The 285929-nt window shown below is 45.4% G+C and overlaps 6 protein-coding genes across 8 annotated transcripts in view; 2 read left to right on the top strand and 4 right to left on the bottom strand.

Moving 5' to 3' along the window:
- The window catches only part of OXSR1 (oxidative stress responsive kinase 1), an 88201-nt gene extending 1837 nt beyond the window's left edge, over positions 1-86364 (bottom strand). The window contains exons 1-18 of the mRNA XM_071428511.1: positions 86076-86364; positions 67047-67159; positions 57524-57632; positions 46751-46892; positions 32105-32160; positions 22889-22998; positions 19385-19486; positions 16700-16833; positions 14819-14867; positions 12170-12235; positions 11824-11946; positions 7245-7280; positions 5476-5652; positions 3928-4004; positions 3007-3059; positions 2617-2685; positions 1677-1741; positions 1-833 (exon numbers count right to left, since the gene is read on the bottom strand). The exon at positions 1-833 is cut by the window's left edge and continues 1837 nt beyond it. Of these exons, the coding sequence (XP_071284612.1) occupies positions 759-833; positions 1677-1741; positions 2617-2685; positions 3007-3059; positions 3928-4004; positions 5476-5652; positions 7245-7280; positions 11824-11946; positions 12170-12235; positions 14819-14867; positions 16700-16833; positions 19385-19486; positions 22889-22998; positions 32105-32160; positions 46751-46892; positions 57524-57632; positions 67047-67159; positions 86076-86145 (1626 nt within the window). The 5' untranslated portion in view covers positions 86146-86364 and the 3' untranslated portion in view covers positions 1-758. The remainder of the gene's footprint in view (positions 834-1676; positions 1742-2616; positions 2686-3006; positions 3060-3927; positions 4005-5475; positions 5653-7244; positions 7281-11823; positions 11947-12169; positions 12236-14818; positions 14868-16699; positions 16834-19384; positions 19487-22888; positions 22999-32104; positions 32161-46750; positions 46893-57523; positions 57633-67046; positions 67160-86075) is intronic.
- A 9579-nt stretch (positions 86365-95943) lies between these two features.
- On the bottom strand, positions 95944-108776 carry MYD88 (MYD88 innate immune signal transduction adaptor). Its single transcript, XM_071428510.1, has 5 exons — positions 108362-108776; positions 103971-104102; positions 102171-102351; positions 101518-101609; positions 95944-99348 (listed from the first exon to the last, which is right to left on the bottom strand). The coding sequence occupies exons 1-5, from the start codon at positions 108714-108716 to the stop codon at positions 99194-99196; spliced, it is 915 nt and encodes a 304-aa protein (XP_071284611.1). The 5' UTR covers positions 108717-108776; the 3' UTR covers positions 95944-99193.
- Positions 108777-109887: 1111 nt separating this feature from the next.
- LOC139590784 (cryptochrome DASH-like) lies at positions 109888-131984 on the bottom strand. Its single transcript, XM_071428518.1, has 14 exons — positions 131856-131984; positions 131570-131742; positions 130376-130469; positions 129962-130092; positions 128815-128963; positions 127818-127906; positions 125378-125451; positions 123719-123808; positions 120334-120413; positions 118591-118650; positions 117406-117563; positions 114475-114594; positions 112283-112459; positions 109888-110785 (listed from the first exon to the last, which is right to left on the bottom strand). The coding sequence occupies exons 1-14, from the start codon at positions 131919-131921 to the stop codon at positions 110690-110692; spliced, it is 1557 nt and encodes a 518-aa protein (XP_071284619.1). The 5' UTR covers positions 131922-131984; the 3' UTR covers positions 109888-110689.
- A 14725-nt stretch (positions 131985-146709) lies between these two features.
- On the top strand, positions 146710-229162 carry LOC139590783 (mitogen-activated protein kinase kinase kinase 3-like). Of its 3 annotated transcripts, none has more exons than XM_071428515.1 (17): positions 146710-146842; positions 170949-171028; positions 184763-184872; positions 194305-194345; positions 195311-195410; positions 200671-200784; positions 202385-202496; positions 210162-210295; positions 213459-213532; positions 215658-215725; positions 217535-217627; positions 218570-218764; positions 219592-219740; positions 220336-220467; positions 223382-223511; positions 224077-224254; positions 226269-229162. In XM_071428515.1, the coding sequence occupies exons 2-17, from the start codon at positions 171025-171027 to the stop codon at positions 226495-226497; spliced, it is 1863 nt and encodes a 620-aa protein (XP_071284616.1). In that variant the 5' UTR covers positions 146710-146842; positions 170949-171024; the 3' UTR covers positions 226498-229162. The 3 variants fall into 3 exon arrangements, with proteins under 3 accessions (XP_071284616.1, XP_071284617.1, XP_071284615.1); XM_071428516.1 differs by having other exon boundaries at positions 194302-194345; positions 200671-200760; XM_071428514.1 differs by having other exon boundaries at positions 194302-194345.
- Positions 229163-229792: 630 nt separating this feature from the next.
- ACAA1 (acetyl-CoA acyltransferase 1) lies at positions 229793-240717 on the top strand. Its single transcript, XM_071428519.1, has 12 exons — positions 229793-230350; positions 231097-231190; positions 231445-231502; positions 232328-232407; positions 232846-232888; positions 234373-234471; positions 234964-235044; positions 237095-237285; positions 237374-237553; positions 238342-238397; positions 238878-239023; positions 239589-240717. The coding sequence occupies exons 1-12, from the start codon at positions 230162-230164 to the stop codon at positions 239662-239664; spliced, it is 1293 nt and encodes a 430-aa protein (XP_071284620.1). The 5' UTR covers positions 229793-230161; the 3' UTR covers positions 239665-240717.
- Positions 240718-241156: 439 nt separating this feature from the next.
- Positions 241157-274989, bottom strand: DLEC1 (DLEC1 cilia and flagella associated protein). The gene is made up of 38 exons (XM_071428513.1): positions 274394-274989; positions 272473-272613; positions 271767-271923; positions 271038-271148; positions 269978-270129; positions 269504-269721; positions 269185-269266; positions 268703-268790; positions 267740-267913; positions 266824-266960; positions 265815-265907; positions 265486-265576; positions 264438-264600; positions 262542-262734; positions 261166-261224; positions 260496-260670; positions 259145-259238; positions 258791-258921; positions 258324-258482; positions 257415-257554; positions 257017-257170; positions 255812-255922; positions 254644-254774; positions 254120-254305; positions 253965-254023; positions 252682-252833; positions 252073-252176; positions 251315-251385; positions 250447-250664; positions 249347-249481; positions 248008-248130; positions 246941-247035; positions 246770-246854; positions 246035-246244; positions 244974-245135; positions 243984-244137; positions 243290-243410; positions 241157-241666 (listed from the first exon to the last, which is right to left on the bottom strand). Exons 1-38 carry the CDS (start codon positions 274829-274831, stop codon positions 241558-241560), a joined length of 5376 nt encoding a protein of 1791 aa, XP_071284614.1. The 5' UTR covers positions 274832-274989; the 3' UTR covers positions 241157-241557.
- Between the last annotated feature and the right edge of the window lie 10940 nt (positions 274990-285929).

The following is a 285929-nucleotide window of genomic DNA, read 5'->3' as shown; positions in this document are numbered from 1 at the left end:
AAATTAAAAGGTTCAGCCCTCATGCCATGCCTGGCACTCATGTGGAGAGAACCAAAATGATAAAGAAAAAAGAAAAAAATTAAGGCAGTTTACATAGGGCAGCTGACTTCTAACACCTCAAAGTCAAGGAACTTCTCCAAAACACAAACAAAAGGGAGAGAAGCTCTCCCTCCTGTGGGTTAAGACTCTGCTTGCTTTCTCAGGTGCAAGCACTCAAACCAGCAGTTTTAAAACACACAGCCAAAGAGAAGCAGATTTCTCAGCACTCCAGGTGACCCAAACAACACGTACATTGGTGTTTCAGATAGAAGGAGAAGCAGGTAAAGAACCAAAATAAAGAAAAAAATCCGTTCAGTATTAAAACTTGTGCAAAAACAGCAAGTGAAAAAAAAATGAAACCACATGTAAGCAAACACTTAGGCAAGATCATCAGAGCAGTGGAACCCCCTGCTTCGTACTCAGTAGTATTTTTCTTTAAAGTAAGGCAATAATAAAATGAACATGCAGGCAATGACGTGTTGGGTCTGCATGTTTGAGATGACAGATACAAAAACATGAGAGTTGTTTACAAAAGGTGTAAACGTCATCGGTAATTTCAGGAAGGTTTGTGATCCTATTAAGGAAAATGTTAAAGCTTCTAGGAAGGGGGCTGTAGTTCAATTCTTTGGCAGTAGTGGTTTTTTTTTTTAGGCTAACAGAAGCATTACGAATATGCACATGTGGGTTCTCTGTTGGGAAACATCTCCTGGGACCAATGTTTAGCTGATGCTGAGCTGTGCAAATCCTATAAGTTTGCCATCATCCGGAATTTCGGAGCCATCGACGCCAGATGCCTGAAACAGGGAAGAGAGATCCAAATAGCAACACACATGCTCTACCTTCCAGCAGAAACCACAAGCAGGTGTATCAGACAGGCTGGGGGCAGGAAGCAGCCACAGGACAGCTTTGCACTGTATCCAGCAGCTTGCACTACCCAAAGTTAAAATTGAGTGCTTTTGTATTTTTGCCTTTTTTTTTTTTTTTTAAGTATGAAGGGCTGGGAATGAAGTTTTGCCAATGTCTGCTCCAACTAGACATTATATGTGCAATAACTGGGGTAAAACAAGTGAAAACTCCTTACAGGAAGAGTAAATAAGAGCACTTAATGCTTCACTCCCAGTAACCTGGTTAAGCCTTCGCTTTGCCACTCTAACTCCCCCTGGATTTCACCACCTCTGAAAGATTCACCTGCTCTACTCCCAGTTTTGGCTCTTTTCTTTGGCCCACCACACTTATTTTCCTTTTTTCTTCTTCATTTCCCCATTTCCCCCTCAGGAACAATGTATCTGGACCCTCCCTCATTCTCTTCCTCCAAAAAAGGAGTCTGTGGCAATTCTTGGCCCATCCACCTGCCTTGAAATATTTCTGCAGGTGCACATTCCAAGCCCCAAAAATACCCCTCTGCAACATTTACATATATTAATGAGCACATCATCTCATGCTTATTTATCCCAGGTGCTGCTCAGACAATACAAGCAGGAAGCCTGCAGAGCCTACAGTTACACAACCAGTGAGAAGCTTTGGGAAAGAAGGGAGGATTTAGAGTGCATACATCAGATGCCTGCAGTAAACATCTACATGCAATGCCTTCTCCTTGCAAGGGACAACTGGATCAATTAGGGAACAGGAATAAATACCAGTCTGAAAGTGATGGATCTGTTTGCCTGGGGCTCTTCCACAATTTTCTGCAAATTAGCTGCAACTGAAATCACACAGACACAAAGAAAATGGGCAAATATTAGGACAGGCTGGAGAAAAACATCCCAAACTCATTAGTCCTCTTTCTATTACTTGAGAAGCTTTGAATTTTTACACTGATAATGAAAGGTTTAGGTCTCAATTAGCCTCAGTCTACTGAAACCTAAAGCTTTGAACTGTGAAAATGCTGTTATTGTTACCACATTACTCTTTCAGAGGTAGTTATTTTTCCCAGGATGTGACGAGATCAATAGTAATAAATGCCCAACTGCATCTGGAAATCCAGGTAATTTTGCACTAGCAGCTGTTCCTGTGTACAAGGAGCAGCTTTGCTTGCTGCAGTTGGAATACACAGGCAGTGCTGACAGTTTAAAAGTCCCACCTGCTGCACAGGAGGATACATTTATTTAGCAAACTGCTGTTTGAAGCAGCTGGTCCCCCATACAACTCATGCTGCTGCCCCAGGGCACATGCAACTCACACTTCCTTCCCCAGCCCTAATTAAACCCAAAAAGCCTGGCTAGTTCCAGTCCCAGAGCTCTCTTGCACAGGACCTATGAGCAGGACAGGCTTGTGCAGCAGTTTGATGATACATCTCTGTCAGATGATAGTGATTTGGCTAATGCATCAATTAGACTTCATTCTGCATTACAAGGAACATTGGCTTCACAATGTTACCAAGTAAATCATCTTCTTGTGAACTGGGGGTTGCCTACATGTTGGCACAGAACTGTCACCAGAATTGACAGCAGTTGTGCAGGGCCACTGGGGTAGAGACAAGGCCAGTGGAAATTTCCCTATCACCCACTAATCAGGTCATTTTTAACATGCAAAAAATGACTGAAATGGTTAGAGCAGAAAAAAATAATTTGTAATTACCTATTACCAGATCTCTGCCATCAACAAGACCTGCTGAAATGAGCTCCTGAGACACACCATCTGCAGTATCTGTTGGGGAAAAACCCAAGAGCCATCATTACAGAGCAGAAATTGTCCAGCTGGTGAAGGCACCACACAGAAACCTAAAGGAGCTTGTACAAGCCAAACAGCAGAAGTGCCCTTTTCAAAAGACAGATATCAGGGTGCACACCAGGTGCTGTGAATTCACTGAAGGGCTGCAATTTAGCCAAATCCATGAGTTTTACAGCAGTGCTCCAAGCCCAACCACAGCAAGCCTTTAGGAAGGCACTGTGGACAGACACTCACACAACAGCACAACACCAAACACAAAACTTCCCCTTCACACACTGGAATTTCCCACCAGCTCACCTTTCCCTGGGGTGAATTCAAACCGAATATCATGGAGCTCTTTATTTGAATTCCTGTGGAAAGAAGAGAATTTTATATAAAAGAGACCATTTCATGGCATGACAGGTGGCCAAAAGAGAGTGCTGTCGTTGAATAATCAGCCTGTGAATTCATTGCATTCTACCCCCTCAAGGGCAGGAACTCAGCACTCTGCTGTGCGTGTGGAAGCAGCTCTGGGGCCTCCCAGCCTGACAGAGCCTGGGGCAGCCCAGGATAGGTGAGTGCCACCTCTGCTACAAGACCATGCTGTTCCACTGTCTCAACAACTCAGATCCCTCAGCAGAGATGTCCTTGGAGCACATTTCAGAGGAGGGAAGTGCTCACAGGTTGCAGATGCACACACATTATGGAAGTGATGCTCAGAATCCCCACTCCAATGCCTACCAACAACCAGGATGCCTCCAGAGATGGGAGGGAGGTTCTTTTAATGAGAAACAGCAGTGTGTGTAATGAGCATAGAAAGATTCTTTTTTCTGCCTGTTTCCAGTGACACAGACCAGAATCCACTCCCTCAGCTGGGTAAAAGCTCTTCACTCTCAGAACTGGCTGAAGTCTGAAGTTGTGCATGAAGATTAACCTGGACCAGCACAAGGCCAGAACCCCTGGATCCCTGAATCCTTTTAGGGAACCCAGCTAGTTCCTCTTTCCCACTCCATGAGAGTTTAGCAATGCTTACACAAATATCAAAACCTCTTTCAATACAGGTTTTGCCAAACCAAAGTGGATGTGATAAATTGCTTTTCCAGGTCTCAGTTTCAGAAGAGCAGATGAAATCCAAGCTGACACACACTTAACCACCACCCTATTAATTAAAGGCACAGAAGAGTGCCAGTGGGGCTCTCTACAAAGGCTGATGTTAACAGAACAGTTTTGTGTCCTTACCTTAACCTTAATACAAGGTTGATGGGGACTCTCACATCTTCCTGTACCGGAGCTGCAGCAGGGGCTGTAGGTGGGGCCTGCAATAGGATTACATCATTTTAAGGCAGGTTAACAATATCTTGCTCTGTTTTTAAAACTAGAGATAACCTTGATCAACTGTAGAGTTGATACAACTAAGAGTTTGACTCATCATTGGAATCATGGCACTGCAATGAGAAAGATAACAGATCAATGAACCAGGAAAACTCCACACTGAAACAGGAGGCTCTCTGCAATTGCCTTGGAAAGAGTAAAAGCTGCACAACTTTGAGAAATGCCAATATGGCAGGAGACTTCAGAAGTGCTAAATATAAAAACATTACTTGCTTTACATTAAAACTTAAGGTTTTTGGATATTCATGACAGCTTCAAGACCTCCTGTGTTTTAATCCCTGCCCCAAACATCTGATTTACAAACCTGATACAACTGTATCAGGAAAAAATCGAATTGGCAGATTAGCATGTACTGTCAGTTACCTTTTTTTTCCATAAAATCAAAGGCTTTAAGAGTGTCTAGCAGCAATTTTATAGCTGCTAATTCAATTCTAAATTACTTCTGTAACTATTGCAACATGTAATCAAATCATTTCATATTGGTTAGCAGCAGATATCCAGTAGGGAGGATCCAGGAGTTGCCTTGCACTTGTTACAGCACTTGTGATATTTCCAGTACAGAGCTAAGCGTTATTCAATCTCCACCACAAAAACCCAAATAAAATGGAGAGGGGTCAGTCACCTGCACTGCCCATGCTGAGGCAAGGGTTTTACACCTGCAGGAACAAGACAGACACAACACCAGGCTGATAATTTAAGCATAGAAGTCTTGACCAAGTTTTTTTCATCTAGACCATTTGTTTTTTCACAAGAGAAAAGGAAAATAACACTTTGTTTAAAACAGGCTTTTTACTCCAAGGTGCTTTTGGCCCAGCAGTGCAGCTCAGGGCTTCTGATCACAACCTGGTTTCTGTTCAAGCTGAAAACCACCAGGTCAGTGAAAACAAACAAGGGTTCATGGAGAAGCCCAGAGCTCTGCAAAACAGTAACCAGTGAGGAACAAGAACCAGAGGAGAGCCACAAAAAAGAACACACTGACACAGAGCAGTGAGGAAGAACCTATGTAGAGCTATAAAAAAGAGCACATTGACACTAAGAGCTATAGAGAAGAACACACTGACACAAGTTCATGAAGTTCAGCTTAGGACAAGCTACCAATAAATAAGATATTGGGCACTAGTGTCAGATATTCTATTAGTGCATGTCCCAGGTGTCACTGACACCAACACTGCTCCAGCCTTCACTGCTGCTGATGTTTCAACTGCTGCATAAAATTCAAGGATTAAATACTGGCCTTTTAAAAGAGATGTGAAGGGGCTTGATTTAAGTATCAAAGCCATTTTAATGTTGCCAATAATATGTCAAACTTCCACTGTTTCAGATTGTTCTGGCAAATCTGGAATTGAACAGCCAAGGGCAAACCTGAAAGCTGGCAGGAGGGGTGTCTGCTCTTACCTGGGCTGCTGCTGGGGCTGCTGCTGCTGGGGCTGGGGCTGCTGGAGGAGCCTGGCTGGGTGGAGGTACAGCAGTTGGAGGTTGTGCAGGTGCTTGTCCTGCAGCCTGAGGTAGTTCAGTAGGTGCCTGTGCTGGAGCATTGAGTGAAGGACCTGGAGGCTCAGCTGATGGAAACAGCTGCAAGTAAAAAGGAGCTTTAGTGAGAAAAGGAACTCAAGAGTTCTGATTCAAGCACCAGCTTTCCCAGAAGTGCTTGTGGAGAAGTTCAGTGCTAAGGCTTCCAGGACATTAATGCTGATCCCAAGTTGGTGTTCAGGGGTTTAATGCATCCTCATGTCCAGAGACCCCATTCTGTCCTGACATTTGCAAGTTCTACTCACCAGTAAACCAAGATACCAGCATGGCTGTGGATCTTGGACAAAAATTACACCCTGTGGCAAGGCTGCATGTACACAGATATATCCAGCTGGGATGAGAGCACCCTATCCTTCAGTCTCCCTCTTTCCTGAGCTTTGAGTCCTACTGGTATTTTCAAGTAGCCATGCCCTCAGAGCAGAGGAGCCCTGCTTTGACTTGTAGTCCCTTTCAGAGAACAAGCCCAGCAAAGCAGTGAGATAACTACTGACAACTGAGCCTTTCACCAAGCAAATGTCAGAGTAATCTGAGTGTCAATGGAAAGTGAATTTAGAGCTCTTCAAATCACACTAGAGAAGATTTAGGATTGGACTTAAGTCTCTTGCAAAAAACAAACCCAACCAAGCAAACAAAAACAAATCCATATGAAATTAATTGGAGGGTGGGGAAAATGAGCTAAATGGAAATTTAATCTCTTTTTTACCTCTTGTTATTCGGTACAGAGAAACCAATTTTGGCACAGGAGCCAAAGAACTGTCAGCTTGATGGCACTTCAGTGTGCCCTCCAGCTTACTCTGGCAGGTTGTAGGAAATATAAATCACCTTCAATGCTGGAAACCTGGACAAGAGACTTCCAATGGGAAAATTCATCCCAAAGGGATTCTGGTTTTCAGCTTTTTTTTTTTTTAATTTAGAATTTATGTCAAATTACAGTGCCACAACTGTAGTCTTCTCATAATCTCCCTTTATAAACACTTCTTAGAAACAAATAAAGGAAGAACAGGACAGCTCAACCCAAGACTAATTTCTAAGAGACAGCTCTGTTTATCTTTCAACACAGGTAGGGAAAAGACAGACACTGCACAGTCTCTGGCAGATAAGCTGTCCCCATCACTGAAAGATGAGACATAGCAATATTCCTAATGTAAGAAACAGTTCAGAACTGAAGAAAGATGATAAATTGCAACTGAAGCTGTGTTTGCTATCAAATACTACTACAGAATTCTTTCACAGTTCCACAGGTTCCAAACCACAGAATTAGACAATACAAACCAGACATCCTAAAGTTGTGTTCTGTTGGGTTTATGCAGTTTGGAGGGGTTTTTTTTAAGGAGGAAATGAGAAGATACTTGTTTTGCTCAGATTATTATTGTGACCAATTAATTACCTTGAAACAAACAGACTTTTGCCACAGCAAGCTGACAAGACACACAACAAACTTACCTCAAGAAGAGCTCTTGGCACTACACAGCCAAGGATTCCTTTTATAGGGAGCTCTTCAAAGAGAGCTCAGCTAGATACTGGCTTCTACTTCACACAATATTGCTTTCAAAGGTTAATAAAGCATGTTCCTTGAAACAACAGCAATAATTAGGAGTCATCTTTTCAAGAAGCCATTTGCAATTATAACTTACCTCGGAGTTCTGTACAGGTTCTTTCACTCTGGGAGACTAAAAAACAGAGAAAAAGATGTCATTGCCTAGACCACAGTGAAGCTTACTGACTAGGAGGACTTGTCAGAACTATACTGAACATGAGAAACCTACCTAATTGTTTGAAGTTACAAATGTGTATTAAGATGCATGATAAAAGGCTCACCAGACAATTTGTTGTCACATAGTACCACTCAGAAACACAGCCACATTTCAGACCCTGCAGTCATTATTTCCACAGTGGCACACAGTACCCTAAGTTGCTATCACTGTTACTCATTAGCAAAATCCAGGACTCTTGAAGATCACTCAGATTGGATCAAATTACTTAAGCATCAAGATGGGAAAATCTATTTTAAGCTACTCAAGTCTGGCAGAAAAAGATAAACACAGATCTGCCTGGCAGAATTCTGCTAGGAAACAAGTTCCCTTCACTTACTTAGGGAGGTAGTTTCCAAACCAACTTGCTTAAAACATACAGAACCTTTACAGGGTGGGAGGGAGGAATCAGCCTTGCTTGTGCTGTTTTTTAGAAGGAAATCCCTGGCCTGCTCCCCCTGCCTTGGACCCTGCATCTGCTGTGCTCTTTGTGAGAGAAAGCAGAGAACTGACAGGTGGGTGCACACTCAGCAGTGAAATGAAGAGACCAGGGAACAACGGGGAAAGTGCAGGCAAAGCAACGTGACCAGCTCTTGCTTATCAGTAAAACAAAGATAGCACTGCACCAGCTGTTTCACATAGCAGGGGAGATTGCCAAGTATTCCTGGAAAGCCCTGCAATTAGGAGAGCCTGCAACTTTGACTTCCAACAAGTCCAGTTCGTGGAGATGGGTGGGATGGTTTGGTCCATGCTGGGAATGAAAAAACCCTGTTCCTTCTCTACATAATGGTCCAACAGGTTGCTGTTTGGATAATACAAGCAGGACAGCAGAACATTAAGGCTCATCAGGTCCCTACTCTGAGAGAATTTCTCCACTAAGAGAGGCCACTACCCTAATGAGTGCAGATCAGAGCAATTTGTAACATATGACTCAAAGGCTTCTTGTGAGAAAAAGTTAAGAAATCTTACTCTCAGAACAGCAAGTTTCAAAAATGCCTCTGGACAGGGGGAGAAGGAACAGTTCCCTCAGCATGACTGTGTGTAGGCAGTGTCAGGGAAAAAGTCACACAGCCAGAAAGGTAAAGCCTGAAATCCATCTCAGTGTGCTCAGCCTTCACTTGACAGTTACCAGGTGGGATGAAAAACATGGCATTGCTCCCAGAGAAACAGCCCTGCTCCACATTGCTGCAGTGCTCTTCCAGGAACAAAGCTCATATCCAAGAGTACCTGGATACCTCAAGGAATTACATAAAAGAAAAGATCAGTGTGCTAAGCACTGTGCAGATGAGTATGGAAACACTGGCCCTGCCCCTCAGCTGACAACTGATCCAGATAAATGACCAACAGAAGTGGTGAGAGCCAGCTGAGTATGAGCCAGCAAGTGCCCAGGTGGCCAAGAAGGCCAATGGCACCTGGATCAGGAACAGTCTGGCCAGCAGGAGCAGGGCAGGGACTGTCCCTTGTACTCAGCACTGCTGAGGCACCCTGAGTGCTGTGTTCAGCTTTGGGCCCCTCACTACCAGAAGGACATAGAAGGGCTGGAACAAGTCCAGAGAAGGGCAACAGAGCTGGGAATGGCCCTGGAGCCCAAAGAGCAGCTGAGAGAGGTGGGGGGGGGGCTCAGCCTCGAGGAAAGGAAGCTCAGGGGGGACCTTCTCACTCTCCACAATTCCCTGACAGGAGGATGCAGCCAGGTGGGGATCAGGCTTTTTCTCAGGTAACAAGTAAAAGAAGAAATGGCTTCAAGTTGCAGCAGGGAAGGTTTGGATTGGATATTAGGAAAGATTTCTTCCCTGGGCACCCTTTCAGTAAAGTGATAGAATCACCACCTCTGGAGGTGCTCAGAAAATATGAAGAGGTGGCCCTTGGAAACAGGGTCAGTGGTGAGCACAGTGGCTCTGGGCTACCACTGGGACTCAACAATCCTGGAGGTCTTTTCCAACCTTAACAATTTTATTATTTTATTAAACACATAGACGGAAAGAAAACAGGACAAACATTAAAAAACATTTACCTAAGGCACAAATAGGATGACTTTGGGGACTAGTTCTAACTATTTTTTGCTTGTGTAATCAAAGATGAAGTGAGTAAGCAGTGAAATGTGACCACACAACTCACCACTGCACAGATTTATCGGGTAACAGAAAGTGCACAATTTAAAAGCCCACAGAGCACAACTGCTTTAATTTAAATTCGAGATTTTAAATGCAGAGAGGAAGTTCAGAAGGTCTTTATATCCAAAAAGTAATGTTGACCCAGCAAGTCACCATATTCAGTGAATTGAGGAGATATTTTTGGCTTTGGGTATAATAAATATTTGCCTGCTTTCAGGTGCAGTCCTAGGAAGAGACTTGTAAAATATATGTTTGCACATATTAAATTCATCCTATTTTTTCTGTGAAGTGGAAACAAGTAAAAAATATCAACATTTTCCATTTATGTAGATGATTTTATGCAGATTAATACTTCAGTATTTTGGCACATTAAGTCAATCTGCAGGGCCTCCTTTTACTGCAGTAAAATGCAGGTACAGACAGAATCACAAATTGTTTTGGGTTGGAAAGGACCTTTAAAAATCCTCTACTCCACCCCCACTGCAAGGGGCAGGAAGAAAAGGTGCCACCTAGTTAACACAAGTTATTTTACCCAACAACTTGGTTAAAATTGCAGAGGGATTTACAGACAGGTAGAATTTATACCAAGAGTTTGAAATATGACCAAAACCACAAGATAAACACTAATCCTCAATAACACCACTGTATTCATGGCAAAAAATTGGCAGTTTGGATACAAGTCTTAGGATTGCTTGAAAAGGAATCAAATTCAAGTACCCAGGCAGACATGCAGAGAGGCCTGAGGTTCCACAGTGCCCTTCCTGACATCCTGGAACAGGCAGGTGTCCCAGAGTGCTGTGTTACACATGGGGTGCCTCCAAAATGATAATTCACATCTACAGGGAGGTGACTGAATCAAGACCACCTACACTAAACCTTCCTAAAGGTTTGCTGAATGGAAGACCTACAAGTAAGGGCCAAGCACAACCCAAATGAGAGTGGATCAGGACAGGCAGCAGTACAAGGAAAATATATCAAAGCATCAAGAAAACTCCTCTTGAAAAGGAGCTTGTAAACATGTGTGTCAATCTGCTTTTTCCTGCCTAGGAGGAATGAAACAAGTAAGTACTGTTCAAAACAAAGTAAACAGTGTTAAGTCATGGCAGCCTGAGCTTTGAGACAAGATACAACAAGCTCTAAATAATCTCTGGAAAAGAATTAGACTCTTTTACAATGTTGCCTTCTAAAATTTGATGGTATTCTAGCATACAAAAGGAATTTAGAAGAATTCAGCTCATATCTTATAGCTTATTCATCAAAGAATTTCAGTAGTAGCTACCTGGTACCAAGAGATTTTCCTTGATCATGTACAATACAAAGCTGGACACAATAAGCTCTTTAAGAAGTCACAAGAGTTGCTGTCACAAATAATGAATTTACTGTATCAAATGGCTTTTAAAAACTCCAAGCATTTCAGAAGATGCTGAAAAGATGCAAAATCTTGCATTTAATATTCAAGTGTCTATTCAGAACAGCAACAGATGCCAGACTAATGAAAGAGAAATGAGAAGTTGTAAAGGGATAAATACTTCAAACCAATACTGCTTTTTCCCCTTTCACACTGAAAAGCTTCCTCTAAAAATCCTCCACTGTCTCACTAATTCAATTACAGGATGATTAAAACACAGTCCACTTCCAGCCACCTGCTGTAGTGAAAAGAGACCAGGCAAACCATTATAGTCAAAACCCACACAGGTGGCTGCTGGGGGAAGACAACCTGAAAATTCATTGTAATCTTTCAGCTGATCATCATGCATTGTTCCTCTGAGTTGTTGGTGGCTATTTACATGTGTTGGGAGAGGGGAAAGTGGTGTTTTCTTGAGGATTTTCACGCACAAGACTAATCCCTCCTGTGAGTTCAGGGATGCTGTGAGGTTTTCTACCAGGATTAATGGATTCCAGTGTAACTGGGGTGGCAGAACCAGGCCCTGCATGTTTCAGGAATCAGCCATAAGAACAGCCCCTATTGATTTCAGCTCCATCCTGGAGAGGGCAGTAGGATAAAACCTCTCCTGACACTTCCAGAAGAAAGCATCTCAAGCAGTTTCCCTTAAAGTGAGCATCCTAGCTGCAGTGTATTAGTATGCTGAGCTGGGAGCAGGCTGTCTGAATTAACATTTCCAATTATACTGAACATTCCTGAATGAGACCAGCTGTGCCCCACCACAATGACAGAAAAGATCAATACAATTTCTTCAACCTTCAGTCTGCTTTCTTTGCTTCAGTTCCCAACTCGAGGGAAGGGATTACAGCTTGCTGTGTATCATGCTTAAGGTATGTGCTCCCCAAATATTTTTAGACCTACCACAACTGGACAACAAAACAGACAGTGGAGTTTGAGGACCCACCCTGAGCTGTGAAATTGCTGCTCTGCCTTCCTCACTTTCCTCATCAAGCTCATCATCACTCCATTCCCAGCCACCATCTTCAGTCTTATGAAGACGCCCACTGGAGCCTGGGACTCTCCGGACCTGCCCAGCACAAGAACACAGAATTTACATCTCAAGCAGTTTCTAGAATTGATTTTAGAAGAAATAGCACAGAAGATCTTCAGGTTCCATCACCTGATTATTTTATTGAAACTAATAGCTCTACCTAGAAAAAGCTGTACTGGAGTAGTTATTATTAAAATGTGAATACAAGCACAAAAGATAGTACAACTGTAACAGCAAGAGCCCAAGAGGTTTTCAGTACCTTTTTGGATCGTTCAGTGATTGTTGGGGCTCTCTGCAACATCTTCTCTTGTAAAAACTCTTTATTCTGCAAAGAAAAAAATACCAAACATTTGCATTGCTGAAAATGTCCTTTGATGCCTTCACTATCTCTGATAAAGTAACTGTTAAGCTGTTTCTAGCAGGAAGTGGTTTACATGTTTCATCCTACTCCCCCAAGGATATTAACCACTCCCCTACTTTGGGCTGCAGTATGTGATGTTTCATCTCAAATACCTTTTCAGTTAACAGTGGCACTCTCCTTATGCAAAGTGACATGGAATTAACAACTGAGGAGCTGGATATTATTCTGATTTATTTGGAAATATACATATTATACTGCAGTATCTGGTACCCTGCTGAGGCACTTGGCATTCTTCCACTTGCAGCTACTACACCACCTGGATTCAACCTCTTTGCTTTATCTTACTCCTAAATTTATGCCTGTCCAACTGTCAAAGGCAAACCTCAGACAGGTTGGGATGTAGGAATCCCTCTGTGCTGGAGCAAACAGAAACTGGGACAGCAAGATTTAAAGTGGCTGAAAAAATGTACAGCATTTATGTTTAGAGAGGAAGTAAATGCAGTGATCACAAGAGACTGAATACTGGGGAACTGCTGTGATGCTTTATTGCATTACATTTCCTCTTCAGCAAGCTGCTCCAGAGTGGCCAATGTGGGCTCCTGAGAATACAATTTTCTCACTGCTGAAGTGTGGGGCCAAACTTGTGGCAGCAGGGGAAGCAGGGCAGTGCAGGCCAGCACTCTAGCATTTGGCTGGGTATTCCACACCACACTGGTGCAGTTGGAAAGCTCTGCTGTCCCTGCCCACACAGAGCTCCCAGAACTCCCCCAGGCAGGATGCAGAGTCTCAAGACACACTGTCATTCCTGATAAATGGCTCCCAGCATTATCAAACCACACTTTTACATAACCTAGATGGTATTTAAATATATGACTCAATATAGATGTATAGAAGCTGCACTCTTCAGCCCTCAAGCTCCAGCTGTCAGTTTGGCAGTGGCTGATGTGTGACAGTAATTTAACCCCAAGTGTGAACTGGCACAGGTTTGCACTCCAAATGCTGGCTGGTTAAGCAGTGCCTCATTTACAATAATGTTAATTTTCTATCACCACCCATGCTAATATGTCTCCAGCAGCTTAATGAAAGCAAGAAGGAGATTTAACACACAATGAAGTGTAACATGAACCAGAACTTGCAGAACCAAATGGAGAAAGGTCAGCAATGTGTAAACCATCCTGTCACTTTGGACACCAAGTGTGCATCCAGCATACAGATGCAGACTAATCAGCTGCCTAAAATCCCACTACAGACAGTGAAACCCCAGTTAATACTGTCAAGAGCCCAGACATCAATTAAACCTGCCCTAAAGCAAACTTCTGCATTTCATCAACTGGATCACCCTCCAGATTTCCGTGGCTCATAAAATTATAAAATCACACAATACCTGGAGTCAGAAGGGACCCACAAGGATTGACTCCAACTCCTGGCCCTTCACAGACACCCCAACAACCCCTCCTGAGAGTGTTGTCCAAATGCTCCTGGAGCTCTGGCAGCCTTGAGATCGTGGCCATTTCCTGGGGGGGCTGTTCAGTGTCCCACCATCCTCTGGGGAAAGAACCTTTCCCCAGTATCCAAACAAAACATCCCCTGACACAGCTTCAGGCCATTCCCTCGGGTCCTGTCACTGGTCACCAAAGAGATCAGCACTTGCCCCTGTGCTTCTCCTCATGAAGAGGAAGTGCAACTCTCCCTGGGGTGCACCTGTAAAGATTCCTGTCAGCTTTAACAGGGCATCCAGCTCCTGTACAGATACCTGGTGTGGCCAAATCCATTTAAGCATCTTAATCTCGGAGTTGAAAACTACTCTGATTAATTGGTGATGCTGCTGTGCTATGCCAAGTATGCAGTCTCTTTTTGACAGTTTAATCTGTATTCTGTATAAATCCTGCGCACTTTGATCCCAAAAAAAATTAAGCAAACAGAAAACATTCCCCATGCTCATGGAAATGCAAATCCTGCCCTGTGCTACTGCTGTCTGTCTCCCTCAGTAAGACCCTGCACGTTGCAGATGCACTAATCCCCAGGCAGTAATTACATAATGCTTGCTGGCACTTCTCTCCAAGGCTAGAAATGGGAGTTTCCCACTGGTTTGTATCACAGGATCTTCACTTTCCATAAGGCAACACAGGGTGAAATATCTTTAGGTAGCTCTTGCACAGTGGGTCTCATTCAGCCCCTCACACACAGACTGATTGGAGAGTTTACTAAGATCTAAGTCACACTCACTGCAGCAGAGACCTTTGTGGCTGGACAAGCAGCCAGAATGGCACCATTACAAAGGAAGAACAAACCCAAAAGGCACTGAAAGACATTTCAATGCTCAAGAATTCCTAGATAATTTCTGTTAACAACAGCATACACAGGAGATACAGAAGGGGGATTTTATTCTGCTCCTTCACAATGACCCATTCAACTCACTCAGCTCTGCTGGCTCCAAGTGAAAGAGCCCACACTCCTGCCAGTAAAGCTGTCACCCACACCTATCGTGCTTCTGAAAAGTCCTTTCCACAGCCTCTGCACAGATCAGTTTAGAAAGTGTTTTCTTACCTTTGCTTTTGTGAAAAATTTGTGTCTTAGGAGTTCTGCTGCTGTTGGTCTGTCAATAAAAACAGATGTAGAAAAGACAATTATAAATGCTCCCTTTCAACCCAACGGTCTTCCAGGCTGCTGCAGCTTGTTGGCATCTCGTGAGGGCATCAGCTTCTCCTGTATAATTCCCCTAAAATCAATGTATTCCAAGTAAATTTTACACCAGCAATCTTTTAAATTACTCAGTGTATTCTGAACAAGGTTTATTCTGTTCAAAAGCAATGAATAACTTGAGACTGGTGGGGAGAATTTGCTCCCATTTTGATGCTGAACTTGAGACTCTAAGATAACAACAGAATCACAGAAAAAATTTCCTCAAAATGGAAATCACAGAATCATCACTGGAGTGCAGTACTCACCCTGTGCAAGTAACAGTTATTTCAGAGATACCAGATTAAATGTGTGTAATTAGTTCTATTAAACACAGTCAGGATGATCAATCTTGGTCTAAAAGAACATGAACAAGTATAAACTATTTTCCCCTTTAAGTCAGACTTCAGAATAAATACTGGAGAGACATCCATCCCTTAGTTGGTTTAGGAGGAATTTGCTAAAGACTCAAGCCTACATGAGAAAGTGGCAGCTTACAGCATTTTCCACACTGCAAACAGTGCTTAAATAGTAACAGAGTTTAATCAGTGACTTGCAAAGGCCATTTATCACAGGGTTTATTTCATCACAGAGTGCTCCAACAAAAGGCATCCACCTCAGAGCAAGGGAGCCCTTAAAATAATGAAAAAGCAGTTGCACTAAATTCTCTTCCCATGCAATATGCCAACCTCCTGCTCCCACAGTCAGGACAATGCCAGTGGCTGTCAGAAGTGCTTGAGGAGAGCAGGGCTGTGCCACAATTCAGTGATTATGTATAACCTGACCAGCACACATCCTAACCTGCAAGGATAGGATATGCTTTAGAAAGGTGAAAAAATGTCATGCTAGCAAAAAAAAAAACCCAGCTATCAACTTTTATCAAGCACTCCAGTGGATTCATTATGCATTTCAAGTGTAAAGCTTGTTAGAAGAGAGAGACTCATTGCACAGTGCGTGAGAAGCCTGTGTTCCTGGATCTGACACAAGAGGGAACTGAAAAATGTCTTCATTATTATTATTTTATGAAAGCACTTTTTCCTTTCCAAAATTAAGTCTGCTTACTGAGGAGGAAAAAAAAAACAACCTAAGAGGTATTAAAAAAATGGCACAGCACACACAGCATCCCCTTGGTAATATTTCCTACGTCACTGAGTAGTCAAGATACTGTTCAAGGAAGGCTGAAAGTGTCATCAGGTCACTTAAGCAATCTGTATTGATGAAAACATGTTGGTAAAATTTGTCAGTGTTTTTTCCTGATTTCCCATCCAAACCAAATATTACATATAATTAAACAAGTCAAAACTACACTGAAAGCCTTCTCTGCACTGCTAAATTTTAAAATGTTTATTTATGTAGTTTTGGAAGTAAACACACATTGCCCAACCTGTAATTTCTGATTTGTAAACACAAAGCAGTTTTGATTGGGAACAAAACATGAACTGAAGTCACCTGCTGGAGGTGGCCAAGGGAGAATGGCCCTACCCAGGCAGTGGACTGGGATGCACTCTCATTAACCCAAATGGAAAATGTGTGCCCTGGCCAGGCACAGTGCCAGACATTTATCCATAAAAATAAGGACAGAGAATTTGTTGCCACACAGCAAGATTGCTGTGTTCCTTGTCACTGAAAGGTTGGAGGGGCACAGAGTATTTCAACTTCAAAAAATAGGGACCATAATGATGTTTGTGAGTTAGGGTTTTTTTTGTTTGCTTGTTTATTTTAATTTATTTTGGTGTGATCCATTCTTACCTTTTTTCTGGGTCTTTTTGTAGGCACGATGAAATCATCTTCCTAAATGATTTCCCATATTTCTTCAGCATCTCCTTATCTTGCACACCAGTTTCCAAAGATGGAGGATCATTTTGTAGTGTCAGCATTAAAACCTGAAATAATTATTGCTATTGGCAATGAGATCTTTCTTGGGTTTTGTCAGAGACACATCTTGGGGAAAATGTATTTTAGACAAGCACTTTTATCAAGCATCTGAGTCAACAAGGCTGTGTTAACAACAAAGAACCACAATTTAAGTTACTGCTTCCCATCCCATCTCTTGGCCCACACTGCAGTCTGTGGGCCAAACACAAGGCTGGAATGTCTTTTCAGGTCTGTTTTGTGGGATTAAAAGTGCAAGCAGAGCAGAACTTCTACCAGTTTTCCTCATTCAGGATGAGCAGTTGGGCAAAGCTTTTGATTCAATGTACCTCCCTGAGGTATTTCTCAGCTAGAAATCAAATTAAAGACAGAGGGGCAACATAAAAAGATACATGAGTTCACTTCCATGTACCAACGTGACAGCAGGTGAAGACATTCCTCACACAAGCAGCTATCAAGGCAAACTGGTTCTTTCCCTCACATCACTTAAATATTCTGAAGGAAAGAAGAAAATTACTCATTTCCATTTCCACTTGTCACCTACATACAGATGAATATCTATTTTTAGAAGAGGAAACAGCACATAGCACATTTAAATAGCTTTCAACAGCTACATTGCTTAGGGCAGCAAAAGCCCATCAATCTAGCTGAAATTACACAGCCCATGACAGAACTCCCTGCTTTCTTCCCCACTCCTTGAAGGGTCACTTAATGCATGAGTAATTTTGCTGCATAACAAAATTAATCTGCAGTGCAATAAAATTATATTCAATAAATAAAATAGAGAAGGCTTCTTGCAGGCTGCATGACTGCAACCCAAACCTCACAGAACTGGGAATTCATTTCCATCTAGCATATGACAGCACTAAGTAGGTGCTGTTGATACTAAATAGGTGATGTTGGTATTCAAAGCTTCATCCTGTGCATTCAAACCACAATAAACTGAAGTAAAATTTGCAGGAGCTGCTGTAAAATGCTACCAATAATCACAGCCCAGAAGGAAATATCAATAAAACCAGTAGCACATAAACCAGCAGCACTTTCCCCTGAACTGCTCTCTGCTCTGCCACAGCCACTGATGTTGTAGGAAATTTAATGGCATTTCTGAACCACTCAGCCTATCAACAGTCCCTGCATGTAGATGACAATTCTTAAAAGTAATTCTGTTCTGCAAGAGTTAAACCTATGCACCAATTTGGCATGGATGTGCCTGTTCTGAGTGAGGAGTAGCTGGATTTCCAAATGCCATTGTGATTGTGGTGTGGGAGGGGATGCACCCAGCCCCTGAAGAAGTGACACCCAACTCCCACAGCACTTCAGCAGGTGAGACTGAAAAAATGGGAGTTTGCCCACAGTGCCACTGAATGGTTTGGGTTGGAAGGGACCTTAAAGCTCATTTAATTCCAATCCCTCTGCCATGCACAGGGACACCTTCCACTAGCCCAGGCTGCTCCAATACCCACCCAGCCTAGCCTTGAACACCTCCAGGGATGGTGCATCCACAGCTTCTCAACTCATTCCAGTGCCTAACCACCCTCACAGTAAAGAATTCTTTTCTCACATATAATCTAAATGTCTCCTCTTTCAGTTTATAGCCACTCCCCTTTGTCCTATCACTATCTGCCTGTGTGAAACAACACTGTTGCATTGTCAACAATGGAGGGACTTGACACCCACAGGCCTCATGTCCCAGGTCACTGCTCTAACCACGAGCCCTGGGGGTAGAACAGGTCTCCACATGCTCATGTTTGATCCCAAGGACCACACATCCCAGGAGGGGAACCCAGCTGGCCTTCAAGAGGATGAGCCAAAGGGGCTTCAAGTTTTGTGATTGAGACAAAGCCTCATCAGAGGCACAAAGGGGATGAGCAGCATGCTAGAAGCAGCTCCTGGTCCAAGAGTCACGAAACAGAAAGTTAGCCAAACTTATAAGGTGATCTAAGGTTCAAGATATTTCAAAAAGAATTTTGGTGTGTCATGGTTTAAATAAGAACATTTCATTTCAACCTTAATAAAATACTATTGTTAACAATACAACAGTTTCATACTGATGTGGTACTTTGAACTGGATCAGTGATTGACAGGTTTGTCGGTGTTAAACAAAATTAAACATTCTTTCAGATAACTGGTAACAGGAGAGGTATCAAGAGAATGTCTGACAGGCATTCTCTAGGATTGTCAGTGCAAGAGGAAGAATGGCTGGCCAAGTGTCACTGGGTGCCCATAAGGCATTCTGGATCATTATTTATAACCCTAAACACATCTGCTGACTTCAGAAGTTTAAAACACAAATCACTTTCCTTAAGAATGGTGAGACTCAGGATCTAAATAAAAACTGCAGGTTCAGATAATGCTGATGAAGGGGCGTATTTTTAAAAAGTGACTCGATACATCCCAGAACATCATGATCCACAAGTGCAGGTTGAAAGGACAAATTCTTCTATGCAATGTGCTAAATTGAGAGGACAAACTCTTCTGTGCAACATGCTAGCCAAATTCTTGAAAACATCCACAGAACACACTGATCCCTTATCTTCCACAAATATCTGGAGATCTGCTCACCTTCATCGGAGGGTATTTATGGTAAGGAGCTGCTCCTGTGGCCAGTTCAATAGCAGTGATCCCAAAGCTCCAGATGTCTGCCTTGAAATCATATCCTCTGACCTGAAAAATATTAGAGGATGTTATCATGTGCCTCTTGCTGTCCTGTCACACACCCTTTCCCCATGAATTTGGAAAGACCAGCACTACAGAGATGGAAACAACACTTTCTCCTTCTCTCCCCCAGCTCCTCATGCCTTCCAGGAGGTGTTAAAAGTCACAGTCTGATGAAAATCATGGCTGTGCACTGTACAACCAGGAGTGCTCTGCCATAAACTCCACTGCAGAACATAAAGGAGCACTGGGCTAACCCAGGCTCTAACTTCTACAGACAGACACAGAGAATCATTACACAGTGCAATAAAACTCTCATAGTTAATAGATGGGTTGCTACCCCTTGGGACACCCAGCTCACGACACTTTTAATCAGCCTGACTGCAAATATGCCCCATCCTGGAACTTCACAACACACCAGCCCAGTAAAAGCCCCTCGTTCCTGCCTGCAGACTAATGTTTCCCTCCACTAATTATCAGTAGCTTCTGCACTTGACATTAAACACAGGCTTGTTCAGGAAAATTTATAGCATTTACTTCCCCTCCTGCACAGGAAAAAATATTTCATATGCCAAAGCAGTTACTTCCTCATTATCATTAGGTAATATTTTGGCACTTGCTTTCTCCGCTGCAGGGGAGAGACATTATGTACTAACTTCAAGAGCAGCTCTGAAAATCAAAGCATTTTGGTTGCTTAGGATGGTTTGTGTTTCTTCTAACTACACTATGGAAAAATGAAAATTGGATCAGAGCAGAGCTAACAGGGTACTGTGCTCAGCTAACCTAACAAGCTTCAGAAAGACACTCCTTGTGATGCAGCCAAAAGCATTCCCCAAGCTACCTTAAAGATGATCTTGAATCTTGGCAAACTAACAAAAACCCCTCCTGTACTATTTGTCATGTAATACTAGAGTTGGACTGAAACTTGTTATAGAGACAGGAATTTACATCTTGCACTGATTTCTTCCACTCTGTAAGCACAATTTTCATGAGCCCTAAAAGTCTGAAATGTTTCTTGAAGTGCCTCAGTTTATGGATGCCATGACTTTGAACAGATTTCAAGTCAGTTAAATAAACAAGCAGATATCTAGTAACATTTAAAAGAGCACAGGACAAGAAGAAATACACTGTAAAGGTGGCGTTTTTTTGTCTTCTCACACTATTTTTAGGTTTGGAAAATAACTTTTGAGCATTTCGTGGCTCCATCTTTCATTTATTCTTGCAGCACACCAATACACTGTACATCTCTCCATTTCCTGACAGGATTTTAACAGTTTAGTGTGAGGGGTTTTTTTTTCATTATTTCACATAATCCTGCTTGCAAGTGAGGGCTAAAAAGCTCAAAACTGTCTGCAGTAGTTCATCTTGACATCTGTCCAATACATTAGTCACCACCCTGCAGTTAGTTTATATCCCCAACATTTATTTTTCTCATCAACTTCTTTTTTTGCCATAAATCCACCAAGTGACCATACATTAAAAGACAATGTTGAGCAATCAAATATTAACATTCTGAAGGAATTTAATGGTGCTGAAGTAAACCAGATGGAATTAGTGAATAATATCTACATGTCAAAGGCTAACTTAGAGCAAGCCCTCTGTCCCTCTTCCCGGCTGGATCCAGTGGCTCAGAGTGACACCTGCTGGAAGGCAGCAAGATCATCTCATGGACACTGAAGGATTTCACACCAGCATCCTCAGCATCCCATTAAAATGCTGCTTTAATTTGATATTTGCAACTGGTTACATGTGCACAGCCTTGGTGCAGGCACTGCACTCTGTAAAAAATTTACCTCCTCCTTTGGAAACACATTTGTGGAGAACCACCCCTCACTTTATCACTGAGACTTTCATTTCCCATTTTTAGCTCCCTCTTTAAGGCATTTTCCCCTTTTATCCTGGGGACTGCAGCTGCAAAGAGCCTGGAGCAGCACTGTTAGATCCTGGCCAGGCTGCTGAGGCCTGGGCACAACACACAGGGCAGAAAAGCAAGGGACAGCTCTGATCTAGCTTCAGAAACACCAAATACTCTATTTTTATTTACTTTTAACTTAGCATTAACTAAAAAAAAAAAAAAAAAAAATCCAGAAGAATATGACAGTGAAGCAGTTCAGAATTAAGTTTGCAAAGACAACCCTGACTTGGGAAGTGCGGCTTTATCCTGCCCTGTTAGTCCTGCACTCTGAGGAGGCTGCAGCAGTGCTGGAATGCACTGGCCCCTCAGTCCCACCATGGGGAGCCACTGAAAAGGCCAAACACTGAACAAGCTTTTCATCAATAATATATTTAAGGTACTCCAAAATTATCTCCATTCCTCAGGGAGTTTTGGATATTAGAAAAAATGCACTTTAATGCACTTGTGTTTAGCTGCATTTGATTTTAGATACAGATATGCATGGGGGTTTTATTTAAGATCCTCCCAAGCTTCAAAATATTTTACTGGAAACAACAACAAGAAGAAATGTATCAAGGTGGATTCACTTTAATAAAACAAATCCTTAAATATTAAAAATAATTTGGAAAGAAAAATGGAAACCCATTTATAGCCAGTTATATTTCTGCTTAGCACACCTGTCAGAAACCCAGGTCTCTGTCAAACTCATCTTAAGGGCATGAGGGATAATTTTCAGAATGTTTATGGCAGTGAACATCAATGCCATCAATAGCTACTGCAAATGCCTTGGTAAGACTGTGGCATAATTTTCTCTGTGAATCTTGCTCAGAAATGGGCAGCAATTCTAAATTTAACAAAGTTTCCAGGTGTCCTTCACCAGAAGTCACACAGACAAAGCTTCTGTAGTTTAGTCTAGAAGCAGTGGAGGACAAAAAGTGGCATTTCTCCATGCAAGGGGAAGAAATATGACATCTTTTAGTGAGCCAAAAGAGCAGAGGAAGAAGGGGGAGATGCAAGCATTCCTCAGCATTTAGATACTCACAAGCCAAGAGAAGTTAAAAACCTGAATGAAGTCAAATGCATGTTATTATACTGAATTAACTCCCCACTGTGACATGTGACAACTAACTACCCCAAATTGTATGTTTGCAGATGAAGAATAGCACGTTACTGAGCTGTGCATGGCATATTTACCATGTGTGAAACTATTTCTATTCTACCTCACATGCATGCAAAAGGGAGGGGCAGGTTTATCTTCTTTATGCAACAACTGAGCTGTCTCATCCTCACCTTAGGCAGGAGCCTGAAGAGAAGCAATGGGGCAAAAATCTACTGAACACTCAACATTCCCCAGGAAGAGTCTGGCTGCAATAGGCAAGTCAAAGAAAATCCTGTATTTAAGAGAACCCTTAAGGATGTCAAATGATCATCTTAGTTAGAAATAAACATAGTCATTGCTGATAACAGGGAATTCCAGGTGCTGATCAGCTCAGAGGACACTGGGAAAAACAATTCACCTGTTCCATAACTTCTGGTGCCATCCAGCAAGGTGTGCCCACAAAGGTTTTCCTGACTTTATTCCTGGTAATGTCACCACCCGTGGCCAGGAATGCACTAACACCAAAGTCTGCAAAGAAAACAAAAGCAGAATTTATTAAGAACACATCCTGAGCAAACTGAAGGGCTGTCCCTTCTTTCCCCTCATATTCCCAGCCACCCATTAAGTACCAGACCATGCAGTCATGCATGAGGGGTTTCCTAATAAAGGAGGAATGATCAACAGTTAGCTCTGAGTGCTGGTACATGAACTGCCATTCAGCAGTTCACCATTCAATTCCTGGGGACAGCAGAGCTTTCAGCCCTGGCTGGCAGAGAGGAAAATTCCACTTTCCATTACAGCCCACTGGTCACATTAGAGCCTGCCCACAGTCCCCCAGCAGCCCTGCTGCTGTACAAACCTGCCCTGCCAGCCAGAGCTGGATTTACATTTGCATACACACACAACTGCACTGACCCTCGAGCAGCATCCTGCAACATCCACAGCAATCCAGCTGGGTGCAGAAAAAGTCCCTTGAAAGCATTTAACTGTTCTAACTGAGGCATCAGCCCTTTATTCTGGATTTTTTATTACCAGAACATGTTTTATTTGATACTCCTCCATGGCTGAAATGCTCAGTGCTTTAACAGGATCTCAGACTGATGATACTGAACGTGCCAGAAACCAGCCTGAGCATCCCAGGGAAGCCTCACAGACACTGATTCACACCCTGCACAGCATCACCCCACCTGAAACACCTTTCACAAACCAGGATGCTGATGGATGCCCTTTGTGCTCACTGGTAATTGCATTTCTTGGAACAAATCACTCTTTTATGTGAAAACTATGCTGTGACCTCATGTTTTATGCAATTAAGAACGGCATGGAAAACAGAACCTGTTACCAGCAGCAGCATACAGGGAGAGAATAAAGTATGTTTGTTCAGAGAAGAGCATTACCAAAGATCTGGCAACCAAGTCATTCAAGAGAGGATGGCACTTTGTTTGGAGGGAAAAAAAAATAAAAAATCAAGTGACAGAGAAACTGTTAACACAGAACTGCTCCAAACTACACTATTTATGTATTGCTGAATTACAGCCCTGCAATGGGCCTGTAACTCAATATATAACTCAATTCTCCATAACTTTATCCACACACTTTTTTTTTAAACACAGTACAAGCAATCAAAATCTCAGATGCCATTTTTGAGATTGATGACAGACTTGGAGGGCACATCTCTGAAATTCCAGGGCTACTTAACATAAAAGCAGGATGTTATTGATCACAACTGGTTTGAAAATTCTTGAAACTCTGTTGACAATGCAAAATGTAAAAGCCTTTGCCTCTGTGGCCCAAGGAGCCAGAGTTACTCCATGGCTTAAGGATGTTAAATTGGAGAATTAACTGCAACATAAGATCCCTCTTTACAATGTATAAATCATGGTATCCATATGAGGACTGTCCCAAGTTCCCTCTGCATCACACCAGCAGTGCAGTGAGTCACTTCTCATTAGAATTTCAATATTTGAGAAACACCTCTGAAATTATCACTCAGAAGATGCTGAAAGCTTCCAGCTCACTTCAACAGAGACTTCCAGGAGAGGAACTTAGTGCCCACTGAAGTACTAGACATGGGTAACTGCAAGGTGACATTAAATAAAGCTGCATAGAAATCACAGGGCTAAAATAAGCACTAACAAAAGCCTATCATTAGGATTCAGCTCTTCCAGATGTGCTGACCTGTTTTTTTTCCTGTTCCCAAAGGCATTTTGGCTTCCTGCTATGCTTGGAGTTTTAGCACTCCTAGATGGATCACTGTCCCCATCAGTACTGCAATCTGAATCTTCTGGAAACCCACTTTTTGCATAAGTGATTTTTGCTTTGACATCTTCCATGTGAGCACTCACTATTTTTGCTTTTCTCAGAAACTGCAGGAGCTCCCTAAAAGATTCAGAGTAAAGCTGCCTTTCCCTGCTCATTACAGGAAGTCTCCCAAGATCTATTGTTCTAAACACAAGAGCAATCAGAAGTTCTTTTAAATAAGATAATACTAACAGAAACTTGTCCAAGTGCCATCAGCATTTTATTGTGATGTGCTGTATTTGAACTTGCACATATTATCTTACCTCAAGTTTCCATGCAGTCATTTTGAGGGGAAAGGAAATGCCATTCAAAGCAAAAGCATTCCAGCAGTAAAAACACAAGTCCTTCACACAGTATTCACCACATCTCACATCAAACCAGGGTTTATAAATTCCAGATGGAAATCAGGCCCTTATATCTGCCATCTGAAGAAAGCTTAAATGGAATTAAAGTTTATTTCATTACATGGTTGATTTATTTAATGTTTTCCCAATTAATTCCCCTCATTTCCAGTGGGTTAAAACAGGCTCAAACAGCCTGTGCTACTCCCCTGTAAGGAATGACTTTGGGACCATCTTCTCAAATGTCATCTTACTAACTTTATCCAAGCCCCAGCTATTCAGATAAGAATGTGCTTGCTCTCAGGAAATATCTGGAAAGCAATAAAACACAACTCCAACCACAAGTTCAGGTTAAATTCCTTCTTCTGAGCAGTTGGGACCATCTGTGCCTCAGTCTCTCTGCCCCCAGAAAGGTTAAAACACAACTAGGTTATTGCAAATGAATTGAACTCCAGAAAATGGGGAAATCCATGAAATTCAGGATAGCTCTGAAGTGTGTACACATTTGTACTCTTCCTTGGCAGCTCGTGGTTTACATTGGCTCACTAAGGTGATAACTGGCAAGGGCTGAATCACCAGAGACAGGGAGGAATTGGGAACGCTTGGAGCTGGCTTGCAATACCAGCAACCACCACTGCTGGGGATCCACCGACTGTCAGCTATCCCAAAGGAGCCCAAAAACTGCAGGCTTCCAGCAATCTGACAGCAAATAACAGTCTCCAGGGTGTCTGGATGGAAGTGGTGGGGTTTCTTTTTCTTTTTCATTTTTCTGAAGCAATGTAGAAAAGATTCATCTGTTGGAGCTGCTTCAGTCATTTAAACCAAAGATTGCTAAAAAAAAAATACCCATAAAAATGTATATTTCCAGACTTTCATATCACAGCAAAACCAATCCAGGATGGGAATTCAATTCTGCTGATGCAGGCTCTGCACAAAATATGGCCAATTTTGTCTCTTCCAGCAGAAATGTGTGTAAACCACATATCCTACAGGACACTCTACAGTGGCATTGAAGTTGCAGAGTAGTGTTTGAAAAAGCACGAGGCAACAATTCCTGGCACTATGGTACCCAAATTGTCAAACTTAAAAACCACTCTGGCCACTCTGGAAATGCAGAAATTGAAAAGGAAGACCCAGTACAAACAACTCAGCAACATAAGAGTGCTGTGGCAGGACCACATCACAACAGGCACCACTGCACGTGTGTGTCTCAGGAAGACACATTTCTACCATATTCTAGATTGTTTCATCCAAATCTAGAAGTCAGCTGTTAAAAATAATCTCTCCTTGGCCCTCTGATGCTGTAACACTACCTTAATCCTAAAAAGCCCAAGTACCTGCTACTACATGTAGCTACCTACAAGGTACATAGAAGGGAAAGAAAGGAAGAATGTGCACTAAGATCCAGGACGAAAATCAGCTGATATCAGAGGGGCTCCTACAGAGATTGGTGTGCTTGAATAAGACTCTAAAGCAGTTTTCAACTTCAACAGGGGCAGAAAAACAGAATAATTCAATCTTGACTTCAAAATCACTTTGAGTTGTCTTTAAACAAAAAGCATTTCAGAAGACAGCACTAGTTGTTATTTTCACTGGTCATCTTCCTTCTTGTTCAGTTGTTCACCATCAGAAAATATCTGCAGTTGTACTGAGTGCTTTCCTGCAAACCTTAAAGCTTTTAGAGCACTGAAGATGAATGAACCTGGCAGCAAGAAGAGGAAGGCAGTGATAAATAGCAATTTTGTGCTGAGAACGCAGCAGATGGTAGGACACCAGATAAAAGGAAGATTACTGGAGAACAAGAATCAAAGGCTTCTTTCCTTTTAAAGTCTAGATTGATGCACAGTGGTATTGGATCTGTAAATGCACACTTGTCCTCCTGCTTCACAAAGTAACTTCAGGATGACAAATCCCAGGCTGGGTGTCGCCACCCACTGCCCTCGGAGACGTTCACAAGTGGTTTCAACAATCAAACAGTGCAACATCTCTTCAGGAAACACAGATAGTACCAGTGACACAAAGGAAAAGTTATTTCACAACTCTCTGCTGCAGGAAAGGCCCTAGAGGTCTCCACCAATCATAGAGAAAAATACTTTTGGTCCTTTTTTTGAAAGGCAGAAGAGGCTCCAAGGTGTTCATGATACAACACAGGCTCCTTGAGCGAACCCTTCAATCAACTCTCCCCTCCCGAGTTAGATTTGTGCCTTGCCCCTTGCTCAGGCAATTTAATCTCCCAAAGTTAGAGTTTCCTAAGGGAAAGTGGGGAATGACACTGCCTGCATCATAGCTCTATGTTTATGTAGAGCACTATTTTAGTGCCATGAATTAAGAGCAGTCAGGAACACAGCGAACCGGTGACAAGCTGGCATGGATTTGTGGAAAGTTACACAAATTCAGTTACACAAGTTTTGCCTGGCCTTAACTATCCCCGTTTTATAAATAGATAAAGAGAGAGGGGTTAGGCAATTTGCCCAGGATCAATTAGCAAGTCCTGAACAACTTAGTGAAATCTCAATCTACTTCAACTGCTTGGCAACACGGCCTGCCCAGGCCATGGCTGACACTGCGGGCACCTCTCGGGAGTGCACGTTGAGAATTTCTGGGTTTAAATCCTGAGGAGATTCTGTTATTATCTCCAGAACCAAAAAATTCCACACATGGAGGGATATGTGCCTCTCAGCCTTCAGCAGACACTTGTATCATCACATTCAATCTCAGAGGGGTGGGTGACAGCATTATTTAATATCCCAGTGGGTAAAATCAGGGGAAAACAAAGATATAGCCTGATTTCAGTCTCAGTAGGATGCCCACATCATGCCATGGCTGAAGCGTAGCTCATACTGAGCAAGTCTCATGCACCCTGAGAGAATTTCTCCTCAACCTCTCCCATCCCTTCCCAGTCTATCAAGATATTCACTTCATTTCACAGTAATTTATAGCTCCTGCATAATTAAATAAACTGACAAATGCAAAGCCTTGCTTACTGTGAGAAGCCATCTCCTGGTTTATGCATCAATACTGATGCCGATGCAGTTTTATGTTGACAGAGTGTTTTTATCCGTGCACTTTTAGACTCCAGGGAGCTGATAAATGCCAGAGCAAAGAGGTTTTATGCTCTGATTAAAAGAAATGAAGTAATTGCCATGGAGAGGCTGGAACACAAAAGAACGTGGCTATCTCCATTTACATTGCAACCACTGTCAGCACAGCCCAGAACAATGGTATCTGGGAAAGAGTCCTGCTCTCTCCAGAAGGCAGATTAATCCAGTGTGAAGGAGAACACTTCAAACTGAGAAAGTGACACTGTGAATTGTAACAGGCTCCAAAAACTTGGTGCCAAGCCACAAGCCCAAGTGCCCTTGGGGAAAAAAAGGGAAATGTTAAGATAGAAGCAAACTGCCTCACTTTAGATCTCGCTGGTCAGCTGGATCTCTTAAAGGCAATTTTCTCCTTGGGTCAGTGGATGCACTTTTTGAAAGCCAAAGGAGCAACACAGTTAAAAATAAGAGTCATGAGTAAAAATAAGACTTGGGGAGGAGTTTCAAGCTGGGAAATTTGTGCAAGCTATTAGAGGAATTTTTAGAATTCCCACTTCAAGCAGATGCCCCCGAGCTCACAGATCTCTCCATCTCTTTACCTGCAGCAACCTCAACTCACAGTGCTCCCACAGTGGCTTTCCCCATATGCACAAACACCAATTCAGGGTTACAAACAGAACCTGAGAAATGTCTGACACACCATCATCAAGTTGCTTTTTCTGTTCAGCCTTAACAGAATTGCACAGCCCAAAATTCACAAAAGAGGCTTTAATTTTCACTCGTTAGAACTGTGTAACAGTGCAGCAAAATTACTGCCATAAATTCCACAGAGTGAAAGTTTCAAGCAGTTAAATTCACTGACACGTTGTGGAGGTACAGTCCTGCAGCGATGTTTCCACCACTCAATCTCAAATGCACCTTTGCTTTTTTCCCCTCAAAGGATCTCCAGATTGAGATGTACATTCCTCATTTACATTTGAGAATTACATTTCATCGGGGACAAGGAACAGGAATTGTGTCAAGCAGGAGGAAATGCACAGGAACACAAGGTCACAAAAGCCAAAGATTGAATAAGACCTTCTTAACAACTGTTCACAGGCAGTTTGGATAGAGGAGTGGCAGAAGGGAAGGAGTCATTAGAAAAGAATGGAAGTCTTTCTTCCTTGCTACATGATTTAAATTTTTCATGTCTACCAAACCAGCTCCTTGCAGGGAGGTGCCCCATTCACTCCAGCCCTCAGGCTACATTCCACAGCTGATCAATCTTTTGTTTTTTATCTCGTGGTGTAACTTTCCAGAGAAACTCAAGAGCGTTTGTTTCATGGGAACGAAGTGATGTCAACCAGCCCATAATTGAAGCACTCAACAATCAACAGAATTATTCATAATATGCATTAATATTATTGTCAAAAGCAAGTGCTTTGATCTCGCTGAAACAAATCTCATTTTATTTGGATTGGTTTGCTTCCAGCATTTTTTCCTCCTCAAAAAATTCCCCAGAAATTCTGCTACTTCATCCTGGGTCAGGAGGCAAGGAAGCTTAAGTGTCAGAAATTCCCACAGAAACAAAATCTCATGTTATGACCAGGTCAGGCTCTTCTCTATTATTCATTCATTTATTTTCATTTCTTTCAAGTCATCAGCTGCCTCCACAGAAACTGAAGTGCTTCCTGCCACTGCAGTGAACCCTCTGACCTTGGTTTAGTGGCCCTGCTGTGGCTGATGAAAGGTGGCAGGGTTGGTCCTTCTGCATGTTCAGAGAAAGAATTTGTAAAGAGGAACTTTGCACATCTCTGAGTGCTGCTTTCACAGGATATGCAGGGAGATGAATTTCATCATTGAGGTGTTGCACATATAAACCACGAGTAGTTCAGTCTAGGGAACATGTACAATCACAGGCAAAATAAATCCTCTGAAATGCACAGAGCTAAGACCAGGCAACCTTAAATCTATTTATTAACTGAAAATTGCTCAGCAAAAAAAAATACAGGAATACCTATTGCTAGTGAGTCTTAATACAAAAAAGGCAAGCCCTGACAGCCCTGTGGAAGAGAAACACAAGCAGCTCTCTCTAGGCTGGCAGAAACATTCAGAGTTACAGCTTTTTGCAGCCTCTCACAAAACAGCATCAAAAGCTTGTGCAATTACACATCCAACATGTTATATCTTGGTCCTATCATGGAAAAAATGTAGGATTTCACTGCATAAAGTCTGCTCCTTTGAGCATTTTGGAAGCCACTCCCTACCTTCCATCAGCTGCCACGTAACTGAATTATTTACACCTCATTAGAAATGTAACTGCAGGCATTAAGGAAACCAGGAGATTTAAAAAAGAACACAAAGACACTTCAGGTTTTTAAACAGAAATAGGTATTATGTCCTGTAAAAGGGCTTATTGTCCTCTGCAGAGAGGAGAGCTACCTAGAAAAAACTGCATTGCAACATGTTCTGCTTCCTGGTGGAAAATCTGCACCTTTCATTCCAAGATGCAAAGCCAAGCCTAGATATTCCAAAGGAATAAACAATGCTACAGGCACTTCTCCCCCACACAACTGTCACTGCCTTGTCCCTAAACTCCCACCACACTGGCCTGACCACTGCTGGGACTACCAGCAGGACAGGGCACTAAAGAAGAGACCTGCTCAGACACAGATATGGCTGTTCCCAAATAAATATGGGATTGAAAATGTTTCGCATGTACAGGGATGTTTGCCAAGCTGGCAGGAGGGGACAGAGCTCTGGCTCTGGCTCCCCAGCCAGAGGTGGCACTAGGACTGGAAAGGCACTACAAGATCCATGGGAAAGGCACTACAAGATCCATGGGAAGAACACAGTACTGGGGAAAGGAGAAGCGGAGAAAAAATGTACTCAGGATAGGAAAACAGCACACTGGGAAGAGAAGGAAAAACAAATATCACAGGTTCTAAATGTACTCTCCAAAAATCTTGGCTTACTTAATAGTCTGTAATAATAATAATCAAAAGCACAGAATAGTTTGGGTTGGAAGGGACCTTTAATGGTCATCTTGTCCAACCCCCTGCCATGGGCAGTGACACCTTCAACCACAACAGGTTGCTCAGAGCCCCACTCAATTTTGAATGTTTTCAGGGATGGGGCATAAGTCTTGATTTCTGAAAAGAAGGGTGAAGTCTGTAGGAAATAAAATATCAGGGAAGGATCAGGGGACAAAACACTCCACACAGTACCCTTTTCCACATGGCCTGCCCCCACCCAGCACTGTTTCCAGCAGCTCTGCTGCTGCAGCTCATGTCAGCAGTGACTGCAGCAGACATCTCCAGGCACATGTGTATTAGCTAAAGCAACTGTCTGAACAGCTTTGCTTTGCATGACTGCTCCCAAGACTTCCAGCTCACCCTAGTTTGGGCTGGGCCAGGGCAGCCACTTAAACACCCTCTCTGCCATCCAGCTCAACTGAAGCAGAGCAGGGAGCATCCACAGGAGCAGTTTGACCAGCTGATCTTTCCTTAAATGACTTTTACCATCAGATATGCCCATTTCCTTCTGATGGATCTGTCCACCCTTCACCAGAGACCTGTGGAAAACCACCTCACATGTCAATGATAAATCAGTGAGGTCTGTGCTCTCCACTTCCAAGCCTACAAACCTGCTGATGCCAAAATCTGACTAGCTTATGCCAAGAACTTTATCTGATCTATTGATTCTGAGGACTTCACAATCAAATGATTTATATCTGCTGATTGTCATTATTCCAAGAAATAGGATTTTAAGATAAGAAGAGGTAATGAACTCTGGGTTGGCTTTTTGTTTTCATTCATGATTTGTTTATTGTTGGGGTTTTTTGTTTGTTTTATGAACTTTGTGGGGCTTTTAGAAGCTAACATTTTTATGCAGGTTTCTCTCCTTGATCATTAAACTGTTTCCTTGGATATGCAGTTATGCCTAAAGTTTACTCAAAGCTACCAGGGAAGTTACCTGCAATTTGCACTGAGCCATCTTCTCCAAGAAGAATATTTCCTGCTTTCACATCCCTGTAGAAAGATAAAGCAACAATAAGTGGAAGTCATTAAATCTTTACTTCAACCAACAAAAATACATTAAAAGGTAATTATTTCTTATCCTTTGTTTCTTATATTAGTATTTCTTGTCTCAAATCATGCAGAAATAAGGACGTCATTGTAACTTCAGTAGACAAACACTAAGTAGCATTTATATAATTTATATTTTAGGTACTACATACAGAAAAGAAAAATTAAAACTTTGCAGAAGGTACCCTCAAAAGTGCAAGGAAAGGGGTTTGTCCCAGGTTCTTAGAATTAGCTAAAAAGGTGCAAAGTGAACCTAGCACTGGTCAGATACTCATGTGCCCCTTCAGGAGGAGAGAATCCAAGAGACAGTGAGTTGATCTGGTTCTCACTCAGCCCCACATCTCACTGCTCTCCAGCCCTGCAGAAGTTCTTGTGCTTCCTCAGGACATCAGTTTAGCCCCATACACTGGTGAAAATCCAGAGAGCAGAAAAATGTTGTTTGCTTCTGGCTTAATGAGCCTGGTCAGTGAAAAAAAGTCTCCTTGTTATCTTTTTTTTTTTTTCTTTTAATGAACAAACACACAAGAACATCCAGCATGTGCTATGAATATTTTGTACTTTCCTCTTTCTAGCCAAAAGCTCTGGTTTTCAGGTTAACAGCAACACTTCTCCATTCTTGAGGGGAACACTGCTTTCACTGCAAACACTTTGAAGTTTTCCACTTTATTTTCACAGGCTGCTCCACATGCCAAGCCAAGAGAAGCACTTCACAGCTGACACCCCTGTTCATCAGCACAGGCTGCTAAGCTTGCACTGCCCAGGAACCCACATGGAACAGGAGCAAAAAGAGGAAAACAACCCCAAAACAAGCAGATTCTCCCTCCACTGCCTTTGGCAAATATTCCAAATCCTTTCACATACAGAAAGAAGTCCAAAGCTATTTTTTTCCTCTTCTCCCTAGTGCATCATGAGAACAGAACTGGTGTGATGGCCTGGCCAAAGAGCCCCAGTCAGGCCCTGGAAATCTCCTCCTTCCTGGCTTTGCTATTCTGAAGAGGAGGCTGGGCCACTGCCAGTTACAGGCCAGGATAATTTTAAACACATCCTCTCCAGCACTAGCATTTGTCAGACTCTTCCCAATATCCAGTCTAGGACAGTGGCATGGCAAGGCTTTTCCCACAGCAGAAAAAAACTGTCCATAAGACAGTCCCACTAAAGATGATGAGCAAACTGCAGCTGACAGCACCTTTAGCCTTCAAACTGGTATTTCAAGTCATGCCAAATATACACCTCTTGCTAGCAATGCCTATCCTGGAGCTTAACCCCAATTTGAAGCACAGGTGTGAGAACAAGTACAGGAAAAATTCTTATTTGCTTTAATAATGAAGATGTGTCACAACTTCAGAGTTTCATACAGATCTGATAGCCTCAAAAAGCTGACTTTCCCTTCCAGAAGCATGATTTTTCTTTTCTTCCTGCAACCAGCACCTGGTAGCCATTGCAGACAACACAGCATCAGTGGATGCTCTTAAATACATGAAGGACCTGAAGGGATTAAATGCAGAATTAAGCAGGTGGCTACACTACCCCCCTTAGCATCCATTGACCAAATCCAATATAATTGGTGCTGTTGAGCTAATTGCCACCAGAGATAGAAACCTGACTGAGCCCTGCACTCCCACAAACTGCTCATGGTCCATAAGAAGGGGGAATGGAAAAGCTCCCTGCCAATATTTAGGTAGAAGGTGCCTTTGGGATCCAGCCCCAGGAGCACACAGAGAGCACAGCACCAAAACCTGCTGTGTCCTAGCTGAGGAGCTGGCTCACAGGGTGTGAAATGTGCTTGGCACAGGCACAGCCACCTCCAGGAATCCCCCTGCACACCAGCACTAATTCAGAGGGAACACAGGGTGTTCAGGAAACTCTCCAATCCTACTGGAAATGTTTACCCACAGCTGATTCTCCTGTGACAGCCAGGATGCACGAGGCCCTGCCAGTTCCAGGTCATGGGGAAAGGAATAGGATGCATGAGGTTGCCTGTTGAAGTTATTAATTCTCTTACTGGAGTAAGAGTAATTTCCTTTTCCATCTGTACTCCAAGGCAGCTCAGGATGCTGGAGCATTTCCCCAGCAAGCTGGGCCATGCAGTATTGTGCAGCCTTTCCAAATTTCCCCTCTGGCAGAGCTGCACATGTGGCTCACCAAGCCCCCACAACAGACCACACTCAGCATTAAGGAAGTGCCAGGGAAGATTTTAAGGAAAACTAAGGATGATGTCTCAACTATCACACAGTTCATAATCCAAAATAACTCAGGCAGGTTTCACTGGTGTAGCATCAGCAGCCAGAAACCAGCAGGCATTCCCCATCACCAAACCATCCCATCACAGCAGAGAAGCTGGACAGGCTTGGAGTGCATGAAGTAGCAAAACAAGCACTCAGATTGAATCCCATAGAAAAAATAAGCCAAAGGACTCCAGGCCCTTAACCCCCTCAAATCAAGAGGCTTGCTTTCTTTTTAACTTCAGCTTGGATTAATTAAAATTTACATATTTTCTTATTGGAAACAAAAGTCGGTAAACATGATGCTTAAAGCTGGTTCAAGAAATTAAAACAAGTTATAGCCACAATATGAAATCCAAGAGGCCAAAACAGCCATTGCCAAGTACCCAAGTCAAACCACAGAATTAGATCACCACTTCATGTGGCACTTCCTCACAGTGACCACCCTCTGCAAAGGCCATCACTCACCCCAGCCTGGCACACTCCACCCCAGAGCAGCAAAACTGCTGGGGCAGCAAGATGTCTGGGGGGTCACTGTTCCACAGAAGCAATTTCCAGCTTTCCCATCCCTACCCCAGTGTAACAGCACTGCAGCAGCATCAGGTGAACACAGAGCAGCCTTAACACTGGGTGAGCACTCACCCCTTCCTTTTAGCATACACTGGTGTAGTAGCAGCATCTTTGAAGCAGGTTGTCCTCTAAAATCACATTTAAAATTAAGTGCATTTGAAGCAATAGGGCAGAGGAAAGATGATCAGTGCTTTCCTGTTTGTTTTCATCAGGAGATGCTTATAAACTTGTGAGCTGAATGGTGAGAAGTTTGTTACTCCAGGATATAGTTATTGCCAAGTGTAACAATTTGAAGGCACTTCCCAATAATGTGGTAATGACCATATCCTGGGCTGGAATACTGGGAATAAACTGTGTGCCTCTGGCATAATTGTTACAGTGGAAACAGGAAGCAGCTTTAGCATAAACAATAATTATATCACATTTTAAATGAAGTTACAGAAGGCTAGAGTAAACTTTCTTGTCAATAGCTTACCAAATGCTACAATACTTCTGGACACTCCTGCTCCACAGCTTCATCTTCCTCTCTTCTAAAGCCTTCAAGAGTCTTTCCACAGAATAAGGACTATGTTTTTATTTACCTTGTACTTCACAACCAGAGTGGGAAGAGAGGCTTGGATTTGCTCCAGTGCAGAGCTGTATTCTCCACATCAGCCTTGAAAGGTTTCACAGGAGGGCAGAAACCCTTCTTCATCTGCATTCCAAACTGGTTTAGCTTCCCAGTTTGACCAGACAAGAGTTACACCACATTAATGCCTCCAGCATGGGGCTGGGCCCCAGGCATGAGGTGCTGTATGAACAAATCTCATCCCAACAACAAAATTACAGCAGAACTCCAGCTATAGGAGATTTGGGAGCACAGGAAGGCAATGAGATGATGCTCCTCAGTTTTAAGTGATGTGTTCCCACACTGCCTTCAATTAATTTTTCAGTGGGGCACAGGGAAACTACATGAACTGTATCCTGGTGGCTGTGATAAAGAGTCCTTAAAATCCTGCTAAATGCTCAGATCCACCCTCATCTGTAGCCCCCAATCCTTGGCCTAACCCCATGGTGGTTGTTACAGCCACTGCAACCACAACAGAAGGGACCTGAGCAAAGAGTGTCACCCCAGGAGCTCTGCAGCCCAGCAGGGAGAAGAAAACTGTCACAGGAGAGGGGAAACAGATAAGCCCTGTTTACTCTGCCTGTGCTTCCAACCTGCTGGCATGTGCCTTCAGAGCACAAAGCTGGCTGTAAGCACAGCCGTGAGTCATTTGCCCATTAGATGCAATTTACATCAACTGCAACAATAAATTTTCATGGACTGAACTCTATAGTGCATAATTTGGCACGAGGAAGGAGTGGTTGGTCCTGCCAAGTTTCATTTAAAAAAAGAGAAGGTGCAAGATGCAACAATTACTATTTTCTTTTAATGGTAATGAATAACTCAAAATATTTATGCTGAATGCAACCAATTGCTGGAGTTGACATTGTTCTGAGTAATTTGTAAAATACTTCCAGGACAGTATCTCTACATACAGTTAAACATGAGGCAATCTGTGACATTTTACACCAAATGAGTGCATCAAACATTCTTCTCCCTTCAATAAGATGCTGTCACCTGTGTCACCTCTTCCCTTTGCCTTATAAGCCAAGATATAAAAAGCTGGTGACAGGCAAGAGCTTTACATTTAGAGCTGTAAAATGTAAACTAGGCTTGCAGCATGCAGGCAGATCAGTATTTTTACCCCCTCAAATGTCAGCACGTTCAGTACAGCATAGGAGAAGGCATTCAAGGCAATTGCATTGGAAGTGCTATACATGAGCATGTCCCTGTTCCTGCTCAGCAAAGCTGTGTGCACTAACATTTTCATGCCACAGCATTGAACCTAAAGTCCCAAACTCTTGGGTGAGGTGCAATTGCTGCCTGTTACAGTGCTGTGCTGAACTGCAGAGCCAGCCTCTGAAACATCTCCCAGAGCTTGAAGGTTTTCCAATGGCAGAGAGCTGGCAGAGCAGTTCCATACTCCCTGCTGAGCCCAGCATAAGAGGAGGGAAGAGAGGGCCAAGTCCACAGCTTGCTCCATCCCTGCTCATCCACAGCCCTCTCAGCAGGTCCTCGTGGCCACTGGCAGCCAGGCCCAGCAGCAGCAGCCAGGCTGCCATAAATTCCAGCAGGGGACCAGCCCAGTGACATGTTTTATTGCCTAGGATCAGGCAAGCACAGCAACTGCAGCTTCCCTCTTCTCTGAGCTGCTCTGGCAGCTGCTGGGCTGTGGTAAAAGACCACGGCCTCCACACAGGAGCTGAGCCAGCAGCACAGGGCAACTCACAATTAACTCCTTAACTCACAACAGTGGAAGCATTTTTGAAGCTACACCTTCATGGGAATAATCAAAGGCTTTGGAATTATCATTTTAATGGCTGGAGAAACTTAGATGAATAATCCAATGTTACCAGGAACTTCAAAACCTTTTTTCTTTTTTAAGAAGTCTGAAGCAAAGCTTTGAAAGGCAGAAGTGACTGACAGACTGTGGCTTTGCAAACAGAGCCATGTGAAGCCAAAGCCCACTGGAATGGACTGTCAGCTTCCATCACAGAGAGCTTTAAGAGTACAGCAAGTACTTGTTTTTTCCCTACCCTACCCAGAAGATCCAGGCAGATCACTCTGAGTGCACTGACGACCTCTTGGGAGAGATAACTCCATCCTGTCACCTGGCATAGGCAAACAGAAACCACAGTAAGGGCTGCATGAGAAATTAATCTCCCGTTGTACTTCATTGTGAAAACATAAAATATCTTTCAGAGGCTCCACAATGCACTCACTAGGTACAACCCCTCTTGATTTTCTGCCCTCCAGTGCTGCAGAAGTGGACTGCTGCTTTAAGTAGAGGGTTTGGGGCCCAAGAAACCATGACTCAAATTTGATTTCTTTTAGGTCAAGTCGCTCTGGCAGCTCAGACAAGGGACAAGACAAGAGACAACTCACTAAAGAAAGCTGCAGGAGATCTGCCTGAAATTCACTGTCATCTTGGTTTGTCTGAATAGCTCCAGGGTCTGGGAAGATGCTGAGGCAGTACAGAAAGAGCTGCAGACCCTGGGCTAACTCGGTGCAAGCCTCTGTTATGAAGTGAGACAGGCAGCAGTGTGTCACATCCCTCACTGTGTCCCTGTCTGTCACACAGGCAACGTTATCGCAGCGCCTGCAATTTTCCTTTATCTCAGCAAATGATGTCCAGCTCACACTTCTCGTTCCTGTGCCAGCTTTGTCTCTGATGCTTTGGTGCTCTCATTAATTCCTTCTCTTCCCACGTGGTTCAAGCCTAACAGAGGATTAAAGGGAGGTGTGGTTCAAGGAGGGCTCCTGCCTGCCTTGGACTCCACCTCCAGCCACGGCCAAGCCTCCAGTCCAGCAGCAGTGCTCAAGGAACCTCAAGTGCACATCAGTGTGGTGCAAGTTGCTCCAGCTAAATCCAAACCCTTAAACAGTTTTCAGACACATCAGCTCCTTCAGCCAGAAAACAATGCTACAAGCACTGGACCTAGGCCTGCCTCCCAACATGGAGATGATCTAACCATATCAATATTCACAGCCCCACTTCTTCCTCCTGCAAATGAGGCCTTTGCTTCACACATTTGCCCCAAAGCACATCACTGCTGTGACATCAGCTCATGGCAAGGAGGATGTGCCAAACAACCCACGCTTCTAACAACCTTCAGCAGTTACTGCAAGAGAGAAGCTCCATCTCCAACTTCATTTACCACTTTTAAACTTTCCCCTATTCTGTCAGAACTTCCGTTTCTTTCTCTTGTATAAGGAAAGGTCTCTGCCCAGCAGACTTTAAAATCAAGCTTTTATACACTGAACAGCAGCTAAAAATGTAACAGGACTGCTTCCACAAATGCATTTATTCAGCCTGTCCATTTCCTGACCTGCTTCCTAAGGACTGCAGTGGGGACAAGGCACAAAGACCCTTGAACACCTGCTGCATGAAAAGCAACACACAGAGTGAGCTGTGGAGTCACAAGGTCTCTTCCTGCCCCTGGAGGCCCAGATATTTTTGGGACACCCTGCTTTAGTCATTGGTAACAGAGGGAAATCATCAAGTTATAACATGGTCATATTTCAGTATTTCATGCCAAATTCATTCATGTGGAAGGAGATGGGTTTGCTTCACGTGGCAACACCAGTGACACCACCATGCTGCAGGATCTCCTGCATGCCAGAATATTATAAATGCAGGTCCACCAGTGAGGGGAGAGAATGATGAATCTGACTCCATGTTCTCAGAAGGCTAATTTATTACTTTATTATACTATATTATATTAAAAAATACTATACTATACTAAAGAATACAGAAAGGATACAGACAGAAGGCTAAAAAGATAATAATGAAAACTCCTGACTCTTTCCAGAGTCCCAACACAGTTTGGCCCTGATTGGCCAAAGAGTGAAAACAACTCACAGCAGAATCCAATGAAACAATCACCTGTGGGTGAACAATCTCCAAACACATTCCACATGAACACAACCCAAGAGAAGCAAATGAGATAAGAATTGTTTTCCTTTTCTCTGAGGCTTCTCAGCTTACCAGGAGAAAAATCCTGGGCAAAGGGATTTTTTCAGAGAATGTGAATGCCACATCAGAATATGTTCCTAATGCATTCACAAATAGGAATTTCCAAAAAATTACCACATGTACATCACCCCAGTTTGAGTACAAACTGCATCAGGTAGCAGAAGGAACAGGAATGTCAGTGATTCACACTCCCTCCCATGATGGAAAGATGACAGGCATTCTGGCAAATACACAACCAATTTGGATCAAATTAGGCCACAAAAAAATTGACATAGGGGAGCTGAAGAAGGTCTCCATTTCCCAAAGGCAACCAGCATCCTGTTCTGGAGGAGCAGTGAGTCTGTCTCTATACACACAAGGTCCAAGGCATTCCCCATACAGCCAGGAGCTGTTCCCATCTACAAAGCCACCCACAGCTCCTGCTCAGCCATGACTGCAACATGACACAAGAGGAGAAAGGCAGGACAGCCAGGACTCACAAGAAACCTGTCAAAAAGACTTCCTTCTCCAAACTCTGTAAGGTGACAGTTTTAAGCATGACCAGCATAGGAAGAAGGATCTCTATTTCATCCAGTTATCCCCATAAAATGGAGAAAGCAGTTATAAAATCAGGTATCTGTACAAGGGAAACAAGTCCTCACTGCACTCCCAGTCTCACTTGGTGATGCTTTCCAGGCTACCACGAAGGGATGGATTTCTCTGTGGCAATTCTTTGTTTGCTGTCCTAAATGTGTATGGATTTTGTCTAACTTTTGTTTTTGAAAGTATTCACTTAACTTTTTAATATCAAAGTTTTATTAGAACTCCACAAGGCAAGATATAATTCAATCTAGTAAATATTAAAAAAACATTTTCTGATGCAGCCTTGTAATATTTTCAAGTGTGTTTAATATGTTACCACACAAATTTAGCAAGTGGCCCTTTTCTCCTGCTTTAGCATAAGACATGAATGAAAAGACTGAAGTGGTCTGAATAAATGATTAAAGCACCTCTACATATGCAGCTTTTAGGATCTATGAAGGCCAGAAATTCTGGTGCACCAAACCAGGGAACAATTTCCAAAGTTCTCATTTTGAAGTGAGTTCTATTCACATCATGTATCATCACAGCAGAACAGATGAACAAGACAATTTAAACAATTACTCAGCTGCTGGAGAGATGCTGCAAGAGCCTATATTGGGTGACCTAGTCTCAGCAATCTACACCAGATAAAGGCAGTGACATGAGAAAGATGTCACAAACTGTGTTGTACATGTGTGAATGGCACTGGCTTTCTTCAGAGTAACAAGCCCAGAGTTTGTTCCATTTTCACTCAATACATTTAATGCTGTAGGCAGTGAATGATTATTCCCCCTGAAAACACATCAAATTCAAATACTCCTGACAACTTGAGAATTGCTAGAAACCACCATTACCTGAGTGTACAAGTCAGTCATGGATCACTGACCAAAACCTGTCACTGCTGTAGAACCTTTAGGAGATCACCCAACCTCTATTTTCCCACTCTTAATCATATTTTTCCTGCTTCTCACCTCCATGTAGCAAAGCAGAGAGAAAAACCTAAAAACTCCTCTCTCTTTTATAAAAGGCCTACCTTTGATAAAAGAGTTGTTCGACAAAACAGTTGGGTTTTCCTTTGGACTAACCCAAAGTTACTTTGAGTAACTGCAGAACAGCCAGTGACAAAGTTCACAGGTAGCTCCTGGGTGTGAGGGAAAGGACAGGGGGACAAACACCTGACTGCAGCAGCCACACCTTCAGGCATCACCCTGGAGCCCACCTGCACCCCTGTGCTGCAGGGAGTTCCCAAGAGTTGGGGCATCACCTGGAGCTGCTGCAGGGCCCCCAGCACTCCTGTGATTTCTGCAGCAATGAGATTTTACCCTCAGAGGTTGAAATCCCAGGTTTTTAGTCTTCAGAGCAAAGAGTGTCTTTATTCACTTTGAGGCAAACTGTCTCCACAGGAGTTATTGTTTCTGGCTGTCTGCAGCTTTGGGATTACATCTGGTTTGTGTTATCTCTCCGTAACCACAGGGAAGTTTCTTTTTTTTAAACAATGAATTTCTGCATGATGCAGTGGAAGAAACAGCCACCAGGAAAGCATGCTGCTTTGCCAAACCACCACAACAAACCCCAGTCTGACTGTACAGAGACTGGGGGTTCAGTGTCCTTGGGCCCTTGACACTGCACAGCAAGGTGTTTATTTGGGGAACAAATCACCTAGCTCAGTCTAGAGCAGCCTCTTGTCCTCCTTCCTACTGAGACACACAAGATAACATTTCTATTCTTCTGGCTTTTGAGCTATTTACAAATTAAAGCTCTAGAATTTCTATTAACTACCAGCTCTAAAGGATATTTCTACCCATCCCATACTATAAGAGAGAAGACAACAAAGTACATCTCTCTGAATAAAAAATTGCACTTCCCACAGCTAAGCAATAGCCAGCTTTCAAATTACTGGTGTCCTGACTGAAAATCAAACTGGAAAGTAGAGGTGGAAAGGCTCTGCTTTGTTATCCATTCCTCAATCCTCCCCTACCAAAGTTCACTTCCAAAACACACTCCCCAAAGCAAGATCACAGCACTGCAGAGAGGAGGGCTTGAAGTTCTCCCCCAGTATTCTACAGAAACATGAAGGTACACTATTTCAGAGGCTCACTGGAATCCAGTTTAAATCCAGTTTAACCACAATACCTGCCAGCATGGCTATCAATGCATTAATCAGCTACATGAAAATTAAACTTGAATCCTGTAGGACAGCCAAGTTCTGCCAAAATACATCCAACAGCTCCTTCATCTTAAATCAAAAACTTGCAACTGGAGGTGAGCTCCTGCAAAAATCCCACGTGCAAGTATTGGTGATGTGTATGTGCAGGTAGATAGATGCCCATTTTTCAGAAGTTATTTACTCTCAGTATGGGTAAAGAGGCAAAGAATTAAACTTTGATTCCCTGTCAAAATCATCCTAAGGTCCCCCCAAAAAAATAAAATTAACCTATCTGGCATAAAAGCACAGCAAGAATAGTTTCCAGGGTCTCTTCAAAGCTACATTCAAACAGCTGTCCCAGCACCCTGCTGCTCACATTCTGATTTTGAAAAGACACCAAAACCACCCCAAACATTTTGTGTGGCAGCACAGGCTGATCTAACTCAGCATATAAAACATGTTGCTGCTCCTCTCACTCTGTAATAAGTGGAGCAGCAAACAAACTAATAGCTGGAATGCTGCCATGCCAATAGTTCAAGTGCATGCAACTCTAAACCACTTCCCAGGCTTTTTTTGTTTTTACAGAAAAACAGGGCAGTATCACATTTATTGTGCTGCAATAGGAGAATCTGGTTATATTTAAGCAGTGTATTATTTCACCTGGACTAACTAAAATATTCAGTTACACAACAGCTAATCATGAACAGAAGATAAGCTCAGAGATAAAAATAGGGAGAAAGACAGAGAGACCTTGTAACAGTTAATCAGCATGATTCATTTGTCAGCCTGCCATACGCAGCACCACCTGAAAAAGAAAGCCTTGAAGTTCCCTCCAATAAATCTTTTTAAGCAATAAAACCTCTTGGGTTGGTTTTGCTTTAGTTTTATTTCTAAGTCATTCATCAAACTCCTGCTAATCCCCAAATACACAGAGGACTCAGAGTCTAAATGGGGAAGAGGTACAACATACCCTGAGTGTCACCCAGCCCAGATTAGCCTGGCAACGACCCCTGACAGTACTGTCAGTCTTGTATGACTTCCATAGAGAAATGTGCCCGAGCAGATTCCTGCAGGACAGCCTCACCCAGGGCTTCCCAGTGTGGCCCTCTGTCCCCAGAGCTCTGGCTGCTGCCCAGGCACTTCACTCACTGAACATGAGCCGGATCACTGGCATTGCAGATCCTCCTTGGGATCACCGCAGGAACCACAACAGGGACAGTGGCAGCTGGCACCAGAGAGGGGACAGGGCAGGGAAGGCAAGGAGCTGCCAACTCCCAGATAAGGCTGCCACTGGTGATTTTGGAAGAAGATGGGGACCATTTGTAATCAATTGTTGCTGTGGTATAGAGTGTTCATGAAAATAAAACTGATTTTGTCTTCTCCTTTGTCTTTGCCATAAGGCCTCAGACACTGCTCATCAGCCCTTGCAAGATGAAAGCAAAAAAAAAAACCATCACTTTGGGCAATGTGGGAGACTTCAGCATTTATTCCTGAACAATGGTGTCTATTCAAGTTTCAGACTCGCTCTGGCTGTTAATTAGGAAAGTAAACAAGAAAAATTTATAATCTAAGCCTTCACTAGATATTTGGCTTTCTAATCTCCTCTAGAGAATACTGACAAACTCCTCTCCTGTCCAAAGCAGGGATTTGCACTTCCACACCAAGACAGCTCCCCAAACCTTAATTGGAAGTGGCATGAAGTTCAAGGCAGGCGTAGGCAGAGCAAGATTCAGCAGCAGCAAAATTTCATTAAGCCAGTTTTTCACGTGTTAACTTCATTTACCCATTTAAGATTATGCATAATTTAAAAGTATTGAGCAGCTCCACTGACAGAAATATGTTCTCTGATCTCAATGGTGATTTACAGCCCCACTTCTGGTCTCCAGTGCCCACAAAATTACATTTGGGACCCAATATTCATGGTTTGGGCTGTGCCACTGGCCTGGCTGTCCAACTTCAGATGTGCTAATTACAGTCATCCACTCATGCTGTGTCTCTAATTTTATCAAGTTGTTTTCTCCAAGGCGTAATATAAGCAGACTTTGGAGATTTAGTGTAACCAGCTGAACATTTTTTCTGCTGGATAGCTGCTTGCTTTGGGCTGGCTGTTCCAGGTCTTAACTAAAGCCCTTCAATTTTGACCCTTCACAGCTGATCCTGCTCTGGCCTAATGTTCACCCCAAGTACAGCTGCCCCATACTACAATACAATATCTGCAGTTCAGCCACCACTTGATGTGCTTTCCTTTAGAGCCAGATACTTTAAGCTGACCCAGGGGACCAAAGTTCAGTTATTTTAAACACTTCCTCTGAGAGCATCCCAGGCATGGCTGCAAGATTTCCACCTGCCTTTCCCATCAGGCATGGCCAGTATTATGACCCCTAGCATGAAGCAAAATGGGAAAACCATACAGATATTCCTACAGTTGAGGAAAGGTCCCAGCTGCACTACAACTTGAAACTGTGTTTGCCTCAGGAGCACACACACATCTGGATAAAATGGAACACAGCATGATGAACTCCATTAAGGAAACATGTTTCATCCCTCAAAGGCATGACAGCTTGCCTTCTGCCAACAGCCCAAACAGCTTTGCATCACAGGTAGGAAACCACACAACATTCTTTCTGTATCCCACTTCTGCAAATTCCCCAGACTGCTGTGCCCAGCACAATGAGATAATCCAAATCCTTTTCTGTGATAAAATATTACACAGTTTTTGGAGCAGCCCCAAAATATAGGGATGAAACACATGCAGAGGGGCTGATGCATAACCACAACCTTAAGCTGCAGCAATGACACAGCTCTGATTTCTTTGCTGAAGTTTGGGCAAAATGCTTCGATGAGCAGGATGAGAATGGTCACAGCAGGTTTGATCCAGTTCACTTCCAAATGATTCAATATGAATCATATTTTCTTCAGACCAGCAGTTTGAATTTTGTGAACACGGTATTTTTGCTGAGTACAGTAAAAAAAAACCCCACACTACACACATAAATTTTTATCTCTAATCTTTACCACATTTACTAGTTTTGCTTTTCCACTCCAGCCAGCCAAATGGAGAACCACCTCTCTTCAATACATGAAACATTATGCAGTGTCTTCCAAGAAACTGAGATTTTACAGGTTTCTACTGCTTTAACATATATATTTCAATTTCACTAGACCAGAAGATAACTGAATCAGCCAAGCAAACCTACTGCAGGTCACAGATGAACACAGTTCTGTCAATTACTTATGGCAAAGTGAAAACTTACTGCCATGTAATTGGCAAATAAGTTGGTTTATTGCTTTACTCTAAATTCCCAGAGCTGCCTCAAGTCTTATCTCAAAAAACAAAGTTAAGCAACAAGCAACCAGCTATGAAATCAAAACTGTCTCCAATGAAGATAATGATTCTTGTTAAACCAGAATTTTAGTTGAGACTGGAAACCAAAATTTGAGACGTCTTTCAGGGAGAAGAATTCCACCTGAATAATTTCCAACTGTTTCTTTCCTTTTAATCCAAAATAACCTACAAAAGTCAGTCAGTTTGATTGAAACTATGAATACTTCTTGTATTTTCTAATTAAAATAACATTTTGGCAAAAAAATTACCTCTTCTTGTGCAGCTATAAGAGGACAGAAACTTACTCCAGCCTAGCAGCAGCAATGTTTAAAATGGCATTGTACCAGAGGAGAGCCAAGCTCACAAAATTCCCAAGAAAGAAGAGGCTGCTCCAGTAGCAGTCTGTGGCTGGGATTGTGTATATTACCCACAAGCAGTATATTCTATTTTCAGCACATATTTAGGATTGCAAATCTCAGTCTTTTTAACACAGAACAGACCAACTTAGCATCTTCTCCTACTGAGCTACACCACACCTTGACACCGGGCGAGAGGAAAATGTGATTTAAAAACACATCCCAGACAAATACCAGCATAGAAACCCATGAATTTCAGTGATCTGTCAGATCACAGGCCATTAGTTAACTGGGCTTTGCCTGCAGAAGAAGTTTTTCCATTATTTTTATTTCCTTTTTTTTTTTTTAATAAAATTACTCAAATTCAAATTTCATTATGTTGATCTTACAGTTAACCTCAAAAAAAAAAAAGAATCAGAGCTGGAAGGACTTTTTATTAAATTGCTCAACTCTGCCTACAAAGTGCTTTTGGTAATTTGTAGCTCTGCAAGAAACAAAGCCAGTGGAAGTTTTCCAGCTTTCCATCAACTACACTTTGCAGCTGAATGTTGACATTTAGAAAAAGATCCCCTATATTAGAACTTTCAACACCCCAAAATTTACCCAAATTTGGCCTAGTCATTAAATATAGACATAGCATATGGAATACAAACATTTGAATTCTCCATTTTTAATAAAGCTCCTACCTTTACTTTTCTCTCTTTATGCCCTCAGCAAGTTATGGGATGGGACTCTGTGCTCAGCTACTCTGTTTCAATAACATTTTATGACATGAGAAAAACATGAAATACCTGTGGATTTGCCCATTTTTATGCAGGTAGTCCAGTCCCTCCAGCACCTCCTTAAGGATTGTGGCTATACAAGCTTCATCCAGGACACCAGTCTTGTGTTCTCCTTTGGCCACAATGTGCTTGATAATATCCAAAACAGAGCCTAGAAGAGTTAAACACCTTAGTTTAAACTAGAAGAACTGATTCCCAGTTAAGTGTAATTTATCATCGTTTAATACACAAGAAATTCACTGATGATGGTCAGGATCAGAGTCAGAAGGTGAAGCTTTTGCTGCAGGAAAGCAGAGGCAACAATGCACCCCTGAGGGCAGAGCCTCAAGGAGGGCTGTAAAACCCCTGTGAACACAAGCAACTGAGAAGTTATTTGAACAAGCCAAAATGTAAAATGTACACACACATGATACTTGGAAGGTTTTTAAGTAGATACTGATGCTACAGCTGGCTTAGTGCTGAGAACTGGAGAAGCTGAAGGGGAAAATGGAAAAAGCAGGGGGCTGCCAGGACTCAAGCTGCAAGTAACAAGCTTGATAAAATTAGGCACTTTCAGCTCCTACAAATTCTGTGCAGAGGAATATCAGGAAAAATCTCATCTGTTAAGGGCTGGTACAACCCTAACAGGAAAAAAAAGTGGAAATCATTAACTAGAGAAGAACTGAGGCTGAGTTCTGACAATAAGTCCCTTCTTCACTGTGTACAAAACTGGAATAGCTCAGATCCTTCCCTAGAAGCATGTTTAGTCTCTCTCCCAAGCATGGTGTGAATTACATCATCTTCCATGACAAACCAGGCTTTAGAGAGCAAACCACTTCTTCAAACTGCACCCAGGAATAAACGGAACCGGTGACTCGCACCAGGCCTCTTGTGCAAGGCCCAGCTTCTCACAGGCACTGCCTACTGCCCTCTTTGTATTTGCAGCTGAACTGGAGCTACTTCTCAGAACTCTTTATTGTTCCAGCATGGCATGGCTAAGCCTCTTTTCCAAAGCCTGTGCCATGTAGCCCCTTCAAACTTGGGTTTCTATGGTTTAATGGCTGGATGGGGACTAGTAGGGGTTTTACAGCTATGGGCACAAAGCAATGTCAGCAGTACTGGGAAGTTCTTAAAGAATGAGAAAAGCAGACACAACTGGAGAACATAAATTGCAGCTTTGTTTGTCTTTGAACAGGAAACTTACAGGGAAAGAACATCTCAGTACTAACTCAGCTAGTTTAGAAAAGCTGGCGTCAGTTTTAGAAAATTTTAGAGAAGTTAATTCTTCTTAACTCACAATCAAAAAAGTAAGAGAAAATTATTTTTGGATCTGAAGAACAGAAACTCTCAGAAATTTGGCTCATGGGAGAATTAGAAGTTTCACCTTGTAAGTTCCTGAAGCAAGTGAAAAATACAAAAGAGGTTTTTAGTTTGATTTCCTTCTCAAACTTCAGGTTCAGGTAGAAAAAAACCCCTTCCTCTTAAACATTTATTTTATTAACTATCCAAATTGAATTTCTAGGCTAAAACAATTGTGCAGATCAGTTTTCACTTAGAAGAGTGTTTTCCTTTTGGACTCTCCTACGAAAGCAGAAGCTGCAAGGTTTGAATACAAACACCATGTGGAAAGGCTCATTTTGCACAATTCAAACTGCCCAGGAAACAATTACATGGGTGCACAGTGTCCTTTAGCTGGTGCAAAGCAGTAAATGCTGAGCTCATCTAAAAGCTTGCTGCAGCCAGCAGAGCTACTGTTTCTCACTTTCCATCTTTTCTGGCCCACTGGCACCAACTTCACCTGGACACCAAAACATCAGTAAACCCAGTGGAAATCAATTGAGAGATAAATTGGTTGCCCTGAACAGCACCTTCAGCTTCCTCTTACCAAAAAATCTTTGTCTAGCTCAAGATATTTGCAGATGACACAATCTTAACATAGAAGACTCTAACAACGAAAACAGAAAAAAAACCCAGAGGAAAATGAAAAAAAATACAGAAATGAAGTTACATAACATTGCCCCAACATTTTATGCAAACATAGTCAGTGTTCAGCCTTCCCTTACCCCACCCAAGCAGAGAAACACTCTTATGTTTAGTGAGTTTTGACATGGGTCTTACCCAAAGGTTCCACCCAGATGTAACTCAGGCTGTTTTGACATATGTTGGACTTCCTGCATCCAAGCAAGAATATCTTTACTGAAGACAGCTAAGATCTCAGATGTTGGAGATGGACCCCTTCACTGAAATCTCACCTTTATGTTCTGAGAAAAGCATCTTCTGTTGTGTGTCATAAGGACTCACCTGGCCTTCAGCCTATCATATTTTCACATTTAAAGAGTATGTGCTTACGAACTTTGAGGCTTCTTATTCTGGACAAGAATTTCTGTGACATCAAAAATATCCCAACAAAGAAGCCCCTCCACATCCACTGTTCAGGTTTTTCCTCTGAAATGTGCCTTAATCTGGAGAACAAACTGTCACTTGTTTTAGAAGTCCAGTGAAAATATGTGGTTCTTCACGTACTCGTTTTGTCCTCTTTCCACCCACGACTCCGTTAGCAGACTTGGTTCACAAACATTTCCCTTCTCCTGCAAAGGGCTCAGGGAACATGAGGAGGCAGATCATATGGTGCTCAAATTCATTTGGTCAAAAAATCCTCTATTTAGCCAAGTCAGAGGTTGTATTTAACCCTGAAAGGGGGGTGGAGGGTAGACAGACAAGAGGGCATGCACAGAGCCAGCCCTGGTTGTGAAAAGGCTGATTCACACCCAGGCTATATCTGCTCCCAGTCCTGCCTGACACTTTTAAAGCACATTTATTTTAAAACCACTTTCACATTGAGATGTTCATAGAAGTGGGGGAATTTGCCAGTCCTCTGCAGAAAGAAGAACAGCAAAAAGGGATCAGCAAAATGCCCACCATAGGAAACAGCTGAGAAGCAATCCAAGAGCCACCCTTCTGCTGGAAAAAGTGTTCTTAGGATCATCCCCCTTTGTCTGCTCAGGGTTTGGCCACTGGCACCACAGCACCATGAAACTGTGATTTTTCCAACTCACAAATCAATAAGTTTGGGAGTTGGTTCTGACTCACAACTCAACTGCAACTTCATTAAGCACAGCACCAGGGAATACACAGAACAAAGCCAAGCTGCATTTCCCAGCACTGCTCCATGGAATGTTCCAGCATTCTGCCTCAGGAAGCCTGGCATGGAGCAAGAGAATAACCAAATCCCCAAAGAGAAACCCACAGCCAAGGCAGGAGCTGCTTTGAAAGAAGTCAAGGGAATTTCACTGTCAAGGAAAACACCTCCTGCAGGAAGGCCAGGATTGGCAGCAGCATGAGGCTGAGCAATTCCATGCAAATTTGATACCAGAGGTCTCAGTTAGTGTGTGACACACTCACCAGGGTAAAGCCTCCACTGCCCCAGGATACAGACAAAATCCCACACCAACTCCATTACACTGGACTAAGAGATGAGGGAATCAGAATCTGAAGGGGGAAATGACTGTTCTGCACAGTGGCCTGTTCCCAATCCAGCAATACAATAACTGCTAAAATTAACTGGAAACTAATCCAGCTGAACTGGAACCAGGGCCTTAACCACACCAGAGGATGTGCTTAACAAACTGACCACACTGCTGGGAAACACCAGCACGACTGCACAGACTGCCAGCTTCTGAGCCAGCTTCAAACCAGTTCAGGAGTAACTGGGGAAGAGAGAGCACATCCAAACTCAGCTGGATCTCTGCTTATATGGATTTGTGCTCCATGTGCAAACTCCTCAATCTCACTTTTAGACAGAACCTAGTGGCCAGAGGATGAGGTTCACACTGGAAATGAGGTATCTTGCTCTGTATTAACAGTTACAAGATTTTCAAGGAGAAAACAAATCCACTACAATGTCTCCAGAAAAGAAAAAAATATCTTTGACTCCTCCCTAAAATAAAACCTCTATTTCAGATAATGCTATGAAGCACTCTGGTGTGTATTATACATGGTATTAGGTTTGACTACTACAATTCCCTCATTATTTTTCTCATTAAAAATTCACAAGTAGCAACTATGGACCCAAAGTACAGGAAGATGAATCCTAAGTCAGAGAAAGATATAAAAAAGAAATTAAGTTTGGCTGAGGCTGACTGGAAAGCTCTTCCAAGCCCAGAAGGGCCACATACCAAGAAAAGACAAAACAAGACACAGAGAAAAGGGTCAGAACTAGAGTCTAACCATAAATATAAATAATGCTGTCATTAACAAGGATGTTTAAAGAAAGCTGGTGATGAGCAACTGATCTCAAAGCCCAACAGAAGACAAAGGAAAGCAGACAACATTTAGTGATTGATATGGAAAAAATGCAGCTAAAACAAATTCCTGCCCATCAAATCTACACTGTGCAGCACATCAACAGGAAGCCTACAGAGATACTGTGCAATCTGATAAAGCATTTAGCATGACTTGTCATTCATCATCCCAGTGTCTCAGTGTACTCTGACACCAATGCTCATGGAAATGCACCTCCTTAGTGAAGAGTAAGCTCTCAGTGCACACTGTACAGCACTTGAGAGGGCAGTGGTTTTCTGCCCAAACTCACAAGTTCCCAGTTTGCTCCAAAAGCTGCTAATGCTGTAGCTCCTAAGGACAGCAGGAGTGAGAGGAACCAATACACAGACTTACCCTCAGCTGAGAGAGCCCAACCTGTAACTACTGGTAAGAGAAGGATATTCAGGTTTTGAATATTGACACCAGGCAGCCCACTTGCAATGGACAGTCCTGGATCCCAGCAAAAGCAGTCCTGACTTGCACCCCACACATATCCAGTAAAACTGACTCTGTCAACACCATGAATTGTGTGATTTAACAAAGATACCAGGTTACCTATGGTGACAAAATGAGATTAAAGTTCCAGGGTTCATGCACCTCACTGTTGTGCCCCTGCATCACTAACAAAGCCATCCTGTAAAATGGGATCACTGCAGTCAGTAACTGGAAATCCAGTTTTCCAGGCAGGGTGGAGACCAAAGAGCCCGGAACTCCTTACACCAGCTTTGCTGCTGAAGACAACTTCTGTGTAATCACACCCTCGGGGCAAGAAGTCCTAATTGTTCCACTGATTCACTTTCAACAGCAAACCACCACAAACACTAAGGCTTCCTGTTCCAAATGCAGAGCACGATTCCTTGACCTCACCTACACCAGCAGGCCTGTGGAATGGCATTTAGGAAGCCTGTTTCTGACGTTGCTCCTCAGCAGAGGAAGAAAACATCCACACTCATCAGTGGCACTGCTTAGGGCTTCAGCACACTGCACTCTGAAGCAGAGCAGGGCATGAAAACCTGAGCAGAAAGGAAAGCTTGTTTGGAACAAGATTACAGATGAATGCAGGAATATTCCAGCTGGAATTTTACATGCCCCCAGAGGAACAAAAAAATGTACAGCAGAGCTGGTTGCTATGGGAACCGTATCTTGCATGTTATATTATAACTTAAGTGACAGAACCAAGATACACTTTAAGTTAAATGCAAAGAAAACTCCTCATTTAACTTTGTCTGGGAAGCAGAATGGGAAAATTTAATTCTCTAACTTCCAACCTGGAAAAAACAACAACAACAAAAAAAGCAGGTAACAATACCTGCATTGATTGGCTATTTAGAGGCCTGGCACAAACAGGCTGGGAAACAGTGCTGGGGAATCACCACACAACTTTGTGAGAACCAAAATCTGCCCCAAACCTGACAAACACTGATGCTGAACAGGCTGAACCTTTGAGAAGGGGGAGTTGGCAGATTCACTGCTGCTTCTTTCAAGACATCTCAGCATTAGCCAGTGGTTTCAGTGAGCCTGGCTGTCATTAGAGCAAAGAATTAAATCTGCACCTTGTCAGTCTCTGGCAAACAGATGAAGAAAATGCATAAGAAGGAAGAACTGTTTGGATTCAGTACTTCTGGGACCGAGGAATACAGATATAGCCAGAGAGTAACAAAGTAAAGGAAACAAGTTACACAAAACAAAGGAAAAGACATTAACCCTGGTTAAACCTCCTCAGAGAGAAAGCTAAAGAAACATCCACTTCTTGCCTCCTTCCCCCCAGGGCATGTGCATGGATGCAGAAGAAACATGGAAAGATTAAGGCAGAAAACAAGATAATACAATAAAGGGAGCAAAACAGCCTATTGCTGTTGTGATCAAGACATTTATAGGAGAAAATCTGAAGACAAACTAATTTTTCATGCTTTTCTTATTACAGTTAGGAGTGGCAATGTACCTACACACATTGCATTCTGCAATCATGTACAATCCCTGCCATCCCCTGCTTCTGACTTATCCCATCCTTAACTGTTTGAAATTAAGTTGTGCTTCTACAAATGAAATCAAAATCCCTCCAGACAAATTAAAAATAGCATATCTCTCTCCTAAGAAAATAATTCAACATAAACACAAAGATTTCTAAGGACCTGTGGTTTATGCTTTGATCATAACTCTCCATTGGAATTAGGAGGAGCCAGATCAGAGATTAACACAGCAGAAGCAGAACAAGATGTCCTAACTCCCTGGTAGAGAACTAAGATTTGCCTACCTCTTTTGGTCTGGCATTCTGAACTTCAGATCAAAGCCTGAAGTAAGAAGTTGATTAGCTAATCTTAAAAACTTTTGGAAAATAAAAGGTTTAACTATTTCAGTGCAGCAATCTCCTTAGCAGATTTCATCAGGAGCCTTCAAGAGGGCAGAATATCCAAGAGCCCTGCCTGGAAATGTTTCAGTATTTAAAGGATTTGCACAGTTTAAAAATATTTTGGAGATTTCATCTGCTGCAGGCTAGGACAGAAAAAATTGTTTTGTGATGTAGCAAGTCAGCAGGGCCGGCTGTTTCATAGGAGCAACTGTTTTATAGAGTTATCCACAGCCATGGGTCACCTGTGAAATGAGAGCTCTTGCTAAAAGCAGGGAGAATTTAGAAGAGCAAGCAGGTCACAATCAGTAAAAGCACAAGGACAAAAGCACAGCTGCTCCTCTTCCTACTAAAAAGCCACAGGAGGAGTTTGAGAGCAGGACTGGGCTTCAGCAGGCTTTAAAAAGGCACGAGTAAAATTCATGACAGGAGAATGCCAGGGAGGCAAAGAGCAGGTCAGCAGCTGTCTAGAAATAGCCATTGGATTTTAGTCTGGAGTAACACTGGACTCAAAGGCTGGGGTGTCGAGTTCATGCTGCTAAGCTTAGAACCCTACAGAACTTCCAGCATTAGAGAAAAGGGTCTGCAGCTTCTAATGAAGGGAACAGAAAGAGCAGGCACTTGACAAACCTGACACAGACACATCACCAGAGCTGAAAGAGGCTGCACACAGTAACTGCACACAGCAGCAGCCCTTGTCTCTACCAGCTGCATCTCATCACAGCCACGTTTCTGCCATCAGCAACTCCACACCTGCTTTGGGCTCAGGGCTGACAGCTCAGAGGGCTCTGAGCAGTGGCTCCCACCAGCCTGGCTGGGCTCTGATGCTCATCAGCTCCCCAGTGCTACCTCCTGGCTGCTGACAACTTTCAAATATAGAAATCTCCCATCAACAGAGCACTTGGGGAGACAAATAGTTCTGTTTCAGTGACAGTGTCAGTCAGGTAATTAAGGACCTTGAGTGCACCCTCTGGCTGTCAGAGGAGCCAGGCACTGTTAGACAACAGCAATTTGTGGATTTAGAGTATTTTCCCTTAAAGACATTTCTAAAACACTTGCATGTATGACCAGGTTGGGATTTTAACAAAAGACTGCAGCCAGAAAATAAATTAAATTACACTTACAGCAACAACAAAAAAAGCTTGCATTACAGATTGGGCTGTCTTGTGGGCTGTTTGTCAAATTAATAAGATCAGTGTTTGGAGGCTGAAATTAAAACTAGTTTCAGCCTGAAATCACACACCAGCACACACTGACAGAAAAGAGGCAGTAAAATTCTGAACTTTACCCAGAATAAATTATCATGAACAAAAGCCATGATCAAAATACAGAATGGACATCAGAATGTATTTCTTATGTACTTATTGGGATGTACAAATTTTTTTAAACAGCTAAACAAAAGGAAAGTGTTAGGCTATGCTCTGTTTTGGGTCTGTTTTGGTGCAGTCTTGTGTTTGCTTGTTTGGTTTTGGTTTTGTTTTGGGGGGCTTTTTCTTTGCTTTTGTTTTCTGGTTTAAAAACCAGCTCAAAGGTTTTTCCTGTTGAGAAACCCAGATCATTATTTTTCCCACTGGATGACAGATGACTGCAAAACGAGCCACTTTATTACTGATAAGAACTAAGCTCGAAGGAATGGGAGGCAGTTTTAGAAGTGTCTCTTGTTACATAAATCACTCAGCCTAAGACCAACTGAAAATAGGCTCATTAAAAGTGAATGAAAAAGCTCTTCAGTCAGAAAGCTCCAATCACAAGTTTCTTCCCCCATCCTTAAGACTGTGCTGTAGAATCTGCCTATGAGAGCTGAGATTCCTGAAGCACAGATATAAAAAAGTATGAAGTAAAAAGTACATAGAAGAAAACAGCTGAAAAATACCTCACAAGGTATCCTCCTGCTTAGAAAGTGAAAGGTCATTCTCCAAGTCTATTTATTTTAGCAATTCCTCCAGCCTTCAAATGATTCCTCTTAAGTGAGAAAATGTAACACTGACTCACAGAAATGTTGGGGAGAGGGAAGAATTACACTCTTACTGGTCTGTCTTCTACTGAGTGACCCTACTCTTCAATATATGTAACAGAGTAAGAAGCAGGGAAGTTTCCTAGCACTCCTTTACTGCAAGTCCCCCACTAAATGCCAGAGCTGCACAAGGGTCAATTATCAGGCTGAAGAACATAAAAGCCCATTCAAAGGGAATATTAAATGAGAAGCAGGTCATCATTCACACCAGCAAGAGGCTGGTTCTGAAGCAATAATTATTTTTCCAGAATTTTTCCAGTGTAGTCATTACATCTGTGTTGCCTTGATAATGATGCTCTGACTTCTCCCCAGCTTTACACAAAAAAAAAACCAAAAAAACCCACACAAAATTGAGAACAAACAGAGACAACATTTGGAGGTTCAAGGATGAGCCTGATTGTGACAGAAAACTGCTGTGAAGTGATGGAGGCAGCTGTGCATTTTCTTCAAAGAGGTTGTGTACTCCTGGAAAAGGCCAAGCCATTGCTGCTGCCTCTCCAGCACCCCTGAAATGCCATTTCCCCGTGTTGTGGAAACTTTCCCATAGATACTCCTTCTGTACACACAGCAACACTGCTTGCTCCAAGCTGGCAGGGGATTCTTTTCCACACACACACAGTCATCCCATCTTTAATGACCTGTTACATGTCCCTCTAAGAAAGCAGAGGGTATTGCTTAGTGACACATGAGCACATGAGACATTAAAAACCCTTTAAGACAGACTTAAAGCTGGCATGGAGTTTGATTTCTTCCAAGAGAACTGCTAAAATTCTCTAAAGAACACCTTCAAAGAGACATGTTTTATGGTCATTGTTGAGCTCTTGTGCAAAATGCAAACAGGTTTAGCCAGATTTTTCCACATCATCTCCTGGCATTTTACAGTCCACAAAATTAAGCCAAGAACAGAGAAGCCAGGTTGGATTTTTTTCTAAAGTAAGAAAATAGGGTGGGTTTTTTTTTTCAGTTTTCAATTCCTGTTTGCTGCAGTGCCAGGAAAATGAAGTCTTCCTAAAGACAGGCCCAGGATTTAGCAACAGCACTTTGTGTTAACATCCAGAACTTGAGTCCATTTCTTGTCAACTGTAAATTAAACAGGGATCCTGGAAAATATTATGACTTCAAATAAAACATTACTGATACAAAAATTTTCAAACTCACTCTCTCAAAAAAAGTTGTTTCTCCAGTGTCTGAGAGAATAAATCCAGAAGAGGGAGGTTTCCCTGGCTCTGTGTTAACCAGGCAGTGATTTTCAAAAGCCAGTTAGGTGTTACTACTGATGGACATAACATGAGAAGCTATTTCTGAGCTGAATGGGTTGCCATCAAATATTATTCATACAGAATGGCTGGAAAGATGCCTGGTGGGAAGGACCTGGGGTGCTGGTGACAGTGGCAGAACATGAGCCAGAGTGTGGCCAGATGAGCAAGAAGGCCAATGGCACCTGGCCTGGCTCAGCAATAGGGTGGCAGCAGGGCCAGGGCAGGGATTGTCCCCTCTACTCTGCACTGCTGAGGCCACACCTCAAATCCTGGAGTCACTTTTGGGCCCCCCATGACAAGAAAGATGTTGAGGGGCTGGAGGGTGCCCAGAGAAGGGAACAGAGATGGGGAAGGGTCTGGAGCACCAGGAGAGGCTGAGGGAGCTGGAAAGGGGCTCAGCCTGGAGAAAAGAGGGATCAGAGGGGACCTTGTGGCTCTGCACAGCTCCTGACAGGAGGGGACAGCCGGGGGGATCAGGCTCTGCTCCCAGGAACAGGCAGTAGGACAAAAGGAAACTGCCTTGAGTTGCACCAGGGGAGGTTTGGATTGCACATTAGGGAACATTTCTTCATGGAAGGGGTTGTTCAGCATTGGAACAGGCTGTCTGGGAGGTGGTGGAGTCACCAGTCCCCACAGGTGTTTAAAAGACGTGGATGTGACACCTGGGGACAGGGTTGTAGTGGTAAACTTGGCAGTGCTGGGGTAATCAATAGACTTTCTGATCCTAGAGACCTTTTCCAACCTAAACAATTCTACAATTCTTAATGCATGGGTGGGAACCTTGAGAGGTAAAGAAGGGAGAGGGGAAGGAGGGAGGACAGGTTTTTATGCTGCCTTTAGGGTAAAACAATTGGACCACTCACCTCCACTAAGTAACTTCATCACCAGCCAAAGCTCATCTTTCACCACAAACGACGTGTAGTAAGATACAATGTTGGGGTGATGGCACTGACTCATGGCTTGAATTTCTTTCTGTAGAGAAAAATACAACATTAGCAGTTGGACACAGTGATAATTACACCTCAGGCACAGAAGTTATCTTCCTCAAGACACAGCAAGGGTGCAAAGAAAAAGGATACCTAGAAGGTAAATGTAGAAAATCCAGAAATACTCTAAAACACTCAGGCTGCACCATACTAGAACGAAAAAGTATTTTAGGGTGTTCTTCCTGTCTGTATAGAGGAAGAAAAAATTAACCAAAAAACCCATGGCAAGGACATGAAAATAGTGGCAATCAAAATACCTGCACACAGCTACAACAGAATGTTCCCAAAAATTCACTCTGGTTTGTGACCTAGGAAGTTCATGCTGACTTCTCCTTTCAGTAAAACATTATGCAACAGATGCTTAATCTGTTGAAGACTATCATTTGGATGAGAATGAGAAATATTGGCCTCTGGGGAAAAAAGGCCTCTTATTCCTAAAAGTTTCTTCCCAGCAGGAAAGCAGATGGCTTAGCTCAGTTAGGGTGAAGGCACAAAGGACAGCTGTATCCTTTGTCACACTGGAAGAAGAGAGAGATCACTTTGAGATTAGAAAGTCAGTAGCTACTACCAGTCCAGGACAATATGAAATATGCTCAGATGTTAAATTGTTTTGAGTTTTGACTGTGCTTAGTCTTACTTTTGGTTATGGGTTCAGAGTTGAGGTTTTCCAGGTTATGGAGGGAACAACACCACAGAAAACATTGACTGATTTCATTATGCAAGCACAAATCACCACTTTGGACAGCAAGACTCACAGTTTCTTGGCTGTCCATAGACAAAAGCCATCCCCTGAGCCAAGCCTGGCACCCTGCACCGCACCCAGCCGAGCCTTTGTGCTTCAGCCAAGTCCCCCAACCTGACAAATTGTACCTACCCCAGACACTCATCCTCTCACAGCCTGAACTTCTGCTCTCAACTGCAGCCTTCCTCCACAGGACACACAGGAGGAGGAGAGCAAGGCCCTTCACCCCTGATCCATCCCTCCCTCTAAGCACAAGACTTCCCTGGGACTGAAGGACAAGAAAGAACTCTGAGAAGAACTCAGTCGTGCCCAGGACACCCCAGAAATGCAGCACATTCTCCTCCTGCTCCTGCACAAAGCTGTGCTTGTGGCTGAGCTCAGAGTAAAGCCACTGCTTCCCCTTGGCAAGGCCTGAGCTGGCAATCACAGCTCCAAAGGAACAGGCTTATGTTGATTTATCCACTTAGCACTGCTTTTCAGGGAGTAGGTGCCTTTGAGGAATCCAAAGCAATTGGTTCCTCTTTCTGCTTCCCCAGGAGAGGCACCAACTTTCCAGGAAACTTAACAAGCAGATTAAAGAAGAATCCTTCTAAACAGGAAAGGATATTTGAAGAGGAATAAGCTATTCATCTCCATGTAGCATACTCTTGACTAAAAAACACTCTGTGAAAATAAATACAGCCTAAAACAATATATTTTGCTTACTCTGACAGCTCCAGCTCCCTTCCTTGCAAACTTTCACTTGTGTCAAGTCATTTTTCACAAAGGAAATAAATCAGCAGCTTTGGAGTTTTCTGTGGTTCTCTGTAGTTCTCTCTCTGACAATTAAAATATACTACACAAGATCAAATGGCACCAGAGGAAACCAAGGTGGAAAGGAGCAAGCAAGGACTGGTAATCCATCCCATCAGCCAGACCTGCCCCAAATCCACCACTCTCAGAAAGTATCTAGAGGAGCTGGCTTTGTATTTTCTTAACTAAACTGTACAAAATATTTTGAAGCAGTTCCCTGGGAGATCAAGAGAGTAATATGAGAAATGTACACAAACATTGCATATTTAATATATATTTGTGCATGCTACTGGAGTACAGGAGCCAATGAGACAAAGTCTGGACCAAGTTTACTTAAGATCCTAGACCTAGATTAGACTTTTGCCATTTAAGCAGCCCCATACTACAGAAATTTTCAGGCATTTGATGACAGTTGACATTTTATTATTATTTTCTAAGAACTTCCTCTCTCATTCACTACCATAATCTGCTCCCTGGGCTGGGAAACACAGCTGAAAAAAGTAGCTGAAGTCTGTCATGTGCACCAAAGCATACAGAGGGAAAATAAATAATCACAAGCCTGATCTGTGCAAATAAACACCTCTGTCAGCCAGTGGATGTATAATACAGGCAGATTAATCCATTTCTCTCACAGTGTAGCACAGCTCTGAATAATTAATTGCATCACAGCCCACTATTTTCAGTGTTTTTACATTATTACCAATCAGAAGGAGCAGCACCCATGCAGACTTTCCCTCCCACCCCCAAACCCCCATTTCATTTTCAGCAGTTTTCCAGGCTAATCTCACACTGGCTACATCAAAGCTTGGTTCCTGCTCTCCCCCAAAGAGGGTACCAACATCCTGAAAGCTCAACTCATACAACTGTTTAAAGTGATAGTGGCAAATCACAGGGGCTCTGTGGTTCAATGCTTCCTGGCATAACTGAACCCAAGCCAATTCTATCATCCACCCACAGCCTGATGCAGCAGCACCAATGCAGGGGCTGAAGGGCTGGAGCTAAAGCAGGGATCCCACTCAAGCACAACTGGGCAGCTCTGTTCAAAAGCAGAGTAGGAAGGGATAAAATGCAGCAAAAGAGCCATTTTTGTGTAGCAAGCTCAGCTTTAATACTATTCCCAAAGCTTTTGGGAGAGTTTGCTGCTCTTCAAACACAACAAAGTCACAGCAGGTAAAGGTTTCCTCTTCCCACCTCCCTGATAAGATTGCTAGCCCCAGATAAGAGAGTTACAACTGTGCTTCCCATATTTTTCCCAGCATCAAAACTATATTGGAAGACTGCAAATAAAAATCTCAGTGATTTCCACGCCTCTGTAATAATTTATTTGGGTTCCTCTATTCCCCCTCTGCCAACAGCCATGGGTCACTTGATACAGACCCCCAAGCATCCACAGATGCAGTGGGTGATAAGCAGCCCTTCCACCCAGCACCCCTCACAGCCCATGGCTCCAGTGATGAGAGACAGCCTTCCTGCCAATTCCCATCAATTCCTCTGCTTTCTGCTCAGCTATGGAGAATGAATTCCCGACAAAAACAAGTCTAGACACAGGCAATGGTTTGGAAATGGTTACATGCTCACCCTGGGCGAGATATTAAAAATATCTGGATTGTCAAATACCAAAAGCAAATAGACTGGGATTAGCTCTAAATGCCTCCATGGCTTCCATTAAGAGTTCTGACAAATGTTTTCAGTACCTCTACAGGCAATAAAAGAAACATTTCAAGGCTTGCAAAACAGTCATAAAAGTGCAGTGAAGTATAATCTAGAATCATAAGCAACCTATTAGTCTCTTGTAAGTCAGACATACTTCTGGAGATCAGCTCTTTTGGATGAGGGTTTATTTGCCCAGTGACACACAATTGAAGTTTGAATTAATAGGAGCAGGTAAGGCTGTGCTTTAGCTACCAGCTCAAGTTTCTTAATGGTATTTTCTTTTCACATCACCACCTTCTACTCTGTGTTTATCTGCCCCTGAGGCTTGCTTCAGAGGCACTTGCTCTCAAATACCAGGATAAAAATTATGCTTTATTTAGTTTTACTTCCTACATGTTGACATGAACTCTAGAGAGATAGAGCAGCAGAGTGCTTTCATGTGGCTACTTGCAACTTCAGAGGAGTCCAGAGAGCTGCCAGAATGGCTACCCTGTTTGAGGGGAATCACAGCCACAGGAGAAATGGGGAGGGAAAGCACGGCTGGAGCAGAAATGAAAGCAGGTCAGATGTGATCACCCCTTGAAAACACCAATGCTTCAACTATGGCTGGCAAAGATCTTATACCATGAGATTTCAGCTGGGAGATAAGGCATTAAAGCTGCTCTTCATCCTTTTAAAGCAGGATTTCAAGCTCCAGTCCTATAGGCAGCCATAACCATTCACATTCTGCTCCAAGAGAAATTTAACAGTTTAGCTAAAAGGTTGTAAAACTGACAATAATTCATTTGCCTTTTGAGGTGGCAACATGACTAAAAATAAAAAACAAACCCAAACATGTTCCTCTATCAAAATTAACTCAAGAGACATTTTTTAAGAAAGTGAGGGAAAAGCACAAAATCAGAGATTCTGATTCAGCTCCCACTCCTTGGATTATCCAGTCCAACTCCTTGCCTTAAGTGGCTACAGGAGCTAAACTGGCATGAGTAAAGAGGGGTTAGATTAGCCCTAGAACAACAGTGGAAAAGAAACAATTCTGAAAGGGATAAACCCAGTTCATCCATTAAGTAATCTTCAGTGATGGGAACAAAATAGTGCCATGGCAAGTCATTCAGCAGTTGTCCATTTTAATGGCTACTCTTCAGCCTCATTCAGTCACACTCCTTCTTTCAAAATCTTCAGCATGAGTGAAAACGTACTGAAGGAAGCAGGTGTTCCTGAACTGTTGTGTTGCAGCAATTCCTCCATGGCCGTTTTTAATTGGTTTCAGCCAAAAAGCAGATGGGTGAGTGGCTGCCTCCTCTCACAGATACAAGCAAGGCAGTTTTACCCACACCCCCAGCTAACCTATCACTGATCCTTACAGCTGTTCAGATCAATACCCAGTGCTTACAGCTCAGCAATGCTTTCAGTGTGGTTAGTGCCCACAGACAGCTGCAAACTCTCTGCAATTCTTTACATGCATCATCTCATGCTCATCCAGTCCAAGAGAAGGAAGATATTGGATGTTCAGGATTTCACCCACCATTAATTCTGATGTTCATAGTGAACTTTACACAAAAAAAAAAAAAACCCAAAACAAAACCAAAACAAAACCTAAACCAGTCCAGTAATTAAGACTTCTGTTGTTGCTGCTTTGATAAACAATACAACCAAGCTGTACCCAGCATAGATTTAGGTCTTAAGCTGCAATCCCAACATGTGAGGAACGTGTAAGTCAGCAGATCAAATAACCATGCAGAAACCACATGTCATTTATCAGATTCCCTGGCACTGACACTTGGGGACTTCTTTTCCCTGGAGCAAGCATGAAGGTCTCAGGCCTGGAAATGGAATTATAATGGCAATTCCCATCAGATGACAGGCATGGATGAAACATCTGTACTACTTCCACAGCAATCTGCTGCTTTGTCCCCAACAACCTTATAGTCTGCTTAAACCACTTGTAGGAAGTGCTCCATCAGATCAAAGGCAGTTCAATATCCTGTCCAAGTCTTCAAAAGAAGGTGTAAAAACCCTATAAAAAGCAGTTACACAATTATCTGCCCAGAGGGTAGACTTCTGACTAAGCCTGGGCAGTTAACAGTTGGCTTATGATTTAAACCAGGGGAGTTCATAATCCCTTTTTTAAATCCTATCTAATTTAACCTTCTCAACTATAGGTTGATTTATTTAATCTCACGCAATGTTTGATCTCCATGCTATTGGCAGCAAGTCCCCTGGGTTATTTCCATGAAATTCTAAAGGACATTTCTGTTGAACTGCAGTTCAATTTGTTCCCTCAGCCTCCTTACCTGCCCTCTGGCCATGGCACTGACAGAGTGGCACCTTCACCCCTTGTGTGCAGCCTGTCAGGCCCAGGGCAATCAGTCAGAAGAATTTGCAATCTTTCTAGGAACAGCAACACCACATCTCCCATGCTCTTTCCTGAGCCTGTCTCCTGTTGAATCATCTTAGGGAATAAACAGGCAGCATTTCCCCCTGGCTGGGAAAGCCCAATGTGAAATATCCCATAGCTTATGTTTCCCTCTCTGCTGTTCAACATTGCTGGTAACTGCTAAGCTGACAACCCACGTCATCTGCTACTCATGGAGAAAAAAGTCTCCATCTGGATGAAAGAAAACTCAGCTTCAATTACATGAAAATGAAGTAGAGTTTGTAGGACAGAGGGGGGATTTAAGGCCTTTTAGATCAGTAATTCTTTAAAACAAGAAAACACACAAGAAAAAAGGTTGGAAGCATGGTTATTGTGAGGCAGATGTTACACCACTGTTTCAAGGATTGGCAACCAGCATCCCACAATGGAAAAGAGAGCAAAACACACAGCTCTGAATGGTGTGCAGCTGTGAAATACAACACATGAGCAAGCAGACTGTTTGCAAACCCACACCAGTGTAGTTGTTAACTACTGTGGGTTGCAAGACAAATGAAAAGTGGAACTTCAGCAATAAATCAAAAAGTAAGACCATTTGTAGACAACACTATATTTGACCAGCTCTCCCTGCACTCCACACCCAGTCACACCCCTGAGCAAGAATCCCCATAAACTACATTGTACTTCTCTCTCAGCTGAATCCCACAGGCAGGCTAGGAAAGATCTGTGAGCATTCGAAAATGTACAGGAAAAAAAGGTTAAAATGAGGCATGGAAATAAATTCCTGACAAACATCACCTAACTCAGTAGCTGGGTTAGAAGGAGGCACATCTCTGCACAGCATTACTCTGCTGTCTGTATTCTTTACAGCAATTAGCACTTCAGCTGAAGAGCTGAATGCCCTTGACTTGGCCTGCCCATGATTCAACAAAGCTGGCCCTTCCTGCATTTTCCATAGCCCATAGCAGCAATAAATAAATTTAGTGCATTAACCTGGAATGTCATACAGTATATGCAAAGTGTGCAGATTATTCCTGACCACCCACACAGCTCAAATGTATATGAGATAAAAGGATCAAGATCAATACCTTTAATGAGCCAAGTCATAGCACTTACTCTAAGCACAGCATCTCCAAAGCAAGGATGTGATCCCAGATTTCCTGGCCTTGGGACACCTGCTAGGCTTAAAGAAAGCTCAAGGCCACCCATCCATCCAGCTGGTGATAGAGCCACTTACTCTGCATTTTCCACTCCAAATTAACCTTTCTCTTCTCCTCCATCCCAAGAACTCCAAGTGCAAACCATAAGCAGCACAGACACTAAAAGAGCTGTACAAGAACCAAATCACCTTTTTAAGGATGGCAGTATGGTTTGCTGGTCTCCCTACCCTATCCCAAGCAATGTGAGACTGTTCTACCCTCTAGGCTATGCACCTTCTGGGAATAAGGAAGCTTCAACAGAGAAATCTAAGAGTGTGAGGCACTGTAGAAAAATAATTATAAAATATTTTAAGCACAACTTTCCCTTTGCTATCACAATGCCCAGTGAGTGGGCAGTGCTGTAACCCAATGTCAGCATTCTCCTGATCCCAGGCAGCAAAGCAGAGTTCACCATAAGCTGACTGCTGGGCCCAAATGCCTTCCCAGCAACAGAAGCCCTAGGAAAGCCCCAGTTTGTGATTTTAACTGCACTGGGGGAGAGGAGAAAGCAAGGTAGGGACATAACATACCCCAGTGTGAACTGATCATATTTCTCTTTGTATTTGCTTCTTGAAACAACTGTAACCTGCAAGCACCTACAGTTAACTTTGGAGTTTTTTTGTGGGGAATGCACAATCCTGCAATATGAAGTTTTGGTGCTCAGAAAAGTTAATTAAACTAATTGGGAAAACTGCCATGAAGGGAGACTACAAGACTGCAAAACCTGAGAATATTTATTTTAGGGTAGAAGCAGATAGGGAAACAAGATAAAAAGAAGTAAAGCACATAGAGCTGGGAAATCAGAAACCTCCATTCTTTTGGCTCTTGCACTGAGAAACAACACTGGTGATCCAAGACACTGACAAATTCAGAACAAACCCAGGGAAAACACTTTTTCACACAACACAACTACCTCAGCAACCCCTGCTCCTGGAAGCTGCCACAGCTCAGAACCATCTTTGTGCCCCTCCACCCCTCCATGACTTTTAAATTCAAGAACACTCAGAGCTGCACACTTAAGCCAGAGAAGGACCCACACCAGATCCAGTCACAAAAGTGGAAGCTCTGGAGAGCTGACAACAGCAATACATTGCAGACCCACCCATAACAGGAAAAATCATTGTGAGGAATGGGTCAGCCAGAGACTTAAAATGTGCAATTAGAAGTACTTATCTAAAATTACACATCAAGTCTCTGCAGTGTCTCTTTCTGAAGCTAATGTTTTTAGTCAGAATTGGCAATTACTCAAAGAATCCCAGTCTCAATTACTACATCCTGACAATGCAGTCAGGAACACCACTGAGGCAGGGTAGTGTGGGCAAGCCACACAAAAGGCTTGAAAAGGATACCAAGGGTTGGTGTAAGGACAAAAAGACCAACTGTGAGAAGAGATCTTGAACTCCTACACTAGCATGAGCCATAAGAGGATTTGAACACAGGCCCACACGCAACCCTCCTCAGGAGCACTGGCAGCCTGAATGGGGCCTTTCCTGTTAACCAGGGCAGATTTGCACATGCCCATAACAACAAAAATACCATTAGATACTAGATGGAACTGGAACTGTGGTTCAGGTGATTTGCTGAAGATTGTACAAGTGCAGAGGTAGCAGGACTCCCAAATTCTGTTTCTGTTCTACCTTTTAATTGTAAGCACCAAAACAAATGCCTGAGGTAAACTACAGCAGCTGTTGAGGGGGGTCAGAAAGACAAGGCAGGATTATAAAAATCCTAGAGAGGTGCTTCAGAAGAAAAGATGGTACCAGGCCTCATCTCCATAATGCCAGTATTTACTGTGGAAAATTTTGCCCCAGAGAGCTCTCTCATTCTAGTGGAGATAACTCAATGTTCACAGGAATGTCTGTGTCTGCCTTGTTTAAATTCAGGGACCTTCCAGATGTGAGGTGAATGAGAGAACCACTGCACTACAGAGGCACCAGCTCACACACAGAGAGAAGAAAACCAAACCCATCAACACAGGAGCCAGATGAGAAAAGGGAAATTTCAGTTACCACAGCTACTGCAAAATTCAGTTTTTCATTGAGACAACCTTGAGAAAAGAGACACAGAGCAGCAGAAAATTACAGCACTGCAGCTCCAAAGGACTCTGTCTCCTTTCCTGAACTCAGAATTATGGGGATTTCCATATGGCAGCCTGCAATATGTCAGTGATCCCTTTAGCTGGCATCAGTACCAGAAAGAGATTAGGAACAACAGCTAATTCATTCAGTTTTTCTCTTTACAGGTGAATGGGAAAAAATGTAAAGAACCGCAGGAAAGGAAAAGAAAGCAAAGCCATTTCCTTCAATTTTAAATGTTCTGAAAGTATGTTCTCTGGATCCCCCCCAAACTTCAGGGCTCTTGTGGGTACAGCAGAGCTTCACACTTGCACATTAACTCAGTTCAAAACAAAGGGATTAGACAAAGTGCTGAGCTCTAAACAAACAGTCTGAAGTTTTGCAACAGTTGATCTTTTTAACATTTTAAGTACCATGTCCCATAACCAGGACAACTGAGCTGCCTCTAATGAAGTCAGTCGAGTTCCCTCACCTCCACCTCACTTCAAGAAAGGTTTTAAGGCACTTGGCAAAGAGATCTCTCAGAAATGACTGAAACACAACCCCCCAGACAGTTCTGATTGCATACCAGGAGTTCATCCATGCTCGTCTGACACTTCTCAAGATTGATCCGTTTAATGGCCACCTTCTCCTTCTTCGGAGCGCAGAAAGCTGCCTGGACCACGGCAGTGGCTCCACTCCCTGCGGGGAAAACACAGAGTTACCAACACTTGATGGACTTCAGCAGGAAGGGAGGGAGGCCAGGCAACACAACTCTGAGTGCCAGCTAGCAAAGACAGCAGAGCCAGGTGAAAACCCAGGGAAAGCACTCCAGGCACTCCCCACTGTGCAGCTCCCTGGGTTGGCTCAGCCACCACATCCAAGTGCTGGGCAAACTGAAGGAAAACAAGTGGATCTTTATGATCCCTTGCAGGGATCATTACAGCTCTGCAGACCAAAAACCCTCCCCAGACTCCAGCTTCCCTACAAAAGAGTGATTCTACTCATGTACTTTTAGAAGGTATGTCACTGAGGTCACACAGACTTCTAACCTGATGTGTTCACCCCAAGTGCCAAAACAAGCCACTCTTTGCTACCGACACTAATGAGATTTTTCAAATATTTTTATGCACTAACTGCTGTTCTCATCTCTCCTCATTTTATGCAAAGACACGAGGTGGGTTTCATTCAAGTAGGTTCAGCTCCAGCTCTCACAGTGCCTCAGTTTCTGGGTTGAAAACCACAGCCCCAGAAAATTTAAATTCCAATAGGGAAAAAATACCACATTTTAACACACAGCCCTTCAAACTGCTACAAGTAGGGAGTTCTGGATTTAAAGTACCCAGCACCATCATATCCTTTGACGTGCAAGGGGCTTTGCAATAGTGAGATTTAAAATCTATTTGATGATAAGTTCCTTTTTGTTGGCTTCCAGAAGCTGTTGCAACATTCACCTCTTGTCAATAGGACACTTTGTTGTTTTACTTTCTACCTTCTTCATGGTTCCCCACATTTACACACTTCACTGGAAAGGAGTAAACAAACAGTAATAAAATTGGGGTAGAAAGGTGGAATATAGCTCAAATGTTCGTATTGCAAATACCTAAAAAATGTTAATAAAAATAAATAGAAATGAAAACAACTATTCTGCATTTTGGTGTAATACACTTATTTTAGCAGATTTGCCAAATTTTAACACTATAAAAACTACTTCCAGATTCTGCAATTCAGGTAAAGTACTTTTTTGCAAGGTTTGTGATTTTTTTTCTCGTACATTCACACAAACTGGGAGCAAAAACTTTCATTTTCAAACAAAGGCTGCTGAAGATCCCTACAATCACCATCAAAAGTCTTCTCACACCAAGTTCCAGGTGAGGGAAAGAGCTTGAAACTCAGCCCTGAAAGACAGAGGAAAACTGCTCCATTCAGAGTGACACTGAAATAAACTGAAAAGCCCTGAACTGTGGGACTCTGCTCCTCTAATCTTCAACCAGCACCTGCTACAGTGGGAGCTACAGGACTTTGACTTCACTTTATATGGCATGGCCAGTGCACCCTGGACATCAGCATCAGCTTGCCAGGACTCCCTGTACTCAGGAGTTTACATTTTAATGTCACAAGTGTGCAGAACACAGAATGCTAATTTTGCTAAAGCTTTATTATTTCCCAAAGCAAATGGGTTTTTAAGAAGTTCAGGACTGAGGCCATTTATTACTTGCACACACATTGTTTTTCAGAGACTATTCACAGCACAAGGCAAAACAAAGTTATTAGGAAAAGGACAGCAATAACAACAAGAATATTTACAAGGGGCTTTGAAAACAAAGTTTGAGAGCTGTAAGCAGGTTCTAGAGCAAATAACAGATGATGGAGAGGTCTATGCAGACATTTAACAGAAAGTGCTCAGAAAGAGCAAGGAGGGGAGGTTTTGACAGCAGAGTTTGGTTAGACTGCCAGGAGCAGGGCTGAAACACACAACATTAAGCACAGGACAAACACCCCAAAAACAAACCTCCATATGCACTCCCTGTAGTCACTGTGCCCAGCAGGTGCAGGAATGCAGCATGAAAGCAGCAGTGCCAGCATAAATTAATTCCCACTCGCTGGGAATCCTGGGTGGCCCTGACCTACTCCTCTTCACCCAGTAACCGCTTCTCTGCGTTTGTTTCTGCTGCTTCTTCGATGGGGAAAAAGGAAAACACAAGGGCTCAAGACAAAGAGAGCAACACACACAGAAGTGGTGACATAAGGCAGAAGTGAGTTTGCACTTCCTAGCATTGCTGGTCTCCCTACAGCAATATCCTTTGGGAAGTCAGAACAAAAAACAAACACTGTATCCGTTCTTTGGAAAGAGGTAGATCCCAGAAGAAATGTTGCTGCTGACACATTCAAAGTGCCAGTATTATGATATTTTTCTTTGGATGTCTTAGTGCATAGTAATAGAGGCTGAAAACACAAGCCAGATGCTGGAGGAATATATGACTGTGCACCTCAGGGTGTCTTGTCACACAGCCCTTTTCACTCCCCAGCTGGATTCTCAGTATATATTTATACCTCTAAAGCTACCTGTCCCCATAAGCACAGTGTTCAAAGACTCTTTCTGGATATCTCAGACACTCAATAGTGTCAGCATACTCCTGCTTCCCCCCACAGCATGACATCCCAGGATTTCTGTGCCAGTTAAACCTAGTCTGTGCAAGCACAACTGGCAGAGGTCCTTCTTGCAATCAGATGCAACATCATTACTGTGAACAAAGTCCTTCACAAGATGAAGTGCAGGGATTTAAAGAAGTTACCACACAAAGAATAGCTTTGTGTTTTATTCTTTTAGGATGTTACTACCAGAAACAATAGATGCAGCCTAATTAAAAGCAGGACCACTCAAGCTACAGCTCCTTTCCAGTCCTCGAGTCCAGGGGATCAATGCTCACTAGGACTTCAGGGCAAAAACTGCTTTTCCCTAAGTGCTGGACAATGCCCCAGCCTACAGGGACCCGATCTGTTATGAGTGTATGGCATTATTTGAACAGTAATGAAATCCCAAACTAAATCCTTCTGGGCACATGGCAGGGAATCATCTGAACTCGAGACTCCTCCCATTTAATTCCCTGCTGCTCCTACTTTTCTGGCAGCTCTCTTTAGTTCGATCACCACCTGCTCTCCCCACTCCCCCCTCTCCCGCTAATTCGTCATTTCTTTCAGCTCCTCTGTAGCACTAATTATAGAGAAACAATGAAATCTCAAAAGCGTATCAAGCAGGGATTAAGCCAAGCTGCAGCACGATGTGCCACAAGCAAGCTGCTCTTTGGTGGCAGCAGCAGCTTCTGGGACCAAACAAAGACGGGTTTCCATGCTTCTTTGGAGAGTTCAGAAAACATGGCAACGTGGCCACTTCAGGCTTTGCAGCCACACGGTTTGTTTGTTAAATGCCAGGGTGGCAAGAGAAGGAGAGAAGCTGCAGCAAGGATGCTGAATACACTGCTAAGTGAAAACAAGCAGAGGGAGAGATGACACCAACAGAGAGAAAAAGAAAAGCTCATTGAGGAAGTTATGTAAAGTTTAGGAGCAGGTAACAAATATGCGGGCAATGGCGGGAAGAGAAGAGATTTCCTGGGCTGCTATGGACAGGAAAAACCCCAAGGGAAGTTGGTGCCAGGGTAGCACAACTTGGACAAACCAACTCTCCCAGCAGTCACAGATCTGCTGCAATCAGAGCCAACTGCAGTCCCGATGCCGTGGGCAGGACAGGGTTAATTAATGTTCCTGTGCTGGGCTCCCACTCACTCCCCACCTCAGGCACTCTGATCAAGGCCAGCGCTGAAGCTCTTCCCTCCGCCTCTCTCAGCCTCTTTCGGAGAAAATTTGCTCCCTGGTTAATCTCTCCCAACATAACGGCTTAGCAAAACAATGAAAACCGGGCACAGCCAAACGCTTGCTGCTTTATTCCTGAAAAGCAGGAGATCATTTTGTTGAAGGATGATGAGGAGGAAGGAGACCCCAAATGGGTATTAAGATCTGCTTAATACCCCCTGCTTTTGCCTCTGTAAGGCTCTCAGATATAGTTCCAACCCTTAGGATAGCAGCTGCAAAATTCCTGCATAAGAGGGTCACGACCTACTTTAGAAAACACCGCCTTAAGAGGAAAACATACCCTTTCTAACCCCTGCTTCTTTCATGTTTCTACGATTAAATGGCTCTTTCTGAAATAAAACCAACCTCTGAAAGGACTAAAATAACCCAAATAAAAAAGTCCCCAAGCACTCAGTTACTGAAGCCTGATTTTCCAGGTTATCTCCTCTAGATCCCTGCATCCATGGTCCCTGTACCTTCAGCATCCACAGCTCCGGCCTGAACTCCTTCAGTTGAGACAAACTCCCCATGAAGGCCCAGCATCAGCTTTCAAAGGAGCCTGGATACCATCTCTTCTACAGTTCCACAATTTACATGAAGCTTCCATTTTTGAAAATAAAGACAAACCAGCTGAGATCTCAGCTGAAGTTAATGGAAACCAATTATTTCAAGGCTAATTGGAGGAGTGGAAAGACAGGGGACTGACCAGAGGACACAGCACGTCCCTACACACTTTGTCTCCAATTTAACTGAATCTCTGCAGCCACATAAGGATATTTGAGCTCTCCCAGTAAGACTGGGATGAATTGCACCGATGCCTCTTCCCAGGCAAATGGAACTGAAGCCAGAGATCCTCTTGGTAGAGGGATGTGCGTAAGCAATGAACAGTCATGCCAAACGATCACAAGACGAGCATCAAATCCTGGCTCCGGGATAGGATTCTCCTACCACGTGCAACAGCACTTTGAAGTAGTTACATGGTAGGAGGACTCACAACACAGTGTTGCCCCAGCTTTAAATTTACTTCAGGCACTCTCAGAGATGTGAAAGTTTCCCTTCTTTGCAACTCAGTTGCTCACAAAGCTGTTACAATCAACAGGGGATGTGTTCCATAACAGTCTTGTAGCATCAGTCCTTATCCTACTGCAGTATCAAATCCCTTCTGTAGAGGAAATATACTTTCCCAGGGTCAAATGAACATTACAAACCTTTTAGGTTTGAAGGAACCTCTAGTCCATCCTCCTGCAGAAAGCAGGATCAAATCCCAGCTTAGACCAGATTCCTCAGCATTGTAATCAGTCTAGTTTGGATTTTCTTTAACAAGAGATATTTCTACAATCTCTTTGGCTGTTTCTGTGTTTGGCCACCCACATGGTAAACTTTTTTCCCCCTTGCTAACTGATCAGATCTCCCAGTTTTTCTCCCAACCTTGGCCTTCCACCATGCACCTCTGTACAATTCAGCTTCATCTCCTCTAGAACTTCCCACTGGATAGCTGAGGACAGCAACAACTCTTCTAAGGCTGGGGAAATCCTGCTCTCCACCTGCCCCATAAGCCACATTGCCAAGTCTCCTTCAGCATGGGGCAATGCTCAGCTGAACACCTCCACACGACCCTGCCCAGAGCTTCCACCCTCCCCTGCACACACACGACCTCTCTATTTTTAAGCGAGATCTGGAATCCATCCTCCACTATCTGGAGTGCGGTGCCAGAAAGCCGCTCGTGACGCAGGCTCTGTTTATAATTGTGCCCCTGGGTTTTTCTCTTATGAACAATGCACACAAAACACTTCCCTGCAAGGCTGCTCTGGACCAAGCAGTGACTTTCAGCTTCCAGGTACCCCAAAGCCCAGGAAACCTCTCATGCTTTACAAGCCAGGCTGGGTATTCGTGTCTCTGCAGGCTCACTCCATCTCTGGACGCTTCAACTCTTTGAGAGCCTCATGCCAAAAGAGCTGTGGGAGCCCTGCTCTGATTACTCATTCCAAGGACAATACAGCAATAAAACAAGAAGCTACAAGATGGGGAACAGAACTTCTTATGCATTCTTACAGAGCCCAAATACACATCTAATTAAACCAGAAATTAAATACTGGATTGCAAATTCAGACCGATTTTGCATTGTTTGGTCCATTTCCTATGAAGGCAAAGTGATGCCTCTATTTTATACCCCTCATGTGAGAAGAATCCTCTTGCAAAGAATTAACTGCTTCTAAAAACAACAAGCTAGCAAAAAAAAAAAAAAAAAAAAAAAGCCTACTCTCGAATTTCCAGCCAACACAGCAGGGGGTGGGAATACTCCTTTCCCCAAGCAGGACTTGGTAACAAGAGTCCATTGGATGTCAAAGTCTTTCTTGCTGGCACAAACCCCACGATTCAGGGAGAGTGAAGTAATGCAATGTTAATGGTCCTTGAATATGTTTTTCAAGCCATCTCCCCACTACATGCCACATTCTTACTACAAAATGGAAGATACCATCTACAATAACAGCTCCAAATAACATTAATAAAACCAAAGGGAATTCATAACAGGACTCTGACATACTCCTAGTATTGCCACAGAGGGGGCAAAATGTCTGCTTACCTGTGGGGAGGAAAATGCTTTCACAGCAAAGTATCATCTACTGAGCATGGGACTGCAGGAAGAGTGTTAACAATTCTAGGAGTGGAGTTAAAGCCCCTAATCAGCAGGAGGATCACTTGGGTGCTTCTAGCACTGCTCAGAGTGAGCTCAAACAGCAAGCTGGCTCTGGGTACTGCTGTTAGAGACACTGGGAACAGCAGCAAAACCAGAAAGGGAGAATTCAGCTGGGTTTGTTCTCTGGTTGGGAGGCCTGTGGTAAACTGAAGCAGCAGCAGAGCAATAACATTACAAAAGCGAAGCGTGAGCACAGCTCCCCTGCCACAGCAACATGGGAGTGCAGACATGCACCTACCCCCAGGAAGCTCCCAGAGCTGCACAACACAGCCACCCTCACTCCCAGACACCTCTCCATGATTCATTCCCAATACAAATTTACTGAGAATAGTATTGCCTATTGAGAGAAGAACCAGGGCTTTACATTTCTTTACAAGCTGAAGGATGACATATCCACAGTACAGTTGCCTAGTTTAAACCCTGGCAGAGGTACTAAGAGGCCAGGTTTAACTTGGTGCACCCTCTCTCAACTGAGTCATGCAGTGTTTGACCAACAGCAGAGATGGAGAGATACTGTGTAGAGAAGAGGGAGAGAAACTTGCTAATACAGTGCAGGAAAGAAATAAATCAGAGAAGCATAGGCAAAGGCAGAAAGTGAAAGCAGATTTAACTGGAAAGTTGTGAGGGAGCCAAATTTAAAGCCTATATGGGGGATGGAGGAAAACCAGCCATCCCCACAGACCACATATCACAGCAAAAGTACACACTACATATGAGGACCTGCACTACGTGCCTGCTACAGCCCTGCAGGCAGCTTAAGAGCTGAACTCTCACATTTACAAGGCAGTGGCTACCCTCATATTTCTGATGCAAAGGCTTTAGGAACAACAGCTCAACCATGATTTAAATAAATCATTTTAAAACCTTGCATTTCCGTGTGGTCAATGTCAAAATGTCACCCTGCCCTTCAGCCCAGCCCAACTCACATCAGTGCATGCAGCAGGTTCATGTGTGGTTCAGGCTCACCTTGAGCACAGCCCAGTGCAGGGAACACTCAGCTGGGTTCAAGCCAGAGGTGGCTGCAGGTACAGTGAGACACAGGGCACGTGCTGGACAACACCTGAGAAAGGCAAGGATGGGGAGCTAACAAGTCCAGGCAGAGAATTAAGACTTAAATACAAGTGACTTCCATTTCACACCAACACATCTGATGACTACAGACCTTCTACTGAAGAACTGGAAGAGGAATAGGAAAAAGCAGTTTTCACTCCTGAGTTCCTGTTTGTTTCATTTAAATTGCAGGTGTATAGCTTTGCAAACCTCTCTGATCATTTATTGCAGTACATCCAGAGCTCAAGTAGTTTGAGATTCTGTGCAAGTTGTGAGGCCAAAGATTTCAAATAGTACAATACCAGGGATTTCTGTTATTAAGACACCATTATGTGTCTTTCTCAAATATTGAGAGCCTTTGCTCAATTTATGTCAGCATCTGCAGTGTCCAACAGACAACTGATATTCCAGCATTAATCAAGCATGCTCAAAGAGTTTCAGAGAATAAGGAGAAGCATATTCTGAAAGTCTGCTGGCCAATTAGAAATACAGCCAAAACATTTGAACAGCACATAAACTTGCTGACAGTGAGTTATTCACCATCTTGACAAGGGCTCTCACAGTTGAGAATACCACTGAAAACCACACACCATGTCCAGAGCTCAGAGGTTTCTGCCCATGTAAGACAATGTATTTCTCAAGACTCCTAGTGCTCCATGTACAGCGGAGAAGGATGATAAGCCAGCAAAGATCACACAGCGCTGCCAGCACTTGTTAAAACATGCTTCCCCTCCAGTGGTCCATCAATACAGAAACACTCAATGCTGCAGACCTGTTGCCCAAGTCTTTAATTCACGTCTCAGACTCAGAGGAAGGAATATAAACCCAAATCCAATCACTTGTAAGAAGTCCAGTATTATTTTCAGAGCCATCAGCAACTGATGGGCAATACCCCAAGCTAGGTACATCTCCCCATGGCCCCACTGAACTCTACACTATAAATAAATAAATGGCATTCATTTCTAAGCTGGAGAGAGGTTAGGTACTGTAATCTAAATGACTCAATGCCAAGGTTTCTGCAGAAAGGAAGGGGAGTCTTATGGAAATCTTCACCCCACCCCACACTGCATTGTTCTCTCACAAATCTTTCAGTATCTCTTAGGCCCTGAACACAGAAAAATGTCGTCTGTTTCCCACCTTCGGCAAACATTCCGGTTAAGAATCCTCACAGACTAAGCAGGGAAGTGACAGGTTTGGAGAGAAAATGGTCAGCCTGTCAATACAAAACAGGCCAGGACTGGAACACGGGGAGAGGAATAGTGTTGGCCATGCAAAGCATGTCAGCAAGATACGTGACAAAGTTGTCACCGGGTCACTTTGCTGTTTGAGCTCATCTGCAGCCACCAGCCCGCACACACGCAGCCAAGGCGAGCCTTCCACTGCCTCCCTGTGAGAGAGCTGCAGCCCCCCAGCACCAGACTGCAACCAGAGCAGGACCAGCAAGGAGAACAAAGAGCAGGGCAAAAGCCACTGGCCACAGAAGGCATCAGCAGAGAGGATTGCCAGGGAGGAGCTTCAGCCCATCTGACATTGCTCCAAAATTTCCACTGCAAACACCAGAGCACGGGAGAGAGGGTGGCAGAGGGTGCTGCTCTTGGCTCTGTGCCTGACCCCGCAGCCCTCAGGATATCCCAAATAAGTCCAGACTAGCAGCCATTCCCATCATGCCTTTGATGAAACAGCCTCCAGCTGTCCAAGGTACCCAGGTGATTTGGGGAACACCTCAGAGCCCATTCTCCCCCTGGCAGTAAGTACAGTAAGCTCCAAGGGCCAGTTACACAAGTCCTGCGTGACCTGCCACATTTACTTAAGATGCTATTAGCATGCCTAAATTAGATTTTTAGTTTGAAACCAATTATATTTATTTGATTTTGTGCCAACATCTCTGGCTAATTTAAAGGGCACTGCAGCTATGCAGTGCTAATTCTACACGATGGAAAGCAGGCTCAAACATCTCATTTCCAAACACAGCAACTTTAGTGGAGAAAGTTCATCCTTCCCTTTTAATCACTGTCAGTTGCCTTTATGGTATATGCAGCAATGTAAATATCATGCTGGCTGTCATCAGGTATTACCAAGGCTCAAAACACAGCACTGGTACAGTAGCCAAGCCAGTGTTCTCCTTTCTTCCCTCCCAATTTTTATCTCTGAACTCTGTCTCAAATGTAATTGTCAGCTGTAGAGGATATTTTATTTGGCCACGTTTCCACTTAACAGAACAATCTGTCTGCTTACAGTGCAGATGTTTGATAGTACCGTGGTTATTTTAGGTAAATAAGCTTTTAAGTATCAGATATACCCTCTCTCAAAGGCTATTATCCTTTCTTTTCAGCAAATATCTTGATCTAGTAAAGATTTTCTGCATCTCTTAGTCCATTCAGCACAAAAGATTAGCCCACTAGTTAAAAATTACATTCTTTAACCAAGAGTAATGAGAACTATCCTGAGCCTTAGGGTCTGGACAAATAACTGAGCTGAGCTTGCCAGTTCATCAGGCCTCTCAGCTGTTCAAATAAGATATGCATTGGTGAGTTGTTCAACAGGAAACCTGTTCATGCTCAAGATGCTTTTTCCAGTGAAGTATAGTTTGCTGCAAGTCAATACCAAGGTATTTATTAGCTGTTAATACCAAGCTATTTATTAGACAGTAATTGGCATCCTCAATGATTATTTTTACTTTAATGAAAGATGGAACTTATGGCTTCACCTTTCAACTTGCTTGCTGCTCCTGGGGGGACCTCACTGTCCTCTAGAACTCTCTGAAAGGAGGCTGTAGCAAGGTGGGAGTCAGTCTCTTCTCCCAGGTAACAAGTGAGAGCATGAGAGGAAATGGCCTCAAGCTGCACCACGGGAGGGTTATATCAGATATTAGGAAAAGCACCTTCATTGAAAGGGCAGTCAGGCATTGGAACAGGCTGCCCAGGAAAGTGGTGGAATCACCATGCCTGGGAGTGTTCAAAAAACGCTGGATGTGGTACCTGGGGACAGGGTTTAGTGGTGACCACAATGGTGCAGGGTAATTGACTGGACTTGATGATGGAAAAAGTTTTTTCCAATCTGAACGATCCCATGACTCTACGATTTTATGACAACTTCACATGGTGAGAGATAGAAAGGGTCACAAAGTGCCCTAGGAACTAAAGACATAACACATCAAGTTTCCAAAGAACTCCATTTCCACTGGTAAATCTTGAGGAATCACAACCTGGAGACATTTGTATCAGCACCTTTAATGTTTGGAGACAGCACAAATACCAAGGTTCAGCTTTCCTGCACCTTCAGAGGGAACTGTCCTTGCAGACACAGCCTGAACATAAAGCAAGTAGTGTAAGAAAACCACCAAGCCTCAGCCACGTGCTGTGAAAGACAAGGCATTGTTACTTCCCACTGTCGTGGGGAATCCATTAAGCAGCTGTTTCACCCAGCAGTGACAGGGTCACAGGGAGGTTTGAGTGTTTAATAGGACGTGTGTCAGTAATTCCCCCATGTGCCATTTCCAGCACAAGCATTCATTAATTCCGTATAGGGATTATACAGTTTGGCATCAGCCAGAGCAGGGGACTGAACTCCACCACCCTGGGAGTCCTCACTAGCTGTGTCTCAGCCAAGTGACAGGAGCTTTCTGCTTTTGCTCTAAAAATTGACATCATTAAATGCATCTCCGTGGATTTTGCAGGAAAGGTGTTTACTCCACAACAAGAACATGGTCTTGAATTGATGAATTTTCAAGACATCCAGATAACCTAGTACTGTGTTGCCTGCCTGAAGCTGGAGACAGCCTGAAATTCCCAGCTGCAGTTTCAGTGCCCCACTTACCTCAACAGGTATCAGCTCAGAGCACAGCCGAGCCCATAATTTTGCTAAGAAAAATATTCTGTAAGTGCTCTCATCCCCCAGCCATTATTGTGCTCTCTCACTTTTCAAACACCATCATTTTCCAATAGCCTCTGCACTGTTTTCAAGGCTTCCTTTTCAGAAAAGCTGGAATGAACCCCAGAACTTAAGGAAATGGACTTAAAATCCCCTGAAGAGTGAAAATGAACAAGAGCCTAGCTCAGAGAGAATCAAAATTGAAAATGCACAACCTGTCCAACAGTAATTATGGAGCTTTCATCCAATATTTAGTAAACCATCAGTTTTACAAAACATATGTTGAACTGCCCCAAGATGCAATAATCTCACACCCTGCCACAAGTACCTCAACACAATTCCACATTCACACAGAGTTTTTTTAGACATTTTCCTACCTGACAACACCCTCCCCTGTAATGAACTGTAAAATTTGTCAATTAGCTCTGCTCTAAGGCAAAAGCCAGCTTCAATTCTTCCACACAACAAGCCAGCAGAGGATTCCACTGGACAAGCCACGTGCTCACTCAGATCTCACCAGAAGTGAGGTGGGTACTCAAGGTCAAATTTTCACTCTGCAGTTTTAACTTAATTCAACTCTGTGGATGGATGAAGTGGAAACAGCATCCTCCCACACAGGTTTATTAATAGCAAGGTGCTAGCAATAAGAGTAAAGTTTGTCCTTAAATTACCATTCATGGCTATAAAACAGTAAAACTCTGGCAAAACCCAAGGAGAGTTTACTACAGTAAGAGATGATCACTGAAGGATTTCAATTCACACTATTCCTTAACAGCTGCTTGTACCTTTTCTTTCCAGAATGAATTTACATAGGCTCATTTCCTGCCCAAAGGAAATATCCACTGGGAGAATGCTATAAAGTCAGCCTAGCATGGAACAGTGAAATGAAAGAAAACACTAATTTTGTTTCTCTCCCTCACCCCAAACTCTCAAGACAAGGCAGTTGGAGCAGAAAATTGAAATCTGGCAAAAAATTAAAACCTCATTCAGAAAAACTTTTTTGTATTCCCTCACAAATGCATTTTAATTTGACTGAGTTATCAGACTTTGAAGGTGTCGTTTCACAAGCATGCAGCACAAGCTGTATAAAACTGTAAGGGATGGGAGGTGAAAGGAAGATTTGCCTAATATGGTAATTTGGTGAGAAAGTGAATCAGTGCTCTGAATTTATTCTGCACTTCATTCACAGATAGGATCTTGAAGCCTTTAAGAGTGGAAGAGAATCATCCCCTGCAGACTTAGCAGTGTGTAGAACCAAAGTGGTCTCAGAAATCCTGGAAAGGCACATTAGACTCCAGTTTGATGGAGGTTGATACATAACCAAATATTTTTTCCAGGATGGAATTTCTCTTCATTACAAGAAAAATCACATTAAACAAGAATTCTGTGTGCAGTGGTGCACACCAGGAAATAATAATCTTTAAGAACCTCAGGGAGTGGTGAAAGGACTTGGAAAAAAAACTTTGCTGGTTGTTGCAGCTGTTGAGCAGTTGTGAAAAGAAGTACTGGATTTTTCATTTGTGCATTTGTATCACCACAAATCTCTACCTGCTTTTACAGTGTGACAGGACCACCTAATATAGTTAAAACCAAGAAATATGCAGGCTGTGCTGATTAACATGAAAACCCCACTCATGAGCAGTGTTTCAAGGCAAACAACATGCTCAGACAAGTTAAGGCATCAAACTTAGGGCTGACAGAACCCCACACTAAGGGCAGTCCCTTCATTTATGTCACGCACACGAGGGACACAAGAAATTCTCACTCAGTGCCACTCAGGCACCTGTATCCCTGCTGCCACTCAGCTTGCAGTTACACCACTTGCTGAAGTGATCTTGCCTTACTCAAGCCAGACAAGTTGGATTTTGCTCACAGTCTGGCTCCCTTCATTAGTATGTGCATTGTTTCCTACCAGAGGTAGCCCATCTCTTCTCACACACCAGGAGCCATGAGCTCAGTTAAGAGCCTGGCCTGCCTGTCAGCCAGGGACCTAGCCCTGTCTCCAAGGTTTTCTCATGGGCCTGCCAGGAAGAGGGACGGAGTTCCACGTGGTTTTTACAAACGTCAGGCTCAACTCCCTTAGGTGAAGTCACAGGAAACTGCAGCAACTTGGAGAGCCAAGTCCTTCATATCTGCATCTCAGTTGTTTGATTCTAAAGGGAAGGCAGGATAATAGGCTGAACTTGTCTGGAAAGCCCCAGCATCCTGATATTTCAAAGATTTTGCAATGCCAAATTCCACTGCTCCAACAGCTATTCTTTTACACCCACAAAGCCCTCAAGTCTGTCTCTCCCTATTAAGAAAGTTTAATAACACCAAATTTACAAGCACTCCATTAGCATGTCCACAGCTAAATTTATGGCTGCAGAGATTTATGATGGATATTGTCCATTTTTGGGGAAATCTTCCAAGAAAATCTGACCAAGACACAGTTTGTTGCAACGCACTAATACAATTAGCAATAAGTGTTATTGCCATCATTTTAAAGAGCTCCATCTTTTATTAAAAGATTACATCTCCAGACTCTGCCTTAGTGGGCATGCTGCTCACACTCAGAAAGAAAAGAGATGCTGCCAAGTTTAAATAGACAAACGTTCTGGGCAAGAGTTGATTCTCTTCAAGATTTCATCAGCTGCAGAAGCAAGAAGCCTCCTAGGCATGCATTTGTCAGGCAGCATGTCCACCCCTCCCTCAGGTGTGCTCAGGAGCACAGCACAGCCACACTCCCCAGCACCAGCCAAGAAATTTGCATTAAACTGGAGCTATTTGGATGGATTCTTGAGAAATGGAAGTGTTAAACATTAATGGGTCCAGGTACCTAACAGTGCTGGAAGCAACTGCTACATAGAAACCAAGCCCAGGAAAGTGTGAACTCTTCCACGTGAAACACCCTGCGTGTTGTTTTCGTCCTTAATACCCCAGAATAGCTGAAAGCAGCAGGATCAGTCTCTGCCCTCCCCTCCAAGCAGCAGGCAAGGCTAACAACCACATATTCTTCCCAGCCAGCCTCCTTCATCACTGCTTGGCTTTGTAAGCCCTCATTTTGCTGCCTTGTGCATTTTATCCTCCTTTCTATCAGGACACAGACAACAGGGGCACTAAAAAAAGGCACGTGCACAACCAAACACCTTTTGCTTCCACTTCCCCAGAGGTGAAAAGTGACTTAGCTCAGCTCTAATTGCAGCAGGGCAATGGTACCAAAGGTCTTAAAGAGATGAGATGTGTCAAGTATCCAGAGGAAAGGTAGCCTGGATGCAGGAGTAGCTTGGCTATTCTGTTGCACTCAGGATCACACAAGATATATTTGTCTACATCCAAGCACCAGGAAAACTGGTACTGAGCATCTCCCACTTCAATTCCCAAGCAGACCAAGTACTATGAATGACCACTCATTTTTTAATTTATCTACAATTGTCCAAAGTTAGTTGTTTTATATTATGTTAAATGTTACATTAAATTAAGGCTTTTCCACCAACTTCATGTGGAAAAAATGAGCACACAAAGAAAGGCTGGTTAATTCATTTGAAGACTGAGTACTGGGAATACAGTATAGGAATCAATTTTGCTCAGCAAAGCTGGGGGGGAGGAGTGGGAATCCATGAGGAAATGCTAAAACAAAACATATGGCACCAAGACTGAATCCTAAACACTCCATTTAGAGCTCAGGCAGTTCTATTTTGTACAGTGTAACATTTTTCTTGAATGGGTTTTAAATATCAGGCGTGTGAAACTGGCTGCAGCCAGCACAGGCACCACAGCTAGCAATGAACACCACACTCCAAAAAAAAAAAAAACCAAAAAAACCCAAGCCCTGAAGTTATCATTGGACAAGAGCCTCCCATTCCAGCCTGATTTTTACATCCAAAGACCCTGACTGCTCCTGGCCAGCACCTCCAGGCTGCTCTTTTTCAACAGCTGTGATTTCTCTGCTCAAGACTCCTACACAAGCACCAGACAGAGGAGCATGGACATCTTGATAAAATTTGGGAGAGCAGACACCTTAATTCTAAGAAGTTCCTCTCTACCCACAAAAAAAAGTTCTCCCACATAGGGCTGGGATAAACACAGATAGAAATCTAATTGTCAGCCCCAAAAGATCAACATTATCACATGCAAAACCCAACTCCAAAGCTACTTGAACCACAGTCATTAAACAAACTAATCATTCCTAAAATGGTGACTTCAATTTTCAATTTAGCCTTGATTTCTGATGGGATAAGAAACTCCCACCACATCTGTTCCTGCAGCCTGCACTGTCCTCATCGCTGCAAAGGAATCTGTCAGGGGAGAGAGGGCACAGGAGCAGAGCCTGGGAGCACTCCCACCACTAATTTATCTCCTGTTTCTGGCATGGGCTGTTCGCAGCAGAGGGGATGCTCCTAAATCAAACAGCCACAGTCAGCACGGCTCTAATCTTTCCAAAAAAGTAGCAAAACGAGAATGACCCAGTTCCAACCAACTTCACTCCTGCTACCAGCATTTCCAAGAGGAATTGTGAGATCCAGGGGAACCTGAATGTGTGAGTATCTGATCAGCACAAGCAGCATGAGGTCGAATTTTTTTCAGGCTTCAAAAAGAAGACTGCAGTAATTTATATGCAATCCACGCTCAGAAGACCAACCACCTTCACAAGCACGGCACAGACTAGATTCTGCTTTTTAGATAAAAACTGCAGCATCTCCAGAGGCCCTGTTCACCTGCAGAACTCTTGCTACTCTGGGGGTACATTTCACTGAAATGCTTTTTAAATTGCTTCCTCTACCCCACCTGCATTTTATCCTTTTTTAAAATGAAATCAGATTCTCCTCTGATCAAAGTTCCTTGATTCAGTGTATAGCAGAAGTTATTTAAGCCTAAGGAGGCTACTCAGCAGTTATTAACACTAACCAAGCATAATCAACAAGGATATTAATCCACACCTTTATAATGGCATGAGTCATCCCCAGTGCTGAGTAATCCTTTTTTATTTATATATAGTATTAGCCAGAATCAGGGGAGCAGTTTTCCAGTACAGGTTCTCTTTGCAGGTAGGAAACTTGCTTTTTCTATTCCTGCACTTGGGTGCTATGGAACCATCCACATCCAATAAAAGCCACATATGGCTATTTTCAGGCAAAAATAGTACAAATTAAAGAACTGGACTGCAAATGGATTTCCATTATTCCATGTGAAAAAACAGCTGAGCTGGTAATCTCAAAGTTTACTCTAAATTTTAAGACTAATGTTGGTTTTTTTTCATCAGGAAACAAGTTAAATCCTTTAAAAGCACCGCTACAAGGTTCATCTCTTTCCACATCAGAACGTCTCTTTGTTCAGTGCTGAAGAACCTTTACAGCTCTTCAGTTATAAAGAGAGCTCAAAAAAAAAAAAAAAAAAAAAAAACCCAACCAAAAAACCCTTGAGGTTTACAGGAGACATGAAGCAGGAGGCAAGGCAGTCCAGCTCAGTTAACACAGTGACATTTTGTCCCACAAATCATATACGTGCTAGGAAACTTGCGTCACATCTCCATCCAGGCCGCTGGCAGACACAGCAGTGTTTGAAAGGAGCAAAGGGGGGGCAGGGGACAGGAAAGTTAAAAAGAGAAACCATATGTTTGCAATATACACATCTCAGTGTACGCTCCATCACATGCCAAAATGCCAACACAACCTTTCAGTCAGCAGGCGACATCCAGAAACTCAGCCTGCAGAGGGACAGGGAAGATACAGAAGAAATTCAACACTTTTTTCCAGATTTCTCCCCGAGTTCTGTCAGTTAACAGGAGACAACACATCTCTCTGTGTCTCCCAGTACCCTGAGGCTGTGGGATGTGCATCTCCAGCAGCAAGTTCTCCCAAGAGCAGAAGTGTATTTACATTCCCTTTTGTTCCATCCCACCCGCTCCCCAGCTACAAAGAGGCATTTGCTCCTACCCTTGATTAGTCAGGTCCAAATCCTTGCTTTTTGCCACCACAAAACACCCCTTCACACAGGCTCTCAAAAGAAAAGGAAGTATTTCCTATGAGAAATTCAGTTCTCTTTCCCCAGGAAACTGGTGGCATGTTCTCCCCCTTCCTCCCCACACCTGTATCTCCTGCTCCTCAGGGAGGCTGAACATCCTCCTCCCCAGGGCACGTTTTCCAGAGGAGATTTAAAGGGTTGGTCTGTAGGATTACATCTTCCCTTGGTCTCCTTCCTAAAGCACTGCTGCTGCCTCTGAGCAAAGGGAGAGGACAAAGCCTGATCCCACAGAGTAAAAGGGATTTCCAGAAGGATTTCCCCCACTCCACAGCTTTAGTTCTTTCCTACTTTTAAACAATGCTAAGAATTTAATCTCTTAAAACAGCATTTTCACAAACTCTCCAACCCTCAACAGAAAACAAGCCTCCCCACGAGGCAGAGATGGAAAGCCTGGGCATGACAGTGCTACGTCATCCAGAAACTTCAAATTAAAGCACTCCACAAAGATTACTCAAAGAATTAACCTCGTTCCTAAAATCCTTTGGCCGGGAGCCTGCCCTGCCACTCTCCTGCTTCATTCCGAGTCTCCGGAGGGCGAGACGGGAGGCACCGACCTTAGAGTCACCTGTGGCACCACCTCTTATGTGTCACACACTCGCCCTAGAGCAATATATCCCTCAAACACACCCCAACAAAATTGTCGAGACAGCCAATAAATCAGTACAGCGGGAGGCCTTTGGTAACTGGGCAGCTTAACGCCAAGAGAGAGTGAAGAAGGAAAAAAAAAAAAATCATTTAATGGAGAGAGCAAGGACTGGGGCCTCGAGCTGAGGACAATGAATGAAAACGCACGGCAGCAGCGAAATCCCAGGGTAAAAGGCTCGCTGGGCGGCTCTACCAAACCCTCCGTGCAGAGACCAAAGCAGCGCGGGGCTCCGAAACTGCAGAGAGGTGCGATGGCCCCAAAATGAACCGGGGTGCCCTAGGAGGAGACAGTCCACGCCAGCCCCGGAGTTCACTCCCGCTGAGCGAACCTCACCCCCAGCACATCCCAGACCGCACCGTGGTGGGAAGCAAAGCCGCCCAAAGCGGATCCTGTCCGAGGATCCGAGGGGACCCAGATCCTGCCCAGAGGAGCGGGCAGAGGCCAGGGAGGAGCCCCCTGCCAGGGGAGCGTCCCCGCCACCACCACAATCCCCGTCTGGGATGGGGCAGACCCACATCCCCTTCTGTGGGCCGCACACACGGATGAGGAGGGGCAGCAGCCTCAGCAGAGGGGTCCCATAGACCCTCACGCCCCTCAGAGTCCCCCGCAAGGCGGGGGGACAGAGCCTCTCACATCCTCCCTACATACGTGGCTGGAGGGGGGGCGGTCACACCGTCCCAGTCCGTGACGGGGTGTGTGCGACGGGACCCCTCCAGCTGAGGGGCACCCCAGACCCTCACACCCCTCAGACAGGGGGGACAGACGCCCCCCTCAGCTGAGGGGCCCGCCAGACCTTCACACAGCTCAGTATGGGGGGACGGACTCTCTCGCAGCCTCACATGGCTGAGGGAGGGGGAAGCCACACAGTCCCACTCCTTTGCGCGGTGTGTGACAGGATCCCCCTCAGCTGAAGGGGATCGGACCCCCCCTTCCCTCAGCGGACTCGCACCCCCACATCCGAGGGGCACCCTGCACCACCACAAACCCCAGTGACCGCTCACCGATGACCTCCTGCAGCTCGTAGTCATCCTTGTTGATGGACCAGGGCAGCGCGCTGGGCTCCTCGGCCATGGCCGCGCCGCGCCCGCCGCCCTCCGCGCCGCGAGGGGGAGCGTCCCCGAGGGGCGAGGGAGCGGAGAGGAGGCGCTGCGGTGTCCCGGCTGTCCCCGAAGCACGGCCGAGTCCGAGCCCCCTCCTCCTCCGCCTCCTCCTCTCCCGCCGCTACCGCCGGCCCAACTCCGGCCACCGCCACCTCCTGCACCTGCCCATGCCCGGAGCGCTAACGTCACCCGCGTGCGCCCCGCCCGCCACGGCGGGGCGCCGCCCGACGCCATCTTGAGCGTGGCGTGGCAACATCCCGCCCGCCACCAGAAGGCGACTACGCCACGGTTTTCTCGGTTATCCCCACCGGCCTCAAGGGATGGGCCGGTAAGGGAGGACTCCAAGGCGAAGGACGGAGGAGGAGCCCCTAAGGAAAGGGCGGGGATGCCACACACAAGATGGCGGCGGCGAGCATCGTCCCCGCCCTCAGGCATAGGGCGGGAACGGGTGCCGGCTTAAGAGCAATGAGGGTAACGATTGGCTGGCCGCTGCCGGATCCGCTGCTTCTATTGGTCAAGCGGCTGTCAATCATATGCTGGCGTTTCCCGGGTCCCTGTGCCCGAGGGGCCGGGCCCCGCTCCTGCCCGCAGGCTCCGGATCCCCTCACGACAGGAGCGGGGCCCGGCCCGGGCGCTCGAAGGATGCGCATTCCGTGTTTAAAAATAGTGTGTGGGTGTGAGGGATCAGGGGCCCTGGTATGCTCGCAGCCCCCGAGGATGGGCAATTCTCCGCTCCACGCCGCAGTTCCAGCGTTCGTGGATATGTCCAACATCCTCATGGAGGTGTCCTGCACGCTCATCCTGCGGTTTAAGGCTCCACACCCGGAGCTTTTTTTGTCTGGATGCACTCAGGAGTACATCTGGTGGTCATTGAGGAAAAGAAATTGAAATTTAAAAGAGTGAGGAATACAAGGCATCATGCACTCACAAAGGCTGATGTCGCTCTCTAATATATATACATTTAAATTGTTTATAGTTTGCGAATTAGTTTTATTTTCTCGCATGAAAAGAGATGAAACAGCATCTCACTATTGCAATGCAGGACTGTAACCATCAGGAGAACCGACTTGGAGTCCGAGTATCAGGTTTCATCCTTTGCTGGTCACTGTTCTTGTGGCTGGATGTCAGGCCCTTCTGTGGGTCAAAGAACATCAGTTACATGTATTTTTAGTTTATTAGGGCAAATTCCTGAGATGCCTCTGGTGAACCAGGGTTTGTGGAGGGCCACTGCCAAAGGCATGGTCTGACCACAGTGCTTTCACTCGTGCTCTAATGCAGGACACCAGCTCATTCCTTTACTCTTTTTTTGTGTTCTACAAAAGCCCCACAGCCCCATCTCGCTCACTGCTGTACAGGCACTCCACAGCTCTGTCATAAGGCAGAACCTCCAACTGAAAAGCTGTTTGTTTTCCTGCTTGTCTGTGTTAAACATTCCCCTGCTGAGCCATTTTTAATATTTGCTAAATATGCCTTAATTACTGCTCGGAACCGTCTCTGTGATCTTTTAACCGTGTTATAAAATGAGTTTATATAGCAATTAAAAACAGGTTTTACCCCAGAGCAGGCACCCGGGTAGCCAGTGTCGTATTTCTGATAGCTAACAGCATGTTAAAAATGGATCTGAGCCAGGCACCAACTACAAAAAGAGGCTTATACACTTAATTTTACCACATGCTTTTAAATTCAGAACCATCTTTTGGATTCTCTTATTCTGGGCTGAAAATCCTCTCCCTGAAAGCAATGCTAAAACTCTTACTGCTTTAGACCACTGGGGTAGGATTAGGTCCACAATGTGCCTTGTTCTTTAAGAATAACCACAGGCTTTGATCAAAATTAAAATTTAAAATGTTCACTGGCAAGACCACTAGTGGCCACGTGAGCATAGAGAGATGAGTGCTACATTTTAGTTTTCCAGCTCTGCCATGAAAAATGCATTTTCATATTTTTAAACCCAGATCTCTCATTCAGTCATAGACTCCAGGTCTCATAAATTTTGCAATTTTTTTTTTTTTTTTAAATGAACTCAGCATTTTGAGTCTCTCAAAAGTCAGGGGTTGCTGTTGCACTCATTCATTTAGTGGGTTGTTCCAAACTGAGTCTGCTGAGGGATGAAAACATGGAGCTGCATTCCACAAAGCTTTTATTCCTTAGCCAGCTTCAGACTTCCAAGCAGCACCTTCTCCTCTTTCATCCCTTCTGCTCATCCCCTTTTTCCTGATTTTCTGAATTTTGCCTGTCTCGTGTAGGCTGTGAGCTCCTCAGGGCAGAGGCAATGCCTCTATTTATAAAAGAGCTGTGAAGTGGTGCTGCTGAATCAAGTGCTCTTTTGTAATAACAAGAAATTTTAGTGGAAATATGAGGTGGAAAAGCAGCTTCCTGGTGTATCCACCTCCGCTCTGGACTGGGCTTTAGGGGAGACTGAGAAGTGGAAAAACTTCAGATGTCTTTCAGGTGGGAAGGCTGCAGCCTGAGGAAAAAAAAAAAATCCCTGAGAAAAAAAAAATTCCAGAGCTGGGTTTCCTGCATTTTTTGACTTCCAGTAAAACACCACGGATCAGGGCAGGCAGGGCGCTCCTCCTCCATCGATTCTGCAGCAGAATGGAGGCTTTCTCCTGGTTTCTGCATTTCACTGATATCCTGGGGCTGGTGTTGCACTGCCAAAGCCTTGGCACACCAGGCACACAATGCATGCTCACACAAAATGCTCCCCTTCTCGTCAGGCACATGGTTTCCTGCCTTTCTGGGCCAATTACTGATTGTTTCAGTGAAACTTACTGGCACTGTCCAGCTCCTAGCTTGGTTTTTCCATCCATGTAATATTGCAAAAATGATGTTTAATGCCCAGGTTGGTTTTTGATGCTCAGCACACAGACATTGCTACCTTCAGTACCTGGAAGGGTCCTTGATGGGTTTTCTCAGCAGGGCAAGGGAGGTGATTCTGCCCCTCTACTCCAGTCTGGTGAGACCCCACCTGCAGAGCTGCATCCAGCTCCAGGGTCCCAGCACAGAGAAGATGTGGAGCTGTTGGAGCAAATCCAGAGGAGACCACAAAGGGGCTGGAGCACTTCTGCTCTAAGAAAAAGGGAACAAACTTTTTAGCAGGGCCTGTTGCAGTAGGACAAGGGGCAATGACTTTAAACTGAAAGACTGTCAGTTTAGATGAGCTATCAGAAGAGTTTTTTATCATAAGAATGGTGAGGCACTGGCACAGGTTGCCCAGAGAGGTGGTGATGCCCCATTCTTGCAAATATTAAAGGTCAGGTTGGATGGGTCCCTGGTCATTGCAGAGGGGTTGGGCTGGATGGCCTTTAAAGGTCCCTTCCAACCCAAACTATTTTATAATTCTGTGATCATCATCACAACTGTGAACATAAACTAACTTCATTTACAGTTGGGTCACAGAAAACTAATTTAAACTCCAGTTTGTGTATTGATGCCCTGCAGATTTCATCTGTCTGGTCATGTAGCCTCTCAGATATATAATTTTCTCCTTTGTTAGAGTTGAAGCCAGAGTTGCTCTTTCACCACAGCCATGCAGAGACATTTGCTGCCACAGTTTAGCTGTGTTCAGGGCCGTGGCATTTGTTGCCATGTTTATGGTTTAAGGCTCTTTAAGGCACCATAAACCTCTGTGTGTAAGTGCAGTGGCTCCCAGGGCTGGTGCAAACAATGGCACTAAATGTGCCTGTGGAGCTGCCTGGTACAGGCCTGGGCTGAGGGAAGCCCATCAATGCCTGTTTTATTGCCTTCAGAGCTGGGCAAGCCCATGTCCTCGAGCAGAATTCCTGACCTTGTTCCACTGCAGAATTTGCCTGCTGTTCTCTCTTCATGGAAACACTTCCAGGTTTATTGAAGGGACCTCACTCTATCAAACTGCAGCTGATTACTTAACTAAATACAAGGCAGTTTCCTCTCCAACAAACAAAGGTAGGCACTGCACTTGATCTCCAGGGCTTTCTCCTGGCAGCTTTGCTTTGGAGAAATGATGTGAAGACCCTGCAGTGGAGGAAGGAGCAATGATTTCAAACCCTCCAACTGGAGCAAGCTTTTAATAATAGTTGTTTTCAAACCACAAGCTAAATTCCAGTCTAAACCACACCAGCAGGTTTTCCTAAGTGATCCCGTGTGCTACCCTGTATCTCCACCCCGTCACTGAGCCATTTGAAATTCAGCTCTGAGGTCACTTTGAAGTCAAGTAGCTGAAGGCCCAGTTTTAACAGGTGAATTCTGGTTCTCACAGGGTGTTTACTGAAACCAGCTTTCACTCTGCAAACACACTTCTCATCCCAGCAGCCTGCCTCTCAACAGAAACTCTGTGCTGCTCTCTAACTTCCTTCACTGAAAATAACCCCCAGATTTTAAGCTTCAGGAAACAAGAAAAGAGTTTATCTCCAAAAATCTCCAAGATTTCTCTTCTTACATGTTTCTTCTAAGTTTATGATTTTTTTAGTATATAAATTGAAAGCCATTTAACCCTCTCTGTAACAAATAAAAGCTTTGCTGCCTCCTTCCAATCTAATATAAAAATCAATGCTGGGCTTGAGAAATAATTATAACAAGATCTTGATTAGCACATACCTGAACCACCATTTAATAATCAGCCCTTGCTCTGCTCTGGTTTACAATAATGCTGTCTTAATACCTCTTTGTCTTTACAGGAGCCAATGAAAGACACTTCACATGCCTGTACCTCTTTTCACCCTGGGAAAGTCACAGCTTCTGAGGACAGAAAGGTTTTCCCACCAGCCTCTTCTGTGGAGGGTAAATCTCCATCATAAAGCATTTTCTAAGCAGCTGACCAGGACAGGGATGAGAATGTGTTTCAGAGCTTTTTCCCTGGTTCTTGAAAGTGTAAAATGAGCCTGGTGGAAGCAGCCAGACCCTGATGGACAAGTGGATACATCTGGCCTGACTCTTCTGCAGCTAGCTGATGAAGGGTGGCCAAGGACTTCAATACACTGTGTGTATTTAAGACCATTTTGACATTTTATTGTTCAACAAAACTCTTCTAGAACAAACTCAGTCTGCTCATAACCCCTGACAGACCCTCAGAAGGAGATTGAAGTACCCAGGGACACATGGGACTTGTCTGCTGCAACAGCAAGTGGCAGGGAGGGCTGGCCATGGCAGGACTGAGCACAGAAAGCAATTTTTGGAGGTGCTCCCAGGTGGTACAGCATGAATATTGTCTCAGCTGGGAGTGTTTGGACTCAATTTACAGCTGGCAAACTTTGAAGAAATCAAATAAAACTTCTTTTGTAATGTTACAGTGAAATAAGAGGAGTTCTCTTAAAAAGCAATGAGAAGAGAAACACTAGGAAGAGAAAGATAGGATTGAATAAGATTTCATTCATTTCTTGCCATCTGGGAATAAAATTTGTGAGGGAATACTGTTCTTATCCTTATAAATGGCCAATATCTTCTGGAACCCAGCAAAGCAGAGGGCAGGCAAGGTTTATGATTCACATTAGCAGATTCTAGTGACATGAGTTTACAATAATGGTCTAATAGTTCAGTGTAACAGTGACTCATGGCTTATTACTGTGGTGATAGGAATGTAAAGAGATCTCATTTGAAAAAAAATATATTTGGATAGTTCACATCCTTTCCTCCCTACTCATGAATTCCTGTGCCATTGACTGCTAGCTGCTAAAAATAGGATCCTTTTTGTGTATCTAAAGGAAAACCTAGAATTAGAGAGACAGTGGGAGGGCACCAAGGTCCTTCCACACAGGGCCTTAAGGAAATATTTGTAATGAAAATCCTCTGAGAGTGCAGGAATGTTTTTAAAAGATGGGAACAATCTAAGAAGGCATCTTAGAAAGAAGAAGGAGAGGAATTAATGAATCACAGCAGTTCCCAGCTTTGGTATTTTGCACCACAGCAGTGGGAGGTACAGGACCAAGCTGCAGCTTTGTCTTGGAGAAGCTGTTCCACTTCAGCAGCAGGAAACTCCAGGGAACAGCCCAGGAACAGCCCTGTATGCTGAGGAGGAGCCACAAGAGGAGACTCACTGGGAGTCATTTGAAGTTGTACAAGTCCCTTAAGGACAGCAGCAGGAAATAGGATCTAGGAAGACATGAAGAAGGTATCTGCAAACAAAATGGATTATCACCACCACCCCTTCAAAAAAGAAAAAAACCCACGTGGCACCTCAGAAACAAACTGCTGAAGTGTGAAATCATGCAGCAGGGAAAGCTGTCACAGAGAATCAGAAATTTATTTAATAGACACAAATTGACTGCTGCATGATTTGTGCAGATTGCTGCTTGCTGAGAGAGAGAGAGATCCACAGCTCTGGAGGAGCTCTCAGCAAAAGGTGTGGAAAGCAAAAATGTTGTCCTTGGTAATTGTACGTGTACTGAATGCTTCCTCTTCAGTAGGGAACAATTCAAATCGATGGCAGGATGCAAGGTAACAAAAGGAAATGACTGATCAATATGCATGTCTTGGAGCTGAAGACAAGCCCGTCTGCCAAGAGCAGCATGCTGATGAGGCGAGATTCTGAGAGGGAAGCTGAAAAGCTTCCACTCCTGATGCTCAAAAAACACAACACAGCTGAGCAGATGCCAGGTGCAGTGCTAGCAGAGGTGAAGGCACCAAGGAGTCTAGAGAATAACTGTAAGGAAAAGCAGGGAATAATAATTTTAAGACTAAATAGATTTAAAGTAAAAAATGTGATGCTTCTCTTATTTGCCTTTCTAAAGATCTCAAAAGGCCTTTAATGATATTGAAAAATTATGGTCTTTACATACCTGTGCAAGGTCTTAGAGATACTGAGACTGATATTTTAAGGCCAATGTCCAATTTATTCCTTGGTTCAAAGCACTTGAAATCTCTTTCCCTGTATATTTCACTGGGTGGGTCTCTGTTAAGTGCTACCAAAAATCAAACACTAAATCTTCCATGATTCAGTAGTTTTAAATCTGTCACCCAGATTTCTAAATACTTTTGAAAATGTTGCTGTAAAGCTGACTGCAGGGTCTGCCATGGCCCCAGTAGGACAGGGAAAAGCATGTGGAACTCTAGGTTTGCTTTCCCAGTTTTTCCCCTCTGAGTGGTATTTGTTTCTGAGGCAACAGCCTCAGAAATGGCACATGAACAGTTAAACACCTCAGGTCTTGCAGCTCATACATCTCATTCTGCTGACACAGCTGAAGATCAGAGCCAGAAAAATGCTGCAAAAACTTTGTCAAAGTTCACTTCATGGTAACCCCACATTTGCCTGAACACATTCCCCATGAATTCCTGACTAGCACCCTAAACAGTGGATAAAAACCTATTTTATCACCTCATGACTTTGATTTCATTAAGAAACCACAGAAGATTGGTAGCATGGAGCCTCCATGTTCTTACTGGGCTTGAAGCAAGGGTTCTCCTCGTGGCCCTGCATCATGTCCCTTACTGCCTCCTCTGCAGAGTCCTGCTGCTTTCTGGGCACAGGTGGATAAGCAGCCACTCCCCTGAGGAGCCAGCAGGACCCAGTGCATCTTTCCCTGGAGGCTGGCAGCCAGCCAGACACTGCTGCACTCTTTCCTTGTGGGAATGCATGGAAGGACTGAGAGCTGTGCAAAACCTGGCTGCTCAGGGATGGTTTGGATGTTAAGGAAATGCTGGCATGTTCCTCCCAGTGCCTCTGTGCTCCCAGCCATCTGCCACCTGCCTCCTCACTGGGGGTTCTCCCTGTTTCCTGGGAAGGGGAGGCTTGGAATCACAGGATGGAACAGCTGTGCTGTCCTTGGGCTCAGCTGGACACACTGCACATTGTCCTGCTCTCCAAGGCACTGGGAAAGTGTGTGGAAACAGGAGGAGGAAAAAGTTCCAAGCAACCTTTTGTAGGGAGCCACAGTGAAGTGTTTCATGGACAGTACAGTTCATTCTGTCCGTCCAGTCCAGCCCCACCAAAACCCACCCTCAGCAAGACTAGGAATTGGGGAAATGGGAACCAAAACCCCTCCACTGGCTGTGAGAAACTCCATGAGCAGCTGATACAGCCTTCATGCTCTGAACTGCAGGGATGCATCCCCTGCCTTTGTGGAAACCATCTACCCAGCTGAGATAGAAGGATCAGAATGGGCAAGGACAGCTCCAGCCTCTGCCATGGCATGAGCAGCTGTATCAGTGGGAGCAGGGTGAGGAAAAGGCACTGCTCAGCTGGGTTCTGCTGCAGAACAGAAAATGCATTGTTAGTAAATCAGACTTTGGAACTGCTTAAGATTTAAACACAGCTTCAATTAATTAACCTTTCACAGCATAGCACAGCCCCAGAGTGAATACAACACTATTCAGTCCCCTGACTGCAGATTTTGTTGCAAAATAAACAAGTTTTTCCAGGGCTGGGCTTGATAGTGCTGATCAAGAGGTTGGGTTGGGTTCAAAGTCATCTCAAAGTCCTAGTGGGGATACGAAAATGGTTGTAACACCTAGAGAAAATTACCTTGAACGAAATATTTGTACACAGCACATGTTGTAAAGCCCCAAATGGTGTGAGAGAGGTGCTCTTTTTAATACATTCTATGAGAATGTTTCCCAGCAGTGTGAACCTTGTGGGGTTTGTTTTTTATTGCCTTATTAAAATCTGTTTCCAGGATGCTCAAGCAACATTTTCCCAGCTATTTTTTATGCATAATTACTCTTTCTTCCCTATGCTAATTTTATTCCTGTAAATGTGCCCTCTGGGCCAAGCAGTGCCTCCCCCACAGTAACACAACTGCTGCCACATTGGTGAAAATGAAGGATGCAATTTGATCCATCGAGGTCAATATTTGACCTCTCAGCCTTTCTTCCTGAAGCTGAGAACATTCTGCAGCAGTTTCACCAGGTAAATGCTGTCCTCCAGTAAATGAGGAAATGGCACCAACATTCTTCCACCAAAGTAAAACAGAGGACTGGGAATATTTCTTCAGCACAAGGGGAATGACAGCTGGGAAAGAGCCACTGCTGGACCCTTCAAACCCCCCTGAATCAGAGCTCAGGCTCAAATACAGGCAGGAACCATTAACTGCTCCAAAGGCCAGAACAGGGCAGTGTGTGAAGCTGCACTGGGAGGGATGGGATACCAGCACTTCCAGGGAATGGGACCCTCCTGGCAGGCTGCTCTTGCCAGCAGCTTCCATCTAGAATAATCCATGCAGGGATGGTTTCCATACTGCTGTCCATGTGTTCATAGCAGCCATAGCAGAGACACAGCTTCAGATGCTCTGTAGGGAACATGGCCCTGCAAGTGGCTTAGGGTGTGGCCCCTCCCACGGGGAAAAGCAGCTCGGCCTCGACCTCCAGGAATTCCTTCCAACCAACACTTCCATGTTGCAGTGATCCTTCTTTTCCTGTGGCAGGGCCTTGGCCTGACAGCTGCTGGGGGTCTGAGTTACTTCCCTGCCTTGGACTGACTGCAAGCCAAAGGAAATAAAACTGGCAGAATCCCTTGGGTGTGAGCAGGAGCAGCATCCCAACAGAGCCCTGGCTCCATCCCCTCCAGCCTGAGGGGCACCAGGGAGGAAAAAATCCAGGATGGCAACACAGCTCACAAAACAAAAAATGAGACCTGGAGAGGAACCACATGTCTGCAAGTACAATTCCTTGATACATTTTCCTCCTGGCATGACATAACTCTATTTGTCTCTCTCCCAGGTACAGCCAATCACCCCCTCTGATGAAGTTACTTAGCCAAAATATGAAAAGAAAATCAAGAACTCATATATTCCTCACTTAAACTTCATTTTCAGACACAGTTTTGTTCTTTGATGCCCACAAAGCAGATTCAGCCTGCTGGGTTTTCATTCTTTATTTTAAAATGTTTTCACAAGTAGCAAAAGTTTGGATTTTTGAGGAGAAAAACAGAAATATTGTCTATTTTCAGAATGCCTATAGAGACAGATGCTTTCCCCCTTTGTATCAAGACACAAAATGATTATAAATATATATATATATATATATGTCTGTATATAAAAATAAATGATTTGGCTCTAAAAGATTCAACTAAGAACAATTTCAGTGAGGGACAAAGACAAAATAAAATAAACCCTGTAACATCACAATTTTAAAAATCCCTTTTTTAAAGGTGTTCAAAAATTTTGACCTTCCACTGAACATGAAAGAGGGGAGGAGCACCCCAAATGCCACTGAAATGGGCAAAAGGTTCACAACAACTACATTTTGTATCATTCACAATGTCACACTTGAAGTTATTGTGACAATGCAGATATGAAAGTGTCAGAAGTGCATAAACTCTGGGGTTTACATAGAAGAGGATACATATTTAAAGCATATTTTATGTTTTAGGGCTGTTACCTCACTTTACCCCAAAATAATTATTTTAGCCTGTAACATAAATAGTAACTTGTAATAAAGCAACAGCCCCATAACAGTAAGACCTTCCCAGGATCCAAGCCAAGCAGAGAGAAAAGCCAAGGCAACACAAGCAGGGTGCTGACAAGATCCCAACATCTTTCACCACTAACTGGAATATGGCATTTATCTATTTGAACTCAAAAAATTTAGAAATTCAGCTCCTCTGTTTGCTTTCCCTTCCAGAACCAGCACTTTCCTTGCTGGGTGATCACCAAACCATTTATTACAAACATCACCACTTTTCCTGCTGTTATTTTCCCCTCACATGCAACACACCAAGTCCCAAACCATCAGGACTCTGAAGACACTGCATGAGGTTCAAGCTGCCAAAATTCTCACTGGTTTTGGTATACCTTGCTCAGAAGGGGGAGCAAGGGGAAGGGGAGGAGAACCCACTTGTGGTTTCTCCTTATCAGTGTCCTGCTGGCCCATCCCAGCCATGTCACCCACCATATTTTCTGAAAAATCCTCTTTGCCCAGGATGTTTCTCTTGAGAAGCTGGGAAGCCTCAGAAAAGAATGAAAACAAGAATCACCTGATTGCTTTGGAATATGGTCTGGAAATCGTTTACCAACAGGTGCATCTTTGATTGGTTCCATGTGAATTGTTTTAACTTAGTGACCAATCACCATCAGCTGTTTTGGACTCTCTGAGTCAGTCACAGGTTTTTAATATTGTTCTTGTGAAACCTTCTGATGTATCCTTTCTCTATTTCTTTAGTATAGTTTTAGTATAGCATTCTTTAATATAATATAATATCATAAAATAATCAATCAGCCTTCTGAGAACATGGGGGCAGATTCCTCATCTCTCCCCTGGTCCTGGGCACCTCACAAACACCACACCCCCGCATTCCCTCGCAGGGAGCAGCGTGGGCCATGGCCTCCCTCTAGCGTCCAGCACGGGCTCCTGTGCCTCGGCTCCCCCTGAACGAGCCACCCGAGCCCTTCCAGCTCTCCAGGCAGGAGGAATCTGGTTCGGTCCTGCGAGTAATGACCCATAATTGATGTTTATAGGCTCTCCAGAGTATGAGAATTCACTGAGCCCCCGGGGATCAAGCAGCCTCCTGAACCTCTTCTGTAATTAACATTTAACGATTATGCAGAAAGCCAGAGGCAAGCAGCTGTCTCCATTTCTGCAGGAGAGGCCCCAGGGCAACAGCATTCACTCAGAAACCCCTCATCAGCTTAACTTTCCTCCTTCCGTGCCCGCAGACTTCTCACCTGTTCTAGCAAGACAGGAAGGTGCAAATGTCACCTTGGCACGATGGCAGCAGTTACTTTTGTAGAAGAAACACCCAGCTCCTGGGTCTATCCAAAAATGGCTCCTGCTGCCAACATGATGTGCATGAATGAGCTTCACCATGCTCAAGGGCTGCTGCTGTCAGCTGGGAGGAACCAGCAGCAGCACCTGGACAGGATTTGGCAGCATCCCTGCTAAGGGATCATTCACTGACTGACAGGGAGTGTGAGGGAGGGGGCAGGAGCCCATTTCTGTCTCAGCCCTGGTAATGCTTTAAAACAGAGTTAAAATTGAAAAAATAAAATCACGTCCAAATGCAACCTTAAAAATGTAAACTAGTAAAACATTAAGCTGTAAAATCAACATTAGTCAGTGGCTGAGGTAAAGAACAAAGGGGCAGAGTTCAAGCAACTGCAGACACATAAGGAAGATTCCCCTCTTCCCCAATTTAAAAAGTCAATATTTACTGTAAACCTGTTTAATACACCAATGGATTGCTTTAAACACTCCTTTGGGCAGAACTCCTGACCTCCACCCTGGAGCACTGATGAGATCCACTAGCCACAGGCAGGATTCAAGGCCAAGTCTAACAAGCAGAGCAGTCTCGACATTGCTCTGAGCCTTAGTCACAGAATTACAGTAATTATTGTGGCAGTTAATCAAATTAGGCTCTTTCCTAGTAATGTAACATTCACTTCCATATTTTAAACAGCCCAAATGTCAATTTAATACACTCCTTATTCAGTGTTCAGCCCCATGCCTTTGAGGCATCCCAAAAGCTGCTGTGTTTTTGAAGGCCTTTAAAGGTGAAAGAATTTGAGATCTGGACCCACTGAGGTGCAGACCTTGGTCAAGTCAATGAGCAACAGCAGCCCCTGCTTTGTGTAGTAAGACTGTCACTGAAAAGATGTATTTTAAGACTGAATTTCTCCTGAAGGAGAAAATAAAAATTTAGTAATATCTGGGAATATGAAATGCTGGTATAAGGTCACAGAATCAAATGTGACCTGAATAGAGACAGCCCTGTCCAACATGGTAGAACTCCCATAAGCCTCGATGTTACTGTAGTTTTAAAACATTGACAAAACCTGCAGTTTGAGGCTCCGAGGTCTTGCTAATTCTTACAACAGAGTCTTCCTGTATCAGACACTCTTTAGATGTGTATTTTCAGTATTTTTAGTGAAAGTGCTTACTCCACAAATGCTGGATGCTGCTGCTCACTGACTTAGCCTGGAACAGGCACACAGTTGTTTTATTTCCCTTCAGAGTTGTGAAGAAGTGCTGGAGAGAGTTCTTTGTTCCCAGCCACAGGCTCCAAGCAAGGATCCAGGTTCTGAAGTGGTGGAAGACCCCGTGCCAAGCACACCTCTGGTCCAAATGCATAACCAGGACAGGTTACAGGAGCACCCAGCTCTCAGGACTTTGCATCAGGGCAGCATGAGGGATTTTGCCAGTCTGGTCCAGAACCATTTTTTGGTGCAAGGATTGGTGTAGTCACAAATGGTAATGAACCGTAAGATACTCGGGAACTCGTTCTTCATGGATTTGTACTTGACTGGAATCAGCCGTTTGTGACGAGCACCTGAAAGGGAGGTGGCACAGAGAGGGTCACACAGAGAGAGCCACAGGCAGAGCTCACATCCATTCCCTCCCCACCACAGCAGGCACATCACAAAATCCAGCTTTGCTCCTGAATGCAGTGTCCCATGAACTCTCTCCTCCTGGTCAATCCCCCAGTCCCTGGCCCTGGAAACATCAGTAAAGGTTTACATAGAGTTAGCCCTCCTGGGGGGAAAAACAGAATCCCCCATGGACTTCCATGTCACAACTTCCCCTGGCTTCTCCCTCCCCTGTCCCCTCCCTGGCTTAGCAGCCCTGGTGGCCACCTCCCTTCCCCTGGAGGCCAGTCCCCTCTGCCCAGCCCTTAGCTCTGCCCCCCACCCCTTCCCCTTCTTAAGCTGCCTGCTCCACCTGGTTCTTCCTCTTTCTTGCTGGGTTCCCCTTCAGCTGCATGAGACTCTGCTGAAATAAAACCTTGCAAAAGAGCCTTTCTTGCCTCTATTGCTGAGCCATTTGTGGTGAGTGTTGAGTGGGGGTTTGACTGCATTGCCTGAATGTTAACTCAGCTTGCTTTTCACCAGAAGAGGTTTGTTGGGGACAAGAAATAGGCAGCAGCACCCACCATTCTAACACCCACATTTTTACCTGACTGGGCATCATGTGATTATACTGCAACCAGCTCTCACTCTGGAGAGCAAGACTCTGAGCCCTGATTTACTCAGGCTGCAGATGTTTCCCAAGGAATCCCCCTGCTAACATGGACTGCTGGTTTTGATACACCACTAGGTGAGAGCACCCTCCCTGTGACTGCTGCTGCTTGAAGGAGCAGCTCTTCTACAGAGGAGTTTCTCCCCTTGTAGCTCTCCACAGGGACACGTGCCACCACCTGCACTGTGCCCACCACAAGTGATGACACTGAGACAGGGATGAGGCAAATAACCAAGATTTTATAACTGCAGCAGATGCTGGAGTAATTCATGGAGCTCCCAGTGCTTGCCACCAAACCCTTCTGTGCATCACTAACATCCCACACAAGCAGGTAATGCTGTGACTTCTCTAAGGCTGTACTTCCACCCATGTTCTCACTGGCAGAGCTCAGGTCATTCCATACAGATGGAACTTCTTTTCCTGCTCTAATGGAAGGTGTGAGGCCCACAAAAAACTGGTGAAGAACTAAAAGGACTTTTCTGCATATCTTGATGACTGGGGGCTGATGCAAAGTCCTGGGAGTGTTCAATGGATTAACTAATATCATGTGAAATTAGTGTGTCAAGGAAGATGAAGTGAATTCCTGTCTCTGCCACCAGCTTCCAGTCTAACCTCTGGCATGTCCTTTATAATATCATGTCAGATGCCTCATCTAGAAAAGAGACTTTATATCCAGATACTCTTCCACATATCCTCCATACTATTAGGATATTTTTACATATCCTTCATACTATTAGGATATTATGTACATATCCTCCATACTATTAGGCTGGGCTGCACTTACTGGCCAGCAACACAGACAACTGGAGAACGACTACTGGCTAGAAAAGAGCAATCACAACAGACTTGGCAGAAGTAAATTGGTGGCTTTTCAATTCAGAACAAAATATGTAAAAGATTTCCCAACCTAAGTTGAACATTCATTCCATATTTTGTTTACCTATCCACAATACTCAAGGACCCCTGCAAGAATCATAAAATGGAATGAGTTGGGTTAGAAGAGACCCTGAAGATCATCCAGTTCTAACCCCCCTGCTATGGGCAGGGACACCTTCTAGACCAGGTTACTCAGAGCCCCACCCAGGGCTTGAAATCTGCGTGTTCATTACCTATCACCTAATTCCCAGCTTTACTCACATCCTGGATTTATTATACTACTTTGTCTCCTGAGCAGTAAATTTTCCTGTGGATCTGGAAGCCCTTCACAAGCCTGACATGCAGCTCTGACATTTCTGGAGCAAGCAGCATTATCCCACTGACAGCTGGAGCAGTGCAGCACAGGCAGCTTTTCACTTGCAGCCACGTGAGGAAGGTCAAGAGCAGGGCAAGGGACCCAGCCCAAGCCCCTCCCTGCACAACCAAATTATGAAGCCCCTGTTAGTTCCAGTGGAACAGTGCCCACCGACCTCAGCTGAAGGTTTAGATGTCACTGTAATAAAAAGGATAATATGCAATTGTAAATGGGATATTTCTGTGATCTTACCTGGGGAAAGACTGAGAGCAAATTTGGTCTGGAAATCACATTCCTCGCTTTCCAGGTAATCATCTGAAACTACAACCACCATCCTCCGACACCTGGAGATTAAGCAGGGGAGAAAACAAATAAAATGTCAAATGAGATGGTTTTCATTCCCACAAACAGAAGCATTCCCACAAACAGAGCAGAAACCACTGCTCTGAATTGCTCCAGCAGAGAAGCACCTGGCTGTGTTCTGGCAGGAATTAACTGCAGAGCAGGAACCACTGACACACATAGTGTGTCACACACACAGTGATGTTACACAGAAAAACCTGATTACAGATACACACTCATGTACCAAAAAATGAGGAAACAGTGAAGTCCAGACTGTCTGTGCAACCTTTATGTGATCCTGTGTCCATATATGACACACAAGGCAAAGAAAAGCAATTGAACAAAAGCAGCATCACCACAGTGGCACCTCCCTCATGAATGAAGGGACACACTGGGGAAAGCCTGAGTCCTCCTTCCTGAGCCAAGAGCATAAAGCAAAGCCCATTAAGATGTTCTTGTGGATTTTTGCTGTTTCACTGGCACCATGCTGCAGACATCACTGTAAAATGAATGTGATGTTCCACTACACTCACAGCTGGCCCCAACAGCCATGGTTCACTTACCTCCTCTCTATAAGTTCTCCACTGATGGAATACACACAGGCTCCTGGCAAGACATCCCGATCAAATACACAGAGCTTCAGTTTGAACTCTGTTTGCTCCAGCTCCTTGATCATCTCCTGGACAAACTGGAGGTCTTTCTGACAGTAGCAGATGAAGGCATCAAATATCTCTGTTCCACTCCCTGAAACCATTAAAAAATGTAGCTGTCATCTTCTACTATAAATGAAGTTCACTCCTTTAGTGAACTTTGAAGAGCTCCCACAGACTTTAACTCAGAGAATCAGGAGTCTGACAGAAAAGCTCTGGCCAAACTTGCAAAGGTAATTTAGCCTTTTATTAGATGAGCTGCCCTTCAGCCCAGACTCCTGCCCTTACCAGGGCTGGCAGGAGGTAAGACTCATCAGTGCCCTGGCTGCTTTCACTGGCCAGGCTGTTCACACACACCCAGATTGCCTGGCAAGGGTCAGGGAAAGGAGCTGAGGGGCAGACAGGCAAAATCTGAGGAGGCAGTAACATCCAGCTACAGGGAGTCTGGGTGGAGCTGGAGGGAGCAGAGTACCCCAGGGGATGCAACTCAGAGCCCTGACACTCTGGGATTTCACTCTGACACTCTGGGATTTCACTGAGAGGTTCACATCTGTAATATCCTTGTGCCTCTGGGTCCATTTTTCTTAGTTCAGGTCACAAAGATTCAAACTTCCCAACCAAAACAGCATTCAGCAATGTCCTGCCATCTGCTGTCCATGGAGCTGCAGGGTGAGCCTTGAAATTTGGAACCTGTCATTTTTATAGCTAAGATGTCAAACCTGGGTACCTGCAGTCATATCCTAATGGGCCTGTTTTCCAATTACATTAATGGCTGGCAGCTCTTGTTTATTTAGCAGTAATCCAAATATTAAAGTGCTGCATTTTAAGGGCAATGTTTCTCATAATTAAGTGCCTTAATACTGCTGGACAGTTTCCAACTGTGTTATTTTTTTCCTTATCAATGTCACTACAGATATATTCAATTTTTTTATGCCAGTTAAAGCATACCACAGTGAAAAAATAGGTCAGGCTCTAAAAGCTGCTGGGGAAAGTATCAACCCAGCAGGCATGTTCAGCCCAAGAAGCAACCAGTGAAGCAGAAGGGGAATGTCTGCCAGGTCAGTCAAACTGAGGGTACTGCTGCAGGGGCACAGCACTGACCTGGGGGTCACATCAGGCAAAGCTGCCATGTACAAACACCAGAATATTGGTCTGTGCCCATGTACATCCACTAGAATATCAGTCTGGGGATGGTTACTGATGTCCACACATGCAGCAAAGGTGGCCAGCATACACATGTGCACACACCTGGCTGCACATGCAGGGCTGCACACACAACAATGCACACACAAAGAACCCATTTCCTCTCTCCACCCACTGCACACCTACTTCAAACCCACTTCCTTTTCATTCAAGGTGGTTCCACCTGCCAAAGACAGGGCAGGGAAATCACCTCTGACACCCTTCCCCTGGGGCTCCAACCCCTTGATCTTTCAGCAGCTGCTGCTCTGGGCCAGGCTGGGCTAAGGGACATATTTCTGTGAAACCCCCTCCCATGTGTGTCCAGTGGCTCTGTGCCAGCCTGCTCCTGTGTGAAGTGTTTCTGAAGCTTCCCCTCTCTGCTCTAAGAAACAAGAAAAGTGAAGAAACCATTCTGGCCAGGGGTATGAAATCCTGTGGGAACTATGAAAGCAAGCAGGTTTTCTGCACTTCCCATGGGGAAGGTGATTGCAACAGGAGGTGTGAGGCAGCAGTGGAAGCAGGGGCTCTTACCATATGGATCATCCCTGGTGGTGATGCCCATCAGTTCTGATGTCTTTGGCACACTGCTGTCCACTGCTGGCACTTGGACGGGCTGGTTGGCCTCTTCCTGCTTCCTCTGCAGGTACTTCTTACAGTCCTCCTCTGCAAAAACACACAGCCAGGGCAAGAGGCTCCTGTGACATGGGTTTACACTGCTGGAGTTCATTAAAACAGGAATAGCTATTTCATGGATCAGGGATGCTAGAGGGAAATCCCCTGTCTGGTTTTTTCAGTATGCAGGATTTCTCTCACCTCTTTCTCAATGTCTTGATGCTGCCTCCACCACCTCCTCTAGCAATTAATTCCTGAAAATCACTCCTGATATTTTAAGAAGTACTTTCTTTTAGTTGTTTTATTCTTCCTCCTCCCCTTAGCTCTACTATGTCCCAGTACACCTTTAATATCAGGACTAAGGTGCAGAGCAGGTCCCAACTCTGCTATCTGCTCTCATTGTTCTGTATTTTGGACTATCTGAAATCACAAAATAGCTGGGGATGTTTTCATGGTGTCAGTCTTTCTGCCCACATAAAAAGCCATAAGCCAAGACAAAATGGCCTCAAGTTGCACCAGGGGAGGTTTAGATTGGATATTAGGGAACAATTCTTCACTGGAAGGTGGTCAGGCACTGGAACAGGCTGCCCAGGGCAATGGTGGAGCCAGCATCCCTGGAGGGCTCTAAGAGATGTGTAGATGTGGCCCTTGGGGACAGGGCTTAGAGGTGGCCTTGGCAGTGCTGGGTTAATGACCCTGTAGGCCTTTTCTGACCTTAGCAACTCTCTGCAGACACACAAGAGCAGATTCACACCCCAGCCTTTGCCAGCCAGGACACCTGCAGGTGACAATGACTATCCACACTCACCACATACAGCAGGACCAGGTAAAACTTTAAGGAGCCCCTGAAGCAGCTTTTATGTTGTGCAACAGCAACAGGGATGCTCTTATTCCAAGCAGAGTAGACATGAAACCCACCCTGAAGGGCAAAGACCTGTCACAGTCACTGCTGTGAACTTCCCAGTCAGGACAGTGGTGGGCACACATCTATTATAAACAGACTTGGTTCAAAAATAAATCATAAATCTAAATGTGAAGCCTTTGGAGAACCAACAAGAAACTCTGCAGCCCCTGCTACTCTGTAAAATTACAGAACTGAAAGTAAAAGGAGATTTGAAAACAGGTATTATGAAAAAGATGAAACTCCCTAGAGACTTTGCCTTTACTTAAGATTTTTAAAAAACCCCCAACAAGTGATAATCAGTACTGATCAGCTGGTACAGGTGACTGGTGCAGGAGCAGAGTAAAGGATCCCTTGGAAGTGCAGGATGCTGGTGGGAGCCCAGGGAGTCCTCCTGGCACAAGCAGATCTGCAGGAGCCCCAGCCTGAGTCCCCATCCCCTGCTTCTATCTCAGCTTTGCATCTTGCTACTGGATTATCTCCAATCTAATAAGGCTCACATCTGATCAAAGCTTTTCCTGAGGCATTCCCAATCTGCCTTTCTCCTCCCCTCAGCCTCCCCAGTCCTGCAGAGGGGAGAATCAGCCACACCCTTTACCAGCCACAAGGTTCAGATTTCACATCTTTCCTCACTAAAGCCATAACTCAGATCCCACCTCTCTGCCAGCTGCCTGTTGGTGAGGTGTGTCAGCTAAATCAGTATCTTTGAAATCATGATTAAAGTCACTTGGAAGTTGCCAACAGGTTCAGCAGTCTCAGAAGAAGGACTGGCACACAGCCACCACCTTAAGTGTGCCTTGATTCCCTTGGGAGCCAGTTTCACAATCCAAAATACTGCTGAATAGGCAAGAAGAGACAATTATTTAACAGCATTGCATAGTGCTCATTACAGAAATGTTCATTTTCAGTGGATTTGCTCCAAGTCTTCTCTCCTTGCCTCTGATTTGGCATGGATCAGTCCCCAGCTGGAAAGAGCAGCTGATTGTACAGGTTAATGAGAGTGAACAAGGATCAGGGATGACTTTGGGACCATAAAGTGAAACTCCACCAAGCACCTAACAAGGCTTTACATTCCTCTGGCAGTCAAACAAATTCCTGAGGAATTGGGGAAAAAAACCAAAAACAATAGAAACATGAAATCTAAAGCACAAAATCAGTAGCATGATGAGAACACAGAGAAAATAGACCCAGTAACTGCCAGGCAGGAAAGTAGCACTTTTGTAACAGGTTAGGGAAGAAACAAAAATCATTGAGTTTCAGCAGGAAAGAGCAAAAATGTATCAAAGTAAAAAGCTTCACCTCCCCGAAGATGATTCTACAGAGAAATAAACTGCTGAGGAAGATCAGAGTTAGGGCAGAGCTGCTGGGACATCAACAGTGGTATTTTCTGATTCTGAGCTGGATCCCACTGAAGAAGTTCCAGTGGTACACAAAGATCTCCCTGGCACCAGGTAATACTGTGCACAAGAGTACATGAAACCCTTTCCTTTCCTTTCCTTTCCTTTCCTTTCCTTTCCTTTCCTTTCCTTTCCTTTCCTTTCCTTTCCTTTCCTTTCCTTTCCTTTCCTTCTGCAAGAGCTCTCATCACCAGCAACAGGTCACAGGCTCTCAGTGCAGTCCTCAGCCAAAAATCATAAAAGAGGAACAGTCACACTGCTCAGGCTGATGGTTCACCAGCCCCAAGCCTCATCCTGTCTCAAGCACTGCACTAAACCAGGTGTCCAGGGGGGAACATAAGAATAAAATAAGCTTACAGAGATATTTCCCTAATATATATATGTATGTATTTCCCTGAAATCTATCTTTTAGGTATAATCTACAAATCTATTTTTATAATCTCTCTTTTGGACTATTCACAGTTAAGGAATTTCCTGAGCCACAGAGAGTATTTTTGTTGAACAGCCCTTAGTGGGCCCCTCTTCCAAGAATTTATCTGTCTCTTATCAGCCAGAACCAGCCTGGCTGATCCCAAGGTTTTTGTGAAGCCCCAGATCTTCTGCACAGCTGGGAGCTCCCCCAGATTTGTCAGGAATTCTCTGATAAGCAGATCACAAACTACACTGATGCTTTTGTCTTTCCCAAAACCTGGCCTTCAGACTGTGATCTAAAGTAGGAAGAACAACAGGACCAAAGGGAAGCCCTCCATCACTTTTTGGTCAGGCTCTCTACAGAGATGGATTTCTACATCTTCCTTTACCTCCATGAGTAACAGGAAGTGAGATTTATTACTTCCTCCTTGCTAACTCAGTAAGCTCTATTATACAACACAGGCCCTTCAGGGAATTCTCTGGCTTTGGAAATCCTGTGGCAAAAAATTTCCCCTTCTGGTGACAGCTGGGTTCCCTCTGAATTTCTCTGACCACAAAGAATACAAAGATCCCAAAAAGAAGAAGTTATCAAAACAGCACAAGGGCCTTCATTCTTCTCATTGACCTGCCTCAATTTTTTTCAGTTTGCATGGAATTTTTTTCCCTGACATTGTCCAGTTCCACACATCCCTCACCTCCCCCAAGAAACACCTTCCTATCACACTATATCTACACATCCTAATTTTCACACTGTCTCCTGGCTAACCTGGCTAAGAGCGTCTTTTGACACACAGAAACTTTTGAATTGAAGGTTTGGGATAAGCCAGGACTCCAGGTTACTTTGTAGGGCTCATGGTTAGCAGAAACACAGCACACATCTCTCCTGGAAGACAGGGGAGACTTCTGTGAATCACAGAATGGTTTGGGTTGCACAGGACCTCACAGGTCATCTCATCCCAACCCTGCCATGGGCAGGGACACCTCCCACTGTCCCAGGCTGCTCCAAGCCCTGTCCAGCCTGGCCTTGGGCACTTCCAGGGACCCAGGGGCAGCCACAGCTTCTCTGGGCACCCTGTGCCAGGGCCTGCCCACCCTCAGAGGAAAGAAATTCTTTCAATAGCTAATCTAATACTTAACCTAAATCTCTCTTCTTTTAGTTTAAAACCATTCTCCCTTATCCTATCGCCATCCATGCAACAAGTCCCTCTCTCCCCTTTTATAAAGCCCCCTTTAGGTGCTGGAAGGGGCGCTCAGGTCTCCCCGGGGCCTCCTCTGGCTCAGGCTGAACACCCCCGGCTCTCTCAGCCTGTCTCCATGGCACAGGTGCTCCGGCCTCCGGAGCATCCGACAACAAACAGGATGTCCATAATCTGGAAAGGGCTTTTCTTGTCTTTTGCTTTTCTTAACCTCACCTCCGCGGCCAGAGCAGCAAAGAGCGACACAAACAGGAAAGACCAACGCAAAGAGCAAGGACCAATACGAACAGAAAGACCAACACGAACAGCATCCCCTCCCTCCCGAGGCGTCAAGGAGGGCGGGCTCCGGGATTCCCCGGGCTCTCCGGGATTCCCCGGGCTATCCCCCCGTTCCCAGCTCCTCACCCACGCTGCCGGCCAGGTCCGTCAGGACATCGTCGCGACCCAAGCGGCGCAGCACATCGAGGAGCTGCCCCACGGTGGCCCCGCCGGGGCAGCGTCCCGGCCATTCCTCCAGCAGCGTGGCCGTGGGGTCGGGCAGCCCCTCGAGCCGCCGGATCTCCAGGAAGCTGCAGCCCAGCGCCTCCGCCAGCGCCGTCCAGTCCGCGGCCGCGGCCGCCCGCGGGTTGAGGTAGAGGCCGAGGCGGCGGCGCACGCCGTAGTTCAGCGCTACCATGGGCACGGCGTGCGGGTCCAGCGGCGGGACGGGACTGGCAACGGGGCTGGGGCTGGCAGCGGGGTCCGACGGGGACGTGGCCATGGCCGTGCCGCGCTCCCAACTTCCCCTTCCAGGCACTTTCGCTTCCCGGCTCGCCCCGCCTCTCCACCGCCCCCACGGGCTCTCTCTCTCTCTGCCCGCCCTCTCTCCCTCTGCCCGCCCTCCCGGTCTCCCTCCCGGTGCGGGGCTCTCTCTGCCCGCCCTCCATCCCTCCCTCCCTCCCGGTGCGGGGCTCTCTCTCTCTGCCCGCCCTCCATCCCCCCCTCCCTCACGGTGCGGGGCTCTCTCTCTCTGCCCGCCCTCCATCCCCCCCTCCCTCACGGCGCGGGGCTCTCTCTGCCCGCCCGCCCTCACGGTGCTGGGCCGGACGGGTCGGCCTCGGGACGGTGTGGGAGCAGGAGCAGGGCAGTGATGGTTCCCCTGTGCTCCGCACCTCGAGTGCTGTGCCCGGCTCTGGGCTCAAGTCAGGAAGGGCATTCAGGGAGTAGAGCGGGTCAAGAGAAGGGAATGGACCTGGGGAATGGTCTGAAGCACACACACATCCTATACGGACTGGCCGAGGGAGCTGGGGGTGTTTAATCCGGAGAAAAGGAAGCCAGGGGATACAGGGGATACATTATCACCCTCTAAAACTTCCTCCTGCCAGGAGGTTGTAGGCAGGTGTGGACCAGCCTCTTCTGCCAGGCAATAAATGATAGGGCAGGATGACAAAGTCTTAAACTGTGCTGGGTAAGTTTAGGTTGGACATGAGGAAGAAATTTTTCACAGAAAGGATGATTACATTGGAATGGGCTTCCCCAGAGACGTGGTGGAATCACCATCCCCGGAGCTGTTAAAGGAAAGACTGGATATGGCACTCAGTTGAGATGGTGATGTTGGGTCACAAGTTGGGCTCGATGATCTCAGAGGACTTTTCCAGAAAACTGATTATGTGGTTCTCCTGCTGGGCTTTGTCCATACATAGTGCCCTGCCCTCTGGAGTGGCCTGGACAGGGATCTGTGCTGTGTGTCAGGAGACACTTATGCCAGAGAGAACAATGCTGTCACTAAAGCTGTTTCACACTATTCCACCCCAAACCACCCTGGCTACATTCCTGCCCTCCTGCCCAGGCCCCCAGTACAACAAATGGTAGAATTGTTAATGTGGCCCTGACAGGGCTTACGCTCAAAATCACTTGGTTTTTCTGCTTTTGGCACAACAACTTGCTCATGTATTAAATGTCTGTTTATTTCTCACCCAGACCTGAATCTATCAACCCAGAACATTCAGAGATTTTACAGTACTGCAGTTATTCTTTACAGAACAGGCCCAGTGGATCTCTAGTAGCAATAAATCTAAAACCACGTCCCATCTTTGGTTGTCAAAATGTTCAGATCTGGGCTCCCCTCAGATAACAATGCTCCATGACAGCACAAATATGGCCATCTCCAAATTCCCAAACTCTTCCAGCAAGTACAACATTCTGCATAAAAATAAAATCCTAAAACTGGTTAGGAGTCCACTTCAAACTGTTTTTGATGCTGAGTACAAAACACAACTCTTGGCTATGAACTGAACATTTTTCAGCTTCCAGGATGGTACCAAACCAACAGGTAAGGAAATTTTCAGGAGTAACACAGTGGTCTCCAAAATATTGCAGGAGACACAGTAAAAGAACATTCTCTGCAGTCTCTATCTGTGGAGATGAGGAAGATAAAATATTCCAGTAGCAAAACTTTTAATTGCACAATGATTGGTGGGTTTAAAACTTTAAGAAATGAAAAATAAGCATAAGAAGTTTCAGTTCTGACTGAAAACACCTGCCACATAAACCACTGGCTCCAGATAGTAAGGAGAGGTGCTAATACACAGCCTCCAAACACCCACATCCAGTGAGTGTCCCTGGGAACACCAGACAGGCAGATCCCATGTTATTTTACCATGCCAAACCTGTATCTTTGGTTTGTTCAAGGTGATTAACCATTATCCAGGCACCCTCAGCAGCAAAACCTCCTGCTGAGCACTCCTTCAGCCTTCAGCAAGCATCCTTCTTGCGAGAGAAGTAAAAATCTATCCCTCTGTCCTTGTGCTGTGCTGGTCCCCTCTTGCCCCTGGGATGGGGACTTCCTCCCTGTGGCAAATGACAAGGAACAGCGAGAGATTTACTGATGCTGCAGAGTGGATTTGGTCACAAAGCAGTGCTGACATCCAGGAGAACGTGCACATGGAACTTCTGCCTCCCAAGTTCACTCAAAAAGGCAGGAAGGCCTGACAGGTATTGCTCTAGGCTGGGATTTATGAAACCACGGTTTCTGGTAAGGGGAGCTGGGAAAGTTCATCAAAATTGAACTTCTGCCTGATGGAGAAGCTCTTTGGCTTCAAGTTTCATCACTGCCTCAAACTGGTGTCTCACCAAGTGCTCCTGCAGAATCCTTTCTCTCGTCCCAGGAGGTTACTAATCCAGGCCCTTCAACAGCATGGGTGAAGCAGAAGGCTTTGCTTCCACAAAACTTTCCACTCATGGCAAAGGAATCTGGCCTAAAAATTTGGTACTGCACCTTGGGATTAAAACCTGAAATGGGGGCATGCTTCATTCTTCACTGACTTGGTGCAATATCTAACTCTGAGCCTCCACAAAGTATCCTCACTCAGGAGGAGGCAGGGTAGATGCATGGGGGAAAGGCAAAATGCTGAACACTCTTATGATACACAACCATTGGTTACATCCATTTCCTTCCATGCCCACCTCCTCCAAGAACAGCATCCCAGCCAGCAGATGAAAGCCTTGACATGCTGCAGGATCAAGAACTCATTCTGCCCCCATTTTAAAGGGAAGATACACTCAAAAATCAAAGTGCAAGGAGCAGTCCCTATATTAACAGGTCTTGCTGACTCCAGTTTGGATGCACTCAAGCAGGAAGTTGGTTGGTTGTACTTCCACCTCCTGAGCAGAAAGGACAGAGAACAGAAAGGACAGAACAACCCAGAGAAACTGCGTTGTTTCTCTTCTGTCCACCTGTATTGGGGGGGTGGTCACACCAGTGGAGGTCCTGGAGAAACCCCATCCCTCTGGAGGGGCTGCCAGGGCATGGAAGGATGCTCAGAAGGACATGCTGTGGCTAAGCCCTGCTGACTATACAAGGGACAGGGAAGCAGCAAAAATTTACATCACAGAATCACAGAATAATGAGGTTGGAAGAGACATCTAAGATCATCGAGTCCAACCTATGCCCTAACACCCCAACCAGACTATAGCACCAAGTGCCATGTCCAGTCTTTTTTTAAACACATCCAGAGATGGTGATTCTACCACCTCCCTGGGAAGAGCATTCCAGTACTTTATTATTCTTTTGGTGAAAAATTTCTTCCTAATATCCAACCTATACCTTCCCTGACATAGCCTGAGACTGGGAAGGTACATGTTGGATATTAAGAAAAACTTCACCACAGTGGGTAGGACAGAGAGCTAAATAATCCTGGCTGCATGGTCCCTGCTGCGATGTAATGTGAGCTGGCATTAAAAGAACTTTTTTCCCTTTACACCTGAGAAAGAAGAGCAGAACTCACAGAGACTGATGCAGAGCAGCCCCTGGCCCTCCCACCCCATCCCAGCCCTCCCAGTACTCACAGGCCTCTGGTGGATGTGTCGGCTCCACTCTGGGGCTGTCACCACTGGCTGTGGGTAGGTCTCACCCAGAGTTACTCCTGCCTGGGAGAGAGCAGCACTGCTCAGTGCCCAGGGGGTGTGGATGTCTGCTCCCTTTATGCCCTGCAGTTCTGGCACCCACAGCCTGACATAATCCCCCTGCAAACAGAACCAACAGGACAGGATCCATTCAGTGACAATCTCTAAGTGCTTCCCAGCAAGGCTCTTTCTCAATGGGAAAGAGAGGAGCCAGATTTCCAGGGTTAGCCCCATTTACTAAATCCTCCACCCAGAATTAGTGCCTAAAGAGAGACCTGGATGCTGGAGCTCTTCTCCCATGCTCACACTGCAGGCACAGGAGGGAGGCAGAGGTGCATTTTCAGCACTCTTCATCTGTCCTGTTTAGGACATCCTGAAATGAAGTCACCCCCAAGAAGTTTCCTGTGACTGAAGGAAAATAGGATGGCTAGCTCAGCTGCACACTCTTGTGCTCCTGAATCCCTCCTATTAACTCTACTAGGACCAATTTCTGATTTCTTGTTAAATCCTGCCAGCTACAGTGCCAAAAGGCAACAGCATAGCCTGACACGAAGCTAAGGAACAGTGTGGAAACAGGGAATACAGTTTGTGAATACTGGCTAAGCACATGGAAAGTATCAGTGCTACAATACCCAATGGGCAGGAAGAATGAGATGTAGAACTTCATGATATTAGAAGGTGTTCCAGGTTGCAAGGCAAGATGTATTCTATCACCATCTGTATGGCAGCTGTCTTTTGTCAGGTGGGCAGTTTGCCTTATCTATTTCTGAGTGATCACAATCACTCCTTCCTCAGGAGGGGACACCTGCTGATAACAGCCATTGAATGTCCTTGCATGGCTGATAAGAACTACAGCATCCCATTGGGAGATGTGAGCCCAGAGGGAGGAGCCAAGCATTCCTACCTGGATATAATCTGGAGATTCTGGAACACCAGCACAGCTTCTCCACTGGATTCCCCAGAGGAACAGCAGCTGCCTCTTCTTCCCCTGGATCTTCAGAGGAAGAGACTGCACCTTTCTACAGGATCCCTGCTCCAGCAGAGCCACCCCTGACACTGCAGGAGGGCTGAGCCACAATTCCAATGGTTCTGCTGCCAACAGCCTGACCCACAGGGTGGCAGGCTGGGTTCTGACTCTGTCAGTGTTGTTCTAGTTTACTGCATTGTTTATTTTATCCTTTTATTTTTCTTCCCTATTAAAGAACGGTTATTTCCTGCTCCCATATTTTTTGCCTGAGAGCCCCTTAATTTAAAATTCATTACAATTCAGAGGGGTGGGGAGGGTTTACATTCTCCATTTCAGGGGAGGTTCCTGCCTTCCTGAACAGACTCCTGTCTTTCCAAACCAAGACAAAAGGCTAATTAATTACTTTATTATACTAAAACTATATTACACTGTATCCCACTAACAAGAACTATCACTAACTAAATGGAAAACCTGTGACTCTCTGCCCAAGAGTCCCAACACACACACGGATTCAATTGGTCAATGAATCCAAACAACCATCACCAGAATCCAATCAAGCAATCACCTCAGGTAAACAATCTCCATTCTTGTTAAATCCTGCCAGTTTGTGCCCACTCCATGGGCACAAACACAGGAGTAGCAAATGAGATAAGAATTATTTTTAACATTCTTTTCTCTGCTTCTCTCAGGAAAATCCTGAGAAAGCTAAATCTCTCTCCGTTCAGAGGACATGTGAATACCATAGAAAAGGGCAATTTATCTGCAATTTCAGAGAGGATAGTTTGAGGAGTCACAGGTTTAATCTACTCTTCAGCACCTCTCAAGGAATGGTTCTGTCTCTCAGGTAACTCCTGAGTTCTCCAAGAAGCTGCTCCCTGCTCAGGGAAGCATCTGTGTGATGTTCTGATAGGATAAGGCTGTGACTCAGAAGAAATAGTGATGAAACACTTAACACAGTGACCAGGGAGGGTGTGGGGACATCCCTGGGGACAGCAGCAGGTTGTTAAATTACATCGCCCTGAACACACCGAGGAATCTGCCTGACTGCTGGCCAGGAGACACAAGAACTGGTTTTGTATCCACCCAGCACATTGATCTCCTCTGCTCCCTAAAACACCACATGTCCTTGCCTGCACTCACCCCTGTAAAGCAGCCACACAGGACTTACATTCCCATCGTAATCCAGGCCTTGTTTGATCATGTTAAACTTCCTGTTCTCCCGTGGGTCGTTGCCAATGCCAGCGCTGTATAACCAGTTGCCATAATTGCTGCAAACATCATAATCCACCTTGAGAACAGAGGGAGAAAACTGTCAGAAGAGCTGGGCTAGCCCTTGGTCAATCTTCCCATCCATTCTTTAGCTCAGGGGGACATTTCCTTGAATGGGATTCACTCCAGCCAGACTGGGTTGGTCAGAGCTCCCCCATGCTGGTACAGGCATCTGGCTCAGGAAAGGACCTGCATGGCTGCTTTTTAGCCTGGGATCAGCTTCCCAGACTACTTCAGATCATAATCCTTAGGTCAGAAAACAGATAAAAGTCCAATCAAAGTCTTTCCCAGTATACTTCCTTTTAAAGGAAAATCCTTCTCTTTCTGCCACAATTTGGCAGACTTCAAAGCAGCCATAGCATTTGACTGCTCATATTCCAAAATAAAGCATTCAAATATGAGAAAAAATTTTTTCTGACCAGTTACCCAGACACCACACATTGCCAAATCATCTCTGCTGATCCTACTAGGCAGTTTGGAGAGAAGCCTAACTCAGACTGTGCAGACAAACTACACAGTTTATATGAGGATGCAAACAATACAAACACTGCAGTTTTTTCCCATTGTCAAGTTGTTCCTTCTCTAAACAATAAAAACTCTCAAGGATGCTTATATAAAATGGAGCAGGGCTTTTGAAACAAGCACAATTGAGAGCAGAAGATGATCCCATCTGAGTGCTCTTCAGCTGGGCAGGGTGGCTTAAATCCAACACCAGAAGTTTTCCAGTTGTAGGACAATTCAAACCCTGCTCAGGAGGGGACTGGAAGTGATAGCAAGGAGAGTTTGGGATCTCTGAGCATTACCAGGGGTGTCTGTGCTGCAAAATCAGCAGCTGTGACACAAAGAGCTGGTTCAGTGCTGTTCCCTTGTCCCTTTACTGCAGCCACAGCAGTAACCAGGCCACAGAGATGTTTCCAAGATCTCAGCCACTCCTTGGAGAGAGGAGCTCAATGCTCCAGGATGACAGAAGGCCCAGGGAATGGGCTCTGTCAAGCTGCCCTTTCTCTGCAGAACCAGTGAGTGCTGGGGTCAGGGTGAGCAGCAGCCAGATCTGCTCCCTATACACCAGGCTTCCCCTTCCCAGCTCACTTCCTCCAGCTGGTGAGATAAGGAGGGAAGAAAGATGCCATTGGAGGCCTGATTGTGTTTAACATGCAGGAAAGCATGTGTGGGAGGTGAGGGCAAATCCAAGGGGGCCTGGAGGAGGCAGGCTCATTTCCCCCTCAGCCTTGCCCCTTCCTGGCATTCTCTTCTGTTTGTTTCTCTGCCTTTCCTTGGGGCCTGACCCTGGGAATGAAATCACTGAAGTCAGAGCTGAGATATTCTCAGTTCAGGACACCAGTGGTCTCTGGCCTTTCCCCTGGCTCCAGCAGGTTGCAGAGACCTTGTGCCTAAGTTTCCCTGCCTGTCTGGTGTGGATGGCACACACAAACACTTGGTGGGCCTTTGCTGGCAGTATTGGAGATAAAACAGGCATTGCTTTCCTTTTTTTAGAGGCAAGTGAGACCAGTTTTAGTTCTGTACTGGCCTCTACCCTTCTACAGCCATGTGTTCCCCAGCAAGCTGATGTCTCCTGTGTGCTGCTCTGGGGATGCCACCAGAGTTGTGTGACACAAGATGGGACCAAAGGGCACAAGGATCAGCCTGTGCCACACCAACCTACAGTGGCCACCAGCACCTGGGGTTTCCCTTGGTGAAAGGGTCAGTGCAGTGGGATAAATTCTGCTTCAGCAAGGCTGGAATTCATGTCCTTAGGAATAAATGTAATAATAGAGCAGCATCTTTCTAGTGTGAGACCTTCCAGGTCTTCCTCACCTGTGCAATAGAACATACTTGTGGAAGGCTCTTGCTTTTATCTGGAAAAGCATCCCAGCATGGAGCTCCCAAACCCCTTTCTGGAGGATCCTGAAGTCCTGCACTGTGTTGTTGTCCAAGCCCACTGCTGCTCACAGCATTGGCATGGGAGAGCACCCAGATTTTCCTCCTGCAGCCAAAGCCATGTCAGAGCCCAGCTCCAAAAAAAAATACATTCACAAAAAAATCTCTTTTAACTGCAGATATTGGCAGGGTAACTGGGCTTTCTCTGCCCATCCAGCACTCTGAGTGGAAAGTTTTCTGATTGCCAGTTGCCTCCTGTATCCCACAGATAAGACCTTTAATGTGAGGCTGATGTGAATATTTGGCCTTTTTCAGTCAGTACCATGAGAATCCATGGGGACTGAGGTCAGAGAAGTGACCCAGCTATTTAACTGAGCTCACTCAGCTGCTGATTGATATATGAGAGGAGCTGGTGCTCCAGTTGGCAGGGAGACCTGTAACAGCCCAGAATGAAGAAGGATGCCTCCAGCCAGGGTGGAGCTCTGTGGAAGCTGATCCAGCCATTGTCCCTGCTTGCCTGTGCTTGCCTAGCTGGCTTCCAGTCCACAGCCACCAATGCACAGACACTGTGCCAGCACACACTTCTTTTTATGTTCTATTTCTGGGCTGCCCTCCTCTTCATCAGCCTCTGGGGTGAGCAAATCAGAGCATTGTTAGCATAATTCATGTTTGAAAGTTTTGTCAAGTGCAACAGATCTCTGGCTAAAACCCTGCACAGAGGATCAAAGCTTACTGCAAACTTCCTAGCTGCATCTTTGTTGGTGGCAGCTCCACTGTGGCAAAATTCCTTTTACTTATGTGAGCTTTGGGAAGCTCACACCCTGCAAAAAGTATCTACACAGTCTTGTATCAGCCTGAAAATTACTGATCATCACCTGTACCCTTTCTTATAAGTCAGGGTTGTCCTCCTGCCTGTCATTAAACTCCAGGCACACCAAGGGCTCAGTCTTACCAGCAGGTATTCAAACCATTCTGCCCCCATCCTCCAGTCCAGCCCCAGGTCCTTGGTGAGGAAGCTGGCGACGTTCTGCCGCCCTCTGTTCGACATGAAGCCCGTGGCACTCAGCTCCCTCATGTTGGCATCCACAAAAGGAACCCCAGTTTTGCCCTCTGCAGAGACAAAACACAGCACTGGGGTATCATGATGCTTTTGGGCACTCATAAACCAGCCTGTGCTCATGTATTCACAGCCATTTCCAAGACAGTGCCAGTGCACAGCAGCAGGGAGAGATTTCAGTGTGGTTTAGCTGGAGTGAAGCCACTAAGATCCACTGGAAATTAAATTGGATATCATACTGAAAATGAAGCTGGGGAGAAGTTTTGGCAAGAAGAAAAAAAGAAAGTACAGAAAAATCTCAGGCTGGAAAAACAATCAGGTGAGTTGCAGGAAATTTTGCAGAGTAAAATAAATATGCAGACAATAATGAGATGGGCCAAGAACAGAAAGATTCTTGACAGGTGACTAACAGAGGGATGTACTGGACAAATCCCCCAGGCTTAGTACCTGAAAAACAGAGTTTGTCTGTTGTTAAGGAAAAGATTTACTGTGCCTGGATGATTTATTTGATCCTGTGTGCAAATGGGTACACATGGCATTAACACAAGAAAAGATCCAGAGGTGTGTCCTGCACTGATTCTAATACTTTCATCTGTTTGTCCCTCCAAGTTTTGAGATGTTATGCTTGCTATTCATGTTACAACAACAAAGTTGTACCAGCTCAAGAAAAGGCTGTGGGATTTAAAAAGATGATTTAGATTTAAGTCTAAATCTGTTTTAACCTTGTAACCAAAAGCAAACAGAACCAAACATAGAAGGCATGGCAATCTAATATTGATAAGAAGGGCTGGTCAGCCTCTGTGTGACTAAACACAAGGGGCCAGCAGGTCACAAACACTCCCTCCTGGGCAGGAAAATCTACCTGCAGTGCACCTCACAAAGCAGGGTAACCCTGTGGGCTGCTCAGTCTGGGAAGGGAGGCCACACACATTCATACCCTGGTGATGCCAGTTTAAATGCCAGCCCTGACCATGCTGGCAGCTCCCCTACAAAGACCTGAGTCAGGGTTAGGGCACTGTGAGCCCCAACAGACAGCTGGAGAACAAAACACAGCCAGCCAAACCTGTGGCTCCTACTGACCTTTCCAACAGCTGAAGAGCTGAAGGTCCTTTTTCCAGGGGATCTCTTTACTTTGAAGCCCTGTGGAGGAAAATAATGACCTGCTGATGAAGAAATACTGACACAGGCAGTTACTCAGACCCCAACACAGCCAGGGGAGCTTGGCTGACACAAGGAGTGAGGGTGAAGCACAGCCTGTCCATGCCATCACAAACAAACCTGCACAGGTTTAGAGATGATCCATTCCTCCCCTTAAGTGTTGCAAAGGGGTGTCTTTTGCACACAGAGGGTGCTCAAGCCCTAATGGACATTGTTTATTTGTTTTGCTGATGTTTGCTTTTTTTTTCCCTTTTTCATTAAAAATGACTCAGACCTCACAAGTAGAGATGTGCTCTGGCTTATGCTGGTATTTTCTTTTTCAGCTTTACTCCAGGACAAAGTTTATGTGCAATCTGTTTCTGCAGTAGGTACTAAACCTAGAATTACCTGGCAGAAGCCTCAGGTAACACTTTGCCCCTGCAAATGGGATAGGAACAGATGAGGGGGGGGATTTCATGTTTGCAGGATGCAGTGGCAATTACAGCCTTCTGTGCAATGGAGCAGAGGCAGCAGGGACAACACAGCTCTAGCTACAGACATTCCTGATCAGGCCCACCACTGGCACCCAATGCCATCAGAACAGCCACACAGGCCTGGCAGATGTGACACAGACCCTGAGGGAGACGTGTCCCTCTGCAGCCACAGCTGGATGCCAGGCAGGCTGCCCTGGAGCACCTAAGCCAGTGCTGCCTCCCCTGCAGAGCAGCTCACCCAGCACAGGCATCACCTGCAGGGTCTCCTGACACATGCACTGGGTATTGTTGTTGCACTGAGTGCTCAGATCCCATTTCACATTGCACACTCCTGTCACTGGGGCTGGAGCCAGATCTTATTCTGATTCCTATGTGGTGCAGTATCTGGTTTCTTGGCATTCAGTCTTCTGGGTCAGTTCCTGCTCTGTCCCAGGTCCTCTGGAGAACTCAGGCAAGCCTGAAGCCTGGATTCTGCTGAAAGGTGGAATGTCTCTGGAAAGAGCATCTTCACTCTCCTTGTGCTGCTGTTTCCCACAGAAAATAATACTGTCAATAATACTCCCTGCACCTCATCAGATTTGGGGGTCAGTGTCCAGCACTGTGGTGCTGAGGCATTTCTGTGCTAACAGAGAGCTCCCAGCAGCATCCCAGAGTGGTGACACAAGCACCATGAGAAGAACATTTGTACAACTTAATGCCAACAGTTACTGTATTTGTTGGGAATGCCCCAATGAAGGCAGGAATGACGAATCTGACTCCATGTTCTCAGAAGGCTAATTTATTATTCTATAATACTATATTATATTAAAGAATACTATACTAAAGGATACAGAAAGGATACTTACTGAATGCTAAAAAGATAATAATGAAAACTCCTGACTCTTTCCAGAGTCTTGACACAGTTTGGCCCCAGTTGGCCAGAGAGTCAAAACAACTCACAGCAGAATCCAATGAAACAATCACCTGTGAGTAAACAATCTCCAAACACATTCCACATGAGCAAAACCCAGGAGAAGCAAATGAGATAAGAATTGTTTCCATTTTTCTCTGAGGCTTCTCAGCTTCCCAGGAGAAAAATCCTGGGCAAAGGGATTTTTTCAGAGAATGTGAATGCTACAAACAGCCTCTTCTCTTACTTTCCCTGTGGTTAAGAGAGTACCTTTCCCCCCTAAATGTGGTGATGCATACACACCTCTTAATGAGAAAATCCTTCTGCCATACTTCAGGGCCACAAACCGAAAGTAATCCCTCCACAGCAGTTCAAACAGGACCCTGAAACACAAAGCCATCTCAGTATTTCACTGTGGCTCAGATATGATAACTGAACAAGGATTTTGCTTCCATACAACCCACCATTAACAGTGTTTATTTACCCACCATAACAGAGGTTTATTCACAACGAGTGTATTGTAACAGGACAACCCCTGTGGTAGGGAGAAATGATGAGGAGGACTCCATCTTATCAGAAGGCTAATTAATTATTTTATTATACTATATTATTCTATATTATATTACACTATATTACATCTAAACTGAACCTGCCAAGCACTCAACTCTGCACACACTGCACAGAATCTCATGACTGTCACCGACAGTCCCAACTCACACACACCTGGCCCTGATAGGCCAAGGAACAAAACACCATCACTGTGGGTAAACAATCTCCATATTGCATTCTACTTTGGCACAACACAGGCACAGCAAATGAGATAAGAATTGTGTTTTTCCTTTCTCTGAGGTTCAGAGAATGTGAAACCCAGAAATATTCTTGGGAAGAACTGTGCCTTGCTTTTCTCTGTGAAGAGAAATGTGGCAACACGAGGGATTTCAGGGATCTTCCCGGTGACACCAGTTCTTTCCCCAAGCCTGCTTGTCTGGCTTACAGGGAAAGCAAACTCTGCATGAATCACTTGGGAAGCTTTCCTTAGCTCAGGTGCAGGAGCAGAGTTTCAGGAAACATGTTCCTCCTCCATCCCTGCTGGGGTGTAATTCTCCCCAGAGCAGGGCAAGGGCCTGATTGAGCTTCACACTTCCACAGGAACGAGCACATCAGCACATTCCTGAGAGCTTTGTGTTGAATTATTTGTGTTGATTTAAGCAATTACCTTGGCAAGGGACTCTAAGACACCTTTCAAAACTGGTTTACAGTGCTCGAGCCCATTAGATCAGGTGCTAGGCCCATGGAAAAAAAAGGACAGTTTTATATAACATCTTTTATATAAAAAGAGCTTCTTATAAAATGATGGCACATCAGCCTCAGAAACCTGCTTCAGCTCTATGCCATATGGGAAGCTCTCTGCTCAGCTGATTTTTAGGCTGACAAGATCCTTCTGGATAATCTGGTTACAGAACAGAATCACAGAATTAGGGAATCAGGGTGGAAAAGACCTCTGAGACCATCCAGGCCCATCCCTGACCAAACACAACGGTGTCAACCAGACCATGGCACCAAGTCCAGTCTTTCCTTAAATACCTTCAGGGACAGTGACTCCACCACCTCCCTGGAAAATCCACTCCCAAATCTAATCATCCTTTCAGACAAGAAATTCCTCCTAATGTCCAACCTGAACAGGACACTGTCTAAATCCTAAAAAACAGTGTCATAACACTGAGATTCAATGTGCAGCCACCATGACCTGTACTTCATTATACAAATGACTTCCTGGGAGCTTGACAGCTTAATTTTTGTAATTACTGAACACTTTAAAATGCTAAAATCACCATGGCATGCCAGCTGCAAGCAGGCAGGCTGACTGTAAGATGGAAAACAGGAGTATGTTCATTTATTGAAATCTTTCCTCTCTGAACTGCCTTTGAAGTAAAAAAAAAAAAAAAAAAAAAAAAATACACTTCATGGCTGTTGATATTTTATCTGTCAATTTGAATTTTAATGAAACTGAGCATTGTGGCCAGAAAGGTTGGCAGTGTTCTGCCTGTTCTTCACCAACCACTGTGCTGTTTGACATGTTGCAAATGTAACAAACCAAAATGAATATTTAGTTCTAGAGTTTGCACAGATATTATGGTTTGGGATTTTTCCCATCCAGGTCTAGTGTTAGGCCAGGCTCTACCATGACCCTGTTTCTCTATCAGACCTCCAGGTTCTGATTCACAGTGTCTGGGCAGAGCTGAACAAGTTCAAGGCCAGCACAGGGATGGATAATCTGAGAGGTGAGGAAGAGCATGAGTGACAGGATGGTGTTGTTGTTCTATTTCTCTAGAGTCCTATAATGATATTCTCAGACTTCTAAAGTCCATACCTCTTTGGTGTATTCTCATGGCTACAGATCTTCACAGACTCCTTCTTCTCATGCTGTTCTCTCTCAGGTCAGGGCTCCTCCAAGGCTCTCCCTGACTGGCTAACCCACCCCCTTTTATCCCAGTTATCTCCATTGGTCACAGCTGCAGCCCAATTAAGGACATCGCAGCTGCAGCCCATCAAGGGCAACCGGGACCTCTGGGGCAAAGCCTCTATACAGATATTTAAATACATTTCCTCTACTATATTTCCCCCTTTTCTTTTACATGAGTTAACAGTTGTACAGATGTTCAAGTACAATACATACATTTCTCCATGACTCACAGGCCATGTTCAACACACATAGCTCCTTGCTCAAAGGCCATACTCTTTCACAGCTCCCTGACCCAAAGGCTATGTTCTGTCACAGCTCTTGGCTGCCACAGCTCTCAGCTGTCTTATCTTCTGCTAACTATCACATCGGGGTCACCAATAATTGTTGTTCTATTTCTCTAGAGTCCTATAATGATATGCTCAGACTTCTCAAGTCCATACCTCTTTGGTGTATTCTCATGGCTGCAGCTCTTCACTGACTCCTTCTTCTGCATGCTGTTCTCTCTCAGGTCAGGGCTCCTTCAAGGCTCTCCCTGACTGGCTAACCTGCCCCCTTTTATCCCAGTCATCTTCATTGGTTACAGCTGCAGCCCATCAAGGGCAACTGGGACCTCTGGGGCAAAGCCTCTATACAGATATTTAAATACATTTCCTCTACTATAGGATGGATAGGATGGGGTGCATTAAACCCAGTTCCTAGTGCCCTCTTCCCCCTGCTCTGATTTGGTGGTCATGGCCAGGTAGCTGAGCAAACACAGGGCCACTTGCTGGACCTGTGGCCATGGGACCTTCAAACACCATGAGATTTGAATGAGTCACACAGTCACTGAGACCTTTGGGCTCATATCCTCAGTCTGAGAAACCCTTTGGCTTTTATTTGTAAACTATTCCTCCTTCTCATTTAGCCCATAAGAACACAGAGATGGATGGTGCTGATTTGCTGAGATTGTTTTCAAAAATCATGAGCCAAGATTTCCCAGCAATAATAATGACAACTGGCATTCATAATCTTTACTTACAAAGTGCCTAAAGCCCCTGGGTGTTGAAGATAGACTAATAAATCTGTACTGAAAGAGAACTGCAGTGCAACCCAGAGGAACCAGCCAGCAGGCAGAGGAAAAACAAACATTCATTACAAAGAGAGTTAACAAATCACTCTCCTGTGCATGAAATACCAGGTTCCTTTTCAGAGAAAATGAGCCATGCTGATGGTGCAAAGACATACCAGTATGTGCTCTGATTTGCTGTTCTCTCTCTCTCATACTTCTGGATCTGCTCATAGATGTATCGAGGTGAGATGCAGCCCAGTGCCAGCCTGAAAGCAGAGGAATGATGTCTGAATGCCACACAGGACTGACAGCTTGATGTCAGCTCAGAGGGAGGAGAGGGGCAGTTTTGTGTCTAAAGTTGTTGTCTAAAAATTTTCTTCAGCTTGCAGTGCTGCCCCTGACTTCCTAAATGGCTTTAGTCAAGTTGTAACTTCCTGCAACTCTTCAAGAGAGAGAATTCCCTTCCAAGAATCAAGATCCTCTCCTTCCTGGAGTATGACTGTTACAGGAGTCTCCAAGCTATGGAGATAAATCATTTTACTCAAGTTTTACAAGTTTTGTCTAAATGATTTAACAAACCCAATGACACACCCAGAAAAGAATCTCAAATGTCAACCCTGCATCACATGTTCTACCTGCCCTTTTACCACAAACCTCCCTATGCCCAGGGCTCCTTTTCCTGCAGAACCTCAGTGGCTCATTTGAGCAACCACAGAAGGTTAAGTGACTGCTGCAAACCTGAGCCCTGGCAGGAAAACTAGGGAATCAAACCCTCCTCTGGCATTTCAACCCACTGGGCTTCTTCCATTTGTTCCAAATCAGAGCTGTTGCAAGGCAGGAAAGAACTTGCAAACTCCAACCCCATCATACAGGGTGATCAAGAACAGCTTTTACCTTGCTTTTCCTAGAAATGCATTTTACTGCCATTTCCACTACAGCTTGTGGAAACACTGGATGTTCTAATCAATTGTGGAAAACAGAAGGAAAGACTTTGAAGAGTTTTCCCTTAATTGCTCACCAGCTTTAAAGGCCAGCATGAGATGGGAATGACTGGCTGCAACCTGAACTTTTCTGATTTTGATTATGTGACAGAGGAACATTTTGGGGCAGGCAGATCAGAACTGTTTGCTCTGAGCAAATGGCCAGCTTGGAAAAACTCAAGTGGAGGCCACAAATAACAAAATTCCACAGAGCCAGCAGTCCTGGGATCCCAAAGTGCCACCAGATGGAGCCATCCACTGCAACCATCACAGCACAAAGCTCGCTGGAAACAAAATCCCAACCTGTAACAGCCTCTGAAATTTGCTTCTCATTGCAATTCTGTTGGGAGAATCCAGATGCTCTCAGTTTAGGCTGAACTGGGCTCTGCTGCTGCTTCAATTCCAGTCTGGAGTTAACTCTGCCTCTTCCAGCACCAGGGACTAAAGTCCCTAATTAAAAATCAAATATTTACCCACACAAAAGATCCTTTCCTACAGGAATAACCAGAAGTGTCTCTTCACCCTGCAGAATGGCAGAGAGGTGGTGTGACCTGCCCCAAACTATTCAGGAAACCAGAATTAGGCTGAAGCTGTGCTGCCTCCCTGCCTTTCCTTTCCCACACAAAGCAGCACAAAGCCAAAGGCAAATGGTGAGTCCCTCCTGCTCCCTGTCCACGCTGTGCTCCCAGCACAGTTCTGCCTCACTGCAGCCTCAGAGCTGCTCTAGCACCATAAAAAGGGCCAAAGGAACCACACCTAGACCCCTACCCGTGCCCAGCAGCACTCAGCAGACAGGTAACATCTGTTTGGGATGGAAACAGAAAAGGCTTTCCCAGTCTCAACAAAAATCTTTACCATGGTGCGAATTTCGTGGAGTAATCCATTCCCACCAGGCCATTCCGAGTCTCCTTGTAAGAAGCAACCAGATTCTGTGGGAGCAAAAGAACAAAAGATTTCAATACTTTACAAGCAACCTGCTTGTAAATGTTCTTTCCTTCTGCAGCCAGAGCAATCTGGCAGGGCTGGGCTCCCTCTCATGGCTGCCTGCAAGGATTGCACAGCTGCCAATTGCTGCCCCCAGCACACAGGCAGGAATCAGGCCAGCAATCTTCATTACAGCTCTGGGGGTGTGCCACAAGCCGTGCTCCCTGCTTCAGCCTACAGCACCTTTCTATCCACCAGCACTGTGCACCTGGCTGTGCTGCTCCCTGCCCATCCCCATCTGATTCTGGATCAGAAACCCACTGAAAAGCACCAGTAGAACTGGGAGCCTTGTGGCTGCTTGTTTGGGGGTTCTAGAACCAGTGTGACTGTTAGTGTTAAAATAAAGTTTTTATTTTTTGTGTTTTCTACCTTATATACTCTTAATAAAGTGTAATTTTAAGTCATTAACTACATTGCAATAATTTATTATATTTACTGGTACAAAACAATTAGTGTTAATATAATTAGTAAAAGTTTTACAAAAATTTAATAAACCACATATACACATCTACTTATACACGTACTCTAGCTTACAAAAATTTTTATGTATCTTTTCTAATCTAGTCTCATGCTAACAACCTTGTCTTCTTCTTTGCTATAGATACACTCAAAAATCATCAACTGTTATTTCTTCTATTAACTCAACTTTACTTACAAACAACTATGAAACCCCTCCATATGTGACAGCCCCCAGCACTCAGCTGCAGGAACCCTGACCACTGTTGTTTCCGTGTTTCACATTTACAGCAGGAGGCAGATCTTCCATGTTCTGAGCATTCCATGGACAATGCAGAGGACACAGGGAAGACTAACCTCTCCTTGATCACCTTCACTGCACAGGTTATAATTGCTAAAGGGCTGTTGTAGCTCAATATTTGCATTACAAAAAAAGAAGGAACAGGTTTTCCAGCTCTGATTACATTAGTGCTTGACCAAGAGTAAAAGCTACCCACACTTGTACTCATTTTGGTTGGGATGGAGTTAATTTTCTCCATTGCAGCTAATCTGGGGTTGTTTTGGATTTGTGCTGAAAACAGTGCAGAGAGCACACCAATGTTTTCCTTTCTGCTGAGCAGAGCTCCTACAGCCTCAAGGCCTTTTCTGCTTCTCTCACCACCCCACCCTGAGTAGGCTGGGGGTGCACAAGGATTTGGAAGAGGACACAGCTGGGACAGCCAACCCCAGCTGACCCAAGGGCTATTCTAGACCATATGATGTCATGCTCAGCATATAAAGCTGGAAGTTAGGATGTTTGGAGTGATGCCATTTGTCTTCCCAAGTAACTGTGATGGAGCCCTGCTTTCCTGGGGATGGCTGAACACCTGCCCAGTGGTGGGAAGAATGAAATGAACCCTTACCTTGTTTTGCCTGTGCACACAGCTTTTGCTTTCCCTATTAAATGGTCTTTAACTCAACACGTGACTTTTCTCACTTTAATCCTTCTGAATCTCTCCTCCATCTCACTGGCAGGAACTGAGGGAGCAGCTGCTGTGGGGCTGAGATGCTTTATGGGGTTAAACCAGGACAGTGCTCCCCAAAAGCAAAGGAATGCAGGAATTTGGGAAACACAGCTGAAAGGATGCCCTGGGGGCTGTCCCACACCACACTTTCAACCCATCTCAGCTAGAGAGGTTCTCCCACCTTTATCCAGAAAACTGCTTGGGTCTGATGCTGTTGGAAATCAACATGTCTACCTTCGAATTCAGACATGGCAAATTCAAGACAGTTCCTCAAACTAGACCAGAAAGAAGTTCAAAAACTGTCTGACAAAATGCAGTCAGCAGGAGCTCCACTCCACCAAAGCAAGGAAACAAATAGTAACTGTCATGATTGGCTGCAGGATTTCAAACCAGACTACAGAAACCTCCTACTATTTATAACTGCAGGCAGAACTTGGGTCAGCTGTTCCACACCCCAGTTGCAATTCCAGCCCTTCAGGCCACTTTTCACTCCTCCAAAACAGAGGAACTACATTGCTGATGATGTGGAACATGAGCATAGAAGGAGCAAATCAAGGTAAAGCAGCTAAAAGATTTTGTCCCAAGTCCCAGAAGTGAATGGAAAAAAATACTTCAGAGAGATGGCCAGTAAACTAGGTTCCTAAGTTTTTGGTTACATTCCCCAGTCTCAGATGACTTCTTTTTGGTCTTGTTTGTCTCTCTGAAAAACTGAAATAATGCTAATTCCCTCCTTTGTCAAGTTTTATATGGGAGCTAAGGAAATATTATTAGGAAGTGCAATTGCAGCCTCACCCACTTGCACAGCCATGTGTACAAGGGGGAGGATGTAGGCAAGGAAATGTAAGAGTTACCGTGTCCCAAAAATAATATTGCAGCCTCATTAAAGCCTGGGTCTCTCCTCCACTGCAGGGGAAGGCTGTTCTGGGATCAGTCACAGGATCTGCCACAGAAAACACCAACACCTTGTTACCCTCTGGGAAAGCATCTCAAAGGCAGGGAGCTTAAAATCTAGGGATGCTCAGCAGTGGGGATGTCTGCTTTGAGGGCATAAAAGATTGTGTGGTTTTCCTTTAAAATAAGGGTCATATCAAACATATTAAAAATCACTAAGGATGTTTTCTACCCATGTGCAGGGTAGGAAATTCCCACACAGGGATTTCACCTGTGTTTGCAGAGTGGGTGAACTGAGACAGTTTGAAGGGCAACCACTGCCTCTGTGTTTTGGTTCTCAGCAAGAGACATATCACAGAATCACAGAATGGTTTGGGTTGGAAGGGTCATTAAAGATCAGATCCAGCCTCCTGCCATGGACAGGGACACCACCTTCCACTATCCCAGGGTGCTCCAAGCCCTGTTCAGCCTGGCCTTGAACCCTTCCAGGGATGGCACTTCCACAGATTCTCTGGGAACCTGTGCCAGGGCCTCACCACCCTCAGAAGGAAGAATTTCTTCCTCACATCTAATCTAAACCTACTCTCTTTTAATTTGAAGACAAATATCTGCCCATTCCTGCAACTAAAGACAGATGCTTCTACAGCACCTCCCAGGCTGAAAGGGCCATGATAATCCAATCATCCTTAGGGACCACATTTCATGTATCTCTCAGGCACTAGTTGCCTCTGCATTTTTACAAAAAGATATTTTTTCTGTGACAGAGTATAATATGCACTGCAAGATGTTTGGTTTAGGTACCTGATTCAGCCTGGCTGAACATCTGGGAATCTACAGCAGCAGGAAATTATTCACTTTATAAACCACATTTTTCAAAACAGACCTAAGCAGGATATTTTAAAGAACAGAATCTAATCAGGATTTCATTAGAACAACTTCCAAATTAAGTTTCCTCACCCTTCTGCCCGAAATCCTCCATTGTAGGGATGCTCCCTTCTTGCAGCCCTGGAGCCAGGGGCTTCAGCAGATCCGGCATCCGCAGGGTTGGCCGGACCCTGGCCCCGGATTCCAGCGCTTTTCTGAAGTGGGTGTAGACATCAGGCAACCTGCAGAGATGGGAGCAGCCAGGTCACTGCCCCGGCCCCTCCCCACACCACACAGCCCCTCCTCGGGAGCAGGAGCAGCATTCCAGGCTGTCCTCTCACCTTTGTGATGCCCCCCTTGAACACTGCCAGGCACAACAGGGGCAGAGGCCCCCGGGGATAACAGTCACCCATTTCTTTCTGCTTCTGATGCAAATTGTGCCTTTTCAATTTAAGGTGTGCCCTGGGGGGGAAATCCATGAGAGCCAGATATATCTCACCTAACTTCTGATTAACACAGCTGATGTCAGTGTAAAAATCTACATCCTCCTGGTGCCTCAAAGGAGAAAAACAGGCATTTTCATGGCCTGACTTGCCTGCCCTTATTACATGTATTTTCTACAGAATACCATGAATCACTCAACTCCATCAACCACACTTCAGGTGACTACTGAGGGAGCAGTGAAGAGTACACACACATCAAGGAGGGGTTGGAAGTCAATCATCTCTTAGGTTCCTTCCAACCCAAACCATTTAATGGTTCTATAAAGTTGCTTCAGGTGAAGTTTAGATTGGATATTAGGAAAAGTTTCTTCACAGAAACTTTTCCTAAAGTTCTCCTGACCACAGAAAGGGTGGTGAGGCTGGAACAAGCTGTCCAGGGAAGTGGTGAAGTCACTGTCCCTGGAGGATTTAAAAGATGTGCAAATGTGGCATTGAAGGATATGGTTTACTGGTGGGGTTGGCTTAGTTAATGGTTTGATCTGATGATCTTAGAGGTCTTTTCCAGCCCCTTAATGAATGGTCACACACCTTTCATGCATACAGAAGCATAAATCCTACAGGTGCAGAGGGCTGAATGTGCTGCTTCCCCTTTGTGTGCCTGAGCACAACAGCACTGCTCCATAAAAACAGAAATAGATGGACTAATAGGTCCTTTCCCTGTGGGACCAGAGGACTGGGAGCCCTCCAGAGTGAGAAACACAAAGGACAGTGAGGGGTGATAGCACAGAGCAGCCCACCTGTCAATAGGCCTGAAGGGAAGGTCATCCCGGTGATACAGCGTGGAGCCCCAAAACGTCTGAACCTTCACCCCGTGCTGCCCACACACCTGGCACAGCCCCTTCTCCACATCCAGCTCCTCCTGAGTGGCCTAGGGAGAACAAAAGAGTGAGGCCAGGGCTCCACAAATGCAGCTCCCACGTGCACAAAGACCCTGGTCCCTGGTCTCGCCCTCCTCATGCTTCTCCACGTTACCTTCCTCCCTCGGCCCCATCGAGGACTCCCACTCAGGGAATCCCCATCCCAGGAACTACCCAAGGTTAACAACACCACAGCCAAGAAACACACAGGATCTGCATCACCACTTGGTCGTGGAAGAAACCTTCAGAGCATGATTTTATCTTTTAACTGTGTCACTGGAGTATTTCCCTTACCTCTTCATGGAAAACCACAGCAGTGACAGAGCCCAGCTGAGTAATCAGATCACAGACCACATCTTCCGGCTTCCCCTTCCTCACAACCAGGGTACTAAAATACAAAATACTGGCCTGAAGTAGGTTTGATGTTATTGTTATTTATGTGCACAAGAGGCCATCATCCCAGCCCAGGCAGGCACTCGTGTCCCAGTTTTCTATGGAGCACAAACAGTGTGTGGGGGCAGACAGACAGGATTTGACCAGCCTGCATTTTTTAGGAGCCCCTGAACAGAGTTTGTAAGCCTCTGGGGCTTTGTTTGTGTCAAACACATTTCTGCCACTCTGGATGCCTCAGAAAGGATGACTGGGCACAAAGCCAGGCTGTTACCTAAAAGTGAATCTGTTTATCCTCACACACTAAAGAGACTCAAGGGCTGGTTGATCCACCTTGTCCAAGTTTCTCAGAGAAGTTGTCCCATCCTTGGAAATATTCAAGGTAAGACTGAACAGGGCTCTGAACCTGATCTGGTTGAAGATGTCCCCTGCTCAGTGCAGGGGGATTGGACTGGATAGCCCTTAAGATTCCCTTCCAACCCAAACTATTCTATGACTCCATGATATTTTGCTCTGCAAAGCCAGATATTATCTGGTAGTGGATTCTTCAGGCCCTGGTCTACCCCAACTATGGTTCTAAAGGCATCATAAACAAGGATATCCGAGTCTAAAGCCTGGGTTTAGCAGGACAAGGCATAAGAAAATGTAACTCCCCATTCTCAGAAGCCAGGCTCCATGCTGGTCTGTCTCAAGCCAACTCCCAGGGGAAGCTCCCCAGGGACAAGGAAAGGCTCCTGGCCACAGTGGCTACTGTAACTGCCCTCATCTCAAAATTCTGCTGTTTGTGTTTCCCACTCTCAGCACTCTGGGCAAAGCACTCAGGGCTGACACTCATCACCTCAGGGGTACCTGAGAAAGCAAAACCCACGTGGCACAGAGCCCGGATGGCTCTTTGTCCCCCTGCAGGTGACCACAGCAGGGGCTACACAAGGGACCCTGCTGTACCCAACAGAAGGGCTGTGGCTCTCTGAAATAGCTCTGAAATCAGCCACCACCCGAGCCCAGAGCACATGATCCGAGTCACAGCACAGGTATGTGTTGAAATAGAATAGGAGAAGAGAAATGTACGTGGTATTTGCACGGTGCTTTCTTAACTACCTTCCTTTTTTCTTGAGTGTTTCCCTCAGATCCTTCACACTTTCCAGCAAAAACCTGAGCCTGTGGGGCCCCGTCTTGGGCCAGCTGTAGCAGTGGGTGCCCAGGTAGTGCCGCGGGTCGAAGCAGTAGAGCGGAACCACAAAATCTGCGTTCTGCTGAGCCCAGTGCAGCACCTGCAAACACAGAGCGGGCCGTGAGAGCTGCCGGGGCGGGATGCGGGACAATCCCTGCCCATCCTGCCCGAAACACCGGGACTGGCGCTACAGAAAGCCCCGGCGCTCCCTACCTGGTTGTCGTGGGCGCGCAGGTCGCAGCGCAGCAGGCAGATGGCCGTGCCCGCTGTCCCCGACATGGTCCCTCCGTGCGGCCTCTCCCTCCTCACCCGGGCCGGCTCCGTGCCCCTCCGCCCGGCCCCTCATCCCGCCCCGCCGGGGAGGAGCCGTCCTGCTCCGCATCCCCGTGTCCGCCCCCAGCGCATCCCGAGGAACGGGCGCGTCCCGTCCCGCATCCCTGCAGGGCAGCGCGGCCGCGGCGAGATCGCTTCCCTCGGTCCCTGTGCTCAGCACATGTATTTTCACATATATATGAAAATATGTATGTGAATAGATATTTTCATATATATATGAAAATATATATGAATATATATTACTATATATATGTATTTATAGTAATAGATATGATATATATCATCTATATTATATATCATACATATCATATATATGATATATATCATATATATATATATAATATAGCTATGATATATATATATATAAGTCATAGCTATATGATATATATATGATATGTATAATATATTATATATATATATGCCTGCCCCGGCTGGTTGCTCTTATTGCTGGGTGGGGGGTTTTTTTTAACCTCTTTTTTCTTTTTAAATCTCTTCATCTGTGAAAAAGCCATCTTATGACTGGCTTTTCGCAAATATTAAAACGAATATTATATGTGTTGAGTTAGAAAGTAAGAATGTATTAATTGTCCTAAGTAGTGTGGTAATTCTCTTAAGTAGTGTGTTAATATTTAACACACTACTTAAGAGAATTAATACATTATTACTTATTACAAAAAATATAACCTATTTTTTTTAGGTTATAAAAAATGTTAAAATAGAAGCTATGCTATGTAGGATACTTTTTTTTAAAGAAAAAACTCGCAGCGAGATAGCAGCCACAGGACACCTGAATCTTTCAGAGAAAAAGCATTTATTGCCCTCTTATCAGAAGAAATGAACTTCTTGCCTCGAAGGTGCTGTTAAGATTCAGAGGAAGAAGTTGAAAATGACCAGACAGAATCCTGTGTTTGAATGGAATTTATGCATCATGTATGAGGTGTATGAATATGCAACCCTTAAAAACCCTCTGTTAACCTGGGTCCTTTTTCGGACCCTTATGCTGCCCAGAAAAAGGTACCCAGACGTCTGTAACTCTTTGTTTCTGTTGTCTCATATTGTCCTAATTCAAATTGTCCAAATTATTATTACTCTAATTGTATTACTATTTTTATAACCATTTTATTACTATTAAACTTTTATAATTTTAAAAACAAGTGATTGGCGTTTCTCACATTATCTTTCACACAACAGCATCAGGGAACCGCTCGACCCCGCCGTGCTGAGGCTCAGCCACGGTGACAGTGACCCTGTGCTGAGGTTGGTGACACTGAGCCTCAGCCTGCTCTGACAGTGTTGATCCTTTAAATGCCACCTCTGTGATGTGATGGCCACAGGAATGAGCTTGCCACCAGACAAAAGGCGAGCTGTAGGTTAGCAATATTTATTGTACTTGGTTCTCAGCACTGACAAAAGTGGCTGAAGTGAAAAGGTTTTGCCTCATCCTATGGCTTCCCTCAGCTGACATTGGGCACCAGTGGTCACACATCCCTTACTCACTGAATTGTCCCTCAGGATCGTTTTTTATTTTTTCATTCAGCTACTCTCATAAGAGGAAACCAAGCACAGGAACTGCCTGCCCAAGGAAGCAGTGGAGTCACCATCCTTAGGGACACAGCTTTGTGGCAGTGCTGGTTAATGGTTGGACTTGAGGTCTTTTCCAGCTTCAATGATTCTATGATTCTAAGAAATGCTTGGTTTATGAGGTCTCCAATCACCTGTTTCCCTTGTGTAGCTCCCCTGACAGTCCTGGGATGGGAGAGAAATGGAGAAGGGGTTAACAGCAAGGAGCTGGTGATGATTCAGGATCCAGGTTTACAGCAATGAGTTGCTGCAGCTCATTTAAGTACCTGAATTGCTGAAGTGGAGTTTTTGGTGAAGCCACACAGACTCTGACCAGCTGACCAGAGATTAAATGTGGTACCCAAACCCCAGTGGGTCCTGGGGAGTCCTGGCTTCATGTCCATCTCCTCCAGGCCTGGTGGTGCTCTGCATGCAGCCTGGCTGTGGGAAGTGATGTGGTTCCCTGTGTAACCCACATGACACATCATCTCCTGATCCCTGCTCTTGCACCGAGGGCTCCTTTTCCTGGCTCAGCAGCTGCAGCCCATTGAGAACCAGTGACTCATCCCAGAGGGCTCATGGTTGGTAAAAGAAAAGAGGAGCCAAAACTTTGGCTCATGCCCAAGGAAAACACTGCTGTCGGGCTGCAATGCTTAGAAGACAACATGTCTCTTTATCATATTAGAAATAATGAAAAAAACACAGTTTATAAATCTTCCCTGTTTGCCTTTGCCTTCATTTGGACGAGGACAAACAGTGCAGTTGGCTTTGCTTTTGTTTGCAGTCAGGCTTCCCCCACAGTGTCTTGGTTGACATTAAGCTGGGCCAAGTCTGGCAGTGCTGACATCCTCTTGCAGCTTACTCAGAGCTGTGAGACAGCCACCCACGTGCTCTGCAAGGCCAGGAGCCTCATCAAAAGGGTGTGCAAAAAACAGGGATGCCCTGCTGCCTGCAAAGGGGGTATTTCCCATTGGCAAGGAAGGCTGGTTTCCACTAAACACACACCTCTGCAACATAACACTGAGAGAAAATTTGAAACTCTTGATGCGACAGTGAGGAAAGAAAAGTGGGTTTAACTCTCTCCCAGCTTTCTGTTTGTGTTAGATAGAAAAGGTGTGAGGTGCTCAACACTGGCAGCAAGAGCAGCACAACAGACTCTGCACCCACACAGCTGTTGGATGTGGTGATCAGGCAGCAAGAGTGGGCAGGAAAAACAGATGTCCATAAGGGATGGGCAGTTTGCTCAGGCCCAGAACCCAGATTTATGCTCAACAGCATACCCTTTCTGTCACAAGGGTGGAGATTTGTTTTATTTCTTTTATTTCTTTTATTTCTTCTATTTCTTTTTCTTTTCTTTCTTTTCTTTTGTTTTATTTCTTTTGCAGTCTTGTAGAAGAGTACAAATCTTGCTGCACACTCAAGCCAGTGCTTCCTTAAACAGTGCTGATCACATCCACTCTGGATTCTACCCTGAGAAAAAGGATAGGTTTTTTTTTTTACTTACACACTTTCTTCTCTTCAGATTCTGCAAGTACATCTGCCTAGTCCCTGCTTCTGTGAGACCTTATGAAATCATCCTCTGAAAATAAGTGTAACAGGGGTGTTTGGGAAAAAGGCAATGTGGGCAGGAGTACTTTGCTCTAAAATTAGAAACCAGGAGACCTGGCATTGTGAACTGCAGGCCTGCCAGTCTCCTTGCCTGGATTTTCCATTCAGATGAACACAGTCAATGAGAACAAAGGCTTTTTTTTTCCCCCACTGACACCTGTCTCTTTACTCCAGGATGGTGTTCCAGCTTTCCATTCTCCCTCTGGGAAGCAGGGAGGCATTGCTTGCTTGCAATACCAGCAATCTCTATGCCAATATGGAGGGAACAAGCTGTCCACTGCCATTTTTGTTCTTCTGAGCAATCTCCAAGAACCAGCTCCTTTCCTGGAGTCCTGAGGTTAGGCAATTCATGGGACTTGGGAGAAAGTCTCTGAGCTTTAACAAAGTTACACAGGGGACCTGTAATAGAAGAATTGGATATCAATGTGAACAGCTGCATGTGAGCTCTTTGTTTCTCAGAGAAAACCCCCTGGGAGAACAGGTCATGGACAGACCCCAACTTCCAAGTTAATAATCATCCAGCAATCCTTTTCCCCTGGCTTCTTTGGGTGTCCTTTATCACTCATTAAAGCCATTTATGGTCTCTTGTTTACTCCTGGTGTTGAGTGTGACAGTCAGAACCTCCTGTCATACCCGTCCTGGATAACACAGTCAGAGCATTGGACCTCATCACCCCTGCAGTAAGGTCACCTTTTATGGCTTTTGCTGAACAAATGCAGAAATATCTCAGAAATATAACCAGGTTTGTGACATTTCTCTTTTCCTTTCCTCTCCTTCCCTCCCCTCCCCTCCCATGTTCACAAGCACCTGTGCCAATTTAATTCACAGTGTGCATCCACCATCTTAATTCAGATGGTGTTTCACCTGTCAAAAGCACAAATTGGCCCGAAAATTTTCCTTTTTCATTTTGTAAGCAAATCCCAACTGTTGATCCTTTCAAGTCTCTGTGAGAACGACGCTTTTGCATTTAGCTGGTCACGCATGAAAAGTCTGACATCGTTATTTGATGTTTTACTGATTCTCCCTCTGAGCCCTTCACAGAATCTTGAATCATGTCATCATTAGCTGTTTTCATAAAAGCATAAAAACTCTAGGATCAACACAGAGTGTAGGATCAACACAGAGTGCAGCTCTGCTCAGGGACAGACCAGAGATTCTGTTACCAGCCCTGTTGCATCCAAGCATGTGCTCTAATGGTTCTTTGACTTTGACAAGCACACTTTGAGTAGCATGATAAATCCTATCCACCAAACACTTCTCTCTTTTCATGCATGTCTGATACTGCACCTAGATCTATCTTTCAGCTTTTTGAACCATTAGTAACAGTGACAACCTGCTTTCAATGCCAATTTCCTTCCAGAGACAATGCTTTGATGTTTTGATTGCAAAAGGCTTGGCACTCTCTTCCCTGGTGGAAGCAGAAGGACATTGCCCTGCTCCAAGGGTTCAGTTCTCTGCCTGCAGAAATGCAGCCACTCTTTCTACAGGTCAGAGGCTTTTCCCTGATGCCATTTGTCATTCTGGTTTGGAGGGGTCTTGCCATCAGAGACAGTGCAGGGACTGTCTGGCCTTGGTTCTGCTGTGAACGTCCTTGTAGGAAAACATAGACACTGACTTCTCTTTGTAGTTCAGCTTGTGACCACTACTCATTAAATCTGTCATTTCCTCTTCTGCCTTTCAGCAGTGTTTCCTCCATCAGGAACCCAATGACCCTCTGCAAGCTCTCATCCACCTACAATTACTGGACCTGTGGAAGCTTTGCCAAGTGGCTTCAACACTGTTTAGTCTCTGGTGTCAGCTGCTGCTTATGGCTGGCACACGGGTTTGCAACACACTCTCACCTGGCTTTTATTATATCCTCAAAATACTAGAAAAATAAATAACCACCCAGGCAAAGGATCAGACATGCACCACTGCAGCTGAAGTAGCTTAGTATCAGTGGACTGTACTCACATCCTTGGCTGATGGAATTCAACAGAGCTAACCAAGGATTTACTTCAACCCTCAGCTGACAAAAAAAAAAAAAAAAAAAAAAAAATCTCTGTTCAAGAGGCTTTTAAAGTGGAAAAAAAAAAAAGAAAAGCAGCTGTGGTTTTGTGGTCACAACTAGACCTAGGAACATGATGTCTGTGTTGTGTTCTGCTCTGTGCTTCTCCCTGTGTTCTTGGAAGGGATCATTTCAACCCTCTGCCTACAACTGAATTTCTTCTGCTGTAAAATGGATGTAACATCACTTCCCCATTGCACGGGGCAGTTTGAGTGGTGACTGCCTTCAGATCAGACACCCAGCCCTAATGGTGCTATTAAAAGCACAGAAAATTCTAAGAAATAATACATACAGAGAGAGGGTTACAGTCAAATCATCTTAGATATTTAAAAACATCCAAAACTTCCTGTCCACTGGGCTAAAAATCAAGAGTCACCAGGCAATTTCAGACACACAGGCTGTGACACAAGGACAAGGACTGCAGCTGTGTCTGCCCAGCTCAGTGGGATGTCTACAGCAGACATGGGCACTGCCAGGGACAGAGGGAGAGGTTACAGTCCTGCCATGGGTGCTGAGGTTCAGCTGTCCTACACACCCTTTCCTTCTTCACACCCCCCTGGACAGAGGGTCCACATTGAGTTTTGTTTAAAGGAGGCAGTAGCTCAGCAGACAATAATTCTGGGAATCACATAAACACTTTTGCAGCGTAACCTGTATCAGAAGGAAATGCCATTTTAAGGTGTCACATCTATTGGAATTTTCTCTTGGAGACAAACCCCAAGGGGATCAGGGGATGCAGCCATATTCTCCTTGCCCTGCAGAACATGAAGCTCTTTGCTGGAGATGGGAAGAACCAACATCACCAGGGAGGTGAAGCACTGGCCTGCAGGGTCACTATGGAGAGCTTAGCTCCTGCAGGTGACACTGGCATTATGGTTTGGCCAAGGAGAATGGCAAAGGAATGGAAACAAATAAAAATGACTTGAAAAAAAAAGCCTTCACTTTCTCCACTCCTCTCCAGTTCATATTTACTGTAGTCCCCACCAAACTACACCTAAAATAGCTTTTGTCTGTTGCTATTTAGCCATTTAGGTTGGATCTACCAGCTGCATGAACTTGCCTATTGTACTACTGCAGCTGGACTGTTGCCATCCTCCCCCCATGGGTTTTCTACAGATCTATATTTCAAAGTTATGGCTCTTGCAAAGCTCTGCTCTGTGAGTTCAGACGAGCTAAAAAAAAAATTAGTCATGTTTCCTCTAGTCCTGCTGCTTTACTAGGCTTCCTATTTGCAATCAAATTATTTTTAATTTTGACCACGTTCCTATTGTTTGCCAGGAAGATAATCATCTTATCTCGCCACCGGGATATTTCTCTCCTTTCTCATGTAGTTTCAGATGGATTAAATAAATACCCCTTACACAAAGCACACCAAGCTGGGCAAAAGGGCATTGCTGGCTGATCTGAAATTTATGAAATGTCTCTTTTTTGAGGGGGAAAAAAAAAAGTTTGGAAGGACCCAGACATGCCATAACAGCAGCTGTGCTAATTCTACACTCTCAGTTAATTTTTATCCATCTCAGAGTGGCTTTATGGAAATTTGTGGGTGAAGTTAAAAGCAAGTGAGGGACACTGGCTTGTTTTACCAGTGCTAACAAGGGCCACAGGTACATCACAGTCATCTTGAGTTTTTGGTCAGGGAGAAGCCAAAAAAATCTGAGTGGTCCTCTGGGAACTTTCTGCTCCTTCTTCCCAGATGAAATGGTATTTGGTCCATGCAAGGAACAGGGCATCCCCCATCTAAGAAAGATTTTTCCAGGGCCATCAGTGAGTGCTTTTCTTCCCTTCTACCTGTCTGGAGGTCCCACCAAAGGGACTGAAATGGAACCAGGTCATTTCATTGCCTTTTGAGCTCTGACCTGGAGTCCTTTACAAGGGAAGGATTTCTGCCCAGCAAAGGCCAGCAAGCAGGCTGCCAGCTCAGAGCAAACCGAGTGGGGAGGACCAGTGACCCTCAGAGCCCCCCAGAATTGCTGGCTGGGGGCTGTGTACAAATTGTCAACACGACAGGATTGCTAGGAACGTGCTTTGAGCTTTTGAGTTTTATTTTTTAGCATCAGTTTCATTACATGGTTATGATGATGGGAAGATGCTATTAGTTCACATTCTAGGTAGTAGACTAAGAACTTAATGTAACAACTTATTTTAAAACTTTTTTGACTAATCACACAAAGCAAAAGCATATTGACAGTAGTTCTATTTAATCACTATAAGCACACGTACTTTTGGTTAAAACAATGTTTGCTTATTTTGAATACAATACTTGTTTGTAAGCCTTAAAACACAATGCACAGAGCTCTATTATTAAGCTTAAAACTTGTTAATATTTCATTAGATATACTTTTTTTGCAGCTTAGGGAGTTATTTTAGACAAGCACTAATACACAGACCATCGTTCTATTTGTCTTTACTTTTTTTATTTTTTACATCATTTTTTTGCTGACTTATTTTATGGCAGCTGCATAGCTCTAATTACAGTTCTGCTGGTTTTGAGGTTTGCCTTTTGCAGCCTTCTCAAAGCTCTTTGATTTCATGGATTCCCACATCCCAGTGCTCCCAGTGTCCCCTCTGTGGAGGAACTGGTTTGTAAACAGGCGAGCGACGGGCGCGCAATGGAAAGTTGTGCAGATGAGTGGCACAACTTGAACCCAGACTGCTCTGCTTTGTGTTTTGCAACCTTCACCCACATCCACTTTAGTCCTGCTGGATGCTGAGTGCTTTACCTCCCGCTTCCTAATTATCAGAGCGCCACCGCTTGTGTTTCACCGCCGATGAGGAAATGAGGACATATGGCTTTTGTGATAAGAGATTTATGGGAGCTGTCTGTGCAGAAGCCCTGCAACTTTCTATACAAGTCCATTTGTAAAACAAAACATGTGTAAACAGCCAGGTTTTGATTGTTTCAGTGATTTCTTCCCCCTCGTGACAGATGTAAAGGAAAAACTGGAGGTTTCCACTTGGTGCGTGCAGATAACTGCGTGGCAAATGGGAGAGATCCCACTTGCAGTAAATCACTCAATCCTTCCTTTGATTTCTGGCACCTAAAATCCAGCTCCATGTGGGTAAATGGGAAGAAATACAGAGAAACTGGGGCCTGATGGCTGCTCATACCTGATCCCCCTTTCAGCTGCAGGAGCACAAATATTCCTGAAAAGCTCCTGGCAAGAGTACAGTAAATAGTGCAAAATACCAATCAAAAAGGCAGCCAAAATCCAGTGATTATAGTGGGCTACACCCCTGTAGATTGGTTATCTTTCAAATCAAGAGACAGATTAGAGAAACAGAGTCATATTCTCAAGGAACAAAATCCTATTATCAGTGGGGACAAAGAGCAGGACACTCTGGAGACACATACCTATATCCATGTCTGGGCCATGCTCTCTCATTCCTGCTTTTGTCCCTTACTCTCTACTCAAGAAAAACCACTTGCAGGGTGGACAATCTTGGTTCTTTCCAAGGAAAGTCTCAAGGTTTTTTCTGAAGTTTCTGGGGAGGTGAGATGGAAACACAGGATGTCCATTGCGATTTTTTGCTTTCCTGCAGTCTCAGCTGCGAATGCCACAAGGATATTATTTCTTGTGCCATTTTCCACGATATTCAGGTGCCAGATGAACCCATAAATATTCTGGAATAGTTCTGACCTCACCTGAGAAAGTTTAAACTGAGCCTGCCTGCAGATAAGCAGGGTGATTCTCCAGGGCTTCCAGCTTCACACTTTTCAGCAGTGTGACAGAGTCACCTTGCAAACACAGCTCAGTTTGGTTGGGTTGACATAAGTTCCAAGCACAACCCACATGTGAAAAAGCTTCACAGAAAAATGCCCTCCAATGACATTTCCTGAACAACCTACCCAGAAATCAGACCCTCTTCACTTTCACTCTGTCAGTTTTGGAGATGTTTTTCCCTCTGTTTGGGCAGAGAAGGTGAGTCATGGAACAGAGGCGCTGTGGAAATTTACATTCAGCTATGAAAGTGCATGTTATGACTACCATGAAAAAAAAAAATCATCCACACAACTCAATCTCGGTGTAAGTCACACCCAGCCTTTGAAGAAATATGAGTTTAAACCTGTTCTTTTTGCTTGATTGACACTGCTGGCTGCTGCAAGCTGCTTCCTCTGTGTGTCACACGCAGCCTTCAGCCTTTGCTTTGGAAGATCTGAAATCCCTCTCCAGGCAGCTGTGTCCAAGCAGGTGGATGGACACAAATGCTGCTCAGAGAGGACTGGGTGGCATCTGTTTGCTCTAACCCCTCCATGGAGCAACTTCCCAAGCCCTCAAGAAGGGGTGTTGCAGAATTTCCAAGTGTTTGAGGGGTGGCAGTGCATGGAGAGTGGCTCCCTGCTCTTGGGTTTTCATGCCCTGAACCCTCTCCTCCAGGATGGGCACTGAGCATTTTGTCTTCAAGTGCAGGACTCACCCTTTCCTTTTAAAATACAGTGCCTGCTGCTGCCACCTACCTTTTGTGCTGGAGTGCATCCTAGAAATATTCCATATATCAAGTCTGGGATTTGAGGATTTCCTCCTCATCCCAAAAGTTAAACCCAAGCTCCCAACCATGAGGTTAATTTTTTGTGTGGACAGGAGGCTTTATGTGAAAAACATTTCATGCCATGGAAGAGGAAAGGTTTCAAAACCCATCAAGAGATCACTTCTTGCTCTTACCTGGCTGTGAGGGTGTTCATAGAGCAGATTTTGGCATCTGCCCTGCAGAGCAGGTGATGATACCATCCAGGGAGCATTTCATGCAACAGGAGATGCAGAGGAAGGTGGCTGGGAAGTGTGTGGCCCCACAGCAACTGAGATCTGAACCCAACTCTCACCCTTCTCAACCCCTCCACAACATTGTGACAGTAAAACAGAAGCAGAGGTAGAGATGAAAAGCCATCCCCAAATGTTTGTCCCCAGAAAACCTCTGCATACCTGTGGGCATTTCTGAGGAGGAGCACAAACCCCTTAGGAATGCTGACATGTGTGGTTTGTGCCAGGTTTGTCTATCAGGCAGTCCCCAGTTACCCCAGAACACGTGGGAAATATTTAAGCAAAATAAATGTGGCTTTTCCATGGGTCCTAACAGCAAGAGGGACATGGGAGAGCTCTAAGCCTCCTTTCCCACCTGCTCCTCTGCAGCAAACAGCAGACTTGCAATTCATTTTTGGTGAGGAGGAGCTGCAACTGATGCAGATCTGCCAAGCCCAGGTGCTGCCATGCAGAGGTTTTGGCATCACAGGCTTGGATTTATTGCTGGCATCTCTTCAGGCCCATCCCCAGCTCCAGCCTTCAGCTGAGGAGCAGCTCACAATCTCTGAGTAAGTAATTGGTTCCTTTTCTTTACCCTGAGATGGCATCACTCCTGGACAGTTTGGGAACTAAGTATAGGAATGATTTCACCCACCATTCTCAGCCAGGTTGGCCTGGCAGACAAGAGCTTTATGCTGCTGTTCAGGGCAGGAAGCAAGAAAGGATATTATATCAAACAGAAGGCATTGGAGAATTTCAGGTTAGATGGAGCATACTTAGTCACAGAAGAATTGGGTCAGTGCTCTGGGACCTGTGTTCACTTCCTGCAGGAACCCTAACACAGCCCAAAATAGCAGCAGTTAGGTAAAAGCCAAATATCTTCCCATTTTTCTCCTCACAGCAAATACTAATGCTTACGTCATTAAAGGAGAAGCATAAATAGAACAAGCCTGGGGCTGTGATTTGCAAAGTTCTTGATCTGTGGAGGAACCATCAGCTTTTCTTATAGCTCACTATTACCCACTTGTGCCATCAAACTTTTCACTGAAGATGCTATCAGGATGAAATAGGCCTTCATATCCACCTAACATTTACTCTTTTCATTGAAAAGAGTGAAACCTATTCAACCAGTCAGCTAAGAATCAGAGCACCCATCTATAGGTTTTATGTGTGGTGTGGTTTTCATCTTTCACTGGGACAGCATGGACCAAGGGGTCACCATGATATTTTCTGAAAAATCACTTTGCCAGGATTTTTCAGAAAATATCATGGTGACACCAAGGAAAGTGTCCTGGTGGCAGTTTGGACAGTGTTTTGGAAAGGAAGGGAGAGTTTGGCTCTGTGGGCACAAGGTGTGCCACACCTCACGGACACTGAACAGCCCATGCCTGTTTAATGTCAGCAGGGAGAGCCACGACAGCTCTCTGTGGTGACATTATGTGACACTGGGGCTGGCCACTGCTCTCCACTGTGCCCTCCCCACCAGGCCTTCACTCCTCTCCAGAAACTGGCAGCCAGCATCTGCAGAACATCTGGAACTCTGCACAGAGCCACACACCTCTGCCCATCCTGCAACATCTGGAACTCTGCACAGAGCCACACACCTCTGCCCATCCTGGAACACCTGGAACTCTGCACACAGCCACATACCTCTGCCCATCCTGGAACACCTGGAACACCTGGAACACCTGGAACTCTGCACACAGCCACACACCTCTGCACATCCTGGAATCCTGGAACACCTGGAACTCTGCACACAGCCACACACCTCTGCCCATCCTGCAACACCTGGAACTCTGCACACAGCCACACACCTCTGCCCATCCTGGAACACCTGGAACACCTGGAACACCTGGAACTCTGCACACAGCCACATACCTCTGCCCATCCTGCAACACCTGGAACTCTGCACACAGCCACACACCTCTGCCCATCCTGGAACACCTGGAACTCTGCACACAGCCACACACCTCTGCCCATCCTGGAACACCTGGAACTCTGCACACAGCCACACACCTCTGCCCATCCTTCCTCCAGGCTTTGGAAATGTTTCCAAGACTCAAGCTGGCAGAATCCAGGGGCAGGTTCTCAGCACACCCATCAGCAGAGAGCTGTTGACATCATTGGAAACAGCCTTGACACGCAGCAGGATCCTTATATTGTTCAGGGACGCCCTAGAATGGAAACCCCCCTAGCAGGATTCCTGGCCCAGCAAACACATTCAGGGGAGAAGAGATGCTTGGAAGAATTACAGCTTTCAGCAGTAATTGGTGTGTGCAGAATAAATTCCCATTAAAACCAGGTGCTTTTAAAGGAGCTGCTTGTCACTTTAGTGCCTTGTAATACTTGAACCTCAAGTCCTGGGGTCCTGTGCGTGGTTCCCAAGGTAAACACATGTGATTTATTCCAGAAAGGCATCTGCAGCACAAGAATTCATGACATACATCCCTGATGGGCAGCAGCCAACTTTTCAAATGTGCCAAGTTGCCAGAATTTTATTAAAAGCTGTTAAGAGTCAGAGAGAAGGTGCAGAGAAAAGCACCCTCCTTCCCAAAGCCAGGTGGCTTAGGCTCCACTCACGCTGCTTCCCGAATGGATGAGGCAAGCTGGAGTCAGAGGTTCCTTCCAGCAACAGCTCAGTCCCCCTGGACATGGCTCTGCAAGCTGCACAAATATTCTGGGGAGGGGGAGGGAGAGAGAAGAGAGTGAAACCTATTCAATTACATCAAGATCACGACTGGCCCTAGTAAAATCATTTATGGAGTGAGGGAAGCCGGAGTGGTTTGGGCTGGAGCCATGTGCAGTTATTTGGGATATACAGAACCGGTTTCTATGGATTTTATTCATAGGTCACGCGATTGTATACGAGGATGTGAGATCTGAATCTCTCAGGAGGGGTCCCTGGTTGGGGTTTCTATTGCCTTTATAGGCAATGGCTCAAACTTTCTTGCAGCAGTAACTCCTTAAAAACTTGAGGGGAATGGGGCTGGTTTTAGCATCCAGCCCATTTTTTTTTTCTCCTCCACCAAAATCTTGCATTTACTTTGTTCCTCTTCCTCTCCATAACACATTTACTAAATGGGGAAACAAGGAAATAATCAGAGAAATATTCTTACTTACTTTTTCCATTGTCTGCATGAATTTTCTCTCTTTCCCACCAGTCTGAGGGATATCTGGTACATAACTCAGCTCCCACTTCCATCTGTTTTTCAGCCTCTCCGTGGCCCTTTTTAGGGGTAATTTTGTTTCTATGCCATTGTTGGCTCCTTCCACACAGGCAGTCGAGCCCAAAGGAACTTGGACACACAAAAGAGATTTGGGACAGTGGGTGTAGATCAGAACAGCCCAGAGCCTTCTCTACCTTCCCAGGAAACTGCCCAGGGAGCATTGAGCTTTTCTGGAAAGCAAGCTGTGACTCAGGAACAGTCTAAAGCTCTTTGGTCTTAACTATGGCTCAGTTTGACTTTATTGCCCCAAAGAGGCAAACCCAAATCAAGTTATCAGAGCAATTCCTGCACATGCCAGCTGTGTGGAGAAAGCTGGGCCCTGCAGAAGGCTACCCTGCTGCAGCAAGATACCACCATCTTCACCAGCAGTCCAGCTGATGAAACCTCATCCCCGAATCAAAGGGTTTCACCCCTGTTTCTCATCATCTCCTGGTTTTTTGGGGTTTTTTTTGTGTCAGCCCTAGGTAGGACAGCTCGCACCCAGCCCCGTTTTTCCAGAAGGTAGGAGAACCTCAGCTGGAGCGCAGAGCTCACATTCCATCCTTCTGGAAAGCACAGCCGGGGATCCCACCAGGTGTCTCACCAGGGCTGCTATGACCTGCGGGAGCACGGGAAACTGCACCTGGACCGAGCAGGGCTGAGGGATGGGGCATCACCCGGGCTGAGAGTCAGCCCGAGGGTCGGAACTGCTCCGGGGACAGAACTGCCCCCGCATTCGGAACTGCCCCGGGCGTCCGAGCCGACCGGGGATCGGAACGGCCCCAGGTGCTGGCGCAGCCCCGAGGGTCGGAACTGCCCCGTGTCTCAGAGCTCACCTCGACTCTCACCGGGGCCAATCCCACCTGCAGGGCCAGGGAAGCATCAGCGGCACCGAGCGGGGCTGCGGGACGGGGCATCGGGGCTGCGAACCCGCCCGGGGGCCGCAACTGCACCGCGGATCGGAACCAACGAGAGGCCCGGAGCTCCGCAGGGCTCGGAACCGGCCCTGGGCTCGGAACCACGCCGGGGGTCGGAGCCGCCGCGGGGGTCGGAGCTGCCCCAGGGTTTCGGAGCAGCCCCAGGGGTCGGAGTTGCCGCAGGCTCGGAGTTGCCCCAGGGTTTGAGAGCTGCCCAGGGTTTCGGAGCTGCCCCGGGTTTCGGAGCCGCCGCGGGGGTCGGAGTTGCCGCAGGGTTTCGGAGCTGCCCCAGGAGTCGTAGTTGCCGCAGGGTTTCGGAGCTGCCCCGGGGTTTCGGAGCCGCCGCAGGGGTTTGAGTTGTCCCCGGGTTTCGGAGCCGCCGCAGGGGTTTGAGTTGTCCCCGAGTTTCGGAGCCGCCGCGGGGGTCGGAGTTGCCCCAGGATTTGAGAGCTGCCCCCGGGTTTCGGAGCCGCCGCAGGGTCGGAGTTGCCCCAGGGTTTCCGAGCTGCCCCGGGGCGCGGAGCCCCGAGTGTCGCCCCCCAGCGGCGGGGCAGGGCCGGCCCCGCTCGCTCGGTCGGTGGCTGGCGGGGCCGGTCCGCCCCCGTCCCCGTGCCCGTCCCATTGGCCGCGGCGGCTCCGCGCGTCACCGCTTCCTCCCGCTTTTGTGCGCCGCCCCAGCCGAGCTCCAGCCGAGCGGTGCCGAGCCGAGCTGAGCTGTTCGGAGCCGCGCCAGCCGCTGGGACCCGACGTGGTGACACCAGCCCTGCATGTCCCTCCGCGGGTGACCCCGGTAAGTCCGTCCGTCCGTCCGTCCGTCCTCAGCCCCCCTTTCCGCGGGCGCTGGCTCCGAGCCTCCGTGAATAGTTTCGTTCTTTTAATTATTTTACTGTCTGCAGCGGCGACCGAGAGTTTTGCAGCCGGGTCTGGCTTCCGTGGGTTTTTCTTCCTTCCTTTCTAGTCTAGCCAAGTGGGAGCTCGTCCCTGCGGCTGTGTTTGGGGAGCCGTGGGGGGGTCCCCAAGGGTGCTCCCCAGCACGGCTTGCCGTGTCCGTGGCTGCGGAGCGGATTGAAGGACTGCACTTCCCCGGGGCTCCCCGCACACCCCCGCCTTGAGCTGCTGCTCTCGGGTCGCTGTTTTCCCCGGGTTGTCGCCTGGGTGCCTGTCCCAGCTGCAGCTGCTGACAGCGAGCGGCCGGGATTAGACTCCAGTACCCGTTTTGGGATGCACTGGCGTCTGCAGCCAGCGGTTTCGGGATGTGGTCACTTGGGTGCTCCCTGGAAAGCATCCAGGGAGGTGCGGGGGTTCTTGGCCACCCCTCACTCTCCTGCAGAGCTCTCCCTGCACCGTCCGTCCGGAGCGGTGAGGATGGGATGAGCGCGGGGAGGAAGGCTCCCCGAAGCCCGTCCCCGCGTGGTGCGAGCGGCCGGCGGAGCTGGGAGAGCTGGATTTCTGGGAGAGCTGGATTTCTGGGAAAGCTGGATTTCTGGGAGAGCTGGATTTCTGGGAAAGCTGGATTTCCACCTGGACGGAGCGAGCCGCTGCCGTGGGGCTGTGCCACGAGCCGGGATGATGCTCAGGAAGGATTTGTGCTGCCAAACCCCTGCCCTGCGCGGCTGTGCGGGAGGAGCGGAGCAGAGGTGGGAGCCGGGGAGCAGCTGGGCAGGTCCTGCACGGTGGCCAAGTACGGCTCTTGCTGGCCCTGACACAGCCCGGAGAGAGGCTTCTCCCTCGGCTGCTGCCTTTATCCTCCTCTTCAATTCCTGTCTTGTAATCCAGTAGTTTTTGGGAATGGACCTGGTCCTGGTTCGGGGAAGGTTCTTGCATGTGTTGCTGGTGCATGAGCCAAAACCACCTGGCTCACTTGGGATTTGGAGGCTTGGGAATTCTGCAGGGCTTAAGTGATCCCAGGGTCAAGCTATTTCACTTCTTTGGTGAGAGTGAATGGTTGGGGGGAATTTCTTTCTGTGACACCTTCTGGATTTATTTGCAGTCTGGTATGTGCAGTTTGACGTAGTTCCATGCAGGATTTGTGCATGGAGTGCAGCTTTTGGAAGCAGCTCCTCAGGTGTGCATGAGATCAGTTGCATTTGGGGCTTTGTTCTGCCTGTGTCAGATGGTCCAATTTCCAGAACCCCTAATTTGACATGAATTATAAACAGGGATTCAAGGTTTGCCAGGGCTCCTGCTGATCAGAGCAGACCTCCACAGCCGGGCACAGCCTTTGCCCTGGGAAGGTTTTGCAGCTTGTAAAAGCTCCTCTGTTGAGGCAGGACGTGAGGCTGGATGGGCTGCCAGCCTGGTGGGATGTGGATGTAAAGGACCTTTTATACCTTCCTCGTGTGAACGCGTTTTGGTGCCGCAGTTTTTTCCACGGCTCCTTAATCTCCACCAGAAACCCGCAGCTCTGCCATGTCAACGTGTGCTGATGGGCAATGCATTTATTTTTTTGGAGGCTGTCAGAGCCTGTGAGGGAAGTGTTCTCACACAGAGAGACGTGGTCTGGATTTTCACCCAGATGAAGCGACTCCGTCGCGAAAAGCCAGCGCCTGCGGCAGCCAGAGGAGCAGCTCCGTCCTGTCCGGAACGTTCCTGCTGCTCCCCGATGCTTCGTGATTTTCTCCTGCAGCTTGGACTCGATGCTCTGTGAATTTTCCCCGTTGGGAAGACGCCTGGTGAGGCTGCCATGGTGTGTCTGGCTCCCTGGCAGAGCCGTGGGATGGAGTGTGCTGCTGCAGCATGGAAAGTGATGTGCTTCCAGGCCTGCTCTCCCAGATGGACGTGGGAACGAGAGCGAGGGCTGGCAGGATCCTCTCTGCTGGTGGATCTGGCCCTGCTGTTGGAGACCTGCTGGTCGAGGCTGGAGGGAAGTGAGTCAGGCTTTGCTGTAAGAAGGGATATCTTTTATTAGACTGCTTGGGGAAGGCAGGCTGGCTTTGGAGTGCACGTAGAAGAAAAGAGGCAGTGATTGCTTGGAGTCTGCCTTGGCTCTCCAGACTGAAGGAACCATCTGAAAGAAAATGAAGGAAAAAAAAAAAATCTTAACTCCAGTTTAACCTGTGCAGTTCATCTGGCCTAAGGAAGCACATTTCATGCCTCTGCAAATCTCTGGGCTCCTTAGATCCTGAGATGCAGCACAGCACAGGGACATGCTTGCCACCTGCCAGCCCTTCACAGGAGGTGGCCGAACATTTTCCAGGCTGGCTCCTACAGCGAGGAGCTGTGGGAGACAGGGATGGTGCTCACTGATGCCTGACGATGGCAGGAGCCTGCTGGGCTCAGTCCCTTCCACTCCTCTCTTTGCACAGGGCACAGGCCAAGCACAGAAATGTGCAGAATGTCAGCTGTGCACTGGGGAGATGGAAAATGCAGTGTGGAGCCATAAGAAGTGGAATATGGATTTAAATATTTTTATTATTTCCCCAGGCAGGGGGGAAAAGCTATAGATGGCCCACTGATACTGAACCTGGCAGGTTCACCTTCAGTCCCCAGGCTTTATTTATTTAGATATTTAACCTCCACAAGGGGAAATTGGTGACCAAATGTTTTTGGTGAGTCCCTCCAAGGAGCAGGTCCCCTTTCCCACAGGCCAGGGCAGTTCAGCATTTCTTTCTGGCACCTTTTCTGCCTTTCCTGAGTGCAGTGTAAGATGCAGAGGTGGTGAATGTCATCTCAGTTGTGCCTGAACCATGCTGTCTCTGCAGGCTGGCCCCTATCCCATGTGGCATGAGCCTTCATCTGATGTGGTCAGTGCTGTGGTGAGCCTCAGACAGGCAAGATAAGGGCTTTTCTGTCTGTGAAGGTGCAGGTGAGCATGCAGGAGTGTGGATATGGGGGCATTTCTGTTTGTTTTCTGTCTGTCCCTGCAGTTCTGATCTGCTCTAGCCAAGTAATTTTCCTGTTAGTCACTGAAATGCTGCTGGTGCCCAAATCAAAAGGGTGGTCAGGCATTGGCACAGGCTGCCCAGGGAAGTGGTGGAATCACCATCCCTGGAAGTGTTCAAAAACAGTGTGGATGTAGCACTTGGGGACATGGCTTAGAGGTGGACTTGGCAGTGCTGAGTTAATGATTGGACTCAATGATATCAGAGGTCTTTTCCTGCCTTAACGATTCTATGATCCAACCAGTCTGTCTCAGTTCATCTTTAATGACACAAATTAAAAGCTGAGATCTCCTTTAAAAACCAGTGCCTTGCTCTTCAAAGGCCCTGGGGAGCTGTTCCCTGCAGCTGTTCCCCGTTGCATGGGCATGAGGGGCATGGGAAGAACACTCTAGAGGGGCTGCAGGCAGGGGGTACCTGGCTCCCTGCTTTGTTTTGGCAATGAGGATTTGTTCCAGGATCTTCCCCTGGAGCCACAGGGCTTGGCTGAGAGCAGGATGGGGGAAGAAGCAGCATCAGCCTGGCCCATGATGGGGACTCCTGCAGCTCTACACCCCTGTGTCTGTGACCAGGGATGGGGACACAGCATTGCGTGTCATCGCTGTGTCTGGTCTCAGGTGCCAGCTTCTGTTCCCAGGGCACTTGGAATGTCTGTGAAAGGAGCCCAGAGGGTTTGACCTGGGCTTTCTGAGTCATTTAGAGGTCAAAAGTGAAAGATACACCTGTACCCTCTAGAAGAGGGGGTTCAGCTCCCAAATGCCTTCCCCAAACACCTTTTTTCTATGCTGGAAGACCCTACCATAAATGTTAGTGGAGATGAAGTGGCTCAGACTTTAATGAGCATCTCTGGCTGGTTCTGCTCTCCTGAGTTAAACCCCAGGCCGGGCACCATTTTATGCAGAGCTGATTGTCACTTCTGCAAGAGCCTGTCTGCTTTTATCCTCTGCACTCTGGGACGTGCAGCCCAGGGAGAGAAGGAGCTGTAAGAGCAAGCAGTGAGCCGGGGTGGAGCTGAGCCAGGCTTGGCTCAGAAGCTGCCTGGGCCAAAGTCCGGCTGGCAGAGCGCGCCGTGCCCGGCGGCTCCAGCAGATCCTGGAAGGAGCTGGCCCAGCTCCTGCGTGGGCTGCTGTGCAAACAGCCTGTGCCCAGGCCAGCTCCTGCGGGCTGGGAGGACGGCTCAAGCCTTCAGGTGGCGATTAAACAGCAAATTGCTTGAAAAAAAACCAGCCCTGGGTGGGTGGATTAGAGGCGCTCTGCAATACTCGCCAGTGGCCAAGTGACAAAAAGTCATCTGATTGATAGCTGGGTGATTCAGATGGAGAGAAAGACTTTGTACCGTTGCTTTGGGAATGTAATTTGTGAGATAAGAAGTCTTTGTGATGGAGGTAGGAACGCCTTGAAGCCATCAGCGCTCTGTGGCCTCTGCTTTGAGTGCTCCTGTTTTGGCATTGTTATGTTTGTCTTGTCCACCTGCAAGTGTGTCCTGCACGGTGGCTTTCAGGTGCTCCCAAATCCCCAAGGAAATATTGAAAACTTTGCAGATGACTGTCCTTAGCACAGATATTGAGTGTAAGAGTGAGCCCTGTGTTGAACTGGTGCAGAGGGTCAGAGGAAGGTGCTGCTGCTTTGGCACATCTGATGAGGTCTGTCCTTGTTGAGGTTGTCCTTGTCCTGCAGTCCTGAAGTGGTCAGGACTGGGTGATCACTGTAGATCCCTTTCAATTGAACTGTTCCATTCCATGGATGTGCATGGAAGTCCCTTGTGATGAGCATGGTGGATTACCCAGGTTGCTCAGTACTTTTGTGCTGCAAACTTGTTCTGGGGGCTTTTGTACTGAGCAGAAGTCAAATCATCACAGTCTAGTTGTGAGCAGGAAATAATGCAATGCCATCCATGGTAAATAAGAGCCCAGAAGAATTTAGCAGATCCTAAATTCTTCACAGTCAGCTGTCTGCACGTTTTACTGTGTGAGGTGGCCACAGGGGGCTCTATCCCAAGCCATGAGGATTCTGCAGAAGGGTGGGGGGCACAAGGGTGATGGGCACATCTGGCTCTCACCAGCTCTTAATAACAGTGATATCTTGCCCAGATATAAATCAAGGGTTGGGGCATCCCCTGCACGGGGCAGTGATTTGATAAGGAAGGGTTGATTGAGGAGAAGGTGTGAGGGTGAGATTTGTTATCACAGGGCAGACAGGTGAAAGTGTATGCAGAAAAACTCTCTCAAATACTCTCTTCCTTTCAGCCTCTCTCCTCTTCCTCTCACTCAATGCCTGGGGAGTGCCCTGGGGAGAACTGTCCCTCTTTTGCAGGGTCAGTGCAGTGCCATTGCAGAGGGCAGCTGTTATCTACACTGTTATCTACACTGTTATCTACACTGTTATCTACAGCTGGCTGATGCAGATGGGGGCTGATGATAGCGTTAGCCACAGAGGGATGATAACCCTGGAATCACCATGCTGTGGGAGTATGTGGCTGGGGGGGGGGACAGAGAGGTTTGGGAGTGGCAAGTGATGAATAATCATTACCTCAAATCAGAGATTTGGGCTTCCTTTTGTTGAGACTGACCTGTGCACTGGTGCAGTGTAGCATCCTTCAATTAACAGAGCAGGCTGGGAGAGTTTTCCTTGCTGGTGGAAAGTGTTCATACTGCAGGCTCAAAGCCTTCTGCTTCCCTTTCAGCACAAAACTGCAGCTTTGGTTTATTCTGCTGGAATCCTTCTGCTGATTTCCTCTTGGAGAGTGGCTTTTGGGAAACCTCAGCACCTCGTGGTTAATAAACCACTGCTTTGCTGCTCCTTGGTCTTAGTCCCTCAGTGCTGGTGCTAACAGAATAGCAAGAGTCATTAGAGAAATATGCAAGATATTCCAGTTATTTCTCTTTGGATGGTGCTGGTAGCAAGTAAAAGAGATAAACAGAGCTGTGCTTAGCTTATTACATCATTGGTTTTACTGAAAGGGTCAAGGTCCAGCTCTGGATGTTGTTGCAGGATGCATTTGAGCTGCTCCTGAGCTGAGCTGAGCTGTGCCAGAGGGAAAAGGTTTGGGAAAAGCATCATTTTAGTGCTCTCCCTGTGTTCCTTCTGAATGGTGCCCTGGTAGAGATCACGGTGGGACAAATCCTGCCAGGGTAATTTTCTTGACTTTGCACTGGAAAACTCTGCCCTTGGCTCCTGTTAAGGCCCAGGAGCTGTTCCTCCTCAGGCAGAGGCAGCCAAGGGAAGCCCTGCTGACATCTGCTGGGTGTTGGGGCTGGCAGGCACCATCAGGGCCCCTGGGTGGGGAATCACATGGCACAGAGTGGGCTCTGTCCTGCTCCTGTCCTCATCTTGCTGCTGGGATGGCTCCTGGTGGCTTTGCTGGCTGGATCTGCTGGCTGGGATGGCTTCCCTGGTGGCTCAGGCTGAGGTCTCCTTGCTCCTCTTGTGACATGGCTGAAATGAAGGATTTGAGGAGCCATGCCAGTTCTTGCCTATTTCTGTTTGGTTTGGGGGTGCTTGCTGAGACTCTCCACAGTGCCCTTCCTGAGCAGCTGAAATGTTCAAAGACATGCACATCACACCTGGCTGATGGCACAAAAAAAAAAGGGAGAAAATGTTTGTTTAATCGTTCCAATATTTCAGCAACTTCACCTCCAGCATTACAGGTGTGAATAAAATCTGGTGTGAGCCTTTAAGGGCTGAGGATGTGTTTTCACAATTGGCTTTTGGACTCAGCACAAAAGGTGCTGAAGACTGTGACTGTCTTCATCTCTGGATGAGAATGAGCTAGTTGTGGTCTTAGTCTGTGGCCAGGAAATCCTGTGCTGGAGAGCTTCCCTCTCAGGAGCCAGTGGGGCTGTCCCAGGGAGGTGGTGTGGTGCCCTGAGGTTTGGTGAGATGGAGCAAGGCTTCCTGTGCCTGGTTCATCATCACCTGGGAAGTTGGTTTGTCTTTCCCACCAGGTGTTGCCACAGAGGTGCAGTTTGGTGTCTCAGCCCTGTGGGAGCTTCCCAGGCTGTGGTTGCTGTGGGAGTCACCAGGAGCTGATGAAAGTGGGGAATGCTTGTGGAAGAGCATGGGGGGTGTTGAACAGGATCTCCCCTTGGTGCATGGGGATCTGACCACCTCCCTGACCCATCCTGGGCTGGATTTCCAAAACCTTGGACAGGTATGGCTGAAGGTCTCTGGGCTGCCCCACAGGACATCACCACCTTCATGGCCACGTTCAGGAGTGTGTCCCTGCAGGGGTGTCTCCAGCCCAAAGAGGATTCTTGCTAATCCCTGCTTCCCTCTCTTTCCTGCTTCCTCTCTGCCCGCTCCGAGTGTGGAGCACTGACAACAGCCCAGGGCAGGACCATGGGGGATCCTGGCTGCTGAAGGCTGTGCTAAATGCTTCCATGGGACACAATTTATGTCCCATGAAAGCTCCTGCAAGGTGCCTCGCTGCAGATCTCTGTTTTGGGGCTGTCTCTGATGTAATTTGTCAAGACAGGGGCTGCTCTTTGACTTACTGCTGCAGGTCTGCTTGGGGATGGATGACCAGTTGCTTACCTAGCATTACCAAAGCAACGAGTTGTTGCTTTCCATGACTCATGAAAATGCACTGTAGGCTCTCTTAAGAATGGCTGAGATCATTTTTTGGCTGGCTCTGGGCATCTGGTTTCCTTAGCAAATAGCAGTGGGGGTGGAGGGAGGGGGATTTCCAAACTCGTTTCTTTGTATGTGTGATCTGGTTTTTAGAGCTTGGCTCAGAAAGTGCTTCATTTAGAAAGGGAATAAAATGAAAAAAAAGGACCTGTAACTTCCATGTCTGTTTGGTTTTTGTAGCATGTTTCCTTTAGTCGTGGTTTGGTGTAAAAAGGGGAAAGGTGCTAATAATATTTCAGAGCTGTAGGCTGTGGTTCTCTTCTTAAATAAGCAAGGATAGAAACATGATAAGTGGTATTTTCCTTTTAGAGCAAATCTTTCTGGGGAAGGAGAAGGAGGTACAGAGGAAATTCTACAAACAAAACTGTAATTTCATTAATTTCATCTTTTTTTTTTTGGCCGTGTTTGCTCAAATTGGGGACTTTGATGCAGCAGAGCAGAGTCTTAGCAAGAGGTGTTTTAGTGTTTGGATAATCTGATTATTATTTAAAAAAATATTTATTTATTTATGTGTAGACCCTGGATTCACTTTCTGTGTTTTTCCTGTGTGGTTCAAAGGCAGCAGCACAGACATCCTTGAGAACCGAGTGCAGCAAGATAAACATTAACCAGAAGAGAATCAGAGCCCTGTGGCAGCTTCAGAGGGCAGGAGGTCCCCAGGTGCTCTGACACCTCTGCAGCAAGGTTGCAGCAGCCTCTGTGTAATCCTTCCCCAGCCCAGCCACTGTTTGCAGGCACCTGAGAGCAGACAGAGAGAAGGGAGGGGAAATCCTGGGCAGGCAGAATTGTTTGGGGAGGGAGATTTGTGGTGCTGTGGGTTTGGTGTGCCCATCCTTTGCAGGGCTGGCAGGAATAAAACAACAGCCTGTTGCATATTCATACATCTCATACATGATGCATAAATTCCATTCAAACACAGGATTCTGTCTGCTCAGTGTCAACTTCTTCCTCTTAATCCTAACGGTGTCATCCTATCTGAGTGAGGCAGGAAGAAGTTAATTTCTCCTGATAATGGGGCAAAAAATTCTCTTTCTCTGAAAGATTCAGGTGTCCTGTGGCTGCTATCTCAGTGTGAGTCCTCTCTTTAGAAAAAAAGCATCCTACATAACATAGTTTCTATTTTAACATTTTGTTATAACCTATATTTAATATAACTGTATTTTATAACTACATTTAACACACTTACATAAGAGAATCAATACAGCATTATATTCTAACACAACACATATAATATTCATTTTAACATTTGCCAAAAGCCAATCATAAAATATGCATTTTTCACACTTCCCAAGCCCAGCCACTGTCTGCAGACACCTGAGAGCAGACAGAGAGAAGGGAGGGGAAATCCTGGGCAGGCAGAATTGTTTGGGGAGGGAGATTTGTGGTGCTGTGGGTTTGGTGTGCCCATCCTTTGCAGGGCTGGCAGGAGCCAGGGTTTGGTGTGTTCCACGGTGGCCAGTTCAGGAATTGGATAGCTGTGAACCAGCCTCCAGTGCTGGGCATGGTCAGTGCTGGATCTTGGCTGGGGTTGGTTCTGCAGCCAGGGCAGGCAGAAGGGTGTCCTGGTATGCTGAGGGCTGGAGCTGCAGATCTGTGCTGGGAGCAGCAGCAGCTCCATGGCCCGGCCCTGGGCCAGGGCTGAGCAGGAACAATGTGACTGAACAGGTTTGGGCTCCTTCCCCTGGAGCTGGGCTGAGCAATGCAGGAACCCAGAGCTGTGCCAGGAGCTCCCCTTGCTGTGAAAAACGCCAATCACTTGCTTTTAAAATTTTAGAATTTTAATAGTAATAAAATGGCTATAAAAATAGTAATATAATTAGAGTAATAATAATTTGGGCAGTTTGGATTAGGACAATACGAGACAACAGAAACAAAGAGTTACTGATGTCTGGGTACCTTTTCTGGGCAGTACAAGCCTGAAAAAGGACCCAGGTTAACAGAGGATTAACCCTTAAAAGCAACAGCCTGTGGTACATTCATACATCTCATACATGATGCATAAATTCCATTCAAACACAGGATTCTGTCTGGGCAGTGTCAGCCTCTTCCTCATAATCCTGATGGTGTCATCCTGCCCGAGTGAGGTGGGAAGAAGTTGGTTTCTCCTGATAATGGGGCAATAAATTCTCTTTCTCTGAAAGATTCAGGTGTCCTGTGGCTGCTGTCTCAGTGTGAGTCCTTTCTTTAAAAAAACTTATCCTACATAGCATAGTTTCTATTTTAACCTTATGTTATAGCCTAAAACTCTATTTAACACACTAATAGAATTAATACAGCATCACTTTCTAACACAACAGATAGAATATTCATTTTAATATTTGCAAAAAGCCAATCATAAAATGCACATTTTTCACACTTGCTCTGAGCTTCCCTTGCTCTGTGCCCAGCGAGCAGGAGGAGCTTCCCTGCTGCTGTCTCTGTGAAAAGCTGACCAAAAGCAAAGCCCTGGAGCTGGAGGAATGGGAAGCTGAGCTCCAGGGAGGTGATGGAGCCACCCAGGGCTTGGCTCAGGGCTGTGCCAGGAGCTGCTGGGAGCTCCACAACTGCTCAGGCCCCTCGTGTTCTCCTCCACCTATGGATTTCTCTGCATCTTTGCCAGTTAGTTTGGAGAGAATGGATAAAAACCCCTGATTTAACCAGTGTAGTGTAGTCTTTACCCTCTTTTTTTCCATGGATATTTAATGTATTTATTTATTTATATGCATGTATTTAATGCATGGCCTAGCACGCCACCGATCTTCTAGCTCTTAATTGTTTTGTTCCATGCAAAAATAGGAAATAAAAGTGACCTGAGGTCTTCTGCTCTCTGTGGTGCTCCTGAGTATTTGAACACGTGGCCAAAGTTGATTTTTCTGAGCTGGTGGGCAGCTGCAGCCCAGGTGCCTGTAGTGCCATGGTGATGCTGGCCCAGGCTCAGCAAGACCATGGGATGAGCTCTGTGAGATCCAGCCCAGGCTTTTTCAGAAGGTCAGGTCCTTATTGATAGACTTTATTTATAGGTAAATTTCTGCTGTGCAAGATCCACCAGCAGCTGTGACCCTGGTGGTTTTGGTGAGCAGGGAATGCCAGCAGGTGAGCTGGCATAGCTGAATTTCCCCTGCTTGATGCTGGATGAAACAAGTGGGAACAAATTTTGGAAAGACAATTCTGCTGTATTATTATTTTATTGTTTTTTTAAACTGCTGTGCCTTGGCATTGTCCCCCAGTGCATAATGTTCTTTTGACTAGGAAAGCCAGTATCAGGGTACCCCAAAGGGGCTGCTTAATTTCTAGGCAGGTGTTGCTATGAAAGCTGTATTTTTTTGATCTCTAACTTACAGATGGGAATGTTGAAGGAACCCACCTCTCCCCAAAATTAAGTCATTCCCTGTCCAGTCTAACATTTCCAGTGTATAGTGTTGGTGAAAAGGAATTTTGGATCACATTCTTTCCTCCAAAAAAATACAGATGTATTTCTTTTAAAGCAGATTTTTCTATTCCTTCATGTTGGAGCATTTCAGACATGACTTACACTTCTTCAGCTTTTGACATCTGCAAATACTTCTTTTTAACAAAAAAAAAAAAAGGGGAAGTGTGGATTCTGATGTAATCATGTGACTCCAGGAACAAGGTTCTTATGAAAAACACAGAATCCTGTGAGAATTTGCAATGCTCAGGGTTATCCCATTGTTCAGCAGAAAATGAAGCAAAACCTTCTACTCCCAGCTGCCCCATCCCTTGGTGTCCATCTTGTTGCAAGAGATATTTAGGCTGTGTGGTTTTTGGTGGGTTTTTTGGCTTTTTTGTTTGGTTTTTTGGTTTTTTTGGGGGTTTTTTGGGTTTTTTGTTGTTGTTTTTTGTGGTTTTTGTTGTGTTTTTTTTTTTTTTAATGGTGTGGGGTTTTTAATTTTTTTTTTTAAATGGTCTTTTTTATGGTTTATGTAGTGAAATATTTTTCTCCTTGCATGGTGAAATTCACAGATCTGTGGCCTTGAGGCTCTCAGGTGCTCCCTGGGTTGTGTCTCTTGTGGAAGCCTTGCACTCTTCAGGCATTTTAAAACCAAGACAGAGCCTTGCTGCTGTTGTGGCATGAATCAATGCCAATGGAAATTGCCATGCAAACCTAAAGACCTAAGCTGCATTGGAGACTCTTCTCCCCAAACCCTTTGGTTCCTTGCATTTCCCTTTCTGGGGTGGTTGGGGCTTTTTGAGCTTTTTTCTGTCAAAGAGGCTTGACCTGGATGTTTGCTGTCTGTGCTCTTGCCAACCTGCCTTTTGCAAAAGTAAAGGAGGTGCCTTTCCATCTTGGACAGGAGCAGGCTTGGGAGCTCAGAGCAGTGTTCTGATAGCACAAAAATGAGGTTCCTGTGCTGCTCCTGGCTGTGGGACAGGAATTGGGGGACTTGCTTGGGTGCCCCAGAGCTTGCTGAAGGTGAAAACCAGGCTCATGCAAGTCCTCTCTTGTGTAAGTTCCCTTGGGTAAGCCCTGTTAGCTGTCTCTGGAAGTATTCAAAACCTGCCTGGACGTGCAACCTGCTCCAGGTGAGCCTCCCTCAGCACTGGGAGATCTCCAGAGCTCCCTTCCCACCAGAGCCATTCTGGGATTCTGTGAACATCTGGAAAACAAAACATCTTCAGAGGGCAACTCTCCCACCACAGGCAGGCAGAGCCAGCGTGTTCCTCTACAGCTTGGGAGATATTTGTCCTGTGACTAAGCAGAAAAGAGATGGAAAAAGTCCTGTTAGATCATCCCATCCACCTCCCTGCTGGCGAGCAGCTTTTCTCCCTGGTGTGGATTTATTAACAGGGGAGACAGGAGGGGTTTGCTCAGGCACTGAGGAGGAGCAGCAGGTGAGAGAGAAACTCTGCACACAGGTGACTCAACCTGCACAGTTGCAATTGTTGCTTGCAGCCATAGGATTTTGTAGTAAAAGGGCCAAAACCTCTCAACTTGACATTCTTGGCGTGGTTGGAGCCTTCTCCTTAACTTGCTGTCAGTTTGTGCAGGCATGAGCTTGTCTTTTTATAGCATTCTAGGAATAAGCTAATTTTACTTGATATTTATGATGGAGTAGGTGGCTTGAAAACTAATAATACTAAAGGGGGGAAAAAATAGAAGCCTTTTGGAAAGGAGAGGTCAGCCAGCTGGACCTCTGCACAGCTGGCCTGGGCTCTGCTGGCCATGATCTACAGGAAAGGCTCCCAGAGGAGATGTCAGGGAGGTGCAGGTGGAAATGCTATTGCCATGACAAACAGAGCAGTGCTGGAGTGTCAGGCCAGAGCTTGGGGACCATCAGCACTGCTTGGTTTGTTACTGCTTAGTAACCACAGCACGGTGAACGTGGGTTGGATTTCATTTCTCAGTCCCCAAATGCAGCTCAGAGCACTGGGGTTGGAATTGCTGAGTGTGGAGAGCAAAGGGACAAATTCTGACCAGGGAAGAACTGGAGCATGTGCTCCTGTAGGGAATGGGAGCAGGAATTTCCTATCCAGGCATGTGCTGAGCTGCCTTCTCCTACTGAGGCTGTGTTGGTTTGTGCACTAAGGATCACTTTGCTGGCTCCAGAGGTCAACACCAGTGTGGGATCAATATTTAGGGTTAAGGATGAGCACTGTTCTGTCCTGCTGGTGAGCAGCCAACCTTCCTCTGCACCTGTGACATCTTTTTGCTGGTGGTGGCACTTGGTTGGGCAGCAGGGGCTGTTCTGCAGATCCATTTCCTGACATCATGGTACATTTTGTGTGGGTTTTGGGAGTGTTATGGGACATCTCTTGGCTGAGCAGTTGCTCTGTTGCAGGGGGAGAAGCTCTCCCAGATCCATGGAGGGTGTTTCATGGTACAGGCAGTGTCCCTGGCACCACTGGTCTTTCTCTTGGCTTGTCCTATGGAAGTGACAGTATCACAGATGACGTTTTCCAGGAAAACTTCCAGCACTTGTAAAGAGCTCTGACATGGGCTTTGCCTCCCTTCCCTCCTCCACCAGACATCTCCCAGGGAGGAGGGAGCTGGAGCAGGGCACAGTGCACACAGGGAACAAATCTGCCTTATTATTATTTAATTTAGAGAGAACTTGGCCTAAAGATGTAAAAAGGAATTGCAAGCACTGTCTGGACACCACCTCTGCTCATCAATTAGCAGCATTAAACTCTCAGCAGGGAGGATTAATTAGAAAACTGAAATCTTTCTATCATGACAGCCTTCTGGTTTGCATTGAAATGCAGCCAGAGGACTGGAAAGGCTTCTGTATTTTGTTTTGATACACAGGCATATGTTTCTTTCCATCCTGGAAATTAATTCTGTCTGTCTGTAACGGAGCCGTGGGAATCAATATTGAGCTGAGCTGTGTTTCTCCAGAGCTTTCTTCTAAAAGGAGTTGACTGCTTCCCCACTGTGCCTAATAAGTGACCTGATTTTGGAGCAGCTGCTCTGCCAGTTCAGAGGTGTTGTACAGCTGCCTTGATGGCTCATGGTCTCTCAGGGGTGATGGGCTTCTCTTCTCTGAAAGTCTCCAGGTCAGACTTTCTCTGAGCTGGACAAAATGCCCACATTTGTGACTTTCCATTGCTCCACACCAGGCTGGACGTGGTAGGAGAGGAAATTACTCATCCCACTGCCTCCCCTGCAGACTGCTCTTGGCCTTGGTGAGCTGTCATGCTCTGTCTCGAGTTCTGCAATGCCCTGAGCTGGGTTTAGAGGCAAACCCCCCTTTTCCTCAGTGTCATCATCTTTCCTTCCCTCCACCAGGCTTGGGGAATGAAGCAGGGGGAAGCAGGAAGCTGCTGCCTTGCACTGGGGAAGCAGCTCACTCTTGGGTGATGGCACAGCTTGGGCAACCCTTCTAGAGAAGAGGCTGCCTTGTGTGCACTGCAGCAAGCAAGGGCTGTGCTCAGGCTCTGCACAACCACAGCTTTGGGAAAACTGGTGGGGAAGGGCTGGCAGGAGAGGCAGGGCAGACCTGGGAGGCCCTGAGGGCTCTGGGCTTTGGGCAGTGTGTGTGCTCTGCAGGCTGTAAGGTTCTGTGAGCCCATGGCTGGCTGCTCACAGTCTGGTTCCTCCTCTGTTGGTGGCTCATTTTTTACTGTGAAGGCAAGGGCACTTGAGTTCATGTGATACTGCAAGTCCAGAGGACAAGGAGAACAAAGCCTCTGTGGAAGCTGCCCCACGTGCTTGTTTCATAACCCCATCACCACCTCACTGATGGCAGGCACAAGCCAGCAGCTCATGGGGGCAGCTGAGATCTGGGGCAGAAACCTGCTCCTTCTGCCCAAAACCACAGCTGGTAGCTCATGGAGGCAGCTCAGTCTTGGGGCTGTGCAGAATCCTGCTCCTTCTGCCCAAAACCACAGCTGGCTCTTAATCTTTGCTTGCCACTGAGCCCTCACTGAGCTCTGCCTTCTCCCACTGGAGAGGTCTCAATCCAGAGCTGCATGGCTGAACCACCTCCCCTCCAGCAACTGGTGGAGATGAACCAATTTGCAGACAGCCTGATTACACCCCAAAGCCCACCTCAGCCCCTCTGTGCCCAAATCCAAGTTTTCAAATTGGGCACTGAAGTGACCAAGTCCAAAGGATCCTCACCTCTCCAGATGAGGCTGAGCCAGGATTATTCACACACACAGCCCTGCCTGTGAGGATGAAGATCTGCAGCTGGGGGAGAGCACTGTCCTGCATCATTTTCCCTTCCACAGGGCAAAACCCTGTGCTCAGACAGCTCTCTGTGTATTTATGAATCAGAGGGAAACCCTGATGCCAGCTGCACCTACAGAAACCCTCTGATGCCAATGAACATTCCCCTCTAAGTGAACACTTAGAACATGTGAAGAGTTGCACGAGCAAGGAGAGGACCTGCCAAAATGTGTGGTGGCTGTTGGGGTCCTGATCTCCCCATGTGGTGTCGTGGTTGTGCTTCTTGCCCACAGAGAAGGAGCAAATCAACCAGGTGGCTGCTGAGAGAGCAGAGAGTGGTCAATTATTCCTGAGCCCTGGGCTTTGCAGTCGATCAGAAAGTCTGGCTGGGATCAATAAAAGCCAGGCAGGCTGCAGGGGAGGCTGTGCTCGTTAAAGAGAAGCTGTGCAGGGGGATGGCTGCCAGGGACTATTGATCCCTGCAGGCTGGGGGGAAATGCTGCATTTCTAAAAGGCTCCTGGCATGGCCAGGTGTGTTCTCCATCCTCTGTGCAAGGCAGGGAAAGTGGGTCAGACATGAGCTGGGGTGAGGGTGGGAGTTGGCAGAGAACCTTCAAAGCCCTGGTCCTGCCATGATGCCATGCCAAGGCCATGGGATGGATCTCCTGTCACATTCACATTCTCTGATAGAATCCTTTCACCCAGGATTTTTCTCCTGGGAAGCTGAGAAGCCTCAGAGAAAAGGAAAACAATTCTTATCTCATTTGCTTCTCCTCTGTCTTGCTCATGTGGAATGTGTTTGGAGATTGTTTACCCACAGGTGATTGTTTCATTGGATTCTGCTGGGAGTTGTTTTCACTCTTTGGCCAATCAGGGCCAAGCTGTCTCAGGACTCTGGAAAGAGTCAGGAGTTTTCATTGTTATCTTTTTAGCCTTCTGTAAGTATCCTTTCTGTAAGTATCCTTTATCCTATCCTTCCTATCTTCTTTTTAGCTTTCTGTAAGTATCCTGAAAGGATACCTACAGAAGGCTAAAAAGATAATAATGAAATATATATATATATAGTATATATTATAGTATGACTATATATAGGGGGATACAGTATGGGTAAATGAAGGTGGCATAGAATGTAATCTCATCCCCTAAAGAGCTGCAGTTGAGCCAATTACTGAAGATTAGGAGCAGGCCTGATGTTAACAGGCCACAGCTGTAGCCAATAATTAGAGTGTTATAAAAGAGTGGATGGGTGGGAGCTGGAGTCAATTGGCTGCTGTGGGGATAAGGAAGAGTCAGTGCCTGGAGGAGCTGCCTACAAGAAACATCAAGGAGGTATGAAACTCTGGCAATGTGGAACCTCTGCAATGTAATGACACTAGAACTCTTGCAATATATGTGACAATAACTATATATTTAAAGTATGTATATTTATAGTATATGCTATAGTATAGTATTCTTTAATATAATATAGTATCATAAAATAATAAATTAGCCTTCTGAGAACATGGAGTCAGATTCATCCTTCCTTCCTGCCATGGGGCACCCCACAAATACAATAATCACCCTCCTTCCTAGTCCAGAGCTTGGTCACTTAGTGTTAAAATTGCTGTTGGAGCAAATGGATCAGCCATGAGATTAGTTATGCTTTTGATACCTGTTGGAACTTAGGGCATAGGGAATATTTCTCAGTTTTTTTTGATAAGTCTTGATTTTTAAGAAAACATTGCTTTTAGCTTTGTTTATGGAGAGGGCTTCTAAGGCTTTGAGATGAATTGGAATTTATAATAGTATAGTTTATTACAGGGTGAACAATTTAGAGTTTTGGGTTTTTAGTATGGAAGTAGAAGACAAAATGGAAGATTTTGGGCATTTTGTTTTTTTTTTCCTTTTTTATCTACTCTATTTTCTGTTGTGTTAGTGGTATAGAATGATTAGTTGAGGAGAGCTGCAATGTAGATGTTGAATGATAAAGAAATAATTAGCTATTGGTCGAAAAGTACAAGTGAAGTATGTTTTAAAAGTTAATTGGACAAAACAACTGTAAAAGACCTCGGAATCCCAGTCCCTGGTGCAGATTCCAGCTCTCAGGCCAGGCTCCCCTGGCACAACCTTGGCTTTGCAGCTCTCTGGGGTAAAGCTCCATTCATGGGCTCTTTGTTTCTGATACCACATGATTTTCTCCCAATTGCTTTTCCCAAGGAAAGAAAATTTTTTTCTGAGACAAACACTTTTCTGATGGCTTATTTCACTTGAAGGTTTTACTATCTATTCCTCCTTTTTGGTTTCTGCTCCTTCTCCTTCCTGTATTTCCCAGTAACATGGAAGAGGCCTGAAGCTTCACTTTTCCAGATACACAGTTTTGCTTTAATTTCCCTCCGACAAAATCTTTGGTCATTTGAGGAGAAATACAAAAATAAGGCAATGAAAACCTGCAGGAGGAAGAAATGACAACATTCTTCTGCATTGGTTTTTATATTATATGTAGAAATACCTTCCCTTTGCTGTGCTCACTTAGGGGGGAATGTTCATTGGCATCAGAGGGTTTCTGTAGGTGTAATCAGGGTTTCCCTCTGATTTATAAATACACAGAGAGCTGTCTGAGCACAGGGTTTTGCCCTGTGGAAGGGAAAATGATGCAGGACAGTGCTCTCCCCCAGCTGCAGATCTTCATCCTCACAGGCAGGGCTGTGTGTGTGAATAATCCTGGCTCAGCCTCATCTGGGAGGTGAGGATCCTTTGGACTTGGTCACTTCAGTGCCCAATTTGAAAACTTGGATTTGGGTACAGAAGGGCTGAGGTGGGCTTTGGGGTGTAATCAGGGTGTCTGCAAATTGGTTCATCTCCACCAGTTTCTCTGTAAAAAATGTGAGTTCAGTAGACACAATTCTGTGCAAACCCTGATAACAATAAAAACCCAAACAGGTGGGGAACCTGTGTGTTCTCTGGACACTTGCTTTGCTTGAGCTGTTACATGTAAAATAGATTAACTCTGACCTGATGGGGCTGTGGTGTCTGACCTTTGCTGGTAGAAGAGTCCTTTCTAATCCTTTTGATTTGCTGCTTTGTTTTATTGTTCCAGAGGTTTGAGATCTGTATGGAAAATCAAAGCTCTTTAATTTGCCAGCATATATTACTGATAACTGCACTGGCTTTAGTAAAAGGAATATTACTGCAAAGCAGGAAAAGGGACTGAGAAAAATGCCAGTACCTAAAGGGGCTACAAGAGAGCTGAAGAGGGATTCCTTACGAGCACATGGAGTAATAGGACAAGGGGGAATGGTCTTAAACTGAAGGAGGAGAGATTTAGATTTGGTTTTAGGAAGAAATTCTCTCCTGTGAGGGTGGGGAGGCCCTGGCCCAGGTTGCCCAGAGAAGCTGTGGCTGCCCCATCCCTGAAAGTGTCCAAGGCCAGGTTGGACAGGGCTTGGAGCAGCCTGGAATAGTGGAAAGTGTCCCTGCCCATGGCAGGGGATTGGAACCAGACGATCTTTAGGATCCTTTCCTACCCAAACCTCTCTATGATAACGTACCAGAGTGTGCTGTCTGGAACATCTTGTTTATAAAAAGTATTTTCTGAGAAGAGGATTTGTTTTAAGATCTCAGTGGCTTCTTCCAAGGGCTGTCATGGATGTTAACAGCAGGACTCAGGCAGGTTCTAAACCTCTCATTCTCAGTACAGGTCGTGCTGGAAGGAACAGGATGGCTCAGGAGATTTTTCTGTCAAGTGCAGCTGCCCTGGCTGGGTCACTGGCTGAAGGAATCCTCCACTGAGCATGATGGCTTTTGAACACAGATCTCTTCTCCCAGCAGCAGGTGCTGAGAGAAAGATTCTTGAGCAGTTTTGGGGTGTCATGGCCCAAACTGGGGAGAAGAAGCCTTGGTTTTATGAAAAATCCTTTCCTTAGGATTTTTCCTCCTGAGAAGCTGAGAGGCCTCAGGAACACAATGTAGACAATGATTATCTGCTGCTGTGGGATGCAACAGGTGCATCTGGGATTGGTCTCATGTGGTTGTTCCTAATTAATGGCCAATCACAGTCAGCTGGCTCCGACTCTCTGTCTGAGACACAAGGCTTTGTTATTCTTTCTTTTTCTACTCTTAGCCAGCCTTCTGATGAAATCCTTTCTTCTGTTCTTTTAGTATTGTTTTAATGTAATATATATCATAAAATAATAAATCAGCCTTCTGAAACATGGAGTCAGATCCTCATCTCTTCCCTCATCCTCAGACCCCTGTGAACACAAAGCCTCAGCTGATGGTGCTGGTACAGAATTGCTCCTTGGCTTTCATGGGCTGTGGTTCCCAGAGCATGGGCTGGCTCCTTCCATGAGCTCTGCTGCTCTGTGCAGGTCACCTCCAGCTCAGCAGCCTGAATAAAACCTCAGGGGAGGTTTATTCTCCTCATCTTGGCACATGAACTTTGTCCCTTGAGCTCTCTGGGGAGATACACCTGCAAACCTGGCCAGGCTGCACACGTGTCTGCAGAAAGTCCATCCCAGCTGCATGCTCATAAACATGGAATCAGAATCATTTAGGCTGGAAAAGAACTTTTAACATCACGAGTCCAGCCATTAACCCAGAACTGCCAAATCCATGACTAAACCTTGTCCCTAAGTGCTACATCTCCAGAGATGCACAGTCTTAAATTGCTATTTTTTTTACTTCCCTTGTGTGGTGTATCCTTTGGATAACCTGGATGGAAAATGCCTTCAGGGCAGGGTCTTCTGTGTCTGAAGTGACACCAAAATTTAGCTCTTGTTTTGTGTATCCCAGAATATGGATCCAAGTTCCAGGTTGAATGTTCTGTAGTTTAGAGAAAACTGTAAGGATGAGGTTGGGCTGATCAGAGAAAACCTGGAATAGTCCAACTAACCTGTAATAGTCCAGCTCTCCTTTGCCTTTGAATCCCTCTTTGCCAAGCCTGCAGGCTGCCTGAGCTATCAGCACACATGCATTTGTGTTCTCACCATTAAAACAATCTCATTTGCTTCACTGTTGTTTTTTACACTACCCCAGCTCTGGCCTCTGAAGCTTTTTGAAAATAACATTTACAATAATATTTTTAACAGTTCCGTAGTATACAAAACTCCAGTGCTCTGGCAGGACTCCCGGAAACTTGCTGAAAGTTAATGTGGTCAACTCTTAAAAAGGAGAGAGATTTTTTCCGCTTGACTCTTGCTTGTTAAACTCCCTGAGCCCAACATGTTCCCTGCTGCTTGAAAAAACAAGGAAAGTCCCAATTTTAGCAATGCTACTTTGAGTAGCTTTCCAGCCGAGCCCTATTTCAGGGGCAACTGTGGATTTTTTTTTTTTTATTTTTTTATTTTTTGCAGTGGTGTGTCCCTACACCTCCAAACCCAAGTGCTAAGTGGTGCTCAGGCAGGAATAAAGAGGTGCTGCTTTCCCTGGAAGCCTGGGGTGATAAACTGCACAGGGAGATGCTGTTTGCTTGTGCTGCAGTAGTGGCAAGATTTGCTGCCATGAAATCTGTGTTTTATGGGGGATGCTGAGCCTGTGCAGGGTAGGAACAACCCTTTTTGGGGTGTTCCAGGTGATACTGGAAATCCCAAATATCAATAGCAGACTGCAGGTCACTCCAGCTCTCAGTGCTGAACTGCATCCTCCTGCTTTCATAACCTTCATCCTACATAATTCCTCACAGTAAATCCCCTGGTCCCTTTGTTTTATCTTCCTTTACAGCCAGGAGAAAATCACACTTCTCCATCCCCTTCTCCCCTGCTTTGGTTTCTGTGATTTAGATCCACAAATCTAACTCAGAGGCAGGATGCAGATCTGTTGCAGCTGAACTGTTGTCTCCCTTGAGCTCAGTCTTCCTTAATCCCTTCCCAGCCAGGAGTATGGGAAGAAGAAAAAAAGAAAAGCAGGGATTAATTTTCCAAGTGGATTAATAACCTTGCATACACCTCTCATGTAGATACTCATACCCTGCACTAATGGAGCTATAAAGAAGTTGAGCCACTCTGTCTGCTAAGTTTAGCTCAGGCAAATCAAAACTGATAAACAATTGATTATTATAATAATATTATAATAATATTATGTATATATTATATATTAATAAGTAAGTATATATAAGTATATATAAGTATATATATATTAATATATATAAGTATATATTAATATATACTTATAATATATGTATATTATAAGTAATATTATGATGATAATAACTAAATTATAATTATATTATTACTGTGTTTATTATTATAACAGTAATATTATTAATAATAATATAGATATTATTATTAATATTATTATAATTATATTTTCCCCTGGATCAGAGCACCTGTGCTGGGCTTTCCTGCAGGTGAAGTAACTTCCAGCATTTCTCTGAGCAGACTGGGGCAGGCAGAGTCTCTTGCATGCACATCACAAACCTGGAATGCATTGCCCCAGCACCCCTGGGAGCCAGCACCTTGCTGAGCTCTCTCACTGCTTGCCAGGGAGATTTCCAGTAGATTTACAGAGTTCTGTGGGTGCAGTGGCCAGTGGGAGCCCAGTTTCAGATGCTCCCAGGTTCTGTGTCCCAAAATGCCAGCACTGCTCAGGGAGCGGAGTGGGAGGAGAAGCTGCTTGGAACAGCATCTGTAGGAAAAAAATTTTCCCTTTTTTTTTTTTCCCCCTCTTATTTTTTCCCCCCCTCCCTGTTTTTTAAGGGACATAATAATAGGACAGAATTTGTACTAGAAACAGGAATTTGTCCTTCTGGAACAGGAAGCTGCTGGTATGTATTTTTGGGAAGCCACGGAAATCACCAGTGTTTGCAGTCCGGTTTGAAGGCTGCCTGTCCTCAGCATTGAGAATATTTAGCATTTTCTGCTAAACCAGAAAACCCTCCTTTCTCCTGTGTATCTGTGGAGATTTCCTGCCCTGTGTGCAGGGGCTGGTTTGCTCAGCAGGGCTGGGCAGGGGGGTCTCAGGGCTTTGCTGGGGCAGAGGTGATGGAGAGCAGCACAGGGCACAGGGGAGGGCTCTGCTGATGGAAAGGTCACCTGTTTTTTCCAGGGCTCGTTTGCACAGTTCCTGTAGATGCTTGTTTTTCTGACTAGATAGGGTTTGGAAAGGTCTGGAAGGTCTCCAGGAAGACTTTAGAAAAATCTATTACTCTGATAGGAGAGTTAGGCTGGGCTGTCCCAGGAATTTACAGTTGATCCAGGCTATCTGCCTGTGGCCCTCAGTGCAAATTATGCACACAGCTTAATTCCTGGAAGTGTCACAGCAGCTTTGAAAGCAAAAGTGAAGGTTTGGGCTGTTTCCTGCTCTTGTTATAATCAGATGGAATTTTCACTCTGCTTTCTTGCTGGTTTTCTGCTCCCTCTTGGTTCAGTGTTGCCCAGACTGAGCAGTTCTTTCTCTAAGTAGGATTTTTAACCATTCAAGCTGTTTAATGACTTCCTTTTCTCCTCCTTGGAGGTGGAAATGGACAGAGCAGAGTTCCTGGTGGCCCTGGGCTCCCGGGCTGAGGGTGCTGTCCTGGGAGGAAGCTGCAGGAGAAGGAACAACACGCTCAGGGCACTTGGATGTCTCTGCTGCTCTCTTTTCACCTTCCCTTCCTGCTCGTCTCTCTCACAATAGGTTGGATAAATAACCCTGTGCTTGGCAGCACTGAGGCACCAGAGCTGCAGAAAATCATTTTAATCCATGCTTGGGACCATTCCTGGTCCTCTTCAGATTTGTTGCTGTGTTTGAATTGATTTGACCAAGCCAGGAGGTTTTCAAAGTGCCTTTTCCTGCCATTTGTGGCCAGTGCCTCATATTGAACACTCCAATATCCAAGTCAGTGTCCTGGAGCCCTCACTGACTTCAGGGCAGCCTGCAGTGGCTGCAGGGCAGGAATGTCTCACTCCCTGTGCAAGTCTGATCAAGTTCTTGAGGTGTTTCTCCCTTTCCTTGTGCTATCATGCAGGTTTATGACTAAGAAATCTGAGGGCTTAACAGGCAGCTAAAGTGGAATTTGATGTTGTCTTCTATCACAGTGTCCTTTAAAAGATGCCCATCTTTAGGTGGATTTTGCCTTTGTTCAGTCTAAAATGAGGTTTTTCATTAGTGAGCAGGACAGGCTTCAGCAGGCTCAAGTGTGCTTTAGTTATTGGTGGCCAAAACAACCCAAAAAACCTTTCTGGGTGCAGAGTTTGGCTGAATGCAGGGTGGCAGGTCCCTGAGCCCATTTCTGTGCTGGTGTAGGGGGCAGATTGAAGGCAGAAACTCTGGGAGGGCTCCTGGGGACACAGCTCCCGTGAGGGGTGTGTGGGGCAGTCACTGCTGCTGGGAGCTGCCTGTGCTCAGCTGTTTGCCCAAGCAGTCAGGGGAAAGCTGGACCAGCCCTGGGGAACCTTGCTTGCCATTTGGAAGGCCTAAATTTAGGTTTCTGCTTTGATTCAGGACTGCTTTTGCACGTCCTGCTGTCAGTCTGTTCCCCAAGTGAGTGTTATCCCACAGGGACGCTGGGGAATCCAAAGTGTTAAAGATGGTGTTGCTTTAGGGTTACATTAATCATGTAAAAACACATTAACATATCATGTAATTAAAATGTTCTGCTCTTAAGGAAGCCCAGGTTGTTCACCCCAAGATTTGAAAACCATTGAGGTCCCAGGTTTGTGGTGTGTTACCTTTGGTGCATGCAGAGGAGGGCAGACTCCTGCTCTCCATTCCTAAAGCAGGTTCTCCTCTTTGCCAGGTGATGGTGGGGACAGGCTTTGTGAAAAGTGCTCCATGACCCTGTTGTCATGTCAAAATTCATCTGTAATCTCTGTGTATGTTCATTACAGGGTGGATGCTTGAGAGAGGAGGATAAGGCACAAGAGTCTGGGACCGGTGGAATGGAGGCCTGATGTAGATGGAAAGATGGGTAAGAACTGGATTCCCCTGGAGAATTCATTTTCTGCAGCCTGATAATTTTGGTTGGGACTACCAAGTGTGGCAACAGACTGGAAGAAGTTGCTGAGATGCTCTGACTATTACATTGCTTTCTGATTTATGTTTATCATTTTAGTGGTGCCAAAATTGGACAAATTTTCTTCTTATTCTGAGCATGATCTGCTGGTCATGTTCTAGGTGGAGTCTCTCCTTGTATTTCTCTGCAGAGCATCTCCATTCCCTGTAGATCTTCTCCCAAGGAATCTTCTGTTTCAAACAAAGCTTGAATATATTGCTTTTCTAAGTGGTGACCTGGATTGCTTCCACCTTCTCCCTCTTCTGCTGGCATAGTTGTGTGTCAGATGCTCTGAGGTGCTGAGGGAAACTTTATTAGGTGGGAATTATTTATAGTTCTGGAGGTACTTCATGATTTCCATCTTATCTCTATAGATAAGAACTTTCTCCTAAAGAAAATTCATTATGTCAGGAATTGGGACCACTTGGAAGTGCCTGAGTGGCTTCCTGACCTGGTGACCCAAGAAAGGAGAAGAGATCTTGGAGGGGTCCTGCTTGAAGCTGAGCACATCACTTGCACATTTGCAGCAGTCACACAAGTTCTCCCAGAACTTCTCAGAGATGGCTGAATTGATGCTTTAAAGAAGAATTAAAAAGGAGATATGTCTTAAATTTAGGGTTTGTTCTTGCAGATGTGTAGAATCACAGAATGGTTTGGGCTGAAAGGGGCCTTACAGGACATCTCATTGCAACCCCTGCCATGGCAGGGACACCTTCCACTGTCCCAGGCTGCTCCCAGCCCCATCCAGCCTGGCCTTGGGCACTGCCAGGGATGCAGGGGCAGCCACAGCTGCTCTGGGCACCCTGGGCCAGGACCTCAGCATCCTCACATGGAAGAATTTCTTCCTAATACCCAGTGTAAATCTTCTCTCTGTCAGTTTGAAGCCATCCCCCACTGTCCTGTCACTAACTACCCTCATAAAAAGCCTTGCACAAATGTGATTCAGAATTTGGTAGTGGTCTGAATTTGGAAAATGAAAAGTGTGGAGCCACTGCCACACCTTAAGTGTTTATTCTCCCTTATGAAGAAAGGAGAAGAGTGGTATTTACCCATCCTGGCTTCATGTGTTGTTTTTGCTCTTTCTCTGTTACCTAGAAGAGGGATTTTGTGGGAAGAGAACTAATTTAAAGCTAGGTTAAAAAAAAAAGGGGAAGGGGAGAGAAGAGAAAGTCCAGATCTGCTTCTTCGATATAAAGAATGACAAATTTCAGTTTAAAATCCCTGGTGACTAACCCCAAAATTTTTTAGAAACATTTTCACTTGGAAGGTAAAAGCCACTGCTTTGTCAAGGCAATGTGGGTTATTTTAACAAGGAAAGCTCAGAGTTGCCCTGAGCACCAGCAGGGAAGGAGTTGCTGGCTCCAGCCCAGTTCTCAGGAGATAGAACCTGCTCAAGGTGCCTTCAGCCTGCCAGCTGCAAATGTAACATGGGTGCACCAGGGCAGCATTAATTGTGGGAATCCTGTCGTGAAGAGAGGCACCGTGGCTGGTTTTGGGAATTTTTGCAGTCTTGTGCAGGTTTGGGGTCCTGCTTGCACTTGTGTGTGGGTGGAAGGGGCTGTGCATGTCCCTCACCAAGGTGTCATTGCTGGGGCTCCTCACCAGCAGCATCCCCACCAGGATGTGCCCAGATGGGATCAGTTTGAGGTGCTGGGTGTGCTCTGTGGGGATCAGATGGGTGAGGTGCTGTGTGTCCCCATCAGTGTCACTGGGAGGTGTTTGTCTGTTCAAGAATCACTGCAGGAGCTCTGCTGGTACACAGGAATTGGGGCTAAATTTTGAGAGTTTCACTTCTCTCCCTCTTCCCTGTGTGTTTGTTTGCTCCATGCTTTGGGATGAGGGAGTATTTCCAAGGGAAGTGCAGGGAATTTGTAGTCACATCATTGATTTTCTTCTGGAAATTTCCTTCCTCCTTCCCTTCAGAGGAGATGTGTTGGGATGAGGTGATCTCAGATAAGACAACCTGTTCCAGGTCCACCTTTGTTTTTTTTTCCTTTTTCCAGGATCCTGTTTATAGCCTGCTCAGTGTCTCAGGGTTCAGCACAGGACTGTTCACTCCCAGACATGTTCTAGGGAAGCTGCATGACCTTGCATGGAGCCCACAGGAGGGGAAGTGGGGACTTCTGGTGTCTCTGTGTCGTGCAGTGCTTGGGCCAGCCCTGGTACCCCTGGGCTGCTGCAGCATCTCTGCATGGGCCAGCTTGGGACCAGCCCAAATCCTTGGCATTGAGTCTTTTTATTCATCTTATAGCTCATTTCCATCTGCAACCTCTCCTCCAGACTCTTTGTAATTTGGTCACATGAGTGTTTATGACACTTCTAAAGGTGTCTGCATCTTCAGTGCAACACAGTGGAAAAACCCTGCCCAGTAAGTATTAAAAATTGCTGTGTTTAAACATGGCATCCCAACAAAAGTAATATTAAAAAACCTGCAGAACTTGGTACAAAAAGCACCAGCTTGTTTGTTGCTCAGGTTTTATTCTTTTTGCTTTAAAAATGATTCAAGTGTTCTCAGCTGTGGTTATGAAATGTTGTGTGTGTGATTGGGATGATAAAAACTGCAGGAAGGCTGATCTGTTCTGCTCAGTGGCCATCCACACAACTCAAAGGTTTAGCTCTTTAGTGCTTTGCTGGGCAGAGTGTGCCTTTTGCTTCAGCAGGGAGGTCACCTGAGGTGTGGGAGCTGGGAGAGTGCTGCTGTTTATAGCATTGACCTGACAGAGTGTGTGTGATTGCAGGCTGGGCTGGCAGGAGGCACAGCAGCTTGCTGAGAGCTTGCTTGAGCAGCCATGGCCATCCAGCCCAGTTCCTTGGGGTTTTGGGGGGCTGCTGAAGCAGAGAGAGCTTCCAGAGCTGCTGGGGGCAGAGCAGAGCCTGTCCCATGGGTGTCTCAGCCCTCCCTTGCTGTGTTTTCCTCATTCCCCAGCAGGCAATGCTTTCACTCTTCCCTTCCTTATTGCTCTCAGCTTTCTCTCTGTATGCTGAGAGCCATCCAGGAAGAATGAATTCATGTTGGATTGCAGCACTTGATGATATAATAAGATACATCAGGCTTTCTGGTTCGGGTTTTGTTCTTTTTGAGAGGTTCAAAGGTGCCCATGGTCTCCTTCTCCCTTTCCTGGCACTGCACCCATTGTGCCCAAGGCTCAAATTTAAGGTGCTCTGGGCAATGTGGGATTGGACCTGCATCACATCTGGGATGTTGCAACAGAACAGGAATTCATGGGCTCTGGGCTGAGCCTTTGAGCCCTGGAAGTTGCTGGGCTGGGAGGGAGAATGAGTTCTTTATGATCCCTCAAATAACCTTCAGAAGTATCAGAGTCAGTCAGGGGAAATAACTTGCCAGTTACATTTCTTTGCTGGATAAACATTTTTCTCCTTTCAAGTGTGCTCAAGAGAGAGGTACAGGTTGTGGGGAGAGGTAATATCTTTTATTAGACCAAATGATAGAGGTGGAAAAATCCAGGCTGCCTTTTAGGCATGTAAGTCCTTCTTCAGAAGGAGCAAATTTTAAGCTTAGCAGGGAAGCTGCTGGAATAATTGGCCCAAGTTTAATTCAATTATGTTAATCCATTAGAGGAAAATTAGTGTTTGTGGAGCAAAGGGCAGAGTTAGCAAAAAAGTGGTGAAAGTTTCTTGTGGGATGAGAAACCTGGCACCTTTGAAGTGGTGAGGAGTAGCAGAGCTACAGGCATGCAAAAATCTTCTTAAATGTGGTTAGTTTTGCTTTTTAAGATTCTTGCCCCTGCTTGCAGCTCTCCTAGACTAACTTGAATTCACAAAAGCAAAGGAGAGACAAGGGGGTTTGTCATGAGCAGTGTTGGGTTTGTGGCTGGGCTCAAAGATCCTGGCTCCTGTTCAGCATCCCCCTCCCTGCCTGGGTGACAGGGGCAGCAGCTGCTGCCCAAACTCTTCAGCAAATCCTCCCCCACCAAAAGCCACCCAGCTCCAACCCAGACACTTTCCCCATTAGCCAGGAAGGGGTGAAGGCTCTGAGGTGGCTGCACCTCCATGGGTTCTGCTCCTGGAGGTGAGGAGCAGAGAGAAGGAAGGAGAACGAGTGCCAGGATGTTTTCCTGGGGGAAAATTGGTGTCTTAGCTGGACTTGGCCACCTCCCAGGCATGTGGGGATGTAGAGGGTGTGAAAAATGCTAAGCAATTGTTTTTAAATTTTAGAAGTTTAATAGTAATAAAATGGTTATAAAAATAGTGATACAATTAGGGTAGTAATAATTTGGACAGTTTGGATTAGGACAATATGAGACAATAGAAACAAAGAGTTACAGATGTCCAGGTACCTTTTCTGGGCAGCACAAGCCTGAAAATGGACACACATTAACAGAGGAGTAACCCTTAAAAACAATAACCTGTTGCATGTTCATACACCTCATCCATGATGCATAAATTCCATTCAAACACAGGATTCTGTCTGGGCAGTGTCAGCTTCTTCCTCTGAATCCTAAACAGTGTCTTCAGGATTGAGCAAGGCAGGAAGAAGTTGGTTTCTTCTGATAATGGGGCAATAAATTCTCTTTCTCTGAAAGATTCAGGTGTCCTGTGGCTGCTGTCTCAATGTGAGTCCTTTCTTTAAAAAAAGTCTCTTACATAGCATAGTTTCTATTTTAACCTTATGTTATAGCCTAAAACTCTATTTAACACACTATTTAATAGAATGAATACAGCATAACTTTCTAACACAACACATACCATATTCATTGTAACATTTGCCAAAAGCCAATCATAAAATGCACATTTTTCACAGGGGCACTCATGGTGTGATGAGTGTGCCCGGGATGGGCTGTGGAGGGGAGCAGGGTGAGCAGAAGCTCTGCCAGTGGCTCCTCTCCCCTGGAATTTTACTGTGCAGGGGTGGCTATTTTGGGAGTGAGGCTTGTGGTGAACCACAGATGTAACCTTGCTTTCCCTCCCTGCTGAGCTAAACCAAACACCTTCTGCATCCCAAGTCCTTTTCCATTGCACAAGTCCCTGGTGAGCCTCTGGGGTGAGGGAACGTGGGCATTGTGCCCTGGCACAGCTTGTAGGAGAAATTTCTTGTATGATTTGTGGCCTGACCACTGAAACTTCCACTTGTGATCAAACTTGCCATCCCAAATGCTTTGGGTTTGGGGTTTGTGAGGTACTGATCACTTGGGGTTTCAAGGGCACTGAGGTGCAGTCCCAGCAGCTTTGCCTTTGCCTTTGGTTTTTCCTGGGGAAATTCAGAGGGCATTGAAGTTCTTCATGATCTCACTCTGGCTCTGAAATGGGTTCTGCCATAATACAGGAATTTTTGTGCCAGTTTGGGCTCTTTTGCTGTTTTCTCAATGTTCTCATTAATTGACTGGAGCCTTAGCATGTCTGTATTACATTGGGGGTATTTGCTTGTTTGTGTGCAAGAGTTTTTTAGAGACTGGCTGGGTCCTGTTATTGGGGATTTGATTTAGTTATAGATGTGATACATCTATAACTACATCAAATAGTACTATTTTTTAGTGCTAGTTGTACTAAATAATTTTAGTACTGTATTAGGATTTATTATTATTAAATATTATTTTGGTATTGTATTATTTTATATTAGTATTATTAGTAGTAGTATTTAATATTTTAGTATTATTTAATATTAGTATTATTATTTAATATTATATTAGTATTATTATTTAATATTATATTAGTATTATTATTTAATATTATTTTAGTATATTTAGTAATATTTTTAGTATATTTTTATCAAATATAACTATTTTTTCATTTTAGAAATAACTGGTTTAGCTTTTTTAAAACAGATTTTTGCCTTCCCCTCCAAGCCTGTTTCTGAGCTCTGATTTCTTTACTGTTTTGTAGGGGGCTTTAAAAGGAAGGGTTGTTTTTGTTCTAAACTCAGTCTGCAGTTCAACTATGCTGTTTTTCCATAGGAGGCAGGAACTCAGTTTTACCCCCAAGAAAAGGGTGTGTGGGATAGTGTAACTGTGCCCTAAACCCACAAATGTTCTGTTGGGCACTTGGTGTCATGGACATCTGTAGCTGTCCAAAGCCTCTGATGGGTTTGGTTTTGTTTCTTTTCACCAAGCAGTTACTGATGGTGCTGTAGAAGTGAAATTAAAAATCCAAACCAATGTAATTTCTGGAGAGCAAGAGTTGAGCATCAATTTGTCAGGTTGAGAATCAATAATCTCCTCTACCTCTGCCCCCTTTAGCATCATAATTCCCTGAGAAGAAGAAATGTGCTTGCAAGAACCCTCAGCACATCACAGCACTGCTTTGCTATGTGAGTTTGTTTGTGCTGAGCTCCAAGCATCAGTGAGCAAACTCCTGCCAAGAAATCCAGCATATTAGGAGGGTCTTTCCTCACTTCCTCCTGCATAATTGCTCTGCTCAACCTGCTGGGCTGTGCCCTGCCCTTGAGCCCTGCCCAGGGCTGACCTTGGCATCCCTTGGGTGGGGTTGCAGGAGGGAGAGCAGCAGGATCCAGCTGCTGCTGGGGAGCCTTTGCCGACCTGCAAAGGGAACATGCTCCACTGCTGTGTCTGCTCTCTGCTGTGGGGGAGGGTAACTGGATAATTTTTCTCTTTATCAGGCTCTGGACAGGGCTCCAGACAAGTGGCAAAGTGCATTGTGTGTGTGGGTTGGATTTATGGGGAGGTTTGTCTGGATCTCACTAGGTGGGTGCAGGCAGCACTCTGCTTGCCACAGATCATTCACAGGCAGCCCTTCCAAGGGGGTGAATTGCACAACAGCCCTTGGAGCTGCCTCTCAGAGTGTCTGGGTCCTTTCTTTGCTTGCTTGGAGGCTTTTGTTACAGTCCAAGTCAGGCTGCTGAGCCTCTGGCTCACTGAGCTCCTTCCTATTGACTGGGACAGTCAGTGGTGGTATTTACTTACTGATTGAGCCCTTCTGTTAAGAACCAGAATAATTTCATTTAGAAAAGACCCTTAAGATCATCAAGTCTGTGCTGGCTTGGTACCTTGGCCCCTGGTGTCCTGTGCATGGCCTGGATGCTGCCTGTTCATGGTGTTTGCAGGTTTGCAGGAACCCCAGGGCTGGGATTTTCTTTGTCTCCAAGCTCTTTCTTTGTCTCCAGACTTTTCCCCCTCTGGCTTTTGGAGAAAAGGCAGCATTTATGTTCACCAGCAAGCTCTTTGTGTGCTCTCACATGGGTGAGTGCTGTCCTGTGCCCTGGGCCAGGAAAGGCCTGGCGTGTCTGACACTGACATTGTGGAGGGCAGGGGGCAACCCAGGAGGCTGCTGGTCTGACAGATGTGGGATACCCTGGAACACCTGGGCCAGGTTTGCTGTTAGCCCCTGCTCTCATGGCAAACAGACATGAAAAGGTGCTTTGGCCACTGAACATTATGTGCTTCTTTGCTATTTCCTCTTGATAAACAAACAACAACAATAACAAAAAAAAAAAAAAAAAAAAAAAAACAAACCAAAAACAAACAAAAAAGACCAAAACAAACAACTAAAAAAACCCTGGAAAGAGCTGCAGAAATGAATGAAGTATCACTCTAGTGGCAGAAGCTGTGTATTTCCATTTACTTAAATGAAGAAGGGTTAAAAGGAGGTGAAATCACAGTCTGTGAGTACCTGGAGAAGATGTGGAGTGTCTGTTAATAGAGGGCTCTCTAAGATACAGGGTTATCAAGATCTAATGAGCAGAATACAAAGCAAGCTGTGTTCTCAAACTGGGATGGAGATGTTTTTACCAAGAGGGGTTACTGGAGTAAGTGCATGAGCTCTCCAGCTGAGGCTTTTGAAGAGGCTGTTCTGTGAGATTCCAGGTCAAGGCTGGGATATGGAGGCTGCTAAAGGAGTTGCTGTGCCCTTTGTATGCAGCCAGGAAGGCCAGAGCAAGCTAAGCCCTCTCTGAATTTAAGCTTCTTTAATATGTTTAGCTCTGGCTGCAGACTCGTGTGCTCTTGAGCAAGGCTTTTGTCAGTCTCTGATTTCTGTCCATCCAATGAGACACAAAACCCAGCCCATCTCCCTTTGTGACAGTGCAGCTGGAATTCCAGCAGGACAGGGGCTGAGTGATGCCAGAGGAGTGAGTCCTGTCTCTCAGTTCAGGGTCCCTTTGCTAAGTGATAAATGTTGTATAGAGTCGATCCAAAAATTGTGTGTTTTCAAAAAAAAACAGCAAAAATGAAAGGCCAGTGTCTGTTCTTCAGCATTGTCAGAGTCATCATCATGTGGCTCCATATTTATTTTCACTGTGTTTTATTACATTTCAGTATTTTTGTCACTATACATTCAAAGTCTAGCCCATGAATGGGCTTTTACTGAGGGTGACTGTTTATTTGTGGCTCCCCATCCTCTCTTCATCCCCCTCTCAGTTTTCACAGAGCTCTCCCCTCTGCCTGGGGACATCCCCAGTGGCTGCATCACCTTCTGGAGAGGTGGATGCTGCTGCTGGAGTTTACCCAGGCAAATGCACCATCAGCACCAGGGCTGTGAAAAGCACACTGGGATCTTCACAGTGCTCCCAGCTGGGGTTTTCTCTGGGTCCAAGTGCCTGCAGGGCCCTGGGGCTGGCTGCTCCAGACTTGCTCAGGGATGACTCACGATATTCTTCCCTCCTGAAACGCCCAGGGCTTTCCCCCACTCTTCCCAGCCCTGGTTCTGCCTGGTGTGTGTGAGAGAGAGGCCCAAATCAGAGCTCACCATGTTGTACAGGATCTGCTCTGCTTCTGTGGGCTTCATCCAGCTGCTGCCTTTTTTTTTATATTATTTTTTTAATTCAGTGTTGAAGGAAGCAGCTTCATGGAACTACCATAAAGCGCCTCTTAGCAATGACCTATTAGTGCAGCCAACAATAACAGCAGTGTCTAGACCATCTGAACACAGCTAAATTATTCCTTTGTCCCTTCTTCATTTGCTTTCTCTCCTGACTTTTGAATTGTTTTGGGTGGTCCGTGTTGACCTTCAGGCTTTCTATTTCTCCCTTTTCAAAACTTTTTTTTTTCATCTCCTTGAGCAGTGAACTTGCTGTGCTAAGACTGAAAGTCCAGGTTCCTCTCTGCCCCACACAGGCTGGAGCCAAGGCCACGTAGCAGCCCTGGCAATGTGTCTCTGAAGGGCAGAGAGATGTGTCATCTGCTGCCTTTTTGGGTGATTTTGCCAAGTAGCCAAATGCCCCAGATTCACAGAATTCATAGAATGTCTGGCTTGGAAGAGACCTTCAAGATCATCCAGTCCAACCCAGCCCCAACAGCTCAACCAAACCCTGGCCCCCAGTGCCACATCCAGGCTTTGTTAAACACACCCAGGCATGGGGACTCCACCACCTCCCTGGGCAGCCATTCCAGAACTTTCTCACTCTTTCTGTGAAAAACTTTTTCCTGCTATCCAACCTGTATTTCCCCTGGTGCAGCTTGAGGCTGTGTGCTCTGGTTCTGTCAGTACCAGGTTCACACTGGTGGTGCCTGGGCCTTGCAAGTCCTAACATCTTGCAGAGCTGAAAACCTGATGATGAGAGGAGGAGACATTCTGGTTTTGATAAAGGATCCTGCCAAAATGGATGAGTGTATTTTAATAAAAATATAAACCCTGTCTACTGGAGCTTCCCTGGTCATTGCTTCTTGGGAGTGCTCTTGGCTTTCTGCTCCTGTGTGTTCCTCTCTTCTGTGTGGCTGTGGATGTTTCCCCCCACCCCCAAACCCCTGGGAAATTAGTATCTTTTGAAACATCTATTATTTTTGGTTGGAAGTGATCCTTGGTTGGATGGGCTGGCAGTGTGATCAAACAAGCTTTGTCACAGGAAGCTGATTTAAAAAGCACAAAATTAAGCGTGTTGGTGGAAAGTAGAGAAGAAAGAAATGAGTTTCCTACTAAGAGAAACAGCTGAAACCTGAGGATGGAAAAAGAGACATTGGGGACAGAGGGACAATACTAAACACAATTTATTTTTATGTTTCATTTTTGCTGTCTCTATAATCAGCTTTTCTCTGTCCTGATCTTCCATGGTAGAAATAATCCTGTTTTCATGTTGTGTTGGAGATCAAGTGGGATTTGTTGTACAATTCATCCTGTCAGCCCACGGCACCTTAAGTGAATTTGTGCAGAACGATGCCAGAGTGGAGCTGGGCCAGGAGCTTGTTCAGGAGCAGGAACCTGAAAGATTTCCAGGAGGCTCCCAGGCCCCCAGAGCTCCAAGGATACTTCATCAGTGTTGTGCAACTCACAGCTGTTCTGTTCTGGAGCCATGGCAGAGCCTGGGGAGGTGTTGGCTGTGCAGCCTCAGTGCTGCCTTCTCACAAGGCTGAAGAACATTTGGGTCCTGCCAGGGCTGGAGCAGAACAGGATTTTCCCTGTCCCTGGGGCAGGGGATTCCTGACAACTGGCATTGTGTCCCTGGGAGAGCCATCCATCCTTGACCCTCTCCTGCCTCAAAGCCAGCCAAGGAGAGAAGGAGCAGCCTGTGACACCCCTCTTGCTGGAAAGGCTTGGGAGTGGCATTTGGATTTCATTATCCAGTTCACTTCAGTGCTTGTTTGAATTTTGACTGCACTGGCTGAGCTGGCTGCATCTTTCCATGGAACAAAGTCCTCCACCCTTCTTGGGAGTCAGCTGGGGGACCCCAGGAGCAGTCATTAGGATGGGCAAGAGGTTCAGTCTGGAAAGGATCAGTCCCTGAGCAGAGCTGCCCTGGAGAGGACTGGGAAGTGTTGGTTTTGCAAGAGATGATGCAAATTGTGCTGCTGCTCAGAAGTTGCTTCAGAGCCTGGTGTGGGGGGTTTTGTTTTGAACACTTGAGGCTTTTGGTCATTGCCTCCCAGAAATCACAGCTCTCTTGGAGTAAAAACACGCTGTTAAAAGCAGCTGGAAAATAGTTAAGCACATAGAAATACATTAGTTGAAGGAAATATTGTATTTCTGCTTGTGCTTAAGTCGTTTTTCACCCTCCAGCAGCAGAAAACAGCCTGTCCTGCTTGGATAGGAAGAAGTTTTCTTATCTTATTTTGCAGCAGTGATGTCATGGAAGTGGATTTTAGTTTTTTGACAATCAGCACTCGTATTTTGTAATTAAAAACCCTCAAATGCTTTTCAAAATGCTCTTTTGCATCAGTTTCTTAGTAGATAAAGGAAGGAAAATGCTGATTTGACAGTCAAATACAAGAAATAGCTTCTCTTTCATTTTATTTCTTTAGTACCTGATTCAGGACAGCTGGAGCTCAGTTTTACACCACTTATTCTAAGGCCTGTTCATTGGTGCTTGGGTATTTCTGGACAGCAGCTGAATTTAAGCAGTTTCTGAAAGTGAGTGGATTCTCCTTGCTTTGCTGTGTTTGGAGAGATGCAAAAAGTCACTTCTGGCAAAGAATTTTAGCCTTTCTAAGAAATGTGACTTATCATGGACTGGGTTTGCAGCACCAGGAATTTTTAAACCTGTGCTTGGTGGACTCAGAAGTCTGTGACAAAAAAAGCTTTGGCAGGGTTGGTGTGCAGATAGAGGAGGAAGACAACGTGATAGAAACCAGGGCCCTGGTGGGTTAAGCAGAGATTCCTCCCCTGGAAGATGCTGCCAGGGGGGTTTGGAGGTGGGGAATAAATTGGGTGGTTGGACTCTGTCTCTGCCTGTTGGCCCAGGACATTACAGATTGTGTTTTGTGTCAGGCAGCGCAGGAAACTTTTGTTGTCACTTGCTGGGGAAAAAAAAAAAAAAAAAAAAAAAAAAAAAAAAAAAAAAAAAAAAAAAAAAAAAAAAAAAAAAAAAGGGTGAGGGGCACTATAGAGATTAAAGCTTTGGTGGAAAATTCCTGGAGGGTGGTGTAAGGGTGTTTTGTTTTTGTGGGTTTGTTTTAGCTCATCTCTCCCCCTGTTCCCTCCCCCCCAACAAAGAGGAAGAAAAGAAAAAAAAGCCTTTTTTTCCCTTTTTTTTTTTTTTTTTTTTTTTTTGTGTTGGGTATTTTCCTACTACAAAATTTGTGTGGAAAACTATGCTTGTCCCAGAGGTCCTTTTAAAAAAAACCAAAACAAACCAACAACAACAAAAGAAAAACACCCCAAACCCAGACTTTGGGGACATTCTTGATGTGTTTATTTGTTGTTGTTGTTTTTTTTTTCCCCTGAACTTGAACTGAAAATTATCTTTTTTTGAGTTTTTTCCTGTAGCACTTCAGGCTGTGCTCCCTGCCACCCCTCTGGAAAAACATAGCTGTGTTTTTACTAAACAGAGAAATGTAGAAGGCAAAAGGGATTACATTTTCATGTACTTATGTATGATTTTTATTATTTTATCAGTTCTATTTTTAATATTGATGTACAGCTGTATGTTTATATATTAAATATATATACACTCATTGCCTACAGGAAAATATTGGCTTTTTTCTAAGAGTTTGATGTAAGCATTGGAGCTCATTTCTGAGCTCTGAAATGTGAGACTGGATTTTAAACATTTTCCCCCAGTTTTTCCCCTTATTTCTTTAATATACTCTGGGAGCAGAGCATGCACAAGAAGTCTTTTTCTCACATATCTGGGTTTTTTTGTAGCTTCATTGCTCACAGAACCCAGCAGGAGGAGCAGAACAGGAGGAGATGGTGTTATATCTAACAGGAGGATCCAGGACATACACCTCCCTGGGGAAAGATCCTCAATATTTGGGTCCAGTCCTGTCTGATTTCATATGGTTTTTGTCATTTTTCACATATTTGTGGACTTTGAGTTAAATCTGCAGGCTGGCCTGGCTTAGGGGTGGTTCTGTCCCTGGAGACACTCATTTCTAGACAAGATTTGTAGCTGAATTTGTATTTTTTGCAGTAATTTCTGCATGTGCCTGACATTTGCCTAGACTGTGGCACAAGCATGGGGTTTGCAGTGGGGTCTCACACCCTCCTGCCACGGTGCCCTGCCCTAGGTCCTGACAGGTTCTTGCTGCTTGTGGTTGGTATTCTGCCTTTAACACTTCACAGCTGCTTCCAGAGGCCACAACCACAGATGCTGAAGTGCTGAAAAAGAGGAGGTTGGTTTCAGAGGCAGTGCTCCCTCAGGGTTCTCCTGTTACTGCAGAAATCAGAAATCCCACGAGGGCTCTCAGTGTCTTCTCCCCAGCGCTGCTGAGTTTCTCTCTTGTCTCATGGATTCCTCTCTCTCTCCCCTGGTTTCTCACTGCTTCTGGTTTGGAAGGTCAGTTGTGGCTCTTGAGCACCTTTAATGAAGAGTGAGCAAAGACAGGGACACCTTTCCCTAGCCCAGGTTCCTCCAAGCCCCATCCAACCTGGCCTTGCACGTATCCAGGGATGGGGCAGCCACAGCTTCTCTGGGCAACTGTGCCAAGGCCTCACCACCCTCACAGAGGGAAATTTCTTTCTAATATCTTATCCAAACCCACCCTTTTTCATTTTAATGGCATTTTCTTGTGTCCATGTTCTTATTGAGAGTCCTTCTGCAGCTTTCTTGCAGGCCCTTTCAGGTTGGGACAATGAGATCTCGTTCTCTGTCTCACCTGTGATGAAGGAACCTGTGTTTTCAAGACAGACTGGGCTGGGAGAGACTGTGGTGTGGTCTTGGAATGCCTTTCTCAACAGAAAAGCTTGGCATTGTATCTTTTGATCCATTTGTGTTGGAAGTTTGCATTTGCAGTGCTGTATTTTCACTCTGCACATCCGAGGGCAGGGTTGCTTTCCACACTTCAGTTGTCTCTTCTTTTCTTGCAGATGAAGAAGAAGCTCTGAACTCTATTATGAAGGATTTGGCAGCGTTGGGCAAGTGTGGGGGGCTGCTGGACAACAACAGGAATAAAAACAGTGTCCACTCCAACAAACAGGTATGGCTTTGCTTCTTCAAACTCCAGCAGACCTCAGAGGAGGGCATGGTGCTTGCCATGCTGGCTCAGCAGAGTTTAAATGTTAGAACTGAAGTTAACAAGTGCTCAGCACATCAGAAATACCATCATTTTACCAATCTACAAAGTTTATGACCTCTTTTTGAAGAGCTGAAAGGAAGTTACAGGCATCCCTATATCACAGAGGAGCAGAGAAGGATAATGCCCCAAATTATTCACAAATATAACAACAAGGCCTGAAACTGGGTTTAAATCTCAAGTCTCACCTCAAGCCACTTCCAGCTGTTGTTTAGCTCTGAAAGTAGCAGAACTTGTTTCAGGCTGTGCAGCTTTAGGACTTGGATAAGTCAATTGTTTTCTATTGACAGTGTTAATGAAATACAATATTTATTATGTGCACATTTTGCTTCAGATATTTGAAAGACAGACTGCCAATTCTGAGCTGTAGACACCCAGGCTCTTTGGGGAGGAATAATGTCATTCTTATATAAAGTGTTTAATTATGAATTACTGCTGTTTATCTTTATGCTCCTAAACATTTTGGCCATGTTGCACATTCAGAGTTGTTTTGGTGAGCAAAAAACATTGTCCCTTGAGCGATGTCAGAAATTATTTGCTGACATCGATGCAATAGCTGAAGTGGATTTAATAGCATGTTTGTCTATGGAGCAGATAATATGGGAACAGGAAAGTTGTGAAGAAAGAATTGAGTTGTCAAAATAGCAAAGAAAAAAGGGAGAAAAAGATTGGAACAACTGGGAAGCTGCTGGAGAAGCATGGCAGGAAATCCACGTGGAATTGCACCTCTGGTGCCATGGTTTAGAATGAGCTTGCAGTCAACACTGCAACTGCTGGGTGCCTAGCAAGGGAGAAAACAAATTGTCATTTGCTGTCGTCAAGCACTTTTTCATGTCACTTGTGCTGCAAACAAAGCAGTCTGGGTGCAGGGAGGAAAAATCCCTTCCAGAATCCCTGTGGACTCCCCAGCCACATGCAGACGAAAACACGTGCGCACGTCTGGTTTCAAAGCATGGCCTGGCAGGAGCAGCTGGCCAAGTTGAATCACTGCGTTTGTGTTCAGCTCATGCTGAAAAAAGTCCAAGATGTTTACAGAACTGACCAGAGAAACTCAGGGCTGGCTCCCTGCAGCTGCAGGAGAAGCAGAAAGCCCAGAGCAGCTTTGGATGGCTGTAAGGGCAGCATCTTGTGTGCAGTGATGGGTGGGGACAGTGTGGAGCCAGCTCCAGTTGCTTTCAGGGTAGCAAAGCTTTTCAGGCTCCTCTTAAAACATTTGTTTTGCACGACGGGGGAAAATCCCTGCTGTTGTTTTTGAGACCTGGGCTGTTAATGTAGCACATACATGGATAATTAGTCAAAAATAAGGAAAATTATTGTAGTTTTCATTGATTGAATTCTTATCTGCATGAAGTTGGCATCTTGCAATCAAATCCACACCCACAGCCCATCCACTCTGCATCTTCATTTATAAATCACTCATGGAGGTATGCCATGCTCTAATATCTGCTGCCAGCTGTGTTTAATTTTATTACAGGAATTCTATTATATTTTACTATACAAGAATCAAACTTTCCTACTCATTAGAGCACTGATGCTTGGAAAAACACTTCCTCCTTCAGGATTTTTCTTTTTATTCACAAGTGAAGCTGCGTGCTCGGGGTTGCTCAGAGCTCCCTGATGTAGGAGATGTGGATGGTGAGGATCCTGCTCTCCTCACACATCCAGAGCTGAGGGGTCAGACCAGCAGGTCCCAGGAGATGGAGGGCGTTGGAGGATGTTGAATTGTTGCCTCACTAAATTGGACTGGCTGGAACACGTCTGGCTCACAGCATGGCAGGAGGTGGGGAGCGGCCAAAGGAGGTGCAATTAGTGGGATCTTGGTTCATGTTTCTAGCTCAGTTTCATCAGCTTGTTTGGGTCACTTTTAGGGGTTTTTTTCCTTGTTTTTTAGGGCAGAAATTGATGTGGGGGAGAGATTGCTTTGGAGGTGCTGTTGTCATGCTTGCTGTTTCTTTGGTACTTGGTTTTCCCTTATTACTGCTTGCCTAATCCTGTGATTTTTATGGTTTACCTAATCCTGTGATTAGGTTGGGCAGCTGGGCTGAAGGATGCCCTGCATAGTTCCCTTCTTGAGAGGGGAATGAGGCACCAGGGCCATTTTGGTGATAAAATGTCTTCCTGGTCATCTAATTGTTGGTGCCTCTCATGAGGCCCTGCAGCAACGTGCTCACATTGAACTGCTTGGGTTTGGGAGTTCAGTTAGTAGATTAATAAAATAATATTTCTTTTTCTGTGGAAAAATGTTTTTTCTGAGGCATGGGAATCCTTTGGTCAGTGTTCCAAATTTCCACTAGAAGACAGAGTTCACAACAAGAATGTCTTGGCTAACTAGCCAGTTCTCTGTGGCTTGCAGCAGATTTTGGTACACAGAGAAGCACAACTGAAGTGCTATCTCATTCCTGTCTCCTGGAGGGCTTCCTCAGTGCTCTCTTGACACTAGTTGATAATTGAATCCTGCCAGATTGTATTCCTCATAGGCCTGGGCCACACAAGAAAACAGCCTGTGGTTGTGTGTGCTCCAAAATGTTTCTTTCCCAAAATATCAATAGTTTTGCTTCAGTTCATCTTAAGAAATGAACATCCTTTGGCAAATTTCGTAAAAATCTTTCTTTTCTTATTTTCTTCCCTCAGAAATGAGTTTAGAGTGAAGGCTGTTTCTGGATGTGCAGTGCCTCGTGGCAGAGCAGGCTGGAAATCAGAACAGGACACCCTGGCTGATTTTCCTCCCTTGAATTCCCAGGCAGCTGACAGCAGATGTGATGGCTGAGCTGGAATCTCCTGAGTCCTGGTCAGGTGTGGCAGCCACTGCTTTGTCCTGCCTCTCTGCCTTATGGGAATTCTAGGGACAGCCATGGACACCCTTTTCCTTCCTCGTGTGAGGAAAAGCAGAGCTGTTCTTTGGGAGCAGAGGGTTCCTTCTGACGTTATTCCTGGTACAGCTTCTGCACTGGTATTCCTCTGTGACTCCTTTAATCACTCTGCTATTCCTTGTGCATCCTCTGGCATGGCTGGAAGGAGCCCTTCCAGGCTATCTCGCAGACTCAACAAGGGAGTTTGTTCATAGAAATGTCTCTGAAGAGGGGAAAAAGGAAAGAGGAGAGTGAAGATCTGCACTGTGTTCATTAAGGAAAAAGACGAGTGGAATAAGAAGGGAAACCCCGAATAATTAGGAAATCCTGAACAACAGGATGGAGGGAGAAAAGAGCAATTAAATTAGCATTTATTTTGGATCTATTTATGTGCACATCCATTCATTTCTATAAATAGCCCCTGGCAACTGGCACTATGAAGCTGCTTGTCAGTGGGCCTCTGTCACAGCCAGGGACAGCCAGCAGCTCCTCTGCCACCTTAATCACTATGGCAAGTTCTCCCACGGCAATTAAATGTTTGTAGGAAATGTTTCTCCATGTACATCAAATGTCAGACTGTTCTAAAAGTGGTTCTTTTAGTAAATTACCTCTGGACTGTTCTCTTTGGCAAGCTGGATGCCAAAGACAAGGCTTGGTTGTAACTCCAGTAAAATACAGCTCATTTTGTAGGGCTCTCTGTGGGTCTTTGAGCAGCCTAAAAAGGAGTTTGGCTTTATCACCTGGAGGATATGGTGTGGATGGGGGAAGATGGGAGTTTCTCTGAGGGGATCTGCAGGGATTTCCTCACCTGGGGAGCAGAAACAAGGGTGCAAATCACTGATTGGGAAAGCCTTGGCTGGAGATGGCAAAGGCAGTGGAGTCCCAAGGATTTAAGAGGCTTTCCCATGTCTGCCTGTGGAGCTGACTTGGGTGTGAAGAGGGTGATACCAGTGAGAAATCCAGCTGGAAAAAACCTCTTTCCTGCCAGGTGGGTGGTTTTAGATAAACATTTTGAAGCCTGTGATTTCTGCTGCTGTCTGAAACAGAAATGTCTGCAACAGGCAGCAGCGAACCTTCTAGACATCATCACTGTCCTCTGAGCTGCTCAGGTGCTTTCAGTGGAAAAAAAAGCTGCAAGGATCCGGGGGGACTGGGATATATTGTGCCTTCTGCCCCTGCAGTGATGAAGGGGCAGTGCCAGACAAACTGCTTTCTGTCTGCTTGCTGAATAAGCCAGTGTGTGTGGGGGTTCTGTGCAGATAATTCCCAGCGCTGTGCGTTACTCATCTCCTCTGCGGTCGGGGCCGCGCTCCAGCCGTCTGGCGTGTGAGGAACCCAGGGCAGGGGCGAGCACAGGGCTGATGCAAACGAGCTGCACCTTGGGGAAGTGTAGGAGTCCCCTCAGCCTGGCCCTGTGGTGCTGATTCCTGTCAGCCAGAGCCAGGAGTTGAGGAGGAATCCCACTGCTTTGTGGCTTTGTAGGAAGGGAGTGACTCGAGCGCGGCTCCGCGGGGTTTTCTCGTTGTTTCCTAATCCAGCGAGTAGAAAACGAGAGACGTGAGAACAAACCCTCTGATTACCCTGTGGCATGCAAAAGTTGGTGTATTTCATTGCCCCCATGTTACCCAGGGGGGAAACTGAGGCAAAATAAGTGCCCAAAATCTTGTGGGTGGATATGAGCAAGGCTGGAATGAGCAGCACCAAAGGGAATAGGAGGCCCCTTGTGATGATTTTTCCTGCCTTTCTTGACCACAGAAGGGTTAATGCTGAAGTCAGAGGCTTTGTCCCAGTTAGTTTGGGAGGCAGCTGTGGATTTGGGTGGAAGAAGTGCTCTAAAGGCCCCATCCTTGTGATGTCTCAGCATGGGCAAAGCTGTCCTCTGGTTAGGTTTGACAGGAGCAGGTCTAAAACAAGCCACAAAAGTGGGGTCTAGACAGAGCACTGTTTCTGATGGCAGCAGAGTTTGGGAGGAGGAGAGGACATGGCAGGAGGAATCTTTGAATTTGTGCTAGTTTGGGATTTTCCAGAATGGCAATTTTAGTTGTTTCAGTGACACAGACAGGCGTGGAGGTGCAGGGCTGCCTCCCTGCCTGCCTCTGCCATTAGACAGCCTTCTCCACAGGCTCAGCTTGGATCTGTACCCCAATTTGAGGAACCCCCTGGCTGTTCAGCAGAGAGGGTGCTCAGCATCTTCTGCTCCTCCAGAGCCGCTTCCATTTTAGGACTGGCTGCTTGTTTTCCTGCTCTCCGTGTGTGCTTCTATTACAAACAGCAGTCAGCTCTTCAGGGATCTCGGTATAAGATCATGATTCACCTCCTTTGGAAACACTTTTTCCATTTTTTTCCAACATTTTCCTTAATCTAAACCAGCACACAGGGCTGTTGCTCCAGCTCTGAGGGTCAAGCTTGGCCCAGCCTGCTGGGGTACATGGACCCTAGCCAAAAGGCAAAAGCAGTTGCCCCTTTTCTCCCCAAATTCCCATCTGAATTCCCTCTCTGAAGCTTGGCAGTTGTGGTCTTTTCTCTGTGAAACCCGAAGTTTTGAGGAAAGAGCCAAAAATACCTCAAGGAAAGCCTGGAAGGATGGTGATGGCTTTGTGGCCACGGCAGCGACTTTGCTTTTTCCTTTCGGAGGAATATGGCAAGAAGGAGTAAAATACCATTTGTTTGCAGGGCTGGAGGAAATGCCAGTACAAGTATTTTGGAGAAGAAATTATTGTAGAAACGAAGGGAATGGCTGTGGTATTTCCTGTCAGGGCTGTCGCTGGTTTTGTTTGTGTCGCAGCGGGGTCTGCAGGCGCCAGCGGGGCCGTGGGCCCTCTGTGAAACACACACAGAGAGAGGGAAAACTGCTCAGTGCACACAGCCCAGGGGGCCAAGCACCTTCATTCTGTGCTTCCCTCTACCCCTGTGCTGTTCCAGAGAGTGAACCACAGGATGGTTTGAGCTGGGAAGGGTTTTAAAGGCCAGGCTCTCTGCTGTGGGCAGGGACATGTCACTGGACCACATTGCTCAGTCCAGCCTGGCCTTGAACACGTCCAGGGATGGAGCATCCACAGCTTTTCTGGCAACCTGGGCCAGTGTCTCAGCAACCCAGTGGTAGAAAATGTCTTCCTTATATCCAGCCTCAATCTAGCCTCTTGCTGTTGAAAACTGTTGCCCTCATCCAGTCACTCCAGGACCTGGTAAAAAGTCTCTCTCCATCTTATAAAGCCTCTTTTATATATTGAAATGTTGCAAGAAGGTCTCCTTGGAGCCTTCTCCTCCCAGGCTGGGCTTTCTCTTCACACCCTTAACCAAAACCCTTCCTGTCTTTGTGCCTCAGTTTCCCTTGTTTGCTCCATTAGCTGCCTGAGCTGTCACAGTGCTGTTGAAAATATGGTTTAAATGCTCTGCCAGAGCTCAGGGTTTAAGGCTGGTGCCTATGGCTGTCCTTACCCCTCTCCTGCACTGTATTTAACACAAGCCTTTGGATGGCTCAGCTTGTTCTCCTACACCCACTAAGGACCTCTTGATTGAAGGAGAGCAGGGCTGCCCTTGACCTCATGTGACACCTGATGGCAGGGACAATGAATAATTCAACCTGGGTTGTGCAAGGGGAGTCACATTCCTCACAAAATTGCAAAAGTGAGTTGGACCCAGCAGCTTCCACCACCCACACCTCTTCCACCTCAACACTTGCACGCTGTGTTGAGTTCCTTCCTGTGGAAGGTGCTGGTCCTGCATTCCTCCTGATTGTTCATTTGAGGTGTTGGGTGCAGACTCACACGAGGTTCTGCTCCAGCACTTGGCAGTGCCCCAGGCTCCCTGTGTAATCTTAAAGCAGTTGCTGCAAACCAGACTTCCATGGGTGTAAAAAATCACAGCCTGCTCCAGCATTTAGGAAGTGCTTTGCATCCCCTGAGATTTCCTAGTACTTTGGGCACTGCCCACTCTTTTTTTTTTCCTTTAAAAAAGGAAAAAAGTATTTGTTGCTGATAGCAGTGATGAATTCAGCTTGAGCTGTAGGTCAAAAACATGAGCAAGCCAAGGGAAGCCTGAAAAATTAAACTGTAATCAACTTCTCAGACTGATAAATATGAATTTATCCCTCTTCCAAATGCTTGCGAGCTAAAGGTCTTGGTTTCTTGGAGGGAGGCAAGAGGTTAGTGTGTTTCATATTAAAGAAAAATGCTATTTAATTAAGAAATGAAGTGGGTTTTCATTTCCCTGTTGCAGCCAGTGTGTTTGTAGCTCTGCTCAGGAGCAGAGCAGTGTGGGGCAGCTGGCGTCCTTCTGCTGGCGTCGGGCCACGGCACATCAGCCTTGTTGTTGATGTAGAAGAAAAGGATGCAGCAGGGTCGTGGCTCATTTTTTTTCATTTTCTTCTCTCTCTGGAGCTTTGGACAAGTGTTCTGACATTTTCCAGCCACAAGCTGTTTTTCAAAACTTGTTTGTCTGTGAAATCTGTGCTACTCAGCACAACCAGGCAGCGTGTGCTGCATCCCAGCTCCGTGCAGTGTTTGGGGCTGTGCTGAAAGTGAAACCTGTGTTTTGAAAGGTTTCCTGCAGTGAGGCCAGAGCTGTGTGAGCTCTTCCCCTTCCACGTCCTGCTCTTTGTAAGGAGAAACGTCGAAAGTTCCTTGCCCTGATTTTTTTTTTTTAATCTCTTTCTTTAGAGAAAGGTTTTGTGGTGTTATAGTCAGTGAACCCATACTGGCTAATTTATTGCCAGCATTCAGGAGGAATAAACCAGCCAGGCCTGCTCAGAGAGGCATGTGCAAATAAAATTTGGCATGAAAGAGCCTGTATCTTTTCTTTTCCAGCCCAAATAATCCAAGGTCCCCATCCCACCTGTATTTGCCTGTCTCTCCAGAATGATTTGAACCTTCAGGTTATGATCATCTCTTCTGCTTTGGAATTTGGGACTGGTTTAGAATTAATCTGGTATTTTTACAAGTTGGGCCTGGCTCTGGAAATGAACCTGGAGACTCTCCAAATTTTGTGGGTCTGGAGAACTGGCTGTAGCCAGCGAGGTGATGTAAGTGCCTGTTTAGCACAGACCTGTATCACTGTTGGAGTGCCCCACTTGGTGACTGTCCCAGCACTGGCTCTTCCCAGCCCTTCCGGAAGCACAGAAAATGCCACGAGCAGAGATAACAAGGATGCATTTTGGGTGATCCAGCATGTTTACCCTGAATCTGTTTAAGCTTTTACACAGAATTGCCTCCAGCCTCGACTTCCTGAATTTCAGTGGGTGTTTGCAGAACTCGAGGAGCTGTTGGTTGAAAAACAAACCCGAGGGCACCGCTCCAGCTCCTTTTCCTCGTTAGGAACAAAGCTGTTCCACTGCAGCTCTGCTTTCCCTCTGAGAGGATGGAAAGTGTGCCTTCACACACTGGCAGCCCAGGCCCAGAGATAAGTGCTGTGCTCAGGAAGGGCTGTCACCCACCCAGCTGGGAGTTATCCCTGCGAGACGGGACCGAGCCCTCCCCGGGGTTACACCTCGGAGGGAGGTGGCCAGCACTTCTCTCTGCATGGGAGGAGAGCTGTTTGAGGAGGCTGGTGGGCACTGTGGGGAGGAAAATGCTGGTTAAGTGGGGTGACTAGACCTGGTCTGGGGAGTAAAGAGGGGTTTGATCTGCGTTGGAGACCGTCGGAAAGTCCTGGAATGATCTAAGGGATGCTAGAGGGATGCTTGGCTCAGACTTGGCCTGAGAAGCTGAAGGAATGAAAAAGCTCCTTGTGGTCTTGATTGCTGCTAAATATGCACAAATAGAGGATGGGAGAAGTGGTTTTTACTGGTTCCTGCACAGCTGTGTGCCCAGTGTGCCTGTGATTCCACTGGCTCTTCCTTGGGCAAATTTTGTGGTTTCTCTTGAGGTGAGCAGTGGGTCAGTTCAAGGGGGGCATTGGCTGTGCATTGTGTATTTGGCCTGATACACTTTACATTTTGTAGGTCCCAACAAAATAGCAACCAGCCCTTCAACCATCTTGGCACTGTTGGCTTTAAAATTTCACATTGTCCCCACTTCCATTGGAGAATGCTTGCTTTTACTAATTCTTTACCTCATATATTCCTGTGTGCTAGTAAACATCCTCTGAGCTTTGGTTTTTGGGTTTCCAGCAGAAAAGTACTGGGGTGCAACCATGGAAGCACTGAAGGTGGACAGGCATCAGACACTTGCCATATTGGCCTCTTTGATAATAGTGCCTTGCTTCCAAGAGTTCAGAATAATTTTCAGCTTTATTAATTAGTGTCATTAAAACTAACAGTTATAGAGGTGAGTGTCTTCAGAAGAACTTATTTTTTGACAAGCACATTCCTCAGCAATGTGGAGTGTCCCCAAAGGCTGTGAGTCCACCAGGCAGCTTGGCCTAAATAAAGCAGATGCCTTACAGAGTTAGGAGAGTCTCCCTGAGAGTTCCTGTCAGCTTTGGGTCTATGGGTCAATCCAGGATGCACTTTGGGACCATTCTCACCATTCTCTGCTTTTTCTTTCAGCAGCGAAGTGTCAGGATCAAGTTTGAATATGAAGGAGAGAAAAGGTAGGTACCTATTCCAGTCCCCTGTGAACACAGGGAAAATTTACCTTTCCCACCCACCACTGTCCTGCTGACTTCAGCCACCTGCAGCCAAGCTCACAGCAGGATTCATTCCCCTAAAATCAGCTGCACTTTTATATGCAAGAGCCCTGTCTCATCATCCTGTTTGCCACAAGAAGCTCCTGGGATTTGCAGCAGGCAAAATGGTTCCAAGCTGGAAGTCATTAAATGCCTCTTTTACCAGGGACATTGGGTGCACACTTGGATCCTTTTCTCTTGTTAATTCTTGAGCCCTGCTGAAGCACAGTGGAGCTGGAACTCTACAGAAATGTGTCCTTTGATTAGCAGTCCATGACACTTACTTAAGATAACCAGATTTTGGGCATGGGTCCCATAAAAATAGGGCTGGGAGTTAAAGCTTGTCCGCCCTTCCCTGCTTGACATTTTCATGGAATCACCTCGGCTTGGTGACTGGGACAGGGCAGGACACAGGCTGATGGTCCAAGGTGCATGTTAAAGCCAAAGAAAATTGAAGTAGTGTTATTTTAGGGTTAGACTGTACCTGCTGTAAGTACCTACAGAGGTGCTGTGTGTGATGGTACAGGATGAGTCCCCACTTCAGCCCTCCTCCCTATTCAGAGCCTCTTGCTGAAAACAGAGATGATAAATCACTGACCATTGCCTGATCTGGGTTTTCTCCAGTGGAGGGCTGCTGGACTTCCTTTTTTTCCACCTGTACTCACATTGGAGGGAGGTGCACAAAGATTTTTGGTAGATATTTTTGCAGGGTAGTCAAGTCCCCCCTTGGGCAGAGCAGAGGAGCAGCATTTCTGTGAGTGTAAAGGCAAGGAGCAGTCTCTATGCTTCATGATGGAACACAAGTCCTTTCTTCTGTACTGTCAGTCAAACCCCAGATCCCAGTGTGCTTCTGCTAAACTGAGTGTTGTTGTATTTGTTTGTGTATACAGGATTATCCAGTTTCCAAGACCAGTCAGATTCAAGGAGGTGGTGCAGAAGGTCACGGACGCTTTTGGGCAGACGATGGACTTGGTCTGTGTGAACAATGAGGTACTCTTCTCCTTACTGCTGAGGGGCAGCTTTGGGGTGCCTGCTGCCAGCTTCAGAATTGAGCAGTGGTTTGTTCTGAAGGCCCTGATTTTGTGTTTTACTTGGATCTGAAGAAAAATAACCTTATTTTATGGTTCCCAGCTAGTGAGTGCACAGGAGCTGTTGTCTGAACACAGCTCAGATGGATTCTCAGCCTTCAAGCCAGGACTTTCCTTTGTCAAAATGATTCCAAGTAAGGCCTCTTACACAGGAACATTGTCTTTCCCCCCTCACTCCATCAGAGATGTGAAGCCTTCCCACCTGGGGGCAGTTGCAGGAGCATGGAGTGCAGAGCAGGAGGGACAGTGCTGCTCACAGTGTTCTTTTCTCCAGCCCTGACTTTGTCTCACCCTAACCCCCAGCACGACGTGCACGTTCTTGTGGCTGGGTCTGCACTGAAATGTGCATCACTGAACGTTCCTCCAGCAGCCCCTGTGGCCACATGAAAGCAGCCAAGAAACCCTCCCTGTGCAAGCCTTGCATTTTAAGGCTAGGAGGACTTTCTCCTCCATCATTCATCACATGGACCTCTGTGTTTTTCCCACTTTTGAGCCCAGCACTGTGTGTGGAAGGAGGGTCCTGCTGAGGGCTGTTAGCAGAAGGGGGAAATCCTTGGCATCTCTTTTGGTGTGCTCAGTGTTTTCCTGTGAGGCATCTGCAGCCACTGGATTCTCAGGGTGGGTTTGGCTTTGGGAAGGAGGAGAGGGCCAAATGGCAAAGAGGAGGTGGGTTTTAAACACAGATCCTTTTGGATCTGCCCTGGCAGCTGGCTTGTTCAAGTATTAATTGCAGATGAGCCTTTGATTAAAGTATGAATGGAGAGAGAGGTCCTGAAGAGACCTTTCTTCCTTCCCCCCCTCCATTTATTATTTTCTCCCTTCTGTTTCAATAGAGATTTGCTCCACAAAGAAAGTTCCTATTCTTTCACAGTAAGTACCTCATGATACCAAAGTGTCCACTGGGTTTTGCCTTTGAATGCAGTCAGGTTTCTAATCTTGGGCATTCTTTGACAGCCTCCTGGGAAAAGCCTGCCATTGAATTCTCCAGGAATGACTCATTTCATTCCAGGTTTCTTCCCACTGGAAGAGGACTTCTTTCCAACAACAGCAAACAGAAGCTTAAATAATGCATTTTATCCCATGTTAGAGACCTTCTTTCTGGGCATGTGCACAGCACATAGCAGGGCCATGAGCAGGCCTTTGGGAACTCCTGATTTCTTAGGGCAGTGCTTAGTTTTCCTACACTTACAAGTTCCACCTCATGAGAACCCACAGCTTTGGGAAGATGTCTGAGGAGCAGTAACTCAGGGTTGTTGTTCTGGAAACACAATAAACCAGGGAACATCCACAAATAAAAGTCTTTTTCCTTTGAGGGCACAGCCTACATGCACACATGGTGACATCCCAGCATCTGCTTCTGGGTCAGGGTTTTGGGTGTCATGACTGCAACTTTCAGAGGGAACATGACCACAGACTCATTGCACTTAAATATTTCACCCTGTCTTTATGCTCCAGAGGAGCTGGGCAGTAACTCTTTGCTGCCATCAGACACCTCTCTTGCAGTGGCACCTTGCAGAGCTTATTTAGACTGAGGCCCCTGCAGAATCTCACTGAGTGGCAGTCCCTGTCCTGGTGGAGGAGGTGTCCTGAGGCCAGGCTCAGTGGGATGAGCATGGCAGCTGGGTGGAGCAGGGGCACACATGAATCACATCCTGCTGGGACCATGGAATCAGCAGGCTGGGGCTGCTGCAGATAACAGCAGGGCCTGGCCATGGGTGTCCCACATGGGGCATGGCTGTGTTGGCTCTAGGCTGGGCTCATCTTGCTGAGGAGTGGGACAGCAAAGCCTGGCCTGGCCTGGCCAGGGGCAGCAAAGACACAACTTGTGATGTGGCTTGTGCATAAATTCACTGAACCTCCCTGTGCCACCACTTCTCTTCTGACCTCCTGCTGTCTCCTCCCCCTCAGCATCATTCTGTGAGCTTAAGGGGAGTTAAAGCCTGGGGAAATGGCAGAGGCACCATTATGGGGGGGAGGGAGCAGATAAAAGCATATTTAACAAACATTTGTCAAGCATTGTTGATGCCAGTTGGTCCTGCATTGGGCAGGAAGATGAACTAATTGACCTCTCAGATTTTTCCCCAACCCTGTTTCCTACAATTCTTTGGTTTTCTGTGGTGTCTCATGGAGTGAGGTCTGACAGTGCTGCTGTAGCTGGTGAAACCTCAGCCTTTGCCCTCACTTTTTCAACCTGCAGTGGAGACACCATCAAGTCCCCCACTAAAACATCAGGCTCCAGGGGAGGATATTATTTAAAAGCAAGAAAAAAAAATCCAATAAGCTCTGTTTGTGCAACTTTTATGTAGGTAAACTTTGCTGTTAATCACAGCTACTCAGTCTTTAGATCAAATATACCCAGTTTCTGGAAATCCACCCTGGCAGTTACTTCCATGGTTCTGCATGAGTCTGTTTTGAGTTTCATGCCTAGCAGATATCTGTTCCTGATATCCATATGTGCCACAGTCTGGAAGCCAAATGGAGCTGAATTTTCTTGCCAGATGTGGGTAATAGGTAAAGCCAAGCTAAATACTGGCTCCAGTCCCTTTTACAAGAGGGCAATTTCTCCCTGATGTTTTTGGCTCCTCTGAAGGAGGCATGCAAGCATGTTCATGTTGTGATGTTGGAGAGAGATGCAGTGACCTACAGAACATTCTGTTCAGAGCAGCAGCTGGGGGATTGCTCTGAGCACTTGTGAGGAGCTCAGGGAAGGGATGGGTGAGCAGTGGGGCTGAGCTGAGAGTTCAGAGTCAAATTCTGCTTGGTGGTGAAACAAGGGAGAGCAGCTCTCCACCATTCTCAGCTCTGTCTGGGGGTGTGTAGAGGAGGAGCCTGGTCTGCTTGAGGCAAAGCCCTTATGAACCTCAGGAGGGTTGAGCAGTGCCCCAAGGGAATCTCTCACCTCTGCTGCCTAAGGGAGCAGGCTGAGCACTGCATTTAGGAGGCATACTCCTAAACCCTCTTTGTCTGATATCTGTGGGGAATACAGGTTGTTCATTCAAATATGAATGAAGGATAAGAGGAGATCACAGGATTACAGAATGGGTCAGGTTGGAAGGCACCACAGAGGGTTATCTGGTCCAACCTCCCTTCTTAAGCAGGGTCAAGAAGAGAGAGAAACACAGGATTGTGTCCAGATGGTTCAGAAATATCCCCAGGGAGGGAGACTCCACAGCCTCTCTGGACAATCTGTTCAGGCTTTGGTCACTGCACAAGAAGTTCTGCCTCATATCCAGGGGGAACTTTCTGGGCATCATTTCCAGCCTGTTCCCCCTTCCTGTTCCTGGCCACAGGAAGCAGGGCCTGGTCCCTGCTCTGAGCCCTCCCTGCAGACAGGCACAGACAGGGATGAGGTCCCCTCTCAGCATCTCCTCTTGAGCCTGAACAGCTCCAGCTCCTTCAGCCTTTCCTCACAAGACACATACTCCCATCCCTTCATTGTTCTTGCAACCTCAGCTGGCCCAGCTGCAGGAGATCCCTGTCTCTCTGGAGTCCAGAGCTGGGCCCTGCACTCCACATGTGCCTCACAGGGCTGGGCAGAGGGGCAGGATCCCTTCCCTGACCTGCTGCAAGGGCTCCTCCCAGTGTACCCTAGGATATCTCTGGGGTTCCTGGCCACAAGGCCAGGAGCACACAGTCTGAGCTGTACCCCAGGATATCTCTGGGGTTCCTGGCCACAAGGCCAGGAGCACACAGTCTGAGCTGTACCCCAGGATATCTCTGGGGTTCCTGGCCACAAGGCCAGGAGCACACAGTCTGAGCTGTACCCCAGGGTATCTCTGGGGTTCTTGGCCACAAGGCCAGGAGCACACAGTCTGAGCTGTACCCCAGGATATCTCTGGGGTTCTTGGCCACAAGGCCAGGAGCACACAGTCTGAGCTGTATTTGCCTCCAGGCTACCAGCCAAACCCTTGGCAACACCCTGGCATCAAGCAGGTTGTCCCAGTTGGCTTGTGAGTGTCACCTTGTGTGGCAGCTGCTCTGAGGTGGGTTTGCTGTGGCTGGTGGCAGGAGCTCTGACTGCCCAGAGGGCTGAGCCACCTTTCAGGAGTTCTGGGAAGCTGTGGCTCCCAGTGAGAGCAGTGAGAGCCTGCTGGGAGCTGTGGCTGCTCGGTGCCTTTGGTCAGTGCAGTTACAGTGTACTTTGGCACAGGCATGAGAAGAACATGTGCTGTGCTGGATCCAGTGCCCCAGGCAAGCTGCAGAGGCTGAGGCCTGTTTGCTGTGAGATTAGGCAGAATATCCTGGAATGAGGGGCAAGAAGTTGTGCTTTTAATCTTAGCCCAGGGCAGCAGAAGGCCACAGAGCTCCTCTGAAGTGCAGCTGTGTTGGGTGTTGGAGGCTTTGCAGGCTGTCTGCAGGACATGGTACACCACACAGCAAGGTTGGGAGGGTCACATTCCCCATGGAGGTATGAGGGCCATGCTCTGCCATTTCCCAGGAAAACATCAGCACTTTTTGCTGCCTGACAGACACGGCACTGTGTAGTTCTCTGTTCTTACAAAGAGCAGCAATCTGAATTTGTTCTGCTGGGAGTGAAAGAAGTGGTTCTTGGAAGGAGAGCAATGCACACCTTTCACATCAAAAGGGAAAATCCTTTTATTTGTGGAATGTTCCCCGGTTTCACCTGATGGCCAGACACCAGGGAGTTGTGTCAGTGTGCAGGAACGCAGGCTGCAGCACTGGGGAAGGGCACAAAGCATCTGCCAGAGTAAATCCTTGGGTGCAACTCACTGGTGTCTTGGAGCACCACTGCATGACCATCAGCCCAGCAGGAATGTGTGGGGTTGTTTTGGGGCTGGGTAGCAGCAGGTCCTGCCTGCAGAATCAGAGCAGCCCCAGAGCAGCAGGCAGCAAGCCCAAGGTTTCATCCCAGCCCTCTCCTTTTCCCACACTGGATTGCTGGTGTGACCTTTAAGCTTTCTCCTTGCAGATGTTGTTTGTTGTGACTTTTTTTTTGCATCTGTTCCTTGGTAAATGAGGTCTTGGAAGAAAATATTAGAGCTCAGCAAGCTGGAGGGCACGGGGGCCCCGTTTTCCATCACCTCCTTGGGCTCCTCCCTCATCCCCTGATTCCCAAGCTGCTCCCTGTAGGAATCTGCCTCCTTCTGTTTACCCAAAAGTGTGACATTGCCATCCTCTGGTGTTTGTTTAATCCCTTCCAGCTCCTGATGCCACTGAAATCCCAGGAAGATTTGGACAAAGCCATGGAACAGCTGGAGCTGAGCCCTTCCCTGAAGAGCCTGCGGATCCTTGTGAGCGCTCCAAAGAAAGCGAACGTGAGCCCTTCACCTTCTCTGCTCCTTTGTGTGCAGCCTGAGGTGCCTTGTTATTGTGCTGGGGAGTGGAAAGGAGTCTCCTGATGGTGCAGAGCAGAGGGCAGGCTGGTCATGAGGGGGGTCAGCCCTGCTCTGGCTCAGCTGCTCAGAAATCTTCCTGTGATAGCAGCCCAGAGGCTGAGCTCAGCTCCCTCTGGCTCCTGTGAAGGGTTAAACACCAGGCTGACCCTCAAAGCTGAGAGGACTCCTTGTGCTTTCTTTCTTTCTAGAGATGCTGCCACCATTCCTTTTCGCCTCTCCTCTGTGTTCAGGGTGATGCCCTGGCCCTTGCCATGCTGGGTGGCAGCATGGGGACTGTTCCCTCCGTGCTGAAAGCTGGGAAGAGCAAACTGGAGGATCCTTCAGTCTCAGGCAGAACTGTCTGGGTTTTTTCCATCTTTATTTACTTATTAGTTTTTTCCTGAGCTCAGTGGTTTTGCAGTTAAGCCTGTTAGCCTGACCTCTCTTGCACAGAGTGTCTTGCCAAAGCACATGTCGTGCTGCCCCAAGCACAGGCTGTAGAGCAAGGGATTTGGAGATGTTGCAACTCTGTTTCTTCTTTTTATTTCCTAGAAGTACTGGAGTGATTGGGAGTCTTGAAACTCACTTGTCCCCATTCTTCTGCGGGTGCTCACAGCCCTTGGAGCTTCTCCACTGCTTTTGAGAGGCTTGGGAAGTGCAGGGAGCAGAGTCCCAGGGGAAACTGAGGCATCACTTGGGGTTTCCTAAACCCTGGGTGGAAATGGGGCAGTTTGTGGGGGCACAGCAGTACTGCAAGTCAGAAACCCTGGGTGGAAATGGGGCAGTTAGTTTGTGGGGGCACAGCAGTACTGCAAGTCAGAAACCCTGGGTGGAAATGGGGCAGTTTGTGGGAGCACAGCAGTACTGCAAGTCAGAGAGCAGAGGAGCCAGGTGGATGCTGCCTGCCCTTGGGAGCAGGTCCATCTCCTCCTGCAGCATGTGGCCATGCTCCTGTGTGTGAGAGCACATGGTTCTGAAGTCATAGATCAAATTACCATAAAATCACAGCTCACTGTAGCATGTAGTTGTAGAATCTTAGTAAAACCTGGCCACTACCAGGTTACCAGCTGGATATGCTTTTCTTTGCTCTTGCTTACCTGTTTTTCCTGACCTTCCCCTCTCTGTTCCTCTGCCCTGTTGCAGAGGAACCTCTGCAGTGCCTCAGCTGCCACTGGAGTCTAGGGAGCAGGGAGGAGAGGTGCTGATTTTGGGATTGCAAATGTTTTCAGTCCAGTGATCAGTCTCTGTACCTATCTGGAGATAATGGAGTGCAGCAACAGTCTTTTATGTCAAATATCTGTATTTGCCATTATCTGTGAGAGCTTAATCTTGTTAGACTGTTTTATTAGCAGATGTGAAATGTTTGTGAATGGTTTTTGGATCACTCTAGATTACGTGCATGTCTTCTTTCTTTCCTTTTTTTTTTTTTTTTTTAATAGTTCTTGGGTAATAGGGTCCCAGGGAGCCAAATACAGGGTTTCACATGGTGTGTCCACAGGGCTCTGGCCAATTCTGATCATTCCCTTTGTCTGATCACCAGCTCCTGCAGCCCAACAACAGCAAGCAGCATGAGATGAGGATCTCCAGATCCATGGGAGATATCATGGGATCCCTGTACAAAGACTCGGAGAGGACACGCAAATATTCCACAGGTCAGTGAGACACAGCACTCCCTGGGCAGCTCTGTGCTGCTTCAGCCTGGCCACCACCCTCTCCCTCTTTTTTTGTCACAACCCCAGTCTGGATGGCCACCCTGATGTCCCCCAGAGTGACCCAGTGCTTGTCCTCAGCCTGAGGGAGAGAGGCTCTGCAGGCTGGGGGAGGCTGTGCTGAGCAGAGCCACTCTGAGCACACAGGTGAAGAGAGTGGGGGACCTGGGCTGTCATTTGGGGGTGGCAAATGCACTGATAAAAATGTCCAGTCAATTTGATTCCACTGAGCTTTATCAGAGTGATAATCTGTAGGAAGCCAAGGCTGTTTGGGACCTTTGGTTATTCCTTTAACCCTGTGCTGTTGTTCTCTGAGTTTCTGTCCCCCTTTCTCAGGTGGCAGGATAATGTAGCAGAGTGGGCTCAGGCTCCTTAGCTCCTGGACTGGCACCAGCTTCACCACATAAAGACCAAATAAGTGTCTGTGTGCCACCAGTCTGTTCTTGTGGGTGAAATGCCATCTGTGGAAGCTGTTTCTGGGGTTTCTCAGGGGCATGTGTGCAGGGGTGGCATTCCAGAGGAAGGGGAGCATCCCTTTCCTTCAGAGGTGCTGGAAGCAGGTACCTGCACCCCCTGAAGCCAGGCTGGCAAGCACCTGATCTGCTCTTGCAGCCCTGTAGGGACTGGGGCTTGTTTGTAGCCTTGTGGGGTTTTCTCTTTGGTTTTCTGGGCTTGAGTTTATGCTTTCCTTGCTTTCTAAAACACTCTGAGCTTTTTGAAATCCTGATGGTCAGCTCTCTTTTGTGTGAAGAACTTTGTAGGATTTTGTAGAGAACAGGGCACCCTGTGCAGAGCTGGTAAAGCAGTATGTAGGACTGTGTAGCAGGGGCAGAATTATTCATATTCCAGCCTGCAGGCAGGATGAATGACTTTTTCACACAGTTCTCTGCTGTGTCTCTGGGTGCAGGTTATAGGGGAATTTCTACAGATCTTTAGCATTTTCCTGCAGCTGTAGAAGTGACAGCCTTGAATAAAGTGAATAAAGTCAGAAATACATATGGAGAAATTACTTCATCCTCTAAAGATCCTCTGTACTTATATGGCTGTAAACACTTCCAAACTCTTCTCTGTGAAACAAATGAGAGTTTTTGTCCAAGGACTCCCCCTTCCTCTGTTTCACAGCCTGTGCTGATAACAAATCCTGTGGTTTGCAGCACCTCAGACAAGATGTATAGAAAATGTTCCTCTAGGGGAGGTCCAGCATTGCTCTTGTGCAGCCATGCCCAGCTCTCACTGATGCCAGGGCTGGGTGGCCCATGTGCAAGGGCTCTCCTTGAGCCTGGTGTTTGCATGTACCAGGCTTGTCTTTCTCTATTGTTTTTTCCCTAGCTCACATGGTTTTTTGAGAGTTTGGCAGAGTCACTAGATGACCCTGGATGAAATGCACACATAAAGCACAGAGTGTCAGCAGAAAATGTACTTGAGCAAAACTTCTCTGCTGCCTTTTTTTTTATTTTTTGGTACATGTTAGGCTGTTAATGAGCAAAGAGCTGTGGCACTGGGAGCTGTCACTGACCTGTGAGCCTGAGCATGATGGGCAGGGTTGATTCCATGTGTAGCTGTGCTAGTGGGAAGATGGATTCTTGTAAAGTTAAGCCTTTCCTACCAGCTTTTTTTGCCATGCTTTGGCCTGTCCTTCCTGTTTTGGAGCTGCTGGTTCCTGACCAGCTCTGCATCACTGACTGTGAGGTGTCACTGCCTCAAGAATGCCCTGAGCCAAGGCAAGGCAGACAAAGGGTGAGATATCAGCCCTGCAAGGGTGAGAGCCTGAGATACAAATGGATTTTGAGGGAATGCTCCCTCAAAATGGAGGATGGAGGGACACAATGTGTTGCTTTGGTCAAGGTAGCAGAGGAGGAGCACTGGGCAGCACCAGCTGTGGCATGCAGAGTGTGCTAATGTTGGGATTTTCAGGAGCTGATGTGCCAAACTCTGAGTCCTTGGCACTTTTACAGGTGGCAAAAGTAACCAGCCCAAGCATCAGTCATTCCTGTTTCTTTTTCCATGTAAGCCATCAGTCTTGCCAGGAGGTTTCAGCCAGCCCTCAGCATGACAACAGAAGGTTGTTGTCTCTCTTTATCTCTCTAACTCCTCTCTTTGGGTTATCTGGGGTCTGTAGGAAGCTGCTGCAGCTCTGCTTAGAGGGTGCTCACAGTCCAGCAGATGCATTTTTGACCTCCTGAGTCAGAACTGGACGATCCAGCAGCTGGGCAGAAACTCCAGCAAGCTGAAAGGGAGAGCAGCATCTCAAATGGAGCATAAAACCCAGCATCAGGGAACAGACAGACAGATAGACATGATGCTGTGTTTTGTTTTCCTGCAGTGGGGATTTCTCTGAACTTGGTGCATAGTCAAAAGGCATCTTAAGAGGCTGCAGGAGAAACTCTTCTTCCCTTGCAGTCACAAGCCATTTCACAGTGTTTCCCTCCTGCTGTCATCAAAGTGGTTGCTATCAAAAGAAGATCTTAATTCAGTTCAGCTTTTCTCTTGAAACCACATTTAAAAGGAGATTTAAAGTGTCTTTATACTAAAAGGTAGTTCAGGGTCATATTCTCTGTGTTTCTGAGATGTCTCATGTTTTTCTGCTGACTCTGCCATGTAAACAGCAGTGGAAAATAATAAAACTGTATGTAATTGGCACAAGCACATTGGAAGGGAGGTAAATGTTCTCGGGAAGATTTAGCTATTTTTGCTTCTGCTGGGCAGAAAATATCTTCATGCCATGTCCCTGAAAAACCTTATGCAAAGTCAATATTTTCTTTTTCTTTCTTTTTTTTTTTCCCCATAAACTTTTTCAGTGGAAATCCCCTTCCAGTTTTTTGGTGGCCAGCAAAAGCCCAAGGGAACTTGGACTGAAAAAAGAAAACTTTTGGGGTTCTGGATTTTCAGATAACTGAGGATTGTTTTTATTTACTTTGAAGAAATACATGTTTCAGAGCATTATCCAAAAATTATTTAACAGCCCCATTCCAGCATCACCTTTTCAATAGAAACATTTACTAGAAGCTTCATTTTACTGGGTTTTTTCAGGCTGCTGAGCCATGGTTTCATGTGCCTGCCAGCTCTCTCCAGACCAGGAGTATTGCAGGAGTTAGGATGGATGAAACCTGCTCTGTTTTGGGAAGAGGAAGAAAATTTATCTACGTGCATCATGCCAGCTGCTTTAGAACTAGAAAATAGCTTCTGTCTTGCTTATTAGTTAAAAAGTACCCTAAATTTGCCTCAAATCAAATGTAGTAATCCATGCTCAGAAGGATCAGCAAGGAGAGGAGGGAGGCTTGCAGGGAGCCCACTGGAAAAGAAGTTAAGCAAGATTTGATCCATCTGCTCACAGCTCCTCTTGACAGGACCAAAGAGAGAAATTTCCAGCAGGTTTCTCTCTTTCTCCTGTGCAGCCCTGTCCTGAGCCTGGTGTTTCTGCCAGGGCTTAGAGGAGCAGCACATCCTGACGTGGTGTCCCTTGTTTGGGAACATCATCCCAGGGCTGGGCTCCCTGTGGCTGCAGCTGTGAGTGGTGGCAGCTGCCAGCAAACCCTCCCCAGCTCTGCCTCTTCAAGGGCTTCTCTTCCCTGCTTGATGCTGGTCAGCAGTGGGTGAAGTTTTGGGAAGAGCAGGGGAAGATGAAGCCAGGGAATGCGGGGGCGGAGGGAAGCCAAGCCTGGCACTGGGGAGCTGGCTGTACGTGCAGCACCACGAGCTCTGCACAGACTGCAGGAAAGGCACTTCTGAAAGGAAAATAGCAGAAGGGAACATGAAAGGCCCCAGTGGGTGCCAGCAGTGACTGTGAGTCTCCGTGCTGTCCTGGTTCTGTGTCCTCAGGACACTCTGTGCTCTCAAATCTGTGGCTTTACATTTGTGTGTGTAAGTGGAGCAGGAATCCCTCCCCAGAGCACCTTGCTGCTGAGAGTATCTGAGGTCAGATGCTCAACCAGGGCCAACTCTGAGTTCAGGAATCCCAAACAGAGCTGCTGAGATCTGACCAGCACTCTGCCTGTATAGAAGAGCCTCACAGCCTGCCCCATCCCTGTTGTATTTGTGTTCCCTCCAGATGAAGGAGGAATGATGACTCTGACTCCATGTTCTCAGAATGCTACTTTATTACTTTATAATACTATATTATATTAAAGAATACTATACTAAACTATACTAAAGAATACAGAAAGGATACTTACTGAATGCTAAAAAGATAATAATGAAAATTTGTGACTCTTTCCAGAGTCTCAACACAGCTTAGACCTGATTGGCCAATGAGTGAAAACAACTCCCAGCAGAATCCAATGAAACAATCACCTGTGGGTGAACAACCTCCAAACACATTCCACATGTGAGCACAACACAGGAGAAGCAAATGAGATAAGAATTGTTTTCCTTTTCTCTGAGGCTTCTCAGCTTCCCAGGAGAAAAATCCTGGGTGAAGGGATTTTTTCAGAGAATGTGGATGCCACACATCCCCACTGGAGGTGACTTGATGTCCCATAGACCCCAGGACAGTCCCTTGGGGGCCTCCTCTCCCTGCCTGCTGCTGTTTCTTGAGTATTAGGTCAAGTGTGAAGAGCATCTGTGATGTGTCAAACAGGCACATCTGGACTTCTCTGTCTGTTTCTTCCTCTGCTCAGGGTGGATTAATCAGCATTATTCAATATATCCAGTGTGTTTTCCCCACTATGAATTAAGCCTGCCATGAAGTACCACTGTTGTTCTGACTCCTGTTTTCCATCCCTGCCCTCCTCCAGCAGTGCAGGGACTGCCTGAGGTTTTGTTACCAGAGCAGGATAGGGCTGGAGTGGGGAATCAGCCCTGAGCTCCAGAGCTCTGCTCCCAGCACCTCTCCATGTTTCTCCCAGGTGGAAGAACATGCATGGATGCAAAGCAGCAGCAACCAATGCTCCTGGAGGTGTGAAGCTGCAAAAATGACTTTGGGCAGCACTTCTACCTAAACAGCCTGGCTGAAAAGGGATCTGCTTCACTCCAGCAGTTTCCAAGCAGGCAAAAGCCTATTAAGCACTTTGTTTAATTTCCTTACCTGCTGGGAAATAGCTGGTGTCTTATTCCCTTTTAAAGTTTTTGGCAGGAAATGTGACTCTGGAAGGTCAAACACAGCTGATCTATGGCTGGGAGTAGTTGTTACAGGCAAAGGCTTAATGGGAGATCATGGGAAGTCTTTGTGCTTGTGATAAGTCTGGTTTAACTCCTGTGTTCAAAGTCAAACAGGGCATGTACAGATCTTTGTAAAATCATAATCAAAGGGTTTCTGGATAACAACTGGGTCCTTGGAGCAAGAAATCCCAATAGTGCATGAGCAGATCCACAGCTCATTGCAGCAGTAACAGAAATGCTCAGCAGGGCTAAGATACAGCAGTTACACCTCACTAAATCCTCAGCAGCTTTCTGGGGCAAGAGCCACCCAGATGCCCTTGTGCTGCATTCCAGATTGGCATCTGCTAAGCAAATGAGGGGCTGCTGATGCAGTGATTTATTCAGGGTGCCTGAACTGCTCAACAGTTAAAAGTTTATTTATTTATCTTCAAAGAGAGGATGCTGTACTTCCCAACTGGTTTTGTTTTAGGGCTGGTGGAAAGCCAGTTCGTTATGAGTGCTGCAGCACTCGAGAGTTTCTCTTCTCTTGATCTTGGCATTACTTCAGTTGGAGTTTTTTCACTGTGTTCTTATCCTGCAGGAAATCTGTGAAGGAGAAAATAGGAAGAAGAAAAAAAAAAAGTAACTCAAAGCCATATGACTTTTATTTTTACAATCTAAGCAAGGAGTCTGAAGGAAGATGTAGTATGGACAGACAAATCTGTGTGTTTGCTGTAAATCCAGCAAAAAGGCCTGATTTAATGATCTTTAATGCTGCTGTGACACTGTTAACATTCATCATAGCTCCTGATGTGTATCTGCTTAAGTGAAAGGTGGGAACTTGGGTTGGTCATGTTGATCACGCAGATGGATTTATTCCAGAGATCCATGTGGCACAGTAACTGTGATGCAGAAGAGGCAGAAGTGTTGTTTGATAGATCAGTGTTGACTCTCCATGATGGGGTAGGTCTCTTCCCAGTACCTTTCTCTTGTGCTCAACCCTGGGCATGTTGTTAGCAAATGGTGGTAATGAACCCAGGACCTGGCAGGAGTGCCACAAAATGGATACAAAACGTGAGGAAACACATCTCCATGTGCTTTCCAGAAGTCTGCATGAAAACAGGTTGTTGTGTTGTGTGAAAGCTCATGTTGCACAATGCCAGCTGAAGCTCCAGCATGGACCCACATGGATCTCCATCAGCAATTCCCTGCCTTGGAGTGATGACAGCACAGGGATGGAGGGGAGGGACTGCACAGCCAAGACTCTGCAGCAGGGCCAAGCAAGGGCAGTAATCCCTAAAGCTGGAAAAGGCACAAGGATAGAGTGGATTTGGGGGAATAAACAGGAGGAATGGAACATCTTCATAAAGAAGCTGTGGGGTTCTCTCCCAGGTGCAAAATGGAAATCACCTTCTGCTAAGAGCCCTGTGAGGGAGCCAGTGGAAGCTTTGCTGTCTGTGCATAGGCTCTGGGGTTACAGAGAGGGGAGACAATTCCCTTGGCCAAAAATAGGACAAACCAATCCCATAGATCACTCCTGCTCTGGGGTTTTTGGGTTTCAGGGCTGGTTTTCCTTTGTCTTTACTTTTGTGTAGGGAAAGGGGGGAGAAGAAGGTATTTGAGTGCAAATTGTTTTCCATATAACAAGTGTTTCAGTGATGTTCTGAGCACAGCCAGGCTCTTTCCTACATGCCTGGATAAGGCAGTCACCTGCTCCAGGGAGGGAATGCCCAGAGGTCAAAGGGGAGGTGGGTTTGTGGTTTGTGGTTTGCTTTGAGGCTGACTGATTGTATCACAGCAGAACTCCCAGAGTCTGCTTTCCTTTCTAGCATCACACCTGGATACAGTGACAGCTCTTAGGATCCAGGGTGTGTTGAAGGTCAAGTCTGCTACACATTGTGTGGTCCCACAGTAACAAACCCTCCCTGTTGCTAAAGCTTTGGAAGATGCCCATAAACAGCATCACACCTCTAGCTCCATTCCCATCCTCATGAGTTCAAACCCAGCTGTGGCAGCAGCTCTCTGGTCACAGGGAGCAACAGACAACTTTCCCAGGCATCATTCTGTGAGAGGCTCTGAGAAGCTCAGAGAGAAGAATTACAAACAATACTTCTCTTCACTTGCTGCACCTGGTGTTGTGAATGTGTGGAATGTGTTGTAGAGATGTGTTGTGGAGAATGTTTACCAAAGGGTGATTTCTTAATTAGCCAGTGGTGATGGTGTTTTAATTAAAGGACCAATCAAGTCCACCTGTAGGGATGGACTTGATTGGTCATTTAATTAAAACACTGTCAGGTGTTTTAATTAAAGATCAATTTTAGGGATAGGGATTTTATACTAGGGTATAAAAAGCAATGGGTTTGTTAATAGAGTGAATCAGCCTTCTGTGAATGCCTGGAGAGCCTGTGTCACTTATTACACCACCCTGGACTCCTGTGCTGGCACCCAGGAGCTGTGTGCTCACTGGGACAGCGTTTCTGGAAGGGTTTGGCTTGGTGGGTGCCCTCCTTGACCGTGTGTGTCCCTGCCCAGGCTCCCTGCACACCGGGCGCAGCTCCCCGCCGCCGGGCAGCGTTCCCGAGGAGCAGCAGCAGATCGCCCGCCAGGGCTCCTACACCAGCATCAACAGCGAGGGAGAGTTCATCCCTGAGACCATGGACCAGAACGTGAGTGGGGCTGGGGTGTGGCTGCAGTGGGACAGCTCTGCTGGCTTCTCAGCATCTCTGACTGCTCAGAGGGACCCTGAGATGTGTTGGAAAGTCTCTTTTCCCAGCCTGGCGGTTGAAGGAGTCAGAGCTCTTCAGTTCTCGGTCTCAAGGGTGTTTATTGTATCTTATCTATAAAATATTTTCACCTGTCCAGCCGAGGTCCACTCAGCAAGACAGACAGACAGAGGCACTCTGCCTGCCCCCAGGGCTGTGTTATCTTTTTATACTAAAAACTACCTGTACAATGTGTACAATCACTTCCCAATACCTATCACCTGTGTTAGACAGTGAGCTTCTCCTCTAAACCAATCTAAAAGTGTCAACACCACAGCAGAAGATGGAGCCCAAGAAGAAGAAGGAGAAAGGCTGGACATGCCCAGATTCCTCCATCTTGCTCCCTGAACCCCCATTCTAAAAACCCCAAAAATCAATTTTTCACCCTGTGATAAATTCACTGTCATTCTACTTTTGTGGCTTGCAGATCTTCACCCAAGGTTGATAACTTGCTCCATGGGTCATAATCAAAACCACAGGCACCTTGGGCTCTGTGCCAGGTCTCTGAGCCCCCTGGCAGGGGTTCTGGCAGTCCAGGACAGCCAGAGGGATGTCCTGAATTCTGACACTGGCTGTGCTGGGAGAGCTGCTCCCACCTCTACATTCTGGCAGTGCATTCTGCTTGGGGCTCAGGCCAGCTTTTTTCAGGAATGGGTGCCCCTGGGCTTGAAATGCCCATGGGAATGTCTGATTTCCAGGAACCCTGAGAGCCAGTGGGGATGGCAAATGTGCCCAGGTATCTCAGGTAGCTCTGGAGCAGCTAAGATCTGGGGCACATGTTTGTACCAGCTGCCAGGCCCTCATGGCCACAGCATTCCCAGATCCCAGGACCATGAGGGAATGTGCCAAGCAACCGATTGCCTGCGATTGCAACAGCCTGGGGATATCAGCAGCTCGGGCTGCTTCCCATGTGGTGTTTCTGCACGAGCTCCAGTTACAGTTCTTGGCTCTGCCCACAGCCTTTGTGGTTTTGTGTCTCTGTCCCTCCCCCATTTATATTTTTTTAAACTCTCTTAATAAGGAAATTGTATATTCCAGCCCCTCAGCAATAAGAGAGCAGCAAGTTCCTCAGTGCTGAGCAGTACTTCATCCTCCAGTCAATTTGGTACCCACGGTGAGGGAAACTCTGCAATGTCAAGGGACCACAGTGGGAGCACCTTACACCTCCCTCTCAATCTGCATTTCTGCTCAATCTGTAGCTCTAAAGAGCTTAGTATAGATCCTGTGAAGTCAGCTGGGCTGTCTGAGCACATGTCATTCTTACAAAGCTCTTGGAAACACAAGAGCAAGAATCCCTAGTTTGCAGGAGGGACATCTGGAAGGTACTAAACTAAATCCATCAGGCTGCTATGCTGGCCCCCAAGGATGTTCCTGGGGAGATGTGTATTTCCTACACTCAAAAGCACCCACTAGCTCCACATTTGCATGCAGTCTGTGCCAGTGTTTCCATGGCAAAGTTGTGTTTTCAACAGTTTATTATACAGCCATTAATAAAATAAGAAGTCACTCCGGGTGAGTCTTGGCAGCGTCAGAGTGCAGATGTATCGTGTGCTCCTTGCAGCCAAAAGTTGGCTCCCCATTGTTTTCACATGCCTCCAAAACATGTTGGGAAGGATTAAGACAAAGTGTGTGTGTGTGTGCAGGGGGAGGGTCCCCTGACCCCCTTGGGTGTAAATCAGCCCAGCTCCACTGGCTGTTTGTGGAGCTCCATTAATTCAGAGCCCTGAGCCTGCTCTGGATGAAGGTTCCCAGATGCTCTCCTTGCTTTTCCCCAGCATCACTCTGTGGGTGGCCCACAGCCCTTTGCTGGTGAATTAAAAGCAGGGAAAAGGGGTTTGGGGAATGGTTTGGGGTTTATTGTCTTTCCTCACTGAGCAGTTCTGCTTTTCCCTATGTGGGCTTTGCCTCCAGAATGTTCTTGTACTGCTGCTTCCATATGTGCCTTATGGAAAACCACTCAGAAGCTGGAGCTTGCTGCCTTTTGGGGAATGCCCCTGTGCAAGCCTGTGATGTAACAGTGGTCTTGGGACCAGCCTGGCAGATGAACAGAGGCTGAGTATGGAGCATGCTCCAGTTCCCAATTTTATGCTTTTGAGAAATGAGTCTGTTTCAGCTTTAACTGCCAGAAGAGACCTGGCATGGCTGGCAGAGGTGGGGAGTGGCTTCTGCTTGCTCCTCTTTGGCCTAGTGCATTTTGAAGGAGGTTTTAGGGTAAAAACTAGGAAGCAGAGAAGAATTGCACTTTGCAGTTGGAACTGCCTGGCCAAAACAGCACGAGTTGTTCTGACAGCTGGCTGAGGAGGGCTGATGGGAACAGCCTGGGGAAAGGGAGGCAGTTGGGGAAAGAGGAGCAATGTGGGAAGCAGCAAAGTGTGCCTCCACATGGTGTTTAACCCTTGTTGCTCAGCTTTCCCAGGAATGAGCTGTGGAGCAGGGATTAGTGAATGTCCTCAGCACAGTGTGGCCCAGAGCAGGCTCTGCTCCATGTGGAACTGCACACAGCTCCAGGGTTTACCACTCCTTACAAACTCTCTATTGTTAATAACCAGCTATAAATAACCCTGGCCAGTACAATGTCTCATCCAGGAAGCAACACAAATGCAGCTTTTGACTTCACTGAGCTGGTGAGTGCCAAGCCGGTTCTTCCAGCCAAAGCCCTGATGATGCTGCTCTTATCAGCAGAGAGGAAGGCTGGGCTCGTGTGCCAGGGCAGCTCGGGAAGTCAGGAGCCCAGGGCTGCAGTCCTGCCTCTGGTACACAATATCCACTTGGCCTTGGGCACATCATTTGTGTCCTGATACATATTTTCCTTTAGTAGTAAGGAAAAAGTAGTAAATATTATTATTTCTCACAAATGCTTTGAAATCTCATTGACTCCTCTGCCTACTTTGAACATCAGGGTGCTGATGATCTTTGCTTCAGTTTTCCTACCAGCAAATAGCAGCTGGAAAGAACAATAATGCAGAGAAGGCATCATAAATGGGTGACCCTGCAGAGGTCTGCTCCTTCTGGAGTTTGGAGAATTATAGTGCATGGTTTTATTGTTTCCCTTTTCTTTCTCTGTCAGATGCTTGAAGCTTTCATCAGCCCTGATGATTCTCTGTCTGGGAGCTGCCAGTCACTGGACAGGTCTGTGGACAGGTGAGTTGTGTGTGTCACCATGTTCACAAGCTGAACTGCTCCACAGCAGGAGAGCAACAGGATCAGTGGCAACCCCTGAGGTTTCTGTTGGGATGAGGATGCACCTGAGTAAAACAGATTTATCTTCATTGCTGAAAACCAGATCCTAGCACAGATGTCTGTGCAATGGTATGATTTGAATTGCAGTAATCTGAGCTGGACAAAGACAGCCTAGCTTTGTGTGACCAGGTTTTCTTTTTTTGCCTTTTGACATGAAAATTCTGGCAGAATCACACAATGGTTTGGGTTGGAAGGGACCTTAAAGATCATCCAGTTTCCAATCCCCTGCCATGGGAAGGGACAGCTTCCACTAGACCAGGTTACTCAGTGCTCCATTTAGCCTGGCCTTGAACTCTTCCAGGGATGGGCATCCACAATTTCTCTGGGCAGCCTTTTCCAGTGCTTCACCACCCTCCCAGCACCTCCTTCCCCTCTGGCTCTCTGCAGTCACCAGGTCAATATTCCATCAGCCTCTCCGTGCCTGCTCGTCCCTGGGCACGCTGTCTGCTCTCCACTGACCACTGGCAAACTCAGCAGCCCCTGTGCAGTGCCAGCAGCCACAGACATGTCACTCAAGGTGCTGGGGACACCAGATGAGCAGTAACTAAGTTTAGCTGCTCAGCAGGAAGCAACTGGGACACGTTGTACTAAGCCAGGCTGCGATTCAGTGCCTGCTGCCATTGAGCTGGATCCCAGCTCCCACGTGCACAGAATCCCTGTGTTTGCTGCTGTGCAGGGTGAGCTGTGGCTAAGACACAGTGTCCTTTTGGGAAGCAGTGTATTTTTTTTTCCATCTGCATCAAAGGTTGTCTATTTTTTTCCGCTGTTGCTGTTCCATCCAGCCCCAAGGCTGTGTTCCAGCAGGCCTGCCTTGGGTTGATTGTGTAGTGTGCTTTGGGTTTGCAGCTCCGTGTGCTTTGGACCTGTCTCAGCATCAAGGTCCATTTCCTTTTTGTGGCTTTTAATAATTTCCTGTGATGTATTTGCTCATTGTTAGGGCTGTATTGAAGCTGGATTCCTTGTGTTCCCAACCTCTCTGCCCCAGCTTTGCTTTTGCAGAGATTTTGCCAAGAAGAACAGCAGAAGGAGCACAGGCTGTTTGTAACACTGCTGTGAACTTAGAGGAGAGCTTTAGGCTTTTAGCTCTGTCTGTGAGAGGGTGGCATGGCCTGATTTCATGTCCAAAGCAGGCAGATGTGTCCAGTCATGGTTCCAGGAGCTGGAAAAGGCACAAGGGGTATTACTCCAAGGAAGAGGAGTTAGTGGGACTCTTCCTGCAAAGAGGTGGTGGGGGCCTTGCAGCCAGTTGTTTGGGATCAGCCCAAGAGGACAGAGCAAGTCACCAGGCTCAGTGACCAGGCTGAGGGTTAGGAACAGCACCACAAAACTCCTCTTTGCCACAGCAGGGATCAGCTTTGACATGAGTAGGTTTCAGAGCACTTTACAAAGCTGATTTCTACTCTGTGCCCGTATTGTTAAAAGAGAAGTGTAAAACCCACATGCCCAGATCACTCTTTAAGAGCCTGAGGTGAAATTGGGATTGCAGAAATCCCCTTGCAGTGCTTTTCCATCCCCTCACTGGTCCCATGGGAGGCTGTGTGTTCCCAGTGGTGGGGCAGAATCTGTGTGAGGAAGGTGGGAGGTGATGTTGGACAGGAGGGAAAGCTGCATGAACTGAGCATGGCTGAGGGACTCTGGTGTGAGCACCTGCAGCAGCTCAGCAGTGTCCATGGAAAGCAGAGGTGTGTGGTTGAACACTTGACAGTGAGGGAGCAGAAGCCTGTGGCCCTTCTTCTGAGGTGCCTCCTGCACAGGGGTGAGACCTTTGGCTGCTTCATTTCAGCCTGGTGACTGTGGGTTTTGCAGCATCCCTTTTGTTTGCCACAGGAACAAGCTGTGATCCAGCCAAAAAACCAATCCTCATTCTTGTGCAGGATGAGGATGGGAGCTCAGTGGTCAGTGCAGCTTGTGGTTTATCCTGTCCTTTCCCTAGTTTATTAATTTCATAGTTTTATTTTTATTAATTTCATATTAATTTCCTTTCTGATACAATAAATAAATCCTTTTTTTTCCCATCCCTTTGCAGCCCTCCCTTTCCCCAAACCCCTGTTCCTGGAAGGAAGAGCCATCCCAAAGACGGTCTTGATTGCATGGGTAAGCACTCTTGGTGGTTTATATTTGCTGAAAAGTATAAAAAGCTCATAGTGAAGAGGCTGGATGAAGACTACCAGAGAGATGGCACGGCATGAAAAGTAATTAAAAGCAATCAAGCAAACCAGCTCCATGGCTTTGGTAACCCTTCAGAACTGACCCTGTAATGATCAAACATGAATATTCTCTAAAATCAAAAGGCCCAGAGCAGCAAACACAGGCAGGGCTGCTCTTGTCTTCATTAACCCTTTGTGATTCTGCAGCAATACCTTTGGGGCTGGTTTGGGAATCAGTTGACAGCAACAATAGTCCAAACTGGGTAGCTGGGGCCCTGAGGTGGATGGAGGCAAGCAAGCAAAGCTGTAGAGAGATCTGTGTTGGAAGATGTTGCTCTTGTGTTTGCAGACAACTGCAAGGTTCTGGAAACAGCCTTGTAGGATCAGCTTTTGTCTCTCTTTTCTCATCTGGGAGTTGCCCCTTCAGGATCCCGACTTCCTACACAGCAAAGCCCAGCTCTCTAGGGAGTTACACCTCTTCCACTTGCATGAATAATAATCTGCAATAGTGCAAATGCTGTGAGAGAAGCTGTATTGGTGCTTGCACAGATCATAGGTTACTGCTTAATCACTTATAAACATCCAGCTGGTTAAATAATGGAAACTCTGTAATATTGTAATGACTTGCACTAATAAAAATGAGCAAATGGCAGCCAGCCTGTGGCAGGATAACTCATTGCTGGCCTGAGGCAGGATTTCTAGATTGAGCTGCAGAGATGAAGCTGCAGTCAGCCCTTGTTGCTGAAGTTTTAATGCTTCCCCCATGGCACTTTGCTTTGAGACACCTCTGGGCACCGTTGCTCACACGTGGCTCACCGAGAACCTCTTGCCCTGTCCTTGTTGCTCCTCTTGCTGACCATATTTCAGCCATTATGTGCTCTTTTTGGCAATCACACCGAAGCACAGCAGAGGCCAGGAATGGCCTCTGAGGAGCTGCTGCTGGCCCCAGGCTAAGACAAACAAACAGTCAGAAGGGGCTGTGTCATTAGAATTGGATGGAGGAAAAACAGCAGGTGAAAGAAGGGGGTGGAATGACAGATATTTTAATCTCAAGCTATTTGGTGCTACCAGCAATGGCTTCCTGTGCTGGGGTTTTTATTAAAAAAATATGTCCTTATCTTGCATGTCCATCCATCTCTCTCATCATCCATCTAAACTCTGATGGTCTTTAATCCCTTCTGTATATTCTATCTTTCTAGCATTTAATCAAATAAATATAAAAGTTTGGAGCTCTGGAGGTTTGAATTGGCTTTCAGAGGGGAGGAATCACATCTGAGAAGAAAGAGGGGAGATATTATCTGGTGTTAGTCAAGTGCTGGATTTTTTTGCATTTTCCTGGAAATAGCTGATATCATAGCAAATGTTTTGGAGTGGATGTGTCTAGGCCTGACCCTGCCTGGCAGTTCTGTTTCAATTTTTTGCATTTTCCAAGTGCAAATAAGATGTTTTAGTGCTTTGCCTTGGAAAGCAAGCATGGTCTGTGTTAATCCCCTGCTTGAATATGGGCCAGGGTCCATAAAGTCAGCAGTTAAACCTCTGCTTTAGGGGCACTAAGGGCAGTGTGTCTAACCCTGATTTTCCACTGAAGAGTTTGTGAGTGTAGGCAGATTTCACAGGGAGCCTTGGGATGTGTAGGGTTGTGTAAATGAACACCTTGTCACCTCCTTCTTGTCTCAGTGTTTCCCATAAGAAACACTCTGAGCATTTGATACTGAGCTGATCTCAGAAATATCTGTGTCTTCTTCCCTCCTGGCAGATTTTGACATCCCATTCTGTGAGAGGTTTGGGAAAGGTGGGACCTTCCCAAGGCAGTACCATCTCTCCCAAAGTCGCAAGGACTACAGCGATGGTAAGGACGTGATGGGGGCTCAGGGTGGGAGGTGATCAGTCCTTGATGGCTTCTGCCAGTGCCTGGGACTGGAAACACTTGGGAAGGAGAGGTTTCTGATAAAGGGAGAGCCACCAAGTGCTTTGGGATTCACTTGTGTGTTCAGAAGGGTTGTTCTCTGTGAGACCTTGTGGCTCTGCTCTTGGGAAGTGCTGAGCCTGTCCTCTGCTTACACCTCCTGCTTTAATTTCACCATGGGGATGATTGGCATTTCTCATCCCTGGCAGTATCAACCTTCCTACTCCCCTAGATTGCTTGCTTTTGAGGATGATTTTTGTGACCTTTACAGCAGGTTTCTCACTGAGCCATAGGAAATCCCCAAGCAATTTCAGGGTAGCAGTATCTGTTTGCTTCTCTGTTTTAAGCTGGTGAGCTCTGAGCTTTGGGCCCAACTCCATCATCTTTTTCCTGCTCATTCTTTCACTGTGTAAGACTGCAAGTAGTGGGAGGCAAAAATTCCCTTGGGAAAAATGTATTGAGGACGTGCAGAGAGCATATTGAGCTTTCCAGAATGAGCTTCATCTCTCACTGCCACCCCTGTGAAAGCAGGTCTGGCCCTGCTGTGTGGTCATTTGCATGTGGACTTAGGGGATGGCAGGGATAATTTTCAATGTAAATCTCTGCCTGTTCAGTGTTTAATTGTGATTAACAACCAACACACCCGTTGATGTAATTAAACTGTTGCAAACCCCTCTGGAAACATCTACATTAGATGTAATGCCTGCTGTTATCAACTCTTAAATTGAATTTAAAATCTTCAAGGCTTTGCTTCAGTTTCATTACACTTGCTTTGCTTTAATTTGAGGAGGTGAGGATCTGGGCAGTGATGTGAGAAGGTGGTGACAGGTGGATCCAAGCTGCTCTGTGTGTTCTGGCTGTCACTTTACCCCTTTTTCCCTGCAGGCCGGAGGACTTTCCCCAGGAGTTACTTCCCACAGGAGAACCTGTTTCAGCTTGTCCCTTCCAGCAGAACCAAGAGCTTTACTGGGGACAGCAAGCTCAGCACCTTGCAGTATGATGAATACAGGCCCAAGTGTTGGAACAATTTTGAAAAGGGTCTGCAGGCCTTCAGCACCTCCCCTACAAAAGCCAGGAACTGTGAGTGAACCAAAGCCCCAAGTGCCTGAGGTTTCAGGAGAGCTGGGATTTGGCACAAAATTGAGTTATTGTGACCTGCTGAGTTACTAATTCCTGATGTTGCTGGACATCAGCTAAGCAGCCATGGGTAAACTTTGATTGCACCCCCACCATGAGGCACACTGCACCAGCTTGTGTGTCATGAGCAGGGTTTAGTACAACACCCTGTGTCTTACTCAGCCTTTGGCTGAGAGCTGTGTGGGGTCAGCTGGTGTTCATCTTGCTGGGTTACAGGTGATTGCTTGTGTGTTGGACTGTCAGCTTCCCAGAAGACTTGGGATGTGGGAGCAAATGCATCCAGAGTTTCTGTTCCTTGGCTTGCATTGCTGTCACCCCAGCACTCAAAGATGCTCCTCTGCTATTGCAAGACTGCCCATGGTATAGAAGCTGGTGCATTTTGGGGCTGTTTAGTGATGGATAACATCCAAGTAATGACCAGTGAGATAAAACTCCTCACTGGTCCCTGCCTGGGTTGCTGCTCAGCCATCCTGTAATCTGCTAAACACTCCCACAGCAGAAGGGAAATTCCAGTGTTGGCTAAGGAAACAGTTTTTAGAGGAAAGACTCTTAATGAAATTGGAATTTCCTGGGATTTGTTTCTGCTTTATGCTAATGCAGACTGGGAGACATTCCCCCCACACCAATAGCACCCGTATAGTTAAAACTGGTTTGTCCTGGTGCCCCTGGGAGAGATAGAGACTCACTGACTGCCCTGTAGGGTCAGGTGGACCCTGATGCTGAAGTCTCCCTGCTGTGCTCTTCTCTCAACCCTCTCCTCTCTCCTGTAGCCCTGCAGGCACCTGTGAACTGGAGGCTGGGGAAGCTGCTGGGAAGAGGAGCTTTTGGGGAAGTTTATCTCTGCTATGATGCTGACACTGGGAGGGAGCTGTCAGTGAAGCAGGTGCCTTTCGACCCTGACAGCCAGGAGACAAGTAAAGTGAGTACAGGGGCAGGGCTGTTCTGCAGCACCCTGGGGAGCTGTGGGCTGAGGGTACAGGTGTCCATGTCCCTGGGAGGCTGTGTGTGCAGGCAGGTTGTTTCCCCTCTCTGGAGTAGTCCTGAATGGCTCTGGTGCTCTGGTGACTTCTGTGCCTCCCAGTTCCTTGGTTACATTGGCCTGCTCTGTGTCAGGTATCACCTCTTGCAGGTCTGTCTGATCTTCCTTAGTTTTGTTGCTCCCTTCACCTTCCTTGCTCCCTTCACCTTCTCCCCATTCTGCTCAGTGACTTTGTTGAAATCAAACAGATTTCAGAATCTGAAATCTTTCCAGAAAAACTCCTTAAACACTAATAATAATAATAATAATAATAATAATAATAATAATAATAAACCTGTCCAAAAGCCAAGCCCTGTCTTTTTCTTTGCCTTTCCCTTAGGGCAGTGCTCCTTATTTCTGAGCCTCATGTAGCCAGTGGCTTTGTGGACAGCTTCACAGCTTCTACAAAAACTGTGCTCAGCATGGAGCAGTATTTATATCATGTTCCCAAAGACACCATTCCCCTTCATCAGGAAGCCTGTGTGGTTTGTTACAGGAGGTGAATGCTTTAGAATGTGAGATTCAGCTGTTGAAGACTCTTCGTCACGACAGGATCGTGCAGTACTACGGGTGCCTGCGGGATCCTGAGGAGAAGAAACTGTCCATCTTTGTGGAATACATGCCAGGGGTAAGTGTGCTTCCTGCTAATCATTGTCCTGAGTGGCAGAAAACAGATTTAGAGTTTCCTGGATTTTGGTGAAATTTGTATCTGTCCAGCTGAGCTGTTTTATGGCTGATGAACCGAACCAAACCAAACCAGTGGATGCATCCCTAAGGCTTGGGAGAGCTTAGGGTGTGAGTCAGAGGTCATGGTGAAGCCCCTCGACAAGCACTGGGTGAAAAGAAAAGCTTTGCAGGCAGGTTTTAGGTTTGAATCCTGAAGCAGGGTGTGTGCACAGTCTGGAATCTGAGCTTGGTGAATGTGGGACATGATCCAAATCCTGCTCCAAACACTGTGGCCTGAGCCCATCCTTGAGTATTTACTGCAACTCCCTGCAGGACAAGCTAATAGTACAACTGTCCACCCACAGCTGTCACCAATTATTTGTGGCTTTCAGCACATGTGCATTAAAACAGTGGTATTCATTAGAGTCTTCTGTTGAGGACAGAGCTTTTTGTGGGCAGCATTATCCTCTTGTGTAGGAGTGGCTTCATTTGTGGCTTTGCTGATATAGGATGAAATAGTCATGGGGAAAAAAGATCAGAATGCTTTGAGGGAATTTAGGCAGCGGCTTGAGAATGTGCATGGGTGAGTTGAGCATCTCTTTGTGTTTGGGAGCTTGTGAATTACATCAGCCATTAGACTGATGGTGTAAAACAGCATAATGCTATTTACATTGCTGGAGGATGCGTTCTCCCAAGTCTCTTCTGTCCAGCTGGATTTGTTCCCCAGAGTGTGGGAGAATAAACCCTTGTTTATACAGAGATTTGTAAGGTCAGAAGGGACAATTAAGTCATTTGGTTGCAAATAATTTTAGTAGTTAAGTAAATGTGCTAGAGGCTCTCTGAATGCATCTTGCATGTGAGTGATCAGGTGGACTTCCATGCCTCTGAGTCCCTTCCATACCCTGCCCTCCCTCTATCCCTGTGGGCATGTTGCCTTCAGGCCCTGCCACAAGGCATGGACCAAGAGGAGTAAATCCCAGGAATTCCAGCAGTCCCCTTGCTGATGTTTGTTAGCAGTCAGGAAACCAGCATTCGATGCTGGGGCAGTGTCCAGCAGGGCTGGAAATTCAATGTTTGTTTTTTTAAATGATAAAGCTGAGCTCTGACCAAATACAGATTGACTTTGCTGCTGCAACAACAGCTCATTTGACAAAAGCAGCTTGGGGCTCTGGTTTCCAAGGCCAGTGGAAGTGAGGGAGTTCCCAAAGCTTGCAGGACAGCAGCTCTGCAAAGCTGAGTCTGGCCAAGCTTCCAGTTTGAGACAGTCAGCTTGGCAAAATGTTCAGAGGGCCAAGTTTGGATGCACCCTGATGCTGCCATTCTTTTGCTGGCCTCAGTTAATAGCTGACTCTAGTTGCTGTCCTGCCCATAAACTGTTTTTTAAATTATGCTTGGAAAACAGAATGGTCCATTTGACCACAGGCCTCAAAGAACCAGTTTCCCCTTCTTGTGTGATATCCCCTCATCAGGGTGAGGGAGGGCAGGATAAGAAATCTGTTTTGGTTGTGGTGAGGGAATGTACCCTGCATACAGGTTATATTGAAGGGTCATTTAGAGCATCTCAGGTTGCCTCAGCAGTGCTGAGAAAGGAAAAGGAGAGGCCCATCCACAGGATCACCACCAGCCTCAAAAGATGCCAAAACAGTAGCTGGGCAGAGCAACAGCAGAGATGGGTGGATGTGGAAAAGCTGATACAGTTGGATGGGCTGGCTTGGAGCAGAGCAGCCACTGTTCCCAGAACAGGACTGGCAATCTTGGATCAACCCCAGAGCTGCAGGACAGACAGAAACAGGATGGGTTTCCCCTCCCACTTCCCAGCTAACCTGAATACTGGAGGCAGAGCTGAGTGTGAACCCCAAATCTGCCTCTGGTTCATCCCTGCCAAAGCCCAGCTCTGGCACAGTGAGACACATCCATTTCCAAGTGGCCCAAAAATACAGCTATAACCAAGGGGATCAACCTGCTGCAGATGATAAATGTCTGCACCCCTGCTCCCTTTCCTCTTTGATCAATACCATCACACCAGTTTGAGCCTGCATGCCTGGGTCAGAAATTCAAGGACTTGTAAATTATCTACTCTGGGTGGTCTTGGTGCAGTCCCTTTTGGGGCTGGTTGTCCCTCATGGCTGTGGGTGTTCCTTCCTGTGCAGAGTTTTGGGAGGAGGCTTTCAAAGACTGACTCATTATCTTGACCCTAAAGAACTGGCTCTCTGCAACTCCCTGCAAGGAGATTGTAGACAGGTAGGAGTTGGTCTTTTCTCTCAGGTAACAAGTGATAGGAAAAGAGGACATGGCCTCAAGTTGCACCAGCAGAGATTTTGATTGGGTACTAGGAACAATTTCTTCACTGAAAGGGTTGTCAAGCATCAGAACAGGCTGCCCAGGGAAGTAGTGGAATCACCCTCATTGGAAATGATCAAAAACCCACATGGTTTAGTGATGGACCTTGCAGTGCTGGGTTAATGATTGGAATGGATGGTCTCAGAGGCTTTTTTCCAGCCTTAAAGAGTCTATGAATCTAATTAATCGAGTTGATCTTCTCATTTGAGTTGTAATTCCTCATCAGTTCGGTCTTTCTCAGTGAGCTGTCAGTGACCCCCCTGCAGCCACTAGAGGGGGAAAAAGGTCTGTGCTGTTGGCAGGAGGAAGCTGTGCCAGGCACCAGCTTGTGTCACCTTCATCTCCCCAGGGATCTGGGACACGGGCACAAGTCTTTGCTCCGTTCACCACTTAGTGGATTTCTGCTGTTCCTACAAATAAGGTCTGGGGGCTTTTTTGAGCTGGAAGATAGAGCGGTCAGGAAGGTTGAAGAAGTTGCTGTGATGTGATGGTTTCTCTGGTCCTTACAGGTGGTGTGTGTTGTTTCTTTGCAACAGGGCTCAATAAAGGACCAGCTGAAAGCTTACGGTGCTCTGACTGAGAATGTCACACGGAAATACACCAGGCAGATCCTGCAGGGAGTCTTCTACCTACACAGCAATATGATTGTCCACAGGGATATTAAAGGTGAGGGCATAATACAGAGGCTTCTTGCTTGCTTGGCTTTGTTCAGCCCAGCCTCCCCTGCCCCAGTGCAAATCCAGCATAGTGCTGGGATCTGCTATTTGAAGTATTTTTGCCCCTGCCTTTCACCAGATTGAGCCATGAAAATCTTGAGCAGGCAGCTGAAACCAAAATCTTGGGCTGTTTTCTCTCTCAAGGGATTGCTGTTAACTGCCCTTACATGTCTGAAAATCTGGTGTAACATAGCCAATAACTGAGAGGCTCTGCCATTTGGAGAGGTCTGAAGCTGCTTTCTGCTGTCTGTGGCAGGAGAATCTGTTGGCCCCCATGCACTGCTCACTTTTGGGAAACCTGCTGAATGAGGGGATGCTGGTGGGAGTCAAACCTCTTGGAGAGCAGCTGCCTTAGGAGAGAAGGATTTGAAATGATGCTGAGTCCAGCCCCACCACAGCCCTTTGGGCTCCCCCCTGCCTGGCTCTTTGCCTGTGCCCTTCCTGCTCTCCTCACTGTAGCCACTTCAGGTTCCTGTTTCATTTCTTGGGGGTCTTGTCTTTGCTTCTCATCCCAGGTGCCAATATTCTGAGAGATTCTGCTGGAAATGTGAAACTTGGAGATTTTGGGGCCAGCAAACGCATCCAGACCATCTGCATGTCTGGGACTGGGATTAAATCTGTCACAGGAACACCATACTGGATGAGCCCAGAGGTTATCAGTGGAGAGGGCTATGGAAGGAAAGCTGATGTGTGGTAAGGAACACAGTAAAAACCCCACCACTGCTACTTAAATCCAACAATCCTTTTGGGAAGCTGTAATAAGAACAATAGGTATAGCTAGTTGCTGGAAGCAGTGCAAAGGATGGAAAATAGGAGATACATGTTAGGATCAACTGTGCAGATATCCAGTGTAAAACTATTGTAGCTAAGTTCCCAAAACAGGAGCACTCAGAATCACAAGTTGCTTTTGGTAACTCTTGTCTTGTGTGAGTCTCACTCCAGCTCATCCCCATAACTGCTTTTGATTCTGGACAGCAGGTTGATAACAAAGCTCACTGAAAGACTGTTGAGTTTTGTTGGCCCTGATTTTGGGTTCACTAAGCTCAGAGGCTCAGGGGGTCTTCATGGTCTTCCCAAATGTGCTGCTGGATGTTTGCATGTGGCTCAGGCACAAACACAACTGAAATCATTGTCTTCTTGTGAATGTTTTGATCTGTGGAGGATGACAGATGGAACCTGGAGGAATTGGGATGACACTACTAATCTTCCCAGTATGAGGAAGAAGCAATGTCTTCCCAGTGTGCTTTCTGTTGGGTGCCCATGCAAAGAGGGTCAACAAAAAATAATCCTTCCAAGAGGACCCTAATTGGGTGGGAAAACCTAGAAAGTCCTTAGCAGGTGTCCATGTGCCCTGCACCATCTGCACTGGCTGATGGGAGGCAAATGATTATTTTTAAATTTTTTAGGATCAATAGGATAGATTTAATTTTTTTAGGAACATTCATGAATAGAGGTGGCAGAGTATCTCTGCTGAGACCAGGATTCTTGAGCAAACTGAGGGAAACCTCTCAGGCTCTTTGCTGCTCATTCCACCTGCTCCTGTCAGGCACATCTCAGAGATGAAGTTGGATGTAGGCAAGCATTTGATTCTGGCTCAGCTTCCCTGGGAACTACATGTTATTGTTGAAATTGTGCTGTCTGAAGCTGTTCATGGATTTCCCTTCAGGGGATGCTCCAGTGAGCTTCCAGTTAACTTAGTATCTCCCTGAGCTTTTATGAAACTTGGTAGCCTGAGAAGAGGAGGCTTAGAGGTGACCTTATTGCTCTCTACACCTTCCTGAAGGGAGGTTGCAGACAGGTGGGGTTGGTCTCTTCCACCAGCAGCACTGACAGAACCAGAGGACACAGTCTCCAGCTATGTCAGGGAAGGTATAGGTTGGATAATAGGAAGAAATTTTTCACCAAAAGAATAATAAAGTACTGGAATGCTCTTCCCAGGGAGGTGGTAGAATCACCATCCGTGGATGTGTTTAAAAAAAGACTGGACATGGCCCTTGGTGCTATAGTCTGGTTGGGGTGTTAGGGCATAGGTTGGACTCAGTGATCTTGGAGGTCTCTTCCAACCTCATTATTCTGTGATTCTGTGATCTGTAAAGTGGGCAGAAAAGCCGTCAGCTTTAAGGGCAAGGCTTGTGCATCCACTCAGAGTTGAGTGCCAAGGACCTGTGTGACCAGGGAGCTTCAGGGGACCAGACATTCCAGGGCTATGTGCCCATCTCCCACAGGTTTGCTCCCTTTAGGCAGGCACAATCCTAGAGCTGGTTAGACTTGAGCTGCAGCGTGATGGAGTTTATGGGTCCCCAAGACAAGGGAAGAGATGAGAATCTTGACTCCATGTTTCAGAAGGCTGATTTATTATTTTATGATATATATTATATTAAAAGAAAATTATATACTAAAAGAATAGAAGAAAGGATTTCATCAGAAGGCTAGCAAAGAATGAATAATAAAATCTTGTGACTGACCAGAGAGTCCAACACAGCTGGACCTGTGACTGGTCATCAAGTAAAAACAACCACACGAGACCAATCAAAGATGCACCAGCCACATTCCACAGCAGCAGCAGATAATTATTGTTTGCATTTCGTTTCTGAGGCCTTAGTTTCTCAGGAGAAAAACCCTAGCAAAGGTATTTTTCAGAAAATATGTCTGTGACCCTGCAGTGCCACCTCCCCAGTCCCTCACGCTGTGCTCGGCCTTGTTGCAGGAGCGTGGCCTGCACCGTGGTGGAGATGTTAACGGAGAAGCCGCCCTGGGCAGAGTTCGAGGCCATGGCGGCAATTTTTAAAATCGCCACGCAGCCCACCAACCCCCAGCTCCCCGACAGCGTCTCCAGCTCCTGCCGCAACTTCCTCAAGCAGATCTTCGTGGAGGAGAAGCGGAGGCCGACGGCCGAGGACCTGCTGAGGCACCCCTTTGTCAACTGCGGGCTCTGAGCGCTGCCAGCGGGGACGGGGAGCGCCGTGTGGGGAGGTCGGGCCTCACCCGGGGCTGTCCTGACAGTCCCTCCTCGCTCGCTGCTGCCTGGGCCCCGCCGCCTTGTTGGATTTTCAAGCTGCGCTCGGGACTGTGGGGAATTCAGAGCGAGGGATTTCCCGGCCTTGTGCGGGTGCTGGACCACGGAACCTCCCTGCTGCCAGCGGTACCGGGCTCGTCCCCCCTCGCCAAGTAACTGCTCTCTTGGGGGAAGTGTGGCAAATGGGAAATGTCCCCTCAGCGAGTGGGGAATGTCCCCCCAGGCAAGTGGGGAATGTCCCCCCCAGCGAGCGGGGAATGTCTCCCTCAGCGAGCGGAGAATGTCCCCACCGGCAACGGGGAAATGTCCTCCCCAGCGAGCGGGGGATGTCCCCTCAGCACGGCGGCGGTGCCGGCGGCATCCCCTGGAGCGGTGGGGGAATGGGATGCTCAGCGGCCATCAGCACCTTTCGCAGAGGAACAGACAGGGCCTTCAGCCAAGCCGGAGGAGATGATCCTCAGACCGCAGAGTCGGGGGGACCTGGGCGTCCCCGTTCACGAGGGGACCGACCCCGCTGGAGCGGCCGGCGGGGCGGCGTTTCACACTGTCCTGTGCCTTACGCGGTTACAATCAAGGAGTGATGCTCGGCTCGGATCTGGTGTGAGGATGCAGCAGCCGTGTTGACTTTGCCTTGGCGTGTGTGTGTGTGTGAGAGTCTGGGAACCAGGGGGTCTTCTCGGGGTGCAGGAGGTCTCTGCCGGGTACGCCCGCGGACGGATGCCCGGGACCCCTGCCATGGGCTGAGGGATGGGTAAACGGTGGTGGTGGTGGTGGTTAAATGCTGTGTGGGCAGGGCTGAGCAGCAGCCAGGTTGTGCTGGGAGCCATCAGGATTCACGTGGGAGCTGAAGGGGATCTCAGCAAGGACAGCTTTGCTCATAGCCACAGTTCTGCTGAGCCATTCCCCTGCTGCTGCACTGGGGTTGGAGAGATGCCATCGTGTTCTGGAAATGGAGCTGCAGGGAGAGCCCAGTGCATCTCTGTAAAACCCAAGAGAGTGCCTAAAATTAGGCAGAGAGGACTGATGCCTGTGAATCTGGGTGAGTCCTCCTCCAGGCACCTTCTCCTCTGTGCCTTGTGGACCATCCCCAGGTACAGGGAAGGGGAGCATCACTTCCATGGTGATGCCCAAGGCAGCAGCTGCAGGACAATGGAGCCCCAGACTGGGAAAGCGGAGCTGCAGCAATGAAGGGCAGCTGAAAGCAGATTCCTTCCCTCAGTAGGTTTGAAGTTGTATGAGAAAATGGGCCAGTCAAAAGCAGAGCTGAGCTACAGCCTCTGACCAGCACTGCCCTGCTGGAAAACCTGGGCAGGAAGCACACACAGAGTCCCTGGAAGCTAGTTAATTAATTAATCAATCAGATCTTGGGGGTTTGGGATAAATTAATTGCACTATCCTACCTCCCCTTCTCTGCTGCATTAGCTCTTTCCACTGACTCAGCAAAGGGTCCAAAAAGCAGTTACCAGGAGGCTCCATCCTCAGGCCACTGTGTCAGACACAGGTTTATTTTAATGCTGGTTTTCAGTGAAAATGAAAAGTGTTGCTTAGACTTAAGAGGAAAGTGACAAATGGGTTGTTTGTGTGAACACGTCCTTGAATTGCATCACTGATGTGGTGGTGAGAGCATATCCATGTCCTCAGCTCTGAACAGAGAAGCAAGGTTTAGGAGGCTGCCCAGTGTAGCTGTGGGTGTCATTTCTGGAAACATTCAGGGTCAGGGCTTGGAGCAACCTGGTCTAGTGAAAAAGTGTCCCTGCCCAATGGCAAGGGGTTGGAATGAGATAAGCTCTAAGGTCCCTTCCGACCCAAACCATTCAAAGATTTCATGATTTCAAGGATTAGTTCCATTTTTAAAAAAACAACACTGAGTATTAGGGCAAATTAAAAGAAATACCTAAAAGAATTCCCTATAAATCTGTCTGAAAGCTACTGAGGCCGTTTATTCCAGGCCAGGTTCCAGGGAAGCTGGGGGGCAGTGCAGGAGCAGCACTGGGGCTTGTGTCAGTCAGCCATGGGGGTGATGGGCAGCTCCCCATGAGGAGGGGAAAAGTCTCCTTTTGCTGAGGGGGATGAAGAATTTTATTCTGTGAATAGGACCAAATCCATCAGTCTGGTCAGTAATATGGGATGGATGGAAACAAACACAAGGGGAAAAAAAATCGGCATTGTCTGGGAACGGGTTTGGCAGAAGAGGGTAACAGAGTGTGTGTTCACCAAAGCTAAAAAAAAAAAAAACAAAAACAAAAAACCATTTTTAAGCTGTTTTCTCTTCTTTCATTAAATCTGTTTGGTTTGGGTTTTCTCAGCCCTTCAATGGTGGGAGGGTGTTTCCCTTCTTTCCAAAGATTTGAGAGCCAAAGGGGGCTCCTGGCTGCCCCAAAATGCTCCCAGGGCCCTCAAACCACCTCAATCCTCCCATGGATGGATGTGGCTCGTGTGAGTGTGTGTGAGTGAGTGTGAGTGTGAGACACTCCTCAGGTGCCTTTGCCTTTCTGGTTTATAAAACCCTTGCAGTGTTCTGATGTACAGAATGGAACTAGGAAAAGCAAATGGAATTATTCTACCATGTAAAGTCATTTTCTGTTTGTTTGGTTTGGTTTTATTTTGTTTTGCCCGTAGCGGGCCCTGCGGCTTTCCCTGTGCACTGCTGTGTGTCCGTGGAGAAATAAATTCCTTTTGGGGGGTGGGGTGGGGCAGGACACGGCAACAGGCTGTCAGGAGAGTGCTGCCATCACCATCCCTGGAACTGTGGATGTGGGATGTGGTTTGGTGATGAGCATGGTTGGATTTGATGATTTTGGAGGTCTCTTCTCTCCTTAATGACTCCATGAGCCTGCGTTCCTACTGCCTGTCCCCTGCTCACAGGCACAGCCCCTTCCCACAGCGCAGCTCCCAGCAAGGGTGGGGGGCACAGGGGGCATTGGTGTCACCATCCTGGGGGCAGTGACAAAGCTTGGATGGTTCCTGGCTTTTTCTGGAACAGATGGATCTCTGCAACTCTCTGAGCCAATGGATCTGCGTGTCCCTTTGTCCTGACAGTCCACCTTGGACTCCAAATGCACAGGATTTTGTGCTTCTAAACTTAATTTTCCTTTATTTGAATTAATTTCTTTTTATTTTAAAAATTGGAGTATTTTTCCTTAGTTCATCTTAATTTTCCAACTCCTCCCCTCATTCCCCCATTTTCTCTGCCCTATTCCTTTCCCCCCCCCTTTCTCCCTTTATTTCCCCGTTCTTCCTTTTTTCTTCCTTCTTCTTCTTCTTCTTTCTTCTTTTTTCCTTTCCTTTTTTTGGCCCTCTTTTTTGTCCTTTTTCCCACCTTTTCCCCTCTCCTTTTTCCCTCCTGTTTTTCTTGTTTCCCTTTTTTCCCTTTTCCCCTACTTTTTTCCTTTATTTCCCCCTTTTTATTTTTTCTTTCTCTTGGTCTGTTGGCTTCGCGGGCGGAGCGCGGTTTAGCCCCACCGGGGGAGGGGTATGCAAATTAGCAGGGCGGGGAATTCAAATGAGCAGAGACTGCCCCGCTCTTTCGGTATGCAAATGAGGAGGCGGGCTCATGCAAATGAGAGAGGCGCTCCCGTGACAAGATGGCGGCGGCGGCGCGGCGCGCACAGCTGGTGCTGGGGCACTTGGCCGGGGCCGCGCCGGGCCCGGGGGCCGCGCCCAGGGCCGTGCCGTGCTCCGGGGGCCCCCCGCGGGCCGGCAGCCCCGACGATGTGGTGGTGGTGCACGGCCGCAGGACCGCCATCGGCCGCGCCCGCCGCGGCGGCTTCAAGGTACGGCCCGGGGGATCCTGCCCGCCGGGTCCCCACAGGGGCTTGGCATCCCCGCTGGCAATGGGCTGCCCCCTTCTTCGCCTCCCCTCCTGGGTGCTGGGCCCCTGCTTGACCCCCAGACACCGCTGCTGTGCTCTGGAAGAGTAAATCCCAGCGCTGTGTGATGGTTTTAATGCTCGGGGTGGCAGTGGATGCCGGTGGCATCCCCCGAAGGAGCCGGGCAGCGGTCACAGTCCGCTGTCACCTGCCCTGCCACACGGAGCACCCCCGGTGTCCCTCACCTGCACGGCTTCTGGGACCTTCTCATTCACAGGGTGCTGGGGAAGAACACGGTGCCAGGCTGACCCCAGAGGGTGCTCCTTGTTCATTGTCGCCCTTCCAAACAGGTCTCCTCATGCTGGCGGTGCTCCCCACCGGCTGAGCAGTCACCCCTGCTTCTTTCACTAAACAAATGGGGCTCCATTTGCTGGGTCTTGTCACATAAATCTCTGTAGCTGTGTGATTTTGAAGGCCCTGCAGAGTGTGTTCCTATAAATCCAAGGAAGGTGAGAAAGCAGCCTGTGTGTTGCAGGGCCTGAAGGAAACCCGGGGTAAAAACATGCAAATAATTCCACTGTGGTAGGGAAATAACAACCACAGTGAGCTGAGGAGTGGAGTAAAGCTGGCCTCTGAAGTGCTCTGAGGGTGAACTGGTGACAGGGCACTTACTGGTGTTCACTGGTGGTGCTGATCCCCTGTGCTTTTAGGACACAACACCTGATGAGCTGCTGGCTGCTGTGATGACAGCTGTCCTTCAGGATGTCAACCTCCGTCCTGAGGTGCTGGGAGACATCTGTGTGGGTGAGTGACAGCCTCTGCCTGGTGAAACTCCTGCTCTGGACAGCTCTGTGGGACAGGCTCCCCATGTGGGATACTCACAAATCTCCTGGGGCTGGAAGGGATTAGTGTGTAACATTAGGTTTTCATGCCTGTCCTCTTGGTGGTGGGGCTCTGACCTGGTGCTGGGCAGTACCGAGCTGTGGTGATGGGAACATCCCTTCAATGCCTGTGAGGGGAGTGCAGCCAGTTGACTGGAATTGTGTCTCTGCATTCAGGGAATGTGCTGCAGCCTGGAGCTGGTGCCTTGATTGCAAGAGTTGCACAGTTTCTAAGGTAAGCTCTCAGCCAGACTGAGGTTCTTCCTCTCCTCATTGAGCCATGGAGCAGCACAGGGTCAGAGATTGCAGTGGGGCTCATGCACTCCCAGGAATTGCAGCAAATCACCTTTTGCCTAGAAACTGGACTTTGATTGAGCTCTGAGTGCTGGTGGCAAAGAGACAGGGAGGCAGGTGAAGCTGTTTGATGTGTTTGTGCTGCCTGTGTTGGGCTTCTGAGAGGCACACGATGTTCTGTGGGCTCCCAGCTGCACTCTCTGAGGCTGCACCTCTCTCTGCTGCTCCCAAAACCATGGATGGGCTCAGATCTTTCTGTCATTGCTCAGTGCTGGTCAGTGGCTTGTACTGAGCTGGATCCCAAATTCCAGAGATTTCTGCTGGATCCCAGATTCCAAATATTTCAGTCAGTTCCTGTTGCCATTCTTTGCTTCTGTCAATCACTGCACAACTGCCACTTCAAAAAGGTGCAGGCACAGCCTGCCATAATTATGAATATTATGAATATTGCAGAACTTTTCAGGGTTTCTGGCCTGGGTCAGAGCTCAGGATCTCCAGGGCAGGGTGTTGCTTACAGAGCACCTTCTGAAGACAGACCCATGGGGAAACAGCACTTGGAGCCACTTGCAGGTGAAGTGAGGAAATTATCTTTGAACTTTGCTTTCCCTTGGTGCAGGACCAAATAGATCACGAACTGGATAGAGGGATCTGCCTGGAACTTGAGGGTTAAAGTTTAATCAGGTGGATTCATGCACTCTTTAGAGCTTTGGGTTGTTGCTGTTTGTTTTTATCACTGAGTCTTTGCCAACATTCCCTTGTTTTCCAGTGGCATTCCAGAGACAGTGCCGTGCTCCAGTGTGAACAGGCAGTGCTCCTCCGGGCTGCAGGCCATTATCAACATAGCTGGTAGGTGTTGTGGGCACTGGCATCAGAGTTGATGCCTGTCCCACCCCAAGGGCTCAATCCTCCTGTCCTCCAGAGTCTCTGAACAGTGAAACAGTGGTAATATCTTGTGCTGTAGGGAATTTGCAGTGTGGTATTAGCTAAATACTTTTATATCCTTGAGTGGCCGAGTTTATCCCTAGAGAAGTGACTTGGTTTTCTGGGGTAAGTTCCACCATCACCACCATATCAGGCAGCTTCCAGAAGAATCCTTCCAGCTCTGTCTGGCCCCATGTTAGCCTTCAGCCCCATCAGCTCCTTGTCCTGGCTCTCTGGCAGGCAGGAGGGTGAGGAAAAGCCCATTTGGCTGTTGTGGGTGCTCAGGTGTTTGGAAGCTGCAGCTGGGCTGGAAATGCTTTTGCTCCTGCTGACAGTAAGAACATTTATGCACTGCTGTTACAGGTGGCATCCGAAATGGATCCTATGACATTGGCTTGGCCTGTGGGTAAGGAAGTATTTTCATAGTGCTTGCTTAGGCTTCCTGAAGGTAACACTCTGTCCCTGTGCAATAGCCTGCCAAAAAATTAGCTTTATAGCTAATCTCCAATTAACTAGCCTCTTGAAAGACTCTCTCTTGGATGAAGAAATTAATATCCTATGTATGCTAATCAGTGTTCTGCAGACATACAGGATCTGTTCTGTGCTGGACACATGAGCTGTTCTGTGCTGCAGTCCTAACATCACAAGCTGTGTTTATTTTTTGGAGGATTATGTAAACATTAGGTTGGTTTTGGGGAAATACTACTGACCACATACACATTGACTTCAGAAGAAGGAGTGAAAAAAAAACTATTCAGTAATCTTGAGGCCAAAATACTGGGTTTCTCTTTTTTTATAACTTGATGATTCTAATCTTTCATTAATTATTACTGCACACAGTAATGTCCACCAAGATGTTGTGCTTAAAGGGACTGATGGCCTTTGCACCCCTTGCTGTGCCAGACACTGGGTTTTGCTGTGGGAAGCTCTCTGGCCTCTGCTCTGTAGAAGACATACAACCCATAAGTTACAAATAGCTTTTGGGAGCTGGGTTTATCCCAAGTCTTATTCTTCCACAGAGTGGAGAAACCCTAGATTCAAACACAAGAAACAGTAGCTGGGGTTTCACTTACTTAAAACCCAGTCCTGTGCCTTCCTTCAGGAGCAGATGCAGCTGAAGTCAATGATGGAGTGTCCCATCTTAGAGCTAATTAGAGTTTAAATTGCTGATAGCACTTAGTACAAGCTGCCTTACTTTCTGCTTGCCTTTCATTTTCCAGGAGTAGTTTCTTTGTTATTTATTTTTTCATGAAGGTATTTGTGTGGTGCAGAGTAGAATTAAACTCTCTTCCCATTGTGGGCTTCATGATCTAGATTGACCTTACCAAAGCTCATGAGTCTTAACTGATGGCTTTGTATTTCTGCAGTAAATTTGAGTATCTTCAATGTGTTAATTCATTTGTGGGTCAAAGATTGCACCCTGTGGGATCCATGTCTGAAATTCTTTCTATTGCAAAACACAAATGGTGCAACTCACTGAAATCTCTTTGTTATGGTTTGCTCAATACTTCTTTTTCTACTGCCAACCTGTTCTTAAGATCTGAGTGGTATTTTTATGTCTGTTGGCAGTCTCACTGAAAACTCCAGCCCTTGAACCTCATTATGTTTGAGGACAAATGTGCCAGAATCATAGCAATTCCTTCCTAGCTGTGGAAACACAAGAAATTAACTGCTGACATTGGTATCCTGTTCTAGTGAAGCAAGAACCAATTGAATCTCACAATCTGTTTTCATTTCATAATAATTCTTAAATTGATGATTAAAGAGCTTCTGCCTCAGCCAGTTCCTAATTAGCAGCTGTGTTTCTGTGGGATAATGGGAAAGCATGTTGTCAGGATACTGAGTTTTGATCAGTCTTAATGGAGCAATTCTAATTTTTCTTGTGTTTAGAGTGGAAACAATGTCCCTCAGAAGTGCAAATAACCCTGGTGATATCAGTTCCAGCATGATGGATAACCCCAAAGCTCGAGATTGCCTTATTCCTATGGGGTGAGTGTTTCCCCTTCCCACAATTTAAGGGTTTAACAGATGCTGTCTCCTCAGTGACACCACAGTTACAAATCAACCTGAATGTGGTGAGCTTGGAGCTGTGTGTGTTGGCATCCTTGGCTGTGGTGGAAGATTAATGATGTGAAATGGGGGGAAATCATCAACTCTGATCAAAGATTTTCTTGTCTTAAGATCAATGGCTTGTTGAGCAAGGAGAACAGATTTGAACCTTGTTCTGGTCCTAGATTGGATTCAGGATTAGCTTCTGCCAGCAGTTCTGAGTTGAGAAGGCAGCAGTTGGCTTTCAATGTGGCCATTCCTGCTTTTACAAGTCTGAGTGTCATTTTGTGTGACTCCAAGGACAATCTTGTGCTTCATCATATTTTGGCTTTCAAGCTAAAGCCATTGCTTATACCTCGTGTGATCTTAGTGGAAGCCAGTGCAGCTCCATGAGATGTGTCCTTGGATTAACTCTGTGATGTTTTTCCCCAGAATAACCTCAGAAAATGTGGCAGAGAAGTTTGGAGTTTCCCGGAAGAAGCAAGATGCCTTTGCCTTGGCTTCCCAACAAAAGTAAATGCTGGTTTTGTTAGTCTTTTGGGGTTTTTTAACCTTTTAGTTAAGAAATAAGAACAGCTAGAAAACACACTGCTACTTCCTGGTGAAGTGCAGCCTTTGTGTTGCCTTCCAGTCCTTAACAGTGAGCAAAGAGGCCTGAGGGGGTCCAGCTGAAATGCAGTGTGGGGTTGTGGGTGATGGGGGAACTGGAGTCCAGAGCTGGACTGGGATTGTGGGATCAGTGACCTCACACAAGTATCACTGGGCACACAGACCCTGAACAGTGAGTGCCCTGCTTGTTCCAGCATCCAGAGGTTCCTGCCCATGGCAGTGGGGGTGAAACTGGATGATCTTTAAGGTCCCTTCCAACCCAAACCATTCTGTGTTTCTGTGACAGAACCTCAGGGAGGTTTCTGGAACGAGTGCCTGGTGAGGTATTTTCATAGTGGCTTTGGCTCAGGATCACTGGAACCTGAACGTGGGAGCAGCAGCAAGAGGAGCCTTTCCCATGAGGGAATATTTGACTGTGGCTGTTGGTAGGGAACTGCTGAGCTTGTGAGAAGAGTGGCTTGTCCTCAGTGCAGGTGTTTGGCTCTGAGTGAGTCCAGTCCTACCTCTGATAACCTTCCTCTGGGTTAAATCACTGCCAAAATCAACTGACCCTGGAATCTGTGGGGCTGTGCTGCCAGAGCAGTGGCAGGTGATAGGGTAGAGTTCCTGCCATCAAAGAGTTAAACTTGCTTTCAGAGCTCTGTCCAAGCATCAGTCTGGTCCAATTATTTATCTAACACAGGAAGCCACTGCACAGGGTAGTTAACCTTTAAATTCCGGCCCTGCTGCTCAGGGAACTTGGCATGCCAGCCTTTCTCACTGCCATGGGACTGATAACCAGAAGGGTTTGTGAATGTGATCCTTGCTCACATGAGGCAAGGGTGACTTTCTGGCCTTGCTCTCAGGATATCTGTGGAGTTACTGACCTGTCCTTCAGCCCTTTGCTCCAATTCTGACTTACCTGGGAGCATTGAATATTTTCATTTTTTATGGGTAAAAGTGCAAAGTGATGAAGGGATAAAACAAGCTTTTAGTCTCCAATTTGTATTCTCTGAAGTACTCACCTCTGGAAGGTAAATCTAAATAAGCTCTGCTTTGAAGAGCTTATTTAGATTTTTAAAATATCTTGCTGATAGGAAAGATTAAATCTACACGGCTTGAGCTGATTCTGGTTTAGTTAATTGTATTCTGCCTGGTCATGACAGTTGTTGACTGCTGCTAGTTCAGGGTTCATTTATTTTCTTACAGTTGTGATGTGGCTGTACCCCTGAAAAAAATGAAACTTCATGTTGGATGCTGGTGGTGGTCAGTCAGGCACAGAGGTGCTGATGGGAACAGAATGGGGATATTGCTCTGAAATCTGTGATCCAGATTTAGGGACAATGCCCATAATGTTGATGCAGAGGTAAAAAGTTTGTCTTTCCATGAATGAAAGTAACAATTTGCCTGTTTGTCTTGTCACTCAGTGATGATGTACCAAATCCTCTTGTATTTGCAGGGTTCCCAGACGAAGGAAGGAATGATGAATCTAACTTCATGTTTTTACAAGGCTAATTTATTATTTTATGGTACTAGAATATATTAAAGAATACTATACTAAACTATACTAAAGAATACAGAAAGGATACAGACAGAAGGCTAAAAGATAATAATGAAAACTTGTGACTCCTTCCATAGTCCCGACACAGCTTGACTGTGATTGGCCATTAAGTCAAAACAATTCACATGAAATCAATGAAACAATCACCTGTTAGTAAACAATGTCTAAACACATTCCAAAGCAGCAAAACACAGGAGAAGCAAATGAGATTATATTGTTTTCCTTTTTCTTTGAGGCTTCTCAGGAGAAGAATTCTGCGCAAGGAGATTTTTCTAAAAAATATGACAGTAACAAAATCCCGCCTTAGTTCATTCTCTGTCTAACTGCTTTCCTTCACTTTAGTTCTCCTGCACTTCACCTCCAGAATATTTTAACCTTTCATACTTTCATACACCTTTTTTTTTTTTTTACCAGAGCAGCAAAAGCTCAGCAGATGGGACTGTTTAAAACAGAGATTGTTCCAGTGAAGACCACTGTTGCAGATAATGAGGGCAACAAAAAAACAATCACTGTGCACCAGGATGAAGGGATCAGACCCTCCACAACACTGGAAGGCTTGGCAAAGCTGAAACCTGCCTTCAAAGAGGATGGAAGCACTACAGCAGGTGAGCTCAGCTGTTCCATTTGTGCTGTTCCTCTGGTTTACCTGCCTTTCCTGGAACAAAAAGCATGTTAACAGGTCTCTTCCAACAGGGAATGCCAGCCAGGTCAGTGATGGAGCAGCTGCTGTTCTCCTGGCAAAACGCTCCAAGGCAGCACAGCTGGGACTGCCAGTGCTGGGGGTGCTGAGGTCCTTTGCTGTGGTGGGAGTGCCACCTGATGTGATGGGCATAGGGCCAGCCTATGCCATCCCTGTTGCTGTGGAAAAGGCAGGTGAGAACCATCTGGCATTCAGGCAAAGCAGATCAGACTCCTTGCACTGAGATTTAAGGTTATATTATTCAAGCTTGTGCAGCTGTTGGCCCCAGGAACAGTGAAGTTAAATCTGAAACTGTAAAAAAGGTCCTGCCTCTGATTGTTGCAATGCCTTTGCCTTGTACTGGTGTGTAAATTGTCATTCACTCACCTTTGAGAAGCTCAGGAGTAAATCCCTGCACAGACTCAACAAGAGTTGACATGTGGCAAGAGTTGACATGTGGCAACATGATTCAGTGCTCACTTAGTGCTGTTTTCTCTCCTTTATTATGGCCAATGTTTAGGGGGTGGTTTTGTGTTGGTTTTTGGTGGTTTTTTCTCTGTACAGTTTTGTCATCTTACTTAGGTTTTTTACCACACTCATTGGATTAACCAGCTTTTGTACTTGATGAGCTGAGCTGATTTAGCCTGGCCTGGCTACAGTCCCATGCCCACCTGTAGCTTTATCTTCCACTCTCCAAACACCCTTCAATCCTTAATCCCTCTGCAGAGAAATCACACTTAATCTGAGGAAATTTGGTAGGCTCAGTGGCACAGTGCCACGAACTGGGATGTTTTGCAGTCTTTAGACACTGCTGTACATAAACTTGTTCAAGTGTAGATACCCCACATGGAGCTAAGGTTCCTCTTTCTTAGATGGAGTAGAACTGGAACTCATGGAGGGAGGCTGTCAGGCAATTGCTCTCTTTGATATAGTCATGAGGCAAAAGGATCTCCTTTTAACTCCTGACTTATCTGGCCCATAGGTCTGACTCTGAATGACATTGATATATATGAAATTAATGAAGCCTTTGCAAGCCAGGTGAGTGAGCATCATGTTTGTGTTGCTGCATTGCTTGGCAACTGAGTGTATTTCAGTTTGATCTCCAGGTTGAGATTTTTAACTTGTTCCACATATTACATCTTCAGCCAAATGTTAATAACATGTGCAGACTATTTTCCTTTTCCTTCAAATAAAAATGACCAGGGCATTGCTTATACAGCTTAATATTAGAAAAAAAAAAAAGTCCACTAAGTAAGAATTGGCTATTGTGCTCTCATACCAACTTGCAACATCTGTTTCATCAGGTCTGTGATTTATTGTCAGGTTGTCTGAATGTGTGTGGGCTCAGTTTGAGATAAGTGAACAGTTTTAGCTCACTTCTCTGCCTTGGATCAGTTCCACTCCTTTCCCCTGAGAACAATGGTCGAGCTGTGCTCAGGCCTCTGAGCTGCAGGAGGAGAGCTGAGAACTAAGGGAGACAAGAGCACCTGCATGAAATCCCTCCCTGTGTCTTTGCAGGCTGTGTACTGTGTTGAGAAGCTGGGCATTCCCATGGAGAAGGTGAACCCCCTGGGAGGAGCCATAGCCCTGGGACACCCCCTGGGCTGCACCGGCGCTCGGCAGGTCGTCACTCTGCTCCATGAACTGAAGCGCAGAGGGAAGAGGTGAGAGCTCAGCATCAGCACTGGCCTCACACCTGCTGCCTGTGCAGCTCCCACAGGCTCAGGAGCACCAGTTTGGGTTCAGCCTCCTCCATCCCTTGGGTGAGGTATCTGTCCCTTTGGGTTCAGCCTCCTCCATCCCTTGGATGAGGTATCTGTCCCTTTGGGTTCAGCCTCCTCCATCCCTTGGATGAGGTATCTGTCCCTTTGGGTTCAGCCTCCTCCATCCCTTGGATGAGGTATCTGGCTCTTTGGGTTCAGCCTCCTCCATCCCTTGGATGAGGTATCTGTCCCTTTGGGTTCAGCCTCCTCCATCCCTTGGATGAGGTATCTGTCCCTTTGGGTTCAGCTTCCTCCATCCCTTGGATCAGGTATCTGTCCCTTTGGGTTCAGCTTTCTCCATCCCATGGTTGGCTCTGAACCTGAATTCCCCGGGGCTCTCCTAGTGAAACAGGAGAGCAGTAGACAGCTCAAATTTATTGTATTCTTTATTTTTATCTTTTCCTTGGATGATGTGAACCTGAGCTGTGTTTTTCTTTTCCTTAATTCCACGTGCTCTTTGTTTCAGAGCATATGGAGTCGTGTCCATGTGCATTGGAACTGGCATGGGAGCTGCAGCCGTGTTCGAGTACCCGGGGAAGTGAAGTGAGCTCCAGTGCTGACACAACACCACCACAGCTCCCTCTCTGCCTTCCCAAGGCCTGGCAAGTGATTGCCACTGAAATCAAGTGGGTTCTGGGATTTGTTACTAGATCTACAAATTTTAGGCAGAAATTGTGAAGTAGAATTAATGGTGCAGTTCTGCAAAGAAGGTGAGGAAATGCAGAACTGGCACATGGCTTCCTGACATAACTAATTAGCTCAGCTGAAATTCAACTACAGTCCCTGGTGTGATGATTATGAATGATGTGGTGATTATTTTAAATTTAATTGATCTTTTTACTCTGTGAATATTACCAAAGGGTAATAGTTCATGGGACAGTATTTTTGTGTGACAAATTGGCAAAAAGAGTCATTCAAAACAAAGCCATCAGTCCACGTGAAAAGAGTTTTCCAGCATTTCCTTAAAAGATTTCACCATTTTGTAAGAAGTTTAAAAGAGCTTGTTTTGAAGCAAAGACTTGACATCCTTGCCTTTACAACTGTGTCAGAAGTTGTCTGTGTGTTAAATTGTCCCTACACTGGAGGATGGGCTGTAGCTTGCTGCTGGTGGAGCTGCTCTGAAGCGTCTCTCCAGTGGGACAAAGTGGAAGGACTGAACATAATTTCCACAGGAAATGCCTGAATGGAAAGGTTCTGGTGAATTGCTAGAAGCCAGGATTGGATGTGGCCATTCCTTCTTTTACATGTCTGAGTGTCAGTTGTGTGAGTCCAAAGACAATCTTGTGTTTAATCATATTTACCTACCTAACATAAAGCAAATGGCAGCATTACATTTACTGCAAGCACTACATGAACATCAGTGACAGCTCAGCCCTTCAGTGCTAATACAAACATGTTCTGTCTTGTGTCTTTTGTCATCCCTTATTTCTCCTCTTGTCTGAACAGAAAGATCACTGAAACTCAGCTCGAAAAAGAAATTTACTCATTGCTGCTTTGAATTTGTAACAAACTGAAGTTCTTTGTCCTGACTTTTGTTTTTGCACTTAATAATACAATTGGGTTCTTGCAATACAATTGTTTCCTTTTTATGATGATTTTGAGTTGAAGGTCATGATGAGTTAGAGCTCTCTGATATTTTCACAATCCCATGCTGAAACCTGTCTCACCCAGCAATCACACAGACCCTTAGAGCCAAAAAACTGAATTATTTAGAGGGAATAATGAGCCATTTATAAAAGCCTTTTATTTAGTGGAAGTGGAAAATTTAACAAACTCAGAAGTGGGAATTCCAGTGACCTTTAGCTAAAATAATACTAAAATAGTTTAAAGAGAAGTGAGAGTAAATGGGAACCATGTGGGGGGAAAGAATGAAATTGAAGAAGGGTTCCTCCCTCTGTTGCTGAAGGGGATGTTCTCAAGGCCCAAGCATGATGAAACACACAGGTTGGTAATTTTCCAAGGAGACCAGGGAAAGTTCTCTCTTCCCTTTTTCATGTAAGGCACTGAGAAAACAGCCTGGGAAATGCTGGCCTATTCATCAATTCTTGTTTTATTATGTGCCAATGTCCATTTTAATGTCAAACAAATAAATGAGGCAAAACAAAAGCTACTTTAAGGTATGAATAGTCTTTAGCTGTGATTCAAGGTATGCTGGGCTCTGCAGAGGGCTTTGGCCTGACTTACACAGCTGCTTTGCAATTTAAAACCTTGTTCTGTGCCTAAAGCTGAGCTTATCACAGCAATAAAAGTAAAAGTACACAGCGTGATTATGACTGGTTAAGGGACCACGAGAATTTCTTTCCTCATAACCTAAATTTTCATTCTGCTAAAATTCCAGTCCCTACTAAAAACAGAAGTAGATGAAAATACAGGCTCAGCTGCTGGCACATCTGCATCCAGCCTGTTACCTTGACATTAGTCCCACATTGTCCTGCTTAATGCACCTTCCCACAGTGCACTCCTCTCCCTCTGAGGTGCAGCTTGCAAGGCTTCTCTTCCAGCATTCCAGAAATGGTCACAATTGCTTCATAGTCAGTGTTGCTCCTAAAATGCACAGCAAAAGTTTACAGCTACATGCAGTCCTGTGTTTAGGGATGAGATGAAAAGGGGACAATGGTGTCCTAAGAATGCTCCAAGTCACAAGCACAGGTCACTAATGTCAGTGCCAAGTCCACAGGGCTGTGTTCCATGGGTACAGTACATGGTGTTTGAAAGGGATGTTCAGATCTGTGCCTGAAGACATTGGATTCATGTTTTGTAAGAATGAGAATACCATCCTACTTGGGAAATTCTGGTTTAGGTGAATAAATGAAATGAAGCTCTGCTGGGAGCAAACACCTGCACTGCCTTGATGGGAAAACTCCTCCCTGTGACAAAGTTTAAAGGGAAAAGTTTCTGTCACTCCTCTTGAGACAAGGGGCAGGCAGTGGAGTCCAAATTGTAAATTAACATCAAAAAGGTTACAACAACTCTAGTTTTGCACTAAGTTGAAGAGCATTATTTGCCCAAGGCTAATGCCACTCAGTGCTCCTGAGACTTCCCTGTGAAGGATTTCTCTGTGTCCAAGTGCCAGCTGTTTTAAGGGCCTGAGGCAAATGCCTGTTCTGTCAGTCTTTGTTTTTTCCTTCTCATAAAACAGTTCTCCTGCAGAAAGACCACTGAACTGGGGAGGTGAATTATTAAAATCACCTCACACCTTGCATATAATTATCTCCTACTGCCACACTGATCCCACACTCTGCTGTGTTGGGAATTCATTCAATGGAGCCCCACAGATGAGCTGGTTGCTAAACAGAAACATCTTTGCTTTCTGGTATTTCCAGGCATTTTCAGCCATGCTGATTAGTGCATTTGTCAGATAAAAAGAAGTGCTTCAGGCATATTCAGCAGAATTCCAGAAAAATATAGGCAGTCAGGACCCTGGGGAGGCTTCTGGACCACCATGCTCCTCTAAGTAGGGACAGTTTAGTGCAGCTGCTCAAGGCTCCATTCCACTGCAGTATCAGTGGCTCCACTGATGGAAAGCACTGGATTGTGTTCCAAGGAGATGGGAATTATGGCAATAACTCACCTATAGTTTGCTTGAAATTTCCCTGTCAGCAGTTTTCAGAGCTCACTGAAATCATTAGATAGACTTATTTTAACTTGCTGCCACCATGTGATAACCTCAAAAAATACTTTGTAATGAAAAATGATTTTTTTTTTAACATGAGTTGCATCTCCCGAATCAGAACAAAGAAATTAAAGTCTTTTGGTCATCATATAATCATGAAATGTTTTGGGTTGGAAAAGACAGCAAACCTCATCTTGTTCCAAGCCCCTGCAGGAAAACCTTCCACTAGAACAGGTTGCTCAAAGCCTCATCCAGCCTGGCCTTAAACAATTCTAGAGATGGGGCAGCCACAGCTTCTCTGGGCAGCTGTGCCAGGGCCTCACCACCCTCACAGTGCAGAAGTTCTTTCTCATCTAACCCTGCCCTCTGGCAGTGTGAAGTCATTCCCCCTTTCCCATCACTCCAGGCCTTTGTCCCAAGTCCCTCTCCAGCTCTCCTGGATCCCCTTTAGGCACTGCAAGGGGCTCTGAGGCTCCCCAGAGCCTTCTCCAGGCTGAACAAGCCCAGCTCGCTGTGAAGAGCACAATTTCAGTCACAATTACAGTTAACTGTACCTTGCAGCAAAGCTGATCTGCAGAATCTCTCTGGTAGGTGCCTCCCCTTCACGTGCCTCCAAAATGCCTTTGGTTGGGAAGATGGAAAATACTTGCATGGTTTTAGGGCTTTTCTGTTCATCTGCAGTGGAAGGGGCAAATGTCAAACAAAGCCATAGAACACCCTCTAACTGTGTCCAGCAAGTAACACTCATGGCAATGCTGAGCAACTAACACATCATGTCTCACACTGTCAGGGTTTCTGTGCATGTGCCCAGACTTTTCATCTTCTAATCAAGGGCAGTGATCAGTGGTCTCCACATTGAAATAATAAGGCCCTGATCTTCTTTCCTCTGGAATCTGTTATTAACATCTATTATTAACAGCATTAGGCTCATGCTCAAACAACCCATGAGGAGCTGCTGGTTCTTGTTGCCCCTCAGGACTGATTTATAAATGAGCAGAGCATGTCCAAGAATTCTGAGGGCTGAGACTCAGTCTTTTGGTTAGATGTGGAGTAACTGCTGAAATCAGTAGTGGTACAATAATGTCAAAAAAGGGAGGGGAAAGAGAGGAAGGAAAAAGCCCACATCAGTGAGAACAAAAGCAGGCCACGTTTGCACCCAGGATCATCACACACTGCCCCTATATTGAGTGAGTGCATGCAGTCTTAGTGAAACTCTGTCATAAGGAAATCAATTGCAAAACCAAATACCCAGCAAAGCAGTCCAGTAGCTTCTGCAGCCACTCCTGTTATACAGGAAGACATGTTCTGTCTTGGTCTGTGCAACAAAGCAGGTCTGGAAATCAACCCTGTCACAGGAGAGCTCCAGGACTGGAACAGTGAGGTAGGCAGTCACTGGGACCAGCTGCAAAACAGGGGAAAGGGAAAAGAGAATAAAACCCACCTCAGTTTTATAGAGTTTTAGTAATTCCTGCTCTAGCTGGATCATTCTTAACCCCAACCACTGAATCAAGAATCATTGTTCTGTGTTCTTTCACACTAGAGTCAATCCCATTCTACAGCCTTGAGTGAATGAAGCTGTTGCTTGTGTGTTACTTTCTTGGGGCAGGTTTTCAAACCAGACACTGTGGTCTTAATGAAGTAACACAGAGTGAACATTCTCATTTGTTTTTAGGATTTTCTGTGGAGCTGCAGACATTACAGCATCTCCTGGTCCCTCAGGACTGTGTATGGCCCACTGTGAGTCATTCAGTTTGTACAGATTGCCCAAGGTTATGATTCACTTGACTGTATCTTAGGTATGGTGCTCAGTCTTACACAGGTCATGCCTCAGAAATACCTGGGTGAAAAGAAAATAGAAGTGCCTGCAGTGTGCTGCAGGCTGAAGGGGGTTATAGATTTCTGACTGGAAGGGATCAGTCTTTACATGCACCTGGGCTTTGACCACACTGCAGGAGCTCAATGGACTCAGGAGCCTTTCCAGAAGCCCTTGGTTGCTGCAGGAGCATTGCCTGGTGACTCAGGCATGGCTTGTTCCCTGAGACAGCCCTGCCCCCTGTCTCAGAGTCATCCTGAGGTTGGGTGTGTGGCCCTTTGAGTGTCACCCAGGCTGCCATGCAGAGCTGGGGCACCAGGGTGTGACCCCCACCTGTAATTCAAGGCTGAGTAAATCCTAATGCAAGTCAGAGATGCTGCTGAAACAGCCCTTTCCCAGGGCCCAGAGACCCTGTCTGACCTTACCTGGGTAGTGCAGTTACTGTGCTCAATGACCAGATTTTGATTAAACTTCAGCTTTCTCTCTCCACTCTCCAGCTGGAGCACTTGGCATCCAGGAAGCAGCTGGGTCTCTGGCAAATGCTGATACCTGAGTAACTCCAGATTTGTGTGGAATGACACTTGCACCTGTGGGAAGAGAAATTCTGATGACCATCACATAAGATGACAACTGTGTACAGGAAATCCAAAATACACAAAGGCCCATGCACATATTTTCCCACTGGAACCCAAAGGTGTCATGCCAGCAGCCAAATTCCCACTGGAACAAAGCAATACAATTAAAGAAAAAACCACAGCTATTTCCTATGAATCCAGTAGACAGAGATGGAGTGTAAAGGTGAACAGCTGATCTCTGAACCACAGGGGAGGAACAGTCTCTAGCAAGCCAAAGGTTTTGAGTTCCTGAGGGCACAAATACCACGTTCCCAAAGCTGTCTTAGACATCTAAATCCTCCTTCTTCCCCCACATGCAGAATTGAGATGTGAGTGTCTCCATGCCAAAATGAACACAGCAAAATGAGAAGCACACTTCAAAAATGCAACAGTTACTCATTCTTTGCAGGTTACCTAATTCTCTACTCTGGGACTTCATTTCCTTTAATGTAATTTGTACACCCAAAACTAATCAAATTTTCCTCTCCTTGCACTGCCTGCATCTAATTTAAGGAAATGAGGGAAGACTGCAGTCCTTGGAAATCTTTTAATTTGTCTAACATATATATAGCTATTGATTTAAGTGAGCTGCAAACCCACAGGGTTTTCTGCAGGAGTTTGCAACAGGTCAGAGTTGATGGGAAAAGCACATCAGGAACAGAAAAAGATTATTTGCAGAAAAAAAAAAAATCTGCACCTGCAATGTAGCAGGCAAAATGGCAGTAATTAGCATTTGCTAATACAACACTATTTCCCCTGAAACTGGGAGATTTCTATGCCAGTTGTGGTTTTCTGTGGTTCCTCTGGGCCACACTAACACACCAATTACTAAACTCTCTAATCTGGCACAGCATTATTATTTTTGAGCCTACCAGCATGTTTTGCTGTGGGTAAAGTAAATGTTGCAGTTGCTGTTTCCTTTCCTCCTTCTTGCTGTGGGATGTTTCAGTGCTCTTTTTGGGATCTGAGCTGGAGAGGCTGAAGGGCATAGAGGGTGTAGACAGAAAGAGCCTGAAGTACAGCCGAGCCTTGGTACAATTCATGAGTTTCAAACTCTGAGTAATTACTGCATCTGTCAAAACCTGGGGGAGAAATGATTCAGAACTGGTCAGTTTTAACTCCCTGGAGAGGTCTGTGTTGCTCTGTTTGGTCATGGAGTACCAGCAGGGATCTGAAGGATTTTACCCCAAAGCAAGCCAACTATTTTCTACCTGTGTTACTCAACATTTTTTGAGTGAAAAACCAAAATAAAAGTAACATAATAAAGTCGAAGTTTTCAAATGCCAAGGGTCACACAACTGAAGTGACTCATTTTGCTTTTGGACCTTTATGTCCTGAAAATCAGAACTTATTTTTCTACTTACAAACTCCCCTACAATGAAAGAAAAAATTGAATAAAATAGGCATTATCTGAGCTCAGATTTTCTTATTCCTGGCTAATAAGTGCTTGTATGTTTTTTTTTTCCCTATCTTGTTATGTGCAATATAGAAAATGAGGCTACTGGTGATTAGGAAGCATTTTCACAGCCATATGCACACAGCTCTGAATTCTCTCAGCAGCACAGCAACACAAAGCAGCCAAATACATCAGTGTGGGAAATACTCACTCCAAAGAAAGGCTTGGCAGGTAGGAGATCACTCGCCACTGAATAAAACACCATTCCTCTGTCGTGATCCATCTCCACTTCCAACCTGAGTGTGAAGAAGCAGGGCTGGTCACATCCCTGTCCCAGGCTGACCCCTGCCATGAGGGTGGCAGCTGTGACTGTGGCACTTACAGGGGATGTCTCAGGACAGCCTCCAGGTGCACTCGGAGCGCTGGAGCTTCGTAGCCGTGGCTGCGCCGCACCTTGCCGGGCACCCCCCTTGCCAGCTGCCAACAAGATGGAAACACAAATCCTCTGGGAAATGGGAGCACTGAACCTGAAATGCTGCTTGGAGCCCCACAGGCTGCCAGCCAAAACAGGATTCTGCTTGGCAATGTAGTGCCTGTTTGTAAGGCATGATGGAACAGCAGAGGCCGAGCAGTAGCTGGACTCTGAATGGCTGTGGGAGGTACAGGTGCAGGGCAGGTTTAGATCAGATGTTGGGAAGAAATTCTTCACTCTGAGGGTGGTGAGGCCCTGGAACAGGTTCCCCAGAGAATCTGTGGATGCCCATCTCTGGAACCATTCAAGGCCAGGCTGGATGGAGTGTGAAGCAACTTTTTCTGGTTAAAGACATTGCTGCCCATGGCAGGGGGGTGGAGCTAGATGGTCCTTTCCAACAGACAGCATTCCAGGACTCTATTATTCTACAGTTCTTTCTTCAGGAATAAGGATTATTAGGGTTGTTTTTATTGAACATTCTATTAGCATTCATTCAGGTTACCTTGCACCTTTGCAACAATTAATGTCAGAGAATCACTGAGCCATTCATAAAACCCTGATCAAGCCTCACATCAGCAGTTGTTGAAGAGGAAGTTTCCCAGAGGAGAGATATGCTGTCCAAATTCACACAGGAAGGTGGATGCAGAGCCAGGAACAGGACTCAGCAGTCCTGAGTCTCACTTCCATTGTTAACTATTGTTAGCAATAAAACCTGATGTTGTGATAGCATTTCAAACCCCTGGGCTTTTGTCTGGGGTCTGCTGCCCAGACAAAAGAAGATGGTGACATTCCCATCCCAGAATGCTTCCAAGCTCCAAGAGAAATGCAACAGATGAACAGCCCTGGTTAAGGAAGGATGTACAGGCTAGCAGGAACAGGACTGTTTACACAGACTGGCCAGGTAACAGCAGCCTGTACATAAATTACAGGAAGGGAAATTATATTCCCCTTTGGCCTTGCCGTGGCTGTCAGTTTACCTTGCTGTCCAGGCTCATGAAGCCCAGCAGCAGCGCGTCACAGCACAGCTCAGCCTCGGTGGCCGGGATGACGAGCGGGGTGAAGGAGATGAAAACATCGCTGCTGCCACCTCCTGGAACCACCTGCGGCCGGGAGAGAGCGTTCAGTGCACGGAGCCGCCGGGGATTGCACAAGAACCTCGGGACTCAGCTGCCAAAATGGAATTGCACAAGCAGCATGCAATCCCCCGGGCACGGGCTCAGGCTTGCACGAAAATGCCAACATGTGACAGCCAAACTGACAATTACTTCAACTGCAAATATCACTGTGGCCATTTTTTAGCATCAACAGAGTTTAAACACGATCACTGACTAACTGTCTAAGTGCACAAACATGTACACATCTGTTTGTTTTTAAAAATACCCAGTTCTGCCCACTCTTACTCCCTGGCTACCTCAGGTGATTATTCCACAACTTGCATATATGAAACATTTTTTGAAGAGTTACAAGTGTGAACTAAGAGTATTTTACAGTTCAGTTTAGTCTTGGCTATTTTTTAATTTTACATGACAGCAGGGAATGTAATCACATGCACTAGCCAGCTGCAGTGGATTTTCTGGGATTTACAGGTTGACTAGATTATATTATTTCTTTAGGTGAATTGTGCAGGTTAAATCCTGGTACTGCTGCTGGCTACACCCCACAAAAGCTGCCTCCACAGTGAGGCACTTGTTTGTCTGACCTTTTTCAGCCTTGGCCATCTCAGAGCTGACTGCAGCTCCATTTCTGTCATCATTCCTTTTATGTAATCTTTAGCTCATTTTAACTTGTAACTGAAACCCTTTAGCAAAAAAATATTTAAGAATAAAATTGGCACACTGATGTTTTGGGCAGCCCTGTCACTCACAGCTAGATCTTTCTAGTGCTGTCTTTATGATATTCCTAAGGGATTGTGACACTGTGGCCTGTATTTGCACAACTCACTTGTGAAGCACTGTGGGTTACAGTGGTTTATCCCATGAGTTATCTACAGAGCGCCCCTTTCCAGCAGCCTGGTTTCCAGCTCTGCATGTTTCCACATGGCTCCCACATTTCACCATGCCAGCCCAAGTGAGAAGAGCAGAGATGTCACTCTGGTGTACAACTAACACTTCAGTCATCAGGTCACTGCTCAGATGTAGACAGGACACGTTCTGTCAACCTTGCAAACTCCTCTCATGATCATCTCCAAAGCCTTCCTTTCACTGTTTAATAGTTTACCTCAAACCAAACTCAAAGCTACCTCCTTCTCCTTCTCTGTCTCCTCTGCCCTGCAGAAAATGTGCTAAATCTAAGGCCAAAGAAAATGTAAAAGCTTACAATCTGCCTTGGAGCAATGGAGTAGGGGCTGTCTGCAGGCACTCCCTCATGAGGTCGGATGAGTACAGAGATATTTTTCTCTCCTGCAGACTCCTGACTGCTGATTTCCAGATCTTTGCTGTCAGAACCTGGAGGCTGCAGAGACACAGGGGTGGGGAATGGTTAAAACTGTTACACTGCAAGGGAGGAATGTGAGTGATGTGCACAGGGAACTGCTCAGGAAGCATGGCCAGCTCCAGTTTCTTTCTGGCACAAGGGCTGGACACGTGGATGTGTCCTGTACATTGATTTTCTCATCCACAGAGTAGCTCTCCTGAAACTGCTCCTGAATTCCTTGGAAAATGTGTATGCCTGGATCCAGTTCTACCCAATCATGACACCTCTGGCCACAAAGCAGCACTCTGGGGCAATACTGTTCCCTTTGTGCACAAGAAAGGTTAGAGCTGTGTTCAGAACAACTGTGCATGCTGAGCTGAAGCAGAGAAAATGTGATCTTAATATCTTTTGTGTGAAGCTTTTGCCAGAAAAATATACAATATCCTGGGGGATACCTTCTCCCTGTCACTCCCAGCCCCTCAAGACACTAAACTGCCACATTATAATCAAACCTCATGTGTAATAATGTTACCTTATTCTAACAGAACCAATCTAATTTTAGCACTGGGATAAATGCCTCCATATCATTAGCAGCAATTTGAAATTTGCAGGGTAGGTTCTGCTCCTTGACTACAGCACATGTTGACACCAGAAAGCACCCACGAGAAAAGCAGAGCCAAATTAAGGAGTTTTAGTTATTTTAATTCTTTCATGTAATAATGGCAATAGTTTGTCAGTGACAGTACTTTAAATAGTATTTTTTTAGCTTTTTTAACACTTTTAAGGAGAGCTAATTGCTTTTAGCTCTCTCTGGAAACAGATTGTTGATCCCCAAAGCTACCTACCCACATATTGTGTGTTTGACTGGGAGAGGAGCTGACATTTCTTTTAACAATCCATCTCTTAGTTACAAGTTCTATCTCCTGTTATTGTTTTCAACCCTTCATGCCAAAAATCCCATCATGTATCTCAGCAGCAGTATAAGAAACTTCCTAAGAGCTGACCTCATCTGTGCTTTCCAGAGCTGGATAAACGCTCCCACAGGGAATGGCAGCTGGATCCAGCTTTAACACCACCTCTGACTCTGAGGTGCTACCACTTGATGCAGCCTCATTTCCAGCCATGTCCACAGGAGGAAAAGGGTCTCCAAAGAGCACCAACAGGTCCACCAGCTTTTCATCATCTGGCTCTTGGTTGTAAACTTCCAAGTCCAGGCGGATGTCTGAATGGGAAAGGAAAAGGGGACAATTACTTCCAGGCAGTGAGAGGGCTCATGGCTTAGCTGGTACCAGAATATCAAGTAACAAATTTGTGTCTGGCAACAGGATTTGTATTAAAATGTATCTCTTAGGTTTCCCATGTTTGCTGTAAATGAAAATTATTTCAGAGCTTGCTATAGTTTGGCCACTTTCTATGTCCTAAACTATAATGAAAATAAATTATGAGTATTTTGTTTAAGCAAATAGATCTAGTAGAATTATAAAAAAAAAGGTGATTGACTTTGCTCTGAAAAGCTTACAATTTCACTCAAGAGCTAACAAGACTAAACAGAAGAGCCAGAAGATGCCAGTAAAAAGCAGGTAGCACATCTGATTGACCAGGCTTAGTGTTGTAAGAAATTCATAAAAACAGGATGGAAAATCCTGAATTCCCACCATTTCAATGAGGCAAAACCCAGCTACATCAAGATGGGATGTGCAATTGCATAGTGGCAACACATTGAGTCACTCTCTATTTTTTTTTTTGCTAAAAACATCTTCATTAGGGAACAAGTATGCCTGTCAATTAACAGGTTAATGGGTCCTTCTACTTTTATTTCTATAAGGAACACAATGAAAGCATTCATGTTTGCTGTACAAAAGCCATCCTTACCAAAGGGAGTGGGATTGTTGAGCTGGACCCTCCGAAGCACAGGGGACCCTCCTGAGACTTGAGTGCCAAACCTGGACAGGGAACCTTGCTGTCAGTGCATGCAGAGCACAGAAGTGTCTGAAATCACTGCAGAGCTGTTTAAAAGTGGAAATGATCTGGCTGCACTGGAGTGGCTCTCAGGTAAGGCATGGCCTATACTGTGAAGTACAATATTGGTTTATTTTATCTGTCTTTTTCCTTTTTTCCCCAGTTTTTTTCAGTTGTCTCAGACATTTCAGAGTAACCACGTGCAGTGCTGGGGTTCCCCAAAAACCAACCTTTACCCCTCATCCCAAGGTGCAGATACTATTTGCTGTATGAGAGGGTTTAAACCTTCCCCTGACACTACTGATCTTAGGGCTGTGTCTCTCCTGGTGCAGGTAAAGGGCCAGGGAGAAATGAGCTGTGGGTGATGAGAATTGCCACCATGTGCCAGCTGCCATCTCCACAGAGCCAGATGAGGCTGCACTGGGTGAAATTCTGCAGCTGCAAGCCCAGGACAGAGACTGCTGGCAGACTTCAGCAGTCTTGTAGTGCAGATTATATTCTAATTGTCTTGGCAGAGAAAAACGTATTGATGTTCTAGAAGCAGATACTGTGCTTTGACTGACACTTTGCTGACCTTCTCATTATATCACAAGATGGAACAGGTGTGTGTGTTGGCTGCAGCCCATTGGTATTTAATTCACTGATTTGTCTGACAGTATTTTGCACTATACCTGACAATGGGTGGCTCTGGTTTTGGTCCTGTCACCTGCAGGAAGATTGGACAGCCTTTCACAGTCATTTGCATAGGAATTAATTTACATTGTAAGTGTCCAACCTATTAAAATGAATTTTTGCTATTAGAATCAAGATAACACCTTAGTTCTCTGTGTTATGAGATTATGTTTTGCAAACTGATTGGATTTTCAAATATTTTTGACTAGTTTCCTTTGACAACCTCTAATTTATATGCTAACAACAACTCTTCTCAGCAGAATGCAATACCTCATGCATTTATCAGCTTTCCTGCTGCTTTTCTACACAACACAATCTATGGTATTGGTAGACCAGAGCAGAGCACTGGCCAGCTCCCAAACAGATGTTATAAATCAAAACTACTCCAGCCATTTTCAAGGCACATGAAAACCTCCCAAAGAATAAACATGTCCCCCTAAAACCAAACAATTGTTCTTTACATGTCATTGGAAGTAGTGGTATAGCAAGATCCATCCTGAATTTTTACAGAAGTCTTAAAAAACTTGAAAAAGTATTTCTAACAGAAAGGCATCTGGGAAATGCAATTGGTGTAAAATCTGCCATGGTAAAACCAAACCCCCACCTACCTTACAGACAAGGTTATCCTGGTACTCTCCCCACATGTTGTTGTAAGCTGCTATTTCTATGGTGAGCTGCTGGAAAGCTTCCAGAGTTCCTCTGGAAGGTTGGATATGGAAAGCTGCTCCCTTCCCCTGGGACAGCAACGCTGCTGCAAACTCTGAAGGAGCAGAGCAAAGAAGCATTTCATGAATTCTGAGGAAATGGAACAAAGTTAGTCTTTCAAAGAATACACAGGACCATGGTTTTAGTTGCCTTTTATCAGCTTAACCTCACTGACTTAGAAACCCTGGGATTATTTGCTCAGCTCACATTTATACCGCTTTACCCAAGTTCCCTTCTACAGTGGGTCTTACTCTGTTGTTTAGACTTAGTGCTTGCCCAGAATATTTTACAGCAGGATAACCCTTCCAACAACCTGATCCAGAACTCTTTGGGATATGCCAGGCACTAACTGGTTACTTGAAAAGAACTGAGAAAAATAGGCTGGGATTTGTTATGACTGTTTCTTGTTCCACTAGCAGCTGCCTGTTTACCTCTGTGTGCTCTCCCATGCAAAGAATTAATTACAAAGAGCAAAGCCTTTCCACATTCTGAGTCACCTAGGCCTGCATGGAATCTGTCAGAACAGCATTTTTCTAATCTTAAGCACTAATTCAACAGCTGAAAAGCTCTGTCTGTGGAACAGATACCAAACTCTATGGCAAGGTACCAATATGTGCAAGTTTTATTTTGGATACAGAAAACACATCCACACTTCACAGCTTTTTGCTCCCATTTCCTCCCTCCCTCAGTCTCATGTGGCTGTAAATATTATCATTTTTCAGTACAACACATCAGAAATGACAGATGGGCTGTGCTGTAGCTTTCCACAGTGGGGAAGGTATGGTAAAGGGTTTGAGGGAGAAAAACTTGCTGCACTGGTACTGGAAAACTGTGAGGGAGAGAAAGAGCCAAACGTTCTGCATGTCATCCATCCCATGTGCTGGGAGGGAACTGTCACCAGAATCACCAACTTGGTTTCATACTGTTGTTTGCAAGAAAAAGATGAAGAAGAGAGAGAAAGAAAGGGAGGAGAAAGGAGAAAAAAGCAGAAGGGGAAGAGAAAGATTGACTTAATGCTTATCCAAGGTGGGCTTTCAAACTCAGGAATGAACAGAGGAATTAAGTAATTTAACAGTTTACACTTCACCAGCTGCTCCAACAATGAGAAGGTGTGCCTGACTGACACATTTAGTGCTGGCATTCAGCTGGCTTTCACCTTCTGTCCACTGAAGAGATATTTTCATACCTGACTTTACTTTTCTGGCTGCATGCTCTGTGACAGGCCCCCTTTTTTTCACCAGGTAGCTTGGAGAGTATGAAAAAAAAAAAAAAAATCTGATTTCAGGTTTAAATCAGACCTAAATTAATATTTGAGTCATTAGGCAGAACAGCAAGACTCACGGGCAGGCTCCTTGTTCTGGAGGCACCAAACAGGCACTAAAATACTCAGCTTCCAGTGTGAATGGAGCACTGATTGCAGTGAGATTTGTAAGAATCAGCTGATGCTTTACAACATCTTTGACTGCAACTTCAGACCCAAAGTCCAAAAGAAGCTCACATGGGCTTTGTGGCATTTGTCCTTCATCACTGCCAGAAAAAATAACAGTAGTATTTAGACATAGGTCTTATTTTCTTATGCCACAGATGATTTCAGGTGATTTAAAAATGTGCAATATGCCATGTGGTTGTGATGCACAGTGTAAAAGGACCATGCAGTCTATGATTCTTGCCATCAGCATTTTCTGTTTTTCATTTTTTCATTTAAGGATTTATTTGGGGTCAGATTTTTACCCTGCATAACATGCCAGTCTCCCAAATTAAAGACATATTTACTTATATGAAAAGATACAAAGATGAGCATGTTCCAAAATACAATCATCATTCTATGTATCAGAAAAATGAAATAAAAATCAGTCAGATATTACCTGTCAATTTCACTGCCAGAAGGTACTGAGTATGTGACATGTAGCCCCTTCACTTCTCCAGAAATGCTCAGGAAGAGGGGTTCAGCCATGTCTTCTATGCTACAGCAAAGTGTGAGGTCTTTCAGCTCACCCTGAAAAGCAAAGAATCAAGTTTCCTTGTGCATGAAGCATGTATCACAGAGGAAAGGCAAACTCTTTAGGGTATTTATTTTCAAAAAGTGTGTAAACTTCCCTGGATTGAACCCAGAACAATAGAATTGTGAGAAGTTTTACTGAACTGTTTTCAGTGCATTTTCTGCAGCATCAGAGCTGCTTAGAAAGCAGTACTGAGGTAAAAATTTGTGGCTTTTTCTCAGCTTTGTACCTGCAGCTGTCTGTGAGCCTAAAACTGCTCCATTACTGATTTCTGACTCAATTGCTATGCTCCAAGTATTGAATCATAGAATCATTTAGGTTGGAAAAGACTTCTAAGATGAGTGAGTCCAAACATTAATCCAGCACTGCCAAGGCCACCACTAAATCATGTTCCCAAGTGCCACAGATACATAATTTTAAATAATAACTCTGATAGTACTGAACACCTACTTTTAAGCAAATAAATGAAACCCAAGTCTCCAATGACTGTAATGGGAGCTAAGACACCATATCTATAGGAACATCCTGTGTTTAGCTGCTTTAGCTCAGCTATTTGAATGCCCTTGTAAAGTCTTTCTCTGAATTTCTGCTCCTGTATTTTGCAGACTCTCAGTCCCATCAGCCACTTTTAAGTTTTCAAATATCAAAATGTTATGAGCCTAACTGCATTCAGAAAACCAAATATACACTGTATATGCCACTCTGCTCCATATCATTCCAGATATTCCAAAGTGAGGATCTGTATGCTCCAAGAAGAGTGATAAGCATTAAGAGCAATTGTACAGGACTTCAAGAAAGGAAGAAAACAGGAACAGCTGAGATATAAAGAAACAGGGAAGAAATTGCACACCATGTACACTTTAATTCTTGCCTTCAACTGTGGGACCTCTAAAGCAAAACCACTTCAGAGATATTTTATGGGAAAAAGAGCATGTGGTTTTGTACACAGAATTCCTTCCTTTTGCCAGATGGAGGTGAGATGAAAAAGCCAATGTTGCTGTTTATATAGAAGTGCATCAGTTTGTAAACTTACCACAGTGTTAGCTGACAGCTCTATGCAGAATTCCCTCTCCTCATTTGGCCCTAAGGTGCCACTGGCAGGGGACACCACGATGGAGCAGGAGGCTGCCTGCCTTCCAATGGGCTGCCAAACAGAAAGGACACTCAGCTCATGCTGATTCCCTCACACTGTCTCTTCTAAAAACACCAAGCTGTTCTCAGGATTAGGACACTTTCAGGCAGCAACACCTACAGTATGTCAAGACTGGCTTTACAATTCCCCATGGGAGATGAGATCCTCATGCCTACATTCATTCCAAGTAACTTCAGGTGCCCAGCTGAGGCTGCTGGGCTGGGAGCAGAGCCATTCCCATCCCTCTCACAGTCTCAGGCCTTTCCAGGGGGAAGCCAATCTATTTGATATCAGAGCAGGATCCCAGATGTGCCCACCTCTGTCCACTACAGAGGTGAGGGAGACACAATTCTGGTGTTGGCACCTTCCCTAAGTGACCAGCATGGAATGCACCCAGGGCTTCCACTCATTTCTTCACACATCAACATCACACATCAGGAAAAATGCCCTACATATTCCTCCCAGGCTGCAGATGCTCCAAAGTGTTTTCCTGTAGATCCTATACCATATACATGCTCTGGTAGGATCCCTTGGGCACCTGAGGGCATCTGGAGTGGCACTGAGTGCTTTTATGTAGGCAATTGAGCAGAATCCTGGATGTCAGATGTGATGGATGCCAGATCTGAATGACCAAATTTCCATTGACTGAAAAGAGAGTTCAGACACAGCTTAAATACTGACACTAAATTTGGGGCTCCTCTCTGTAAGGTGAATCCCAGCCAGAATGTGAATTCAGACACAATTCAGAATTCAGATTCAATTCAAGAGCACCAAAATTTCTTTGTTTTACCAAATTAAGTGCAAACCCTAAACTGCTATGGTACTTTGTTTAATAGCCTGGTAGCTTTACATCCTATGACCCCTCACATCTGCTCATCCATTTTCCCAAGGATCCACAGACAGTAAGAACATGACATAAACTAATAATTAATCTTTTAATAGAAATTGGTCTAAAGCTGAAGTTCTGCTCCCAAGCCAATAAAACAGCAATGACTACTCAAAAGATACATCAGAAAAGCTTTTAAGAACAGTCATTATTTGTATTTCCTACAGAAATTGCAACTTCCATCCCTGCTGTATTCTCCACTCATTAGAAGAGCATTTACCTTTCCCCATAAGTACTTTGCTGGCAGCAGTGTCTGGTTAAAAAGTTTATTGGTTGCTTTGACAGGAACTCCAGTATAAATTTCATTGAATACTAGATGACTAGATATCAGGCACACTTGGGGGGTCTGAACTTCAACAAAAACAGGAAGATGACTGGAAATAAACACACAGATGGTCTATTGTTATTGTTAATGAAATGTGCTAGACATAAAACACCATGCTGGGAAGAATGATGTTTATGTTTATTTAGCAATATTAGAAATTTGATAGTTCATTGATAGGTTACACAACCCCACTGTGAGTTCATATTTTTGTTGTAGGATAGAAAACTACCTGAAGTGAAAACCAGATGTGAACCTCAGGACAAACCAAAACAAATGCTGCTTTTGCTCCTTACCTTCTTTCTCCATTTTCCACCTCCAGTTCCAGCACTGTCTGGAGACGCTGGCACTGCAGTGATGTGAAGTGAACTGAAACTGTGCACAGACCCAAAGGAGGAATTTCTCCAGCTGATGGCTGGATGGTGAAGGTGGATACCTGGGAGAGGAGAGAGGGAACAGAAATTTTTTTGACATGTGCAAAGCAAGGATAAAATGTTGAAGCCACACAATCTAATTAGGGTTTCCAAGTGTCCAATTTTTCCTCAGATGTTTCCTTCTCTCTGCCCCTTGAGTCCCACCTGGGTTGATGTCAGGAAGCAGAGTTGCAGCTTTGTGAAAGCCTGGCTACACAAGGAGGCAGGGCTTTGCTTCAGTCAGAGCCAAAGGGTCAGCTGTGCATGGACTGACAGGGAACATGAAGGAGAAGCAATCAGCCTCAGCAGCAGCACCTGCTCCCAGGCAGCAGCAAGGTGCCACGAGGGGGAAAGGTTCTTGGACAGAAGGGTGAGGAAGGAGGGTTGGGAGAGTGGACACAGGAAGAGCATCAGCGAGGAGTGAGGGCTCAGATTCTTGTCCAAGATGCTGATCTGGGTGTGTGGGAGGAGTGTTCAGCAGTCTCAGCACTAACTAAAGCCTTGAACTCTTACTTGCAGCAGCAGCAGCTGAAATAATTGTCATTCAGGAAATACTCTGTGTCTCTTTGGATCAGGCTGGCAGGGGATTTGTAATGAAGGGAAATGGAGAAAAATTGTAAAGAGGTGTTCAATCTCAAAAGCACTCATGCACTTATGAAACTGTGCTGGACTAGTTTTGTAAGAAGTTACAACAATCAGAACTTCTGATAGCTGGAATGAATAATACAACTCCTAAGCAGAAGAAATAAAATAGCTAAGGAGGGACTACAGTCAGCTGTAGCACTGACTTACCTCTTCATTCCTTTGAGCTAGAAAAACTTGGCTTTCTTGCATCCTCCACTGTGCTGGCACCTGAGAGAGATTATTTATCTCAAAGGTTCTTGACACAGTCTCACCCTGCTTAGTCAAACCAAACCGGAGTGATGGAACATCAATACAAAGAAATGGACCCTAGGACAGCAGGAAACAGACATCAGAATGGACACCTCTGCCAAAACTGCCTCATTAAGAAACATGCCATTAGCTAGGATTAACATTTGATTTCACAGAGAATATCAGAAAGCAAATGCACTGTGTAATGCAGAAAAATTCCGTGTGTCATGGGAATATCAACGTTGACTCAATAGTCACTACAGCAAAAATAACTCCTGTTTGTAACCACTTAAGATTCCTCAAGCCATTGAGAGGCAAAAAAGCTTTATTTGGACAATGGCCAGGCCACACAGCTCATCCTCCTGCAAGACTGAACTGCTCCTTACCTTAAAAGCAGCCTCAATATGCAGCATAACTGGCTCTGGACACAGCTCAACATGACATGGCAGGTTACGGCTGATGACCCCAGGCTTGCTCCCAGAAATTGCCAGTACAAATTCACAGCATTTATTCACATCTAGAAGAGAAAACACCAGGCTCCTGTCTCACTTTTTTGTAAGAAACCACCTGCTTCAAGCATGAAGCTACTGGAATTAAGTTAAGTTTCCTGCTGGCTCCAGTGGGCTGGAGATCAGCTAATTTTTCAGTTGGCACTATAGTGCTCTGTGACTGTCATAAACTGATATAATCAATTACTGTCTCTTTCCTTAATTACTGCTTGCAAGTCACAGAAACTTTACCTATGACACCAGTACGAGGCTCAACTTCGATGATCTCACGGTCTGTGATTTTCTCCCATGTGTACTTGATCAATGTTTTGCTGTTGTTCCACAGCTGAAACAATTAAAATCAATGAGACAATTAATGCACTTCTCAGAGCAGCAAGTCAATATGCTGAGAGCACTGATACACTGCAAACTGGGTTTTCAGTCACCATTTATTTAACAGTGTCTCCTTCACATAGGTGAAGGTATTCCCTCAAACCTGAAGAGAATCCATGAACAATTCATTCCAAGAACATGATCACATTTGAGACTCTTAAACTGCCCCCCATTTTTCAAAAATGCAACAGAATTTCTAAACATAAACTGAAAATCTTTTGAGTGCACCTTTTTTTTTGCCAAAGACTCTGTTTGTGAGGGAGATGCAAGCTCTTGAAATGTTTGGCCTGCTCTTCAGATCTAGTCAAAACATTATTTCTTAACTACAGCAAATAACTTTGTTCTCTGAAGTACAATTATCCCTAAGCACAGTTCAAATTCTTATCTTTTTAAGACTAAAAAACACCAATTGGAAACTGCAAAGGATGTTGTTATATCATCAGTAACTGGCTTAATTACACCTATCACATGTGTAGTTATACTGGGTTTCTGGGAAGTATGAAATGGCTGCCTTAAATTGAAAAAAAATAAGTTCTGTGGAGAGAAATCTTAAAGCCAAAGGCTGATTAGCAGGATCTCTAAGAAAAAATGGGAAAACCATTAACTGGGAAATGTCTTCCTGCCTGGCTCTTGCTAACAGGCCTGCTTTTCCCAAGTCAGTCTAAGATCAAAAGGATCCTGATCTGTAGTGAAGGGGATGCTGTGTGAGGGGACAATTGCAGCAGCATTCTGTCCCAGAATGGCCAAAGAGAAATTACCAGAACCTGCAGGAAAGAATAATATCTAGTGAGCTGCAGCATGTGTGATTTTTGTAGCTCTTCTCTTCCTGTAGTTCTTTGCATGAACAGTGCCTCAGTTATGAACTAATTTAATCATCCATTGACTATTCCTCCCAGCTGGAAAACTTTTACACTACAGGAGTGACAAAGTGATAAGCAAGAGGTTAGTGACCCAAAAAAACATTGAGAAGGGTCAAACTCTGTGGTATCAAACTGAAGAGATGAAAAAGGAACAAAGGCTGCTGCCTGGAGTGAAGGGCTGAGCAGGCTGGGTAGGGCATTTCAGTGCAGACCCTTCTGGATTCATGGCCTCCTTTGAAAACATTTCAGGAAAACTAAAATAATAATGACTGTCTGATATCTTCTAATAACACCTATGACATCTGGTGACACAAACCCCATGACAACAGTGAAGTGAAAAGCACACAAACCTTAAATTTTTTCTTGACATTTACACCAATGAAATTTTCTCCAGGGATAATAATGGCATATGGTTCCAGAAGAAGGTTGTATGGTTCTGTTGAGCCTTTAACTTCTATTTTCAGTGCTATTACATCCTCTACTCTGCATTCTGGGATGTTTTGAAGCATCCTCTCTTCTACTAAACTTTGGGATGAAATATGGTAGAATCATTAAATATGTTAAACCTCTGTTAAATTGGATCCTGTCTTTTAATTGCCAGATCAAAACTGATAAGCATCACAAGTTTCTCAAGTACAGACTGCCTGTGGGCAATTAGCTCTGCCAATTAAAAACTTCATTACTCTTTAAGATATTCTAGTTGTCCCAGTCTGTCCATGAACAAGTATATAAGTGACATACTGCTGTGACAAAGAGTAACAGCAGGAAACTCTGGAAAATAAGCAGACAAAATGACAATATTATCTTTTTCCAAGAGAGGAAAAGCTAGGGCCAGGCATGTGTCCAGGCATGGGAGAGGATATCAGAGATGCTCTTTGTACCACAACTACTTGCACAGATAATATTCTTTATACTTGTCAATCCATCATCACCAGAAAGAAGAAAAATCCCAGTAACTTAATGTAATAGCACAGATAAATTGTGGCCATATATCTTACTCGGAAATGTTTCTCAGCTTACCAAGGTGATTCTGTGGTGTCCCTCACTACCATCTGCAGCACACTGTGATAACTCTTCAGCTGCACAGATGAAGGAGAAAAGGATTTTAGTGTCAAGTAATCATTTATGTTGAAGATCAAAAAATGATGGAAAAGTGGTTTACATGTAAAGGATAAATGATCATCATCAGAGTACTAAGCTCTGATAAACAATATTCAAACTCTGGAGTTACTAAAAGAAAACATATTTGACTGCAAAGCATTAAGCCAGATCCTGATCTCATGGTGTATGGTTCCAAGAAAAATACTCATTTTTGACATGCCTGTTATTATTTCCCCTGTATATTGCATACTACACACAAGCATCTGCAAAGGCTCCCCAAATTAAGCTCAGTACTGCTGTACTAATTGAGAAGTTTCTTCTAACTGCTGCAGAGTATTCAGCTTAATTGACCATCAATCTGATCTTGAGTAAGAAACATGACTTTTCCATCATGGGAAGAGAAAGCCTTCTGTATTCTAATGGAGGCAGGGGGGAAAGAAACACAGAAGCAGGCCTTAAATCTGAAGGGCAAAAAGCTTCATTTGTTAGGAGACAGATACTGATTCTGATGTATATTTTAATTGAATATATATTCTATGAACTATTTCTTTTTTAAAAGCCAGGTAGTTTCTCTGCCATACAAATTTGAGGTATTTCTTATGTCTGTCAATCAACACTGCATGGGACATTCCCACTCTTGGGCTTTCTTTGGATCAGGTTTCTCTAAATACAGTGAGCTCATGCTCCTTATTTCCAGGGACAGGGGAGCAGAAACTGAGAGAACAGCATTCTCTGGGATAACTGCATTCCAACATCCTTGCACCCCTCTTACCCACAGCTGCACACAGCATTTCTCTGCCAAAGGCTCCCACTATCCCCTTAATTCACCACTCAGCTGTTCACAGAACCCATTTCAGGCCAAAAAAAACTACAGCTGGAAACAGTTTAAATAATCAGTGTTTGTTAACCTACTTATTTAGGCTGGAGTAGGTACAAGGCACATCCTGCAAGAAGAGGGGGAAGGGTCAGGAGCTGGTGGAGGAGCTGATAGAGGGGTGAGGGTGGTAACTTCACCAGCCAGCACAGCTGCAGTATGAGGATGTGTCCACAATTTCAGTGTAAAATTAACTGTGTCCAGTCAGATCTCCAAAATTACATGAGATCAGAAACTGTCTCACATTTTGCAGTCAAAACATGTTTTCTTTCAGTAACTTTCTACATTTTGAACACTGTTTATCAGAGCATAGTACCAGCTAATTAAATTTAATTTAGAAAAGTTGCACAGCAAGGATTTTATGACTTGAATAAAAATACACAGCTGGAGTTTGTGGCTAGGAAGGAATCACAAGCCATACCTCCTGTGGAGCATAAGTGAGAACAAACTCATGATCTGCATAGGGAAGCAAAACTCCCTGCTTGGGATTTAGGGAGAAGGCTGACTCTGGGTCTTGATTGTTTTTGACCTCTGTAAAGTCTGCAGTTTCTTCTGGTATTAATGGTTTCAGATCAGGCTTTGTTATCTGCCAGAAGAAGGGAAGTTCTAGATTGCTGCAAAGAAGTCAATAAACAACAGAAAAGCTATGATTTAAAAAATCAGATATTTTTGAGCAAACTATATTAAGAAAATGTTCAGATTATTTTTCCAGGTAGGAAATTCCTCTCTTTACAGATTACAGGGGTTTGACTTCCCAGTTTTTGTGAGTCACAAAGCTGCTGAGGCATCATAGAGTCAGAGTATATAAATCATATAAAGAACATGCTAGTACGTGAAAGTAAATTCCATAAATTCCATAAATCTTATTCCATAAGATATCTTAACACTTTCTTGCCTTATTTGAACTTGTCATGTAATCCAGGTTTTAGAAACTCTGCAATTCTTTTTTCAAAGATCTGGGATGATCAGGACCATTCCTGCTGACACAAGTACATTTGCCTTGGATCACTGCTGATGACCTACATCACATTCTGAATTTAATCCAAATGAAAGATGTGGTCTTATCATGTCAGCAAACACAATGGCTCCATCTAAAATTATAGCCATGGCTCTACCCCACTCTCTGCAATCCAGAAAAGGTTGCTTAAGTAGGTTGTTTCAGCAGAAGTGTATTCCATGGAATGTCTTCATGGGTTTGAGAATCTTGCTCATGCTGACCTCAAAAATTCTGCCTTCCTAAGGGGAAGGAAGGACATTGGAATTTGAAAGTATCACTGATAAAACTGGACATTTACAATTTCTTGTATCACTTTCTGTAGCAGAAAGAACATTTCTTCTTCCTGCTTCTATGGAGTTTACTCTCAGCCTGGCCAGCTTTGTTTTATACAAATGCTGACACCAGATGTTCAGGGAGTGCTGTGGTGATTATAGCACAGAGAAAATGTGGAAATTGGCACAGTCACATCCTTTGTCAGTTTACAATATCCAGTTCACCAATCACACTTTCTTTTCTCAAACATCAGCCTGTTCTGGCATTATGCATGTGTGATTTCCAGAACAAAAAATAAACTTCCAGATATTCACTGCTTGCAAACAGCAATTTAGATTAATGGTCCTAAACCCAGCACTGACCTGCTCACTGCTTTGATGGTCTACAGCCTCTATCTGCTGCAATCATGCAGGAGTGTATTTCTGTTAAAGTCTGACTGATTCTGAGCAAAATCAGGATGCCACTATGTTCACTATGGTGTAATTGTCCATAAGGACACAAATTGAATTGATATTTAAATCTGTAAGGACTCAATAGCAGGAACCATGTGAGAGTTTTAATGAGAGTTAATTACATTGGGCTCCCATTTTGATCCACTGGAGTCCAGGATGTATTATGACTTTTCTATGGGAGATGTTCCAGTCAGAATTGTATGCTTGGAAGCATCTATTCCCTGCACTATGAAAGGAAAAGAGTGCTTATCTCAGTTGCACAAGTATATATAGCAGACATTTAAAATTAGATAAATCTAACCTGGATCACTCTCTAAGTATTTCCTGCAACCATGTATATTTATTAATTTTTTGTAGATTTACCTCTATTAAAGCAAATATATTGACCTTGGCTAATGGTTGCCACAACACTTCAACAATGTACAACATTCCTTGAACTTTAATTCCCAAATAAGGAGCAAAAAGAAGCAAAGATTCTGCAAAAATTTAACAAAGGCATGAAGGTTTCTCCAGCTTGAGAGAGCAGAGTATGACAAATGAGATCCCTGGCAGCACTCCCACAGTGCAGAGCATTACTCTGACAGCAGCTACCTACGTGGGGTTCCTTATGACCAGGATCTTCTCCTCGGTGCTCTGGGGGTTTTGGGGCTCGAAGCGTATGAGGTGCTGTGCTGTGCCATCAGTGCCTTCACCCAGCTGAGCTTTGCTTTCTCCACCTGTGACAAACAAAAGCTCCAGAGCAATCACCTCTCCAAGCCCTGGAAGAAATAATTAGGTATTGCTGTTTACCATCTGGCCATTAACATAGCTCACATCATCAATAGCAAATGTCATTAATGCTCATTACTGATTGTATCTGGTGTTTCCTCAAGTTTCAGAACTCCAATGTGTTAATTGTACAATATTTTCCTGATGTTGTGTTTATCAACCTATTAACAGAGACCTTCTGTTCATGAATTTCATAGACAGGGATTTCAGAGCCACAGTCTCAGCTCACATCAGCATGGTTTCACTGAACTAAGCAGGGTGTTTACAGGGCTTGACAATGTGGCTCCCAGATGTTTTGAGCAGTAGATTAAAATTAAAACAAGCAGCAAATGAAGTATTAAAAAAATCCAAAGTAAATACATGTGACAAAGTGATTCAATAGATGACAGACCAAGCCTCATGTTATAGCACTCACAGTTATAATTCAGTACAAGCACCAACATTTACAAGAATTTGAACTGGTTTCATTAGTTAATCCAAAGACTGCCTACTTCAAAAGCTCCAAATGTGGTTCATTTCTGCCCTGTTACACCTCATGTTTCATAGCCTGTCAAGTTATCTTATTAACAGACAAGTAAAAGAGATGAGTTGCACCTGGCAACTGGTTTTCTTTTCTGTGACTTGGTGATATTTTACATTTGGATTTTTGCCTACCAAAGGTTAAGAGCTCAATGTCTTTTGAATCCAGTGTATTCCATGCACTGGGAAGGAGCAGTAATAACAATACAAAAAAAAAAAAAAAAAAAAAAAAAGCCAGCAAAGGACACAGTATTTGCTTAATCCAATGGCATAAAAAGTTACCATCCCTTCATGCCAACAATCACCACTCACATTATCTGAACATCTACAGAATTAGAAAGGTGCTAGGAACAAACCTGTGACTGTAACATATTTGACTGGATAATTGTCACACAAAATGGTGAATGTTTGCTGGGAGGCTTCTGGCAAAGAAGGGAAAAAAACTACCTGAAAGAGAGAAGGCAAATAGCAAGGTCTGTAACTGTTTTCTCTCCCCTAAGTAATACACTTCAATTTGCAAATATTCTCTGAAGGACAGTTTTAGTAATTAGTAATTAAAAGCAACACTTGCAAGAAACAGAATCATTTTTTGCTCACATAAGCCCAAACTTGCAAGGTCCAGCCAGGCCTTCTGTTAAATTATTTGGTGAAGTAAAAAAACCTTTCTATAGCAGTTGGCACTAACCTGTACTGTTGCATTCTGCCCTGGAGCTAGCTCCAAACCAGCAGGCTGGATCCCAAAAGGATCCTGTACCACAAAATCAGCAGTGGCAGCCACCTAAGGTATTAAAACAAACAAACAAAGAAACAATCAGACAAACAAACAAATTAATAAACTAAATGGATCAGATTGCTGTGTTTAAAACACAGATTTACCTGAAACAGGCATTACTCTACAACATCACTGTTTTACCTGTTACCATACATTTTTTTCACACATCTCAAAAGAGTGTGGCTCATAAATATGGCTTAATTAAAAAAAAAGTTCCCTGCTTTATAATGACCTTGGTGAAAGCAGAAAGGAAAGTGCAGTCTCTGAAGACAAATGTCAGTGTCAGAAGCCCTAATATTCATGTTCCCAGCAGAACAGCTCTGCCTGAGAGAGGGGCTCTGTCTGTTTCTCCATGCTTAAAACTCACTTTGAGTTGGAACTATAAAGTCTCTGGAGGGACAACTTGGCCCATCTGCTCTTTCTCCAGCACCAAAATGCCAGTCTGCCTGTCCCATTGTATCTCCTTTGTCCACCCCTGGTTTGAGATGGGGAGCTACACACAGAGCAGGGCTGGATTGGATTGCTGTGTCTGCAGGTGCAGCAAGGTCAGTAAGGGATGTTTTTGTTGAGGAGGGAGAGGAAATTACCTCAAGCAATGCTAGAGCTGATAGCATTTATATTTGCTTCAAGGGCAAGGTTCAAGTTCGAGCCAGTTTTCCTTTCCCTCATCTATGCCTCAGTTTACCTCTCCCCTGAGCAGGGCAAGCCCTTCCACAGGAAAAGCAGAGCACAAGAAGGAGGCACAGCCATCCAGGGAGATTGCTTTTCAGGATAAAGTGAATGCCTGAAGGAATGGCACAATGCAGATATCTCCAGCAAGGCCTCGTGACTTCTGTGCTAATACAACATGACTGTTTAAAAGGCCTTCACACCAGGGCACCCACACCATGCTGGGTCCAGTATTGCCCTTCTAATCACTCACCCCAGATTCAGGAGGTGGCCAGGCTTTCCCTGGCATTATAGAGAACTTCCCAGTCCTAACTCCCTCATTTCTGCACAAAATTGTTGTTGTTTTTATTCCTCCAACAAGGCAGGAACCACAGTCTATAAAGTCAGGCACTGCAAGGAGTAACACAGAAAATCAGACTCCAGAGAGAGCAAAGGCTGCTGATTAAATAACTCTTTACAGACATTACTGCATGAGACCATGCCAGGTTTTGCAATCCTAAACCCCCTCAAATTCTTTCCATTTCAAAGTTGGACAGTGTGAGATGTATATTTCTACATTCATCTTACATTTTAATGATGCAAGATGATTGTTCCTCCTTAAAGATTGTTGAATGATAAAAAGTAAGATGATTTTTTTAAGAAAAGCTCAATATAACGGGAAAGGTGAATTTACAAAAAAATCAAAGCAAATTTTTGCAAAAGTAATCCTGTTTATTATAGTTGAACTTAGATATCTGAGAGGTGCAGGTATACCATATTCATACATAATTAATTTCACATTCCATGAACATTAATTAATAGCTAAATTAATAGCATTAATTAATAACTCAATCATAATTCCATAGTATTTATAATTAGTAATTACAATTGGGAGTTCAGGAATCAACAAAACACAAACCCAGAAATGTGCCCCCTACACCCATCTCTAATATAGTGAGCAAGAAGAGCCCAAGATGGCAAGAACAAATAACTGAGAAAAAATCCAACAGGATTACATTTCAATAACTAATAAATCTGAATACATGAAAATGAGATAGATATCAAAATGTAGAAACTGCACTGCCAATTTTTTCCACATTTGTTTTGTGACACAAAATTGAAGACAGTCACATAAAAAAACCCCAAGTCTGCTTAACTTTAGAGAAATTTAGTATTTGGACACTACTGACATGTTAATACTGGAAGTGATACTTTAGCTTGGATTGGGATGACAAAAGGTTCTGATACTTGACTCTCCACTAATATATGATCTTCATACTCTCCCAGATATTCAGGAATAAACTGGACTGTATACTGGCATGCCATCCCAGGAGCAATCATTCCTCCCTTTCCTGGATATTTTCCTTGGGGAGAAAAATAAAAACAAAACAAAACAAAAAGGCAGAAAATTAAAACAAAAATTAAAACCTCCCCAAATTGGCAGCAGTATTTGTGATCACATCCTCCTCTGGAAAGATGCCTGTAAATTCCCCCCTGTTATTGCTTAATTCAAGCTGATAAAAAGGGATGAGCACAAGAGGCCTGGCAGTGCAATCTGAGAATGTGCACATGTTCCAGGGAGCTCAGAGATTGCTTTGTCTGAAATATACTCCTCAGAAACACAGAAAATAGTGAGGAGAAACTTAGAGACATTACCCAGTTTTGCTTTACCACAAGACAAAAGGGCTTCCATGGAGGCATCTAACTTCTGAATATTCCTCCAGTTCTTGGGGTATCACAATCTCCCCAGGCAATCTATCCCAGTGCCTATCCCACTGTAGGAAAGATAATTTTCTTAACTTTCCTCTAATCTATCCTTCTTTATTGCAGTATGTTAATTCTTGAACTCTCCTCATAATTTTTTTAAGTGGAAAGTCCATCTGTTCCTAGATGAATTTTGGATAAAATTCAATCTAGGTATTCCATGGACATATTTCAATCTAACATCAAACACTTTAATTTAGTCTTCTTGAATTCCTCATTAGACCATCTCAATCTGCTTCTGAGCTGCATGTGAATGGCCTTAAGTCAGCTTTCAGTTTCTAAAGAACTGAGCCTCATGGAAAACAGGCCATCTCTGGAAAATCTTTGTTAGAGCAGGTAAATTAGATTTTGTATGTGTTAACATTTTAAAGGCAGAAAAGAACACTTACCTGGCCAAATGAAAAATACTGAAGTAGAGGGAGGGATAAGTCTTACATGTTGCCCTGTTGAAGTGATGTTCCGTACCTCTACAGTCATCTTCATTAAAAAAAAAAAAAAAAAAAAAATGCTCCATTGTAATTACCATCACTCATTAAAATATATGCAATTCCCTGGTACTACTGCTAGGAGTAACTATTTCATCATCACAACCAACCCCAAAATCAGTTTATTCAAGAGAGGCTGAATCAGGAGTACCATAACAAAGCAGAGACTGAGAAGAGCCCATTTAGTCTTCACTGGTTTGTGTGTCAGTGGCAGGTGTGATGGAGTATCTTCAAGGAAGTTAGAGGGTCATAAATTCAATATACAGAAGAAATTCAGACTTTTATTAAAATTCAGACAGGCCAAACATTGGGTGAAATATGTAGATCATGACAGGATATAATTTTTCAGGGAAGCAGAATTATCTCTCTACAAAGAACTTTCTCACCTCATAAACCTGCCCAGCTTTATCATACAAAAACAGGACAGAAGGTGGACTGGCAAGAAACACAGGAACAAATGAGGTATCACTGAAAGATTAAAAAAAAAAGAGACATTATCTTACTGCCTGGTTCTCTAAATACTGATAAAACAAGAAATTGCAAAATGTCTTTGGCAAAACTAAAACATCATACAGACATACTTTGTTATTAAGAAACCATATTAAAAATTTAGCTCAAAATATCTCTGGGTAAATCCACAGCAATTTCTATAGTGGAGCTCTGTGCATTCCAGCCCAGAATCCAGAAACTGTACACACTGCATACCCTTTAGCATCTTCTGCTTTTCTTCTGGCTATGATCTCTTCCACTTTTTCTTGAGAAATTACAAGAGATTTGCCTCCATCCAGAGTATTTGGTGGGAAAAAGCGTGGATTCTTCAAGTAATTCTGTCTTTTCTCAAGTCTGGAGAGGTACTCACTTAATTCCTCTGCTTTCCAGGACTTACTCTCTTTCCTGGCTTGTTTTTGTGAAGCTTTAGGTTTCTTTGAAAAACAAGAGTGCACAGTGCAACATGAAACACAGTGATCTTGGGGATGAGGAAAAAGGGAGCTGCACATGTGTAATCAAAGCTACACAGCAATGAAAACTGATAGAGAAAATACAGTATTTCTCCTTTTTCAACAGTGTAAATATAAGTACTGGAGTCAAATCAACAATGGGTCAATATTCACCCTTTGCTGTAGGAAGAGCAATAGGCCTTACAGATCAGGCAGACTAAAAGTACCTTGTAAAATGTACCTTACTGATGGTTTTAGCCTCAAGGCTGGAGCCCTGGACAGAGGACAGAGCTGAAGACACACTTGTCACACTGTCACCTAAGTAGACACTCTCATCCAGGGAAAAAGCACGTTGTTTATGTGCCCCTTTCAGGTATCCAGGTTCTGATTCTCCTGCAATTCAAAGAAAAAAAATAATAATTCTGTAAGAGGAAAACATGAACAACAAATATTTAGTCTAAGCATAGTGTATGAGTTTATTTTAAGGCTTGTTGCTGGCAAAAATCCTCTAGAATTCAATGTATTTTTAGAACTTATTTTGCACAAACAAAGCTTAGTACTTTAATAACAAAGCTTTTAGAAGCACCAATTAAACAGGCTGTATACACTTATATTACTCCCAGAAAGATATGTTAACCTTGTAAGGGAAGTGAGAATTTAATTTTGTTTGGAATTACAATGGAAAAAACCAAAACTCAAATCTTGAAATCTGTGACTAAGTTGATTACTCTGAAATGTTTGTTTTGGCTTGACTGAAAAACTTCATTTCAATGATCTTAAAACCTTTCATCTTGGCTCACACATAAATAAAAGAAGTAGTCTTGACATTGCCCAAAATATTTTCCTTACTGATCTTCATGTGCAAATAAAACCAATATATTTCCAGAACTGGAAAACTTTAAACCCTAAATAAGGAATACAATTTTATTTCACTGAAAATGGTTTTAATTTAATGCAACTACTTCCTTTCTCTAGATACAAGATGTAGATGCAGCTTTTGTGTAATGAAATTGGATGGAGATAGAACACTAATGCAGTTTTTGTGTGAGATGGGAAGAACTGTAAACAAATGTGCAATAATGATCAAATATCATATTTAAGAAGATCTAAAATCAGTAGCCTTGAATTTATCAATTATACTTTGAAAATGTGTTCTTAGTGGAATCTTACACTTAAAATACTTGAGTCCCTTCTGCTTTGGCAGAAAACTATAAAAATATACTCAGATCTGCTACATCCTCCAATGCATCAATTATAGAGTGTTCTAAAAAGTCTAAATTACTTTCTGCTGCAAAAGTTACCTTTTGGTGCTTTGGCAAGAGGTAATTTCTCAGTGATGTAATCCTCAGGACAGATTAAATTATTTTTTCTGAGAAGTTCATTATCCACAATCCAGCGAAAGGAGGATGCCACTGCAACAGGAAAGCCAACAAACAAAAAACAATAATAAATAAAAAAAGCAAAATAATAGCCCCTTAAAACACACTATCTTGATCAATCCAAAGTAATGTTGTACTTACAACTCATCCTTGTCATAATATTATATAATATTATATATAATATATATTACACATATCAAATATATCTAATATATATTATATATACATTATCATATATATTTTAATCTATTATATATATAAGTTATATTATATTGAAATTAATACATATTATATTTTATAGAAAATAATATTCTAGAAAATAATCTGGTATTTCAATCCCAAGACTTGGACATGCATCTCCACAATTCTAAATTCAGGTCAAACCCAGCTAAGCACCCATTGGAGAAATATTTAATCTGTTTGTTGCTGCTACATATCAAGGTCTGTATGCTTGTAATATGTAATATCAATCCAAATTAAATACCTTGAACATGACCTGGCTGTTTAGTTTCTCTATGTTAAACAGATGTTACTCTACTTGGACCTCTGCACAAAATCTTTCAAAGTTGCTCTGTTGATGTAAAGCCAACCCCAAACTGGTATCCAGGTACTACAAACTTGTACTAGGGAGCAGCGTTCCAGAATCCTCACCTGGAGGCAGCCCCAGTTTATGGAAATTTTTCCCTGCATGAATCTTCATCTGCTTTAGAGCCCTTGCCTCTTCACGTTGTGCTCGGGCCTGGGCCCGACTGATCTCCTTTTCTGCTCTGTCAGCTTCTGTCAGTCGGCTCTTGTACTCAGCCAGAAGCTGCCACGGGCATGGGTGAATAAAGAGAAATTTGAGTTGTTACAAGCACATGTTTTCTGTTTGCCTTTGAGAGGTAAACACAGACATATTAGTAAAACATCACTGCTTTACAAGCGTCAACTGGCCTGCTAAAACAGTGTCACTCCATGATGACACAAAGCAGAAAAAACCACCTGTGGCTCAAATCATCCAGCATCAGCCTCTACTTTTATACAATGACAACAGCTTTTGGAGTGATGACAAGATAAGAAACCTGGGCCACTAATCAGCAGGTACAGGGAAAAGTTTTCAGCCAGTACAACAGGCATTTAAAGGGCTACTGCTTTCACTGGTTGTACTCTGTGTCTGAAAAGCCAACTAGAGATGATAATATAATGAAGGATCATGTGAATCTTAACTTGCTTGAATTGTTCTGTGGGAAACTCTGTTCACATAAATTTCCATTAAAATGTCAGTTGTAGGATCAACACTCCCCTTTAAATTTTATTTTACTGAAGATCTAAGTAGGGACTAAAGACCTCCAAACTCTGACTTGGTTTGGACTTGTACCTTCTCTAGCTCATCTGTGTAACTGTCTTGATAAACACTGTCTCCTCCTTGGGCATTAATCCAGTTTGTTGCCATGTCCCCCTCCAAAACATCTCCAGTGTACAGGTCCTTAAAGGCACTAGCCAGCACATGGGAGATATCCTGGGAGGAAAAAATGAGGATGTTTAGAGCTTAAAGCAAGAGACAGGATGGGAATAGACCACTGGGTGCATACAAACAGCTGTAATTAGCAAATGGGAAATGGTACCTGGAAAGGGGATGTGTGTGCACATGAACACTGAGGTGTGGATGTCTGTGTGTGTGTTGTGGGGCTGTGTGTCTGTGCTGGCTGGAAGTGTAGGTGATGATGATGGACAGTTCTCTGTGTGCAAGTGTGTGTGATGGTTTGTGCAGGGATGGGGCTGTGGGAGTGGGGAGAGTGTGTGGGAGGGAGATTTGAGCATTGTACAGGTGATATGTGTGTGTGTCAGTCCTTGTGCAGGGCGTGTGTTTGTGCCCCAGGGCATGTGAGGCTGTTTGTATGGGGGTTTGTGTGTGCAGGGCTCTGTGTGTGAGGCTGTTTGTATGGGGGTTTGTGTGTGCAGAGGGTTGTGTGTATGAGGCTGTTTGTACAGGGGTTTGTGTGTGCAGGGCTCTGTGGGTGTGTGTGAGGCTGTTTGTATGGGGGTTTGTGTGTGCAGGGGGTTGTGTGTGTGAGGCTGTTTGTATGGGGGTTTGTGTGTGCAGAGCTCTGTGTGTGAGGCTGTTTGTATGGGGGTTTGTGTGTGCAGGGCTCTGTGGGTGTGTGTGAGGCTGTTTGTATGGGGGTTTGTGTGTGCAGAGGGTTGTGTGTATGAGGCTGTTTGTACAGGGGTTTGTGTGTGCAGGGGGTTGTGTGTGTGAGGCTGTTTGTATGGGGGTTTGTGTGTGCAGGGCTCTGTGTATGAGGCTGTTTGTATGGGGGTTTGTGTGTGCAGGGCTCTGTGTGTGAGGCTGCTTGTATGGGGGTTTGTGTGTGCAGGGCTCTGTGTGTGAGGCTGCTTGTATGGGGGTTTGTGTGTGCAGAGCTCTGTGTGTGTGTATGAGGCTGTTTGTATGGGGGTTTGTGTGTGCAGGGCTCTGTGTGTGAGGCTGCTTGTATGGGGGTTTGTGTGTACAGAGGGTTGTGTGTGTGAGGCTGTTTGTACGGGGGTTTGTGTGTGCAGGGGGTTGTGTGTGTGAGGCTGTTTGTATGGGGGTTTGTGTGTGCAGGGCTCTGTGGGTGTGTGTGAGGCTGTTTGTATGGGGGTTTGTGTGTGCAGGACTCTGTGTGTGAGGCTGTATGGGGGTTTGTGTGTGCAGGGCTCTGTGTGTGAGGCTGTTTGTATGGGGGTTTGTGTGTGCAGGGGGTTGTGTGTATGAGGCTGTTTGTATGGGGGTTTGTGTGTGCAGGGCTCTGTGTGTGAGGCTGTTTGTACAGGGGTTTGTGTGTGCAGGGCTCTGTGTGTGTGTATGAGGCTGTTTGTACGGGGGTTTGTGTGTGCAGGGTGCTGTGTGTGAGGCTGTTTGTATGGGGGATCTGTAAGTGCAGGGATGTGAGAGGATGTTTGCAGCGGGGTCTGTGTGAGGCTGTGGGTGTGTGTTTGTCAAGCTGTTCATGGCAGGGTCTGTGTGTGAAGCCGATTGCAGGGTGGTCTGTGTTTGATGCTGTTTACACGTGGCTCTGTGTGTGTGCAGGGATATGTGTGTGTGTGAGGCTGTTTGCAGCGGGGATCTCCGTGTGTGAAGCTGATTGCGGGGGGGGGGGGGTCTCTATGTGCAGGAGGTCTGTGAATGTGTGTCTGTGTGTCCCAAGGGGACAGGTCTCTGTGTGTGTGGCTCTTTTCAGGCTCTGTGGACAGGGCTGTGGTGCTGCTGGGGGCTACGCTATTCGTGCCCGTGCTGCCCAGCCCCATTGCGTTACCTGGGGGTCGCCGCTGCGGCTCCCCTCAGCCATGCCCAGCCCGGCGCCGGAATCCTGCGTTGGAACTGCTCCCGAGTTGGGGCTGCCCTCAGCCATGCCCAGCCCGGCGCCGGAATCCTGCGTTGGAGCTGCTCCGGAGTTGGGGCTGCCCTCAGCCATGCCCAGCTCGGGGCCAAAATCCTGCGTTGGAGCTGCTCCGGAGTTGGGGCTGCCCTCAGCCATGCCCAGCTCGGCGCTGTGATCCGCTGTGCCGACATTCGGGCTCTCCTCAGCCATACCCAGCTCGGCGCTGTGATCCGCTGTGCCGATATTCGGGCTCTCCTCAGCCATGGCCGGCCCGGCGCTGTGATCCGCTGTGCCGATATTCGGGCTCTCCTCAGCCATGGCCGGCCCGGCGCTGTGATCCGCTGTGCCGATATTCCGGCTCTCCTCAGCCATGGCCGGCCCGGCCCCTCCTCAGCCTCCCGGCCCCGCCGTTGCCGAGTGACCGTGCGGGCGGGCAGGGCCCAGCCTGGCGGGGTAATGGCGGTGCTCCCCCTTCCCGGTGCCATCGCCCCTCACAGCTCCGCCGGCGCTCGGGGCGGGGGCTGAGTGCGGCACCCCGAGGCTCTGAGAGGCTCGTAGCCCCTCTCTTCCCTGCTATATACTTGTGATCTTCTAAGGGCCAGTAGCGTCGTGACTTAATAAGAAATAAAATATTGACTGGAAACCTGCGAAGGGGATTTGCACATGGCGGGGATTGCTCGGCCCTCCGCCGCTGTGCAGGTTGCGGGTGGGAGCTGAGGGAAGAGGCTGAATCCCCTCCTGCTGGCCCATACGTGGGACGAGGAGGTTGGGGCTCATCCCTGCGGCTGGAACCGGGCTGGGAGATGGAACGTTCATCATCAACCCCAACCCATCCATCGCCCGCTCTGCCTGCGGTGTCCTGGCTCGTCCTGGCTGTGTACACTGCTTGCTAGCAACAGGCTCCGCTGAATCCGCTGATATTTTCCATAGGAACCATCCCGGTGTAGATTTTCTTCTTGTCCTGCTGCCTTTTTATTCTTTCTTTCTTTTTCCTCCCCATCCTCCACTCTTTTTCCTCAGAGTGAAGGAACCTGACCATGGCCCCTGGGCTGCTCCATCACTAACTGGGTAATTTGGCTCTAGAGGGTTTTGCACGAGTTGGGCAATGTTACACCCTGAAAACAGCTATGGCAAAAATAATTGGAATTTACCAACAGGTGTTGTTCCACCAGCAGATAAGCCAAAGGCTGTGGGTGTAAACCCCAGGCAACCATGGGGGTGGTTGAAATTCATCTTGGTTTTTTTTTAGGTATATGGCACATGGGCTTGAGACTACACGGTGTAACAAGTTTCAGGTCTTCAGCTCACCAAAGTCTTCATTTGGAATAAAACACCAAATTAAAGCCGGAGGCACTTCGGTGGTTTTAATTTCCCTGTGAAAAAGGAAAGCTTGCCCAGCAGAAAGCTTGGCAAATCTGCAATATCCTGTTCCAAAGATTAAGGCAGAGAAATCACAGATGTCTGACAAGGATAGGACCTGGTACCTGTATTTTCTAATAGAAAAGGTTCACAGCTTTCATAGAATCACAGAATCACTAGGGGTGGAAAAAGATCTCTTAAGATCAAGTCCTACCATTACTCCACCACTGCTGAGATCACCACTAAAGCTTGTCACCAAGTGCCACATCCACACACTTTGTGAAGTGGGTTTTGAAGTATTCCAAGAGGTGGTGACTCTCCCACTGGCTTGAACAGCCCATTCCAATGCTTGATAAACCCTTCAGCAGAGATATTTTCCCTAATGTTCAACCTAAACCTTCCCTGGTGCGACTCAAGACCATTTCCTCTGGTCCTGCCCTTATTCCCTGGAGCAGAGCCTGATCCCCCTGGGTGTCCCCTCCTGTCAGGGAGTTGTGCAGAACCAGAAGGTCCCCCCTAAACCTCCTTTTCTCCAGGCTGAGCCCCTTTCCCAGCTCCCTCAGCTGCTTCTTGTTCCAGCTTGTGTTCTCAAACAATTTTGTTTCTGTGCAGGCTTGTAGATTCTCGCTTTTAAAATTCACTGCATGCACATTTTAACACGTTTCCATATTAGAAGTCCAACTTTTCTCATCATGTTCTATTACAGTTGATTTTAACATCTGTTTGCTAAGTGGAACATTAGTAAAATCCAGCATTTTAAAAAAGAATTCTTTCCCAGCCTTTAAACTGGTGACAGTAAAGCAGATGTTTTTGTTTAAAACAGTATATAGAAGCACATGAAAACTGACTGTGGAAAAAACTTTCTGTACTTTCATCTTTACTGTCTTTAAGCAACTTGCCAAGCACATCATCTCAGCTTAGAGGCTGGATTTTGTTTTTCAAACTACAGTTCATAAAATCTGGATGTGAAGGTGAGATCCATCTGCCCAGAAGCCAACTTTAGGATCAGAAGGAGGGGTGTAAACCACAGTTACAGAGCAATGCACAATTGTTTCCCATATGACAATGGGATATTTTCCCTTGGATTTCCATTTTTATGCCATCATCATTTACTCAGATAAACTTAAAAAATAAGTGCCACAGTTCCCATTGTAAAACTGTTTAATTCACATATCTATATGTCACAGACACACATTTTCATAAAAGTATGATGAACATTAAGAACAATTTGCATCTATATCTATCTCATCATTATAAAATACTGAAGTTTCAAAGGCTGAAGAGAGACTCATGCATGTAGGGAATGGAAAAAAAAAAAAACAACCCAAACAACAATTTCATCCTACACGTATAGGTACAAATATACAGGTATAAATATTTATATGTGTAAATGTACACACCTTCTCTAACTGCTATGTATGACTTCTACCAGGTGTTTTACCTTGGATTTCCCCTCTGTACCATGTAAGGCTGCATTTTATGGAGGGTTTTAGGTTTGGATTGGGTGTGTGGATCTGAACAGACTGCCAAGGGCCCCACCTTGATGTTTGTTGCAGTGTGAAGCACATGGGGATTTTTCTTGGAGGAAACGAATCTGAAACTGAACTGTCCAGGATCACTTGATCTGCTCCATCAGCTAACAGGCTCTCAGTCTACAGGACTAGGAACAAGCTAATTTGAAATAAAATTTGCCCAAATGCCTGTCACAGACCTTAGAGGAATCATAAATTCTGCTAAAATACAGATTATTTAAAGCAGTCTCCATGTCTTGTCAGGATCATGTTGCTTTTCTGTATTTATTTTCACACTCCCCAGGTGGTCCCTACATATTCTTTGTTATCCCATGGGGACTGTTCAAAGTTCTGCTGTTGTCCAAACCCCTTCTTTCTTCTGGTAGCCACATGATCAGAAAAAGTCCTTTGTGTTGTAATCTAACAAAATCAGAGTCCTGGAGGTGATTTGTTCATTCAGGCATCCAGATAGCAAGTGACACCAGGATAGGACAAGCCCAGCTCCTTCTTTCTCCTTGTTCTAAGACTGAAAATAACAGAACATTTTTGCATGTAAAATAGCTGGATGTGATTTAAATACAAACAGGGAGCTCAGTTACTGAGCAAGAGGTTATGTGTACATAACAGAATTGCGGAGTGGAACTGTATCTTACATTTTTTGCAAAAATATCAACTTCCATACCAGTTTTATTTACCTCACTCCTTTTTTATCAAAAATATAGATAGATGTTATGTCCTGGGTCTGTAAGTCAGCCAGTACATTTCTTATTATTTCTATATTTATAACCAATGGACTACTATGACTAACTAGAATCTTAAATTATTGTGAACATATATTCCTTAAATGTGCAAACACTGGACTAATAATAGCATTCTTTCAATGCTTGGGGAAAAGTTCATACATTTATCTTCCTAGTGATCCCAAAATCTTCACTAATATCAGTGGACTTCTTTAGAGAGGGAGCACTCAATTATACTGATTCCACTCACTTGGTTTTGAAAGGTTTCTTAGAAATTATCAAATTTACGACACTCTTAAAAATAAAAATCAAAAGGTTTGACCCCTTTGTGTTAATACAACAGTATGGATTAATTTAGAAATATGTACCTATCTCAAATGTAAAGGTAATTCAAATATATATATATGGAGAGATAGATATACAAATTAGCATTTGCTTGTATATTGATTTTAAAAAACCCCACAAATTCTTGGGGTTCAGAATGCATCAAGACTTCACATACTGTTTTTATATTTTTAGCATTTTCTGGCAACAAGGCAAGTCCTGCAGGCTTCAGGTGGCATTCTTTAGAAGTGGAAAATCAAAGGAACTGACACTGCAGTGCTGCTTTTTGCTCTGGAGGCACTTCCCTGATTTGCATGCTTGCATCTGGGCAGCAGAAAATTATTTCTAATTATTTATCATTTTTTGCTAAGGTTTTTTTTGGGGGGGAGGGGGTTTCACGAAGTAATTCCTAAAAGTGCAATGATGAATGATTCACTTTGACATTGCTGCCCTCCAGTGGTCCTCTTAAGGTTTCCATGTTTTCAGGAAAGCCTTTAAAAACAAACATTGCATTAAATCTTTGTTTTGATCAGGCAACTGAACAGGCATTAATATTTCCATCTATGCAATCTGGCATATTCTCTTACCAGTGCATTGGGTAAAAGGCTTTTCACTGGCAAAACTATGTATTAACTTGTAATTACTGCAGATGCAGCCAAACAGGTATCACTGGAATGCAGTTCTCCTTTGCATGTTACCCTGGAAGTTGCTCCTTCTTCCTTCCTCTTGAAGAAGAGCTAAAGACAACATCCACAGAATGACTTGAAAACCCGAGTAAAATTTGCAGATAGGGAAAATGGAGAAATAGCCTTTCAGTTTTAGGTGAAAAGTGCCAAAGAGCTCAGTTTCTAAAAGCTGGCTTCTCCCAATGCACTGCTTTCCTGTCCTGCCAAAGTTGTTTTTTGTTTCAAATATCCTGGTTTGGAGACAGTCTTATCTTACAGATATGACCTTGCTGGATGTGCTGTGGTCATTTCCAGTTCTCCTGGAGGCAGTCTGAAATAACCTGCAACTGGAAGTTCCCCCTGAATATTTTTCATTATTTTGTCAGTCTTTCCTGACATGAGCCAACCATGTCACTTGCTTCCAGTTTACATTTCCTGATTTTAAGCATTTCTGTGTTTCCTGCACTTCTTTCCTGTACCTAGAAGTCTGCCCCTCTCTAAAACATGTCAGTGGATATTGCTGTGCTTCTGCTGAAATACTTATGCTGTAATTTCACTCAGGCCACATGGGATTTACAAACCAGACACACCCAACAAGTAGGAGAAGCATGTGGAAAATGCATACACAAAGGGGCCAGTCATCCCTTTTTGGCAGTGTCTGGGCAGATATATCACTCTAATTAAACTGGAAATGGGCTACGCCTCCACGGAGAGATTATGGGATCCTTCATGAAACCACTGCACACAGAGATCCTGGGATCCTCCATGAAACCTCTCCATGCAGAGATCCTGGGATCCATGAGACCATTTCATGCAGAAATCCTGGGATCCTCCATGAAACCTCTCCATGCAGAGATCCTGGGATGCTCCATGAAACCACTGCACACAGAGATCCTGGGATCCTCCATGAAACCTCTCCATGCAGAGATCCTGGATCCTCCCTGAAACCACTGCATGCAGATATCCTGGGATCCTCCATGAAACCTCTCCACACAGAGATCCTCAGATCCTCCATGAAACCACTGCACACAGAGATCCTGGGATCCTCCATGAAACCTCTCCATGCAGAGATCCTGGATCCTCCATGAAACCTCTCCATGCAGAAATCCTGGATCCTCCATGAAACCTCTCCAAACTGAAATCCTGGGATCCTCCATGAAACCTCTCCAAACTGAAATCCTGGGATCCTCCATGAAACCTCTCCATGCAGAGATCCTGGGATCCTCCATGAAACCTCTCCATGCAGAGATCCTGGGATGCTCCATGAAACCACTGCACACAGAGATCCTGGGATCCTCCATGAAACCTCTCCATGCAGAGATCCTGGGATCCTCCATGAAACCTCTCCATGCAGACATCCTGGGATCCCTCATGCTTCCCTCTACACAGGGGTCCAGCTGGAGGATGCAGTGCAGGTGTGACACTGCTGCTCTCAGGCAGAGCAGAACAAGGGGCTCCCACTCCACTGACACGTTCCCAGATCTCTGGGTCAGAGAGGGTTATTTGATTACAGAGTCTAACCTGATTTCTCAAAAGTTATTACCTCTAACCCAAAGCAATTTAACCCAGTGACATCTTTTGTTAAAATTGGAGATTTTCATTTTGTGCTCCCATGACTATATTGAGTTCCATCAATTATTTATAAGAAGTCTATGAAAACTCACAAGGAAATTGATTTACAAGCCAGTATTTAGCTTCTTCTTATAGATACACCTTTTGTCCTCAAATTAAAGAATAAAGTTAGCATTTTTACACTCCAGAATATTTTCCCCTGTGATCATAAAGGCTTTACTCAGTGCTAGCTTTGGTAGAAATCCATTCCTTGGCACCTGGTGGTGGATCGCAGCCTTCATCTCTCCAGATCTTAAGGATTTTGCTGTAGAAAAATGTTCAACTGATACTTAATAGTGTTCATCCACCCTTCAGGGGCATCCCTGTATGTTCCCAGATTCCAGGTTTGCACATAAATATATATATATATACACATATCTACACACACATACATATACATGGATTAGATTTGTATGAACCTCTTCTGTCCTCAAGCAATCTGACATGCCATGGCAGAACTCCACAACAGTAATTTATGCTGCTGGGAATAACCCAATGATTGACACTTTTTAGTAGGAAATATGGTCCTTTCTTCCCTTCTGGGTTTCAGTTCTTTTGGAAGTTCTTTCTACACAGCAGCCAGGATTTCTATAAATGCAAAAATAAACCTTGGAAGAGGAGAAACTTGCAGTCTGTTCCTTCTGCTTTTCTCATCATCCTTGGGAGCTCCTGTCTGAAATCACCCTGCTACTTTTCATCCTCTTGTGAATTTTCTGTCTGGGCTCATTCATCCAGGCTATGGCTGTGAGAAAACCATGGCTTGGGCCTGTCTTGTGCTGTGCCAGTGCCTCAGTATTTGCCAGGTTACCCCTCTTGTCTTGTAATCTTGTGCACAAGGAATTAAACTTCTTTTTTCTTACTTTTATCTGGAAAGTGTTCTCTCAGCAAACTGCCAGACACAATTGGTTTGCAGATATTCCCCTGCTCTCCTGGTTTGGGTGAGTGAATCAGGTGAATTAGTTAGAGGGAAAAATGAAAATCATTCTTGCATGCCTGTCTGTGCTCCAGTTGTCTGTAGTGTGAGGATGAGCTGAACAAGGCCCTCAGTTGGTAAAGGATGGGGTTAGGTCTGAATATTTGGAGTAGAAGATGGAGAAGACTCAAAATCTGCCTCCTGTAAAGTGCAGAGCAATGAGGAACTGCCACCTAACTCAGAAGGAAAAGGAATCCCAACCCCTCTGAGAACATCTGGAAAAAAGCTTTTTACATTTTACCTTGAGTTATTTTCAGCTCCCAGAAAACTGCTAATTTAGGCCAAGCTCCAAACAATATCTTTCCTGGTGATGTTGTTTCAGGGTGATGAATAGGGTAGGTTTAAATGGATTTTTATCCCTTTATCTCCAGGAACTTGGGCACAGATGAATGACCCAGAGGGCCAGCTGAGTTAGGGCTGCACAACTGATCAAGAACATCTTGTGCTATCTCAAAACATCATCGCAAGGAGGCTTTTTATTCACTTTGGGACAACATGAGTGTGTCTTGCTAGAGCTACTTCTAAAAGCCCCTGCAAAGGTAGGTTGAGACATAAGTAAACTCATCCCAGGAAACACAATGTCATCTGCTGCAAAGGGTTGGAGTGCAAGGAGAGGACAAGGAGAGGGCATGAAGCTGTAGCAACCTGGAATTGGTGACAGGAATGAAAAGGAAGGGATTTGGATTTACTAAAGAGGCCTGGTCTCATTTTTAATTTCTCCAAACTGTGCCTTAGCTCCTGTGGATTGGGAGGAATCTCACTGGAAGGTGTTTGTAGCAGTGAAGATAACTCTGCATGAGAGAAAGAAAATCCATCCCACTGGGATGTGAGAGACTGAGAGGTGGTGATGTCCTGAGGGCAGGCAGAGTCTGTCATCAGCAAAATGCTCAGCTGTGTTATCACCTCGCTTTCCCAGTGTATTATTTCATTTTTGCTGGTAGGGGAAGATAAGGCTGGCTCAGCCAAACCATCAGGCTTGGATGTGCTTTTCCATGTGAGCCCTGCAGCAGATCAAAGGCAGTGAGTTCACCAGCCAGAGGAACTGGGACCTGCCTAGAAAATCAGCATCTTCTTTCCTGCCCAGGATAGCAGGACACAATCAGTGGAATCCTTTTACCATGCCCAGGAAATCATGAAACAAGGTATATGTATATGTCATTTTCCTTCATTTATTGCCATCTAACTGGCCTTACTTGCAGGCACTGGGACAAGGAACAGCCCCAGTGTGGAGGTCCCAAAATAACTGGTTTTCTCCCCATTATGCCCTGCCCAAACCTAACCACTCATCTATTAAGCTGATTGTGTTTGTATCATAACATATCTCTGGGCAGGCTACTCTAGGAGCTACTTACATCATAATTTAACATTTTAGGGCTTATTTCTAACACATGAGTTCCCTTAGGGGTCTGAGTAAGGAAAGGTCTCCCAAAGGAAGGTTTTGCTCTTAGGACAGTCCTGTCTACAGTTGCCCCCATGTCATGTAAGATGCCCAAGGATACAAGATACATGTACCAGGGTCTGGCAGGATCTATACATTGATCCAGCCTCTGTAGGGACTGCAGCCTTGAGGAATAAAAACCAATGGCCAGCTGGGACAACCTGCAGCACTTGAAATGACACGGAGACTTCAGTGTTTACACAGCCAAATATTGTTTTTACAGTTGTTAAGTTCAAGGAGCAGCACTTTTCCCCCCTCCAGGAGCACTCAGAAACTGTCAGCAACTGATTAAAATCAAAGTATGACCTAAAATTCTACACTTTCACACTAAATTCACTACAGTGTTGATTTTCACCTGGAAAGAGCCAGTTACCTAATACAAGAAGAAATTTTTGCATTTGGGGGCTCCTCCATTTTTTTTTTTTTTTTTGTTATTTAGTAGAATGGGCAAAATCTTTTTTGATAGCACTTGGCCTTAAAAATATACACTCCTGCATCCCCCCAGCAGCACAGAATTATCCCTGATGCATTAGAAAGTGTGAAAAACCCTCCAAAAGCTCATTTTAACCTGAACTGCAGCTGGCACTTTGAAATGAAATGCATCAGGTCTTCATCCTGATTGGGGTTGAAGAATACAAGGCACAAAGCAGTGAGAGCGTGTCCCATCACGTCCTCCTGGCATGGTGGTGTGCTGAAACTCCACAGGCTTTCAACACTTTAAAGTGAAACTGTTCATTAAGCAGCCAAAGCTGGTTTGTTGGGTTGTCTTATGTTTTGGCAGCCCTTTTTACCTTTTATCCAAAGGAGATCCATCACTGATAAAAAGCAGGAGTCTGTCAGCTGTCACCGTCATATTTTCTGAAAAATCTCCTTGCCCAGGATTCTTCTCCTGGGAAGCTGAGAAGCCTCTGAGAAAAAGGAAAACAATATAATCTCATTTGCTCCTCCTGTGTTTTGCTGCTTTGGAATGTGGTTTGGAGAGTGTTTATCCCACAGGTGGTTGTTTGGTTGGTTTCATGTGAATTGTTTTGACTTAATGGCCAATCACAGCCAGCTGTGTCGGGACTCTGGAAGGAATCAGGAGTTTTTCATTATTATCTTTTAGCCTTCTGTCTGTATCCTTTCTCTATTCTTTAGTATAGTTTAGTGTAGTATTCTTTAATATAATACAATATAATAAAATAATAAATTAGCCTTCTAGGAACATGGAGTCAGATTCATCATTCCTCCCAACGATGGGGGACTCAGAAAATACCACAGTTTGGTATTTCTGTAGAAAAATAGATGTCTGATGGGGATTCTCCCCTTCTGCTCCACCAAGCAAGTGGCCAGAGACAGCAAGGGGTGTAAAGTTTTCTAATTCAAGCATCACATGGTGGGCACAAGGGTGGGTAAGAGCACAATTCATACTAGGTGGGTGAGGGAAGCCCTGAGGAGCTTAGGGAGGTGCCTGAGGTGCCACAAACTCAAAGGCAAAGCCCAGACAGCAGTTCCAGAGTTGTATCCTCTGGTTCTTGTGCAGCCCAGGGGCTCAGAGCTGGGGTCCCACCAGCAATGCTTCCAGCAGTGGGGCAGCTCTGAGTGTGACTTTCCGGGAATTGTTCCCAAGGCACGTCCGCGTGCAGTTGCACAAACCAGGGCTCCTCCAGCCACAGGGGGGACGTGTCTGTGGGAAGGCTTCGATGGTTGAGGTGCCTGACAACAGGAGCAGGAAGGAAATGAGTCATCCAACCTTTCTGCTTTGGCTGCACCGGGCTTGCAAAACTGATGAGGAGGCACCAAAAGCCAATAAAATACTTCCTCAGTGGGCAACTTGTGTGGTTCTTTCTATATCCTGATATCCCCTCGGTGTTTTCTTTTCCAAAACCCAAATAACACCACTGGCCAGAGGAATGAGGCTGCATTTCACTCTAGCAGGTGTATAAATGTGTGATTTTGGAAATGGCAGTTGTACTTTTATATAAACTTGAGTTCTACTTTGCTCTTAAAGCAAAGGTTCATTATTCCCTTTGTAAGAAAGATATAGAGTGTGATCTCAGACTTAAATCACCGCCTCTCTGAAGGGTATTCACTCTATTTCGAGATACTTCAGCATCTTAATTTGGTCTGCTTCATCCTTTTCAAAGGCTCCTCTCTCTTCAGTGACAGTTTATTGAACTGTGCTCCTAACCTTCATCTTATGAAATGAAACTAGATCCAATAAGAAGCTAAATCAGAGGTGATGAATACTCTTTTTGAATATACTTGATGAGATTTTACAAGTCCATCCTTTTATTAATTTAGGAAATACATTAATCTAAAAATTAATCCAGTAATAAATTGCCATCTAGTCTGGTTGGGTTTTTTTTGCTGAAGTTTCAGTTTGTGTGGTTCTCTTCATCTCATGTTTGGCTGTTCAAAGAGCATGGCTGATTATAAATTAACCCCAAAAATGCTGGCTGACAATTAGGATGAGGGAGACAGGAATTCCTTGCATACCTTCTGCATAAGCATCTGCTCTGGAGATGTTAGGAGTTCAAGAACATTTTCTGATTCTGTATGACTTATTCAGATGGAGGTGGAGGGAAGTCTGATGTCACTGTGTTTTTATGTCATGCATAGTTTTAACTCTTTAGAATCAGAAATAAAAGTGCATTACTTGTAACATCCCTGATTACCCATATTGCACGCTCTGCAATCACAAGATCCTCGTGTGCAGTTTAAACTTGAGGGGCATTCTTATATCTCACAGAATTTTCTATAATATAGCTGTAATTCAGACTTTCCATCTTTTCTGCACATTTAAAAGTCACATGAACCGGTTACAGGGGAAAAAGCTGCAATTAGGTAATGATCTGAACAATTGCATC

Source organism: Agelaius tricolor, unplaced genomic scaffold (genome assembly GCF_023055355.1).
Source record: "Agelaius tricolor isolate 1412-34295 unplaced genomic scaffold, bAgeTri1.0.p SCAF_6, whole genome shotgun sequence".
Taxonomy (NCBI): Eukaryota; Metazoa; Chordata; class Aves; order Passeriformes; family Icteridae; genus Agelaius; species Agelaius tricolor.
This window is presented reverse-complemented; position numbering and strand designations above follow the sequence as displayed.

Coding starts and splice junctions, on each gene's coding strand:
- MYD88 (XM_071428510.1), bottom strand. CDS start 108,716: ATGGCCACGTCCCCGTCGGACCCCGCTGCCAGCCCCAGCCCCGTTGCC. Junction 102,352..103,970: donor CACCAGGGATGATCCATATG/GTAAGAGCCCCT, acceptor TAATGGTTTCAG/GGAGTGGAACAGAGATATTT. Junction 101,610..102,170: donor GGAGAACTTATAGAGAGGAG/GTAAGTGAACCA, acceptor CTTAATCTCCAG/GTGTCGGAGGATGGTGGTTG.
- DLEC1 (XM_071428513.1), bottom strand. CDS start 274,831: ATGGCTGAGGAGAGCCGGAATATCGGCACAGCGGATCACAGCGCCGGG. Junction 260,671..261,165: donor GACACCACAGAATCACCTTG/GTAAGCTGAGAA, acceptor TTCATCCCAAAG/TTTAGTAGAAGAGAGGATGC. Junction 254,306..254,643: donor TCTGGCAGTGAAATTGACAG/GTAATATCTGAC, acceptor TTTTTCTGGCAG/TGATGAAGGACAAATGCCAC.
- LOC139590783 (XM_071428514.1), top strand. Junction 194,346..195,310: donor GAATATGAAGGAGAGAAAAG/GTAGGTACCTAT, acceptor TTGTGTATACAG/GATTATCCAGTTTCCAAGAC. Junction 213,533..215,657: donor CTGGACAGGTCTGTGGACAG/GTGAGTTGTGTG, acceptor ATCCCTTTGCAG/CCCTCCCTTTCCCCAAACCC.
- ACAA1 (XM_071428519.1), top strand. CDS start 230,162: ATGGCGGCGGCGGCGCGGCGCGCACAGCTGGTGCTGGGGCACTTGGCC. Junction 235,045..237,094: donor GCCTTGGCTTCCCAACAAAA/GTAAATGCTGGT, acceptor TTTTTTTACCAG/AGCAGCAAAAGCTCAGCAGA. Junction 238,398..238,877: donor ATGAAGCCTTTGCAAGCCAG/GTGAGTGAGCAT, acceptor GTGTCTTTGCAG/GCTGTGTACTGTGTTGAGAA.
- LOC139590784 (XM_071428518.1), bottom strand. CDS start 131,921: ATGTCGGGGACAGCGGGCACGGCCATCTGCCTGCTGCGCTGCGACCTG. Junction 130,470..131,569: donor ACACTCAAGAAAAAAGGAAG/GTAGTTAAGAAA, acceptor TTTGTATTTTAG/TACCCTGGTTGTGAGGAAGG. Junction 125,452..127,817: donor AATATTATTTTTGGGACACG/GTAACTCTTACA, acceptor TTGCTCCCACAG/AATCTGGTTGCTTCTTACAA.